This window comes from Emys orbicularis, chromosome 1, assembly GCF_028017835.1.
Source record: "Emys orbicularis isolate rEmyOrb1 chromosome 1, rEmyOrb1.hap1, whole genome shotgun sequence".
Lineage (NCBI taxonomy): Eukaryota > Metazoa > Chordata > Testudines > Emydidae > Emys > Emys orbicularis.
The window spans coordinates 255,861,069-256,149,426 of record NC_088683.1 but is presented as its reverse complement, the minus strand read 5'-3'; the positions used below and the strand labels follow the sequence as shown (position 1 = coordinate 256,149,426).

At 42.4% G+C, this 288,358-nt stretch overlaps 1 protein-coding gene across 1 annotated transcript; it reads right to left on the bottom strand.

Moving 5' to 3' along the window:
- Positions 1-66,565: 66,565 nt before the first annotated feature.
- RASA3 (RAS p21 protein activator 3) lies at positions 66,566-267,639 on the bottom strand. The gene is made up of 24 exons (XM_065405324.1): positions 267,447-267,639; positions 207,324-207,441; positions 187,534-187,637; positions 161,059-161,153; positions 136,879-136,955; positions 103,061-103,141; positions 101,515-101,587; positions 93,647-93,726; positions 89,387-89,491; positions 88,656-88,812; positions 87,676-87,824; positions 86,119-86,233; positions 85,176-85,250; positions 84,412-84,535; positions 83,158-83,264; positions 81,841-81,918; positions 80,748-80,825; positions 80,111-80,184; positions 76,242-76,348; positions 74,412-74,494; positions 70,548-70,756; positions 68,822-68,925; positions 67,340-67,523; positions 66,566-66,691 (listed from the first exon to the last, which is right to left on the bottom strand). The coding sequence occupies exons 1-24, from the start codon at positions 267,499-267,501 to the stop codon at positions 66,616-66,618; spliced, it is 2,508 nt and encodes an 835-aa protein (XP_065261396.1). The 5' UTR covers positions 267,502-267,639; the 3' UTR covers positions 66,566-66,615.
- Between the last annotated feature and the right edge of the window lie 20,719 nt (positions 267,640-288,358).

Sequence of the window (288,358 nt, the reverse complement as noted above, 5' to 3'; positions counted from 1 at the left end):
GTTGGCTGAGTGATGTGCTAATTAGTGCATCATTTATCTTTCTATCCATCCAGGTGCTTAGATGGTCCTCAATACCATAGCATAGACAAACTTAGGGTATGTCTGCACTTTGAGCAGAAGGTGTAATTTCCATCTTGAGGAGACATACCTGCGCTAGCCCTGATCGAGTTAGCATGCTAAAAGTGTGTAGCCTTGGCAGTGAGAGTGGTGGGAAGCTCTGAACTGTGCATGCTATTGTATGTATGGTCTCAGTGCCATATAGAGAGGGACAGCTATCTCACTAATGTCTGAGAGTTCCCACAGGGCATCACTGCTCCTGGATATTTTTTGCTACCACATTGTATTACAAGCTCATCTCTAATTTGCTTTCCCTTATGTTCCAGGTGTTTTGGAATTACTGCTTTCCAGCTGTTCTTGTTATCTGTATTTGTAATTATTTGTTCCTCTTTGGTGTTTACTTTCAGTTTCTTGGTATGAATCCAGGCACTGTTTCTCCATCTAATAGTCTAATCCTGCTTTTACCGATTTCAATGGAGGCTGGATCTATATCCTCTGTGCCCATATATTTGTTGTGTGTCCTCATTTGTGTTCCCAACACCTCCATATTGTAGCGTCCTCTCTTTAAGTAATGTAATGTTTATACATTCTTCCAGCTCATTAATAAAGATTTTCTATAAATTCTGGCACCTCACTGAACATCATTCTCTAGCTCAGATTGGACCAGATTCATCCTGGTCATGATTCCATTGGTTTATATGAATTTAGATGGTGGTTTAATTTGGCCCCCTTGCCATCTGCCATTTCAGCAGTATCCATGTACCAGAGAGCCTTGGGGAGAAATTCTTCCTTGAGTTTTCCCTACAGCAGTCCAGGTCTTGCCTAAATTCAACAGTTGAGCCCTAGAGTATTATTTATTTTGTTAGTTGATATTACAAAGGATTTAAAATGATTCAGTACACAGACCTCTTTGGCAGAAGCACTCTCTAACTGTCCCAAAACATGCCTATGTTCATATGAAGTACAACAAAACTTATTAAGCAAAAGAACAAGAACAAAAAAAACCACCTACAACTCCAATTAAACAGTCAGAGGTAACCCAGAATCAGCTAGAAGTTAACAATAATGTATAGATATAGCTACGCTAACAAGCAAAAATAGCAAGTTTCATATTTTTTCATTCTCTTCTAGCACTGCTAAAATTTCAAACAGCTCGTCTAATGGATTTGAAGGAACAAACTAGATTAAAATCCATTTCTGTTTTAGAAATGTAAAAGTAAATGATTTTGGTTGATCATAACTCTGAAGATACACAATCACAGAAGCATGTCATGTACCTTTCCCGTAGGTCTTCTAATATAGGGTCAGTTCCCATGTTATGCTGCCTGAACTGTACACGTGTTATAGTCACTGGCTTGTTTTCTCACTGTTTCCTCTTTTTGGGACTAGAGATGGTCCCAAGCCACAGAGTTTGTATCAAGATTTGAACTTTCTCAAAGTTTAGGCATATTTGGATCTGGAGGTTTGGTTTGTTCCATTAGAAGCCTGATGCAAAATTAATGAGCTTGATTCTTCATTGACTTGCACCTTCTGTGGTCATGGACACCCGTGTACAGCAGATGCAAAATGCTCCCAAATCAGAATGTTATCATTATACCACTGTGAACAGGTATAAGTGACTCCATGAGGTACAGGGCAGTGGAGAATCAGGCCCTAGATTTGAACTTCCCCAAAGAGAGCCAAGTTTTGCACCTAATGTGAAAAGTACTTTTTTTTTGGTAACCTGTTTCCAAGTAATGTCTTAAGATTATATTTAAGAGTGTACAAAGGGGGGGGGGGGAAAACCTTAAACTATACCATTTATTAAGGATGGATTACAAAAGAAATGAATGTAGAAACAATTATGCGAGATACCTGCCTATGTTGCTCAGTTAATAAGTTGGACATAGCTGTAGTGTAGGAAAGTTCATTCTTAGAGATATTGCATATGATGGATCCTTTATACTAGCCCCAGCAACTCATGCCTAGCTGGAATGCATGTGAGTTTTGTTTCACAGGGCAAATTCTAATTTTTGCCAGCTTCTTCTGCAGTAGCATGAGCACTGGAAAGATTAGACCTGTTTAGGGCTGCCTATATGTAAAGACAAGCAGGAGGGCCCTGGAGGCTAAAGGCCCTATCTAATACCATTGACCTTGATGAGAGTTTTTACCATGGACTTCAATATATGCAGGATCAAGCCCTAAGAACACAGTTGCTGATTGCTCATTCAGTATCAAATTCTGTATATCAAGAACATTGTTACTATCAATATATGACCCCATCTGCAAACATGAGTGAATGCAGTTCTTGATTAGGATTGCCAGGTGTCCAGTTTTCAATTGGAAAGTCCAGTCAAAAATGGAACCTGGCAGCATCCGGTCAGATCTACTGACCGGACACAAAGTCTGGTTATCCCAGGCGGGGTGGAGGGACGAGTGGCAGTCTGTCACCCGGCCCTTACATGGCAGCCCCCGCGGCAGCACGCATGCACCAGCTCGGGCAGCGGGCGAACCTTTTGAGGAGCATGGTTTGCAGGGCTGTGGTGGAGGATAGAGTGTGGGAGCCCATGGTGAGCTGGGCAAGAGGCTCCCAGCGGGCATGGAACATGCCCCAGGAGGGAAGGAACATGCGCTTCCCTAGCAGCCAACGCTTCCCCAGGCCATGCACTCCCCAGCTCCGGGATGGGGAGGGCTTGAGTAGGCAGGGAAGGGGGTTGCCGGGCTCGCAGTGCAAAGGGAGGCAGGGGGTTGTTGGGCAGGAGGGCAGCATCCTAGCTTGCCAGCAGGGCTGCCTGGCTGCAGCTCTCTTGTGACTGCACTCTCTGGGCCTTGAGGGAAGAGGCGAGACAAAGGCAGGGCCTGGGGGGGAAAGAGGTGGGGCAGGATGGGTCCGGTTTTCAGACATTAGAAAGTTGGCGACCCTATTGCTGTATATTAGCTTGAAATGCAGTGGGGCCCATGGAGGCTATTTTTCCTCAGAAGGCCTGTCTTCAGTAACACAACCTAATATGCTCAATATTCAAAAATCATTGCTGGTCAGCAGACCTCATACAACATTTCAAACGGTTGTCACAGATTCTATAATGGGTAATTTCTACTTCATTGCAACAGAATTTGCAATTATTATTATTTATATTATATATTTATTTAATATAAATTATTATTTATGACTGAGTTTAGCAGATTTGGTCATGTCTGATTTTGTTCAAGAGGCCCCAGTTCTCTGGGCCAAGTTATGGTATCACACAGTCAGAACAGTTAAACATCCCCAGATGGTCTCTTTTGCACGTTAGCGTAGGTATTTTACAGCACTGTCATATACTCTGTTAATCTTGGACTGCACAAATGTTGCTTTTCAGATCCAGGTTTGTAAACAGTCTAGGTGGAATCTCAAGGGGAACATTTTGGAAATATGCACACTTAGACCTGGCATGTGTTTAAAGTACTCTGATTTTGAATAAATCATATCCCCATGTACTACCATGATGGAATGTGGACGATACTTTTGTGGTTATCCACAACTCCTCTTGGAGATTCTGGGAAGAAAAACTACTAGCACTCTTCCAGATATTTTGAAATGTTACTTACAACTGCAAGAGAGAGAAAGTTTACAGAGAAATTAAGCCTTCACTTTTTTGGACTAATAATAAGCAATGGTAGAATAAGCAGCTAGTTTCTGGGAAACTTTGGTCAGCAGAGAGCACTTTGATGAACTCATTTAGCCATCCATTTAGAATTCCATTACATCCAGTAATATATAAACTACAAATGCTTAAGGGAATATATACAATGGGTTGACAGAGAGCCAAGTACCTCTTGATCTTGAACTTGATCATGCACAAAATCAAAATCAATGGCTAAGCTCCCATTGAGTTCAGTGGAGGAGGATCAGGTCCCAGTCGAAGAGTATGCTTTTGTAACAATTCTGGATCAGTTTTATAATGTACCTACAAAACCAGAATGAAAATAATATGCAGGTAATTTCAAGAATGTTATAACATAGCATAAGGACGGCCATACTGGGTCAGGCCAAAGGTCCATCTATTCCAGTATCCTGTTTTCCGACAGTGGCTAATGCCAGGTGCTTCAGAGGGAACAGGAAATCATCAAGTGATCTATCCCCTGTCGCCCATTCCCAGCTTCTGGCAAACAGAGGCTAGGAATGCCATGACAAATGTAGCTGAGGTTTGAGCATTACTTTATCAGGATGCAGCAAATATTGTGACAACGTGTTTAAAAATTCAGTTTGTTGTTATAGGAATATGCCATGTCACATTAGACTGAAACAAGACCACCAGCCTTTTGGCTCCTCTTGGAACACAGACCCTGGAGCTCTATCTTTGTCATTGATCTGAAATAAAACTCCCAGTGATGTCAATGTGAGATCTGCAAAAATATCAAAAGTCAGGACATGGCTCTTTGTTTTTCATTGATATTTCATGATCACAGAGAATAAGTGAAATCTGGTTCTCAGGCTTTGAAGCTCAACTGCAATTATGAACCATATGGGAATGGCTTCTAGCATCACTTTTTTGGTGTAGAAAACTTAGCTTTAGCATAGCATTTGAGAACACAACTGTATTTGATACTGTCAGGAGTAAGACCTTCAGCTGCACCTGCTCAATACTTCTAATGTCCTAAGGAGCCTGTTAGGCTGCCTGATGGACCGTCCTGCCTGCCTGACTGAGGAAGTCAACAAGTTGGTTCTTAACCCTAGCAGCAGCATCTCACTGGCTGCTCAACACACATGCCCACAGACTCTCTGCCTATCTGTGTTAGTCTCTCCAAGCCCTGCTCCTCCACCACTCCAACCTGCCCTGCGCCCAGCCTTGTTCCCATCCTGTTCCAGCCCTGCTCCTGACTTCTGGTAATCCGGTTCCAACCCTTGGGTCAGACTCCTGACTCAAACCTTGGCTCTGGAATTCAGACTCGGACCACTCAGCCTGACAAATACCTACTCCAGACTGCTTCACCTCTTTCAGCAATCCCTTTGGAAATTGCTTCCAGGCCCTCGCTTTGCCAAGTATCAACTATTTCCCCATAGCACAGCATACCAGCCTTATAAAGCTTTATCAGTGTTTTCATTTATAGTGAAGAAGGCACTCAAATCTTTCTGGCAAGACTTCTTGACCTAGGTCAATTGGGCACTTTCATATTCCTTTCTCTTCTCCCTTTCATCTGTAAGCTCATTGAATGCACTATTGACAATCATTGCCTGGAGCTCCTCTCTTCCAACTCCATCCTAGACCCTCTCCAATCCACTTTCACCCCTTGCACTCAACAAAAACTATCACTGCCAAAGTTTCTAATAATCTCTTCTTAGCCAAAGCTAGTACTCCATCCTCATCCTTCTTGACCTGTCAGCCACCTTTGACACATTTGACCATACTCTTCTTGAAATACTGTCCTCCCTTAGCTTCCTCTCCTGGTTCTTCTCCTACCTCTTTAATTGCACCTTCAGCATATCCTCCTGTCACAGTTGTAGCTGAGTCCTGCCCTGACATGAGTAATTAACACCTGGAGGGAGGCCTCATATCTTGGAGGATAGAATTAGGGAGGTAAACAAATCATTAGGCTAAGAACAGAAAGTTTGTGCTAATTAAGATAAGTAAATAGGTCAGTAGGCTAAAAAGACAGAATTATCTTAGCTGGCTCAGAGAGGGAGAACACCCAGGGAACCACTTATTGACAATGGACAAGTTAAATTAGGAATGTAGAGAGAAGGTAAAGACTCTGTCCTGAGCAATGGACAGAGCATGCTGCACAGGGATTGGTTCCTGCAAAGTAACCCATCCAATCCAAAAAACAGGTGATGCAATGTAAGTGTATATGAAGGAAGAAGTTTTCTGTATAACTTCAGATGATATGCTGCCCTATACCCACCCACAAGCTTGCATCTGATCAACTCAGTGTAGCTTTGCTGTATGCCAAATAAAGGAACCTGAGTGATGAAATCTAGAGTCAAACAAAGTTTTTTGGATTCCAGGAAACTGGCTGAAGTGCTCTCCCAGAACTGGACAAGGTGTTCTGGATAAGCCAAGTGGAAAAGGTCTCTGAGGGAATCTCAACATTAGTGGTGCTGTGACTTGACCTAGATCCATTCACCTGGAGCAGGAAACACAGTTTATTATGCATATAGCTTTACTGCCAAGGATTGCAACCCAGCATTTTAGCTATGGCATTGGAAGGGCTTAAATTTGAGGAGGTTTCCAGGGTGGTGGAGGATTGGGTTAGATCTAAAGAAGGTCCCTATGTACTCCCCTGGTAAGTGATGGGGGAAGACTGGAACCAGTTTGAAAAGGAAATCCAGTAAATAGTGTTAGACAAGAAATGCAAGAAGAAGAAACAGAAAACCATGTTATTAAATTATACCCTACAAGTCTCTCCTAAACAGAAGGTCAGTAGCAGGGGGAATACAGGGAGGTACATTGGATACCTATGTAAAAGGATGCTTGGCAGAGCACAGGAAAGGTCTGTTGAATGCCACTGAAACTTTAAAGAATAAGACCCAGGGGTGATCATGGAGAGAACAGTAATTGTAACTAAAAAATGAGTACAAAGATAAGCTCAGACATGGAGGGGAAAAAATCAGCTGAGAAATATGTCACTTTGGGAGATAAGTGATTTAAGGAAACAGAGTGAGGAGTTAAAAGGAGCATTTATGCAGATGTTAAAGTTTAAGCAGGCTGGTGTAGTAAAAGTGTTCAATGTCACATTGAATAAGAAGGGGGGGGGAAGTGGTTGGTTTGATAATAAAACCTAGTTATGTCAGTACAACTCAGTGCAGTCCAGTGGAACCCTGATAGTCAAACAAATTATGCAAGGGGAAGTCAAGTGGTGACAAGTACCACCAGGGACCATGGAACACTCTTTTCTGGCCCTAAGGGTGAGTGGATGGGGGAGGGGGCGTGTAGTGAACTGAGACTCACTAGCGCGGTGCCTCCTACTGGTCGTCCTGAGAATTAGCTCAACCCCAGCTCCAGAGCACCCTCTGCAGGCCGGTGTCTCACCTGCTTTAGGGCCCCCGTGTCCCTCCTGGACCCCGGTGCCCTTTTCCTCAGGGTCTGCCCACTGCAGTACCCTCATACTCTGGGTTTCTGCTCCCATGGGAACCCGCAACCCTCTAAACCCACCTTGCCTCAGTGGCTACTGCCAGTCATCATCTAGCCCCCACTCACTGGGGCAGACTGCAGTCTGTAATGGCCACTCATCATTGGCAAGGGGGTAGGACCAGCTGCCTCTGCCTGTTCCCAGGCTGCACCTCTGTAGCCCCAGTACCTTCATAAGCCTTCAACAAGGCCTGCGCCTGGGGTTTTACCAGGCAGGTGCTCCCCAGCTCCCTTTGCCCTTCCCAGCATTGCTCCACCTCAGTTACCTTGTTCCCAGACAGCTAGCCCTTCCCGCTCCAGGGCTAGAGTGAGACTCCTCTGGCTCCTGGCCCTGCAGCTCTTTTATAGGGCACAGCCTGGCCCTGATTGGCTGCCTCCCAGCCTTTTCCTATTGGCTCCCCAAGGCAGCCCTTTCTCAGGGCTGTTTTTAACCCCTTCAGGGCTGGAGCGGGGTGACTGCCCCGCTACAGGGCGGAAAGGAGCAAGTGGGAAGCGGGGTCAGGGGAGAAGAGGCAGCGAGGGAGCCCGTGGTGTGAGGGTCGGACGCCAGTGGCCCTCTCCCCCGTTTAAGGTCCTGGTGCGGCTCCTGAGTATCACCATTATGCTTTTGTCCCCAGAAATCTTTACAGCCATTCTGAAGGAAAACGGGCCATTTTCCCAAAGGAATGGTCTGTAAATCAATTGTAAATGACTGCTGTAGGCAGAGAGAAATCTGATTTGAATCATAGAAGATTAGGGTTGGAAGAGACCTCAGGAGGTCATCTACTCCAACCCCCTGCTCAAGCAGGACCAACCCCAGAACTGCAGGACAATCATTTGACTGTGGACAATTTAGTTAAAATCAGTAAAAGGAAATAAAGGGTTTCCATCTGAACTTGGCTGCCTCCGAATGTACATGTAGGGAATGCAACCTGGGTAAAAAAATAATAATAATTAGAGCAACACAAGTGGTGTTGAGCAAGCTGTTTAAAATAAATGCAAATACATTTAATTATGCAAGGTTTTAAGGACCTAAACAAATGCTCCTGGCTTATAAAACCCCATTTTATAGGTCTAAAATGAATTGGCTTTTAAAAGATTCCACTAAAAATCCATTTGAATCTTTCATTAAAATTTGCAAAAACGGAGTCACTTTTTGAGCAGCTGCCAATGTTTCCTGATAGTCTTTGCTATACTCTTTATTTTTTCCCCCCTCTCAAGCCGAACACAAGTAGCTGGTGTTATCTGCCTTTGTTACCTTCAGTGAGTTCATGAAGTTCAACATATTTTTAAATAAGGACTAGAGGGCATGGCTGTGGCAGAGATGGCCAGAATCAGTATAGTTGGAAGAGACTCTGGATCCTTTTGTAGTCATGAAAGAGCTGCAGGACAAGAAATGAAAAGGTAGAGAGAGACAGTGCACGTCTACAATAGGGTTGCCAATTTTGGTTGGACATATTCCTGGAGGTTTCTTCACATGACATAATCTTTAATTAAAGATTAATCTTTAATTCCTGGAGACTCCAGGCCAATCCTGGAGGGTTGGCAACCCAAGTCTGGAATAATAGCAAGGGGAGGTGGTGGTCACTAGAGTAGCAATGTTAAGAACTCCAAGGCATAAGGTGGCTCTGAGTGATCAGACAATCACTTCGATAGGGGTACATGGAAACGCTTTAAGCACAAAAACAGTTACACTTCCTTTGAAAGTTAATATGGCTATTGCATTGTATTGCAAATAGAGGAGAAGGGTGGCACTGTGGAAATAAGGTTCATTCCCTTGGAACATGTAGTGTAGATCATAACCGGGGTAATATGTATTTAATCAAAATCCTAGAGAGACTCCAAAGAGAAGTCTCAATAGGTTGTGTTTTCTTTTTCAGATGGCTGTGTGCTTTGGAAGCAGAAACCCAGCCCAACACCAAGAAAAATCAGTGAATACTGTGTAAGAAATGGAGCTTAACCACTAACACGCTTATCCAAAAGTTCTGTAGTGTAAATTAAAGGTTATTAGGAAGTAAAAACCTATATTGTAGGCTTTTGTAAATGGAAAAAAAAATTCTATAAAAGATTGAAATGCCCTAGATGGGAAACAAATCCAACTAATGATTTAGGATTAAATCTATTAAGGAAATATTGTTTAATAATGTTTAGTTTATTGTGCCAAGTGTTATTGAATTTCACCAGTCTGCAGTGACTGGGGTTTGGTCAAAAATGGTTGAAGTATTGAAAGGACTTTATGGACAAAAAAGTAAACTTTTAAAATATATAAGTTTGCCAAGGTGGGGCAGGAACAAAACAGCAGGGAGCTTGACACAGGAGCTGGGCTGTTTGGGAGTGGTATGTCACTCTGAAACCAAGTCGACAGACGCTGTGGGAACATGACCAAGTGTCTCAACAGAAGCTATCACTAGAAATTCTGCATCCATGACATTAGCATGTGTTTCAGCCAGAATTAGCATCTAGAGAATTGTATTTTGAAAGTCAACAAAGTCAAGAATTTATTGATAAAGAGGTTAACTATTTTATATGTATGATGTTGTAAGTGGGTTTTTTTAATATGCAAGATAACGTTAATTTCCAATCATGAAAGGTAAAAGGCAAAAAACAATGATGTGCTCTATACGGAAATATATGCTATATAAAGTAAGAGGCCTTACTTGACACAGAACAAAGAAAGTTGCCTCTTATCACCACAGGAAAAAAGTTAAAAAATTGGTACAAGGAAAATAATACTAAGGGAATAGTGTAAGAAAGTTAACAAGGGTCCAGTGTCATGAAGTTAAACATGAAAAGTACTCAAATGGCATGAAAGAAGTTTGTTTTCCCTCCTCAAATACTGTTGCAAGACAATGCAAGGTCTGGAAAGCCCCAGACGTGTATTGTTGTTTGTACCTGGGGTTCACTTACAGGCAGAGTCGCTGGCATGTGGGTTCACTCTGGGGGATCAGTCTCCGAATTGCAAAATACAGTTGAGATGCTCGGACACTGGTAAAATAAAAACTGCCTATGCTGGTGATGACAAGTGTTGTGTGGTGGTTGAAGAGGGCCACTTCTTGTAAGCACCCAGGGAATGTTGTTTTAATTGGTTTATGTTCTGTTTCACACTCAAATTTCCTGTTATGATAAATAGAAATATTTTTATATTGTAATGAAAATAAAAGCAAAGTTAAAGTTGGTGAAGGAGGCTTTAAAGGCAGAGCAAGTTTATAATGTGGAATTACACACTGGTGGACTGTACCAGAGGAAGTGAGTTTGCACCCTCTGGTTTATACTTTAAGCCTAATATGAATGGTGGTTCCAATAATTACAACTATGGTCTTAAGCATGTGTTGCTGGGTAATAAAACTCGAGAAAGAGAGCACAGAAGGACAGGAATATGATGCAGAAGAAATGAATGCTAATATTAAAATAAAGACAGAAGCAAGGAATGTAGTTGACATGAGTAATTAACACTTGTCCAAGCTCATTATCATCTTATGTCTCAATTATTGAAGTGTCCTTTTCTCTGGCCTTGATAAAGGCATGCCCCTATCCATTCAGAACGCTGGCATGAGTACATAGCACCTGGAAGGAAGCCTCATTTCTTGGAGGATAGAAGAAGGGAGGTAAAGAGTTCATTAGGCTGAGAACATTATGTTTGTGCTAAATAAGATAAGTAAATAGGTCAGTAGGCTAAAAAGACAGAATGTCTGAGCCCGCTAACATAAGAGGGAGAAGACCCAGGGAACCACTTATTGACAATGGACAAGATAAGTTAGGAACGTAGAGATGAGGCAAAGACTCAGTTGAGCATGGACAATCCATGGACAGAGCATGCTGCACAGGAATTGGATCCTGCAAAGTAACCAAGCCAATCCAAAAAACAGGTGATGCAATGTAATGTATATGAAGGAAGAGGTTTTCTGTGTAACTTTTCATGTGTGGTATTCCCTATACCCACCTCCTATGCTTGAGTCTGATCAACTCAGCATAGCTTTGCTGCATGCCAAATAAAGGAACCTGAGTGACAAAATCTGGAGTCAAACTGAGTTTTGTGGATCCCAGAGAACTGGATGAAGTGCTCTCCCAGAACTGGACAAGATATTGTGGATAAGCCAAGTAGAAAAGGTGTCCGAGGGAATTCCAACAATAGTTTCTGGGTAACTGCATCTTTAACTATCTCTGTGATCTGCTCCAGGAATGCCCTGTTAAGGTATCAGGTCTGTAGCAATCACCTCTGTCTTGGCAGGGATCTGTCCCGTCTCTCTCTCCAGACCCGGGTTCTAGGCTGCAGTCCTCTTGCACTTCACTGTGATTATCCCAAGCAGGTCTGATCAGCTCCTGCTCTTTATTTTCTCTCCAAGGACAAAGACAGCAATTTGCCAGTAACCCAAACAGCTCTTTCAAAGCAGAGGACATTTATTTTAGGATAAGACTACAGAGAAGGAACAAAAAAGAAGTATCTCAGTGCTTTATGACTAGTTCCCCATCAGTCCTATGGGGACCATGGCAGCAGGGTTGGAACTAAAAGTCATGGCCATTTGCTGTGCCAAACTCTGAAGTTTAAACTGAGCCTTTTATGCCCAAAGCCCTTTCTTTGTCTCCTTCAGTTGCTGGTACCTGTTTGAAGCAGTATATGCAAACCACCCCAGGGGATGGTACTTCTCTGGAGCTGTTGTCACTCCCTGGGAGAAGTGAGGTTTGTATGGGTCTACAGTCTGGCAAGAAGTCAAAGAGGGGAGGTAGTCTACAATTACTCCCTGGGAAGAGGCAGTTTGGGCTGGCAAACTGAGGGGGGTGGGAAGGGGACAGAAGATAGAAAAGGGTGTAGGAAAGATTCCAGGGAAATAACAACAGGGTCTGGGAAGCAAATGGACATAGGGTCCCTCAGCTGGAATCCAAGTAGTGGGCTGGCCTGAGTTTTTCTACCAGTTGCTAGGAAATTGGTGCAGGACATGGCATTGGAGTGGAAGACAGTCTGGAATGTCATGTGGACAGCTGATCCAGTGGGATTCTCCTAACCTGGAAGGGGAGGACTATACAGTGACCTGGCTGGCGGGCTAAGTTGCCAAAATGGAGCACCACAAATCCTGGAGAGCGAGGAGGGAATGCAGTGTGACCAACTGTCAGAAGTGGGACATGTGGGGAGGACAGGCTCCCTGGACACCCCTGCAGTTCCCACTGTTCTTCATTTGCCCCCCCCCAACCCTTCTTCCCCAGTTGGCAGTCTTTGTGGGGGATCTCTGTATGGACTACCACCCACAGGACAGGGTTTGGCTCTTGTTCCTCCTTCCTCTTTGCAAGAGAGGGAAGGACCAGTCTCTCAGGCAGCCCCTTGAGAGTTAGCTCTAAGGATTCAGTCTAACAGAGTCTATTGCCCTTTTACGGGGTTTACCTTCTACCCCTCTTTCTGGGGCGTGTTGTTCTACCATCGGTCAAGGTGGCATTGGGTATGATGTGGCCCCCAGCTGTCTCCTCCTCAGCTGGACTCACTCTGTTCCCAGCAGCCCCGAGCATAGCAACCTTCTTCCTGTTCAACACCCCTTCCTGGGGTAAGTTTCCCCCTTTTAAGCTCCTCTCCCTCCAGGCTGAGCAAGCCTTACAGGTGTGCCTCATTAACCAGGAACAGACCCAGAGGAGCTCGTCAGCCTCCTTCATACCAGGATGAGGGTGTGTCCCTTCACAAGGTATCAGTCCTGAATGGTGCTAATCCTCAATCACAGCCACAATGAGGTGCCCCAATGGTGGCACATGGGTATGTATTTTATCCACAGTACTCTTGTGGCAATTCAGCATTGCACACTGTCACATTCCACAGGTTCAACCCAGACCAGTGAGAAGTTGTCATCGCCTTTCCTGTAGCCCTTGCCGCCTTGTATGCTCTGCTGATATGGCCAGACACCAGTAGCCAATAGACAAGCATGCAGTTCCTTAAGTGTCTGTGTGTTGTGCAGCCCTGGTTCAGTGCTCTGACCCCAGCAGCCTGCCTACAACACAATAGCCTCACCCTGGTCTCCACCAGCCTTGGTTACTACTTGCTGGGTGACCCTAATGCACTCCTAGTCCTGAATTTCCCCCAAACCTTCTGCTCTGAGGTGTCCAACCCTCTCCTGGAACACTGAGAGAAATAATCAAGTTAGTTGCTACTTTAAATAGACAAAAGCACTGTTTACTACTTTAACTGGAGTTACGAAGCACTTCTGTTGAAACACAGGCTACGTCTTCACTACCCGCCTGAATCAGTGGGTAGAAATTGATCTCTCGGGGATCGAATTATCGCGTCTCGTCGGGACGCGACAATCGATCCCCGAATCGACGCTTGTACTCCACCAGCGCAGGTAGGAGTAAGCGCCATCGACGGGGGAGCCGCGGAGGTCGATTTGCCGCCGTCCTCACAGCGGGGTAAGTTGGCTCGGATATGTCGAATTCAGCTCCGCTATTCGCGGAGCTGAATTTGCGTATCTTAAATCGACCCCCCCTCCCACAGTGAGGACACAGCCACAGCACTGTGAATATCATGTGCAGATGGTGGGGCGAGGGGAGGTTCTGGAAAAGGCTTTTAGCAGCTGTACTTTTTCAGTTGTGAAACTGAAATGACTTTGGAGCTTGTCATATTTGGGACTGCATGTATAGAAGTTACATGGAAAACTAGGAGGAATGCTTGCTGATCTCTTGCACTGGTACTGGGAAGTTACTTCATTAGCCTCTTATGTCCAAGGGTCTGATCCAAAGATTAAAAGTAAAACAAGTTAATTAACAAGAAGAGAGAGCTTTTAAGTAAGTTCAAGTACAAGGGATAAAGACAAATGGTTACAAGCAGATAAAAGTAAAATATGCTTTCTAGTGGCAAGACACAACAAGCTACTGCCTTGGTTCAAGGTAGATTTTTTACTAATCCTTTTCTTTCCCAGGGGCGGCTCTATGTATTTTGCCGCCCCAAGCATGGCAGTGAGGCAGCCTTTGGCGGCATGCCTGCGGGCGGTCCGCTGGTAACGCGGATTCGGCGGCATGCCTGCGGGAGGTCCGCCGGTCCCGCGCCTTCAGCATACCCGCTGCCGAATTGCCGCCAAAGCCACGGGACCGGCAGATCTCCCTCAGGCATGCCGCTGAAGACTGCCTGACTGCCACCCTCACGGCGACCGGCAGGCCGCCCCCCGCGGCTTGCCGCCCCAGGCACGCGCTTGGTGCGCTGGTGCCTGGAGCCACCCCTGTTCTTTCCAGCATGGCTGACTTTCTCTCAGTCATGACCTTCCACAGAAGTAAAGGTTTTGGTTTCTCTTGTCTTCCTAGATGAAATATTTTTGCCTAGGCAGGTTTTTCACTCATAGTCAGTTCCCAGAGACTTCAACCCCCTGGGTTAAACGGCCCATCTTTCTCAGCTTGCAAGAGCTGTGGCCTCTTATCTGTCCAGTGATGGATGCCAAGATGGCTTCTTCTCCTTCCTTGTATCTTCTGAAACCCACTGTTTTGTCCCCAGACTCAGGATGACATCATGTTGTTCTTCACTTTCTGTGGGCTTCCCATTCTCCTGCTGATTTGTATGTAAATAGGGCTTCCATTGTTTTTGGTCATACCTTGCTTAATTTCACTGGAGACAGATAGATGGCTACCTTCCCTCCTGTCTGGGAGAAAAAACAGTTTCTTCCTGTGTTTAGTTAGACTTTAAAGCAGAATATCAAAAAGTATACCTAATTCCTCAAGTTGTGTTAATACACACATTTCACAATGATATCAATCACCAGTACGTTAATAGCTTTCATAAAAGACCCTAGTTGAGACACTTTTTTATAATACAGTAATATTATATACAATCAGTTGATTCAATTGCTTGTCACTAGAGGTTCAGATCCCACAAGAGGCTGTCTTCCCCACTTCCTAGGTTGATGGCTTTGTTTACCTTTTACATAAATGTACCTTCATTTTCTCTGCCTGATGCCCAGGCTGGTCAGACAAACGAATACACATTCCTTTGTCTAAGGCAGACAGGACTTGTGCATTGTTTGCCACACACATTTTAAGAACGTAATTCTAGCACACATTCATAATTTTGAACACAACTCATATATACATAATGCAAGAATATTAATGATCAGTGAATTATTAGTTTTCCAATATCTTACAGGACATCTTTTAGATATAGATTATGAAATAGTGTGTTGTATAGTGAGTATGTCAGGGCTGACAAGAGCTGCTGCCACAGTATTAAACCACCAATAGGCCTGTATGTTTCTCTCATTTCCCCTCCCCCTGCAAAAAACCGTTCCTCTAATATTGCAGTAGTTAAAGAAATTGTACTGAATGCTCTTAATAGAGCTAGTCAAAATTCTTAATTTCAGTTTTGTTTTTTTGTAAAAACAAAACCATACCTTGTCACTTTTTTGATTAACTCTAGATACTAACAAAGGGATTCATTTTGTTTGCCTTGAAAAAAGTCATACATTTATTTATATAAAATTTTATTTTAATGTTTACACATTTTTATGAGCCAAGCACTAATTTATACTAATAGCCATAAAAGTTAAATGATTTTAAAATCCATACTTGTAATATCACAATGATCTACCTTTCTACTGAACTGTTTTTACACAAATTTTAAAATGGATTCTGGATAGAAATTAATCTTTCACATATGTATGACATTAATGAAATATGTCCAGTAAATGAAAGAACTAGTCTTTGGGGGTTGCCTCTGTCTGTTTCTTCCCAGTTGGGTCACAGATTTTAAAGCATAATATCATGAAGTATCATTAAGTATCCATGTTTCCCCATATAGCAATAATACATAATTTCACAATGATATTAATCACCAGTGTGTCGTTATCTTTCAGAAAAGACCTCATCTTTGCCATCTATCACAAGACAGACACAAGGGAACAGAACTCTTGCAAGCTGAGAAAGATGGGTCTTTCAACCAAAGGGTAGTGGTGGGGAATTTGAAGTCTCTAGAAACTTAATACAGGTGAGAAACCTGCTTAGGTAAAGATCTTTCACCTAAGAAGACAAGGGGAACTAGCATTTTGTACTTCTGTGGAAGGTCCTGATTGAGGGAAAGTCAGCCATGGCTGGGAAGAAGAATGACTGGTCAGAGAAACCATCTTGAACAAAACCTGTACCTTGCTAGATTAAGTTTTAGATGTTTAGATGTGTGTTTTCACTTTTATTTGCTTGTACCCCTTTCTAACTTTATTCCTTTTACCTGGCATCACTTAACCTATGTCTTATTGTTAATAAATTTGTTCTATTATTACTATTAACCAACTTAGTGCTGTGTTTAAATGGAAGGGTGTGCTTACCCAGTTAAGCTAATAAACTGTGGTGTGCTTTTATGTCCTTAGAGGAACAAACTAACATTATTTTCTGAACTGTCTAGGAGAGGGCTGGACATTACAGAGCACACGTTTTGGGGAAAATTCAGGACGAGGAATGTGTTGCCGTCACCCTGCAAGTAGTAACCAAGGCTAGTAGAGACCTGGTAGTGTGACTGGTGTGTTTCTGGTAGGATGTAGAGAAAAGTTATTTTACCTCTGTATTTGGCACTGGTGTAACCATTGCTGGAATACTGTGTCCAGCTCTGGTGCCCACAATTCAAGAAAGATGTTGATAAATTGGAGAGGGTTCAGAAAAGAGCCACAAAAATTATTAAAGGATTAGAAAATATGATATATAGTGATAAATTCAAAGAGCTCAATCTATTTAGCTAAACAAAGAGAAGGTTAAGGGGAGACGTCATAATCTATAAGTAGCTACATCAGGAACAAATATTTACTAATGGGCTCTTCAATCTAGCAGACAATTTTTAAAATCCAGATTAGATGTTTTTCTAAAAGAATCATTTTGGGGAAGTTCTGTGCCTGTGATATATAGGAGGTCAAACTAGATGATCATAATGGTCCCCTCTGGCCTTAGAATCTATGAATCTATGTCTCTGAGCCACCTACCTTGTCTGTCCCTCATTTTTCCATTGTAAAATAGGAATAATCCTTAACGACTTTTCAGGATTCTTATGAAGCTTGGTTGAATATTTAATGTGAAACGCAAAACAAGACTTTATTTGTGTTAAGGGACAGACCATAGCTGAAAAGAAACAAGTGGGCAGGAGTTAAATTAGAAAAATATTGATGAGGGAAGAAAAAAAGGAATAAGAAAAGGAATAAAAATCCCTTTTAAGTCACAAGAAGGAAGGGGAGCTGAGAAATAAAAAGTTAACGGGGGAACTAAAGGCCTGATCCAATGCTCATTTAAGTCAGTGGAAAGACACCATTACTTCAAATGGGTGCTGGATCAGGTCTTGTATGAAAAGAAGACAGGAGGGTTAGGGGGAAGAGAAAAGAGGTACTTACTCTTTTCTCTTAATCTTTTATCCACATTTCCTTTCACCCCTCTGTCCCTCTATCTAGTTTCTCTGCACGGCAGGCAGTTGCTAGGGCTCCTTCACCAGAACCCAAGTCGTAGATGGAAAGGTGGATGTCCCTGTGTTTGTTAACTTGGAAAATGGAAGTGAGCCATATAGTTACATTTCATATGATCCTAGGTTAGATTCGTGTGGAAGCTGAATGTTAGGGCAGTGGTTGTTCCTAGGCTATTCATGGCAGTCATCAAGGCCATGGTGGATTTTAATGCTTCAGTTATAGTATGTTAGTTTCAAAGGGCCTGCACAAATTCTTGGAGCCAAAGCTGAAAATAATATTTTAAGGAACAGAAGTGGAAGGTGAGATAGATGCATTTCTTATGCAGCCTCAGATGGTTCCCTTCTCTGTTAAACTTGGCATCAAAGCAAATGCTGAACAAATGAAATATTCGACCCCATATTCCACAGTCTTGGAATCCTGGATTTGCCTCCAGACAGAGTCCAGAACAATCATGTAGAATGCAATGCAAATAGCACGTCATTTTGTGGATTTTAATGTTACAGGGCAAAGTAAGTCTGAAGCATTTTCCTTAACTCTAAAATTACATGCTTTTATTGGATGTAAATCACAAAAGCTCTCTTGAACCTCTTTCAACTGTTTTATTTTTAAAGGTTAATAACTAAAGATGGGCCAGATTCAAAATCCTACACTAAATGCTGCTGAGCTTGGATGGGAGGCACATAGAAATCTGGATCCCAGTTCTGCAGTTTGTCTCATCTTGTCCCCGGAGGCTGATATTTATGGCACAGTAGTTGTGGAGGACTTTTGAAAGCATAATATACCTGAATGCATTTTGGTCTAGAGGCTTTTCTTCCTCAGAAGTTCATAACTTTTAGTTTAGAAACTCTGCGATGTTCAGTCATAAGTTACAGGTAACAGAAAAATTTATAAACTTTATGAGTGTTTGTAACACTGGTCTACAATTTTTGAGAAGTCGTCTGCTTCAGAGATAAAATGTGCTATTTATTATGTATTTTGATGTGCTCAATTCAAATATGACAATTAAAACAACTGATTGGCTACTGTTTCTAAGATATTTAAGTTTTTACATTTTATGTCTATGTATATTGTGTAGATAGTAGAGTTTTAATCAAATTGTAAACCTAGGTCTTTTCATGTCTTTACATGATAATATTTCACCTGTCCTGTTTATGTAACACTTTAAACATCAGCAAAAGGGTTATATAAATAAAATTTATTATGAAACAAAAGGCAAAAAACTATTCTGTACATAGTTTAGTCCTATTCAGTGTCTACTCGGCGCTTCTTGGCTTGTCTCTTGTATTCATTAAATGGAGCATCTCTTGTCACTGTCCAGCAATAGTCTGCAAGCATTGATGGGCTCCATTTGCCCTGATAGCGTTTCTCCATTGTTGCAATGTCCTTGTGAAATCGCTCGCCGTGCTCGTCGCTCACTGCGCCGCAGTTTGGTGGAAAAAAATCTAGATGAGAGTGCAAAAAATGTATCTTTAGTGACATGTTGCAACCAAGGCTTTTGTATGCCTTGAGGAGGTTTTCCACCAACAACCTGTAGTTGTCTGCCTTGTTGTTTCCGAGAAAATTTATTGCCACTAACTGGAAGGCTTTCCAGGCCATCTTTTCCTTGCCACGCAGTGCATGGTCAAATGCATCATCTCGAAGAAGTTCACGAATCTGAGGACCAACAAAGACACCTTCCTTTATCTTAGCTTCATTTAACCTTGGAAATTTTCCACGGAGGTACTTGAAAGCTGCTTGTGTTTTGTCAATGGCCTTGACAAAGTTCTTCATCAGACCCAGCTTGATCTGTAAGGGTGGTAACAAAATCTTCCTTGCTTCAACAAGTGGTGGATGCTGAACACTTTTCCTCCCAGGCTCCAATGACTGTCGGAGTGGCCAATCTTTCTTGATGTAGTGGGAATCTCTTGCACGACTATCCCATTCGCAGAGAAAACAGCAGTACTTTGTGTAGCCAGTCTGCAGACCAAGCAAGAGAGCAACAACCTTCAAATCGTCACAAAGCTGCCACTGATATTGGTCATAGTTTATGCACCTCAAAAGTTGTTTCATGTTGTCATAGGTTTCCTTCCTATGGACTGCATGACCAACTGGAATTGATGGCAAAACATTGCCATTATGCAGTAAAACAGCTTTAAGATTAGTCTTTGATGAATCAATGAACAGTCTCCACTCATCTGGATCGTGAACGATGTTGAGGGCTGCCATCACACCATCGATGTTGTTGCAGGCTACAAGATCACCTTCCATGAAGAAGAATGGGACAAGATCCTTTTGACGGTCATGGAACATGGAAACCCTAACATCACCTGCCAGGAGATTCCACTGCTGTAGTCTGGAGCCCAACAGCTCTGCCTTACTCTTGGGTAGTTCCAAATCCCTGACAAGGTCATTCAGTTCACCTTGTGTTATGAGGTGTGGTTCAGAGGAGGAGGATGGGAGAAAATGTGGGTCCTGTGACATTGATGGTTCAGGACCAGAAGTTTCATCCTCTTCCTCTTCCTCGTCTGACTCAAGTGAGAATGATTCTGGTGCATCAGGAACCGGCAGTCCTTCTCCGTGCGGTACTGGGCGTATAGCTGATGGAATGTTTGGATAATGCACAGTACACTTTTTCTTCTTTGACACACCTTTCCCAACTGGAGGCACCATGCAGAAGTAACAATTGCTGGTATGATCTGTTGGCTCTCTCCAAATCATTGGCACTGCAAAAGGCATAGATTTCTTTTTCCTGTTCAACCACTGGCGAAGATTAGTTGCACAAGTGTTGCAGCATACGTGTGGGGCCCACCTCTTGTCCTGATCTCCAATTTTGCAGCCAAAATAAAGGTGATAGGCTTTCTTAACCATAGTGGTTATACTGCGCTTTTGTGATGCAAAAGTCACTTCACCACAAACATAGCAGAAGTTATCTGCACTGTTCACACAAGTACGAGGCATCTCTGCTCACTTTGGCGAAACAGAAATGTGTCCCTTTGCAAAATCAAACACTGACAAATAAGAGAGCACGACACTGTATGATTTCTAGAGCTGATATAGGGCAATTTGTTCAGCAGAGTGATGTAAGCTTCGTTATGATTGCCTCATCCATGACTTCTAGGAATAACATGATGCAATTCATATCATGTATGACGCAATACCAGCTTCAGCTTGCATCATTCATTGTTTTTCCTAAAAAGCAAGTACTGTCCAAACCCAGTCATAGATTTATTCATAGATCCAGTCAAAGATGTATTTTAGTCATTTCTGGTTTAAATTGAGATCCCTTCCCTTTATAACTCACTTATCCTCCGCCATTCCCAAGTCAAGGGTCGTATATACTGACCCAATAGCGTATCTTGAAAATTAGAGCCAATCAACAATTTTAAGCATCATTTTCGTTCTCAGTGACCCAGAATTAGTAAAGTTTGACTACATTTATTTCAGAAGCATTTTGGCTGTAGAGCAGTGTATCAAGCAGTGCTCAGTTTTGAATGGAATGAAAGAATCAGAAGAGGATTTTATGGATCATACAGAGACGGGACTGGAGGGTTGTCTTCTTGTCATGTCCTCAGACTGCTTCCCGCCACCTCCATGCACGTGCGATTGCCAAGTCATTGCACTCTGCCAGGTCACTGGAAGACCATCCATACTCAAGCAGCTGGCATACAGTGATGTAATCCCACTTGATCATTGCGTCTCTAGACTGGCCAACTCCAGTGCAGAGTCAATTAAGGCAACGCCTTAGTCCAGGGCTGATCTGCACCAAGTGGTAGGTGCTCAGCTGGTGGGAACTGGAGCACACAGGCTCCAGAGTCATGCTTTACTCACTTGCCACAACTGAACCCTTGTCTGTTTGGTTGACAAAATTAGGAGTTTAACATTGTCAAGAAAATTTGTTGAGACTTCAGTCGACTCAGCATCTGGGTTATATCATATAGCGGATGTCCTGGATCTGTGCATTGCCTTGTGAGCAATACACAAGGGCTAGGTGAAACTATCAGGGGGTAGCCATGTTAGTCTGGATCTGTAAAAGCAGCAAAGAGTCCTGTGGCACCTTACAGACTAAGAGATGTACTGGAGCATGAGCTTTTGTGGGTGAATACCCACTTCGTCGGATGCATGTAGTGCCACTACATGCATCCGACGAAGTGGGTATTCACCCACGAAAGCTCATGCTCCAATACATCTGTTAGTCTATAAGGTGCCACAGGACTCTCTGCTGCTTTTAGGTGAAACTAGACACCTTCATTTCAGAGCTTCATGCATGAATGTGTTTTTCCAGTTTTGTTTTTCATGGGTTCATATCTGTTAGTTTCTCTTCTGAAGGAATGCAAAATCTCAACATGAAACTCACCCTGAGACAGTCACACCAGCACAAACACACCAGCAGTTTCAGGGTATTTGCTTCTTAGCCACACTGCATCTACAATTCTGAATGCACTTATTCAAGTTAGCCTCTTATTTCATCAGAAACTGTCTGCCTCTGCCCAGGTCTCTGTTTCAGCTCCAGTAGTGCTGTGCCTGAAAATCTGGGATAGCTGCCTTGTGAGGGAACAGCCAGGTAACCTGCAAATATTTACTGCTAGCTGTAGCAATGATTTGTACTGAAATAAAATTACAGCCTGATTCCTTATTGTGTTCTCACAACACCCACTAACTTCAATGCTCAGCACCTCTCAGCATAGGCAGCGCGTTATATGGGCCCATAGTGCCTGTGCTCCACCAATATTCAAGAACATGGGCCTGGCTCCACCAATGTTTGGGGCTTCACTGCCGGCCCGTGCCCGGGGTCTTGGCTGCCGCCCGGGGCTCTGCTGCCGGCCCCCCGCCTGGGGTCCCATCTGCTGCCTGGGGCTCCGCTGCTGGCCCCGTGCCCGTGGACACCAAACTTGTGTGGAACATGAGGGATTTGGGGATTAAAATGAGAGAAGCTGAGAGGTAGACACAGAACAAATACGAACCTGCAAACATAGATCTTGCTGAGGAGCCTGACCCTGCTCCCATTGTAGTTAGTGGGAGACGTGGGAGTTTTCCCATTGTGCTCAAAGGGAGAGGGACTGGGCCCAAACTGTGATTTAAACTGTGTTTTAAAACCTGATGAACGACATTTAACAGATTTCCAACTGCACATTGGAAACTAGAAAGTGCTGCTAAACAGGACAGCTGTACAGGAATGAACGGCGTGTTGAATGTAACAGCAGGAGCATGCAAAAAATAAAATGGAAACGTTTATTAAAACAACCACCTTTCCTGTATATTAGACAGATAAGACCTCTTCCCTATGGTCCAGGGGAGATTTAAGAAACGGATGTTCCTTGGGGGAGAAATTCTTCAGGGCAGGTTAGAGAATGGAAACGTTGGAGCAATGAAGTAACAAAACCAAGAAGCAGCTTAATCTGCCGTACCATATACACATAAACCTCTAGATACGTTAATTCAGACATTCAAAGAGTTCAGCTAAATTAATCAATAAACGGATAGGAATAATGAGCCAGATCCTAAACAGGTGTAAATTGGCATAGCATCATTGACTTTGATGGAGCTCCATTGATTTACATCAGCTGAGGATCTGACCCAATAAGCAGAATGTAACATTTAAAAATTGGTATGTTAGGGTTAAAGTTCTTACAAGGCAGGAGTGGGGAGCAGGACTTGGACCCGTTCTGGGCACCACCAAAAATTATTCAAACCTGGTGCCCAGGCCTCTCAGGATCAGGCATGTCTGTTTAAAGGCTTTGGAAGAGAAATAACTTGCCCACATATAAAGTTTAGCTATTGCTTATTCTGAAATGATGAAACAATGAAATCACTTGAGTAATCTGTCTCTCCCATGAAATTTGCCACTGCTCAGTGGTAATGGGTATTCAGCTAGTGGCACATCTTCAGTGTATGTTTTTGTTTATAGGCTAGCAGCCAAGGCAAGCTCTCTGAGAGCCAGAGCATCAAAGCCGCACAAGTGGAGTTGGCCCTGTTGCAGCAGCCGAAATAGGGCTGTCCAAGTTTGGATGAAATGAGAATAATCGAAGTCTCACTAGTTCTGGAAAGCTTCAAACCCCATCATGCTGCCAAGGCTTCACTATAAGGTACTGCACCTTGGTAATGGTGATGCTGGTAAAAATTGAAAAACAAAGTAGAGGCAACCATGACTACTTCGCAAGGGGAAAAAGACCAATGCCCTCCCTACACTCTGCTCTAAAAATGTGATAACTTCCCAGTATTTTCCAACTGTCATATTTTTCTATGGTTTGCAGTATCACTTGCTAAATGTATCATGATATCTTATTTACTACAATTCACAGCTTTCTGACTCCTGTGTGCCTTTCCTCCTAAGTATGGATTTGATAAATAAATCCCTTCAAGAATTAGCTTTCTCTTGATAGCTTTTCAGAGTTGCAAGTGATATGAAATACAAGGAAATACAAGGAAAGCACATATATGCTTCTGAGACCCTATGCTGCTGGCACCTGCCTTTTCAAGGCTAGTTTCCTTGACATTCAAAGTTAACATTGAGTGCTAGGTTGCTGAAGGCTGCACCTTCATCTGTTTGAATACATTTGTCTGGACTTTGATGTGCAATGACACAAGCGTTAAAAGAAATTCATTTAAATATCACCATCATTTAAATATCACCAGCCAAGCCTGGCTTATGACGAGTCTCAGATGAGATTACTGAGTTGTTATTTATACTTTACATACCTTTGCATTTTAAAAGCAAGGAAAGTTTGTATAGTAATGCCAAAACATGAGCAAATCAAAGAAAAATTAAACATCCACAGGCCAGAGGCACTGTACAGTAGATTACTAATGTAAGAAAACCTACTGTTCTCGTGTGCTGACCAAAGCAGGCAGCTCTTTCCTGTGGGGTTATATGTTCCCTGAGAAGAGCAACATCCAAACCCCAGTTACGTCAACGTGAGCCTTTCCAGAGACTTCAGTGGGCTTTGGATCAGACCCTTGGACATAAGAGGCTAATGAAGTATGAATGAAGTAACTTCCCAGTACCAGTGCAAGAGATCAGCAAGCATTCCTCCTAGTTTTCCATGTAACTTCTATACATGCAGTCCCAAATATGACAAGCTCCAAAGTCATTTCAGTTTCACAACTGAAAAAGTACAGCTGCTAAAAGCCTTTTCCAGAACCTCCCCTCACCCCATCATCTGCACATGATATTCACAGTGTATAAAGCTTTCTGCTAGTACCTACCCATGTTTGCAAACTGCATCAGATGTCCTGCTCTGTGACTCACTGGCATCCATAAAGCTCTTACAGATGCTATTTTTATCTTGCACTTATCACTCAATACACTTTGAGGGCATAAAACTAAGGCACATTTTCCCCAATTAAGGAAAAATTTGAGAGGCTCCTTGCAAACCCGGCAGCTGAGTTTAACAGCCCATGGATGTTTGGGGTAATTAGCCCCAAATTATAAGTGACTGAGCACCTTGTGCAGCGGTGAGGTGATCCAACCAGACACTCTCACTCTGAGCTAATGAGACATGCAACTACAGAGCGTTTCAATAATGCTAAGGCAAGGAAGACTGCTTGGCATTTCTGGAATAACCTTCCAATCTGTCCGTACTTTCACACCCAACACCATGTTTCTCGCAATATGCTGTCATCTCTCAGAAGAACCATCTTTCCTTGGCAAAATGACTCAAATAATGTCAGTGCCAATTCCATTCTGGAGTGCTAGATTCCATTCTTCTTCTTGTGGTTCCTCCTGCCAGGGGCTATGCACTGTTAGCACAATACTCAAAATGTGTTCGTCTTTGTGTGCAGGGATACTTGTTTTCTAAACCCCTTGTTTTTCTGAATGATACGCAGTAAACTGAATAACGCCCTCCCTATTCTCTTCAAGAATGCCCTAAAGAAAATTTAATCTCAGCTCCTAATGAAGTTTAATCTCAACTCCTAATGAAAATGAAATGAGTAAGAATGGCAGAAGCACATTGGGACTTGCAGAATAATTAGTTACATTCAATGCTTTACTGACAGGTGCCAGAGTTACTAGGTTCTCTGGCTGTTGTGTTAGGAGATTGAGCAATGCAAAAAAAAAAAGACATTTGTTAACTGGTTGTGCACATCTTTGTTTATTTCTCTTGTACATCTTACTTTAACAGAAATGGGCCTGGCTGACATGGTCTTCACAAACAACCTCTACTGCATTTTGTGATCAACACTTCTACTTATCAGTACTAAAGAGTAAGGGTGAAATAAATCCAATGGCAAAACTCCCAATAGATCCAGGATTTCATCTTGTAATTTAGAGGTCTCTTAATCCAATAATACTCAAAAACAGAATGAGTTTATGTACCACTGCAAACCAGGTAGCTTTATAGATGCAATAAATGCAATCACAGCGCAACACTATAAATTTCAACAATAATTCACATCTCTGATTGACATCAGTGAGAGCGGGATCAGTCCCACAGGACATTGTTAAGTGCCTTTGGCCAATGGGTTATGTTATGTGTCTTCATTCCTTCAGTTACCAATAGAGTTGCCCAAACAGCTCAATAACACACACCTTAGTATGGCTCATTTCTATTAGAGTGCTTTGTAAAAAAAACCCTGACTAAAGAAAATGTAGAGGGGAGAAGTATTTTTGTGTCTCATGCTGCCAGGAAAAAAAGTCAGTGCTAAACAGAAAGAAACACAAGTTTAAAAAAAAAAAAAAAAGTAATTTTGCAATCTAATTTGTGGCATTCCTGGGAAGGCAATGGATGTACTGCAAGCTCTTTAGTGGTCTCCCATTTGTCATGCAAAATGAACCTATGGATAATACCCTGCTGGGTGGGCCCATGAATAGTGATTTTCTGTGTGTTAAGTGAACCTTTCACTGAGGAGGTCCAAACTGTTCACCATTAAGACCTGGTGCACAGCAGAGGTCTCACCAAAAATACCAAGCCAGCCAAGATGAGAGGCATTTTTGGACATTAATTTATCCAAACCATCCTCATGTTCAGACAGGTTGACACATCTGAAACTCAGAGGATGGAAAAAGTTACCTTGAAGACACATTTGTCTAATATTCCAAGTTGAAAGAGGAAGGAAGTCACACAATGGCTTGAAATTATTTTTGTTTTTTTCCCCACCAATACCAAGATAAATAGTTCTACTTTTAGAAGTTGATTCAATTCTGTGAGAAGAAGAAAACTGGAAAACGATAAAAGAGGAAAAAACAGATATGCTTCATTTTAAAAAACTCCAAATGTAAGCGGGGGAATGGTCCTGCTATTGTGGGGAACTTTCCTGGCTTCTGCACTACCCCGGTGAAGTGGGCTAGCGAAAGGATCCGAGTCCTCGCTCCCACTTCCTTTACCCAGAGGCCTCCCTGCCCTTGAGGACTCCCCTTCCACTCTCCTGTCTGGCAGAGTCCTCGTAACCCCAACAGGGCTGGGCCCAGGATTCCTGGGGGGCTCAACCCCCAACCCTGCTGTGCTCACCTAGGACAGGGGCTAGGGTGTCCCCACTCCGGGGTACTCTCTCTGCACTGGGCACCTCCCTGACCCACTGATCATTTCATACAATTTAAAGCAAATACAAGTTGTTTAATTAACAATTACTTTTAAAAAAGAATAAGGAAAAATGGGAAAGGTTAAAGGAAAACACATCACACCGCTCTGTGGCAGGGAACATCACAAACAGTGTCTCTGGAACGTCAGGGCAGTTCACAGTCTGTTCCTTGTAGGTCCCGGGCCTCCTTCTCAGGCCCTGGCTGTGCTGCAGAGACGCTGCGGGTTGGACACTTGCTCGGGCGATGGCCACACGCCTCCGGGCTTTGAGTGGTGGGACCCTTCTTCCCAGCGTCAGCCCCCCGTCAGGTTAAGGTCCCCCTCCCGGTCTGGCCTGCAAGGGCCCTTGGCTGGGGGTGTCTTTCTGTGCTGGGCCCTTTGCCCAAGGTCCCCCCTTGGCTGGCCCCACTTGCTCACCACACCTGGCTCTGTGGCTGCAGCTCTGCTCCCAGCACAGGATCTGCTCTCCCTGGGCTGCGTCTCTGGCTCTGTGGCTGCAGCTCTGCTCCCAGCACAGGATCTGCTCTCCCTAGGCTGCGTCTCTGGCCCCTCTGGATCTGGCACGGTTCTGCTCTCCAGCTCAGCTTGGGCCCCTGCTTTATCCTTAGCTCGGCCCCACTCAGTCTGACCCAGGCAATTCCAACTCACACGGAGAACGGGACCCACCCTGGCCTCCTGTCATGCTGATTAGCCTGCCCGCCCTGTCAATCAGGCTGACCTGGAGCATTGGCCTCTCGCCATTGTTCCTGGGGACTGTCAGTCTCAGGGTCCTGATTTCCCATTGACCCCTCCCCTTTTAGTGCTGGGAGCTAGCAACCAAAACCCCCCCACTGAATGTTAGTAAGGGGCAACAGTCCCCTTACACAAACGTTACCTGTAATCCTTCTGTCCTTCATGCTGACGATTCTTAGTGTGACTCTCTGCCCCACAAAAGACAGACAGTGTGATCTTGGGGGATGAAAATGGAACTGGGAGTCGGGAGGTCTAATGCAGAGGGGGGTGGGGGGCGGGCAGGGTTGCTACTTGGATTGTATTGAGCATGTTCACATGGACTGAGCATGCTCAGTAACACTGCTGAAACCGGCGGCCCTCACTCAGTCTCCCCCTCCCCTGCACTATCGGCAGGCATGGGTCGCTTCTGGTGACTCTGGTCAAATGCATTCTAGTTCCAGCTGTGCCACTGATTGTGTGGTTTGGCAAGTCAGTTCACCTTTCTGACTCCATTGCCCCATATGTAAGATTGGGGTAACAGTATTTTCCCCACCTGCTTCAAGCACAGTTGAGGATTAATTAGTCAATGCCTGCATAGTGCTTTGAAAATAGAAAGCATTATATGAATGTTAGGTACCAATAAAAAAAAATTAAATAAAAACTTGCTCAGCAGTTCAGGCCAAATAGTAACCTTTCACAGACTGCAACCTTGTGGACTCCCTAGCATTTGTTTGCTAATAAAATAACAGTGCTACTTCCCCCTTTCCTGGCTGTTTCAAAGCATCCCCTCCGTACATGTTTAGGGTGTAATGTATCCCAAAGCCTGGCACTCAACAGATGTGGAAGGAGCCGTGGAATCATTTGCCATTTATGTTACATGTTATTTCCAAATTTAACAAATCTCGTAGCCCAGGAAGGAGGAAAGGATTTGACATGCAAAGGTACATAAAGACAATGCAGTGCTACAAGAGCTATTTAGGTAGCAGATCCCTGCAGCTGCTTTTCAAAGCTTTAAAGAGCTTTGGTTTTGCTTGAAAAAGCCTGAGCATTGCCTCAAACCCTTTTAAACTAATTTAAACAAAGTTTATAGAGGCTGCAGCACTCTGATGGGCAGCATAATGATTTGTACTATGCTATGCATTCCTGGCTTTAGCAAGGCCATGAGCTGGAAGGATGCTGGAGGCTGTCCCACAAATTAATCAGAGTCAGGTCTATTGTGTTGTCTGGCTGCATTTTACTACTCTAACCATACAGCTTATTGAGGTTTCAAGAAAACCCTTGAATCTTTGCTCATTAAGGGAGATTGAAAACATAAGTAGATAACTTTCCTGGCCTGGTTCTGATCCTGCTTAGACCAATTCCACACTAAGAAATCAACTGTCTTTGGTGGAGTCATGCCTGATTTACACCAGTGTACAGAGAGCTAACTCAACCCTCCCAATTTAATTAGAGTAAATCATACTTCATTCAAACCACAATTACAACAATTAGTTTTGGGACAAAGACAAACAAAAGTAATAAATGAAGGTATGATTCAGTGAGGTTTCTCTCTGCTTATTGGTTGCCAGGACTCTTTATTTCCCCCTCTGAGGCATCCGTCGAGGCACACACTACTACAGGAGTTGACAGACTATTCTTCAGGCCACTGAGGGGATGTTGACACAGCAGTTAAACACCCGTGGCTGGCCTGGGTCAGCTGACTCGGGCCTGGGCTCCAGGGCTGTGAAATTGTGGTGTAGATGTCCAGGCTCGGGCTGGAGCCTGAGCTTTGGGATCCTGTGAGGTGGGAAGAGTCCCAGAACCCGGGCTCCAGCCTGAGCCCAAACATCTACACAGCACTTTTATAGCCCTGCAGCCTGAGCCTGAGTCAGTTGACACAGGCCAACCATGGGCATTTAATTGCTGAGTACAGGTACCCTAACTTCCATTCTTTTTTTCTGCATCTACGCCAGGCAGTTATAAGAGACTGCAAAGTTAGTCCCTGAGAGGCTTCGGGGGTGAAGTGCTGGCCCTATTGAAGCCAATGGGAGCTTTGCCATTGACTTCAGTAGAGGCAGGATTTCATCCCAGAAGTATTAGCATTGTTTCTCAGTTTAATACCAGTATTCGTATTCGAAAGCCACAGCTCTCAGTTATAAACAGTGTAGGCCACAAACCTGGTTTCTTTCGCAAGAGGGGGAAAAGGAAAATACAAACAGTCTACAGAATGCGAGTGAACTTGAAAAACAGAGCAAGAGCAGAACAAGATGAAGGAAGAGAGTGACAGTTATATGCACAGTTTAAAGTACATCACAGACTTTGTTTTCTTACAGTGCAATAATAACCAGTGTCTTCCGGGTCACAATGAGGACAGCCTTTGTCTGTATTTCAGCACATAGAGCATGTAAAAATCCTCAAAGCTAATTTGGCAACAGCCCCACAAACAAAAAGGCCTTTCTCAAAAATATTTGTTCTTGCCGAACGTGGCTGGCATATCCTTGTCATAACAGAACCTACAGGCATCATACCATCGGGGCCAAGGAGGTAGATTATTACCCAGAGAGGAGAGGACACATGGAGGTTGATAATTTGGATTTTTACATGGGTGTATGTTTTTGGGTTCAGGCCAAAAACCTATTTAACTTTAATACAAGGTGGAAAACGAGTTAATCATAAAAGCTTCTTTTTTCTATGGTATATAAATTTCAGTGAAATCTGATTAATTTTTACACCCATGTGGTGCTGCTAAGCAGTTGAGAATTTTCTAGCCTCGCTTTGTGCCACAGCTCTGATCTCATCTTCCCTCATTCCACTGACTGTCAAGGATATCACACCTTGGTGCCATATATGTCACACACAGTTGCCATATATGTTACACACAGTTGCCATATATGTTACTCACAGTGCCTCACAGGCCTTCCAAGCAGTGCTTAATTTGTAATGAAAGAGGTGACAGGGCTCAAGCAATTTTTTTTACATTCATAACTGATGCAGCAGAGGTGCCAGGACTAGGAACTGCCAAGAGGTGCTCGGCCCTGGCACAATGAAACACTGCTGCCAAGGGATACATCCCATCTAGGGCCTTAGCTGATAATTGGTGGTTGTACTTCAGGTTAGCTACCTATGTCAAGTGCAGGGGAAATGCTGTTTAGTTAATACGGTTGCTTTTATATAAACAATTTTAGTAAGGGTTGGATTGCGTCCCATTTCCGCTGAACTTGATGATGAAAGAAGCTGTCCTAAGTAAGCATAAATGAAACCAAATAGGAGAAGCAAACTGATTGCAGCACCGCAAGTTTGAACAGTGAGGGCTGATTTTAAACAACTCTTATTATATCCTGGGGAAGTCAGCTGTGTGGCATCACTGTTTTAAATGGGTTTACACCAGAAGTGTGCCAAATAACCCGAGAGTCATGTGAATGGCAGAGAACATGATCCACAGGAGTTGCCAACTCACAGGTAGTGAGAGAATTTTTGCTACTTGTTGCAGCTGGTACTGTAACTGGTAAAAAGGTGTTGCCCCTATAACAACTTGCAGCTTGTTGTGTTCAGAAATGTTGAAGATTAACTTTAACAAGCTGATTGCTGACAAATGTGCCAGACAAGGTACATCCTGTGCTGCCAGACATGCCCTCTTGATTTTAATTATTATTTGTATTACAGTAATTTGATGGCTGCCATCTTGGCCAACATACTGAAGATTGAATCAGGGACCTCCAGAGCTAAAAGCATGAGCTGCTGCAGCTTGAGGTAAAGCGCTCTATCTGGGGCTGTAACACACTCATATCCTCTGTGGATCAGGCAGAAGGGTGGGGGGACCTGTAACACACACACCAGCAGGTTACTGTAGTAACTAGCCAAGATTGGGGCCCACTGCGCTACATAATTTTCTAGCGAGGGACAGTCCCTACCTCAAAGGGCTTAAAATCTAAATAGACACGACAGTCTAAAGCCAGGCCCACTAGGAATGCTTTGCCAGAATAGCTATACCAGTATATTATGGGCTCCTATTGTGAATGAATCTGATCCTGAGAAAACTGCTTTTGCTGGCATAGCTTATTCCAACCCAGCAACCCCCATCCCCTCCAGCAAACTAAGCTACACTGGCAAAAACACAGATTTGCTGGTATCGCTGCATCTACACTAGGGGCTTTTGCCAGCACAGCTCTGTCAGTCACAAATCACCCCTCATGACCAACATCGCTCTACCAGCAAAAGTTTGTAGTATAGACATAGCCTAAAGCTCAGAGAGGAAATAGAGGCATAGAGAAGTAAAACATGTGGGAGGATCACACAGAGCTCAGAATAGACCCAGGTCTCCCAGTACGGTGCAGTAACCACTGGATGAGACTGCCTACCCATTAAACCCATATTAATGTACTATGAAGACGAGTCTCTCTCTCTCTCTGTCACTGCTGCAGCACACTGTACTGTTATGTAATTTCTGGCTGTGGAGCATGACCGTTTGGGATAATCATCAATGCAAACCTATGCAGGCTAAACAACAACAGGCAACATTTTAATCTAATATTTCATCCTTTCTGTAGATACAAATACAGGCTCTACTGATTAGCCCATCAAGTCTAGTATCCTACCAAGGTTAACATTAGCTGCTGCTTCAGAGGAGGGTGACAGACATATAAAAAATTTGTGACAGACATATAAATGTAAATATATTTATAAATATATATAATATGCGACAGACATATAAAACCAATTGTACAATCTTGTATAGTACATAAGGAAGAAATCCTTCACACAGGCACTGCAGCTTCACACTTTAAAGCATGAGGTTTAATTTTCTGTGACAGTTTAGTGTAGGTCTGTATACCTCTCTATCAATCTGCAAACTCCATTCGGTTTTGTGAATGCCATTTTGATTATAAACTGTCCTCTACTCCTCACTTTTGCACTGAGCCTCCATCCTGAGCTGGGATACTCAGAAGGTGTAAGAAAAATCCTCAGACCAGGTAGAGGCGCTAACAATGGGAAAGCTATCAAGAGTCATCAGCGTTGGTGGTCTTCTATTCAAATGGGTCCACCCTAGAACTGTAGGCTGATTGCAGTCCAGGGGAATCAAATTTCCCAGCTGGGACCCCAGAAGGGACTACAGGTAAGTAGCTGATCACCTGAAGGGAGGTTTGAAGCTGCTTAGTGATCACCTGATAGAGGAGTCTAGAACTCTAAAGGTCAGATCTTCTTGAGCTTGGAAGGCTCTCTCTTTAGCCATCCATCACCATGAATAGGAAGACTGAGCAGGAGGGGTGGGGGTGCAGGAAGGTCCTGAGACCATGAAAGAACAGTAACCCAAAGCCAGACGACTCTTGGAGTGGTGAGGACACTGTGGGGAGGGGTTTGGAAGCTGCAGCAAATTCATGTTGCTATGATATAGCTGTGGTAGCACGTAGAATGGAAGCAGATGCTCATTATTTTTGCCTAGATCTGTAACTCTTGTGCTTTGTCTACAAGAGAAGTGTGTCTGGTTCACAAGTTCCTTTGCAAAGTCTGTGTTCCCATATTTTAACTGTCATGAGGTCCCCAAAGGTTAAAACAGTGAACTGGGGAAACCCATGAGGATGCAGCTCTGGGGTAGGGTGTGCTTAAACTACTAGACAGATGAAGTATCACCACTGGTCTTGGGGCCTAAGGCAGCTGGACAGTGGGATCCCACAGCTCAAGAAGGGGGTCTACTCCCTAGAGTGTGTTAGAGGTAGGACTATGAGATAGCGTCTGGAAGCTGCTCAGACTCAGGGCTTGTCTACACTTATCAGGGGATCGACACGCTGCGATCGATGCATCGGCGGTCGATTTATCGGGTCTAGTGAAGACACGCTAAATCGACTGCAGATCGCTCTCCCATCGACTCCTGTACTTCACTGGATCGAGAAGAGTAAGGGGAGTCGATTGGAGAGCGTGCCCATCGACATCACGTAGTGTGGACCCCACGGTAAGTAGATATAAGCTACATTGACTTGAGTTACGCTATACACATAACTCAAATTGTATAGCTTAGATCGACTTTTCCCTGTAGTGTAGAGAAGGCCTCAGTAGATTGAAATGCACATGAAACCCCAGGGTTGGATGCAATACTGTAGGCTGGTGTCTGACCTCAAGGGAGAGTTCAGCCAGGGCTTTACTATTCCCATAGAACTGTTATACCGTCAGTGTCTACAAGTATGCCCAGAGCACTGGACAGGCACAGTTTTACAAAGCCAAATTAATAAAATAGAAGTTTATGGTAATAAAACTATGCAGCCCTTTTCAAAATAAAATCCAGCTACTGTATTTGACTTGACCACCGGCAGCAATACACTGCAGAGGCTACCTATATATTCCATAAGTAGTAGTGCATTTTATTGGTTCTAGCTATAATACTCTAATTTTAATATGAGTTACTCACCTCTACCTCGATATAATGCTGTCCTCAGGAGCCAAAAAATTTTACCACGTTATAGGTGAAACCGCGTTATATTGAACTTGCTTTGATCCGCCGGAGTGCGCAGCCCCGCCCACCCAGAGCACTGCTTTACCGCGTTATATCCGAATTCGTGTTATATCGGGTCACATTATATCAAGGTAGTGGTGTAGTAACATGTTAAAAAATTGCCAAGGTTCTTGGCACTGTTGACCAAATTTAAAAATACAAATGTGTTCTTCTGTTGTTCTGTGGGATTAGATAAAAAGGAGCAGATGTTTTCCTTATAGCCTTCATGATCTTGAAATAACTCTGACAAAACCCCCTCAACGTTTTCAATTTTGCTGGCTAAACAACCCTAGCCTCATCAGTCTCTCATCAATATGCAGGTCTCATTGTCTTTTTATTACCTTTCTCTAACAATTTTCAATCCTTACTGTTACATTCATGGTCTTTCAGCTTGTAGATTTAGAATATGAAATTTGACTTGGTTTTGGATTCCTATAAATGAACTCTGAACACCAGCCTTGAGCTGCATAAAAGTCTATAAAACAATGTCATGGAAATAAAATGTTGTTGATAGTGTAAATAAAAGAGTAGAATTTACTACAAGATATTAAGCCAGCAACAACATGCCTCAAGCACTGCAGGTTTTCTGGTGAAAATATTAGTTATTAATTCTTTGTTAGGGATTAAGGCAAATTCAGGAAAGCAAACAGGAGGTTATGAAGGGAATTTTCCTGATTTAGAATCTCAGTGATAGAGATACTGGTCTACACAGTTGATTGATCAGCAACAACTTGATTAGGAAGTTTCACTGTTATTAAAGCTGCCAGGGAAAAAGAGGGTGGGAAGAGTGGGACTTGGCAATCCATTATTACAAGCCATTGAAGCACATGCACTGAATGTTGGGACCCTGGAATCTTGTGTATCCAAACAATGCAGTGTTACGTTTGTGGATGTCTGGGAAACTAAACACTCACACCAGCAGGTGTTCATATAACAGCACAATAGAATTTACCATGTAAAGGAACAAGGAATATAATTTAAGAGAATTCAGGGCATCTTACAACACTCAGACAAACTAAGCAAAGCATTTAAGAGTATTTTCTTTTCCTTTACAGGTTGCTGGCATATATGTGATCTGGTATTTTCTTAAGGAATGTGATTTCCAGTTCACAAAGATAAGATTATTTCTTTAATTATATCAGTATTGTGCCCTTACATTGGTTATATTTATTTTTACTGTAGATAAAAATGCCAACAAAATTGATGTTGTAAAGAATATCCTTGCTATTAATACCGATTTAACTTGTACATTTATATTAAGGGCCCCCTTTTAAAAAAAATGGGCAATTGTGCACCTAATTTCTTGCAACCATTTGCGTTTGCACATGCCAATAGCAAGTTAGACACTTAATTGACCATTTGCACATCCAGATATCCAACTTGCATGTCTAATATGGTAACTGCTCATCAATTATGTAATTCTTCACCTGCATTTTTGACAACCAGTCTGGGAGTGAGGGAGGTCCAGCTCGCTCCCAAAACATTCAGAGGAGTAACAAGGTCTGTTGCTCCTTTAAAAACACAAAAGCACAGCAACTTGTGACTTTAACTGGAGTTAATAATTACTTCAAGTCAAACACGGTACTGGGTTGATTTAGAATAAAAGTAAAAAGTTTATTTGCTCAAAAAGAGAGCAGGTTTAAGTGAGTTCAGGTACGAGGGGTAAAGTCCCAAATGGTTACAAACCAATAAAAATGAAAAATGCTTTCTAGTGACTAAGACACAACAAAACTACAGCCTTGGTTCAAGGTAAGATTCTTACTACACCTCCTTCCAGCAAGATGGCTGATGACTAGGGTTGCCAGTTTTGGTTGGATATATTCCTGGAGGTTTCATCATATGACACAATCTTTAATTAAAGATTGATCTTTAATTCCTGAAGACTCCAGGACAATCCTGGAGGATTGGCATCCCTACTGACCACCCCTTGGTCAGGATCTCCCCAAAAGTCCAAAGGATGGGAGGAGTTCCTTTGTCGTCTTAGGTGAAAGATGATGTGGGGTTCTTTGCCCGTCTCTTTTATAGTCCAGTGAACTTTTGACATGTACCTTCTCAAAGTCCAGTGCTCCTGCGGTGAGGAAAGGTGCCACGGAGTCTGACAGAGAAGGTTCCTTTCTGGTTTCTTCCCGGCGGATGCTTTTTACAATGCAAATTGATCTGTCCCTGCAGCCTCTGATATGCCAATGAATGGCTTCTTGACTGTGATTGCACCTAGATGGAGGTGATGGCCTTTCCTTTGCCTGGAAAAACTGGTTAACCCACTCCCCAGACTTGTCTGGTTCAAACACATTTTAGTCCCATATATCCTTTACATTTATACAGTCCTTTAGGCATTTACCGTACATACATATGCAAAAATATTAATCATCAGTGTATTATTGGTTTTCCAATGATACCTTACATGACACAAGTGAAGGCCTGCTGAAACTCTCTACCTGATACCGTGAGCCTCTTGCCTTCTGGCACTAGGATGCTTTTAGGGTCATAGCAATATTTTTTGATTGGAGCAATTAATATGATATAATGTCAGTGACTGGAACATGGGCAGTCATGCCCAGTGGCTAGAGCAGGAGTCAGTAGTCAGGAATTTGAGTCAAAGGTCAGACTGAAGTCAGAAGTCAGGAATTGGAGCCGAGGGCCAGGTCTAGGTTGCCTGTACAGGCACAGGCACTGTTGTAACCATGGGCAAATGCTTTGAGCAGCCACTGAACTACTGTTGCTGCTGGTCTTAAGCTCTGGTCTGCTGACTCTTCTGCCAGTCAGGCAGTGTAGCCCATCAGGCAGCCTGCTACAGGCCAGCTGCACTGTTAGGTTCCCCAGGGACTGGCTCTGCTGCAGGCCCTGATTCCTGACATATAATGTCTCTTGAAAACCTAATCTAAAATTTATCTGAAATCAGCTTCTGCATGAAAGTTTTTATACGAACTGAGGATGGTCTGAAGAACCATAAACAGAACCTGGATTTCAATGTTTAAACTTAGGCATGTGCTCAAGTCCTTTGCTGAATTGGGGCTTATAGGGCTCTGGTGCAATGGCAAGTTATTTAGTATTTAAAATATTTTTAGTGCCTGGAGGCTTCACTGCAGTATCCAGGACTCATTGTGCTAAGTACTGTACAAATATGTACTGAACAGGTAGTTGCTGCTCCAAAGAGCTCACAGGCTTGGTTTATATCAGTTTGAAATGGACAAATGGAAGCGGGGATGGGAGCTAGGCAAAAAATTTTGACAAATAGTTTATTCACCAAAAAATGCTGTTTTGGTCACTCTGAAGTTATCTGCAAATTTGGGATATAATTTCCAAACTTTTCCCCTCCCCTCCAAGATTTAGGTGGCACAAAATGGCAGCAGCAGAAGCCCACCTTACAACTTAGCCCAGTGACTAGCACCCTCCCCTGGGATGTGGCAGACCTGGCTTCAGTTCCCCCTTTTGCCTCATGTGGAGCAGGGATTTGAGGTTGAGTCTCTTACATTGCAAGAGAGTGTCCTAACCACTGAGCTATAGGAAAGTCTGGGGAAGGGCTCCAGAAGTGTCTCCTGTTGAAGAAATTTCACTGTATATAAATAAATATACAGTGTTGTTACAGCCATGTTGGTCCCATTATACCAGAGAGACAAGGGGGTGAGATAATATCTTTTATTTGGACCAGCTTCTGTTGGTGAGAGAGACAAGTTTTCAAGCCACACAGAGCTCTTCTTCGGGACCTTTGAAAGCATGAAAGCTGGTGTCTCTCACCAACAGAAGTTGGTCCAATCAAAGGTATTACCTCCCCCATCTTGTCTTTCTATAAATAAATAGTTACAAGAGCAGAGGTTTAAATGTAGTTCTCCTGCCTCCTAGGTAAGTGATTCTATAGACTGGTGGTCAGGGCATTCTCATTCACTGTCTCTGACTAAAGGACTACTTCCAGGGTACCCAAGCACTATACATTTTCTTATCGTGTAATGCATAGATGGTACAGAAAGTGTGAGATTTTTTTATTTTTTGATGGGGGGGGGGAGGGGTTGGGTTTGTAACTTAGTGACTGATTCTGTTTGGAGTTATTAAATAACTAACTCCCCCAGAAATCACTTTTCAGAAAGGCTAACTAAAGATGTCTAATCTGTAGTTTCTAGGTCAAGCCATTTTAGAAAGATGATGAATTAAAAAGAGCTGGGAACAATTTCAAAATGTCAACAACATTTTTAATACTGCAACTTTAAAAATCTGATATTGCAAACTTCCCACAAATGAGATGTGGAATGTGAAATTTCTTGGGGATTGGCATTTCTGGACGGAAGGTGTTGTAAAGGGTAGATTCAACTTCAGCTAATTGGATTCCAGCTCTTCTGTACTAGTTCTAATTCTTTCCAGAAACATAATTTTGGAAGTGTCATAAGTGCTGCTTATTTATGTTCCAAGGACCAAATTACTGGGCACAATATACAGTAATTTAGGGAAACTGGTCTCAAGCAATCAATACACCCACCTTTTCAGTTACAAGGTCTCAGGGGATCCACCTCTGTTACAAAATAGAGCAGTGTTTCACAAATGCTAAAGTTTCCTGTTGTTTTAGCTTCACTTCTACACTTAATTTCATTCCTTGTTCTCTTAATTGTCACAATCTGCACACATGCATTAAAGCAAACCAGGAGAAAAAAATGAAAGCCTTTGGATAATAGCCACTTTTCAAAAGCGTAATAGCTTGAGCATTTAACAATTTATTTTTGAAATACCTCCAAGCAATTTGATCAGATTGTGATCTAAATATTGAAAATATATTTTTAAGCTGACATTGTCAGAATTTTAAAGATGCAAAAGAGCAACTAAAAACTGATACATTTCTAATAGTCACTGCCACAAAAAAGTCAAACTAATATTAAATAACCTTCTTAATATACTGAAAATTAGCCCAGCTATAATTTCCTAGCCCAGAAATACTGAGACAGCCTCAAGGGCTTAAGTCTAACAATTTAAACTCACTGTTTTAAAGCCGTATGCAATGATGTTGTAGCCATGTTGGTCCCAGGATATTATTTTAAAATTGTACTTTTGAATATTTTAGGTAAGCAAATTATGTCAGATAAGTACTTTGAACATATTACTTTGTTACCCTTTAATACGTTCAAATATACAGTTTCGGTTTTGACACAATCAAGAGGTTTCTGAAACTTTACAAGCCGATTTCTTGGAATCCATGTGTTTGACTCTCAGGAAGTAAACACCATTAGGGCATTGTATATATTGTTCCTGTAAATCAGAAAATGCTCCTCAGAAGTGCCAAAAAGAAGGGGGGAGAGGAAAAGCCTCAAACATCTAAAAATAAGCCCATTCATGCCACGCTCAAAGGAATCTGTCAAAAAGGAAGAACTACAAAGATAAATTACCTCTGTTGTTTGTAGCATCTGACAAACTGGAATAACCTTTCCTGACCGCTGAGCCTGTTCCCCACCTTTGTGCAATGCTGCTGAATGCTGTTAAAAGGAGGATTCATCTTATCTCCACGGCAGCTGCATTTCAAAGTGGGTGGTGAAGCTACCCCTACACATGATCTCTCTCTACTAGTGAAAGCTAAACTCCTGTAATTAATGGTGCCACAGGACTCTCTGTTGCTTTTTACAGATCCAAAGTACTTCAGAGATCCTCAGATGCTGCAGAAATGCAAATTGCTGTTACCACTAACACCAGCCCAAATTGCCCCACCTTTTCTCCCCAGTGGCTTCACATGCATATAAAACAGGAGGATTGACAGAAAAGAGCTCTTGAAACCTAATAGGAAAGGTACTTATGGGTAGAGGAACAATTGCCCAAAACTCAGCCTGTGGGACATCCGCCAAGGGGAAAGAACAGTGTAACAAATACAATTCTACCTCCCCCTGCCAGGATCTACATGCAGGTGAACACAACCTTGCTGTCAATGGCATGAAAGATTTTTGATGGCTCTAAATGAACTATCATGGACACTTGAATAGGAAATTATTACCCAGATAAATTAAAATAGCAAATTCTTTGCACCACATCTTGGGTTAAAGCCATACTGGAAAAGGTCAGAAGTAGTCAGAAAACTCCAGAAGGCAACAAAACCTTCCCCAAAAACATGAAGTGAGAGGCTAGATGATACCTTTATAAAAATGTAACTGATTTCTGCAATAATGCTCCACAAATACTACAGATTGCAAGACAGAGGTTTCTGTGCACTTTGGATTGTTACTGTAAAACACAATAGTATTATTTTATAAGAGTAATAAAAAAGACTGCAGCATCAAGACGTGGTTTCTTAAGCAAGAGCCTAACAATTGCTAATGTTAGGAAACACAGACCTTTGCCTTCTTCAAGAGGGAAGCATTGACAATCTCAGCAAACATTGAGCCCATTAGATTTAATTAGGCTTCACCTTGCAGGCCACCTGGTGAATATCCACTGCCTATTCATTCCATGCCATCTTTGCTGAAGCTGCCAGCGAAAATAGCAGTTAGAGCCAGGTAGGTTGGTGGTTTTGTGATGTGAATGCTTGACCACATGCTACTACATGGAGTTCTGCTAAACAGCTCATTTCACACAAGGCACTGAGTAATCATCTTAGATGGTAACTCTGAGTTATGGCAATTTCTTGCAATATCTTTGGGAGATATTATTGAATTAAGTTTAAGTATCTTGGGAGTCCATAGTACTAAATGCAAAGACTATGTATTATTGTGGGCCTAGAAGATCAATGGACTATATTGAACAATGTGGCAGACAAGGATGAACTTTTGAGATAATTTTATACAATTTTATTCCCCCTGCTGACACTCACTTGTTAACTATTTGAAATAGGCCACCTTGATTACATTGGCCTCATTAGCACTACAAAAGTAATTTCCACCCCTTCTTATCAACTGTTGAGAATAGCCCACTTCCACCTTAACTGAATTGGCTCATTAGCACTGACCCCCCACTTGGTAAGGCAACTCCCATCTTTTCATATACTGTGTATTTATACCTCTCTACTGTATTTTCCACTCCATGCATCTGATGAAGTGGGTTATAGCCCACGAAAGCTTATGCCCAAATACATTTGTTAGTCTCTAAGGTGCCACAAGGACTCCTCATTTTTCTTTCTTTTTTTTTTTTTTTTGTGAGACAATGTGTGTGATGTGGATTTTCTGGGAAGTATCGAGGGGGAGGTGAATGCAAGTTTCCTCCCCTACCTCTTTGAAGCTATGCTCTGATGAGGGGGTTACTTCTTCTCAGAGTCCCAAGATTAAACGCCCAAACTGTATATAGGAGTGACTCCCAGATTCATAGGAGTGCTTGTTCTAACAGCTGTTATGAATTTGATACTACAGAAAAACCCCTTGGTGGGGACTGAAGGACTGATCACCTGCCAGTGCCCATGTCAGAGTTGGGGTGATCTCTGGTAAGCTTATTAGCATGCGTGTCGGTTCTTTTAAGAACATAGGAACGGCCACACTGGGTCAGACCAATGGCCCATCCAGCCGACTAGCAGAGGGTCCATCAGGCGGCGGAAATCTTCTGAAGAACGCAGCAAGAGGTCAAAATATTTTGATTTTGCGAAGTCCTTTGGATCACTAAACCAGATTACAATGAAGAAATTCTCCTGCATTACCAATGATGAAGCCAAATCAATGACAGAAAGAAATCTTGCCGTTTTAGGGTCATGCGAAATACACAGAACTTTAGATTTTTAGCAGCAAGTTTTACGCACAGTGACACGTAAACTTGCATGAAAGCTCTGTTTTTTTATTTCTGACAAACATCCCAGCTTTCATAAGCGCGCTCATGCACAAATCATTCCAGGTGAGAGTCCATGCCTTTAGAAGGCACAGCACAGAATTCGCAGCCCAGGTGGAGGGGGGGCTAAGGTGGCTTTAAGCCATTGCAACCATGGGCTGCTTCAGGGGTTGGATTGAGAGAGTCTTGAGGGGCCTAACGCACAGCAGCCTCACCAGGCTTCCCTATGTATGGCAGTGCAGTGTAAACTCTTCACAGCCTGCACACCGTGGTCCTGCCCCCAACACACCCCTCCTGCCCAGCTCAACCCTGGCACATCCTGTACAGTAGGGCTTGCGTGGAGTCATTGGAAAGCAGCCTTATGACCGTCTTCCATAGTTCATGCACCAGGGAAATCCTCCCCCAGATGGACATGGGGGTCCTTTTACGCAACATAAAGGGGCTGCAGTGGGCACGAGGATCTCAGCCTGCATCTCTTCCTCACTCCCTTTAAGTCTCCATGAAAATGGAAAAATTCTCTTCTTAAACGTTGCAATGATTTCATGTAATGTTGTCATTGCCTGTAAAATGAAGACTGCCCTTGGTCTGAGTGAGTTACCTAACGCAGTTCCCCAGTATATCCTGTATTTTGGATGTGCAAATCTAATCCCCCTTCGGCATTTCGGATATACTGTAGAACTGAGAGATCAAATGTGATATTAACAACTGCAATGAAATTGCTCCTAAAGGAGTAAAGCTGTGGACTGTGCTGTTTACATTCTCGTTTCTATTAACATTAACAAGGGCATTTTAACGATTAAACTGTTTACAAACATGTATTATGCACACTGCGGTAGCAACTGGAAGCCCCAGTCAAGGATCAGGCCCCATCATGCTAGATGCCCTAAACATAATAAGCTGACTGCTCCAAAAAAGCTAAAAATACACAGTGCTTACAAATAAACTAGACTTGTCTCACATTCAAGCAGTGTAGTGTCCACTGACCTGTTCATTAAGAAAGTCCTTCATGATGCCGTGTGGCAGGTTCCAGAGATCCAGCAGACAGACAGTTAATAAACTCCCCAGTCACTTCTCCTCTAGCCCATATGCACCCAGGTGAGAAGGATCAGGGTAATGAGGCAGGGCTTCTGGCAGAGCACTCAGAAGCTAAGGATTTATACTGCTGAGCCTTAAAAGAAGGGGATCCCTGGGAGAGGGAAGGGAAAATAAGTGAGGTTACAAGGGAATGCGCTACCCAGGGTTTTTAAGGCTACACAGCTGCCTCTATGCAAGGCTAAGAGGGATTCTGTTCTCTTCCTTGCCGAAGCAGAATCATTTTGTTTGCCATTGATTAAAAGCCCTAAGGTGATTTGGTTTGAGTTTTGACTTTTTAGAACCTCTTTATCAAACTCCTGGGAACAAACACTTGAGGATAAAGCCTGGGTGGGTGGGACTCTTGGGAGGATCTGGCTGACTCTCAGCTTTCAGACCCTCCACATTTCAAGGACATCTCTCAGGGCCACTCTCTAGTGATCTGCTCCTGTAACTCTTCCTGTGTCGGGGAGCCCTACCCATAGGAACTCTAACCCTAGCTCCAAGTACCCTAACAATTGGAACTCTAGCCCTAGGACAGCGACCCCGCAATGTTTCTTCTAATTTTTTTATGTCCATGTGCGGAATGAATTTTGTTATGTGCACCAACATGGAGGTGATGTGTGACACAGGTCTGCGCTGGGGCCGGCAGGGAGGGGCGCCTCTCCCCGCCGCTGCAGGTCCGTGCTGGGGAGAGGCATCTCTCCTCACTGCAGCCCTGAGCCCCTGCATGGGGCTTAATAGGCAGCCGCACAGCTTAGAGGGAACTAAGGCAGGGAGCCCTACACATAGGATCCCTAACCCTAGATCCAAGTAGCCTACTCATAGGAACCCTAACCATAGCTCCAGGTACCCTATCCATAGAAACCCTAACCCTAGTTCCAAGCTGTGACCCGAGGTGCCTAGAGTAGCCCACACTGAAAATGCCACGGTCAGGGCAGGCTGCTAAAAGGAGAGCAGATTCTGCCAAAACTGGTGGCTAACACTGAAGTTAGATTCACCAACCAGCCACAATCTGCTCCTGATACCCCACACTGGTTATCAAGAGGCCAAAAAAAGAAAGAAATCACACAGCCCCCTTTATTGCATTCCAGTTCTCTGGCTCCCAATCAACACCTAGGTCCAGCACAGTGAGAAGTTATTTCAAAAACTCTACTCACTATACAAAATGTTCTTCTGAACCCCAAAGGGCCAGCCACATCCAACAGGCTAGATAGTGCTGGTGTTAATCTGTCTGGGGGAGTCACCCAGAAACACAGCACAAGTTTGAGATACCAAAATACCATATATATTTATAACTCCCGATACAAAGATGATAAATACATATAAACAAGATGATCATACTTAGCAAATCATAACTTTTCCACTGATAGCTTAACATGGCATATCTCGTAAGAGTCACTGCAATTTTGGTCACCATAATCCCTACAGCGTCACACAATACCCTGCCCATAGGACCCCTAACCCTAGGGCGAGAAGCCCTACCCATAGGACCCCTATCCCTCGCTCGAAGTACCCTATCTCAAGTGAGTAGCAGGCCCCGGAAGCAGCTGCTTTGCTAGTCTAATACAGGGGTTCTCAAACTTCATTGCATCACAACCCCCTTCTGACAACAAAAATTACTACATGACCCCAGGAGGGGGGACCAAAGCCTGAGCCTGCCCAAGCCACACTGCCCTGGGTGGGGGAGCCAAAGCTCAAGAGCCTGTAACCTGAATCCCACCGCCCAAGGCTGAAGCCCTCAGGCTTCAGCTTCAGCGCCGGGCAGTGGGGCTCGGTCTTGGGCTTCAGCCTTGGGCCCCAGCAAGTCTAACGCCAGCCCTGGCAACCCCATTAAAATGGGGTTGTGACCCACTTTGGGGTCCCAACCCACAGTTGAGAACATTGTACCAGAGAGACAAGCTGGGTGAGGTAATATCTTTTATTGAACCAGCGTCTATTGGAGAGTGTTAAAGTGTAAGCCCTTTGCCTGAATCATATTAACAGGGTAAAATTGGCTTCTCTTTTTCAATATGTATGAAGAAAGCCTGCAAGATTGCTTTGGCACATCTCAGTTATCAAGCAGCTATTAGGTATTTATTTGGACAGAGTTAATTGAAACCTGGAGATCTCTACGAATAGCTGAATAAAAACATTGTGTTCATTGATTGCATTTTACTGATTATTTACAAGTGCAACTACACTGTTGTGTTTATAGACCATATAACTCTCGATTTTCGTGCACTAGAAGAAATAGTAAGATATCTGCATTCTGAATGATACAAGGGAATGTTTAAATTTTGATGTGGAAAGATTTATTTGCTGGAAATAAAATCCAGAGGAGGTTTTAAAAAAAGTTTTTATTTATTTTAGTCTACATTTTTGGCCAGATTTTGTCTCTTTAAATAAATCGCAATTACTTTCATATGCAAATACACTGACTATTTTTAAGCAGCTAAGTAGGCACCACTACTAGTTGTACTGAATATGCACTTGCATGCTTAGAGGGCCACACCTTGAGGCCAGGCTGCTTACTTTTATTCTCCAAAGCCGATGTGCTTAGTTGACTATAGTAGAGCTGAAATTGGTGATTTTTTCCCCCAAATAGTTTTTCCCCCCAAAATGTTCAATATTTCATGTTGTTTTCTGCCCTGAAATATCTTTATTCCAAATTTTAGAGTCTTTTCACTTTGAAACCTGGAAAGCACATACACACAACTACTGAGCACTGGAAAGGTCACTAGTGCTCCTCCGCCCCGGGTCCTCCTGTCCCTTTTCACTCTGCACCTACCATTGTGTAATAAATGCAGTAGCAGGCTTCTTACTGAGGTGTCACAAGTGTAGGAACAAACCAGTCTAATTCTGCATTTTTTCTGAGTTTAATTAGTGCTTGTTCCTCTACTGGCCCTTCCAGATTGGTTTATGTTGGCCCTTGTACACAAAGGCTGGAGACTCCTGTGTAAGAATATAGACATGTAGCATAACTAGTGTGTACATATACCACAATAGGTGATTTCATTCTGAAAAAGATCTGCCACATATGTACAATCCCTTCTGATGCCCCTCAGCCCAACCTGCCATCCCCTTCACTGTTCTGAAGTCCCTCCCAAGCACGGCTTGTTTAGCGGATGGCTTGCATGTTGTGGGTTATTAAGGTTCCAAAATAGGAACTAGCAAGGAGCCGCTCTCATTTTCATTTCTGGTGCCAAACACCATCCTATTGTGCTCCAAACATTTGGCAATGAGTTCTCCAGAAGGGATTTCTACAGATTCCCCATCACATGGCTCCCAGCGAGAAACAAAAACAAAACCCCACCGATCTGCAGAGAACAGCAGCAAAGTCACCATGACTCATTTGGTTTTTTTTAGGGCCTGCTCTTGAGGGATGCTGTGTATCCCCAACTCCCAGCCACTTCAGGGTGAGCTCCGGCACTTCTCAGGATCAGGCCATAAAATACCTCTTTAGGAGGTTCCTTGTGTTCTCAGGCCCCTGCCACAGGGCTGGCTGCTCTGCCTGTACTGTACGAAGAGCAGAGTGCTTATCAAAGGAGAATCCCTAGTGACATCAAACCCAGTGTTGCAGGCAGGATCTTGACAGCATAAGGTAGCCTTGAATGGTCAGTTTCTTGGGGAAAGGGAAATATGAAAGAAGAGCAGGAGCCAGATAGAGAGAGCATGAAAGAATAGAGGTGGAGAAGTTTCTCATATTCTCTTAATCCTCACATGTGCCTCACCCCCATCAGATTGGGGCTTGCATCATTCCCCTGACCAGAATTTCCGATGCCTCCTAGGCACTGAATTTACCTTTTCATGGCTATCCTATTTTTATCTTTTTCTTCTTCTGCTTTGTCCAGGTTGGAAAGCAGCACAGCCAGTTGCTTTGGGGCCTGCAAACCAGAAACATAAGAGAAAGACGCCGTCAGTTTAGAAGCAGATCTACATGAAGAACTTCATATTACTGACAGTCTAGTTTGGCTGCTGCCAATACAATGTGTGCGCTTTGTCACAGGTGAATGCTTTTCAGTTCCATTGCAATGCTTCTGACGAGTTCAAAATGCAGCAGCTAGTTATTAATGTACGCCTCACATCATCTGAGGGAGGTAAAGAAGGGTTATTCCCATTTTACTAGGATTCTCAACCCAAAAAGTTCAAAAATCGTAAGTTACACCCCCAAAATCACAAGATTGACCCCAAAATCATGAGAATTTTTAAACAAGATTAAATCATGCTTTTGGGGTCTGTCCTCTGAAGTTTGAACTCTCCTGACCAGCCCCAATAGGTGTGTGACAGTTACAATGTTGCTAACCCTGTATAGCAGCATGACAAAGTGGCTGCGACTTGGCTCTGTTTTATTAGAGACCTGGGTTCTATTCCCAGCTCTGCCTGAAGTGATCCTGTGCAAGCTCTCAGGCTGTATCTTCACGGTGGAGTTAACACAAGTCATCTCCATTCAAGACACTCCTCCCAAGTTAGCCTAGCTCAAGTGAGAGTGGCCACGCTGCACAACGCTCGAGTTGCTGTAACCACACTGGTACTGAACTCACTCCGGTGTGGCATTAAGGCTTCTGGGGGCATATCCCATGGTTCTCAGCACCAGAGCAAGCTGAGCTGCTTTTTGAATTCTTTCCCAATGAATTGTGGGAAAACTTGCCTGTCCTTTCTGGAAACAAAGGGGGAATTGTGGGAAGGCATTGTAGGACTAGCAGCACTCAAGTGGAGCTAGCCTGCATCCACTCCGCAGAGGGATCATGTTAGCAGCTTCTCAGGTCAGCCAACTCCCATTAAAAGCTCCAGCACACTCATGCTAAGGGATTTTGTGTGTGGATGGGACAAGGACAAGCCCTGTTATCTATCAATGGGTGAACGATAGTTATCTCCCCTAAGGTAGCAGTGTGAGGCCCTGGTTGTTAATAAAGTTTGAGAAGGCCACAAAATATTAATAATTTCAGTGGAACGTACGGGACTAGAACTTATTTTTTCAGACTACAGGGCATTGTGTGGGGAGTCCCACTCTATCTTTTCCAAAATTGCATGAAGACAGGAGCTTGTCCTATTTTCATGAGTGCTTCGCAAGGAAGGCCCACAATCACGAAGCTTGAAATAAATTTGTGAGAGCTCGGAACACTGTTTTACAGACTGCCTCCCTCCCCCGCAAAAGGAAGCACAGAACCAATGTTTAGAACAAGACACAGTCTGAGGTGCAGATCAAACTTCTGAAATATTTGCCTCACACTGTAATTGGTGCATAGATTTAAATACTTACTAGGCCCTGAAAAGTGAACAGTAGATTTTATGTCACTTGTCTTTTCATAGCACAAGTGATGCCACTTGAAAATTAATATTCTCCAAATTTCATTCCATTTAACATTGTGTAAACAGCAAGAGGTTTGTCTTGCTACCATTAGAAATGGGGCCCATGAGTTGTATCACAAACCAGCGCATTTACAAATATTGCAGAGGACCTGCAAGTGCTCAGAGAACAAGGCCAGCACGTACTAAGAGCCCCACCTAGTGGCTAACTCGAGTATAAAGGGAAGGAGGTACAACGGAGAAGCAGGACTTGTAGGAAAATAACAGCTGCAGAATGACAGACTGAATAAAGTGGCTCTCAGTGCAGCAGACGTGAAGAGCATCTCTGTGTAAGCTCGAAAGCTTGTCTTTCTCACAACAGAACGTAGTCACCCACCTTGTCCCGCTAATATCCTGGGACCACCACAGCTACAACACTGCATACTGTAAGCAAGTTATTTCCCAACCTTTCAGTTCTTAACCGTGTAACTCTAATTCCAATGTAGATTTTTTTAATGACATTTCTTATGATTGTTTTAAATAATGGAAAAAGATGGAGATAAAAACATAGAAAATGGAAGCCTCACTCTCCGGGGTATTGAAGCTCTATTGATTTGCAACAAATTAGCAATAGAGCATGTAAATGTGGAACTCTTTGGCTTGACATCACCAAAATACTTTGGCCATCCCACTTTACTTGGTCTGCAAGAGACCCACCTACCTCCGCCCCAGTTAATGTTGTGAGCTTCACTGTTCCTAAGGTGCATCAGAGGGGGACTTCTCCTGCAAACGTCACAAAGTGTGTAGCCCTCCCTCTATACCTGCAGTACACTGGTCATTATACAGCTAAATCAGCCATATCTGCATGTGCAGCGCAGCCTTCTTTAGCTGAAAGCCATGGGATGTACTGTGCGTGCACAGCATACGAAAGAGATGTATAGGTCAAATCAAAAACAATTTCCACCAGAGTTTCAATGAAGGCTAATGCCATATAAAATTCTAACTTTCTGCTCACAGTTACTTTGTCTAACGACAGAGGAGACATGTGGGGGAGAAGAGGGCACATGAGGTCACGTGACCCCTCAGAGTTGCTGCTTGGCTTGTACTGAGCATGCTCACACAGACTGAGCATGCTCAGTAACATCTGTTGAAGCCACTGTCCTCACTCTGCACCGCCTCCCCCCACCATTGGCAGATATGGGTTGTCTCTGGCTGAAGAACAGTTCGAAAAGCGATCACAACACTTCATAGTGGGGAAGAATACTCCCCTGACCCCCCTACTCAAAAATAACTGACTCATGCTTGTTCAAACTCCCTCTTACCTCCCCCAGAACCACACATAAATTCAACTTCAGGTAAAGACCAAGCCTGAAAAATGTCAGCCTCGAAGATGAAAGTATCCAGAAGTTATGTGAGACTGAAAACAAGGCTAGAATGGGAACTCCTTGTCTTATGCAACTTTAGTGTCTGCTGTTGCTCCCACTTGAATACACTTATTTATTAGTCTTAAAAATTGTTAAATAAGTACAGGGAAAATAAAATAGTTAAAGAATGAACCAATCTTTCAAAATTCAAAAATATGCCAAAGAAATCACACCCCAGGCAGCAATGGCTAACTACATGCAAAATAAAAACAACTCTTATCAGACTTGCAGGCTGAGACTCCTACTGTATGTATCTGGATGACTGGAGCTTTCCACCCTTAGACCCCTCTATTCAGCCCATAGCCTATGAGCCAGGGCAATTCACCTCTACCCCAGCCAGGTTCTAGCCTAGCCCCAGTCTCTCTCTGCTAGTTGACAATCCCAACCAAAAGATGCATTCCATGCCTGTATCCCTGGCTCCCAGGAAGGGGCCAGGCAGGGAGCGACCTTCCATTGCACCTTCCAGAGTAAACACTGTGGGTTTCTACCTCATTCGAGGTTGAGAGAGTTGCGGGGAAATAACAACATATGGAAGAGTTACAAGCCAGGTTTAAGATCAGTGAGGGCTGGGCTGGCTACTAAGGTTCCAGAACTGTGCTCCTGTGTGAAAACACAGTTATAGGTATTGGCACTAAAAGAGGAGGGCGGGGGTGGGGGAGGGATTATTTGGGGAATAAAAAATGCCTGTGATACTGGACTTTTTGTTTTAACTGTCGTCATGACTTATGTCCCTTTGCATCTCCACCAGCTTGTGATTTGTCCTATAATATATTCATGATAAAACAAGCCCAACAAGAACACACCTCATCATCATTTTACATTAGCCTTTCCCTCTAATGTTTTGCATGAAGGTTAAAATGTTTTCCATACTCGAGTTCAGCTGGTTCTTCCTCTTCTTCCGGTTGTTTCTTCTCTGTCAAGAAGTGTTCAGTTATCTGAACCACAAAAAATGTTTACAAACAGGAATTTCTTGACTAAATACTTCCATCTAACAACAACATGCAGCAAATCTTAACAGTGCGGCTCTACTCCAGAAAATACTATGAAAATGGCATCTTTCAGTTAACAAGTCTGCTCCCTGTGTTACTTCTACTTCCTTTCCTGATGAGGCTCCAGTCCAGAAAAGCACTTAAGCATGTGTAACTTTAAGCCGTGAATAATTCCCGTTGAACGCCCTCCAGTTCTGAATATCCTTTCGGGATGGGGTAACTGGTACTGCACGCAGTATTCCAGGTGAGGCTGTACCATTGATTTAGGGAAAAGCATTATAATGTTTTCAGTATTAATCTCCATTGCATTTTTTATGCAGCCTAACAGCTTGTTAGCTTTTTTGACCACAGCTGTGCATTGAGCAGAGGTTTTCATTGGGATATCTACAATGATCCCCAGGTTCCTTTCCTGAACTGATAATTTAGACCTCCATAAGGTGTTCAAGTAGCTTAAATTTTTCCTTCCAGCATGCATTACTTTGGATATAACGATATTGAATTTCATTTGCTGGTGTGTTGCCCATTCACCTAGCAGGTTTAGAGCTCTCTGAAGTTCCTCACAGTTCTCTCTGGTCATGACTAACCTAGATAACTTTGCGTCATCTGCAAATGTTGCTATGTTGCTACTCATCCTGCTTTCCAATCAGTAATAAATATATTGAACACCACAGGAGCTAGTACAGAACGTTGAGGCACCCTGCTGGTAATCTGTTACAAGGATGAAAATTGCCCATTATTTAATCTTACTCTTGGCTTTCTGCCTCCTCGCCAGTCATTGATCCATGACAGTACTTTGCCTCTCTCCCCATGACTCCTTAGCTTCATTAGGAGCCACTTGTGCAGGACCTTGTTGAAGGTCTTTTTGAAATCTAAATAAATTGTCAACTGGTTCTCCTTTTGTGTCCCTAATAACACATCAATGCCAGAGGGCAAGGGATTGCCCGACATGGAGCAACGAGCATCAGCTGACCTGACCAGCTCAGAGTACCCCAACTCACTGCTGGCATAATATATGTGTAAAAGGTGTCATGTAAGGTACAGTAGAATCTCAGAGTTACGAACTGACCAGTCAATCACACCCCTCATTTGGAACCAGAAGTGCACAATCAGGAAGCAGCAGAGACAAAAACTAAAATTAAAAAAGCAAATACAGTACAGTACTGTGTTAAACATAAACTACTAAAAAAACCAAGGGGAAGTTTTAAAAAAAAAGATTTAACAAGGTAAGGAAGGGTAAGGTAGCATTTTTCTTTTGCATAGTAAAGTTTCAAAGCTAATCAATGTTCAGTTGTAAACTTTTAAAAGAAGAACCATAGCGTTTTGTTCAGAGTTACACACATTTCAGAGTTATGAACAAACTTCATTCCCGAGGTGTTCGTAACTCTGCGGTTCTACTGTATCATATGTTAAATGGCAACACGCTGGTCATCAATATTATTAGGTGGTCATGGGCGGCTGGTGATCCGGCCGCCCAGGGAACCTAACTCCCAGCCCCTCCCCTTGTGGCTGAGGCCCCGCCCCTCCCCTGCAGGAGCCCAAAGCTCCCCCATCCTGGCCCCCAGTCCCACCGCTGGACAGCCGGGGGGGGGGGGGGGCGGAGGAAGGCCCCAGCCCCGGTGCGCCACAGCCTCAGTGCCCACAGCCCCTGGGCCGCATGGCCACAGCCCCCACAGCCCCGGTGCTGCAGGTGGCCAGGCAGCGCGGTCACCGCGCTCCCAGCCCCGGGGCTCTGGGTGTCTGGTCAGCGCAGTTGCTGCAGCCCCAGCCCCGGGTGGCCCCTAGTCCAAGTGCTTGGGTGGCCGGGCAACGTGGTCGCCATGCCTACAGCCCTGGTGCTCAGGTGGCTGGGCAGCACGGTCACCGAGTCCCCAGCCCTAGTGCTCTGGGCGGCCCCCAGTCCCGGTGCTCGGGCAGCCAGCCCTGGAGCACCAGGTGGGCAGCGCGGCGCAGCTCCAGCCGCCCCGAGTCCCTGCTGGAAGCACGCTGGCCTGGGGGCGGGGCCACGGTAGGCTATTTGGGGAGGCACAGCCTATGATACCTTCCGCCTATGTAGGTGGTGTATGTATGTGTGTTATATGAAAAATTATAAAGGTGTGCTGGAAATATATTCTTAAAAGGTGTTTGTCAGGCAAGGCTGAGGTCACCTCTTTCTAGACAAGCAATGTGGTTCTGCCTGCTTGAATGTGTCTCCAATGTAAATTGAGCAAGGAGAGACAATGAAATTACGTTTACATGAAAGGCAGAACAAAGCCATCAGGCAAACCAGAGTGGAGGATTTTTAGTGTCTAGCAAAGCTCCCAGGCTTATCTTGTGAAAATGTTGTGCGGGTTTCCTTTGGGGATGAGGACTGATAGGTCAGATACAGAGTGATCACTCTGTGAAAAGACGAGTCTAGGAGCCTAAATTCATAACTTTGCTAGATGCTAAAAATCATGGTCTGAATAAAGATGCTGGATTTATGGTTTATTACAACAATCTGCAACCCACTAACCCACCTTGTTTTTCTGTGACTACTGGAGTGTTAACAGGCCCCTTCACCTTGAATGGTCCCTTAGAAAATGTGCTAGCTACTTATGCTAAACTATCTGTTCCACCTTGTATTTAGCTGTGACACTCTGAGTACCTTTCCCAGACCTGAAGAAGAGCATTTCTCTCTCACCAACAGATGTTGGTCCAATAAAAGATATTACCTCACCCACCTTGTCTCTCTAATATCCTGGGGCTGACACGGCAACACCACCACTTGCTCTTGTTTTGTTACACAACCATCTCAGTTCAGCATTTCAAATGGAAGAGTGAAATCCTATGCCAAACTAACAGGCTGGTGCTGTGTACTGTCTCTTTAAAGGAGCAGCAAACTTGAAAGGGTTTTGTGAGTGTTCTAGGGAGAAGGACTGGACACTGCAGGGCAGACGGTTTTGGGGAGACTCGGGTCTGGAAGGGCTGTTGGGGGTCACCCTGCAAGGAGTAACTAGGCGGAAGCCAGGGTGAAGCCACTTTACTGTGAGCCAGCTATTGGTGGCAGGGCTCTGAGCTAAGGCTGCACTGCACAGAAACACCCATGGTTACAGGGCAGGTGGTGACACCATCCCTTACTGACCCAGGCTGAACCCCAAAGCGTCACACCTTTATCCACTACTTTACTGATGTGTTCAAAGAATTCTAAGAGATTAGTGAGACGTGATTTTCCTTTGCTGCATTTGTGCTGGTTAAACCCTATCAGATCACAATCTTCCATATATTTTGTTACTCTCTTTTAATTATCGATTCAACCAATTTGCCAGGTACAGATGTAAGACTTACAGGTCTATCATTCTCTGAATCACCTTATTGTATTTCTGTAATGAAAGGAGGAACTGCACGTGGCCTCTTTGGATAATATCCACTCTTTATCTTGTTAATAACAGTAAACACCTTACATTTTTATAAGGCCTGCCATTCAAAGAATTTCAGAGCACATTAAAAACCTCAGTATTAAACCATACACCACCTGTCTGAGGTAAGGACGTATTCAGGCCATCACACTTATGAGGAAATTGAAACACAGAGAGGTAGCAGGCAGCTTATAGCTGATCTGGAAACAGAAGGAGAACTGTATATTCCATGCTGCTTTTCACTCTCACACCTGCCCCTTCTGGGGAAATGATGCTTTAAATAAGATAAAATCCTGTGCATTCAGGCCTGGTGGTTTTATTTTCTTACCTCCTCAACTTCATCTCTTAGGTCAATTTCCACAAAAGCAGACAGGTCTTTCTAGGAGAGAGGAGTGAGTAGAAGACAGTGAAGCATTAAATGAATTGAAAATCTTTAAAAAAAATGAAAATGAGGAAACAAAGAAAGAAAACGAGAATTAACATATGGTAAAACCTAGTAAGTGACTACCAAAGGCACTGGCCAAAATTGGGTGTCTAGCAGAGGTTTCATAGTTATTTATACCACACTCATCACTGTGGTATCTGAACATCTAAATTAAGATTCAACAGTATTGTATTGGGAGCCTTCTGAATACTTTAACATGGTTTCTACAGCCAAAGCCCACCTTCTGGAGGTGATTCTCAGTGAAGATTTCACTGTAAATATATTTTTAATTATGTTTAATTTCTTCTTTACATACCTGCCTAGACTTGAGTTCAGAAATCGCTGCTTCCCTGTTGGAGTTGGTGACATTACTAATACCTAATAAGCCACACAGGGAACATTCAGAAAAGGCAACTCCTTATCCCATTGTACATAACTGTTGTGTCTTCAGCCATTTCTTTTGCAATAGAGAATCTTGAACTCAGGTCTTGCCAGGAAGAGTGTCTTTCACAGGTCATGAACATGTTCTCGAGTCACCTGATTTGGGCCATCCTGAGGATATACCAACTCTCTACAGGCATGTGGGAAAACAGACTTTATAACATAGCAGAAGATGCTCCTGTCGAGTCTGCTGTTGCTTGAAGGCCATCATGGAGAGAGAAGAGGGCATGCTGCTGCAGCCCTTACTCAGGCAAATAGGCTCCATTTATAGACTACAGTAGGACTGAGTCCTATCTCTGGCCCTCAGGGTAGATGCACAACTGAGCTCTCCTTTGAGCAGAGCAATGGGAAAGGGTCTGGCACTAATCCAAAGCGCTGCACTAGAGTTTAACGAAAACAACAGGTAATGATCATCAGATTGAAACTGAATGCTCCATATAATGGGTCACACATATTCCTCTGAAAGTAACTTCATTCCTGCAAGAAAACCCTTTCTAGCTTCCCCCCACCTTCTTCTCACTGGAGTCTTCATCTTACAGTCACCTCCACATTTGCTCGGTTGAATGACAAGCAGTTAGTTGAATTACAGTTACTTGCCTGTACCTCCAGGAGAACTTCTTCCACTTGTAAATCTTCTGTCTGTGCTTCCTATAGGTTTAAAAGGAGATGGGACAGTTTGTAAGTGAAAGTAGAACAATTAGAAAGACTGTTTTGTGCTTTTTAAATTCATGTTTCCTGACCAATTGCTCAGCTGTGCCTACTCTAGTGCCATATTCTTCTTGACCACAGTTTCCATCCTTATCTTCCTCTTTGTCATCATCCCCTTTCTTTTTCAGCTCCACCTGGCTGCACATAAAGACATATGTACACATTAACAACCCACTGGAGTTTGACTAAAATATTCAACTCACCAACATTTCCTATAGTTTTGCTATCGAGCACAATGGCCTGATTTCCAGAAATGCTGAGCACATGCAGCTCCCATTGATTTCAATGGTGTTACACATTTTTAAATGAACTGTACAATGTGACTTTCAAGTAATTTCCCACGGTCTATGAACTGGCCAGACAGGTGCCCCACAGCCTGACTCCAGCTTGGGGACAGAGTTCCATCCACCACACTGGCCCCCGTACAATGTCTGTGTGGTCTTGCTTTACCTGGGCTATGAGATTTTTCATCCTTAGAGCGGAGCAGGCTGTCCATGGTTTTAAAGCCAAGTGCCTGTTTCTAATTCATACCTACAAAGCCCGGGTTCTACTAGCACCCAGGAGTGTCAAACCTACTTTCATCTTATTTTGATGTTTAGTGGTTGCTTACCAGTCCTCTACTTCACTTTTTGTCCTCTCTTCTGAATTCCCAGCTTCTAAAAAGGAAAGAGCTCTTTAGCAGTTTCCTTCAGACACCAAAATAACATCTTAACCATGTCTAATTTCCCTCTATCTAAGGACATTTTTGATTTCCCACCTTTTGCTGTTCTAGTGAGAATTGCTCCCCCCCCCCTCCACCTTTAAATACATTCACCGCCCTCTTATTTCCTTACTTGCTGCCCCATTCCATGAATTTTCAGGATGGCAGTAGCCTCTGCTGTTGTTCGTGCCTTTGGATGTGTCTTCACACTGCTGCTCTAGCTTGGGTCGGGGTTTGGATACCTGAGCACAAGTTTTCCCCAGCGTCACAGCATTTCAGCTCTGCTCTGTCCTTGGATGGAGCTGGTAAGGATAGCGATGTCAGACCAGCCCTTTTGACTCACACAACACTGCCCCTTGCTCTAAGCCTTTTGGGCCAACCTCTGCACTCCTGCTGGCTTACACCTAGCATCAGAGGTGGGGAGGTCCCAAAGTGCAACCTGTGGAAGGCTGGTGCCAGATGAACTTGTTTCATTTCAGGCCTCTCCTGTGAAGTAACCAGCAGGATGACAATGACACTGGGGAAAACCTGTGCTCAGGTATCCAAACCCCTACCCAAGCTAAAACAGCAGTAGTGTGAAGACATCACCTGAAAACATGAACAGCAGCAGAGGCTGCTGCCATCCTGAAAAGTCATGGAATGGGGCAGCAAGTAAGCAAATAGAAAGTAGGTGCAGGTATTTAAAAGACAGGAAGAAAAAGAAAATGTTATGAAGAGAAAGAAAAGTAAAACCAGAACAAAGCCACAGTACATAACGTTAAGGTTAGCAAATTCCTTACTTTGTTCCTACTGCACTTCTCTGGGAGAAAAAATAAGTGTTAAAGAAGGGTAAGGTGCCAATTATAGTTATTCTGGAAAGAATAGAGAGCAGTGTCTCCTCTGACACTGCATTACATTTTATCCATTTCAATTGGACCAGTTAACCGCGGGTGTGTGGAAAGGGCATAGATTTAAGATGAGGAAGTTCTCATTACTTCTGCAGAAGACTAAAAGCATGAATGTCAGGAACCCCTCTTGATATGAAAAAAATAAAGACAACAAAGCTCTTCAGATACTGAATTCCAGAATGGCTGTACCCTGGGCAAAGCCACACTCCAAGCTTCTCTCGGTCCCTGCAGGTTTGAGGCAGTTTTTTCTTTCTTTCTTGTTTGTTTGTTTGTTTGTTTGTTTAAGGACACATTTTGTGCTCTTGCAAATAACTGCAGACACAGAAGGGCACCTGCAAATTTTTTGAGGGCAAGTTGTGCCCCCAGGTGAGGAGCCAGGCTTACGAAGTTGTAGGACTTTGCTGTATTCCATCTCCCTGACAAAGAGCTTTGAGGGAGCTATTTGCGGGAGTTACTTATTTTTTGTTTTAAAGGTAAGAACGCTCTGAGAAGAAGTACAGTGGCTGAGATGCCATACAGTAGCTAGGCTGCCTGAATAATACCATGTTCCCTAACAGACAAAAATATTGCACACAGTGGCATTGAAGCTGGTCTCTTCTGAGAGGTTTACATGCATCCATTTACAATTAGCAGGGTTCATCTGAAGTTGCTCACCAGTGGCTTCATGGCATGGTTGTCTCAAGAGGCCTCCTTGCAAGTACAATATTTGATAGGAACAGACAGAGATTTTTCCAGTAAATATCAACTTTAGAAGGCCTGGCTGGTACAAAAACTGGGTTATTCATTAAGAGCAGGCTATGCTTCGTGGGGAATATCCCCGATTTCCCTAATGCTTGGCTAGTGAGAACATCCAGATTTCGAGGCTAATTTCTCTTTAATTTGGGTGATTTCACGTGACAGGAGAATTGCAGATGCTTTTGTCAGCTAGACGAGCTGTGCTGAATGTGGCAAGTACACCTCTACCCCGATATAACGCGACCCAATATAACATGAATTCGGATATAACACAGTAAAGCAGCGCTCCGGGGGGGGGGGGGGGGCTGCGCACTCCGGCAGATCAAAGCAAGTTCCATATAACGTGGTTTCACCTATAACGCAGTAAGATTTTTTGGCTCCCGAGGACAACGTTATATCGGGGTAGAGGTGTATATGGTAATTGGGTAAGAATGATGAAACTATAGTGATGAGGCCACCACTGTGACTAGTATATTGCTAGATATAGATAAATAATGAGTGGATATGGTAGCTGTAGAGGTTGAAATTTATTTTTAGAATTATGGGTTTCAATAAGGTCACCCTACAGAGCAGTATGTGTATAATAAGAGGTCTTTGCCCTGAACAGGGCAGCTGCTGACATTAGCAGCATTTAACTAGCATGAGGTTAGAAGCTGCTGACAGCAAGTGAATCTCAGTACTTGGTCAGGGCAAAATGAATCATATTCAGACCTGCTGTAAGCAAGGTACAACTCAGCTGAAGTCAATCGAGTTGCATTTCCTTATAGCTGGGATGATTCCAGTCCATTGTGTTTAAAGGGCTTGTTTCTCATATCCTCTCTCTTCTAATCAGGGAAATCTCAAGTCGTTTCCATGACAATAGCCTGATGTCATGGCTACAGGAATATGACTTTTGGGCAGGACTGAAAGGAGGAATAGTCACTGGGTTGCAACAAAGAAAACAAAACACAATCAATTCCTACAATTTGCAAGGAAGCTTTGTCGTTTTGGGATTTGCCTTGATGATGATGATGTTGATGATGAATAAGAACACAGAAAACCTTGTTAAAAGGAGATACAAATTCTTTCATTGTGGTTTTTTTGTGCACAATTTTTTAAACCAATGTAACTGTCCATTACATTTCCTTACACCAGCATTCATAGAATTCTTTTCCTCCTTTACTCTCTTCAGCAAAATTCTCGGCAGGTATAAAATTATCACAATTTTAGCATTGTGGAAATCCTTCCACCTGCAGAGGAACGCTCTACATACTTCAAAATCAGTGTGCCAGTAAGAGAGAGACAAGGTGGGTGAGGTAATATCTTCTATTGGACCAGCTACTGGTGGGGCAAGAGAGAAGCTTTCAAGCTACACAGAGCTTTTCTTCAGGTCAGTATCCTGGGACCAACACAGTTACATCAATACTGCCTTGTTAAGAGAAATTCAAATGCCTACGATCAATTAATGCTTGTTTGTAACACTGTGCATCTAAGACTCTGGTGTCACCAGTGCAAAGAGCTACATTTTTATTATAATGAGAGATGGGGGCCAAATATGCACATTTCCAGGCCAACGTCACCAGGGTTTCCCAAAGGCTTACTGCTAATTGGGTAAGTAGAGCTGTGAAAAAGCTTTTGGCTAAACACAGGAATAATCCAAAAATATTTTATCACACGTATCATACTTTTTTAAATCTTAAGCATGCTCATAACCTCAGGCAAATTAATACAAAATCTATTTTCTATCATCTGCCTGAGGTCAGGAGAAGAGCTGAGTGAATGATTGAGCTTTCAGTGGCCAAAATGAAAAACTGATAAAATTTGATTTGGGGTTTCATGAAGTTTCTTCCCCCCCCCCCGTTTTTTTAATTGCTTAATTCTCAGGTGAGGGGGTTGGGTTTTGTCCGTTTACACCCTTTTTTGTTTTGCAAAACGAAATATTTTTACTTTTTTTTTTGTATGCAGTGAATTCACAAATAGTTTCAGTCGACCCAAACCTGCTTTTTTCAGCAAATAAACTATTTGAAAAATTTGACCCAGCTCTACTCAGGAGAGTGTAAAACAGTGGCAATGGTGACTGAATTTTAAGATGCTGAGCGTCGTAAGAAAGGTGGGGAGACTATCTCCATCCAGGGTCCATCTCTCTGGAATGCTGCATAGGTGCTGGAACTAGGGGTGCTGGGGGTGCAGCAGCACCCTCTGGCTTGAAGTGATTTCCCTCATATCCGCAGTTTACAGTTTGGTTCAATGGCTCTTCACACCCCCACTATACAAATTGCTCCTGCATCCCTGGAACACTGTTGCCCATAACATTCACCAGATGTGTGTGCGTGGCACCCATCCTTCTAAATGAGACTCAAAACTGCTTGAATTTGTTGTGAGGTTATTTCTTTATAGTTCATATATGCGTTACATTTAGTCTAGGCTGTTGGTGGATCTTTAAATTGTGTCTCATATTTATTTGGTTAACTGACCTATTTATGTTAACTCTGTTGGTAATTCTGTTAAGGGCAGACAACTTTGGGCATAATAATCAATACATAATGATAATATTTAACATTGCAAATCTTTGGAGCTCTGTACAAATACTTGATAAATCGTATAAGATGGGTAAGTATTATCCTCATTTAATGACTAGAGAGAGAAGCTGACACTTCAGTTCTTGCACTCACCAGTGTAAATCAGGAGTCGCTCCATTGACTTCACTGGAGATACTCCTGATTTACACTGGTGAGTGCATGAACTCACTAAAACGGTGTGAAAGGAGAATATGCAATTTGCCCAGACACACATCAACGGTATGTCAGAGCTGAGATGAGAATATATGAGTGCTTGGCTTTCTGTCCTGTGATTATGCTACTAGACCATGCTGCACCTATGCCATTGATAAGAGTGTACAATTATTATTCGTTCAGCCACTGGTCTCTTCCAGTCACCGTTTGCATGGCACAACTGTAGAATCGAGCAGCTTGGGAATATCCCAGTCAAACATAAATAAGTCTTCAGCTTAATGCCCATTTTACATTATTTTAAATAATTCATATACAATGTAATTACTTGCTAGCTCAGGACAAGAAATATATTTGTTAACCAAAATCTTTCAGTCTGTCTTCAGCTGTAATGAAGTCAGAAGGTGCCTCATGTAGATAATTCAGTTCTAAATGTTCCAAAGTCATCCCATAGCATTACTATTCTCCCAAGACTTTAGGAGCCATGGATACAAGCAGGCACAGGCTGTAGCCTACAATTTTACTTATTTCCTGACTCCATCACATTTCTTATGGTGACTGACACGGTTTTTATATTCTTCACATGTTCACACACTTCTGATGGATCTCTCCGTAACTGCACCTGCTGTGTTAGCAAATTGAAACAACTTCCTAGAGACATTAAGAGAATACTGCAGACAAGGGTAGGGAGCAAGTAATCACAGTAAAGGACGTCAGGTAGCTATGCCTTGCAAGCAGCCCTCCCTTCCCCAAATAAGTCTCTAAGCAAAGAGCTCTGTTTTTCAGATGGACACGATTTCTTACCAACTTCTTGCAGGGTCTTCTCAATCAGGCTGGTGAGCTCAGACTTCAATGGGAGGCCACTGACACTTTTACTTCTGTAAAGATCAGATGTTTCTGTGAGGACTCTATGGACACCAGGTGCTATTTTTGATAGTTGGACCCCCTGCATGTATCTCTTGTGTGATGAGCTTACATCCTTTTCCATTTTGGGATTTTATGTGGAGGAGAGTCACAAGACCTTAAAAGTTACCAGGCAAGAGCCATGGTTTCCTGATTCTCACTTGATGTACTTACTGAGTGAAAAATCTTGGTGTGTGTGTGGCATTTAGTACTCCTGATGTTAGATATCTTTGTGACATCATAAGCACCATCAGAATGTCATAGTAGTGACATTTAAAGACCCCAACAGGGTTTATTTAATCACTGAAGCAGCTGCGCTCCACACATACTCCACAAATGCAGTGTACACATTTTCAAAAGAAGTGCCAGGATTTTAAACATCAGCTAAAACCCTATTGGCAAACCTGGAAAGTCCCATAAGAAGTCCTGTTTCTCTGGTGTGAAGTTTTACAGACAAATGTGCCAGATAAATCCATTTCAAACTTTCCTTTTTGGAATGTGCAGCAATGTGTTCCCTCCTGCCCATTTGGCCTGGAAGGGATCCAATAGGGGGCCTTTTAAATTCCTTTACGAAAACAGATTTTTCTAGTGCACTGAACATTGCCCCTAGAAATGGTTTGCAATGTTCTTGACTCCAATACAGGTCTGTCGCATCTTACGCGCATTTAACATGCGCGATTTCAACTTTACGCGGTCGGCAAATACAAGAGAGAAAAACAACAATTTTAATACTATACCTGTAGTGCGGGCGATTTCACCCGCCATTGAACTCAATGGGATTTTGGCTATACACGGTTTTCGCTTTACGCGCTAACCGCGGAACGGAACCCCCGCGTAAAATAAGACAGACCTGTAATCCAAGGAGTTAATAGCCTGGATTGTGAATATTATTACTTTGTTTTTTACTTAAAATTATTTGCATCTTTGAGCGGGAATATTGGACCCGGGAGAGGAAAGAGGACAAGATCACCCACATCCACAGACTGTTCTAGAGTTTATTTTTAATCCCGGGCAATTAGGAATGAAATGTACCCACAGACTTTTCCCATTCATGGTGCTTTTCTGTCTGACAATCAGGTTAGTCAAGTGAGTATCTGGGGCCTATACTAAAATCACTACAAGGAGCAGCCAGAAGCTAGTGTCACCGAATTTCTGTGAAGGTTTTGGAAGCTTGGTTTTAATGTGCATCTCTCATCATAACCAGTGCTCTTGCATAGTTGTTTTGCAGGGAAAATGCAGCTTTGAAGGTTAATATTAGTTCAACACTTACGTGGTAGTGAGAATCTAGAATAACTTGAGTTTTGTTTCCAGGTGTGTCCAACAAGTATACAGTGAAATATGGAGAGCAGTATTTGAGGTGGGGGACCACAGGAGAAATGCATTTAAAGGACTAGAAAGAACCAACGTCAAAATCACTGGCGGACATTGTCTCATTTGCATTTGGTTAGAACGCATCCATTGTTTGGCCTAACAGAGTGTTCTAGAATTCAAGGACTCTAGACACTGTCCAGTCTAAGAATTTGTGAGTTGGAAAGGGATGTGAGAAAATTCAAACTTGGGAACTGGAACAAAGGTTTAAATTGTATTCTAAGTTAGCTCTAGGAAAGCAAGAGCTGATCCTTAACTAAAATGTAGATTAGAGCTGGATTTCTGTGGGTCAGGATAAAGGCCTCCGGGAGAGTATGTTCTACCTGTACAAAACCTGGTGTCTTTCAATCTAAGGAGATTTTAGAATACCTTAAACATGAAGCTGTATCAACAACTCTTCAATCTTATTTCAAACTGTTTTACAGCTACTGGCTCTCAGGACACTGGTAGCCCTTGCTGGTTTTAATGTTTCAGGACTGGCCGTTTTCCTGGAACATGAGGGCATGGTGGAGGGAAAGAGAAGGACTCAGAGGAGGGTTTGGGTTAGCTTTTGCAGGCAGAATGAGTTGCATCCTGCCCTTCTGCTCCCTGACCAACCCTTCTACTCTGCATCTTTGTACTAGCAGTGTCAGGGTGGGCCAGAGGCAGTGCAGGGAGTGCACAGTGGCAGGGACAGCGAGGTGTAGGCATCCTGGCATGGAATAAAGCAACGGCAGCAGGCCAGGAAACTCAACAGAGAACAGGAAACTATTGGGGGCGGGAAGGCCTCTCAGAACAGCATCAAGGGCTACCAGTGTCCAGAGACGGGGTTTGAGCAGAAGGAAGGCAGACCGAGCTGGGAGTTAACTCTGCACTTGTTCCTCAGTGTACAACCATAAAGCCTGTGCTTGTTAGAATTCTAAGGGTTATAGTTCCGGGTTAGAGTTCTGCATTCTTGCTGTAAATGTTTGGTTTGTTAATTCAAGAGGATCTCTGAAGCGATAGCAATTCCACACTGAAATCAGCTTTGGTTATTGTGGTAAAAATCGCTAGCCAACTTCTCCCTCCACCACAATGATCCTCTTTCCTGCTTCAGCAACACAGATTGCGGTGTACCTGTTAAACCGCAACTCCACCACACAGCTAGGGAGCGGTTGTTTAAAATTGCTCTTCTGCCAGAAACAGGGCTTGGATCCCCGTGACAGCTGCTCAGATCCATTGCAGTGAGGAGTGGTTTCTTGATCATTAGCTGGACTTCCAAGCATTATGGCAGATTATCTTCGACAAAAGTGATATTTACCATCTCCTAATGTTCCTACAAAGACCCACCAGTAGAACTGTGGTGAATGCAGCTCAGCACAGAAAATCTTGCAGTTTATGCTTAATTCATAGAAGCCCTTGAGCGGGTGAACGAACTGCCACTTGGAGAAATTGAACATTCGAAAAAACAATTACTTAACAGACTGAGTTGTTACATTTTTTTTTTTAACATTCACACAGTAATTGGCACAGAATATGTATTATTCACTACATGCGCTGCTCAGCCCTATACTAGCTGACGTGATAGGTTACAACTGTTATCTAGTCTTTTCATTAAATTTGGACTAAACTTAGATTAAAAGGACACACTTTTCAGAAATAAAACACTTCTTTTAATTGGCAAGTAGAACACACATTACAGATTATTAGTATTTTATAAACAGAATATTAAGTTACAAATACAGGTTAAATTTGCAATTAAATGGCAGCTAACAGCTTGGAGTCCAAAATTCATGTTCTGCAACACTTTTCTATTTCCCATCCCCCACTCTTCCTGGTGACAATGAATACATGACGATCCTCTGTTGGGATTCTGCTCTACAGCATGTTCACACAGAACAAAGAAATCCCATTCCTAACATCACCACTAATAAACAGAGACTTTCAAACTAAGTCAGCCATCTTGTGTGCTCCAAATGCAATGAGGACACTGTTGAAGATTTTATTTGATAACACTTTAGGAAAAGATACAATTATCTTCACATTAAAAAGCTGAAAGTTTAATATTTTCTGATCCAATTCAACTGAAAAACAATACCCAGTTCGGCTGCACAGAAGCTTACGACCCATATCTTCCATGACGTTGCATGGGCTTCTGTGCAATCTCAGCTAGATGCTTATTGAATCAGACGCTTACGGAGGAGAGTTATGGCATACAACTAACCAGCACACATACATCTATATTTTATATTTAGCAGATTTTTAATTCCCCTCCTCAATGTTTGTTGATATTACTGAGATACCTAGTTCATTCCACTTCCCCTACACTCACAACACATTAATACACCGACTATCTAATGTACTAAAGCTTAAATTACTTTTAGCAAACTTTTATTTAGATATTTTTTAAAAGATTTAAAAAACTTCCCTGGAAAAGTATAAATCTATATTCCAAAAAAAACAAGTGGTGCCAGGATAGCATGGATCTCAGTTTTTAAGCATTATTCGGTAGCAAACCATCTCCGAAGACTTATGCTTGGGGACTTGGTGTATTTCAGCTGTCAGGCACAGGGCTTTAAGCACTCTCCCTGCTGCAGGGGAAAAGCAGTGCCATTTTTCAAAATCAGAACAAGTTGTTTAGCCTCTCCTTAAAATATCAATTGTTGTTGTAGCCATGTTGGTCCCAGGATATTAGAGAGACAAGGTGGGGGAGGGATTCTCTCTTATTGGACCAACTTCTGTTGGTGAGAGAGCTGAGCTTACACAGAGCGCTTCTTCAGGTGTGGGGGATGTAAGCTTGAAAAGCTTGTCTCTCTCACCAACAGAATTTGGTCCAATAAAATATATCACCGCCCCCACCTTGTCTATCTAATCTCCTTAAAATAGCCATTCAAATCTTACTGTGACTAGACTGTATAGCAAACTAATGTCCATGCTAGACATTTTCTTTCACCTACTCTAATTCGTTTTAGTTAATTTCATTAGAGAACCAAGATTTCATATTGAAAACAAAAATGTCCACTGAAGGTTTTGTAGAAACAACGTTGTATCTCAAAAATATCAAGAGTACCATTCAGATCTGGATTTCAATTAAAAACTGTGCATCTTTAACAGAAATTATGCTACTGTAAAAACAAAAGGCCTGCTCCTCGACCAGCTCTTGATAATGCAAGCTACAATGTGGGAGACGACACTAAAAAAAGAGGGGTTTTTTTACCACTTCTTTTTTTAATGTAGGCATTTAAAGCAAAGTGTTGCTAGGCTTTTCCTAATATACAATGCGGATGTGTGACATAACATACAGTAACCAGGAACAAAAACACCCCCCAAAACAGTAACAAACAATTCTAGAAAATGCTGCCTTTCAACAGCTTGCTTGGTTTCAGCAACGTAAGGAATTGCCAGAGTGTCAAGATGAAGTCCACACACCTTGATCATTGAACTGATCACTAGATTCCAAGAAACCGAAGCAAATATAAAAACATATACACACACACACACACACACACACACACACTCACACACAACAGCAGCTGCCTAGAAGGCAGAGTTCAGTCATCTGTTGATAACCAGATGAATAAAGTGCATAGCAACTATCGTAACAGTTCTTGGAGAGAGAACAACACACTTAGCAAGTCCCAAAGTTTGTAAGCTTGACACTTATCTACATTTTGCTACATGTGGCTTCCCTTTTATTTTAGTTTTTAAGCTTGTCGCTTCATCGATTTGACCCTTCAGCACCATCCTGTGATTTCCTTCACACTTTAAATGGAATGTGCTGAGATTTCAGATTGCTGCCTGATGTAACTCTGGAAACTCTTGTCCCCAATAGGATGTTCCCTAAAAAAGGGGGAAAAAAGTTGGTGGAACTGTTATATTTATATTGTATTGCTTTTTGGAATAAAATGTTCTGACAATAGTTATACTGTAACAGAAAACCATAAAAGCAAATATTTATTAGAAGTGAGGTCAGTTAATTTCAGTTATATTCATGTTGTAGCTGTGTATTTGAGTTGAACTGGGGGAATTCCTGGGTCTGTTTCAGTGTTTGTTTTTTAATGTCAAGTATACCCAGAGCTTTGAATGGGCCCTTTTTTTGATACTCAGTATAAATCTAAATAAATGGTTGTAGCAGACTGCACTAATATTTTCAACTAGCTCTGTACAATATTCAGGGTTAAATAGAGGCATCTTCTGATATTTAGCTGTCATTTTATGGGCATGTATTCTTTTTTTCCCCATATAATCTTGCTACAGAGTTTTCGCTTTTCATACATTTTTGTCTTCAAATACTTTTTACCACTGTCTCTACCTTGTCAAAAGAAAGCATTTTACAAATTATTATAAACCATTCAAAGTACAATCAGACTAAGCCTACGTTAACATCTTATACCAGCTGCAAGATTTTTCCTACTCTATTGTTTTGAAAACCAGAACGTAACTAAATCAAATTCTGTTTTACAGAGCTATTGAACAAACTATACTTACTGGCTTCCATATTTTGTCTTCTTGAATTTATCCCTCTTATACTGAGCATGTTCCTGTTCCAAAGTTCCAACACCTTCTATGATCTGCTTTAGTGTTTTATAAGTCTCCTTTGGGTCATCAATGATAAATGTTGAATACTCTTCTTGTTCTGGCCCATCATATACAGATTTGCTGCCACAGGCCTCTATGAAAACAGATAAAAAAAAAAATAGGACAGGCACACTGTAAAAAATAGTTTAATTGGGGTCACATACGCCAACCGGTGTCACTTTGCTGGTAATTAGAAACTAAAGTTGGTCTTGCATTAGAAGTTAAGTACTATTGATTAAGAAGCAAGATGCATTCATCTATGTTCCCAAAAGGCAATTAGAAGTCTAAGTGTGAATTTTCAAGAGAAGCTTAACTATAACAGGTTTCAGAGTAGCAGCCGTGTTAGTCTGTATCCGCAAAAAGAACAGGAGTACTTGAGGCACCTTAGAGACTAACAAATTTATTTGAGCATTTATTGGCCAAACCGGACAGTCTCTACGCAAAAGAATAAATGGACACAAATCTGACATCAGGAATCATAACATTCAAAAACCAGTAGGAGAACACTTTAACCTGTCTGGTCACTCAATAACAGACCTGAGGGTGGCAATTTTGCAACAGAAAAGCTTCAAAAACAGACTCCAACTAGAAACTGCTGAACTTGAATTGATATGCAAACTAGATACAGTCAATTTAGGCTTGAATAGAGACTGGGAATGGCTGAGCCATTACAAACATTGAATCTATCTCCCCATGTAAGTATTCTCACACTTCTTATCAAACTGTCTGTACTGGGCTATCTTGATTATCACTTCAAAAGTTTTTTCTCTTACTTAATTGGCCTCTCAGAGTTGGTAAGACAACTCCCACCTTTTCATGCTCTCTGTATGTGTATATATATCTCCTCAATATATGTTCCATTCTATGCATCTGAAGAAGTGGGCTCTAGCCCACGAAAGCTTATGCTCAGATAAATTTGTTAGTCTCTAAGGTGCCACAAGTACTCCTGTTCTTTTTGTTTGGATTCAGCATACTCTGGGGAATCGAGTCAGAAATATGCACACGGCTTCTGGTAACACAAAACCATGTTCCCCTGAAAACTCAACTTGGCTGCTTCTTCCTCACAAGATCAATACAATTCTAGTTAGTGCACAATCTAATTTGCCAATTCAGAGCATGCAAACTATGCTCTATGCCTAAACTATATTAGGGTTCTGGGGTTAAGACCATATTTCAAACAACTGTTACACAAAACATTCTTTGCATGTGAATCTTCCACTGTGTACCAAAAATAAGTCGCATAACCTTCCATGGCAGCAGTAAAAAGTTAAATGATGATCACAGTGTTATGCAAATATGTATCCGCACAGTTGGTCTAGAGGTATTGGGAGCATAAAATTAAGTTATTTTCTTATTTCTAGAAGCAGTGAAACGACACTTCTTCATGCTCACCTTGCATTTTCTCCAATTTAGGCATATATAAGTTGAAAAGGGAGTAGATGCGTTCAGTTTCTCTATCTCCATCTATGTCTAGTTGTATATTTGCAGGGAGGCCTCTGTAAAAGATAAAAAAGGGAGGCAGTGATAGTACCATTCTCAGTCAGACGGGTTTAAAAAAATCTCTTTTACAGCACGAGAGCAACACTGCAGACCTAATGTCATGAATATGGGAGTGTGAATCAGTTTCATATTTATATGCAGGCATTAAAACAAGGTGTTGCTAAGCTTTTCTTAATCCTGCAGATGTGTGGCATACCACACAGTAACAGTACAAACCTAACATCATAGGTGCAGAAGTTTGTACATTTTCTTCTTTAGAAGTGAGTATTCAAGAAAAGGTGCTAGACTCAGTGTCCTGGATCCGGAAGCGGTCTGTTTTTCCACAGACCAGGTCAGGGTGATGACAGTTCAAACTACCCCACACACTAACTCAGAAAAGAAGATTCTTTACAAATATTCAGACACTTTAGGGATTAATGAATGTGGCTAGGCTGACAGATACAGTGAGAAGATAGCTAAGTCTTTGGCTATTCAATTCTTGGCCTCTGAGGGTATGTCTACACTGCACACTAAGTTCAGGCTCTGGCTCACATTTGAAACCAAGCCCCCATTCTGTCCACACAGGGTACGTCTACACTGCACAGCTACGGCTGGCCCAGGTTAGCTGATTCAGGCTTGCAGGGCTAAAAATGGCAGTTTAGATGTTCAGGCTGGAGCCCAGGCTTTGAAACGCTGCGAGGGGGGTGGGTCTCAGAGTCCAGGCTCCAGCCCGAGTCCGAACGTTTATGCTGCAATTTTTAGCCCCGCAGCCTGAACCAGGTGAGCCGAAGTCAATTGACCAAGGCTCTGAGACTTGGTGCTGATGGCTTTTATTGGAGTGTAGACGTACCCACAGAAACAGTCTGAGTCAGGTCAGCAAGCACTCAGGACCCAGGCCCTAGATCTCTGCTAGAGGCCTGGGTTCAAGCCCTGTCATTTTGCTGCGTGGAGACAGCTCAAGCCACAGACCCGAGTCAGAAGCTCTGCGTAATGCAGCGTGGACGCAACAGCATGATTGAGACAGCCGGGTCCAGCAGTTATAAGCCCAGGTTTACAATGCAGTTTGGACACTCAAGCAGGGGCTTCAAAATACTGAGTCCCCGGGCCCAGGTCCCACAGATCTGGATTTACAAAGCAGCGTACAATGCAGGTTACCAACAGCCAGGCCATTGGTTTTTGTGAGGACAACAGCTGTTCTCATTTCACACAGGGTGCTGGAGACCCTATAAATAATAACACCACTTGTTTTTGTTAGTCTAGATGTTGTCTTCAGTTTAACATACAAGCAAGGAATGGAAAGCCGCTCCTTCTGAGCTGTAGGCAGTTTTAGGAGCTTAAGATTTTGCTCTCACATACGATGGTTTTGAATTTTATCCTGTACTAGACTTACTAATGTCTCATGTACTATGAAGATAGAGCAATTTAACCAGGGTCTGAAGATGCCAGTTGCACTAGGTATGAGAAGAAGATTGGGATGACAACACAACTGACCTAAGACGACAGTTTGTTGTCTAGAACCCAGAGATGCCCAGGCAGCTTGCAACTTCTTCACAAATATTACCTATTGGGAGGCCACATTGCACATACTTAACATGCCCCTGGCAGAATTTAAAACAAGCAGTGTCCTACCAACCCTTACCCAGTGCAGGGCGTACAGCCAGGAGTATTATCTGCAGTGGCCTTACAGCACAGCCAGTGTCCATTAAGGTATGCGGAAGGGTGGTAGACTGTGAGGCGTTTCTTGTTGCACTGGCTAACTTTAGTAAGTATGTCAATCCAGTCCTTGGCCTCGACACAGTTATTTGCCTGGATGTACAGGACTCTCTCAGGCTGAATCACTTGGAACATCTGAAAACAAGGAAATAAGCCACAGACTGAACCACCAATTTAATTAACATTAGAGTCAATTTAAAAGAATACAAAGTAAAGGAGGGAGTCTTAACAGCATAAACCTCTATATTGGAAGGTACAGTCTGATCAGTGGATTATTAAAGGAAACAGGAAAAGGTTTTAGACCAAAAGATGCATCTAAAAGCAGCAAGAAATCCTGTTAAACACAAATGGATCTGTAAACTGAAAGATTAACTATTTCTTTAAAAATAAAACCTCTTTGTGCAACATGTTAATCCTGCTCCTACAGGAGACAATTTATAAACAACTGAGATTAATTTGCTTACTGAGGAACACACCCTTACAGTGATCAGTCCGAGTCAGAGATACAATTTTAGTAATGTTTTAATAGAACAGCTTCAAGTTTTGGAAGGCTGACAGAGAAAGCAAATGCTGGGCTGAAAGGAAACACCTTTTGTAGTGGGAGGGGGAAGAATTGAGTTTGCAATCAGCCGCCGTGCCTATTTTGCTTTAACTGACACAAAATGAACCTCTTAGCACTTATTTTGTTTTGATTTTCTTTCCCTTTTATAACCACCTGCACACAATAAATATAACCACTAATAAAGTAACAGAAGTGCAGACTTCCTTGTGAAAATACAGGGGTGTGTTAGTGGCTCAAATTATTAAAATGTTTATGTCATGTTAATTCATAGATTCTAGGACTGGAAGGGACCTCGAGAGGTCATTGAGTCCAGTCCCCTGCCCTCATGGCTGGACCAAATACTGTCTAGACCATCCCTGATAGACATTTATCTAACCTACTCTTAAATATTTCCAGAGATGGAGATAATGGAGATGGAGATAATGCTTAGGCACTCCAAATCACGACTGGGATTCCATTTTGTAGATGCTGTATGAACATTTATGAAGACACAGTCCCTACCCCAAACTGCTTGCAATCAAAGAAATCACAACCACTATCAATCCTTTTCCATGCTCTTCCTTCCTCTTGAAAAAGGTAACATTTCAAACATAATTCCTTTTCCAGATAAAGTGATATCTGAAAATCTGTTGGGGATTACTGAGGTTAAAGTTAATGAGATAACAGCAAATACTGGAAAAGCAAAATCAAGTACTTGAAGTTCATATAACTTTTCTAAATAGTTAGCATTCACTGGTTTTCTTTCCCCTTTCATGTTTAACTAAGTCCCCGACAAAATTAAAATCTGTACATTACTGTTTGTATATGGCTTTGTATATGGCTAAGTATTATTTCCCATACGACTGTGTCCTCAGGGTTATCAATTTTTTTGTATAAACTCACCTTTCTGAATTACAAACACAGAGATCACTGTCCCAGATTGTACACTGACTGGATAAGGGATAGTATTTTAAAGGAAGCTCACTTCAATACATGGTATCAGTTCAGTCTCTGCTCCCTTTATTACACTTTAAGGTTTGTATTCTTGGAAACTAGGAATACCCCTTCTATTTTACAAGTACACTTCTTGATTTAAATGGATTTTCACCGAAAGAGAAAGGAAGGCTGCGGTTGGCATTTTTTCCTCGTGTTCAGTATTTTTTTTTACTGATACCAGACACCAAATAAAAAGGTGTGAACTTCACCACAATACTGCTATAGCAATTATTAGTGTGATCAGCTGGGCATGGACAAAGTGTGGACAAAATGCAGTATTCCCTTTTAAAAACTTGCCAGGAGAAAAAGTGCTAATTTGAGGTGAGACGGGAATTGCAAGTCTAGAGCATACAGCTCAGCCCCTGTTTAACACAGAGCTGTAGGAAAGTGAATTTTAACACACTGCTTAGTGTAGCGGAGCTCTGTATGTTACAACAAAGGAACAGATTTATAAGGGATATGTGGCTGTGTAATGGGATACCATTATAAGTGACCTAATGTATGGAAACTGTTACTGAGAAGCCGACAGTTAAGCCAAGAATTTCAAGTAGTTGTAAGACCTTTTTAGGCTCAAAAAACACCAGACACAGCATTTGTTCTTCAAGCAATGTTCTGCAGAAGACCAGAAAGTTACTTGTAAAACAACTCTCTGCTCAAGGATCCTGAGGACTTCTTGAAAGAAGAGAGACAGACTGGGGGAGGCGTACTGTGCCCTTACGTGGTGCTGGCATCTACCACACATTATGAAACTCATTAGGAATGATGAAAATGGGATTTGGTGCAAGATGACGAACACGGATGCCAAGAAAATATTTATAGTAGATGTGGATCTTTAAACATACTTTGCATCCAGTATGGAGAATTCACATCAGCTGCATAGGCAGCAGGGTTTTAGAATTCTGCCCATATCATTGTATTCTATTTCTACATTCTAAGATAAATAGAAATTCTCTGATATTGAAAATAATCCAGCAGAAGGCCTCATTGGCTGGGGAGGTGGGCAATAGCATATTCTACCATTTCCAGGAGAGAGTTGGGGGAATTTTATCTTGAAATATGTTCAAAGATCTGCATTTCCCATGCAAAAAGGAATGCTTAACTTCAAAGCACGGTTCTATTATGAAAACTACATAAATGTTGCATCTTTTGGTTTTTATTCAACAAATACTTAAGTTAACTGTGCAATGAGGAGGTACCCTAAGAAACAGTGAGCTACAGCCTACTGCGTCTTGTTACAGACAAACAGAGCAGTGCCACTGTTATCACATTACAGACAAATGCCACTGAGTTGAGCGTAGGGTCTCGCTTTGCTCAGCCAATCAGTAAAAATACTATCACAGGTCTGGTATCTGGTCTAAGCCTGAACATTACCCATTCTGGTCCTCAGAGCGCATGTAATTTAGGAAGTGGAAGGATCACATGACATAGAAGCTGGAAGTCATAATAATTTATGAATAAATACCTATTTTAGATAATGTTTAGAGACAGATAAAAACATATAATTAATTTTATAAGACCTCTCAGATCTGTACAGTTGAAATCATACCACCTATGGTAGCTGACGTTAGAGGCAGAGGAGTATGAAAAAGGATTCTGACATCACTTAAATTCGTACATTTCTAAAAACAGTTTCTGTATAATAGATGATATATATCAAATACATAAAAGCATGCTCTGGTACTCGACTGTTAAGAAATGCAGCCATCCTGCACACATGCCAACAGAACTATTATACCACATTATCAAGTTCAGATGGTGTAAAGGTTATATTGGCAAGTGTCTGGGACCATACCTCTCATTCCCATATATTCTATACCAGATACATACATGCTATGTCATTATTCTATGAAGATATGCTAACTGATAGAGTATTGCTAGATAATGTGCTCTGTTGTAAATGTAAGGAGTTAATTCATTCCCAAGGATCAGACCTAGAGCTGATGGGAAGGGCAGAGACTCAGTTGCCTTACCTGTGTCCAACTATCTAGAGCCCAGACAGCTGATGCAGCAGTGAGTGGGCAGTACTAAGTGTGTGCTGCAGATAACTAAATCCAGATACCGCTGACAAGGCCACATTAAAAATCTCAATGGACTTCACTTTTGGACACCCATGCTACTAGATACAGAACAAGCAGCTGTGGCTGCTAAGTCTTCCAATGGAAATCCAACACGAGTTACAAAAAGGAAAGAGGAGATTTGGTGGGGGTGGGGACCAAGACAAACCCAACTAACAGTTGAAGATGACCTACTTACATTTTTCATTTTAAAGGACTCCTCCTCCAATTTCTCCACTGCCAGAATGTTTTCTATCGGAATGCTACACAGTGGGTGATCACCTGCAATAAACAATTGCAAGCTAAAGCTGCATAACTGTTCAAATGTCACTTTGCCCTCTGCTCTTATTAAAAGCCCTGCTTTGATTTCTGTGAAGGAAGAGTTCAGTTTGACTGCAAGAAAGCTTGTTTCATTGACATAGAATCATAGAATATTAGGGTTGGAAGGGACCTCAGGAGGTCATCTAGTCCAAGCCCCTGCTCAAAGCAGGACCAATCCTCAGACAGATTTTTACCCCAGTTCCCTAAATGGCCCCCTCAAGGACTGAACTCACAACACTGGGTTTAGCAGGCCAATGCTCAAACCACTGAGCTATCCCTCCTCCCCATGCTGTCAAAACCTCAATATTACCTTAAATTCATTTCTGTTTTTAGCTGCAAAATGTGCCACCACCAAACCGCTTCAAAAATCACCTATTCAGGCAGTGATTGGGAAAGTTGCAGACAGAACATTTTCCCTCAAGAGGCAGCAAAAAAAGGGAATCCTTCCTGTCGGTGCAGGTGATTAAGGATGGTGGGCATGATGCAGACTTCATGGTTGAGAGAGTTAAGTGATCTAATAGTTAATGGAATCTGCAATCGTTCCCTCAGCAAATGCACACAATAGAAGGATAAGTTGTTACTCTCTACTGAATAAAAAAATCCAATCTAGTTGGAAACTCCTGAAATAATCTTTGTAATCTTAATCTAATATTAAGGATTTTACTTATGAACAAATGTTTGAAAGTTCAAAGCATGTACTCAAACCCCAGTGTGCTTCTGTTAATAGTGCAAGTGCTACAAAATTAATGAAAACCACTAAAGAGAGAGTCCATTTCTGGAATCCAATTGATAAGTGATAATGAATGCAAGAATAAGAGAATTAATTAATTCAATAAAAGATGGGCATGTATGTGCCTGAGAATAATGAGACAATTAATAAAAATCAGCAATACTCCAGCAGTTTCATGTAAGTGGTAATTTTGATATTAATTACATTAAAACAGTTTATTTTACCCACCTGATGTAACCACACAGTGAAATATCAAGCACTGAAAAGTGAGGCAATTCCAGAAGTTGCAGATGGATTTCCTCTACAAGACTAACTCGGCATGATGCCCACATGTAGTGTTTTCTCTGTTTTTCATTTGAAATGTGGGCGCTAATGTGTTATTTATTGTTGCTAATGTGTACCATAAAATGTGCAGTTACAACCTCAGCTCCCTGGAACTGCCTCACTTTTGAGTGCTTAATACAGTATTCCAAACCTTAACAATAAATTAACGCTAGGATATCCATTTGTGGGATTTGGCATTGTCCCATGCAAACCCAAACCCCAGCTTAAGGTTATTACAGCTGTGTTCTGCCTTCTCAGCCCATATGATAAACAAGTATGGACTAAATCTCTACAGTACCCTATCAGTAATTAACATACACTGTGTGTGCATTCACAAACACATTCCAATAAGCATATGGTTTAATTCATATCAAAGCATTCAAATTCCACCCAAACTCTCTGAAATGATTAGTACGAAGAATACACAGAAAGAAAAAGAAAAAAATCCATGTGCTTTTAAAAAACATCCCTCTCTCCTCTCAGATACTTTTTCTATGTATTGTATTTTCTGCAGTTACAGATTTACAGAAATTAGGTTTTTATTGTAAAGTACATTACCAAGGAGCTCCCTCTGTTTTCTAACACAGTTCTGTATGCTTAACCCATTGTTTTATTAGTGAAAAGTTAGAAAACAGAAAGGCAAACCTTTGTTACCTTTGCTTTTCTGGTAGGTAAATTCATGGTTAGTCAGGCGAAACCATCTCTTCTTGAAGTTTTTCATACCAAATCGTTTTCTTCCTTGCGCTCTTTTGATCATAAACCTATTGTAAACGGGAAAGCATTGTTACCTTAATGCACTCAATTACAATCGCACGTCGTCAAACGCCAAGAGAACACACTGAATACTTTCTAATACTAGGTTCCTGCCTAGGCTACAACTTGACCAGTTGAAAGTCTAGCGAGAGATGTTACCCTGCATATATACTAGGAAAAGAGAGGAATTTAGCTAGCATGTATTTGCTACGCTTAACCTAACTCTACCACTTTTCCCTGTCAAGACAGAGTCTAAGAGGCTTAGATGATTTTCAACACCTAAAAGAGATGTACAAAACCTCGTTAGTACAAGAACTGTCTTACGTGATTTAATCACTCATACTCTATAAATAATATAAAATGTTGAATGTTCTGGAACTCCATTTTCAACTAACAAAGTGATGCTGCAGTTAGAAAATACAGATTTTTATCCCAACATAAACTAGCCTGTTAAAAGCCACTGTCACTAGTAATTCTGAGTTTTTCATTTATTGATTTATGGTTATATATATATATATATATATATATATTAGTAAGAGAGAGAGAGAGAGAGAGAGAGAGAGAATGCTTGCCAGAGATGGAAAGCTATTTTACACAGTGTACAAGTGGATTCATATGTACAATATACTGTACAGGATAAGATAATATAACCGAACCATTAAAAACTACTTGCTATCAAAGCTATATTTATCAGACACAAAGGTAGTATACAGCACAATGAACACACACACACACACAATACAGAAAAGTAATAGGGAGTGGCTTAATGCAAGGGAGGATTTCACAACATGGGTTTTCACCAGCAGGGGAGCCAGAACACTTGGAATAACAAACACCATAGTTCCCATTTCTGACAGACCATCCTTAGTCACAAACAATTAGAATGTGTCAGACAGACTGGGAACCTAATAAAAACCTCCTTCTCCAAAGCCTTCCAACCTGAATGCACTCATGCCACTCTGTTTAGTATTGTGCTGTATTGTTCCCTGCAGTGCATTTAGACTGTAAACTTCTTGGGGCAGAGGCTTGTTTTATGCGTGGCATGCCCCATTCACTGTACTGTAGGCACTTACAAAATTATATAACTATTATGGTGGTTAAAATCCATCCATACCCAGAAGGTTTGGATAGTAAGAGTTGCTTCTCAGTCTTTATTCCTAGATCATTTGAGAAAGACAATGGAGCTGTATGTCTGACAGTGGGTCAAGACCTCCTAATGTCAACCAAGTTGATGGATCCCTTCAGGTTTTGAAGTTAGGAAAATCTCAAAACGAGAGTGGCTGCCTAAGAAAATGGGGCTGGGCGGTCTAAGGAATAAACTCTTCATTAAGTTCTTCTTTTTGCCATGCAGACATCTTTAAAGGTGACCTGCACATACACATGGTGTTTTAAAAATAAACTCCCTTTTAGATGTGTGCACTCAGTACCCCAGCGTTAAAAGCACATTTCTAATTACATTCCCTCCTTTTATTTAAAAACTACGCATTGAATCAGACACTGTCTTTATCTCTTTTTATGGAAGATCCTGCCTTTGATATTAGAATAGGAGCAGCTTTGAAGCCTGTAAACTACCTACAATAATTTAAAACAAAACGTCATGCTTTCATTACCTGGGTAGGCAGGCAGAAAGTATTTCAAGGCCAGTTTAAAGTATTTCCTTGTTTCTAAAATTCATGTAACATTTGGGGAATTGGACTGAACAAATGCTCAAGACACACGAAGGAAAAACATTATGAGAATTAATTGGCTGAAGAGACTTTTTATTCCTCCCCTTTGTGGAAGATTTAAATGAGGATCTATTTCAGTTTTGCTTGGCCGCGTCAGTGTGAATGCCCTTTGAGCACGAGTATGCAAGGAGAAATTACTTTCAGTTCTCTTCCTTTTGGAAAGAGCCCAACAGCTATTTGTTGAGCAGTGATGGCATGCTCAGTGCCAGCAAAGCACAAGCCAGCGGCTAACCCACTCATCTCGGGAACTAGATGGTCAATCAAAAGTGCACACTCTGCAGGGTGAGTTACAGATGCTCTTTATATAGAAAGAAGAAAGATTAAAATTAAATTAAATTAAAAAAGCAGAGCAAAGGCATGTAGAAAACCTACTCAGCTGCCAAGCAATTCCTCTGGAAAAATAATCGAATTGATGGTTGTGAGATACTTGCCTTTTTTAATGATAAGGCATGACAATTACGAGATAATGCAGGGGAACTAGCCATCTGCAGCCCACTCTTTAACCTTGAAAACAATTTATTTGTATGTTGCTGAAACAGTGCCTAGAAGATGTATGCTGACATCTTAATCACTCGCAATGAGGTTTTAGGAATTTGTACACTAAACATTAAATAAACTCCAGCAGGCTTGAAGCCTCTGCCTACAAATAAAAAGTACTTTACTATTTTCAGCATCTTTTTAAAAAAATTAGGCACTGTTGAGATGTATGTGACAAATTCTCTCTGTTGGTTTTACATTGGCATTTCAGCGTTATTAAACAGAGAAAACATCCTTCCCAAATTTAAGTCAGATATGTCTTGCTATGAAGGAAGGAGACACTGCCAGCAGGTAGCTATGGCAAAGCACCAGCTGTCCCTACCATCTTACCTGCATGAACTATTACCATCAACTTTCTTTACTGTTAGTTTAAGAATCCTTATAACAGCAGCCAGCAGGCCGAGCAAGAAAAGACAGAAAAAAATCAGACAAGAGCAAAAGAAAGACAGAGGCAGAAAAGTCATGTTTAAGAGTCAGAGGGGAAGTTACAAATTATACATTTATTTTCAAAAAGCAAAAGAATGATAATGCACAGAATTAAAACAGACATGCCAACTTCTGGGGACTCTATCACAGAAGTGAAGCCAACTCTACAGGCTAAATAAAGGGGATGTTCATACTTTCACAGTTAAAAGTTGTCAGCATTTTCAATGTAAACCTAATATGTTGTTATTTAGTAATTTATAAAATCTGTTGTGAAAATTTACTCTAGGTTGCAACTTAGCTTACTAAGCTCAGGAGAAATTTCCAAAAAGGTTTTATTTTCAGAAGAAACAATCTAGCTGCCTATACACTGTACTTAAGTGCTTTTACAGACTCATTTTTAAAGTGAAAAATGCCAGCAATTAGTCCATATGACAACTAGTGTATGGAAAGCGTCTTAAGAAGCAGAGATACTGAGATTTGAAGTTGTTCCACTGTACATGCATACTAAACATTTTTCTGCAAAAATTAGTTAAGATTTTATAGCACAACAGCAATGGCAAAACCCATCAGAAGGCTTTGCCCATTCCACAGTGTCATGATTCAAGTATTGAGTGTCTGTCTACAGAATGGAATTTTGCAGCTGTTGTAAGTTTGAGTCACAACCTTAACCTTCTTTTAACAAAGGGGTAATTTAACTTAACTCTGCACAAATTGTGGTAATTAAGTTCTACAGGCTTTTTTTTTTTAACAAAAATTCTAGAACACACATGAAATTAAAATGTTTAAATCAAATGAGAGGACGTTAAAATAAGCTAGCAGCCACAGTGGATAAAGACAGCAATGCAACATTTTCCTACATTTATATTTTCCCTCGTAACATATGAATGTAGTGGGGAGGAAGGATAGCTGCCTTACAATGGCATTAAAATACATAGAGATACAATCTACATGCATCCGAAGGAGTGGGTATTCACCCACGAAAGCTCATGCTCCTATACATCTGTTAGTCTATAAGGTGCCACAGGACTCTTTGCTGCTCTTATAGAGATACAAGAAATTATACTATGAACACATTCTTACCCTTCTTTAAGCAGTATGGGTTGCTCTATACTCTTGTGATCTCGCCTCCCAGAGGATGAAATCAAATCTAAGAACTTAAGATGGACAAAGCATACTGATAAAATATGGGTACAACAGAAGCCAAATTAAAATATTTATATTTACATATTACTGTAGTACAAGACAATGCTCTAACAATATTTGAAAAAAGAATACAGCAAACAATTAGGGAATTTGGGAAGGTTTTCTGGATGGTAAATTAAGAACAGCTCAAATGCAACAGTGCCCCTAAGTCCAAAAGCTATACATCCCCACTTCTTTGTCTCCTCTTTGTGCTCCTTTTCCTTTATTACTCAACCTCCTTCATTTAGTCTTGGACCAGACTGTTCTCATTACAGGCTTGCAGGATAACATGGAATGTGTAAAATCTGACCAATAGTATATTGTTCCATAAGTATTATTTAAGAAGTGTAGTTTCCAACTAATTCTATGGATTTTTATGTGCACTGTATTCACTGCATATTTCTTGAGTACTACTGCAACTGAATCCGCTTTTTCTTGAGTGTGTTTGGTGTTGTGTAAATATTACACTACTTATATGACTCTAAACATCAGCTTCAATAAGTATATGTATTCGATGCATTGGCTAGTTACTTACATTTTTTACTGCATCTGCATATTTCTGCTCATTAAAATAGTCATAAAAAGTTGCCATGTAAGATTCCTTGAAGCTGGCCTGAAATGCAAACAACCAACCAATATTTGTGTGTCTTCCAGTACAACTTGTATCTAAAATCTTAACATCAACAGACTCAGAAAATAAGCGTTTCCCTACTCAAACCACCACCAATTTCCCTATCTGCAAAAAAGAGAAAGAAACCAAAGCTACTTTCAGGTTGTTTGGCTGTACTAAGAAGTACTATCGAGAAAGCTCTCAGACTAAAATAATTTCTATTACAAAAATGTGGATTAGCAGACTGCGTTCCAAATCTTCAATTCAATATATTTACTATAACATCCTGTAAAAGTTTCAAGCTATTTTTTAAAAGTCATGCTCCCAAAACAATCTGACAAAAACAATAAGAGACAAGGAACTGAATGGGCTCAAGAGATTTGTAAATGGGATACAGGCTCACTTGCAGGTTGCTGGTGTGAATCCAGACCAGTTCAGCAGTGGCCTCATGTTATCATCTGATAACTGTTTGGTGGCCCACTGGCTCAAATTATTCTCATTTCAAATTTCTAGTGGACATCAAAAAGCCACTGTCAGCTATCATCACTAATTGGCTGAGAGCTGAAATGGCATGAGAAGTGCACTATCCCTCACCATTAGAGGTGGTTCCTCTAGATCTAGATCAAGCTTCAAATACTTTGCTGAGGCAGCATAGAAAATACAGCAGGGCTGCTACCATGTATATAAGCTCAGAACTTCTTTCTCCAGGTGCTGGCATCTTTCAATGCTGCATTTTTTCAAAAAGACTTCACAAAAAGCCCCAGAGCCCTGAGACCACGTCACACTTTATTAAAAATGTAATTCAAACGAAGAAAACGTTTGCCATCAATTAGCATGCAGGTTATAAATTCAGTTACTCTAGCATTGCTTACCACTGACTGGTTTGTATATGGTATTATATAGCCATTCCAAACATTTAATTACAATAATAAAGCGACAAACTGCTTTTAAAAAGGAAATAAAGAGCAACATTTTGCCAACATAACCCACAAAATAAGAAATAAAACAAAACACTTACAGATTTAGATTTTGATAAGCTGCCCAATGTTTGTATGGTCTTAGAGATAAGTGTCAATGTTCTAGAGGTCTGAGGATCCTATGAAGGGGGAGAACAGTGGTGTTACATATTCCTGATGTTTAAAACACGGGACAGAGCACTACACACATTTGCTGTTCTCTATTTCACCCATACCAACAATCAATGTAAAATTTTAAAAACTCACACTTTATAGAAAGAAAGCTACTGCCTTAAGAAGCATGACAGACTTTGTTATGACTACCTTCTTGCCCTTGTTTCTGGAGAGCAAGTGAGAAAGAATCCTTGCTTCATTTTGTAAGTGAATGCTTGAAGACTATTTTTTATACTAAAATTTAAGAGTTTAGGTTTTGGGCAACATATTTATTATTCAAAGGGTCTCAAAGGGTTTTGAAGTAATGAAGCCAATTAAAATGGAGCAGCTACTACAGTCTCTAGAATAGCTTGCAGTGCCTTTGACTTGTTTACTTAAGAGAGGGAATTTGGTCAAGAGGCCACAGTAATATTCAACCTATTTAAAAATTATGCTGTACCCTTTTTAGTGGAATCTTTAACAACTTGTTCCTCAAAGTCACCTCTGACCACCAGAAGGCACTTTTTATCCCAGGGAGGAGTCTCTGATATGACCATTTTTTAAAAATTCACTTATTTAGGAATGGGAGAACATTTTATCATGTAAACAAAATCTGTTTAATTTTTAAGGCAATTAAAACGTTTTTAACAAAGTTATTGCAGCTGAAACCCCTATTACTGCATATAACTTTGTACAAGAAAAGAATGAGGCGATACAATTCCGGTTTATGTTACACTTCACAGCATGCTGGGCCCCATATGAAGAGTTCTTACAATAGGTAATTCCACACGCAAATCTTCTCTTTGATAGCGCTGAGCACTAGCAAAGAACACAAGCTTGTATGCATTACCCAGCTGGACAATGAAACTGTTGACCAGTAGGGGGAGGCTCGTGAGTGTTTGAGACAGATCTTTCATAGGAGCAGGACCTAGACTACAGAACTTCCTCCCTGAGAGAGAGGGATGAGAATTACCACAAGGCTCAATTTCAAAACTAAATGTAAAGTTCACTTCAGCTTATCGGGGGCGGGGGGGGGGGGGGGAGTCTAAGTTCTTCACAAACACAGTCACCTAACACATCTGCTAACACAAAAAGCAGACAAGAACCATCAAGCTATTTCTCCTATGTGTTGAGAAGATAGATTTAAAAAACAACAACACTTGATAGGCGCTCATACTATGGTGATGGGCCACATATGAACCTAAATAGATCGACACAGTACTTACTGGGTGGTGTGGTGTAAGCTGAAAGAGATTTGGAGAAAGAATTGCAGGAGCAAAGAATCTCAGGAAAATGAAACTGCTTACAGCTGTATACCGTACATCTGGGTCACCTGTAACAAGAGAAACCATTCCATTCATTATTCCAACAAACAATATTTTAAAGAGCATCTTCAGTACTGATAAAACTGTCAAAATACCTTCTGATAGTTAATTCAGCCCTGTGCTGGAGGTTCACATATTCACGAGTTATGGGCGAATGAGATAATGGAGGTCATTTGGAGCCAAATATTAGCTATTGATAAAGTAATGAAAATATCCAGGTGAGAGCTAGCCCCATTAAAACAGAACAAAACTGTGTAGGGAGCTCCACAAAGTCTCATTGTGCAGGAAATGCTTAGTTTGTATATCAGATTTTGGTACTCAACTGGAACATACGACTCATTTACACGGATTATGAAGGACACTGTCTCTCACCATTTATCTATAGCACCTAGCACAAAAGGACCCTGATTCGTTAGGGCCCCCAGGCACTATTGTAAAAGAAGTAACAAATAGTAATTATTACAATAATTATTATAAATTGAATGGATAAGGAACACAATATGGAGATCAATGGAATTTTGTTCTGAGATTTTCTATTCTCAAAGTGACTATAAAATGGCATCATCTTACTCAACTGATCTGCTCCTTGTGTGTCTGAAGAGTCAGATCGGCTTACTTTAGTGACAAAAAATTGATTGTTGTTGGTTGATTGGGGCTTTTTTAAATTGCTTTTTACTCTGGCAGAGTCAATGCAGCTAAGAAGTGAAACAGATTCTACTACTTCTTGTGTATCTGCAACAAATTTTACTGAGTTCTACTCAGTTATAGCTATGCTAACCCACTGAAGGCAATGGCTTTGCATAGGTGTCAATAATTTATAATTTGGCTTTTATTACAGGCTAATGCATGGGTCGAAAAAAAATGAGATTTGATAATGAGTTTGCAGACTAGCAATCAGAAATCATTAATATATAAATTTGAACCCCCTCAATGCCATTACTCTGAAAGTGACATGATAGAAGAGTAGAACAAATTTTACGGAAGAGCTGAGGTAAACACAGTATAGATATACACTTCATAAATAGCTTCTAATCTGAAATATACTTTTAACCTCTACACCTGTAACTCTGATAATGTAAACTCGTCGATAATAAAAATGATATACTTCAAAATGATTTAACATACAAGAAATTAAAAAGACATACAGCAACTCACCTTGAAAACGTTTGGCAGCTGACTCTCTCAGTGAAAAGAAAATATCGCACATCACTGTAGGACAGCTCACCCCAGATTTCGTAATGACAGTAAAAATGCGGTCAACATACTGCCTCAGATTTTCCTGAAACATTTAGCAACATGTTAAATTTATTTTTGTTTCGTTTTGTTTTAAATGCACCATTTCTCTTCAATGGAAAACAAGGCTACTACACTTTCTCTAATGGCATCTACAGTAGATTATATTTGCAATAAATTATAAGATATAAAAAAGCCACAGTTCCAGATTCAATGGATACCCTACTCTTTGGCGAGGTGTATTTCTAAGCACAAAGCTGAAAGCACAGTGCCTTTTTCTACCCAAAAAAAAAAAAAAAAAAAAAAGATAAAATAAAAAAATTTAGACCTCATTCCCAAAAGAACATTATTTCTTCTACAAAACAATTGACTAAGGAGTCCTCATTTCTATTATACTGGATATTTATGTAGTCGATTGAAAACAAATCCTATTCTTCCTTGCCTATTTTACATTTAATAGACAACATCACATTTCAGTACTATGCTATACAACTAAACATGAAGCTGATGTTAAAAAAAATAAAAAATCACACACATTTCTACGAGGTTAAGAAGGCTTCCAGTGGCTACTAACATTTGAAAGCTTAATTTACAACACCAAATGAGGTTCAGGGACCTCAATAAGGGAGACAAAATACTCAATATAATTAGAGATTTTGTTTTCAATTTCAAATCTGATTGCCTACCCTGTTATTTTCCAGGTTTTCACCATCTTTTAACTTCACAGGATCAATTTCACAAGATTTGTGGAGCTGGCAGATCTAGAAAGAACATGATGAAGAATTAGTACACTGGCGTATCTTCAGGTGGAAGAAGTCTTAAAATAAAGGATTTAGGCTGCTAGCTTTCTTGGGTAAAGTATTTTGTCTTCTGACAAGACATCACTCGTCAGCTCGTCAAGATTTCAAATTTTTTCAAAATGTTACATTCTATTTTTCGGCAATATCCTGCACCTAAAAGGATGACATTTTCACCAGGTCCTCCCAAACAAGATCATCATTTAAGAAAACATTTCTTGTTCCAAAGAGATAGCACTTAAAACTATTTTTAGGAAAAATAGTATTTCCTGATGAGACATCATAGTAAGTGTTTAGGTATGATAGTGCTGAATCACTTAAAGGAAATCTGTGGTCTGAAATGTTGCTCAATTATGGTTCTGGGAAAAAAAAAAAAGAAAAAAAAAGAAGAGCCATACTGGACTAGAGAGATAATAAAGCATCACCACATTGCCAGCTGTCACATATGCAGTTATCTAGGAATAATCATATTCATTTAAAGCGACAGGATGAAATGTGTCATTTATGACCAATGTTTTCTGCTGTGCACAGTTTTTATTTTCTTAGGCTTTTATTTTGTTTTTAACCATTTTCCAGAACCTAAATGACTTATTTTAAAAGACAAGAGGCTTATTTTAGACACAGTTCACATGGAAACTTTTTATTTTTCTTTAATGAAAGTCCACTGTTCATGAACTGGTGACTCAATGGGGAATGAGAACCACACGGGTTTTCATTTAAATACAAGTTCTTGACATTAGTCCTGCAAAGCAATCTTATGGGGCAAAACATCACCCATGTCTGACCCTAAAAGGCCTGTTAGGTTGAAATTGTGTTCTGAATCTGCTCTTACCTCATCTATAATTGGCTTTAGTGTAACCTGAAGATAATGCATCCCTGCCAGTTTCATGGTCTCATCAATGCACTTGGAAGTTAATGAATTTCCTCTGAAAATGGTGTTGGGGTCTCTGAAAGGGAACAATTTTCTATAATTTAGTCTTTTGTAATAAATCACTAACATGTGGAAATAAAAGCAGCAACTGAAAGCGATGAAAAGCTGTTTTTGAATGCACACACGAATATTCCCCTTGATCCTTGCCTAAGGGCTGCCATGAAATGCATTGTATAAGGTTTAGTGCATTTCTAGCTTATCATAGAAAAACAACAGTCATCAACATAAGGTTGTTAGAGGGTCTGAGAATTTTCATAATTTTTATTACAGTAGTGCACAGGAGTTCCACTACACTGAGCACTGCACAAACACATGCTGAGACATAGACCCTGCCGCAAGGAGCTTACAACCTAATGGAAAAACCGTGAAAAATGTCTGTGCTTTCATGCACTACTGCCCAGCATGAACTTGGGAGGCAGCCATTTCAGTCTCATGACTATATTGGGCACTGGATTCCATCTGCTAACTACTCTAACAAAAGGCATATTTGGGGTGATTAATAAGATTGTATGACCTAGGTGACCTTTTGTGGCTGAACTACAGTACCATGCTTGATGGAATACTGTATGTTATGCACTATGTAGGCCCCAATCCTGCAAACAGAACCGTGCGAGTGGACCCTTGAGCCTACACAGCCCCACACTTGCTTCAGTGGGAAGCCACCTGCACAATTCTCTTTGCAGGACTGGGGACATAAAAAGCTGCAGATGAGTGACCGTAGCATTTGTTAACCTTATATTTGCATGATTACAGCCTCTAGGTTTGTGAATGACCTCCAGAAATGTGCGTTTTACATATTTTCAAATCAATCTTACTGAGAAACATGCCATATTATTATGTCAGACTTCCTAGGCGTGGCATAGTATTGCTCTCTTTAGTCAATATTAATCTAGATAGAGTTATTTGTATCTATTATTGGAATGACATTCTCACTTACTCTCTCCCTATATGGCTTTCTCACATCTCTCCTGCTTTTGCATCACCCACAGATATGCTGTTTTTAATGATGATATACGGTTGGCCAGCAAGAGTTAAATCATGTATGAAGGAAACCCACAAAGGCCATTCCCAAACCGGAGTACAACTTGCAGGGCCCTTTTGCTCAACTGTTTTTTTCAATATTGGTATACTGACCCTCTAAAAGGAAGTATGCACACAGAAACTGAAATAGTCTTTAAAAATAAATAAATAGACCAGTTAACAAGTGTATGCACACATACTGGTTCTTAATTTTGCAAACAGCCATTAGCGTATACATCAGATTTGCAATCTGTTGTTCACTGGGTTTTTTGCACCCACAAGTTAAAGTATACAAATAATTTCAGGAATCACAGTAGAGGAACTAAATAATAATAATGATTACTTTTTAAAAAAGCCATTGCAATTCCATAAATTGAGCATGACATTATAGCAACATCTGAAATTTTATTTAAAAATTAGTGGTTCCTTGGTACTTACTGAGTTCTCTTCACTTCAGCATTTGCAATTGCACTGATGAAAGGCACAATTTTGCCATAGTGTAAAAAAAGTCTAACCAGAGGTATGGCTGCTTCCTGTTTTTCTCTGCAAACTTCACCCAACACATGTGCAGCAGATGCTGAAACAGGCTGAACAACAGAGAGAAGCAAAAACTTTGAGACGTGTATCTAAAGTAATCACCACTTATTAACACTAGTTTCTTTTTCTTCACACAGTACCACACATACTATCTTGCTGTGCCCCATCACCTGAGAGATGGCTGGGTCTCAATTTCCACTTTGTCTGCCAGTTGTAAGTTTTGATCACAAGAGGGCAGCAATTTAAAAACAATGACAATGCAGTGTCTGTTTTCCCATTGTTAATATCTGGTTTCAATGAATATTGCAGCTGCTTGCGAAATACTGGACATAAAAACCTGAACTTTTTGCTGTATTTTTTAAGCCACAATCAAAGAAGTTAAATACAGTTCTCTTTAGGGAAACAAATGGTCTAGTACAACAGCTAAAAGCATTTTGGATGATTTGATCTCAAACATAGCCCATCCCATTTCACATTTTAGGATTAGTATGCACAAAAAAACCCAAAACATTTTTTCTACATAAATGCAGGTAAATCATTTCTTTACCAGCAGAAGAAAGCCAACTGATCAAACCCAACAAGTTTATTTTGCATACAAATGTAGGATTAGGAGTACATGTGGGTTCTCATAACCACTGTTGTAGCTGGGTGTGTCTGTACTTACCATCAGTGCGTGCAGATACAGATCTTTTCTGCACGGACAAAAACAAGCACAAGGGATATATAGCTTCATAAAAGTCTCAAGTACAAAAAAAAAAAAAAGGATCAGCTGAGAGCTCTGGCAACTTCAGTTCTATAACCTCACTTGTAAAATGACAAATATTTATGGGGACTTTGAGGATAATCAGCAGGTAAACAACAAGCAGCAGCAAATAAATTACCTCAACATCTGCAGATTTTAACAGGAGGTCTCTAAGTGGGCTGTAATAGTCTGAGGAAAAAACATGGTCCTCAGTGTAAACCACATTTAACCTTAAGGAACCAAGGTCATCTGGCTTCAATGACTTGTTGCCATTATCTCTGGGCTGCAGGAAATACCTGGCAGGCAAAAAAATAGTTGGTCTTGAAACAGAAAAAAAGCTCTTAAGCTATACATGAACATATATAATATGTAGGTACACACACAACACTCGTAAACGTATTGACTTTCTGATGTTCTGAATTAGGTTTCCAAAGATGCGCACCAGTTCCTTTTGCATCAACTTTACTAGGGAAAGTTCTGATCATAAAGTGTTGTGTACTCAAGATAATATAAAATCCCATACAGTAATAAAAGTATGGCATTCCTGCAGAATTGCAGTGCATAACATCAAAGTTAAATGCATTAGAACTCCCACCTAATTTGCACGCACATAAAAAAAAAGCCAAATTTTTCAACAACTATGCCATCAAAACAATGCTTCACATATTTCAATATCTTTGTTTTGATAGTTTGGTAATTGAAGATTTTGGCTTAGGTTTTTTGTGTGGGAAACTAGATGGAAGTTAAATGCATTTAAACTTTGTTACACAACAGTAGTTACTGTTATGGTTTTGTAATAAAAATATAATATGTGCAGTACTAAAAACAATACCTTTTCTTTTATGACAAAGAAAAATAAATAGCAAGTACCATGCTTCATAAGAGCTGGATTGTCGGAGACATTTTAAAGGAAGTCTTAGCTCTCCTAGAAACTCATCTCCAAACTTCAAGTTGCTGGCATTCCAAAGGTCTACTCTGTAATACAACAAAACCAAAACTCAAAAGAAACTCATATTGAAAATATAGGAAAAAAACGAAAGAGCCATTTTTCTCTTTTTTTAATTTCATTTTTCATCCATTATGTATGAGTCAGAAAAGTATGTTCCAAAACATACTGTATTGGTTTCCAAGGAGTCAAAGAGGAGCTTACACTGTTGGAATCTGCTAATTCATAACTGTACAAGTCAGTGGACAGAAACCTAGGATACCCTTTCCTCATCCGTTTTGTTCACAAGAATTTACACTTTTAAAAGCAGCTGAAATGTTTCCAATTCACAGGTGCAGATCCACTGCTGGGATGTCAAAACACACAGTTCTGGGATAAAGCACTATAATTAAAACTGCTTACTTTTCTGTTCCCAAGCCACACTATTTCCAATTTTGGTTTTCCTAACTCAGATATTGTAACCCCTTTATTTTTGGCCTGTTACTCACACAGGATGTGCCAGGGAGTCTGGGCCTAAACAAAAAAGGATCAATTCAAAACACCAATGATACCCCCCATTTGGATACAGTAATTCTCCTGTTAAACACAGGGGCTCAGCATTACTGTGTTCATCCCAGATACCCAAACACCTCACTATAAATCACTCGCTAACTATCTGTCAGTAGTTACCATGCATTTGTTGTTTTAGGGTTTAACTTATTGGTTCCCTGTCATGGTTTTCAAGTTTAACCCTTCTGCTGGTAGTTTACGGACAGATATTTATTCTCTATGACATTGGCTCTCAACCTTTCCAGACTACTGTATCCCTTTCCAGAGACTGATTTGTCTTGTTTACCCCCAAGTTCCACTCACTTAAAAACTTACAAAATTAGACATAAAAATACAAAAGTGTCACAGCATGCTATTACTGACAAATTGCTTACTTTCTCATTTTTACCATATAATTATAAAATAAATCAATTGGAATATAAATATTGTACTTAAATTTCAGTGTATAGTATACAGAGCAGTATAAACAAATCATTGCCTATGAAATTTTAGTTTGTACGGACTTTGCTAGTGCTTTTTACATAGCCTGTTGTAAAACTAGGCAAATATCAAGATGAGTTGATATACCCCCGGGAAGATCTCTGAGTACCCCCACGGGTACATGTTCCCCTGGTTGAGAACGACTGCTCTATATTTACCACTTCAGTGACAATACACTGCTATTTCAACAAAATGAGAAGATGATCATCCTATATATGTGTGCATACAGTAATCTTGGTGCTGTTGGAAAGCATCCCTGTCATTGATATGAGTGTTTACTAGCACAAAGCAACCATTGGCCTGTGGGGGTGATGTTCTAGTCAAAGAGGGAGAGACTGTATATTGCAGCGATTCCCAAACTTGAAACCAAGCCTTCCTTCAGGAAAATGAAACCTATCATACTCCCTGCTGTCCCACTATGTATAGTCAAAGGCTTATACATCTTCCACGCCCACTTCCCTCATCTTTGGGAAATTCTGGTATAAATCTCTATTCTATTTTCTCTCTTTTCATACATATGCTGCGAAAGTGTTAACGATATTGAAATTTAGAGTATAACTACTGGCATTTGAGCTAGCAGCAAGTGAGATGAATGAGACAGTATTGCTCCAGGTTCTCTACAAACTCAGGCAGCTGTCTCTGCACAAGTTACTTCACACTTTGAAGGTTTCCTTTGCAACAGAGACTTACTTTTTATTTTTAAAATGGAAGCTGATATGCTGAAGAAAAACAGTTTTGCTGGGGGTGTGGAAGAGGAGAGAGAGTGCCTCTTGCTTTGGGAAACACTGGTATAAGGTAGAGCCCTGCATGGGACTGGAATCCCGCAGGCCCCACTGACATAATAGTGGGAGCGGGATTAAAAATAGTCCGACACAGAGCTATAGGGGAAGAACAGTAAGACTTGTAATATAAATATATGGAAAAAACAGGTTTTAAAATAAATAAGGAACCAGAGAGTTTTAAACGTCCATTGCATGTTCCACAGACACAGAAATTATCATACTGGATATACAGTACAACATCTAGCCTGGTATTCTATCTTCAGCAGGAACCAGTACCACATGATAAAGCAGGTGGTGTAAAGTCACCCATTATGAACAATTTTGCAATGACATGCCCTTGTGGAAGGTTTCTTCCTAGTTCCACACAGTAGGTGGTTGGCATGCCTTGAAGCCTGGGGTTTGATAATCCTTATAAAAGTTTATTTTAACTAGTGTAACAGAAGTTGATATCATAAATCTCTAATGCATTTTTAATCCTCTCAATAATATCTTGTGGCACTAAGTTGCATGGGTTATTTGTATCAACTTGTTCCATCTCATCTCAATTTAGATTCAAATTTTTTGGGCAGGCACTGGCTTGTACTGTGAGTCGGCCCGAGCTAGTTGAAATTTTCTGAAAAATGTCTGGGGCGGGGGAGGAAAAAAGTTTTCAACTCTGGTTGTTTTTTTTTGCCCTCTCTCACCCGGTTCTGTTCCTGGCACAATGGGACTCTGATCTGGCAGGAGCCTGAGCACTGCTGCTGCACTAACACTAATAGAGCAATACAGACTGTCAAAACCAAGTTAAGGAAGGGATGGACGAATCACTATTTACACATGGCCAAACCTTGATTTAACAAACCATTTATTGGAAATGACGTGTCCTCTGGTTCCTGGTATAACTGGATTCTGAGAAGATGCCCACCATAAATGCAACTTCCTAATATGACACATGCACAAACACAAACTTTCAAGAGAGGAAAACTGGCACCAAATACATTTGTTATGGATTATAATTCAGTGCAGTTTTGCTTCAGACTTTAGGGAAAGGAAGGGAGGAGGTGGCTAGAAGCACAATTCAGGTTCCATTTGCTACATTCTAGACAAGGCCTTGTATTTATTGCAAGCAAAGTTTTTAAATTTTGTATATTTGTGTACCTAGAGTATGAAAGATGTAGTAAGGCAGTGAATTAGTAAATCACCACCACCATCCCCCGTTTCCAAAGCCTAGTTCTGCTGTTTAAAAAAGCAAAATACGGAAGGTACATTTTTAGAAGTGGTCAATCTGTTATCAAGTATGACTACAATAACCAATCTGAGGGCCCCACAGCTAAGAAAATGTTCCTCTATTCACAGGAAGAAAAAAAGAAAAGAAAAACTGCATGTAAAAGGAACATCTGGTACTAATGTAATGATATACCCTGGCCTGCCACTTCCTACAACCACTGAAAATTAGAACTTTTGTTGTTAGAAAAAAATGTACAGGGGACTTAATCCCATGTATAGTCCATGGAAGGAAAATGTTCAGAGAAGAAATGGCTGTAGATTAATGTAAGATACATGATTGGGGTGGGGTCGGGGGGAGAGATGGAAATAAATACCCTCGGTCCTATAAGGGAGGGGGGAACTCTCAATGAACAGTTTGCCCAACCAGAACTAACCCTTTATATGCTCTCTTATTTATTAAAGTATTTAATCTTTTCCAAACTGTTTCATAAACTTTGCCAACAAAGTATTTCTTCCTCCTCACCAGACTTAAGAACTGTCTTGCACTGGTCTTAGGATCAATGAAGTCTTTTCAGACAGCCATATACACATTATTAAAGCAGCCACACATTAGTAAAGGACTAAACTTAATTACAATCGCGAACTGATAGATCTAGAGCAGTAGTCCCCAAACTTTTGAGGGTCACACTCTCCCTTACTCCTGTCTGCCCTATCCCATGAGCCGGGGTCGGGAGCTGGGCTGCGGCTTGAGTGGGGAGGGGTCGGGGTGGATGCAGACAAGGGTAAGGGGGCCGAAGCTGGGGTCGGTCTGGGGCCGAGGGGTGTTGCGGGGCCGGGAGTGGAGCAGCATTGAGGCTGGGGATGGGGCCAGGTGTGGGGCAGGGAGACAGGGATGCAGCTGGGGGTGAGACCGGAGCAGAGCTGGTGGCTGGGAGGGACTGGACGGCGCTCCCTCCCCATCTGGGCTGGCCCAGACCCCACCGCACCCCTTCAGACAATCCTCCACACCCTCTTAGGGGGGCGCATCCCACACTTTGACCACCTCTGATCTAGAGTCTTAATTGAGGGGTACTGGGGAAAAGGGTATTAGACCCAAACTGAATTTAATGCAAAATTGTATAATGGAAGAAAAACATGTTTTTGTTACTGTGGAATTTTTTATATTACCTAATCTCCATTTTGTCCACCTCGTCGGCATCTTCAATATCAAAATGGGATTTTTTGTTGTAGCTGCAAGGTCTGGTTACCTGGTGTGAAAAAGAAATAAATAAAAAAGATAAAAATAGTTAAAATGGAGTTCTCACTATGCTTTCACCACATATTGATAGCAATATTGTAGACACTCTATCAGTTGTAGTTTAGGCTTCGATTCTGCCAATCTTTATGCACATGAATAATCCTGTTGACCTCAGTGGGACTACTCATTAGGCAGAAGTGTTTTCAGGATAACCAAGAGTAATTACACCATACTCCAAACTCTCCTTAGTATAGATCAGATAAGAATATCAGGGTTTTTCACATCAGTGTTTAAAGGTTAAACAGACATAGAAAATCATGCAAGAGGTGTTGTCAACATCTAAAGTCTAGCTCAGGGGTCGGCAACGTTTCAGAAGTGGTGTGCTGAGTCTTCATTTATTCACTCTAATTTAAGGTTTCACGTGCCAGTAATACATTTTAACGTTTTTAGAAGGTCTCTTTCTATAAGTCTATAATATATAACTAAACTATTGTTGTATGTGAAGTAAATAAGGTTTTTAAAATGTTTAAGAAGCTTCATTTAAAATTAAATTAAAATGCAGATCCTCCCAGACTGCTGGCCAGGACCCGGGCAGTGTAAGTGCCACTGAAAATCAGCTCGCGTGCCGCCTTCGGCATACGTGCCATAGGTTGCCTACCCCTGGTCTAGCTGAAAAAAAGAAGAAACATAACAAGCAATCTGGTTTTAAATATAGACTCCTTACAGTGATTTCCTGCTGCACTTTGAAAAGAAAAACAATTGAAGTAATCCAACACTTAAATATTGACACACACAAACCCCTTTAATACAGGAGCACTTAAAAGTAGCAAAGGAAAGTGCTGTCTATTCAGGTATCTTTGAAAGTCAGCTAAATGTGCCCACTAAGGTGACCAGATCACAACAGTAAAATATTGGGACACATTGGGGTGCCATCAGCCCCACCCACAGTCCACCCCTGCTCCTCCCAGACTCTGCCCCAACTCTGCCCCAGGTCCTGTCCCCTTCCTGCTCAGCCCCCCCGCCCCCGCCACTGTGCCCTTCCTCATCCCCCAGACCACTGCTGGCTTGCTGCATCCCCTACCCACCGCTTGCCTCCTCACCCCCCATGCCCGCCTGCTGCTGGCTCACTGCTCGCCTCTCACCACCACCCCCGCCCGCCACTCTACAGCACTGACTTCCCCTCTGCCCGGTGGGTGCTTGCCCGCCCCTCCGCCTCTTCCCACCCCTGCCCCGCCCTTGCCCCGCCCCCATTACACCCCCTTCCTCCAAGTCCCTGCCCCTGCCCTGCCTCTTCTCCGCCTCCTCCCCTGAGCGCGCCGTGTCCCCGCTCCTCCCCCTCCCTCCCGGAAAGTCCTAAGCGCCACCAAACAGCTGTTAGGCGGCAGGGGGGTGGAAGCGTTGGGAGGGAGGGGGGACACAGCGCGCTGGGGGGGGAGGAGAAGGAAGCGAGGAGGGGGGAGCTTGGCTGCCGGTGGGTGCAGAGCCTCCCCGCCACTCGCTTCCTTACCTGAATATCGGGACAAATGGGGTCCCGATCATCGATCGGGATGAGAGACAAAGGGTTAAATATCGGGACAGTCCCAATTTTATCCGGACATCTGGCCACCCTAGTGCCCACTCAAGCATGCAGAACAGCTAATTTTTCAAGAGATGTGGAGCTGGGGTCCTATGTATCATAATATAGGGATAAGCACTAAAATTTCTTAGCACCACAGTGCAGCTTCTCTTCCCTCCACCCATATTTGCAGCATCAGAAAGCAAAAAGCAAAGCATAGGTAATAAACAGACTAAAAACGTACTGTATTTGAAAAGCACAGGAGGAAACAAAGTTTTTAAATGGGATATCTAAAAATCTGTTTTTGTTAACACAACAGAAGAAATAAAGACTTTGAGGTTTACATTTTTGACCAATGTAGGACAGAAACTCACCCCACCCAGAAGCAAAAGGTACCCCACCCAGAAGTAACCGCAGCACAAACTGATCAAAGGAAAGGAAAGTACTGTATACTGAATGTGCAACCAAGAGCTGGCTCAGCAACTCATCTTCATGGTAGGTTTAAAATGTTCCTGTCGAGTAATACTTGCCATCCACAAAAAGTAGCTTTTATTATAAGCTTAACTTCTTATTTTTCTTTTGTATGTCAGTAGGTACATACAGGGTAAGTAAAGATTTAACTGAACAAAAAGAGAACCAGAAAATAGTCTTCAGCACATGAAGTCAAACAAATAGTATTTCTTTTTGCCATTTTAAAGGTAATTCATGAAAGCTAAATGTAACTAGAAGCACTGGAGACCACAGCCCTCATTACATAATTGACTCAATTGCACCTGGGAGCCACAGAGCACTGTAATTTAATACCCCACATCATTTCAGCAGCTCAGCACAAATTTCTCCACACTCCCCACCCTGCAAACCTCCTCAACAGTGACTTTAAGGGCTTGTCTACACTTGAAATGCTACAGCTGCGCTGCTGAAACACTTCAGTGTAGACACTACCTATGCCTACGGGAGGGATTCGCCCATTGACGTAGGTAATCCATCTTCCTGAGAGGCGGTAGCTAGGTCAACCTAGCGTGGTCTACCCAAGGATGTATAGGTCATCTTAACGATGCTGCTCAGTGGTGTGGATATTTCACACCCTCCTCAGCAATGCAGTTAAGCTGACTTAATTTTCTAGTGTAGACCAGCCCTAAGACTTGATCATGTCCCCGGGCCCATGACCAAAAACATTTTTACAAAATATTTCTGCTACCACTGTTTATAAGTAGCACATGTGTTGGGATAGTCTGCCATTGTGGGCAGTAATGTCTAGTGGTCAGCCCAATCCACCACCAGGTATGGCCTTTTAAGGCTTCGGAAGGGTCCCATAGATAGATGTAGAGACCTAAGGGTCCTGGGAATGAACGGTGCTTGGGGAAGGAATCTTTAAGGGCCTGAAACCTTGCAGAGAAGGCGGGACAAGGCTCCCCTCTCACCCAACCCCCTGGGACTGAGTTGAGAGAAGGGGAGCAGCATAAAGGCTGCCTCCTCCTACCTAGCAGACAGGCACTGGCAGGAGAAGGCTGGCCTGGTGAGCCCCTTAGAGAGGAAAGCTAACTGGGAAGGGAGTTCACCTGAAGGGAACTAATGAAAGCCTTGCAGCTAACTTAAGTCTAGGGCCCTACCAAATCTACAATTACAACACTGTGAAGTTTCAGATTTAAATACCTGAAATCATGAAATTAACGATTTTTAAAATCCTATGACCGTGAAATTGACCAACATGAACTGAATTTGGTAGGGCCCTACTTAAGTCACCTGCTCCAGGAAAAGGGATGGGGAAGGAACTCCTGCCTGAGGGAGGGAAAGACGGCCTAGTCCAGGCAAGAGAAGAGCTACTCATAATGGCCCACCTGCTGTGAGTAACTGGGAGCAGCATTGAGGGGATACCGCTGGGGCTGCAAAAGAAGCAGCAATGAGGAACCACAGATTCCCAGATGGGACAGCAGAATCCAGAGACCGGGGAAAAGATGTTGACAAGTTGGGCAAAAGGTAGGAGCAGCCCAGGGAAAATGGTGGACAGACTGAAGAACCAGACCTTTGCCTCCTAAACAGGGTTCCTGGGCTGGAACGCAGAGAAGAGTGTGGGCCTGGGTTTCCCTACCGCTCCCCAGACCAAGAGGGCAGGCATAGCATCAGAAGAAGAAGAGTACAAGCATTATGGGCGGAGACAGAGGTTGAAGACCGGGCTCAAAAGCCACTATATGTTAGTATAGTCCCTATAACGGGACATGTCTGTTAACCCCAGAAGGGGCATGAACTGAGCAGGGACTTGGCCAGAGGGCTAGGCCATGTAAAATGACAGACTATTGTGGCACCAGAATGACTAACGGGGTCACTAAACTGAAAAAATCCTGCAACACCTGGACCCGGGGAGATGCTCTGGAGGTGACAGGCACGGCAAGAGGGCACAGCTATGCTAAAATGGTTTTCAATAACTGACACTTGGCTGATCATGAGACTTTCCACCAAAAAATTATAGCATTAGTTCTATTCTAAGCCTATGGCACAACGTCGTTAGTGCACACTTACTGAAACCATTGGCTGAAGCTGTGTGAACAGGTCTAAAGTTAGTCTGTATGACTGCTTACTGTTCAGTTTCATTCACACACACACACACACACACACACACACACACACACACACACACACACACACACACACACACACACACACACACACACACACACACAGCTGTATTCTTAAAGGGCAGTTGTGTGGGATGCATTAATTCAGAGGATGGAATTAGGAGTCTGGGATTCCCAGACCAGAGGGAGGAGGGGGCTAAACTGGCTTTTAACTACCTTTGTGCCCTCCTAATTCTCAGATACTCTGATATCAGAGGCTACCTAAATAATGGCAGCCAGTCACCAGCTTCCCAGAAATCTCCACAGCACATAGTCTACCCTCTCCAGTTTCCAATATGACCCTTCCTGCCTCTGGTACACCCCCTTATGCCAGGGTTTGCAAAGGGGTTCTTAGAAGCCTGAAGTTGTCTTCCTCAGTTTCTGCACCGGGGAATTCCCGCCTAGTCATATCCGGGACTTTTAGAGCCCCTTTATGCTGCTCTGGACCCTTTACTCAGCATCTAGCCTCTACAAACTAAGTAGAGGGATATTTACACTGAGCTGCCACTCACACAAATCATTACACACGAGTATTTAATCTTTTCACATTGATGACTGACTACACTCCACTTAGGCTGGGACTGTGCAATGGATATCTTAAAAAATTATTTTGGGGAGAAAAGTATTCACTCCTTAACATTTACATATTTTCCTCCTCCTTGAATCAGTGGGGATCAACACATTATTGGGTGATCGCAGCAATTCCAGTGAAGCCAGCCTGGTGTGCCAAACTATGGGACAGATTGTCTGCTGCTGTAATTTGCTGCCTCCCTACTGAATTCAATGTACTATGCCAATTTACACCAGTGTGGATCTGACCCTACGATGTCTCCATTGGAGTGCAATTTCCAAGTCATGGAATTGGCTCCTCATTCTGGAAAGTGGAAGCCAGTGTAAAACAGCCTTCCTGTTAAGAACAGGCAGCACTATGGACAAGGGAAAAAAAAGAATCAAGAAGACATCATAAATAATATAGTATGGACTCAGCTATTCTGGTTGGATCCTAGCTGTCCACTTGAACATTTGGAGGAACTTGAGATTCCATCACTAAAAGCACCTGTATTATCCAACGCTGAATACTTGCCCCTGTCTGCAGTTAGGGGTTCTCACAACAAAATTTTCAGTGGCCTTAGAGTGCAGCCACCAACTCTTGCTGGTGGCTGCTCTGACAATTTTTCCTAAAATACTTAATTAACTTTAGGAAAAACAAACAAATATGCACATATACATGTCCAAATCATTGTAATTTATTTATGTAGAGTTTTTTTTCCCCCAGACTCAATAATAAAAATAAGGTACAGTTGTTTCTATTCTTTACTGGATCTAAACAGAATAGAAACACAAATAAGGTGCTTTTCAAATTCTTGTCTTTTGTTGTGGTTTTTTCTTTTTCTTTTTGGTTGCTATGTTTTTTAAGATTTGCTAGCTAGTAAGTCTGCTGCTGCAAAACATAATATTTGTATGTTTGTTAATATCACAGCAAATTTACTCAGCTCTGGCAAGGCAGGGGACAAATTAAACCCTAGATTGGGAGGTGGGTAGGGAGATAGTGGGGGCCAGAGATGATGGGGGGATGGATGAGAGCTGTGGAGGCAGCGGGAGCCAGGGGCGATGCGGGGTGGTGGTGGTCCAAGGATCGGGACCCATGGCCAGGGTCCAGGGCCAGAGTCCGAAACCCCACGACCGGAGCCTGCCACTCGCCACCCCAGGACTGAAGCCCAAAGCCCGAGCCTCAGCGCCCACAGGAAAGTGGAGAACTCACTGGCTGCCTGCTCCTCTGGTGTCTGCGGCTCTGAAGGGGGGCAGAGTGCAACCCCTGCTGGTGGTCCTGGGGGAAGGGTCACTGCTTGACTCCCCTCTCCCAGTCACTGCCCAGGAGGCTGTGGCCACAAGAAAAGCCCCTGGTGTCTGCATGCGGCCACGGTGGCTGCATTTGAGAAACACTGCAAATAGGCCCCTTTTAATGAAGCAACAGCTAGGTTCACGGATACTAACATATAGTGGTTTAGCTCCCTTTAAGCTTTCACTAGATTTTTAAAATGCCCCCCACCCCCAACGTTCCAGGATTAGAAGTTCCTATTTATTGACACTAATGCTCACATCGACCCCTTAGAAGTGAGCCATAGGGCAAGCCTCTAAGGCCAGGCCTACACACAGAAGTCGCATTGGTTTAACACACCTGTGTAGATACCTACTGGTTTACAATTGGCGTATACTGGTTCCACTTGCATCACTAAATGTGAGCAGATTCTAATTAAACTGGTGCAACTCTTGCCGGTAGATAAGGCCTCCCTAGTTTTGTTGCTAGGTGCGTAGAGACCACAGTGAGGAGGGCACTCAAGAGAGACAACTGAGAATTTATAGCTACTTTGGCTCTCAGCAGCTGTGGAAGGTATTAGTCCCTCTCAATTAGCTGGTGTATGCTAATTATTCTTGAAGTTAAAGCGATTTACTCAGGCCTTGTTGATACTAGAAAAGGTTTGCTGGTATAGTTATACCCTCCTACACAGACACACTTTATACTTGCTTTTGCCAGTATAACTGCGTCTGCAATAGGGCTTTTACCAGTATAAAAACATCAAAAATCACATCCCTAACTCCTATTTCTATACTGGCAAAGGTTTCTAGTAGACCAGGCCTCTGAACAAAATAAGCTATACCAGCAAAAGGACTTTTTTTGCCAATATTACTCCTAACTGACATAGCTAAACTGGCAAAAAATGTAAGTGTAGACCAGGACCAAGTTATCCATGATAAACTCTCCCTTAAAATAAAGATAAAAGACACAGAATGAAAAACATCCGAAGAACTATTCCGGGGTAGGGATGAGAATTATATAATCTATATATCAGAGGGGTAGCCGTGTTAGTCTGGATCTATAAAAAGCAACAAAGAGTCCTGTGGCACCTTAAAGACTAACAGATGTATTGGAGCATAAGCTTTAATAATAATAATAATAATAATAATAATAATAATAGCATAAGCTGTTAGTCTTCAAGGTGCCACAGGACTCTGTTGCTTTTTACATAATCTATATAATCTCTCTCTATATACCCATTACTCCTGCTAAGTAAAAGAAAAAAAACAGCACTTCTAAAAGGGTTACATTTTGCCTTATCTAGACTCATTTAAAAATGTTACATGTTACATAGGCTCTAAGGATTTTATGCAGTTGAATTGACGGGAAAGATTTGGTGTTACAGAACACTAGCATGCATCTGAAACTTTCAGTCTTGAATGGATTTCCCCCGTTGCTTTTAAAGTTCTTTATCTTCCTTGCGAGACAACCTTCCCACCTTTGACCAGGGAAGACAGGGTGGAGCAGCTATAAAACCACAGTCTGGAAAAAACTCACTTTGCAGAACTAATTCAAAAATTGTCTGTGCTGGGAGGGACAGAAAACCCTGTTGAGGAGGAAAGACTACCTAGAGAACTTGACTCCAATCACCTGGAAAACTGACACACTGCTGCCTCAGCAGACATCTAGTCTGATCCAGGATACTGCTGGCTCTGCACTGTGCTTTGAAAGAGTCTTCAGAGAAGACAGCTGGCACAAGATGGAGCAGGATGCCGTGCCAACTATCTACAGTGTAGTATTTCAGCTTATCGCTCATTCCTTTGAAATACCAACCTCAAAATAAAACACTTCATCAAACTGCGGATTGTTTGTCTTCTTTTTAACTTTAGTCTTTTTGGCTTCAGATCTGCATGGACATAAAGAAAAATGAATATTAGCAGAAGTGTCTGGTCCTAATGAGCAATTACCCGAATGCAGAAGTAGCCTATTTGCTTTGATTTGTTTTATAAATTCCACGTAGCATGCAATGAGGCACACCTCTTTATGGGGGAGAATATCGCATGCACACGGATTTCATAAATCAATTAAGTATCCACAGTTGTTATCCACATACTGAAATGTGAGCTCTTGGGCCCCAATGCTGTAAGTTGTTCTGTCCAAGAACAATTATTGGGCAATTATTAGACAATGGAAAGGACTAAGCTGCATGCTTCTGAAGACAGGAAGCAAAAGAAAACTGATGGCTGATAGACAGTATTGTTTGCCTTCAGATCCCTAGCAAGTGGAATCATAACAGTTCAGTTATACAGTTTAATGGGATTTTTTTTTTGGAGGGGTGGGGGAAGAGGCATATTTAAGACAGTCAAGACTGATGAGCCAGCCAAACCTCATTCCAACTATAATTTCAGTAATACTCAACTGGCGTCATTTAAAAAGATTTCACTTATCAAATACAGTAGTTAAAAACAACTACTGAATAATATAACCCAAATACAGTACCACCTGTGATGGGCACAATAAGATACCTGATCAGAGAATAAGAAGATGGACCAATCAACCTTCAAAGACTGCTCCGCATCTGAGACAATGATTTGTCAAGAATGTCTCTCATTCATAGCACTCCCCCACCCCTCCAAGTTCCATTGTAAAATACTATGAAGTATCTGTGTCATGAGTTTGAGGTCACCCAGAATAAGAACTCGTGAGATGATTCCCCTGATAAGCAGGAGCACAAATTGCCACTGACATGTTGAATAATATAAAAAATTGAATAGTGGAATGTGCAAATTTAACCTCAAATTTAACATGACTATGTTTACAGGCTGAACAAGACTGGTGCAGAATAAATAATTCAATAGACGATATTGTGTAAGACCCGTTCTGCAGTTTTATCCATTCTGGCGGATCGTTATACCCACAGAGATTAAATTACAGGATCGAGCTGTGCATAGCACTTTCCAAACGTATTAAGGAGCTGAACTACATAACTGAGAAGACCCCAAATGTTCAATTTCATATTGAAATAAAGCACAAGTAAAAAGCTGTTATGTATTCATTTCCCCTCTCTTCCCCTCCCCACTACTGCAAAATGGACAAGCAATTTGGTTGAATACTGACCTCCAACTGCCAAGTGAGAAGCTACACAAGTTAAGCTTGACCACAAATTATATACTTTTTAATGTTCAAAGCTTTAAAAGAAGCAAAACTGCAATAAGCCTCAAGCTACTTATAGTTGATTATATTATATTATATAAATAAAGTAGCAATGGCCAAATAAATCCTCTATCGATTTTAGAATGCAGATTTCTAATAAATAAAAACCCAAACCATCTGTTATGAAGCCTTACAAAATGGAAGCTCTTCAGTTTTCAATACTTGCCTGTATGGTCCTGCTAAGGTAACTGTGGCATAGGGATCACATTGTCCATTCACTATTGGGAGGCCTTTGCATTCTAGAACTCTGAAAGAAGAACAAAAAAGAACCAGACAAAATAAGAGGAGCTTGAAGGCAGGGCCGGCTCTAGGCACCAGCCCTCCAAGCATGTGCTTGGGGCGGCACTTTCAAAGAGGCGGCACTCCAGCCCTCTTTTTTTTTTTTTTTTTTGCGGTGAGCTGCGGTGGGGTGGGGCAGGGGAGGGCTGCAGGAAGTAACCCGCGGGGGGGGAGGGGGGAGAGGAAACCGCTCCCCCCCCAGCTCACCTCTGCTCCACTGCCGCCTGCTCCCCCGGGTGCGCCGCCGCTCCGCTTCTCCCCGCTCCCTCCCAGGCTTGCCGCGCGAATCAGCTGTTTTGCGGCAAGCCTGGGAGGGAGGGGGAAGAAGCAGAGTGGCGGTGGCAGGCTCAGGGGAGCAGGCGGAGCGGAGGTGAGCTGCGGCGGTGGGGGGCGCGGGGAGGGCCACAGGAAGTAACGGGGGGTAGAGGAACCGCTCCCCCCCAGCTTACCTCCACCTCCTCCCCCGAGCACACCCCGCTCCGCTTCAGCCCTTGCCTGGGAGGGAGGGGTAGGAGGGGAAATGCAGCGCGCCCTGGGGAGGAGGCAGGGCTGGGGATTTGGGGAAGGGGTTGAAATGGGGCAGGGAAGAGGTGGAGCCGGGGGGCGCCGGAAATGTTTTTTGCTTGGGGCAGCAAAAAACTTGGAGCCGGCCCTGCTTGAAGGAACAACAAAAGTTAGTGTCTTCTCATTTTTAGAATGCTCCTTATTAAGGGATACAAATGGTGCTAGCATGAACCTGTATTCTTTTTTTGTCTTAGACCAAAAAATTGTTTCCCAGTTTAAAGTAATACCATCATTAAGGTCAGAAGCCAACATTAAACTACAGAAGAGTCTTAATTTGAAGGTCTCTTACAACACCCGAAATATCAGTAACAATCAACAGTTTATGAAAGTAGCTACTATAGATATGGAGGACACAGCGACATTCATATGAGAGTTCATATCAATCACTGTTTACTTGTACATGTAAAAAAAATACTGTTTAAGATGAGAAAAGACTGCAGAAAGATCCTGGTATCAGACAAATAGTTTCACAGTGTTACACGCACAAAAGCCTATGTGCTTTAACAAAATTTAATATGCCAGAATACATAGCCAATCATGACAAACCCATCTTTTCCCAAACCAGTAAAACATCCTAACAACGAAACTCAGAAAGAATGAACAAACATGATTTTCAGTTCTGCTTTCAAGAAGTTAGTGATGTGATACCAAAGGGACAGAATGCAACTAGAATGGTTGAGTCACCCTGCTCTGACTTCCTCCAAGCAAGGAATCTTTTAAGATGAAAAATCTACAGCTCTAACTTCCATGTTCCCACCCCACGCAAAGTGGGAACTAATAGTGTAGTTTCAGGTTTCACAATTTAAAAAGCTCTCAAGGAATGTAGCACTTATTGGTAAAAAAGGCAAAACAGCCTCTAGGATTCTCCATTCTGAAACAAGTTCCTTTTTGAGTAGGTGAGTTTGTTGATTTTTTTTGGGGGGGGGGGGGGAGAAGACTAGGAATAAATCTAGAAAGTGAAGTGATGAGAGATGGGTGTGCTGAGGAAGCTCATGTTTGAAATGCATAGAGAAGAGAGAGGCAAAAAGCAGGAGCTTGATCCATTTAAAAGTACTCCCTTCCCTTTGCAACTGGGTCAAATTACACTCTACCATGTGTCAATACATAATCCTGGGCTTACTATAGTTTTGGAATTTAAATTTATCTAGGTGGTTTTTGTTTACGGTGTAAGTGTTGTTTATATTTATTTATAACTTTTGTTTGCAATATGAGTATTATGGGTTATATTCTCTAGTCATCTGTGCAACGGAGAATCTTGTGCATACACACGACTCTCCATTGCACAGATGACTACAGCAGCATAATCTACAGTAGTTGGTGAAGTGGAGAGGGAAGATGGTAGGTTAAATAGATGTCATTTCCAGTTGAGGGAAGATGCAATTTTTATAACTGAACATTTGTTTTCACACTGTAACTTGGCAAACATTGTATCAGTTCTAATGAAACTGTGTAGTACACTGATGCTGCTTTAGTCAATGAAAATCTCTAAGGACTGGTCTACATGGGAAAGTCATATGTTTTTTATATATATATATATATATATATATATATATAAAAAGATATCAATGTAAACTGATATGGTTATACACCTCTACCCCGATATAACGCGACCCGATATAACACGAATTCGGATATAATGCAGTAAAGCAGCGGTTCTGGGGGGGCAGGGCTGTGCGCTCCGGCGGATCAAAGCAAGTTCGATATAACGCGGTTTCATCCATAACACGGTAAGATTTTTTGGCTCCCGAGGACGGAGTTATATGGGGTTAGAGGTGTACTGATAAAATCCCCTATGTGGACACACACTTATTCTGGAATAAGAGTGTAAGAACATAAGAACGGCCATACTGGGTCAGGCCAAAAGGTCCATCTAGCCCAGTATTCGGTCTTCCGACAGTGGCTAATGCCAGATGCTTAAGAGGGAATGAACAGAACAGGTAATCATCAAGTGATCCATCCCCTGTCGCCCATTCCCAGCTTCTGGCAAACAGAGGCTAGGGACACCATCCCTGCCCATCCTGGCTAATAGCCATTGATGGAACTAGATAAGTTCATGGAGGATAGGTCCTTTCTGAACTCTGTTATAGTCTTGGCCTTCATAACATCCTCTGGCAAAGAATTCCACAGGTTGACTGTGCGTTGTGTAAAGAAATATTTCCTTTTGTTTGTTTTTAACCTGCTACCTATTAATTTCATTTGGTGACCTCTAGTTCTTGTGTTATGAGAAGGAGTAAATAACACTTCCTTATTTACTTTCTGCACACCAGTCATGATTTTATAGACCTCTATCATATCCCTCTTAATTGGCCAACTCTTTTCCAAACTGAAAAGTCCCAGTCTTATTAATCTCTCCTCATATGGAAGTTGTTCCATACCTCTAATCACTTTTGTTGCCCTTTTCTGAACCTTTTCCAATTCCAATATATCTTTTTTGAGATGGGCCGACCACATCTGCACGCAATATTGAAGATGAGGGCATAATATGGAATTATATAGAGGCAATATGATATTTTCTGTCTTATCTATCCGTTTCTTAATGCAGAATAAAAATGTCCACACAGGGAGTTATACCAGTTTAACTATACTGGTATAATTATACCAGTATAACAGAAAACTTTCCCATGTAGACAAACCCTAGGTACAGGCGCCGGCTTCTAATTTTCCCCGGGGATGTTCAACCCCCTGCTCAGCTCCAGAACCCGCCCCCACTCTAACCCTTCCTTTAAACCCTCACCCCCGCCCTGCCTCTTTCCACCCCTTCCCCTCCCCCTCACAGTGCCTCCTGCACGCCACGGAACAGCTGTTCCGCAGCCTTGAGGAGGCGCTGGGAGGGTGGGTGGAGGAGTTGATTGGCGGGGCTGCCGGCAGGTGGAAGTGGGAGGGAGGAGCTTGGCTGCTGGTGGGTGCTAAGCACCCACTAATTTTGGAGCACCCATGGAGTCGTGCCTATGACCCTAAGCCCTTCTGGGCAGGACTGTCTTTTTATTTGCATTGTAAGATACCCAATATACTTTATTCTTACTATTTTTCCAACACCTCAATGTACAGTTTACTATTGTACAAAAATAATGCTAAGTTTGTGACAATTAATAAAAGAAAATTCAAAGTTACAGCTAATGTTCTTTAACTTTATCCACAAGCGTAGGAATTTGGAACATATGGTATATAATGTCACATGCTGTTTTACTGCAGAATTCCTGTAAAAGTGTAATATAAAGATATATATAGAGAGAGTTGGTTTTAATTTAAACAACCCAGCAAAAATGAGGAAATTTTTCAAATCTTAATGTTATTAAATGACAATTCCCATGGAAGGACAAATTTCATATTTTGAACCAAAGCCAGACACAGTACAGTTTTTAAAATACCAAATCAAACCTTAAAATATTTACTCCTAGGCAAAATCTTTATATGGTTCTGAATACTCTGGCGAAACTGAAGTTCAAGATCAACAGAAGCAGACACCTGGCCTACAAGGAGACACCTGCTGGTTTTATTTCTGCTCTGCGCTATGACCCTTTTACGTATGCACCTTCTGTATAGACAAGAGACTTAAGAAGTCCTCTACAGGTCTGGCTTAGCAGCCTGCTGACACCCCAGAGTGCTGCCATATAGGAGCTGAATTCGAGCCACAAATTCTGCGCTGAGCAAGTTGGAACTGGAAGACTCCTCTTACCCCCACAAATCAGAGAGCATGCGGAGTGGTTCCTCCAGTCTAGAGGAAGTAGAAATAGGGGTGCAGGTTTGGTTTTAGCAGGCTTAAAATAATTCCAATCACCTACAGCAAGTTCTACTTTTTAAATTCGAATAGCACAGATATTACTAAAAGTGTGACCAAACCACATTCCTAATTGAACTGAACAATTATTAAGGGGAGAAAAGCCTACTCCAACTCAAAACTATGTACCAATGACAAACACATGCCCGGTCTGCTTTCCCTTAAGGATGGCCAAGAAAATGAAACGCCATCTCAAGAGGTTTATCTCAGGGAGCAGATTTCCCACTGTTCATGAATGGATCATTTCCAATCCAGCTCTCCTGCAATACAGGATGAAATATCAGAAGTCTAAGATGAAAGCACACACGTGGGCGTATAGAATATTCTGCCCCTTTTAGTAGGAGTACTTCTTCTAAAAACCATGAAGGCAGAGCACCGAGAGGTACTTGAACAGTCAAGATGAGTTTGAGTTCAAGTGTAAATGTTCTGTTTCTTTTGTGTGTGCAGAGGGAATGAGAAAAGCAAAAACAACCTTGAAAGAAACAATATGTAGAAAAACAGGAAACAGATGCTGACATAAGCTGCTCCAATGCCTCTCAGGTAATTTAAAAGCAGTTAACATCTAAGGACAGAGAAAGTATGCAACAGACTCGAGTTTCTGATTTGAAGGAGGGGAAAGGAAGCTTGAAGCGAAGCTAATTGTTGCTCCCACATTTTGTTGAGCACCAGTGAGAGATGCAATAAAATTCAGCAATGCACAACAGGGTTTAATTCACAGCTTTAGTGCACGCTCACCAGCTGTGAAAAAATGTTGTAACTGCAGAACTGCTTTGAATTATGGGCCTCTTTCTTTTGTCACAGGGAAGTTGTCAGGTAAATGAACAATCCCACCTCTGCCCGTTGCTGTAATCCACAAGCAGCAAAGGTGTTAGAATGAATAGCTGCAACTTTGTTCTAACAATCACATTAAGATCTGATTCTGCTGGATAAAACATACCTGTCTAAATACTACACAGAACACCCATTCGCTTCTTCTATAAGGGAATGATGGTGGCTGGGCACCAACTTTAAAAAAAAAAATCAGTCAAAAATGAAGTGCTTTTACTTTATTTGCAAAATTAACATTAACATTACTTATGAGTGCTAGATTAATGAATGGCAATGACAAGTTAAGCAAGGTATTTGTACCCAACACAAGTTGTGTGACTAAAGAGACCCAAACACAAAATGTCTGGCTGCTGCTGCTAGAACCTTTCCAGTCCAGCTGATAGTTACTGATCATTGTTAGAGTCTATAGCTCAGCTGATAGTGACAGAGCTACCCCTTGCAACTACAGAAGTTGGGCTAGAGTGGAGTTATTGGTGGGCCATGTGAGAAAACTCTTAATGCAGCTGCCTCACTATTTTCTGCTTGTGGTTTATAAAATTAGCAGGTTTCAAAGAACAAGAACAAAATGATTTCAGCTTTCAGTGTGATTCATAACCTAAACCGTTGCAAGGGCAAATTCCCTGAAGAAAAACATACACACACTTTAGAAATAGTCCCTGTTCTTTACACTGAGCGATACTAAAATGCATGGGGATGGGAAGGTAAAGGAAGGATAAACATTTCTGAACAGAAGACAAAATAGCTCACATTTGACAACATTAATATTTCTGCTGCGTGTGGGCTTCCAACCATGAGGTGTAATCACTACCAATTGCCAACATAATAGTGAATGGTGCTGCTTATATAGAGTTTCCCTATGCAGTGAATCATTCAGCAGAGCTACAGAAGGCAGGTTAATCCAAGCATGTAGACTCCCCATCCCTTCCTTAAAGGAGAATCAATTATTTGAAAATGACATACCTTTCTCATTATTCAAGGGTGCATGTTGTGTGGGTACATGTGTGTGAAGGAAAAAAAAGAGCAATATTCATAAAGTAGTTCCAGTTTGAGACATTGGGTGAAATCCTGGCTCCATTCAAGTCAATAGCCAAACTTCCCTTGACTTGAGTGGGGACAAAATTTCACACCCTATTTTAAATGTGCACTATCTTAACAGGGAAAGGGCTGCACAGTATTCCTTGTTTCCTTCACAAAGTTTTCCATATGAACATCTGGGAGCCTCGGGACACTGAGCTTTTACACACAGAATGCATAATATCTTCAATGGCATGGCATGTCAACCTGGTTTCAACTTTTGGCTTACTAGTGAAGTACAACCAGATGACCTAGGCAAATACTAAAGGCAATTATTCTGATTTTTCTCCTAAAAAACCCTAAAAATTCCATATTAAAAAAAAAAACCAGGAGAGAAATCGGGAAATGCCAATGCTAACATTACAAGCCAGCTTTAACTTTGCCCTCCTTGTTTGTGTGCATTATGACCTAAATTCAGCAAAGTCCTTTACCATGTGCCTAACTTTAAGTGAAATTTTACAATGCTACAGGACAATATAATCGTTGGGAATCATTAAGAAAGGGATAGATAAGATGACATAAAATATTATATTGCCTCTATATAAATCCATGGTACGCCCACATCTTGAATATTACGTGCAGATGTTGTTGCCCCATCTCAAAAAAGATATATTGGAATTGGAAAAGGTTCAGAAAAGGGCAACAAAAATGATTAGGGGTATGGAATGGCTTCGATATGAGGAGAGATTAATAAGACTGGGACTTTTCAGTTTGGAAAAGAGACGACTAAGGGGGAATATGACAGAGGTCTATAAAATCATGACTGGTGTGGAGAAAGTAAATAAGGAAGTGTTATTTACTCCTTCTCATAACACAAGAACTAGGGGCCACCAAATGAAATTAATGGGCAGCAGGTTTAAAACAAACAAAAGGAAGTATTTTTTCACACCGTGCACAGTCTGAGGAACTCCTTGCCAGAGGATGTTGTGAAGGCCAAGACTATAACAGGGTTCAAAAAAGAACTAGATAAATTCATGGAGGATTGGTCCATCAATGGCTATTAGCCAGGATGGGCAGGGATGGTGTCCCTAGCCTCTGTTTGCAAGAAGCTGGGAATGGGCGACGGGGGATGGATCACTTGATTACCTGTTCTGTTCATACCCTCTGGGGTACCTGGCATTGGCCACTGTCAGAAGACAGGATACTGGGCTAGATGGATCTTTGATCTGACCCACTATGGCTGTTCTTATGTTCTTAATACACAAAGACAGGGTGACCATATTTCCCGATGCAGAATACGGGACACCTGACAAAATTACTCGTATTCAAGTGACTTCAATGGCAATCAATCAGAACTATGTAGTACAAACGTTCAAATTAACATCAAGTTGACTGAGCCCCTATTAAGAAATTCTGAGTAGTTAGATCCTTTTTATTTACCTTCTTATCTTTAAGGCTTTAGGGTTCACAGGGGAGAGGTGACACACACATCCTTCCCCCCCCCCCATGGAGAGAGGTGACACACACACCTGGGGGCTGCTGTGGAGCCTGGAGGTCTGGGGTGCGAACAGGCTAGAAATGGCTTCCCCCACCACCACTCCAGAGTTTAGCTGAGCGGCAGAGAGGCTTCCCTGTGCCAGCGCTGTGTGGGGCTTTGGCACATGCAGGGCTCGGCTCCTCCTGGCCAGCGCCTCGGGCCAGAGGGTCTTGGGCTTTCCCAGGGTGCCGGCCCAGCCAGAGGCAGTGGGGGAAGGAAGGAGCATGCTGGCCAGGCTGTTGGTGAGCTGAGCGCTCCGACCAGGGGCTGGTTCTCTGCACAGCGCTGGGAATGGGATGTGCCCCGCCGGGGAGATATGGAGGAGCAGTGGGGCTGCGGGGGCAAAGAGGCAAAGCAGAGAGAGGACAGCGAGAGGGGGAGCCTGTAAAGGGCAGATTGGTGGGCAGCAGAGTTGACACATAGCTGACTGCCGCCTGGCACATGCCCACACTCACCAGCCACCACAGCTCACAGCGCGCAGCCAGTGTCGGCCGGAAACGGGATGGGGGGGTGGGGCCCTGCTGGCCAAGAGCCAGCATGCGGGGGCGGGGGCTGCGCGACAGACCAGCAGGGGGCCCTGCACACTGCAGCTTCAGTCAGCCACCAGCCTTGCACACCCACCCCCATCGTCAGCCACTGGAGCCCCACCCCCCCCACTCACCGCTGGTGGGTGGGCAGCTGGCGAGCAGCAGGACCCGCCAGTACTGATTGGGGGGGGGGGGGGGGAACAGAAAATATGGGACAATTTGCCTGTTTTTAAGAAAAAGTCGGGATGTTTGCTGGAGGACTTAAATACGGGACTGCCCCTTTAAAAACTGGACATCTGGTCACCCTATACAAAGACAATGCATAAAGTATAATGAATAAATAAAGTGCTAATGTAAGAGAAAAATGAGTTAAGACAAAGTTATTAGGAAAGAAGAATCAATATTACATTAAAACCACAATAACAAAATCTGAAGACATTTTTAATTAAATTAAATGCAAAAGAAAAATGACACCAACACTTGTATAAGTCTAACCTGACCCTATTTCACTGAAGAGATGTCCTCTAAAGTGGACTTTTTCCAGAGTTTCATTTTGTAAAATAAGAGTTTAAGAATTTTTGATTCACATGGATTTCCCCCCCCTCATTTTTCTGCTGCTAATAATATGAAAACCAATGAGAGAGGTCTCCACATTGTGGCTCAAAACACCAAGGTTGGCTCCTAACAACAGCTTTAGAAAGATATTTTAAAAAAATGCACATACACACAGGACCATCTGGCATGCTAAATAAAGGAAGCAGAATAAAAACTGTGTGTCAACCATACTGTTCTCGCAGGACAGGAAGTTAATTCATTAGCAGTTTAATCATTTTATGAGTCAATTATAGAAGAGCTGTAAGCTCCCTTAAAGACAAATAAGAATAAAAAGATATTCTGTAGTGTCAATATAAAAAAAACCTAGTTAAATTCTCTTAGTTGAAGACACCTCAAGGCCATTAATGAGGACACATGCAGGAACACACAGATGCTTAGTGGAATTTTAAACGTGTGCACTTAATGACCATTACATCTGCCTTGGCATCAGTACTACATTTTATTACAAGGAATAACAGTTCAAGCATGAGAGAGCAAAGAGAAATTACTGGTGAGGAGAAGGAAAGATTTTTAGAAGACGCAGATTTTCAGAGGAGACAGAGACCCAAATGCAGGTAGCAGCATGACAGAAAGTGCAAAGCAGAGTGTGTGAAAAGAAACAAAGGGAATAGTAAGGCAAGAGGAACAGAAGCAGCATACTGAATGAGTAGGGGAGTAGGAGGGAATAGATCCGAGATGTGAGGAGAGATGAAATTATGTAGGGCCTTGTAAGTGAAGTGAAGTATTTCCAGTTGGATGTAGGAAGACAGGAAACCAGGTATTCAAGGAGTGGGTGACCTGAAAAGAGCCACTGTAGTGGCATTTGGGATAAAATGGTGTGGTTAGTGGGGAATGTGAGAAGAGAGGAGGACAGAATGGAGATGGTTATGATAAACAAGGAGAGAGATGATCAGAGAGCCCAGACTGTGGGGATAGTGGATTTGGGCAATATTAAATAGAAGGAATGAGGGATTCTATATATGGCAGCAGAATAAAAGGAAGAATCAAAATTAAATAGAGGTTGAGAGTCTGGGAGATGGCAAAGATGATATTGCCATGGCAGGTGTCACCAGCTGGCACTGCTTCACAGAAGTCTTCTATGATCTTTTTCTTAGCTTGAGAAGAAATTATCAGTCTTTGGAAGATATACTGTGTGGTATTAGTTTGGATATAATACAAGGTTCAAGGTAGATGGAGCTGTGAGAGCAGCAGGAGAATTTGTGGTCTGGCTTGGTCTCCAACTGGAGTCAGTCCTTGAGGCAGAGTTGTTCCCTGATACTGGGTTGTTATTCCTGAAAAAAAGGATTGCCTGCAGGATGTCTGACCATGTCATGTCAGGACTGGTGTCTGTGTGCACACATAAAATAAGTTACACTTAGAATATACCCAGATTCCAGGTCACTGGTTTCTCTTTCCACTGGGAAGCCCATCTGGAAGGTCCTGGACATCCTCTACTGTTCAACAGATGGGTAACCATTATCAATATCAAAAGATGGAAGGTGAAGAGGGGTCAGGAGAACAAAATATAAGAAGCCAGTTCTGGAAAGACTGAAATTCAGTGGTGTGGGGACATCAAAGAGGAGATGCAAGGAACAGGAGAATTTCCGGAACATGGACAGATTTGGGAATCACCCACAGAGGTGGCAGGTGAAGCCATGGGAGTGGATCAGGTTGCCAAGAGAGTAGTGAGAAAAGAAGAAGAGATGAATCTTCAAGATAGATGGAGAGGAGAGAATAAAGGAGTCACTTAAGATGACAAGAAGCAAGGCAGAACAACAAAACACAACGGAGGTAAGCAAAAATGAAAAAAGTGTTCTAAAGAGAAAAGAGGGTTCAACTGCGAGAAAAGAACAGTAAGACAAAAGAAGCACCTTTTAGCCTTAGCTAAGAGTTCTCAAATTCTGACATAGTGGGCCAAATAGGGGGCAGAACTACTCCATGCTGGTCACAGACTGGGTGTTTTAAATAAAGATCTTGATAAGTAAATAAGTAATGTGTATCTACAGACATTCCTAACTCTGGCTACAGCTGTCACAGGAAAGAGTACAGAAGATAAAGTCATCTCATCTCAGAACACATTTCTTCCAAAAGGCCAACAAACCCACAAACTGCCTGCAAATAAATGTTAATGCTTTGCGAACAGGGGCCGCTAACAGGGAGTTTGGAAGGGGAGTGGGAAGGGGGCGAGGGACACTTGCCATTCTTTAAAACCTTTAAACTAAACTATAATCAAAACTTCTTGATTTAAACAAAAACCCTATCATTAACCTCGGTAGTTGTAGGAGAGAATGCAGGCAGAAGCCCAGCAGCAGAGTGGGTGCTATCCTGTTTATTGTGCTCAGTGTAGCATGTATGATTACCTGCCCTCTGGGCAGGTGGTGTATGTGTGCATTCGGTGCAAGGAGCTCCTGGCCCTCAGAGACAGCGTATGGGCTTTGGAGGCCAGGGTGGTGGAACTGGAGGAGCTAAGGGAGGCAGAGAGGTATGCTGATGAGGCTTTCTGGGACACTGTAGATTTGTCCCACCCCCGGTCAGACAGCCACTGCGCTGTTAAGGAGGATGAAAGGCTCAGGGAAGGAGAGCAGTCAACGGGAGCAGAGGGAAACCTTCCCATAGTTGGGACCCTCCTTCCAGATGATGTTGGGGTATCTTCTTGCACTGAGGTTACCTCTCCGGGGGAGGGAACTCCAGTCATTAGGAAAAGGCAGGTGTTAGTCATGGGAGATTCGAGCATTAGAAACATAGATAACTGGGTTTGTGATGACCGGCAGAACCATATGGTGACTTGCCTGCCTGGTGCGAAGGTTGTGGATCTTTCGATGCATCTAAGTAGACTTATGTGTAATGCTGGGGAGCAGCCGGTGGTCATGGTACATGTAGGTACCAATGACATAGGGAAGGATAGGAGAGACGTCCTGGAGGCCAAATTTAGGCTGCTAGGAAAGAGATTAAAATCCAGGACCTCTATGGTGGCATTCTCAGAAATGCTTCCAGTTCCACATGCAGGGCCAGTAAGCAGGCAGAGCTTCAGAGTCTCAATGCATGGATGAGATGATGGTGTAGGAGGAGGGGTTTAGATTTATTAGGAACTGGGGAAACTTTTGGGATGGGGGAGCCTATACAGGAAGGATGGGCTCCTCCTAAACCAAAGTGGATCCAGACTGCTGGCACTAAAATTAAAAAGGTTGCAGAGCAGTTTTTAAACTAAGAGATGGGGAAAAGCCGACTGCTGCAGAGGAGCACGTGGATCGGACAGAGACTTCTCTTAGAGGAGAGTCTATTGATGGAGATTCTCTAGGTTCTAGTCAGGAGGAGAGGATGGAAGAGGATAAAGTAGGGGCCAGATCAGATGAGAAACATTCACATAAAAAAGAATCCAACACATCAGAAAAGAGCAGACAAATAAACAGTGACAAGTTTTTAAAGTGCTTGTACACAAATGCTAGAAATCTAAATAAAAAGATGGGTGAACTAGAGTGCCTCGTGTTAAAGGAGGATATTGATATAATTGGCATCACAGAAACCTGGTGGAGTGAGGACAATCAATGGGACACAATCATTCCGGGGTACAAAATATATCGGAAGGACAGAACAGGTCGTGCGGGAGGTGGGAGTGGCACTATATGTGAAAGAAAATGTAGACTCAAATGAAGTAAAAATCTTAAATGAATCCACATGTTCCACAGAATCTCTATGGATAGTAATTCCATGCTCTGATAAGAATATAACTGCAGGGATCTATTATCGACCATCTGACCAGGACAGTGACTATGAAATGCTAAGGGAGATTAGAGAGGCTATCAAAATAAAGAACTCAATAATAGTGGGGGATTTCAATTATCCCCATATTGACTGGGTACATGTCACCTCAGGACGAAATGCAGAGACAAAATTTCTCAATACTTTAAATGACTGCTTCTTGGAGCAGCTGGTACAGGAACCCACAAGGGGAGAGGCAATTTTTGATTTAGTCCTGAGTGGAGCGCAGGATCTGGTCCAAGAGGTAACTATAACAGGACCGCTTGGAAATAGTGACCATAGTATAACAACATTTAACATTCCTGTGGTGGAAAGAACACCCCAACAGCCCAAAACTGTGGCATTTAATTTCAGAAAGGGGAACTATGCAAAAATGAGGAGGTTAGTTAAACAGAAATTAAAAGGTACAGTCACTAGGGTGAAATCTTTGCAATCTGCATGGGCACTGTTCTAAGACACCATAATAGAGGCCCAACTTAAATGTATACCCCAAATTAAAAAAAACAGTAAAAGAACTAAAAAAGAGCCACCGTGGCTTAACAACCATGTAAAAGAAGCAGTGAGAGATAAAAAGGCATCTTTTAAAAAGTGGAAGTCAAATCCTAGTGAGGTAAATAGAAAGGAGCATAAACACTGCCAAATTAAGTGGAAAAATGTAATAAGAAAAGCCAAAAAGGAGTTTGAAGAACAGCTAGCCAAAAATTCAAAAGGTAATAACAAAATGTTTTTTAAGTACATCAGAAGCAGGAAGCCTGCTAAATAACCAGTGGGGCCCCTGGACGATCGAGATACAAAAGGAGCACTTAAAGACAATAATGTCATTGCGGAGAAACTAAATGAATTCTTTGCTTCAGTCTTCACGGCTGTGGATGTTAGGGAGATTCCCAAACCTGAGCCGGCTTTTGTAGGTGACAAATCTGAGGAATTGTCACAGATTGAAGTGTCATTAGAGGAGGTTTTGGAATTAATTGATAAACTTAACAGTAACAAGTCACTGGGGCCAGATGGCATTCACCCAAGAGTTCTGAAAGAACTCAAATGTGAAGTTGCGGAACTATTAACTATGGTTTGTAACCTGTCCTTTAAATCAGCTTCTGTACCCAATGACTGGAAGATAGTTAATGTAACGCCAATATTTAAAAAGGACTCTAGAAGTGATCCCAGCAATTACAGACCGGTAAGTCTAACATCAGTACTGGGCAAATTAGTTGAAACAATAGTAAAGAATAAAATTGTCAGACACATAGCGGAACATAAATTGTTGGGCAAAAGTCAACATGGTTTCTGTAAAGGGAAATCATGTCTTACCAATCTATTAGAGTCCTTTGAAGGGGTCAACAAACATGTGGACAAGGGGGATCCAGTGGACATCATGTACTTAGATTTCCAGAAAGCCTTTGACAAGGTTCCTCACCAAAGGCTCTTACGTAAATTAAGTTGTCATGGGATAAGAGGGAAGATCCTTTCATGGATTGAGAACTGGTTAAAAGACAGGGAACAAAGGGTAGGAATAAATAGTAAATTTTCAGAATGGAGAGGGGTAACTAGTGGTGCTCCCCAAGGGTCTGTCCTAGGACCAATCCTGGAGAAAGGGGTAAACAGTGAAGTGGCAAAGTTTGCAGACAATACTAAACTGCTCAAGATAGTTAAGACCAAAGCAGACTGTGAAGAACTTCAAAAAGATCTCACAAAACTAAGTGATTGGGCAACAAAATGGCAAATGAAATTTAATGTGGATAAATGTAAAGTAATGCACATTGGAAAAAAATAACCCTAACTATACATACAATATGATGGGGGCTAATTTAGCTACAACTAATCAGGAAAGAGATCTTGGAGTCATCGTGGATAGTTCTCTGAAGACATCCACGCAGTGTGTAGCGGCAGTCAAAAAAGCAAACAGGATGTTAGGAATCATTAACAAAGGGATAGAGAATAAGACAGAGAATATCTTATTGCCCTTATATAAATCCATGGTACGCCCACATCTTGAATACTGCGTACAGATGTGGTCTCCTCAAAAAAGATATACTGGCATTAGAAAAGGTTCAGAGAAGGACAACTAAAATGATTAGGGGTTTGGAATGGGTCCCATATGAGGAGAGATTAAGGAGGCTAGGAATTTTCAGCTTGGAAAAGAGACTAAGGGGGGATATGACAGAGGTACATAAAATCATGAGTGGTGTGGAAAAAATGAATAAGGAAAAGTTATTTACTTGTTCCAATAATATAAGAACTAGAGGCCACCAAGTGAAATTAATGGGCAGCAGATTTAAAACAAATACAAGGAAGTTCTTCTTCACACAGCACACAGTCAACCTGTGGAACTTCTTGCCTGAGGAGGTTGTGAAGGCTAGAACTATAACAGGGTTTAAAAGAGAACTAGATAAATTCATGGAGATTAAGTCCATGAATGGCTATTAGCCAGGATGGGTAAGAAATGGTGTCCCTAGCCTCTGTTTGTCAGAGGATGGAGATGGATGGCAGGATTGAGATCACTTAATCATTGCCTGTTAGGTTCACTCCCTCTGGGGCACCTGGCATTGTCCATTGTCAGCGGACAGGATACTGGGCTGGATGGACCCTTGGTCTGACCCAGTATGGCCAGTTTTATGTTCTTATGTTCTTTAGTTGACTGAAAGTTTAAAATACAAACTTCAGCTTTAAAACAAAACAAACAAAAGTTGCAGAACTACCAGGATGGAAGCTCAGCTAATTTATTTTTTCATCTCTACCTACTCCCCAAAAATCTGCACTTTCTGTGCCTATACAAGTATAAAAACAAAGTTCTTTTTAACTCCTTCTTAGGTGTATAGATATCTTACATATTTTATAAATCTTTCTTGATTTTTTCATGTAGATTCCCACTTCACATAATTTGCAAATGTAGTTAGAGGTACTGCAGCAAATACATTTATTTTAATAAAAAAAGAAAATAATTCACATTTAAGAATATAAATAAATCAATGATTATTTATATACATAGAAAACAATCAATGGTGCTTCTAAAATGCTACATAAAGTCCACAGTCTTCTGGAGACCACATCTGGTGTGTCCTGGTTCATGTAAAGCAGATGTAACTGCTAACAGTACAGAAGTGAAATACTGTGTCTTCAAAACATAAATTGAAATACATAAAACTCAAACAACTTTGGCTGCATGCATATGAGTAATTAGTAGGGCTGTCGAGCGATTAAAAAATGAATCACGATTAAGCATACTGTTAAAAAAGAATAGAATACCATTTATTTAAATATTTTTGGATAATTTCTACATTTTCAAATATATAGATTTCAATTATAACAAAATACAAAGTGTACATTGCTCACTTTATATTTATTTATTACAAGTATTTTCACTGTAAAAAAAGAAAATAGTATTTTTCAATTCACCTAATACAAGAACTGTAGTGCAATCTCTTTATCATGAAAGTTGAACTTAAAAATGTAGAATTATGTACAAAAAAACTTGAATCCAAAAATAAAACAATGTAAAATTCTAGAGCCTGCAAGTCCACTCAGTCCTACTTCTTGTTCAGCCAATTGCTCAGACAAACAAGTTTCTTCCTCATGGCACTATGGTAGGTGGCATCGCAAGATATTTATGTGCCAGATGCGCTAAAGATTCATATGTCCTTTCGTGCTTCAACCACCATTCCAGTGGACATGTGTCCATGCTGATGGGTTCTGCTTGATAGCCAGCCAAAGCAGTGCAGACCAACGCATGCTTGCTTTCATTATCTGAGTCAGATGCCACCAGCAGAAGGTTGATTTTCTTTTTTGGTGGTTTGGGTTCTGTAATTTCCACATCAGAGTGTTGCTCTTTTAAGACTTCTGAAAGCATGCCCCCTACCTCGTCCCTCTCAGATTTTGGAAGGCATTTCAGATTCTTAAACCTTGGGTTGAGTGCTGTAGCTATCTTTAGAAATCTCACATTGGTACCTTCTTTGCATTTTGTGAAATCTGCAGTGAAAGTGTCCTTAAAATGAACAACGTGCTGGGTCATCATCTGAGACTGCTATAACACGAAATATATGGCAGAATGTGGGTAAAACGGAGCAGGGGACATACAATTCTCCCCCAAGGAGTTCAGTCACAAATTTAATTAACACATTTTTTTAACGAGTGTCATCAGCATGGAAGCATGTCCTCTGGAATGGTGGCCGAAGCATGAAGGGGCATACAAATGTTTAGCATATCTGGCACATAAATACCTTGCAATGCCGGCTACAAAAGTACCATGCAAATGCCTGTTCTCATTAGGGTGACCAGATAGAAAGTGAAAAAAATCAGGACGGGGGCAGGGGGTAATAGGTGCCTGTATAAGAAAAAGCCCCAAATATCAGGACTGTCCCTATAAAATCGGGACATCTGGTCACCCTAGTTCTCACTTTGTGGTGACATTGTAAATAAGAACAGGGCAACAAATGCAAACAAGCTTGTTCCTCTTAGTGATTGACTGAACAGAAGTAGGCCTGAGTGGACTTGTAGGCTCTGAAGTTTTACATTGTTTTGTTTTTGAGTGCAGTTGTGTAACAAAACAAAACAAACAAAACCCTACAATTGTAAATTGCACTTTCACAACAAAGAGATTGCACTACAATATGAGGTGAATTGAAAAATATTATTTATTTTATCATTTTTACAGTGCAAATATTTGTAATAAAAATAATATACAATTTGATTTCAATTACAACACAGAATACAATATATGTGAAAATGTAGAAAAAACACATCCAAAATATTTAATACATTTCAATTGTTATTCTATTGTTTAACGGTGCAATTAAAACTGTGATTAATCACGATTAATTTTTTAAATTGCGATTAATTTTTGAGTTAATTGCATGAGTTAACTGTGATTGACAGCCCTAGTAATTAGCGAGACACTGATCTTGATTAACAACTTTGTATTATTAAAGGGGACTGATCTCTAGTTAGATGCAATACTTTCATTAATGCATGCAAATTGAACTGATTCATCAGCAATACTTAAAGCTGATGACAATAACAACCTACTACGTTTTATGACTTCTCAGAGTAATGCAGGCAAACTATATAACACTTGCCCATTCTCCTCTCAAAACTAATACAACGTGTGTCAAAGTTGACACAAAAAAGGGATTGTATGCCTTCTTAATGAGAAAGTAACCCAAAAAAGCCCCCAGAAACACACCTCCTTGTTATAAAACAATATGCTGCAACTCAGCAGGTAATTAATGAGAGAATTTCAGGATGACTCAACCCTACATTACAGACTGGGATTGTTAGAAACTGTATTAAAAAACAAAACAAAACAAACAAAAAACCCACCCAAAATGTAGCAAATGAGGAAAATACCATTGTAATTGACATTCAACAGTATAATCCCAAGTACCCATTCTCTTGAAAGTAGATAGCAGATCTGTAATAACATTAGGAAAGTAAAAAATAATAATAATAATAAAAAAAAGTAACCCATAGTTTAGTGGGACTGAGTTAATGCACAAAAACCAGAAAGTGAAATTGCGCAATCTTCTTTCACTGCTCTGACAGTTCAAAGTGAATCAGGTTTGTAAAGTTCTGTTTAATTCACAGTATTCATAGGACCAGAAGTAAGACTTTCCTTCCAAACAAGAACACCACACAGACAAAACCTGCACAGTTTTAATACATTTTCCCATGAAATTAACTCTAAAAAAAATCCTCAATATGTTTGGCTTTACAGAAATACAGGCTAAACAGGATTCATAAACCACTAAATTTAGGAAATTTTCACCAGTCACAGAACGCTGAATTACATATTTTGTTCCCCTCTCCCAGCACTTTCCACAGCTCCTATTATCCCACTTTCTATATCAGGTAAATGACAGTGAGCTGCATGTTTCTGAACATTCTCAGTTGCACTACTGGTCAGAGCTAGGCTCCAAACTGATAGGTCAGTCCATTTATAAGGGCACTTGAGAAGAGCCATATCTCCCGGAGATTTTTTTATACCATCTCCTGCTCTATGACCGGAAGATGCACATTGTACATACGTACAAGAAGGCACTACTAGCAGACATCAGAAAAGGACACATCAAGTCATGTCACACCATGGAAAAGCTAAAAGGAATGGTTCCAAACACAAAAAGCTTCCACTAGAAGTAAAGCTTTCCTATTATTGTATCTTCCTGCATTACAACTGGACAAACACGAATTTAAATATTAGAAGTAAAATAATTGTTCAGGTACTGCAAAAATGCCCACATAGGCTGACCCTGCCTGATGTCCCTTATTTTTTAAATGCTCTCAACATGGGTGCTGCAGGGAATAGTGTTCATGATTTGCTAACTGGCTCTTCTCCCCTCTAAGCGGCTCCCCACAGTGACAGGGAGCAGTCTGCAGTTGGATATTCAGTCTTTCAAATAAGACATTAAATGTCTTGACCAGTTGGGGTTGTTAGACATTCCATGGCATTTCCCCCACAACAAAAGTAAGGGTATTAGCCCTGGTGTCCTGGCCAACTTGAAATGTTAACATTCCATTGAACATGTTTCCAGTTGGATACAATATTCTATTTTGCTTCTGCCCTAAAAGGGCAATGACTTCATCTGAGCCCACTTAAAAGCCACCATGTTCCAACCCAGAGGAGGATGTACTTCATTTGTGAATGAAGTGATTTTTGCATATTCCCTGTTCTGTGCAGCTTTATAAAGCACTTTGGGATCTTTTGGAGTGAAAGACAATGTAAATGTAAGACTTTTTGGATTATTTATGTTCTTTGGTTATTTAAATCTTTTAAGAAAACATTTCAAAAACACCATTCAAATTAGGGCATGATCAAGCAGCTAATCTGGTATAACCAGACCTAATTAATATCCTATATTAGCTGCATAATTTCAGTTATTATACAAGCAGCTCAGATCCATGTTCATATTAATGAAATTTTTAAAGCTTCAGATATATTATGCACTTTATAACTAACTCACTAGAAGGGACTATGTTTTCATCTAGTCTGAGCTCCTGCATTACATGAGCCAAAACCCTCACCTGATAATTTCTGCATCAAACTCATAACTTCTGTTTGAGCTAGAGCATATCTTTTAGAAAGATATCCAAGCTTTTCTCTCTGATCTCTTTTATTTATAGTAATTTTAGGTGTTACTTCTAAGAAGAGTAGATAAGAACATAAGAATGGCCATACTGGGTCAGACCAATGGTCCATCTAGCCCAATATCCGGTCGTCTAACAGTGGCCAGTGCCAAATGCTTCAGAGGGAATGAACAGAACAGCAAAATTATTGAGTGATCTATTTGCTGTTGTCCAGTCCCAGCAACTGGCAGTCAGAGGCCTAGGGACACCCAGAGCACGGGATTGCTTCTCTGACCAATGGCTAATAGCCATTGAGTGACCTATCCTCCACGAACTTATCTAATTCTTTTTTGAACCCAGTTATACTTTTGGCCTTTACACCATCCTTTGGCAATGAGTTGGACATGCTGACTGTGCACTGTGTGAAGAAGTACTTCCTTATGCTAGTTTTAAATCTGCTGCCCATTAATTTCATTGCGTGACTCCTGGCCCTGGTTATGTGAAGTAGTAAATAACACTTCCTTATTCACTTTCTCCACCCCATTCATGATTTTATAGAACACCCCCCCCCTTAGTCGTCTCTTTTGTAAACTGAACAGTCCCAGTCTTTTTAATCTTTCCTCATATGGAAGTTGTTCCATACCCCTAATCATTTCTCTTGCTCTTCTCTGTACTTTTTCCAATTTGAATACATCTTTTTGGATATAGGGTGCCCAGAACTGCCAAGGTATGGGCAGTGGTGGATTTACAGCTAATGGGGCCCTGTGCTCAGCTTCATTTTTGGGGCCCCTCCTTGGGACCCAGCCAAGAAAAAGAACATTTTCTCTTATCTCCCCCGCACCCCCGTTTTTCATTCTTTATCTTCCTTCTATAAGTAATAGGAAGTAAATGAAAATAAAGTGAGGTACCTTGATTGTTTTTGTAGTCTAACTTATTTTTCCACAGACCACTTGAAAAATCGCTGAGGGATAAGAGCGCTTTATTAAAAGGTAAAAAAAGCATTGGGGTGCGGGGTCTGGCCAGGACTTATGGTGCAGGAGGGGGCTCAGGGCTGGGGGTGCAGGGTCTGGGAGGAAGTTAGGGTGCAGGAGCAGGCTGGGGGTTGGGGTGCAGGGTCTGGCCAGGAGTTAGGGTGTGGGAGGGGGCTCAGGGCTGGGACAGAGGGTTGGTTTGGTGCGAGGGGCGCAGGTGGGGATGTGGGGGGGTGCAGGAGTCAGGGTGGGCAGGGGGCTGGAGGTGGGGGGGTGCAGGAGTCAGGGCTGGGAGTACAAGGTCTAGGAAGGAGTTAGGGTGCAGGAGTGGGCTGGGGTGCAGGGTCTTTCCGGGAGTTAGGATGCAGGAGGGGGCTCAGGGTTGGGGCAGAAGGTTGGGGTGTGGAACACTTACCTGGGGCAGCTCCCATTTGGTGCGAGGGGTGCAAGAGCTCCCGTTTGGTGCTCAAAGTGGGGGTGTGGATGTGGGGTGGTGCAGGAGTCAGGGAGGGCAGGGGGCTGGGGTGTGTGTGAGGGGGGTGCAGGAGTCAGGACAGGGGGCTGAGGGTGTGGCTGGGGTCATGGGGGTGCTCCCAGCCCCCTGCCCCAACCCAGCCCATTGCCCTGAGCAGCTCACAGCAGGGGGCTGGGGGGGGGGAGATGTGCGGCCCCGCTCCTCCCACTCCCTCCTGGAGCGACCTGAGCACCAGCAAACAGCTGTTTGGCAGTGGGGAAAGCCCTGTGGGGGAGGGGCGGGGACACAGCACGCTCAGGGGAGGAGGTGGGAGCTTGGCTGCCAGTGGGGCAGAGCCTGCAGCAGGAGCCAGCAGGACTAAGCTTCTGCCCCCGCAGCTGCCTGGCCCTGGGGCCCTCTGTCATTGGGGGGCCCTGTGCCAGGGCACCCTGTGTTTCACTGTAAATCTGGCTCTGGGTATGGGCATAACATAGATTTATATAGTAGCATAATGATCATTTTTATCTTATTATGTATCCCTTTCCTACTGGTTCCTAACATTCTGTTAAGCTTTTTTGACTGGCACTGAACATTGGGCAGATGTTTTCAGAGAATTATCCACAATGACTCCAAGATCCTTTTCTTGAGTGGTAAGGCCTCATCATTTTGTATGTATAGTTGGGATTATGTTTTCTAATGTGCATTACTCTGCACTCATCAACACTGAATTTCATCTGCCATTTTGTTGTCCAGTCACCCAGTTTTCTGAGATTCCTTTTTAACTCTTCACAGTCAGCTTTGGTCTTACCGATCTAGAGTAGTTTAGTATCGTCTGCAAACTTTGCCACCATACTGTTTACCCCCTTTTTCAGATCATTTATGGATATGTTGAACAGCACTGGTCCCAGTACAGATTCTTGGGGGACTCTGGTATTTACTTCTCTGCACAGTGAAAACTGACCATTTATTCCTACTCTTTTGTTTCCTAACTTTTAACAAGTTACTGATCCATGACCTTCCTTCTTATCCCATGACTGCTTGCTTAAGAGTCTTTAGTGTGGGACCTTGTAAAAAGCCCAAGTACACTATATCAGCTGTATCACCATTGTCCAAATGCTTCTTGACTCCCACAAAGAATTTGAATAGATTAGTGAGGCATGATTTTCCTTTACAGAAGCTGTGTTGATTCTTCCCCAACAAATCGTGTTCATCTAATTATCTGATAATTCTGTTCTTTTACTATAGTTTCAGCCAATTTGCCTTGTACTGAAATTAGACTTACCAGCCTGTAATTGCCAGGATCGCTTCTGGGAACCTTTTTTTTTTTAAAAATCGGCATTACATTAGCTATATGCCAATCATCTGGTACAGAGGCTGATTTAAGCAGCAGGTTACATATCATAATTAGTAGTTCTGCAATTTCATATTTCAGCTCCTTCAGAACTCTTGGGTGAATACCATCTGGTCCTGGTGACTTACTAATGTTTAATTTATCAATTTGTTCCAAAACCACCTCTACTGACACCTCAGTCTGGGACAGTTCATCAGATCTGTCACCTAAAAAGGATGGCTCAGGTGTGGAAATCTCCCTCGCATCCTCTGCAGCGAAGACTGATGCAAAGAATTCATTTCGCTTCTCCGCAACAGCCTTGTCTTCCTCGAGTCTTCCTTTAGTCCCTTGATTATCCAATGGGACCACTAACAGGCAGGCTTCCTGCTTCTAATGGCCTTTAAAAAATTGTCTGTGTCTTTAGCTAGTTGCTCTTGAAATTCTTTTTTGGCCTGCCTAATTATACTTTTATACATGACTTCACTAAAGGTAAACGATTTTCAGGGAAAAGTTTGTTTTTTAAGTTGGATCATATCCCATAACATTGCTCCAGTGAGAGTTCCATTAAAACAATAAACATGGTACATGCTGGTGAAGCTGTGAAAATAACCACATTACAATTTTTCCAGGATTAAATTGCCTAGCTGCATTATGTTATATATTGCACACATTAAAGAGCTATTTGATGCAGGTCTGCTCTTTAAATGGGTTCACAACACATTTCTAACTACCTACACTCAAAAGGAATTCAAAAGCTCCCTTTGCTTGCCATTATTTATGACACAAACTGCAGGTAAAGGATACAGCAACTCAGTATATTGTCAGTAATGAGTGGCAAAAGAAAACTGCACACATGACTCAATTTGTAAAGTAGCGGTCTTTTCACTTACAAACTGTAAAACACAGAAGTAACAAACGATACTAAAAAACTGATTTTCAGTGACAGCATCCTAAATTTTCCTTGCTTTCTACTGAAGTTTTGGATAGGATTTTTAGAAGTGGCCACATTCTAGACCACAGTGTGCTTAGTACTACATAAGTGTACAATGAGTAGGGTGCAAGCAGCTTACCTTGCAGTCTGTGAATAAGGGCCAAGCAGGCCCGACATGCAGGAGGGAGTCTGCTCTTCACAGCAAGGGCTCTGACTAGCATTCTGCCTCTCAGTGCTTCTCAAAGCATGGTGTTGTTCTACACTGCTCTCAACATAGGGCTGTATCTTAAAGGCATCACAGAGATCTCTGGCAGAGGTACACTATTCAAACGTCCTTTCCCATGACACACACAGAGTACAGTAGGAATGATACTGCTGAAAACCAATCGGTCTATCTCCAACTTTAATGGGGAGGTGGGTTGGAAGAAGGAGGGGAACACGTGGCTGAAATCCCCCACCCTCAAATAAGTTAAAATGTAAAATTGAATGGCAAAACACCACAACTGTTTTGTACAAACATTAACTTTAATGGGATTTCTGATTCTACACAGTTAATTGTACTTTTCTGCTTTTACATACTGAACTGTGCATTAATACACAAAAATGCAATATTCTGGGCTTACATAATATTTTGATTTAGTCCGATTTGCATCATTTCTGTTGTTAAGCTGCAAACTGGAAATGTGAAATAAAGTGATTTCTTTTGCATAACTTTCCCTTTCCTGGCTATTTCCAATTACTACAGCAGAATTGTCTGAGAGTGAAAGGATGCTGTGCAATTATTGACCCATAACTTCACATGTACTTATGCAGTTCCCTCCACTCTGATTGGCACTGAGAGTCATGTATGACTACTTCTCAGTAACTGTATGTATGCAAACTCCTTAATTCTAGACAGCCAAAGAAGTGTGTAATCCTTATAGAGCTATTTCTCAGCAAAACCTAGAGAGATTATGCAAAGACAAGTGCTCTGGCAAACTACTTCCCTCAGAACTCTCCGGTTCAAGTATCAATAGCAAACATGGCTGCCTTAGCATTTGAACTATTAGCTCTCCTCCACTCCCAATAAACTATTCCTATCACCCCGAATAACTTCAGAGATTACATTTAATTTATTCTTAAAAGGATTTATGCATGAGTTATTCAACTTTCATTTATTAACTCTGAATATGTTAACTACTGCATAGAACAGGAAGCACACTCAAGTTATTTAAATAACATTGACACTTAGTGTTGAAATAGACTGCCTTAGAATAGACCAGTTCCTGTCTAGCACTCCAAATGCAGCCTTACACATAATGCACAAGCTGTTCAGATGATGGCTTGATCTCACCATGGTGCAGGCTTTAAAATAGTCTCTGCTTGGGGTGGATTATTGCTGAAAGGCCTAACAGAAGCAGTGTACTTTTAATTAGGGTTATGAATAAGAGGATGTTTGCCCGGAATGTAAGGAAAGAGTTTCAAGTATAAGGGCGTGGCATCGAAGGAGGACTGGATACAAAACTGGGAAAAGGAAGATTGACACTAGATTGGAGGCTTGGCAAGAGCACAGGCAACAGGAGAAAATGAAAGAAGAGATAAAAGTAGGGGTGGGAAGCCTGGAGGGAGAGGATGAGGAGCATGAATTTAATTCAACCTGCAGAATGGGCAAGATGGTGGAGCTTTCAGGGATGATAGAGAAGGGAAGGAGAGGGCTTGGCTGGGTGGCAGGGAAGAAAACTCTTATCTTACTATGGATGTGCATTTCTCCTCCAGCCCCATATTCTATCCCGCATAGCTTGGATTGGAAAGGACTTCTTTCACAGTACTTCAGTTCTGCACTGTCAGACACCAGATGCTATCTGGTTTAATCTCAGATCAAGTGTTTTTTTCAATTGGTTATGAAACACACAAGATTAAAAACAAGCCCAAGGTGCAGTTCTGCAGCAAAATGAAAGAAAAAGGCATATTTTGATGTAGGGCTGTAGTTTTCAACCTTTTTCCATTTGCGGACCCCTAAAAAATTTCAAACGGAGGTGCGGACCCCTTTGGAAAGTCAAACTGTGGTCCGCGGACCCCTACCATAGAAGTCTTAAACTGAAAGCTGACTGAATAGAATTCAAATATAATGTTACACATGGCATTTGAAGCAGTATGAGAAAGGGCAATAAATTGTGGGCTTCTATGGTAATGACAACACTTTTGGGCTATGACCTGTAGGTGGGGGTACGGACATACTTTTGATTAATCAGAAAAACTGAATGCCTGTTCTGGGATCTGAAACTTTATTTTCCATAGTCACTTTTCATAGACCCCTTAGACATAGTCTGTGGACCCCCAGAGGTCGGTGGAACACTGATGTAGGGCATGCTCTCATGAAAGGGAAGGTTGTGACACATTTTAATGGATGCTTACGTTTATTGAAAGTGAAACCCTGAGATTGCTTTATGTTAGTAGTAGTTTTTAGTGGATACAGACAAAAGACAAAATCCTTGCAAATGCGGCTAGGAGCACTGAGTGATGCACGCATTAAACTGGCTACGTCCCATTCAGCATCACCATTATTTTTGTACTGATTCAGCTCAAATCTTATGCATGAAAATACACTTTATTTGACCCTGAGAAAGTGAGCTCAGAATGGATTTGCTGCGCACTGTATGCCTGCATGACTCATAGTGGCAATTTATTTGAGAGAATAAAAAGTGTATGTATCGATATATCCTACAGTATCTACTTCCCACATTCCCAAGTAACTGCAGTCTGGCATTGTTTTTTAAACTAATATTCATGTTCTAGCAATGACACTTAAAAAAAATAACTATCCAATGGAAAACTAGAAAGATAATATTGTTATTTCCTGTGCTAGTGAACCATATATAAAGCATATAAAGTTTTGTTATACCAAATTTTGAGTAGCTGTCCTCCCTGAAGGCTGGGCTCCCCGTTTTTACATCTGTCAATGTGCAAATAAAGCCTCTAGAGGAAACAGACACATTTGAGCCTGCAGTGTCATTGATACACAGATGACATTCAGCTCCAAGTCTTCTTTTTAATCAAACCCAGATTTTACAGTCACATTACTTGTCCCAGTATCTGACAAAGATAGGTATTTGTATGAAAGCAAATTAGTCATGCCACAACCCATAAAAGGAGGAAGTAAAGCTTATTAATAAAAGGAAGCATTTGGATGAATGGGAAGTGTTTTAATTTTACTTAAAAGCACTAAAATACCATGTGTCACAGTTACCAGGCTAGCTGCACTGCAGTCCCCTCTCTGGGTCTCAGAGTACATCCCCACAGGTGACAAGTCTCAAGCTGTCACCTCTCTCAAGGTAGAATCATGCAATTCTGCCACTCAGACCAGGACTTGTGTGCTAACTGTGATTACCTCAGCAGGTCTGTCTTAGCTTCTGTACCCGCAGTTTTGCCCTTGGCAGCTGTGACCAATGGTACAGCAACCATATAACTTTTTCAGAATAAAGTATCATTCCTTCTTAGTAGGAACACTACAGAGCACAAGAGAACAAGAATAGTCTATGTGCAGGGATATCTATCTGCAGCTTACCCTCCATGATAGCCAGGTAGCCCAACTTCTTTAGACTCCCTCCTGGAGACTCTCTGTGTCTCGGTCTGTTTCCCCACACTGTGCCTGACAACTGATCCCACCACGATGTTGCTCTCTAGAGAGGGACTTTATGACTGGTTAGTATCTTTTTGATCTTAGACCCCCCCAGCCCTGGCAAAATAAGCCTTTTAACTTTGGTTCAGCCACAGCAGGTGGGACCTCCCCAATTAATAGCCCAGCCATAAGTCTCTTAACGACCTTTGAAGTGTTTGCCCCAGAGGTGTCTTATCTCTAGTCACTGTCTCATTTCCTGCTTGTTTTTCCTAACAGACTCTTTTGATTTAGGATACGTCTACACTACAGCAGCACAGCTTCGGTGCTGCAGTTGTGCTGCTGTCAGGGGTGGCTCCAGGCACCAGCGCTCCAAGCGCGTGCCTGGGGCGGCAAGCCGTGTGGGGCGCCCTGTCAGTCCCTGCGAGGGCAGCAGGCAGGCTGCCTTCGGCGGCATGCCGGCGGGAGGTCCGCCAGTCCCACGGATTCGGCGGCAATTCGGCGGCGGGTATGCCAAAGCCGCAGGACCGGCGGACCGCCCGCAGGCATGCCACCAAAGGCAGCCTGCCTGCCATGCTTGGGGAGGCAAAAAAGCTAGAGCCGCCCCTGGCTGCTGTAGTGCTGTTGTGGAGATGCTTCCTACCTTGATGGAAGGGATTAATCCACCCGTCCAAGAGGTGGGAGCTAAGTAGATGGAAGAATTTTTCCATCGACCTAGCCGCCTCTACACTGTGAGTTAGGTTGCCCTAACTTCGACGCTCAGGGTGCAAAATTTTTCACAACTTGGGCAATGTAGCTAGGTTGATCTAATTTTTAAGTGCAAACCAGGCCTTAGCTCCATATAGTCAGACAGAATCTATCCCCTATAGCGCTCGGACAATCACAGAGCACATATAGCATTCATAAATTAATGCAGAGCAGCCCCCACACCCTCCACACCATGGTTATAAATGCTTAATTTACCAACCAAACTTGAGCATTACTAATGGATTTGCAGATCTGTGAGTTAGTCATTGGAAGACTTTGTTATTGCTATATATAAAAAGCAGCCGTGGCTGCTAATGCCACACAAGTTAAGTCTGTCAGCATTGTCATTTATAAACACACTTCATGAGCTACAACTCAGCTGTACAAATTTGTTGCTGGAAAAGAACAAAAGAAGCAGAAGAAAAAGCTTTCCAAGAACAGATGTTTTCAGGCTTTTTTAACTTAAGAGACAAGGCATGATGAATGTTAACACTTGAAGGAGCAATCTGGGGACGCTGAATAAATACAGACATTTAAATAAATAATTACAGACATGGGCTGGGATTTTCAAAGAAGCCAAAGGGAGCTGGGAAACTAGCTCCCATGCAGCTTCAATGAGACTTAAATGCCTAATTCCCATTGGAACCTTTGAAGTCAGAAGTATTACTTTTGACTGTCTCTACTGGTGTGGCCAAAGTGAGGCTCATGGATGTCTACAATGGAACCTACTGCCCCCCTCCTCTATTAAGATGCAGATGGACATAACTCCAGGTCCCAGAATGCGACATTGAACTGTTTGATCAAGGAGAAAGGCCACTTGGACCAAACTGGAGTATCATATACTGAGTCCTATAGCCTCTGTATTTCCTGAAGCAAACAAGAGGTGTTGGCATATGGCATTTTCAAAGAGGCTCTGCATGCAGCCAGACACCTGTGCACACTAAGTGGTGGTGAAGAGGCATAGCCTCAGGGACAAGTGCACACCACCTTTTTCCAGAACGGAATAGGATGTGCTTAAGGGACTTGGTTGCACACATGCGCCTCAAAGTTCTGGACAGGCAGACAAAAAAGTTCTCCAATCCTCCTTTCGATGGCCACTGGGCCAGCCACTGCCAACAGGGAAAAAACGGCAACTAAATGTGTGCTGAGGAACAGGGACTCTGTGTGTGTGTGTGTGTGTGTATGGGGATGGGGGGCCAGAGATTTTTGAAGGGGAGGGAAAGGGAGTGAGGAATGCCAGGATCTACTGCGCGCGCACACACTTTTTGCCTGGCATACAGTGTTGTGCAATATGTGCACAACAGTAATTAGTACATATTAATGTGACATGAATGGAGCAGGCCACACAGCCTTATGCATGTTTTATTTTTCATTGTGGGAGTGAGTCTGCACTATGCACTCAGGCCAGAGTCATAGCTGAATGGGCTGCAGCCTCACACTCTCTTTATAGGATGAGCCTATGGCTTAAGTCTCTGAGGGTTGGATTAGGAGGGAGCAAGACGCTGGCTGAAAACTCCCTCAAACAAAGCCAGTTCCTTCAGGGCCCACTGCAAGTCCACAGTGGAGTGATGAATAACTCCCTAGAGCAGCATGGGAGCATAAGCTAGAGTTCTTATTCATTTAGAGGGGGAGCGACTGGGGACACCGCCAGCCTAGCACAGTGTCTGAATCTGTATTTTTCTAATCCACTAATGCTTCTCCTTCTAATCTCTGTGACAGAGATCCAGCCTGGGAGATTGTGTGGTGGCAGTTGCCAGAGCCACCACCGAACGCTGATAAACCACAACAGCTTAGTGGTTTAGGGCTAAATGACAGCATTGAATGCTTCCAGGGGAGAAGTTACACGTTTTCTTTGTTTCCTTTGCAGAAGCTAAGAAAGCCTAAAGTGCTTTATGGGTTTTATTTTCTTTCCCTACTGTTTAAATATTCAGTGCATAGCACTTCTAATGATCCATTTCATTGACTTTTTTTAGACAAAATGCACCTGTCCAGCTTGATGCTCATGGTGTGTTCCAGCAGACCAAGGCCCCAGCTGCTTTCAGGCCCGGCAAAACTAGAGGTGGCGGCGGCGGCAATGTGCACAAAGGCAGAAGGCAAGTGTAACAGGGGTCTGACACAAGGTGTGTTGACAAGAGACTGATCTTTATTTCCTCGTGCCAGTGGGTATGTCTCAGTGGGTAAAAAGGGTGCATCAGGTCTCTGGCCAAGCCTAATTTTCAGTCTGCTGGCACAAACATGTATTTGTCTTTTGACAACCAGCACTGTTGGGGGTACAGAAAGTTTGCTCACATCACAAGTTTTTTTGAAAATTTGGCCCACTGGATGCAGCCTTCGGTCTCCTGGGAAACTGAAAATCTGGATTGTTCTGGTCTATGTAGTATATAAGAGTATTTATAGAATAGCTCCAACCAGTTATTTCAGGACAGTTTCTATTTTCTAAATATTACTGTTAAAAATAATAAACTACAAACAATCCTGTTAAACAACATTGGCGTTTAAATTAAATCCACAAAAGCCAGGAAATGAAGAGTTAAATGAGAGAGCCTGGAGTGTCAACCTGATCTCACAGAGTCTGGCTATTGCAGAATACTGTACGGCATGTGCAGGGATAATACAAAATGATTAGCACTACAGAAAAAGCTGAAATAAAAGAAATAAAAGGCATGAGAAAAGCTTTAAAATGTGATTTGCTTAAAAATGCCAGATGTAATCATTTTAGGTTCTCTTTCACATATGAGAGCTTTATCTTATTTGCTCACTAAAAGTACAATCTCAACCTTGCTTTAAGCACTTCCATGTCCTATTCACAACAAAGCCAAGAGCCTTGACAGATCTATAATGGTAGTTCCATTCTTCTATTTCATTGAGTCTCTACTTTTCATTAATGAACTATTTCATAAAAGGAAGGTTCCACCCTCCCTTCCCTCTCCATCATCCTTCCTCTGGCATTTTCCATCTACACAGATCATAGGAGGAGATTTCTTTGTTAAGCAATTACTGTGTTCTCTCCTTATATGGCTAGAATCAAATTGTGCCTGAGTGAGCGAGGAGTCAGCTGGTGGAAAAGTCACATAGCAGGAATCTGCAAGGGCTTTATATATCCAGCTAAAACAATCATTTAAAAAGATACTGCATGAAAAATTCCAGACTATTTTGCAGTGTTGTTTCTGATCTAATCATCTCTCCTTTCCTTCTGCACTTGCTTTCTTTCCCTCCTCTAATGACATGTTCGGCCAACATAAACTGTACCAAAGGATTTTAAGTGTTTTATCCACATGCTCATCTTCACTGCCTCCTCTTCTAAACTCCAAACCTCCATGCCCACTCACAGTAGTGAACAACATACTGGGGCACTTCCAAGGCTCAGCCAGATCAGGAATGGCATGCTCAGATAGGTTACAGAGCAAATAGCAGGAGAGTGGGAAGGACCATCAGTAGAATAAAACTTTCCTTAGATTCCTATTTACAGGTTTTGCTTTGGGGGCCAGTGGGTTTTAAAATTGTAATATGGGTCATGGGAGCTGTGATCTGTTATCAAGGGCTCAGAGGTTAGAAACTAAATATTTCTGAATGTTGAGCTAATACATACAATTTATTGAACAATACCTTGCGAATCAAGGTTACAGAATGCTTCACAAACCAATTTAAAATATTTTCAGTGTCCACTAAAAGCAATAGTCTTAAATCCAAGGTCACATAAACAAAGATTTGAATAGGGATTTAAATCTTGTCCACTCAGATGAATATTAGAAAGGAAATTCCATACCCCTGTTGGTATGTAAGATGCTGCTGCTTACACATCACATATATACAGCTTCTTGGTAGTACAAGACCTGAACAATAAGTAGAAAGGCAACGACCAATTTCCCATTGTTACCATCATCTAGCACTTCAGGAATTTAATTTTAAAAAACCTTGTTACAATGTTAAAGGTCCGATTTCACTGATGAATGGAAGGGAAATCTGATGCAAAGCACCTAGCTGTGTCAGTCAGTTTACACATCGCTGCCTCACCATGTTTGTACCCATGTATTGGGGAAGCGGGGGCAAATCTGGGCAGCTATCCCATAGTCCCTCAGCAGAGGTCTGACTGCCAAAAGACATGCACTCAAAGGCAATAGCAGCACCTGGGGCAGCGTACTCTGGGATGTCCTATTACCGACCGCGCTGGGAAGGACAAGGATCAACCAATCTGGTCACTCAGGCATGAGTAACAGATCCTGTCTATGTTGCAAAGAACAGTGTTACAGCATGTTTACAGGATGATAGCCATGTGCTAGCCCTAGGCTCCTGGCAAGGGCAAAACACCCAGCTGCCATGGTTACTAACATTTCGAGCCAGCCATATCACTGCTCGGTAATAAGTCTGGTTGACAGCTAAAGTATAAACGGGGCCTTTTAAATCAAATCATTAGGTTAATTAATATTGAATCTGTGGTTATAGCTCCAAGTGAAAAAAGTAAATAATGGGTGAATGGGGAAACAAGACAAGGGTGACTGGAAGAGAATAAGCTGATGAAAGCAGGCTGCATGTTGGACTGAAAAGTGAGAAAAGGAGGGAGCAAATGAAGAGAAAAACATTGAACCAGGATAAAAATATTCTGCTAAATACACATTCAAGCCAGCTAATTTTGTTAAGAGCTTTTCCTCCTTGGGAAAAAGACTTGCTATGGAGCCAGCCCTTTTAAAATCCATCCTACCACACTTTAGTTCTGCCTCAGGAAAAGCAAGCATCGAAACACATTTGAGAGGTTTAAAGAAGAGACCACTCTCCTTTCTCATGTCAATAAAATGAATCATTTATTTGGGCCATTAACCCAACAAGACTGGTTTCAGCAAAGTTGTTAAAAAAAAAAATCCAGGCTTAAGTGGAAGCAGGGAGTTGGCCTTTCTTTCATTGTCTGTGTTTGCCCTAATATAACGACAGTTAAGATCTTGGATGCTATCACTAAAAAGTTCTCACAGCACCAACAGCATAAGTGGTTTGGGCCCTGACTATTTGAAAGATTGCTTCTCTCTGAGTGATACTGCAGCAGTTGCAATCAGGAGAGGCATTCAAGTTAGCAGTCCCTGGGTTTAAAACGTAGGGAATTACTCACAAGGGCTCTCTGTGGGTATTCTAGGGAGCTGGAGGTATAATTTCCAGCCTCAATCAGAGCTAGTGCACTAAACAAAGAAATGTAGCCAAAGTGGCCCAAGCGACAGGACATGCTAGCTGCCCGAGTTCATAGCTAGGGTTTCAGATGGGATCATACTTGGTGCAGCTAGCCCTGCCCATTGTAGCTACACTTTTATTTTTAGTGCACTAGCTTTGATTGAGCTATTGCAGGTATATCTACCTGAGCTAGAAACTACACCTTCAGGTCCAGTGTAAACATAATCTAAGAGGAATTTTGGAACTCACTCCACTCACTTGCTTTGGGGTCTGACAGAACTCAAACTTATTAGCCTCAGAGCATTTATTGCAAATCTCATTTCTTCTGGGTTTTTCCAGCGAGGAGTTGGTGAGAACTGGGGTAGCTGATTGTGAGTTTGCTGTTATAATTGCTGGTGGACTTTTGATCACGATACACGCTATGTAACGATCTGTCACTATGCAGGTTATATTGTGAAGGCACTTGGCTGTTATAATCCTATTAAAGTACAAGGACATTTATGATATCCTTTGTGGTGTTTCTAATATTTATACTGCACCTACAGTTGGGATAAGTGATTGTTTAAATTTTAAAGTAATAGAGACAACCACCTAACATATATTTGGGTCTTTTCAGGAAAAACATAATGCAACCTATAAATTGATGAGCAAATCTCAAATAAAGAAGTAGGAGATTTAAAGTTTAGAGCTCAAAAATATTCAATTTTAATAAGTGATTTGGTTCTTTAAAGTAATTTTTAAAAATGCTGTATTATAAACTGTTTCCATTTGACATATTCCTTCATAACACAGTATTTTTACTAATTTTAAAAAGTGCAAATCATTGTCAAGTTACCGTTATCGTTCTATAGTTACATTTCAGATCTTACCGTGTTGCAAGCTTATGGCAAATGACACCAGTGTCTGTTATAACTTCACTCAGTCTCAGCTCTAGGTGTACCTTTCCCTGAAATACAGAATGACATAATGCCACATGAAAATTACAGCATTATATAGCCAACCACAACATTTCAGCTTAAAAACAAGCAAGTCTGTCACCATCTGCAATGTCAAAAAGAGTTTAATTATTAGTTAACTAAATAGCTATACAGTCTCAGCAGTATTTTTTACTAGTCAAGTGAAATCAGCCGGCAAACCTCCTAATTCAACTTCAGTCCATAAAAATCTGTCCCTTACTTTACCTCTGTATATTATAGAAATTGAGCAATACAGATTCTCTGGTTTGAGTGACTAACCTGAGACTAAAAATATTTCATTGCAGCTTTATCTAATTTTAATGTTTTAAAGTTTAAGCACAGATTCTGCACCTCACCAGTCAAGAATAATATCATATTAATGTATGATAACTGGATATGCCTAAGCCCTATGTTTTCAAAATTATGGACCTGCATGTGCAATCTATTATAAATTGCAAAAGAAAAAGAGGTACTAGGCAGGGAAACTAAACAAAAATACAAAGGCCAAGCACATTAGTAGTTTTAAAATCATATATCACCACAAAGTTTTCCAGTCATTACAGTCACAATGTTAGTTATACAGTACCGTAACTCAGGCCAAAAATGTACTTTCATATAATATATAATCATATAAGAAAGCACTCATCTCAGTAACCTTTACTATGTCTTTAAACATGAGCCTATGGTTTTATTGAAGAAAATTCAGCGGCTGTCTTTACTATGTGTACAATAAAGTGGAAAATGTTGTATGATTTGGCCTGTCTTGCTGACATCACGTAACCGGCCAGTCATCAATTTGAATTCAACACGGCCAAAACTGAGCACTTGATTTTTCATCTCCAAAAACCTTCCTCTCACTCCATTCTTCATTATCATGGAGACCACCACCGTCCTCCCTCTTAGTTCCTCAGGCCTGTAAACTGGGAGTCATCTTTGACTCAGACCTCTCTCTTGATTCACACATCCAGGCTGTATCGAAATCTTGTTGCTTTGTCCTTCATGAGCCCTCCAACATTTGATCTTGTCTCTCTGTCCACACCACTAAAAATTGTGCTCAGGACCTCACCTTCCATTATGACTACTGCAACCTCCCCCTTTTTGACCCCAATGCCTACAAACATGCCCCTCCTTCAAGAAGCTTCTGCTGCTGCTGCTAAAATCTTCATGGATCATCAATTCTGACACTCATCCCCCTTCTTGCTTCCTAACCATTGGCTCCTCTTACTCCACAAATAGAAGCTTCTTGTCTTTGTCTTTAAGGCCCTTCACATGTTAGCCTCACTTTACCTACCTGATCTATTGTGACGTGGATCCCTCCCTCACTCTGTCAAGTACCCAACCTTCAACATCAACATCCTCCAATCAGTTTCTCCCTCAGAAAGTACAGAAGTGTCTCCCAACCCCAAGCCAACCCTTATTAGCAGGAAAAAATTCCTGCAAAAATCTGCAAAGCCATTACTTTAACCTCCTTTAAAATCCTTCCTTAAGACTCAATTGTGACACAGTGCCTATAAAACACATAGATGACAATGGCTATACAAGTAATGAGCTTCTTGTATGACAGTTTTCTTCCTTTACTATTACCTTGTTCTCCCTTCCCCATTTGTTTCATCTATATATTGTGGTTTGTCACAATTTAGATTGCGAGCTCTCGGGGGTAGAGGCTGCTGCTTTGCCATGTGCTTGTACAGTGTGTAGCAGAGTCAGGCCACAATCCTTTGTTGGTGCTTTATGTGCTACCTCAGTACAAATTAATAGCAACAACAAACAGCAATAAGTTATCTTTAAAGGAATTAAGAGTACTAGAGAACATGTCCCTTTCACAGAAAATCTCAATATGTTTAGCTGATGTTTTTACAGAAACATTTCTGGTAACCTCAGGCACTGCTGAGATTGGTCTCTGAACAGAAAGAACAGAATTCTTCAAAATGTGCAAGTGAACATGAATGGAACGAGAGGTTTACTTACTGTGATGGTTCAAAACGTCAAAAAGGTCTGAATTCCACAAATAAGATGGCAGTTTCCTATTTTAGAAATTTTTAACTTTAAATAGTTGACTCAAAGTTAATGGCAATTTACATATTTCCCCCACTTCAATGAAATTTTAATAAACTAAACTAGTCTCTTTAAGAAGGAAAGACCCCAAACGTTGTATTAGCTCTTCTTTGTTTTTCTTTTCTAAAGAATTAGAGAAAGTCAGACATTTGAAGAGTGACAAGCCTTTGAACAGCAGCTCAGAGGTCATGGCATCACTTAAACTGGCAGTCCTGTGATTATTCCCAGAATACCTCATTACTTCCAGTTACCAAGCTCAGGTGTGGGTGTGTACCTTAATGTGAAGCTGTGCTAATATGCCTGGATGTTTAATTCAGAGATACAGTTCCTGTGTAAACAGCATGCTTTTCCCCATGTCAATTATGCCCTTAAGCAAAACACAAGGACCCATCTGAATGAATTGACTCATGAGCATTGCCATTCGGCTGGCCTGCAGAGTACTGGATAATGCATTTCTTTTAAAGAGAAGACAGCAATTTATGTTTAAAATTCATGTTATAATCCAGCCATTTAATAGTTAAAAAGGGGTGTAAATCACCAGTTTAAAAATATATTTAAGCCACTAAAGAATCAGAAAGTTGTCATCTTGCCTGTCTCCTGACAATGCATAGACAAAGGACGTGCTATTATTAGGATGGTAGTATTGAGAGGCCCAGTTGTACTAGGTGCACAAACAAAGACAGCTCCTACAGTCAATATAGACCAGACAGAAAGCGTGGAAGAAAAGAGGCATTTATCCTCCTTTTACAGAGTAGGAATTAAGGCACTGAGAAATTAACTGTCTTGCTCAAGTTGACACAGAATATTTGTGGCAGAGCCAGGAACCAAATTCAGATATTCCACGTCCCTGTCCAGTGACGTCGCCACAAGTCTATCCTTCCTCTCAAGCTCTATTCAGTGAACAATTATACATGGAAATTTAGAGGCTTGGACAGTTCTGAAGTTGATTATATTAGTCACTGAATACATTTGTACAGAAAATATTCCAGTCCACTCTGTTCCTGGAAACCAGTACATTTACTAATATACCCTTTACCAACATTTAGAAATACTGTTTCTGCTGAACAGGTAGAAATGGAACACATATTCATTTAACTGCTGATCAGCATTTCATTTTTCACAAACAATGGAATGGTCTGGAATGCCATAATGAGACCAACTGGGTCTCGTGTCTCAATTCTTCATTCAAAAAAATAGTCAGCAGATTGAGCTTCTTGTAGGGAAGCAGCAGCAACGATGACAGGACTCAAATAGAAAACAGTAATATTCAGAGTTGTGGAAGTAAAAAACAGTGGTATTGCTAAAAGAGTACAAAATATTGCACTGTATAACCACTCTTTGTAAAGAGTCATTAAATTATTTAAAGTTCAAATTCTGCTGCTGTTTACAGGTGCACAGCTCTCACTGGATAACACAATAGGAATTGTGTGTACTTATTCAAAGGCAGAATTTTACTTTACATTATTAGAACTAAATAACTTTAGTTTTTCCTCTAAAGGACAGACCAAATTCCATAAACTTGTAAAGCAAAAAATAGAACAAGGTACTGTTTTTAAGTGACTCAGGGAAAACCTTTCATTGCCCATTTTAATTCAGCTGGAAATGTAACCGTTAGTTACTACAGACTGAGATATATCAAAAGACAGATGTAAAGCAACCAAAATTATATAAATGCTACTTATGCATCTTATGTTTCCAGCAGTTGCAAATTTGTGGTTTAATTTTAAACACAGTGTGTAAAAAGGGGGGGGAAAAACACACAAACCACAGCTTATCCTATAAATGATCTTATATTGCCAAGCTGAGCCCTACTAGCTTGGGCTTCTTCTACCAGCTGAAATGCAATGGTGATACCCCATAATAAACATCCCCAGAACCATCATGCATTTTTCAGAGTTAAATATCAGAGGGACAATTACCAGTGGATTTCTCTAGGTAAGATTATGTGCTATACAGAATTTGGCTCCTAACATACAATGGTCAAGCATAGACTATAAAATGTCTAAGCTACCTCAAACATGGAACTGCATTTTGCTTTTACCTACTGTCATTGTTAAGGCAAGAGTTAAAAATCATTGATGTACAGGAAAAACCTCTGGACCACACCTGGGCTCTTGTGGACAAAGGACTCTGACATATGCCTAGCAGCAGAGTGGGGGCTATCTAGTTTATTGCACTAACTGCAACATGCATGATTACCTGCCTTGTGGGCAGGTGGTGTATGTGTGCATTTGGTGCAAGGAGCTCGTGGCCCTCATAGACTGAGTACGGGCTCTGGAGACCAGAGTGGCTACACTGGAGGAGCTCAGGGAGACCGATCAATGTACATAGAGAAGACTTTGTCAGGATACAGTAGAGTGGTCTCACCCTGAGTCTGAGAGCCTCTGTGCTGTTGAGGAGGATGGAAGTCTCAGGGAAGAAGAACATCAAAGTGTAGCGGAGGGAAATGATTCCATAGTTGGCTCCCTTCTTTCAGATGATATCATGGTATCCTCTCACACTGAGGATACCTGTCTACGGGAGGGAACCCCAGTTATTAGGAAGAGAGAGGTAATAGTTATGGGGGATTCCATCATTAGAAACATAGATAGCTGGGTTAGTGATGACCGGGAGAGCGGCCTGCTGAATTGCCTACTGGGAGCGTAGGTCGCGGATCTCTTCAGACACCTAGATAGGCTTATGTGTAGTGCTTGGGAGGAGCCAGTGGTCATGGTACATATACCAATGGACATAGGGAAAGGTAGGACAGAGATCCTAGAGCAGGGGTGGGCAAAATATGGCCCTTCAGATGTTTTAATCCGGCCCTCAAGCTTCCGCCGAGGAGCAGGGTCCGGGGCTTGCCCCACTCCGTGCTGTGGCTCCGCATGGCTCCCGGAAGCAGTGGCATGTCCCCCCTCCGGCTCCTACGCGTAGGGGCAGCCAGGGGACTCCACACACTGTCCCTGGTCCCAAGTGCTGCCCCCGCTGCTCCGATTGTCTAGGAACCGCGGCCAATGGGAGCTGCAGGGGAGGCACCTGTGGATGGGGCAGCACGCAGAGCCGCCTGGCCACGCAGGAGCCAGAGGGGGGACATGCCGCTGCTTCTGGGAGCTGCTTGAGGTAAGCGCCACCCGGAGCCTGGACCCCTGAGCCTCCGAGCCCCAACCCCCTGCCCTAGCACTGATCCCCCTCCTGCCCTCTGAGCCCCTCGGTCCCAGCCCAAAGCAACCTCCTGCAACCCCAACCCCTCATCCCCAGAGCCAACACCCTCAACTGGAGCCCTCACCTCCCCCCCCCGCACCACAACCCCCAATTTCATGAGCATTCATGGCCTGCCATACAATTTCCATACCCAGATGTGGCCCTTGGGCCAAAAAGTTTGCCCACCCGTCCTAGACGCCAAATTTAGGCTGCTAGGTAAGAGATTGAAGTCCAGGACCTCCATGGTAATATTCTCTGAAATGTTTCCAGTTCCAAGTGCAGGGGCAGTTAGACAGGCAGAACTGCAGGGTCTCAATGTGTGGATGAGACGATGGTGGAGGGAGGAGGGGTTTAGGAACTCGGGAACCTTTTGGGAAAGGAGGAGCCTATACAGAAATAATGGGCTCTACCTAAACCAAAATGGAACCAGATTGCTGGCATGTAAAATTAAAAAGGTTGTAGAGCAGTTTTTAAACTAAGGGCTGGGGGAAAGCCGACAGGTGCAGGTGAGCACATGGTTCGGACAGAGAGATCCTTTAGAGAAGGCTCTATTAATGGAGATTCTCTATATCCTTTCCTGCTTACTAGGATGGAAATTGATAAAGTACAGGTAGGAACTGAAAAGAGAACAGTCGAATGAAAAAGTCCCATGTGATTACCTCACATAATGGCAGACAGCTAAAAAGTGACAATTTTTTAAGTGCTTGTATATAAATGCAAGAAATCTAAATACTAAAATGGGTGAACTTGAGTGCCTGGTATTAAATGAGGCTATTGGTATAACAGGCATCACAGAAACTTGGTGGAACTATGATAATCAGTGGAACACAGTAATGCTGTACAAGGGTACAAAATATATAGGAATGACAGTGTAGGCCATGCTGGTGGGGGAGTGGCACTACACATGAAAGAAAGCATAGCGTCAAATAAGGTAAAAATCTTAAATGAATCAAACTGTACCATACAATCTCTATGGATAGAAATTACATGCTTGAATAATAAGAATATAGCACAGGGTAGGCAACCTATGGCATGTGTGCCGAAGGCGGCATGCGAGCTGATTTTCAGTGGCACTCACACTGCCTGGGTCCTGGCCACCAGTCCGGGGGGCTCTGCATTTTAATTTAATTTTAAATGAAGCTTCTTAAACATTTTAAAAATCTTATTTACTTTACATACAACAATAGTTTAGTTATATATTATAGACTTACAGAAAGAGACCTTCTAAAAACGTTAAAATGTATTACTGGCACGCGAAACCTTAAATTAAAGTGAATAAATGAAGACTCGGCACACCACTTATGAAAAGTTGCCGACCCCTGATTTATTATAGCAAAAGGGATGTATTACTGATAACCTGACCAGGATGGTGACGGTGATGCGAAATACTCCAGGAGATTAAAGACGCTGTAATAGAAAACTTAATAATAATGGGGCTTTTCAACTATCCAAACACAAGGAGAGAGAGAGACTCAGAACAAGTTATTTCATACTTGCCTTTCCAAAAGTGATTTTTAGAATCTGCTATGTGCTATTGTTTGGCTCCTGACTGCTTTGAAACCCTGGTGTGCATCTTTCTGGGATGTGCCTGTCCCCAGAAACTGCTGGAGTTACAGAACAAATGGCTAAGGATTCATGTAAGTAGCAGTTTTGAAAAAGTTTCTAAATCTCTCTCTCTCTTATGTACTTATATGACCTCCGTCATCACAGTAACCACACCTCACAATCTTTAATAGATGTAATCCTCCAACAACTCTGTGTGGTAGGGGAGTACTATTATCCCGATTTGTAAAACTGAGGTGCAGGGAGACTAAGCAACTTGTCTAAAGTCACACAAGAAGTCTGCGCTGGAGTGGGGAACTGAACCTCGGTCTTCCGATTCCCTGGCTAGCACACTAAATACTGGACTCATCCTTCCTCCCTAAATATATAGTATAAAAGGCATGCACAGTCTACCCTCTTGGAATATAAAATATTGACAGGTTTCCAGAATCTTTCAATATACCTTTAAACCACTACTTAATACCCCTATTATGGGCCAGACCCACTGGATAGAGAGAAATTACTGGTACTTTTGATGTCCCAGAGTACCATATTCTGTGCTGTGACAGCAATTAGAACCTAAAGAATTTTTTTTAAAAGCACATTTAGAATTGATCTGTTGAATGCCTTATTACAGATGCTATTTGGGAGATTCAGCTGTAATTGTACAATTTAATTAATTTTCCAAAAGCCTTCATACTTCATTTTTAGGCAAGGGAGATATTTGGGGCTAGACTGCACTAACAAGTTGTCCCTTCAATTTCTGGTGTTCTTAGAACATAAGAACATAACATAAGAACCGCCGTACCGGGTCAGACCAAAGGTCCATCTAGCCCAGTATCCTGTCTACCGACAGTGGCCAATGCCAGGTGCCCCAGAGGGAGTGGACCAACAGGCAATGATCAAGTGATCTCTCTCCTGCCATCCATCTCCATCCTCTGACAAACAGAGGCTAGGGACACCATTCCTTACCCATCCTGGCTAATAGCCATTAATGGACTTAACCACCATGAATTTATCCAGTTCTCTTTTAAACGCTGTTATAGTCCTAGCCTTCACAACCTCCTCAGGTAAGGAGTTCCACAAGTTGACTGTGCGCTCCGTGAAGAAGAACTTCCTTGTATTTGTTTTAAACCTGCTGCCTATTAATTTCATTTGGTGACCCCTAGTTCTTGTATTATGGGAATAAGTAAATAACTTTTCCTTATCCACTTTCTCCATATCACTCATGATTTTATATACTTCTATCATATCCCCCCTTAGTCTCCTCTTTTCCAAGCTGAAGAGTCCTAGCCTCTTTAATCTCTCCTCATATGGGACCCATTCCAAACCCCTAGTCATTTTAGTTGCCCTTTTCTGAACCTTTTCTAGTGCCTGTATATCTTTTTTTAGATGAGGAGACCACATCTGTACGCAGTATTCGAGATGTGGGCATACCATCGATTTATATAAGGGCAATAATATATTCTCAGTCTTATTCTCTATCCCCTTTTTAATGATCCCTAAGATCCTGTTTGCTTTTTTGACCGCCTCTGCACACTGCGCGGACATCTTCAGAGAACTATCCACGATGACTCCAAGATCTTTTTCCTGACTTGTTGTAGCTAAATTAGCCCCCATCATATTGTATATATAGTTGGGGTTATTTTTTCCAATGTGCATTACTTTACATTTATCCACATTAAATTTCATTTGCCATTTTGCTGCCCAATCACTTAGTTTTGTGAGATCTTTTTGAAGTTCATCACAGTCTGCTTTGGTCTTAACTATCTTGAGCAGTTTAGTATCATCTGCAAACTTTGCCACCTCACTGTTTACCCCTTTCTCCAGATCATTTATAAATAAGTTGAATAGGATTGGTCCGAGGACTGACCCTTGGGGAACACCACTAGTTACCCCTCTCCATTCTGAGAATTTACCATTAATTCCTACCCTTTGTTCCCGGTCTTTTAACCAGTTCTCAATCCATGAAAGGACCTTCCCTTTTATCCCATGACAACTTACTTTACTTAAGAGCCTTTGGTGAGGGACCTTGTCAAAGGCTTTCTGGAAATCTAAGTACACTATGTCCACTGGATCCCCCTTATCCACATGTTTGTTGACCCCTTCAAAGGACTCTAATAGATTAGTAAGACACGATTTCCCTTTACAGAAACCATGTTGACTATTGCTCAACAGTTTATGTTTTTCTATGTGTCTGACAATTTTATTCTTAACTATTGTTTCGACTAATTTGCCCGGTACCGACGTTAGACTTACCGGTCTGTAATTGCCAGGATCACCTCTAGAGCCATTTTTAAATATTGGCGTTACATTAGCTAACTTCCAGTCATTGGGTACAGAAGCCGATTTAAAGGACAGGTTACAAACCTTAGTTAATAGTTCCGCAACTTCACATTTGAGTTCTTTCAGAACTCTTGGGTGAATGCCATCTGGTCCCGGTGACTTGTTAATGTTAAGTTTATCAATTAATTCCAAAACCTCCTCTAGTGACACCTCTGAGGAACTGTCACAGATTGATTTGTCACCTACAAAAGCCAGCTCAGGTTTGGGAATCTCCCTAACATCCTCAGCCGTGAAGACTGAAGCAAAGAATCCATTTAAGTTTCTCCGCAATGACTTTATCGTCTTTAAGCGCTCCTTTTGTATCTCGATCATCAAGGGGCCCCACTGGTTGTTTAGCAGGCTTCCTGCTTCTGATGTACTTAAAAAACATTTTGTTATTACCTTTGGAGTTTTTGGTTAGCCGTTCTTCAAACTCCTCTTTGGCTTTTCTTATTACATTCTTGCACTTAATTTGGCAGCCTTTATGCTCCTTTCTATTTGCCTCACTAGGATTTGACTTCCACTTTTTAAGCAGAAACTTCCACTTAATAAAATATAATGGAAGGCACTTTATAAATATCATTGACCACAGAAACTTGGCTCACTATAGGGATCTAAACTATTTTTGTCTGCATGTCTTCTTTCCCAAACTTCGGTGCCTGGCAGTGGAAACAAACTAGTTAAGCAGAGAGTTGCTCAGGGGTCAACCACATGCAGCTCCCTCTTCTGAGAAAAACAGTTAAATCAATTCAGCTGTGCGAGTGAGAGAAAACTAGGGAAGAGACAAAGGGGGCAAACTCCCCCCTGACTTTCAGAATATCAGAAGAGAGCCACTGATACAGTATTTTGTCCAGAACTCAGTCACGAGAGCTCCACAAAGAAACAAAGAGCATCTCTGGTATGGACAGGAAAATGATCGAATATCAAACATTCCATTTTGTTTTCAGAATTCTCATAATTAGCACTGCCACCGCCACCAGAGGCTTTGAAACTGGACTACAGTTTACCACAGGTGTGCAACCATAGCCAAACATTTTCTCCTGTTGGAACTCACCAGCCTGAGCTAATAGTCTGTCTTGGACGGGTCATTTGATTAGATGAGGACTCCGCTTCCAGTCCCTAGCTATTTCATAACTGAACTTATGGCTGAGCTGCACCAACAAAATAAAATATTGGGGCATAATTTGGGATGCACAAGAGATCTTACTATATGGCCTACATCATATACAACAGGTCTGTGACATAACAAATCCAGCCTGTTGAGGGTGCAGGCACACAAGCTGTAACACACTTCATTATGGAATTAGAGATGCTGGGCATCTTGCAGAGGTCTGGTTGGTCTCCAAATGTACAATTTAATAGATAAGAATAAGATGTTTCCCAATTGCTAAGAAACTGCAAAACATCTTCAAATGGCACGATGTTAGCTTTCCTGTTTCTCTTAAGGAAGAGGAATAGCACCCCAACACATTCAGATCCTGCCAGTGGATGTGTTTTCCTTTTAGTCAAATATTTTTACATGGTACTGTGATGAATTGGGCATAAGTCTATACAATTTATGAAATCTGCGCAAGATTATGAACCTTTGCGCCTGTCAGGCTACAAACTCCATTTGGAACATGCAGACTTTTGCCTTCTCTCTCTCTCTCTCTCTGGTCTGTATGGTCTCCATGGCTGGTGGCAAAAGAACAATAATGACTCTTGAACACCCAATCGTTGGAAATCTATTCACTGTAGACAAAAGACTGGTCCTTGCCCAGAAGAACAGGGTAAGCAGGGGGAAGTCCACTTGGCAACAAAGTCAACTGACAGAGTTTGTGCTCATATGGAGTAAATGGCAAGGGTGCCACCTGACACATGGGGGCTAAAGGTTTTAAAAGGGCAGAGGCTAGTCTGCTCTGGGGTCCATTTTTTCCAGTACACGAGGGAGAGATCATTCACCATGTGACACCCTGCCTCCCTACCTTTCTGGACTCAAGATGGTTCCCCAAGAGCTCACAAGATAAGAGTGAGATAGAAAATGAGGGATATTGCAGTTTCAGATACGTATTGTTTTGTATGATCTGTACTTAAGAGCATAAAGGTGTTAAGACTGGGTAAAGTGTGTGTTTTGACTGCTTCACAACTACCGTGTGCCCCATAGACAGAGTTAAACTGTAACCAGAAGCTCCACACCCTTGGTGGAGCTCTGGGAGAGCGGCAAGTTTAAGTACCAGGGAATCTGAAGGGAGAAGCGCTGCGTCCAGACTGGCTAGCGTCTGGACAGGAGGTTCTGACACTTGGAGGGGTGCCAGATAGGTCTGCACTATGTGAGTGTCCCTAGAGACCCCAAGATTAGGGCAGTGGCTGGACTCCGTTCAGGCTCCAGGAGCTTGAAGCACCCTGGGATTCCAGAGCATCAGAAGCTTGGAGTCCCCTCACAGCAGCACTGGTGGGCAGTTAGGAAGGGGCTCTTCCTAGGATAATGGACAGGTACATAATGAGGACTTTAGCACCTGGTTTTCGTTTCCAAGACAGAGCATTCTTCAGACATAAAATTCAAGTATACTATTTTGAAACAATGGAAATTTCTTATCAAGAACAGGTGCTCCTCATTACACACCATGCTTCAGTCTAGCTTGTAAAAAGTAAACAATAAACCAGAAAAATAAAATTAAAAAAGGAGAGATCTATAGTCTTGCTGTTCAGTGCTTAGAAGTTTGAGTGCAAATCTGGACAGACAGAAGTCTTGTCACAATGAAGGATCTGGTCACTAACTGGTTCTATTTCCCTGGTTCTCTTACACAAGCTAGTTCTGTGAAATTTACACTTGGTGGGCATATAACTCAGAGTCATCTGCAACTGCATCAAAACATATTTCTTATCTCTTCAAAACAACTAAAAGAGAGCCACTTTTGAGAGATGAAAGGGTCACACCCATTTATTTCCGGTGCGGTGGAAAGAAAGTTAATATAAAACTGGAAACAGCTTCTTCTTTTTCTAATTTTTGAATAGCCTGTGGTTACAATATATTGCACATGCAGGCATTTTGACACTTGCCAATGATTAACTTTACTGAACTTATTTACATGCATCTAGCAAAGAGAGGAGTTGAGCATAATGAATGCAGATGCTGCACAATGGGTTCATTATATTTGAAACTAGCAATGTTTAACACAGCAGATAATTCTATACATCATTTGAACAATACTATTATACACAATCTTTTTTAAAATCAGTTTACTAGCCTTTGTTATCCTCAACTTCCACCCCAGAAGCCTAAAGAACCTTATCTCATAAATCAGAGCCATAAAACCTTAATCCAAGCAATCTAATTTGCATATGTAAGAGAAGGTTACTTACCATAACTGGAGGTTCTTCGATATGTGTAGTCCCTATCTGGATTCCAAATGTGGGTACGCATTTGCGCCATGCGCCGGAACTGTTCATAGTAGTGTCCATTGACCTGCACGTGCGTCATGTGTTGACCATGTGGTGCGTCTGAGGCTCTAAGAGGCTGTAAGAGGCTCCATCCTCTCTGCTCCGGGCTCCTCTGCTTCCTGATAAGAGGGAACTGGAGCGTGAGATTGGAATCCAGATAGGGACCACGGATCTCAAAGAACCTCCAGTTACGGTACGTAACCTTCTCTTCTTCTTTGAGTGATGGTCACTATGTGGATTCCAAACGTGGGAGAGTAGCGAGCAGTGGTCAGCATGGAGGCGGGCGCGAGGTCTCACCAGAAGACACAGTCTGAAGGACGGCCTGGCTGACAGAAGCATCCAACGCCGAGGCGCGGGTGATGGCGTAATGGGTGGAAAAGGTGTGAACAGAAGCCCAAATGGCTGTCTTACAAATGTCATTCTAGGGAACATCTGCCAGGAAGGCCAATATTGCAGTAATGCCCGGGCAGAGTGGGCCGTTACTCCGGGAGTGGGGGGTGACTCAGGAGACCGTATAGCAGTCCAGGATGCAATGGGTGATCCACTTGGAGAGTCACTGTGAAGAGAGGGCACGACCCTGGCAGCACTTCACGATGGCGATGAAGAGAAGATGTTCAGAAGGCGCAGGTGCACTGGAGATAAAAAGCCAATGCCCAGCGAACATTGAGAGCCTAGAATGCATGCTCACTGGGAGAGGTGTATGGTTTAGCGTAAAAGATCAGGAGGTGCATGCACTAGTTAAGGTGAAACGGGGAGGCCACCTTGGGTAGGAACTTGGGATGGAGGTGGAGGGACATCTTGTCTTTGTGGAAGATGGTGAATCCGCCATCATGGCTGCAAGTTCGCTAACTCACCATGCGGAGGTAAGGGCCAGAAGAAAGATCACTTTATGGAGAGGTGGGCGAGAGAGCAGATTGCCAGGTGTTCAAAGGTTGGCTTAGTGAGGGCAGAGAGAACAAGGTTGAGGTCCCAGGAGCGGGTAGATTTATGCACAGTGGGGAAAGCGTTGAGAAGGCCATGGAGGATGTGGAAGGTGTTTGGGTGCGTGAAGACATAGGAGCCATCCACAGGGGGAAGAAAAACGCTAATAGTCATCAGGTGCACATGGACGGAGGAGTGGGAGAGGCCCAACTGGCAGAGGTGGAGGAGGTGGTCTAGAAGAACAGGAATAGAAGTGGAGTCGATGGAGTGATGGTGATGGCGCGCCCACAAAGTGAAAATGCCACTTGGCCTGATAACTGGCCTGAGCGGATGGACATCGGCTCTGTGTAAGGAGGTCATGGACGGGGGCAGAGCAGGAGTCATCTATGCATGAACTCCATCCAAATACCAGGCCGTGAGATGGAGAGGGCCCAGGCTGGGGTGACGCAGGCAGCTGTGTGCTTACATGAGGAGATTCGGGAGGACCGGAAGACGGACTGGTGGGTGAACAGAGAGGTGAAGGAGATCTGTGTACCAATACTGGTGAGGCCAGGAGAGGGCAATTAGAATGAGCATTGCCCGGTCACAGCAGACCTTGTGCAGGACTTGGGGAAGCAAAGGGACAGATGGAAAGGCATAACAGAGGTCGGTGATCCATGGGAGGAGGGCCCGGGCTGAGAGCACCCCTGGAGAAAAAAAGAGGGGAAGTTTGTAGTTATCCAGGGTCGAAAAGAAGTCCCAGTGCAGCATTCCCTGGAAGAGATAGCAGAGAGTGGGGTCGTGGAGTTCCCACTCTTGGCTGACATGGAAGGAACGGCCGAGAATGTCTGCCAAGGAGTCACTGGTGCCTGGGAGGTGAACAACATGCACAGTGATCCTGTCCTGGAGGTACCAAGTCTCCTTGCATAGGGAGGAGGATCTGGCTCAGCCCTGCTTGTTGATATAGACAACCACAGTCATGTTGTTGGACAGTAACTGAACATGCTGCGATTGGAGGAAGAGTAGGAGACCTCGGCAGGGAAGACGGACAGCGCAGAGTTCTAGGATGCTGAGGTGCATCTACGCCTCCCTAAGCGACTAGAGGCCCTGAGCCGTGTGACCGTCCAGATGAGCGCCCCAGCCAATGAGTGAGGCATCCATGCTGAGGGTGGTATGGAGTAGGGGTGTATGTGAAAGGGACGCTGGCTAAGACCGCTGATGGGCTGCACAACCAGGTGAGAGGCGAGGACAGAGGAAAGGATCAAGATTGGTTTGCCGAGGCTGTCTGACTGAGTGAGGATCGTAGACAGAGTGGAGCCACAGTTGAAGGCAACGCATATAGAGGCAGGCATTTGGCGTGATGGAGGTGCAGGCCGCCATATGGCCAAGGAAGGCGAGGCACTGACGGACTCAGGTGCGTGGACAACGATGAAGCCGCGCAACGAGAGCGGTGAGAGCAGCGAAAGTGTCTGAGGGAAGAAAGGCTCGGGCTGCGACAGAGTCCAGGTGAGCCTCTATGAAAGCAAGCATGCGAGTAGGGGTGAGGACCGATTTTTCTTCGTTGATACAGATCCCCAAGGTGTCAAGGAGGGTGCATAGGGTCCACATGGTGGTGAGGAGGTGGGCTCAGGATGGTGACACAAGGAGCCAGTCGTCCAGATAGGGAAACACAGAGCGATCCAGGTGACGCATGTGGGCTGCCACGACGGTGAAAACCTTCGTAAAGACACAGGAGACGGTGGCAATCCCAAGGACCCAGAATTAGTAGTGGGAAGAGCCCACCATGAAGCCAAGGAATTTGCTACGAGCAGGGTGGCTGTCCACATGGAAATAAGGATATGAAGGATATCCTTCATATCGAGAGCCGCAGACCAGGACCCAGGGGGAAGTGACTGGATGATGATGGGGAGCGTGACCATCCGGAAGCAGAATCTGTGGATGAAATTTGTTCAGCAACTGAAGATCCAAAATGGGATAGAGACCTCCCTTCTTCGGTATAAGGAAGTAAGGGGAGTAGAAACCACGGCCGTGGTAGTGCTGTGGAACAGGTTGTATGGCACCCTTGTGGAGGAGGGCACACGATTCCTCTTGAAGAAGATGGTATTGGGAGGGATCTCCCGAAAGCTCCACGGGAGGATAATAGGGAGAGAAGGAGAGAAATTCTATGAGGTAGCCCTGATGAACAATGTCCAGCACCCAGTGATCTGAGGTAATCACATGTGCGAAAAGGGCGAGATGACACCTGAAAACAATCGGAGTGGGGGTTGGGAGAAGGGTTCACGAGGCTCGGGGAAACAGTCAAAAGGACTGTTTAGAGGATGGTTGTGGGACAGCAGAAGCAGCATAGGCAGCAGGCTGGTGATACTGAGAAGGTTCTGGGGGACACTGAGGATATGGCTGATAGGTGGCACAAGGGCGGGATCTGAAGGATGATCTCTGTTGCCTGTGGGTTGCGGCTGAGGCTATATACCCAATAATGGGAGGATGGCATTAGAGTCATTAAGGGAGGATGGGGACTCATCAGTCTTGTCTCTACACAGTTTGTTGTTATGGAAGAGGAAGTTCTCAAGCGTAGTCTGAACCACCTTCAGAAATCTGCTAGATTGTAGCCAGGAATCACGGCAGAGGACAACTCCCGAGGCCAGAGAGCAGGATGCAGTATCAGCAGCATCAACCACTGCCTGGAGAGTCACCTGGGCAACCAACTTGCCTTCATCCAGAAACTGGTGGAAGTCCTGCTGCTTCTCCAGAAGGAGGAAGGCTTTGAAGTCTGTGAACCTCAAGTACAAGAGAAAGTCGCACGTGGCCAGGATGGCCTGGTAGCTTTCAATTTGGAATTGGAGGCCCGGAGAAGAGTAGGTCTTGCGGTCTAGCAGGTCTAACTTCTTGGTGGCACGATTGGGGGGGGGGGGGGGAAAGTAGATTTAAAATGCTGCTGTCTGGCGTGTTCAATCACCATGTGAACTACAAGAGAGTTAGGAGGCGGTGGGTAAAAAGGAAGTCAGTCCTTTTGGAGGGGACGAAATAATGACATTCTGCCCACTTGGGAGTAGGGGCACAAGAAGCCAGGGTGTGCCAGACTGTCTGGGATGGTTGTAAAATGGCCTCATGAATAGGCAGGGTGCTGCAGGAAGGTCCGGGGGGTTGCAGTTTGTCCAGGAACTGGTTCTGGGGGGGTCCTGTATGTCCTCCACAGTCAGGTAGAGGGCCATAGCCATGCAATGAAGGAGATGGTCATCGGGGCGGGGGCAGAATAAGCACATCATCTGGGGAGGAGGTGGTGCAAGTAGGGACCGGAGGGTCTGATGGTACTGCCAGTGCCAGAATTCCTGGGGCTCTGCACAGATGGAGGGAGGGACGTTGTGTGTAGGGGACAGCTGGTGGTGAGGGCGTGGATGTTCCCCACGGTCATGGTAGGGGTCACAAGTGCCCAGTAGGGCCAAGCATAGGGTTTGCCAGGCATCGGCAGTGCCCGCAGATAGTGGTACCACAGGTCGACCAGCAGGGTGTAGAGTGGTTGATATGGATGGCGCCGTGGCTCAGGATTATACGACCATGCGTGCAAAAAGGTAGAATCCAGTTCAGAGGACCACTCAGAAGCAGAAGAGGGGTTCAGGGGGGCAGAGCCATCAGGACAGCTGGAGCTGGCGGTGTGGGGTGAACCGAAGGTGGACAGTCCAGGAGCAAGAGAGGTTCCTCCGTGGAAGGGCCTGGTGAAGAGAGGCAGAGCAGAACAGGAGGCTGAAGGAGAAGCGGTTCATCCATGGGAGACGGCAGTCTGGGAGCGAGCGGAGGCCCGGAGCGTGGAGGGGAGCCATCATACGGTAACAATAGTTCAGCCGTCAGCGTGAGAGGGGACTGGCATCCCAGTGTATGCAGGATTGGATGTGCAAGTCCAGACAGTCCTGGAGTAGTGGACGGAGCCAGAGTGGACGGCAGTGGACCAGTCACTGCAGCCAGTGGCAGGACCGATGGAGCACTGTGCTTCGACTTATGGTCTGAGCTGGATTTCTTCGATGCTGGAGCATCCGGATCAATGCGTGACTTCTCATGTGACCAAGCATAGCTCAGAGAGGCAACACTGCGTTTAGAGGCAGTCCTCATCGGTGAACCGCCTTTATGCCCATGGTTGTGCATCTTATGAGCACAATGGGTCTTGGTCAGTTGTGGTGGTGCCGTCACTGCCAGCTGGGAAGGACCAAGATAGGTGCACACCGCTGGTGTGGAGCATTGGGCCATCGAATCCACAGGCTCCAGATCCAGTTGTGCACATGGGCACATTGCCTCCTCCATAAGGTACCTACGGAGGCAAAGTTCCCTGGCTTCACGAGTTCAAGCCGGAAAGGAGCGGCAGATGGAGCAGTGGGAGGCAATATGGGCTTTACCCAAGCAGTAGAGACAACATTGGTGCTCGTCACTCACAGAGAAGGAGCGTGGGCACAAGGGACAGTATTTGAAGCCAGCTTGCCTGGGCATAGTCCTCGGGCTGGGGAAGGAATCGCTGCAAGGGGAGAAGTCCAACGAAGATAACCTATCTAACTAAGAATTAACAGACAACTATATACAACTAGAGAAAAAACTATGTACAATGAATGAAGAACAGTTCTCTTAGCAAACTAAGAGCACCGGGGAACCGGGGTTCCGACTCTGGCCACACAGTGGTAAGAAGGAACTGGAGTGGCGTTGACCCACACAGCCTCTTAAAGCCTTGGACGTACCACACAGTTCATGCATAACGCACGTGCAGTTCAACAGACATTACTATGAACAGTTCTGGCTCCGGTGCATGGTGCGCATGCGTATCCACATTTGGAATCCACATAGGGACCATCATGCTAAGAAGAAATTATTTGCATATGCAAATTTCAAAAACATTGTTTTACACAGACTAGCAGCTTCCTTGAGAGATAGATATTGGACAGACTGTCATACATGCAGTATTCTGAAGACATGGACAAAAAATATAATACAGAATAGTTCATTGCCAGCTCCGATTTGGGATGTGCTTCTGTTTAATGTTAAAACACAGCTGAGGCTATCAGAGCTATTTCAGAAACTGTGGAAGAAAATCAGCTCACTGGATTAGCACTACTAGCAGTGCATCGCAGTCAGCCTATCTCATTAGAGAATGTGATTGACATCCTTGCAGTCACACCCGGACACCTAGATTTTGTACTTTAATATTCTGTGTAACATGTACTGATATAGACTTTTAACCCCATACACCTCTGTTACTTGGTAGGTAACCTGGGCCCCTCCTTAGGAAAATTCTGGTTGCGCCCTCTGTGATTTTTGGAAGGACATTCTAAATGTCAGGCTCATGCACGCTACACCCTATGCATTGCTAGCTCCACAATCCCCAGCTATTGTAATGCAGAGAAACAGTTTTTCAGAAAATGATGGCCCAGCTTTTTCATCCAGAAGACAGAACCAGTGCATGAAGAAGGGCAGCAGTGATGTGCTGATCAGACAGTCAGGGCCGGCTCTAGGCACCAGCCCTCCAAGCATGTGCTTCGGGCGGCACTTTCAAAGAGGCGGCACTCCAGCCCTCTTTTTTTTTTTTTTTTTTTTTTTTTGCGGTGAGCTGCGGTGGGGTGGGGCAGGGGAGGGCTGCAGGAAGTAACCCGCGGGGGGGGGGGGAGGAAACCGCTCCCCCCCAGCTCACCTCTGCTCCACTGCCGCCTGCTCCCCCGGCGCGCCGCCGCTCCGCTTCTCCCCGCTCCCTCCCAGGCTTGCCGCGCGAATCAGCTGTTTTGCGGCAAGCCTGGGAGGGAGGGGGAAGAAGCAGAGCGGTGGTGGCAGGCTCAGGGGAGCAGGCGGAGCGGAGGTGAGCTGCAGCGGTGGGGGGCGCGGGGAGGGCCACAGGAAGTAACGGGGGGTAGAGGAACCGCTCCCCCCCAGCTTACCTCCACCTCCTTCCCCGAGCACACCCCGCTCCGCTTCAGCCCTTGCCTGGGAGGGAGGAGTAGGAGGGGAAATGCAGCGCGCCCTGGGGAGGAGGCAGGGCTGGGGATTTGGGGAAGGGGTTGAAATGGGGCAGGGAAGAGGTGGAGCCGGGGGGCGCCGGAAATGTTTTTTGCTTGGGGCAGCAAAAAACTTGGAGCCGGCCCTGCAGACAGTGGTTGTTTATTAGATGGACTGCTGCATTTTGTGTTGGCTGTTGCTTCTTGGTGGACATCACCTTCAGTCCCAAGCGCAGTGAATTGCAAAAGCCTCTGGAGGCAATGAATGCATGGAGCACCATCACAAAGTCCAGATTCAACAGGAAGCAGCACAGCCTCCCGGCCACTGTCATTATCTAGCTCTTCAGGCACAACAAAGAGCCCAGCAGAACCCCACAACTGCGTGTTACCATGACAAATGGAATTCAGCAACCCTCAATTGAGGGCGTTGGTATAGCTTTGGAAAATTCTTCAGAATGTTTCCTTCTTACTAACATTAATACAGTCTTGCCTATGTATTGCTTCACATAATTTTTCTTCATCCTGTTGCTGCTCTCAGGCACAGAGATATGGGGATCATCACACTGTCTACACTAGATGTGAAACTAGCTATTTCCCACACTGGAGTTCATAATGTCCCACATATTTCCCCTAAAGGTAAGGAATAGGAATAGATGTTTAATAGGAAAAGAGAAGATTGGGTCTTCAAGGACTCCGTAACTGAGCTCTCTCAAGGAAGAGCAACTGCCCACCATCATGGCTCTGAGAGAAGTGAGCTAAGTTATCTCAGTGCAATTCTGCTCACCCCACCAGGTCACTCAACAGATCCTCATAATGATCTGAGTTGAAAGCTGCATTACTAGCATGATTAGATGTCCATTGTCCAGGGACAAAGACAACTCTGGAGTTTATGTCCACTGGTTTGCTTTAGTACTCTGAACTTACAAAGGAGCACTTTAGAAACATAAGTTAGTACCCAGCTCCACCATGAATTAATTAGGCAAATATTTCCACAAGTCTTAACCCTAATCTATTAGGCAACAGGGCTACCTAGGCAAGTCATGTAGACCAAACTCTTAAGCAGCATCCACTAACTTTGCGATACAAAATTGGAAAGACATGTTAAGGCCACTGACTGACAGAGGTGGGACTAGGACTCAGGAGTTCTTGGCACCTAGCCCTGTGCTTAATCCACTAGATTTTATGGTTCTGGGGACCACTGCCAGAATATTTAAGTGCTAGTTCACACACTAAAGGGGCTTCTTGTTTGCACACTACAGGGTTGGGGTTTTTTTGCACGTTTCAGTGTGAATAATTATCAGCCACTTTCTAGAACAGTTTTGAGGAGAGAGAGACACAAAGGAAAATGAATTGATAAAACATTTTACACATATTTTTCACCAGTTTTGTTAAACATATTCCACACTTCATCTTCTCCCCTAACAAATGTATAAAATTCATTTTCAAAAAAGAGGTACAGCTGAGACACCTACCACAAGTACAAATCAGCTTTTGTTTTACTCCTTTTGTTGGACTACCTTCTCCTTACATAGCAGTCTTCACAGAGTATTTCCAAGTCTGCCCACCATTATAGTGGGGAACATAAAAATCTCTTGTAATATATTCTAACAAACCTTACATGAGAAGTTTAAGCAACAGGGTGAAATTGTCCAAATGCTATTCATATTTCTACTAGTTGTAATAACTGCTTATCACAGAAGCCAGAAACAGCTTTTACCATTTTTTTTATAAAGATACAAACAGAGGAAGTGATAAGCAGTACAAAAAAATCACAAACAGTACATGCTTTCCAGCTAATGTTATGCTCTCACTATCCTCAAACTAGAATATTTCACAAACCTTTGCTTTATTAGCTCAGAACTTCAGTAACAAATTATCAGTGTTCTCCTAGAGAGTCTCCTTGGTCTAATATAGTTCCCACAGGCAAACTGCATGTCAATATTACAGCAAAATCAACATGGCTGAGTACTATGCAAATATTGGCTCATGTAAGCTGATAAATTATAAGGGAAAGTTTTCATATCCTGCAGGAAATAAACACTAATACAATCTATTGTTTTAAAACTACTGCCACGAGAGCCTTCTAGGTGAGAAGAAGAAGAAGAAGAGAGAAGCGAGAGTAAACAAAATAGATTTCAATGCCCTTAAAAGCCTTTCTGTGATGTAGACACACAAAGGATCAATATTTTACCAGAGAACGTTACAGACTGAACTGGAACAGCAATTACGACAATGCCGTCATATCATGCTCATAATTGTAGGTTACCCAACTTTGGTTTTTTGGAATAAGCAAAACTACATATATTTTAAAGTACAGTGTAAGTATGCTTCACTGCATAGTACATACACCTAAAACACATGTCTACAGAATCAGTGATGAGCTGCAAAAATCTTAGGAACCGGTTCCCTACCGGGTCTTCGGCGGCACGGTGGTGGCGGGTCCTTCAGTGCCGGAGCAAGTGAAAGACCCGCCGCCGAAGTGCCACCAAAGACCCGGTAGGGAACTGCCTGGTGAGTACAAGCCCCACCCGCCTCCCAAAACAGCCTATCCCCCCCACATCCGACCCCCACCCATGTCCTGCCCCCGACTGCCCCCCTCAGAACCCGCAACCCATCAACCCCGCTGCTCCTTGTCCCCTGACCACTCCTTCCCGAGACCTCCCACCCTAACTGCCCCCCAGGACCCCACCCCCTACCCAACTCGCCCTGCTCCCTGTCCCCTGATTGCCCCGACCCCATCCACCACCACCCCGACAGACCCCCGGAACTCCCACCTACCCAACCCCCCCCATCCCCTGACCGCCTCCCCAGATCCTCTGCCCCATTCAACCCCCCCCCCCGTGCCCGGGACTCACTGCCCCTTATCCAACCCCCCTGGCCCCAGCCCCTTACCATGCCGCTTACCCCCGCCTCCCCCCTCTCCCAGAGCCTCAGCGCGCGGCGTCCAGGAGCAGCCCTGGACAGTGCTGCAGTGGTGTGGTGGCTCCACCGGGGCCTGAGCTCCCGCCAGTCGGCCCGGAGCTCGCAGCTCCACCTCGGCATTACCACGCGGCTCTGAGCGGGTAAGTGGCATGGTAAGAGGCCAGGGCCGGGGGGGTTGGATAAGGGGCAGGGAGTCCTGGGGACAGGGAGCGGAGGGGTGGGGGTTGGATGGGGCAGAGGTTCTGGGGGGCGGTCAGGGGATGGGGAACGGGGGGGTTGGGTGGGGGGGAGCTCACAGCCACCCCCCCCCCCCAACCTTGCCAGCGGCTGCTCAAAGTGGCAGGTCTGGGGAGCTGAGCTGCTGGCGGCTCGGCACGCTGCGGCTCTGGGGGAGGGAGGGAAAGCGGGGGAGGGGCCGGGGGAGGTCCCAGCTGGGACTCCTGGGAGCTCAGGTGGGGGACAGGACGGTCCCACGGGTTGGATGTGGCCCGCGGACCGGTGTTTGCCCATCGGCGTCTAATTTTAGCAACTGGTTCTTGCGAACCGGTGCGAACCGGCTCCAGCTCACCACTGTACAGAATATGTCTTATACACAGTATACACATTCATTTTCCTGTACACCGTGTGCACGCACACACTCACATGCAGGTCAAAAAGCCAATATATGCCAAAAGCGATACCACACTGTGGTATCTGAGTAGCATTTCCCCATTCCATGCATAGGAAAACACTGCACTGTACTCAGACTGCAGTGTCTGGGGGCTCCTATGCTAATATTCATTGTTCGAAGGTGACCTACAATATTCAATTCTTATTTAAGGGAAATATTTGTTATTTTAAAAATGGAATCTGGTTCAAAAGAGGCCTAGCAGACACAAAAAGGAGCCATTAGAAAGGTGTCCCTGAAATCTACAGTTGCCTGGATATCAAAGAAGTTAGAGGGATAACTTGATTCTTGTTTCTTTTTTAAAATTTTATAAGATTCCAGTTTCTGATAGAGCACTCTCTAAATAGCATGCTTCCCCCCTCCCCACACAAACTTCTACATACATTTTATAATGTATTTTCTGCTCCTTGTTGACATTAAGAGTTTTCCCAGGCAACAGAGAGTATGACTAAATAGGAGATCACTGTAACTGACAACATGTGGAAAGCTGTCAAATGCACAAAGTAAGCTGAAAATACACAATTTTTTTTTCTTGATAACTTTCCATTTATTAAAGGCAAGGCTGACAGCACCACCTATTATTAAGGTTGCCACCTTTCTAAGACCCAGCACAGGCAACCTTAATACTGGTACTTCCTAACTTTTGAGAGTTTGAATTTGGAAGCTTCATAATGTTCTTTTCACACAGTTTTTTTGTGTAATAATAATAATTTTAGGTGGCGCTTGTAACCCTGATTTTCAAGTTGACAGTGTCCCTTTAAGACTGAACAGTTATCTGCAAAACCTTCAGGATATTTAGTATTTTGTAGCTAGCCATCCTATTTCACACTATCCCTATAGTTTATATAGCTTTAACCATATGGTAAATTACAAAAGTCTAGGTTGAAATCAATTAAATCAATAGAAAAAATTGACTTCAATGGACCAAAATTTCACCTTATATCACCAGTTTAAAAAAAAATCCACACACACACACTTTAATTACAAATATCAATGTAACCTCAACTGTAGTCATTAATGACACTTCCATATCTATGCCATCTTATTTTCTGTAATTAGATGGCCCTAGAAGTTGCAATGGTAGCATTATAAAATACCTTGACAAGGGAGAAATCTCACCTGTACTTCTGAATCAGCATCAACATGCTGTAGCTGAAACCAGGTGTCTCTGTTATGGTACTTCTGCAGATCTTCCTTCTGTATAGCTACTTTTCCTGGAAACCAAATAAATCAAGAAGCATTGTTTAAAACGTATTATTGTTACACACAGATTCATTTCAATAGGACTTAAATGTAAACAGTTTTTTCAAACCAGTGATCTAATGACTATTCCCCACAATCAGTGCTATCAGGCTATGAAAGACTAGCAAGACAATGCATTAATTTTCTTTATGGCAAGAGGCTTTTTCTACTTCGCATCATGAAAGACTTTGAAATTCCTTACAGCATACTCATTTAACAAATTGGAGTACTGTACAGAATCAATCTGTTATGACCGGGTTTACAGTAAAATACCATGATGCTACAATAAACATGCCAGAACCTTGAAAACCTACTGGCATTGTCCTGCCATTTTAATAATAATCCCAATGGAAAGTTCCAGGCATTGTGGTAGGTTTGGACTCACAACTAAACTAGTGGACACGGCTATAATACATGCATTTTACTTTATTTTTATTTTTTTGGCAGAAAGCACTGTTGAAGCAGGGGACACCAAGTCATGACCCCTAGATTTTAATTCCAACTCTGCATTAGCTGGCTGTGTGACTCTGAACTTTACACATAGACTGACATTTTACAACATAAAATTTGGTTAAGATACAGCTACCTTACTCACAAGAAGTTTGGAGGCTTAAAGTTTGCAAAGACCTTTCATTCTACTAATAGAGAGCCATCCACTTGAGGACAAGAATCATTATTCGCATGTACAGGTACACACTACTTCTAAATTTACATCAAGGAAAATACACGCTAGCGCTACCCTTACATTTTAACTCCCACTAAAGCTTATATGATCTAACTAAAATAACAGGCTCTAATTCCATGTGTGTTTTGAATTGACAAATGAGCATTAAGGCCCAGATTTTTAAAGGTTTTAGGGATTGCTGCACATGCCTAAATCCTATTTGAAAGTGAGATTTGGGCTCCTAAATCAGTTAGGCATTGAAACACTGAGTGCAGCACCGCCAAAACACCTTTAAAAATCTGGGCCTACGGCTGAAACTTTCACCACATCCAGATGGTCATAAAGGGAGTTGTGGCAAGTACTCTCTGCTTGGCAGTAAAACCTTTTTGGAGGAGGTTTTTTGTGTGTGTTTACAGAGCAGTTGTACAAAAGGAGGATTGATAGCCAGCCCCAGAAGACCTTGTGATTCTCAGAGAGCAGCTCTGGGCTAGATGGTTTCCCAAGGACTGACTGATGGAGGCACAGTGAACAAAGTGTTTTAAGTTGAGAGAAAGAGAGACGCAAGACAGCTGCCTCTTGGTGAAAGGGCAGTGGTGTTGTAGCTGAAGTTTCTGCAAAAGGGAGTTGCCTGTGTGCAGTTTGTTCAAGGAATCAGGATTTGTGTACAGTTTGTAACAAAACAAAAAAAAATTACACTTAGAAAAATGCCCTGTCACTGATTTATCTTCCCATGGGAAACCTACCTGCAAGGCCTCCAAATCTACCATGGCTTGGCAAAGGGTCAGTGATATTCCTATCGCATATAAACTAAAGACCAAGGATCTATAGATAATATTTCCAAAGCAGGGAATAAACAAACTAATGAACTCAAATCACTTATCTTGTTGGCACACTCTAGCTTGATTTCTTACAAGAAAACTTGAATGAGCATTTAAGTAAGTTTTATAATTCATGTTTTGAAGTATCCCCTGACCAGCGTTCAGCCCTTTTCTCAGTTGTGTTCAGACCCTTCCACACAGTGTTCCCCTGTTTTCTAGCTGCTCCCAAGTAGCTATGAATTACAGCTACCACTGCCCCTCGTCACCAACAAGCTGCTTCCTGTGCCAGCTCCCACCCTTTTAGCCCCAGTTCCTAAAGTGCCTTGCATAGGCGGCAGGTATAAGAGGCCAGGGGAGGCTAAACCTCCCCAAACAGCCAGCATACCGCCTTTGGAGCATGCCACCACTGAAAGGGTTGGCCATCCTGGCCGGGGCCCCGCTCTTCTCCTAAGGCTCTGCCTCTTCCTGTCCCCACTCTGCCTACAAGGGGGCCGCGTGGGAGGGGGTGAAGAGGCACACACGAGTGGTGAGCAGCCTGCCAGCCAGCGGGCAGGGGAGAGGGCGAAGAGGTGTGAGCAGCGGGGGCCTCAGGAAGGGGGCTGAGCGGGGCAGGGGTGGAGTATGGGCAGGGCTTCAGGGGAGGAGGCTGAGTGGGGGCAGGGCCATGGTCTGGGTGCCGGTAGACTACCCAAATGGAGGAGCCATATGTTGCCCCTGGTGCCTTGCCCTCTCTCCACAACCAGGCTCCCCCAGATTCCTGCCTCTGGCCTTCGGCTCCTAACTAATTCTGTGCAGCCTCTGACTCATTCATGAACTCCTCTGACCTCAGCTCAACACTTCCCCTTCCTGTCCTTAAACCAGTGTTTATCAAACTTTTATATTGGTGACCCCTTTCACACAGCAAACCTATGAGTGCAACCCCCTTCTAAATTAAAAACACTTTTTATTTAACACTATTCTAAAATGCTGGAGGCAAAGCGGGATTTGGGAGTGGAGGCTGACAGCTCACTATCTCCCATGTAATAACCCCTGACCCCCAGTTTGAGAACCCCTGTCTTAGACCCCTCTACTGACTGGATGTTAAACTGGGGATTAACATAGTGTCAAATAATGAGCCAGCAAGTTCATGACAGTATTTTTATTGGATGTGCAGAGTTAATGACTCTCACTTCTCAGGACGCCAATCATTAAATTACACAAACCTAAAGTGTAAGATAGCAGATATTTGAATTATTTATGGGGAACAGATAACTGGTGAAGTTACGTTATTGAGAATGTATTTGTAAAGGGATTATGGATATGTACTTTCTAGGCTTCAATTGTTATAGTCAAACCGGCAGCACCTTGGCAAACTGGCTTCTCTAATGAGCATGTGAATACAGTAAATCCACATGTGACCTCCCAAAAACTTCTTTGGATTCTCATTTGAAATTGTTTGTTCACTTTCGCTTATGATACTCTTTTAATCCAGTGTAGAAATTCTCTAGCCAGACTCTGCATGTAACAATTACCTCACAAGCAATGTCCTTGGCACGCTTTCATCGGCCAATTCCATTCATAGTCACCTTCATTTCATGGAACTTTCCCATAGAAAGCTCTTGGGCAATTTAGTTTACATCAGAATATTAACAGCACAAATGCCGACACATTATACAGGCCCTAATTCTCCAACTGGATCTGTGCAGAGTTCGGACGACTTCTTTTGAGCTCCAGAAGGGCCAGCCTGCACAGGTCCAATTGCAGGATCAGGGCTATAGTATGCAACTACAGTATAAATATTTTTGGACCATGGATTCATTCATCCAGCACCAAGTGGGTTAATATGGAGGTACAACTGTTTTGATCAGTAAACTGCTGCTTTGTTGGGGACACAAATGCAATTCAGGCATTGTGTCTATGTTTTTCCAGAAGTGAGGTTGCAAGGGACTGTTAGCAACAAACATAGAAGCTACATTTTCTGTCTTTGTTATTCTTTTCTCTCCCCTCTTGTGTGTATTTGTCTTGTTTTGTCTTTTAGGAAACAGGAACAGACTTCAGCAACAGCTCCAGCCCATCCTAACTAACTTTATCTCTTCCCCACCCCCAAAAGTACATTTATTACCATGTTTAATACCATCTAAGAGCCAGTCAAGCAGGGTTTCTTTCCTTCTAAATATTCTCTACAGCTAAAGGGATATTGTTAACATGAAAGTTTTACTTCATACTTTACAGTTCAAATGCTTTAATTGTTTTCCTTCTTTTTTCTGTATCTTTAATAAAAGCTTAAAAGGATTTGTAGTGGTGTTTGCCATCTCCTAAGCAAGCTGAGGTGTCTGTACGTGGAACCCTGCGCCTTGTTTAAAACTGGAAAGGTTGTTAATGTTAATAACTTTGACTCCTTTGGGCCCATTTATTCCATTTAAATTAATTCAACACACCTCAGACCACACCACAATCTTAACTTTTCCCTCACTAGGGGTCCAGACTTTCAGCACTTCCTTTGCCAAATACAAGAAACTGCTGTCCCAAACATGAACAACTATTAGTGTTGGGTACTTTGGTAAAAGGGCGTGCGAAAAATGAGAAGTTGAAGGGACAGCGTTAAGGCTGTGGTAATGGGTAAGTTGTGGGCCTGAGAGTGGAGAAGTAGAGCGTAGGTATTGTTAGGTAGCGTAACTTTTCATTTCCTTGATCTTGCGGTTGTGTGTCAGTTATGTAAACACTGTTGCACAATAATTTTTGTGTATTAATATATTCTGTATATAATCCAAACAAACTATACCTATTTTCCTTCTTATAAGTATAAATTTCTAAGTGTAAATGTAATTGAATAGACTGTACAACAATTTATATCTCAGGCTAATTCTAATTTATGAGCTGATTTCTTAAAGACTGTTTTTGTGTAACTCAGTTATCTGTTTCCTTTATTTGTATGGTGGCTATATTTATTATATTTGTTCACTATTTTATTACTCCCTTATGTGTCTAGTGGATGACAGTTACATCTTTCTACTTCCCATAAGCTACTTCTGTCCAGTGCATGATAAAGGCAGAATTAGTTCTCTCCTCCTATAATCTTGATTTCTCCTAGTAGGGATTTATTGCTCTAGATAAAACTTCCCGCTGCTTACCTAATATGATGTTTGGTTTAGCATAGAATTCTTTTTTTGTCTTCCTTCAAGTCAAGAGCAAACGGCTCGTGGAATTCAAATATCAGAATGAGGACTTCGAAATGAGGACTTTGTGGGTTTCCTCAATACCAAACCGTAACAATTCTAAAGATTTGCATCCCCTCAGCTTTGAAAGTATTCATCTGAGAAAGGCACAGCTGTTCAGCAAACATGTCAACACAGATGGAGAGAGAAACTCCGCCTCCAGCAGAGAGGAAGGATTTTCACAGAACAACGTTAGGTTTATTTGCATGAGTTCCTTGCCCCTCCAGGTAACAGCTTACCTGAACACAACATCTAAGCACCACCTCCTTGCCCACTACCACACGAGCATAACCCACCAGTCAATCAGACAGCACAGAGAGGTTCTATTTGGGAGTAAGAGCTCCTTTCTCATGTAGGAGAGGGCCAGGATTTGGCCCACAGTGAAGTCATTCTCCCCACCTCAAAAAGCACTTCATTATACACAAGATTTTGTTATATCCAGGTTCCAGCATGTGTATGTGCAAACACTTAGCAAAAAAAAAAAAAAAAAAAAAAAAACTTGCTTCAAATAAGAGTCCTCAGGTTAGAGTTAGGGGTATAAGTTTCCAGAATAAATAGAATCTTGTCATCATTTCCCCTACACTTTTGATTGAAACAGAGGATAAATAATTGTGTATCGGTCACATGAAGGGTATACAGGATTAACTATTCTCTTAGTGTTGTGCTAAATGATCTGATGAGGTGGCATGTTTCCTGTTTTTAACTGATCTGTACACTCAAGGTCACAGGTCTGCATCCTGAGCTGCTCATTACATGCCCATGAGAATACCAGCTGGGGGCCTAAAGTGGAGATGTTTTTCTTCAGTCATTCTTTTCAGGATTTGGCTAGATTAAGGGAGAAGCTTTCTGCTACAAAGCACTGCCCTTATCTGCCTTTTTTGCATTCGTTATTTTCTCTCATTTAATATTTCCACCAAAGGGAATACCCAACATACTCAAAACTAACTGTAAATTAAATGAAGGTTACTTATCTGTAACTGAGGTTCTTGGAGATGGACTCTGCATATTCACACTCATGGGATGCTCTGATTGGTACAGCCTAAATGGTAGAATTCTAGCCATTGGAGCGCTCACACGCCTCCCTCGCCCGTCCCTTCAGTGAACATTGAGCGTCCCAGAGTGAGGATTTTCAGTTCCTTCCCCTACCACCCCTAAGCCCTTTTAGTAAGTAGGAGTCTGAGGTAGCAGGGAGAGGCAGGCAGGTGGGAAGTGTGAATTTGCAGAGTCTGTCTCTAAGACCCTCACTTACAGGTAAGTAACCTTCAGTTCTCTTTCAAGCATTCTCTGTATATTCCCACTCCTGGGATAGATTAGTAAAGCAGTAGTCTGACCCAGGATGGTGAGACGACAAAGTCCTAATTAAATAGAGACTGCATGACTGCTTTGCCAAATCTTGCATCAGAACTAGATTCTAAATCTAAGCAGTAGAGTTTAGTGGAAGTGTGAACAGAACAGCTCTACATATTTCTATTAGAGGAAAAGTGTCTAGAAAAAGCCATAGAGGCTGCCTTTGATCTAGTAGACAGTGTTCTAACTCCCTGAGGAAGGGACAACCCTTTCAATTCATAAGATACTTTAACACATAATATAACTTATCTTGAAAGCATTTATACAGAAATAGTTTCCCCTCATTCTTTCTTTCATAAGCAATAAATTTTGGTGCTGTCTAAATTGTTTAGTCCTATCTAAATAAAGGGCTAGAGCCCTTCTAACATCTAGAGTATGTAATATAGCCTCTCCATCATATGATTAGGGTTTGGGGAAAAAATAGTAAAATTATAGACTGCTTTATATGAAAATCAGACACCACTTTTGGTAAAAAAAAACTTTGGGCATGTATGAAAAACAGTAAATGGCAGATCAGCGATTAATGCATGTAGTTCGCTTATAAGCCTTATAAGCATTGCAGAGGTGAAGGGTATTAAAAACATTGTCTTAACAAACAAATAAAATAAATTATAGTTTCCTAAACGCTCAAAGAGAGGTCTCATCAAATGTGAAAGCACTAAGTTTAAATCCCAAGATGGCATAGAGCATCTTATTGGCGAGTATAAATTATTTAGACCCTTTAAGAACCTTTTAACTACATCGTTAGTAAAAATTTATTTCCTCCCCACAGGTATGTGATATGCTAATATGGTTGAGAGATTAACCTTTACTGAAGATAGTGAAAGACCTGTTGTTTTTTTAAGGTATAATAAATATTGTAAAACATAACTAACTGGTGCTGTATATGGATATATATCATAAATGGAAATCCACAATAAAAATCTTTTCCATTTATGACTATAACACTTCTGTGTGGACTATTTCCTGGAATGCAACAATACATTTTGCACCTGTAACAAAACTGTTTTCTGACACTCCCAGAATCCTATTCCCCACTCTTTAAGATGAAGAGACTGAAGATCAGGGTGATAAACCATTCTGTGATATTGTGACAACTCCAGTGCCAGAGGCTCCATTAGCCCTCTTCACTGGTGAATTAAGTCTAGATACCATTGTCATCTGGGCCACGTTGGCATTATTAAAATTACTTAATCCTTGCCCGTCTGACCTTGTTTATCACTTTCTGCATGAGGGAAAATAAGGGGGAAGCATACATTAAGCCCTGACCCCAATGTATTAGAAAGACATCCAGTATTGATTCCCTGTCTCCAGCTGTGCTTGAGCAAAATTTCTGATACTTCCTGGTGCTGCTGGATGCAAAGAGGTCTATTATGGGAGTCCCCCCCCTAAACTGAAAGGATGTTTTACTATTCAGTCCTTCAAAGACTGCTCATGCATGTGACATGTTGACCTGCTCAGATAATCTGCAAGCGGGTTTTACTTCCCTGCTTCATGGATTGCTATTGGATGATGACAATCTATATACCAGTTCCAAAGTTTCTTTGACTCCATGCATAACAGTAGGGAATAAGTGTCCTCCACCCCCTTACTTGTTCAGATAATATAATGCTATCATATTGTCTGTTACCACCTGAACTACCTCGTGTTTGACCTGAGGTAGAAATGACTTTAAATCAATCGTGTTGCTCTCAGCTCTAAGCCACTGATGTGTAGATCCTTTTCAGTTGTTGACCAATGAGGCTCTGATTAACAGCCTGTTGTTCAAATGTGTCCCCTATCCCAGTGTGGATACATCAGAGGTAAGTATTACCTGTGGAGGAAGGGAACTGAAAGGCATATCCTTCATTACATTTTGAACATTTGCTCACCATGTTAGTGGTGCTAAAACCTGGGGTGGAATTACTAGTTTGCAATACATGTCCCTAGTCTGTAATTTACTGGTAATCAGTGCTGAAGTTCCCTCATCTGAGGATGAACATATGGCTTCATTGGCATGGTTGACACCAATAGACCCAGCAACCGTAGAAAAAAAAGTATTGGTTGTTGTGGGCATTGAAAAAGGCGATTTATAGACATTTTTACTTTTATAAATTTCTCCTCTGGAAGGAAAGCTTTTGGCATAGTTGAATCTAGTATTCCGCCCAATAGAGAGTATCCTTCGGGATGGGATTAAAATGGATTTCTCTCAATTTATTTATAATCCCAGACTGGCAAAGAGGAAAACATGTTTTACATGCAGTAGGGTGTCTTCCTTGGATGACACTTTTATTAACCAATCGTCCAGGTACAGATATACAAACATCCCCTGCCTTCTTAGGAACGCTTCTACTACATACAGGAATTTTGTAAATACCCTGGGTGCTGTAGACAACCCAAAAAGGAGGACCTTGTTCTGAAAATGGTCCTCCCCCACTATAAAACTCAGATATTTCTGATTATAAGGTCTTATTGATGTATGGAAATATGCGTCTTTTAAATCCATAGCTGCAAACCAATCCTGAAGGGAAACAGAAAGGATTATAGAAGGGAGAGATAACATGCTGAAACAAAATTTCTTTATATAGGTGTTTAATTTTCTTAAATCCAAAAGAGGGCAAAGGCCCCCATCCTTTTTTGAAATTAGAAAAATAACACGAGTCAACAACCTCTTCCTCTCTGATCTGGTAATACCACTTCTACTGCACCTAAATCCACTAGAGATTAGACCTCTGCTCTTACCAAATCAAGGGGAGCATGATCCTTGACCAGGGATGACAGAGGTCAGTTGTTGGAGGGGTAGGGAACTGACACACTTTATACCTCGGGGGAGCGCCCTGTAGCCCACATATTCCTCATCTATATATAATTGTGCTATTTCATATAAAGCATGCCATGTGAGGTTTCATGGGAAAGGTTATGATCTGTTGAAATCCACTGTTCTATCTAAATTGTATATCATTAATGCATATGAAGTTATGAGAATTTGTTGTATGGTTGTCACTAAAATATGCTGTGAGTTGGGGAGTCACCCAGATATTAGATCCCCTGAAACAAGGACAAGGGAGATCACCAATGCCCAGGCGGGTGTCAAACAACCATCAACAGCCATTGTCCTGCAAAGGAGTTACAATTCAACGACTCACTTGTACAAGGCCACACCAGGGGAATTGCTCAACCTTCCCTGGTGACTCAGCAATGCCCACCAGACATGCCTGAACTTGTGTTCTCCAAGCACATGAACTAAGAGTATAAAATAGAACACAGTGGCCCCATGCTTTGCCTTTTCTCCTCCTGCCCCCACCTATGCTGCAAGCAACAAGAACACTCAGAAGACTGAAGACTCCAACAGAGGAGACTGGAGCAGGTTTATGAGACAAACCTGTATATTAAGGACTGTAAGATCCAGTGGGGTGAGAACACTGCTTGATCTAAATACTGTCTAGTGTGATAAGGGTTAAGGTTTAGACTGTGTGCTTACATTTTCTTTTGGTAACCATTCTGACTTTTTGCCTATCACTTATAATCTATCTTTTGTAATCAGTAAACTTGTTTTACTGTTGATCTTTACCAGTAAATTTTCCTGAAGTGTTTGGCAAATCTGCTCAGGTTTACAAAGGCTGGTGTATATCCACTTTCCATTGATGAAGTGGTGAACCAATTAATAAACTTGCACTGCTCAGGAAAGGGTCTTGAGCAGTGCAAGACAGTATATTCCTGAGGTACAAGGCTGGGAGCTGGGGGGATTCGGCTGGTGCCTTTCTTTGTGTGATTCATGAGTGGCTCTGGGAGCATTCGTGCAATCTAGCTGGATGTGGGGCTCCACATGCTGTTGTGCTGAATGATAACAGCACCTGGAGGGGTTTGCTGCTTGTCACTAGCAAAGCATTGTGAGAGAGAGCCTAGGCTGGAGAAATAAGGGGGCACAGTGGTCTCACAGTCCCAGGCTGCACCCCCAGGGATCCCATCAGAGGAACATCTTGAACTGAATAGTGTACCTGCATGCAATAACTTCCAGGATCCATCTATCTGATGTTATTAATTCCCATTTGTGGTAAAATTCGGACAAGTGATTCCCAAACTGAGGGTAAACAATGTCCAACTGGGCTGGTTTGTAACTCTAAAGCCTTATGTCACACATCTGAGACCTTGTAGGAATCACAGATGAAGAAGTTGTGGAATTCTTCCCCTTATTATGAGACTTATAAGACTTCTTCCTGTGCTGTTGATGTTGAGAGGCATGATACTGAAGCTGAGGATAATAATTCCTCCTCCGTTATCAGTGAGGAATCGACATAGAAGACATATATTGTCTTTGATATCTAAAATTTGAAGCTAGAGATGATCTCTTATTCATTGTAAAGAAGCCCATAGATCTAGTTGCAGATATCACATTTTTCATCTTTTCTAGTGTTTTGTCTATTTGTACACTAAATAGAACCTTTCAAAAGGAAGGTCTTCAATCCTCATTTTCATCTCATGAGGCAGGCCTACTGATTTGAGCCATGCATGCCTTCTTAAAATGGTGGCTGAAGCTACTGCTCTAGCCAAAGCATCTGAAGAGTCAAATGCTGCTCTCCATTTGCATTTAGCAATGTTCTAGCCTTCCTTGAGTAGAGCATTTGCTAATCTCTTAAGATCTTCATGTAAAGTATTGACGAATAACATTTCCCCACCACAGAGGGTACTGGTACCTTGCCATGACAGACTCATAATTTGAAATATGCATGGCTAAAGTGGTAGAAGAACAACTTTTCCTGCCAATGACATCTAGTTTTTTCCCTTCACCAGATGGAGTGGATTGTAGTGGAGCACTGTTAGATCTTTGCAAAGCCACTTCTACAACCAATGAATTGGGAGCCAGGTGGGTGTGGAAGATGGCCAAACTGTCCTAAGGTAAGTGGGACAATCTATCAGCCTTCTTTGATACAGGCTGAGAAGATGGAGGATTGCTCCAGATTGTCTTTGCTGGTGGGCACAGCCCTTCCAATAAGGGAAGTGTAACTTTGGTCTAGTACAGATGTCCCCTAACTGGGGTGCACCCCCCTATACGGGTGCAGAGGAACATTCGAGGGAGGTGGTGGGGCTTAGGCCAGCCCACACAGGGAGCAGAGAGGGAGCACCACCCAGCCCCACTCCACACCCAACTCTGCTCTAGCCCTGCCCCCAACCGTAGCACTGTGCCCAGCCTCACCCCCAGCCTCGGTCCCTGACCGTGGCCCGGCTGTGGCCCCACACCCAGCCTCGGCCCCCTTACTCCGTCTGCGTCCCCCCCACCTCCGGCTCCGGGGGAGGGGGGGAGAGAACGGGACGCGCACAGAGGTAAGGGGGTGTGCAACCCTGAAAATTTTGGGGACCACTGGTCTAGTAGCTGCTCCCAGTATATCAAAAATGGGATGGGGTGATTCCTCAATTGTAAATGAGGGAATATCCATTGTATTCGCCATAGACTCCACTAACTCATGGAATGGCACCACATCATCTTAAGGTGACAAGGCTAACTTGTCCCCTACATTCTGGGATGTCATTCCTCCAGAGTCTGGATCTGATTCCCTGAACTCCAGTAATTCCTCCTTTTCTGATAAAAATTCCCACCCTGCTGTAGGAGATTTAGCAGGACTTCTAGGTTCTTTTGGATCCGGTAATTGTAATCCTGTCTGAATTGAATCAAAGAAAACCTATTCCCATACATAGGGAATAAGAAGGTAAGGTGCCAGAGAAAGCCAGCGTTATATAAAAAATCGGATCCGAATACGGGTTTCTGGCCTGACTGGCAAATAACACCTTGGGTTTGATGGCTACGCTGGCTTTCTCTGGCACCTTACCTTCTTATTCCCTATGTATGGGAATAGGTTTTCTTTGATTCAATTCAGACAGGATTACAATTTATAGATATAGATATCTTTGCCCGAACAGATCTGAGGCATATGGGTATCTTTGTTCATAATATACCTTCTGCAGAACCGTTCTGCGATCCATATTCTTCCTCCAATCAGAGGTAATTCTTGGTTCAGACAGAACTGGAGACAGTAATACCCTTTGCTGAACAAAGGAAATTGGAGAAAAATTCCTCTCCAGAGAATTCAAAGGCGTTTTAGGTGGTGGCAGGAGAGGAGAAATTCTCAACTCCTCTACATGATCTCTCCTTACTAGAGAAAAACATATCTGAGTCTGCTGTAGTAAAAGCTCTTCTTGTTCCATCAATATAGCTCACTTGATCTATGGCCCAACAGAGGATAGATCCAATCTGTGAACCTGTGCGACTATCTGCTGCGGTGCCGCACTATTACCAGCCTCTGGTGCCTCAATACTCCCTCATTTCACCAGTTTCTCAAGCCTAAATTTTGGAATCGGCTCATCTGGTTCGGAGTGTGTCAGGTCTAAGGAAGAATGTTTCCTCACCTTTCCGTGAAGATAGATATCACTTTTCAGCTTTTTAAACATATTTTGTTAAGAAGGGCTTTTCTCCTGCGGATTGGCTCTTCTAAAAGAAGCCAACACCACTGAGGACTGAAAACTCAGGCCTGGTCTACACTACAAGTTTAGGTCGACTTTAGCCGCATTAAATCGAATTAAGCCTGGACACGTTCACACGACGAAGCCCTTTCTTTCGACTTAAAGGGCCCTTTAAACTGGTTTCTTTACTCCACCTCCGACGAGGGGATTAGCGATAAAATCGGCCTTAGGGGGTCGGAATTGGGGTAGTGTGGACGGAATTCGACGTTATTGGCCTCCGGGAGCTATCCCACAGTGCTTCATTGTGACCGCTCTGGACAGCGCTCTCAACTCAGATGCACTGGCCAGGTAGACAGGAAAAGCCCCGCGAACGTTTGAATTTCATTTCCTGTTTGCTCAGCGTGGAGAGCACAGGTGACCACGCAGAGCTCATCAGCACAGGTAACCATGATGGAGTCCCAGGATTGCAAAAGAGCTCCAGCATGGACAGAACGGGAGGTACGGGATCTGCTCGCCATATGGGGAGACGAATCACTGCTGGCTGAACTCCGAAGCAGTAAACGAAATGGCAAAATATTAGAAAAGGTCTCCAAGGCCATGAAGGACAGAGGCCATAACAGGGACGCACAGCAGTGCCGCGTGAAAATTAAGGAGCTAAGGCAAGCCTACCACAAAGCCAGAGAAGCAAACGGAAGGTCCGGGGCAGAGCCGCAAACATGCCGCTTCTACGCGGAGCTGCATGCCATTCTAGGGGGTGCAGCCACCACTACCCCAACCGTGTGCTATGACTCCCTCACTGGAGAAACACACAGGGAAGCAGGTTCGGGGTACGAGGAAGATGAGGATGGAGAAAATGTAGATAGCTCACAGCCGCAAGGAAGCGGAGAAACCGGTTTCCCCAACAGCCAGGATATGTTTATCACCCTGGACCTGGAACCAGTAACCCCCGAACTCACCCAAGGCGTGCTCCCAGACCCTGAGGGCACACAGGGGACCTCTGGTGAGTGTACCTTTGTAAATATTACACATGGTTTAAAAGCAAGCGTGTTTAATGATTAATGATTAATTTGCCCTGGCAATCGCGGCCAGTACAGCTACTGGAAAAGTCTGTTAACGTGTATGGGGATGGAGCGGAAATCCTCCAGGGACATCTCCAGAAAACTCTTCTGGATGTACTCCCAAAGCCTTTGCAAAAGGTTTCTGGGGAGGGCTGCCTTATCCCGTCCGCCATGGTAGGACACTTTACCACGCCAGGCCAGTAGCACGTAGTCTGGAATCATTGCATAACAAAGCATGGCAGCGTATGGTCCCGGTGTTTGCTGGCATGCAGACAACATCCATTCCTTATCGCTCTTTGTTATCCTCAGGAGAGTGATATCATTCACGGTCACCTGGTTGAAATGGGGCGATTTTATTAAGGGGTCATTCAGAGGTGCCCGTTCCTGCTCTGCTGAACAGAAATATTCCCCGCTGTTAGCCACGCGGTGGGGGGGAGGGGTGAAGTGATCATCCCAGAGAATTGGGTGTGTGGGGGAGGGGAGTTAGTTGGGTTTGTGCTGCATGTTAACCCTGAAAGCGCAGCCCCTCCTTTTACATTGCAAACCCATTTTAAATGGCCAACCCAACGGGTGCTTGGTATGGGAAATGAGAGCACTACTGTTTGAAACCATTCCCACATGTTAAGAAGGTTAAAAAAGCCAAAAGACTGTGTCTTACCATGGCTGCCTGCAAGCTGAAATCTGTGGCCTGGCACTGCGTGAGTGATCTCTCACACCAAACCGGCAGGCCCTCAATGTAAGAGGAAAAATGCGACCTTGTAACGAAAGCACATGTGCTGTGTAATGTGAACAGCAAAATTTAACGTGAAAGAGTGTACCCATTGTTCTCTAAAATGTGTCTTTTTTTAACCACTTCTCCCTTCTCCTCCACCAGCTGCAAATGTTTCTCCTTCACAGAGGAGAGTGAAGATTAGAAAGAGAAAACGTAGGACGCGTGATGACATGTTCACAGAGCTACAGATGTCCTCCCATGCTGACAGAGCACAGCAGAATGCGTGGAGGCAGTCAATGACTGATTACAGAAAAGCACAATATGAACGAGAGGAGAGGTGGCGTGCTGAATCGCGGGATGAACAGAGCAAGTTGCGGGCTAAAGATGATAGGTGGCGTCAGCTTGCAGACAGAAGGCAAGAGTCGATGCTCCGGCTGCTGGAGCATCAAACTGATATGCTCCAGCGTATGGTTGAGCTGCAGGAAAGGCAGCAGGAGCAGAGACCGCCGCTACAGCCCCTGTGTAACCAACAGCCCTCCTCCCCAAGTTCCATAGCCTCCTCACCCAGACGCCCAAGAACACGGTGGGGGGGCCTCCGGCCACCCAGTCACTCCACCCCAGATGATTGCCCTAGCATCAGAAGGCTGGCCTTCAATAAGAGATAAAGTTTTAAACTGCAGTGTGTCCTTTTCCTTCCCTCCTCCCCCACCCATCCCGGGCTACCTTTGCAATTATCCCCCTAGTTGTGGGATGAATTAATAAAGAATGCATGAATGTGAAGTAACAATGACTTTATTGCCTCTGCAAGCGGTGCTCGAAGGGGGAAGGGGAGGGTGGGGTGGTTGGCTTACAGGGAAGTAGAGTGAACCGGGGGGGGGGGGCGGAGAGTTCATCAAGGAGAAACAAACAGAAGTTTCACACCGTAGCCTGGCCAGTCACAAAAAACTCGTTTTCAAAGCTTCTCTGATGCGCACTGCGCCATGCTGTGCTCCTCTAACCGCCCTGGTGTCTGGCTGCGCGTAATCAGCGGCCAGGCGATTTGCCTCAACCTCCCACCCTGCCATAAATGTCTCCCCCTTACTCTCACAGATATTGTGGAGCGCACAGCAAGCAGCAATAACAATGGGGATATTCTTTTCGCTAAGGTCTGAGCGAGTCAGTAAGCTGCGCCAGCGCGCTTTTAAACGTCCAAATGCACATTCCACCACCATTCGGCACTTGCTCAGCCTGTAGTTGAACAGGTCCCGACTCCTGTCCAGGCTGCCTGTGTACGGCTTTATGAGCCATGGCATTAAGGGGTAGGCTGGGTCCCCAAGAATCACGATAGGCATTTCAACATCCCCAATGGTTATTTTCTGGTCCGGGAAGAAAGTCCCTTCCTCCAGCTTTCGAAACAGAGCAGAGTGCCTGAAGACGCGAGCATCATGTACCTTTCCCGGCCATCCCACATTGATGTTGGTGAAACGTCCCTTGTGATCCACCAGGGCTTGCAGCAGCATTGAAAAGTACCCCTTGCGGTTTATGTACTCGGTGGCTTGGTGCTCCGGTGCCAAGATAGGGATATGGGTTCCGTCTATGGCCCCACCACAGTTTGGGAATCCCATTGCAGCAAAGCCATCCACTATGGCCTGCACGTTTCCCAGAGTCACTACCCTTGATATCACCAGGTCTTTCATTGCCCTGGCAACTTGGATCACAGCAGCCCCCACAGTAGATTTGCCCACTCCAAATTGATTCCCGACTGACTGGTAGCTGTCTGGCGTTGCAAGCTTCCACAGGGCTATCGCCACTCGCTTCTCAACTGTGAGGGCTGCTCTCATCCTGGTATTCTGGCGCTTCAGGGCAGGGGAAAGCAAGTCACAAAGTTCCATGAAAGTGCCCTTACGCATGCGAAAGTTTCGCAGCCACTGGGAATCGTCCCACAGCTGCAGCACGATGCGATCCCACCAGTCTGTGCTTGTTTCCCGGGCCCAGAATCGGCGTTCCATGGCATGAACCTGCCCCAGTAACACCATGATTTCCACATTGCTGGGGCCTGTGCCTTGTGAGAGGTCTATGTCCATGTCAATTTCCTCATCACTCTCATCGCCGCGCTGCAATCGCCTCCTCGACTGGTCCTGGTTTAGCTTTGGCATGTTCTGGCTCTGCATATACTCCAGGACAATGCGCATGGTGTTCATAGTGCTCATAATTGCCGCGGTGATCTGAGCGGGCTCCATGATCCCAGTGCTAGCTATGGCGTCTGGTCTGAAAAAAGGCGTGAAACTAGTATCTGACGGACCAGGGGAAGGAGGGAGGGAGGGAGGGGCGAGTGACGACATGGCGTACAGGTACAGGGAATTAAAATCAACAAAGGTGGCTGTGCATCAGGGAGAAACACAAACTACTGTCACACAGAATGCCCCCGCCCCCCAAAGACTGAACTCAAAAGCCTGGGTTTAGCAGGCCGTTGATTTGACGGAGGGAGGGGGAAGCAAATGAATACAGAACAAATCTATTTTTTACATCTTAAGACGACGGTAAAGCATGACTGATAGCCCTCGGCATCTTCTGGGTGCTTGGCAGCAAATACTGGGCGCTTGGCAGTTAGTGTACTAAGACTGATAGCCACATTTTTCCTGTATGATGACGATGGCCTTCAGGCCTATTGCACGATCTGCTGCTCAGGGAAGACTCTGCTAATGTGCGATGATCCAACTTGTAATAGGTAACTACGACCTCCGCGGCTCCCAGTCGTAATACACCATCTACTGCCAAAAGGCAAGGGGCTGGTGCAATGCAGCCCTACGGCTGCCAGCCCCACGGCTGCCAGCACCCAGATCGCCGATGAAGGCTACCAGTCATGCTGCACCGTCTACCGCCAAAAGGCAGTTAGCTGCTGCTGCTGCTGCGTAGCAATGCAGTCCCACGTCTGCCGGCACCCAGATGACATATGGTGACGGTGAGCTGAGCGGGCTCCATGCTTGCCGTGGTATGTTGTCTGCACAGGTAACCCAGGTAAAAAGGTGCGAATCTATTGTCTGCGTTGCTCTGACGGAGGGGGAGGGGCCTGACGACATGTACCCAGAACCCCCCGCGACACTGTTTTGCATCATTCGGGCATTGGGATCTCAACCCAGAATTCCAATGGGCGGCGGAGACTGCGGTAACTGTGGGATAGCTACCCATAGTGCAATGCTCCGGAAGTCGACGCTAGCCTCGGTACTGTGGACGCGGTCCGCCGACTAGAGCACTTAGAGCATTTTATGTGGGGACACACACAATCGGCTGTATACAACCGATTTCTATAAAACCGGCTTCTATTAATTCGACCTAATTTCGTAGTGTAGACATACCCTCAGACTTGTCTTGCCAGTCAAGTCTTTATTAAAAGGAATGGCTCTAAACATAGAAGGCTGACACCTTCAAAGGGTTTCTTTTTCTGATCTTTAACTCTGGGTTTTTCAGCATTAGTGATTGAGTGGCAGTCTCATCCAGCGCTGGTGCAGGCCTGTGGGCTCTTCTGGAACCATGTCCTTTCCTGGTTCCAGATGGTTTTGTTGACAGTGGTTCTTGTAACAGGATTGCTTGAAGCCTATTCTGTCTGTCTGTCTTTGCTCTCGTTGTAAACAGAGCATATTGAACACTTGGAGGGCAAGTGTCCTTCACTTAAACGTGCCTGGCATCTAGCATGCATATCCAACGCAGGGAATGCACCGGACAAGAAACATCTTTTGAAAAAGGATTTCTTCTTTGGTTCTATCCAAGTAACTAACTATATTACCAATCACTAAAATATTAACTAATAACATTTAAATACTTACCAACTAAGATCTAAATCTAATCACGCATCCAGAAGGATTCCTGAGCTTCACACAAACTGTTCACCTGGTTCCAGTTAGAAGGAACTGAGGCAGCTGCAGCATCATGCCCCTTTTATATCCTCACCCTGGAACTCTTCACTTTCATTGCAGGGAGGGGAGAGGGAGGCGCATGAGTGCTCCAACAGCTACTGCTAGCTAGAATTCTACCTTTCAGGCTGCACCAGTTGGAGCATCCCATGAGTGGGAATATGCAGAGGGCACTCAAAGGAGAATGTGTATTTACAATTTCCTTACACAGAGTATTAAGACAGTGATACTGCTCTCTTCCTGCCACTGTGCCCAGACATATCTGGTTCCAGGGCTGGCTCCAGGGTTTTTGCCGCCCCAAGCGGGGGAAAAAACACAAACAAACAAACAAAAAAACCCGCGATCGCGATCAGCGGCAGCTCCACCGCGCCACTTTCTTCTTCGGTGGCAGGTCCTTCCCTCCGAGAGGGACAGGGACCCTCCGCCGAATTGCCGAAGAGCCCGACGTGCCACCCCTTCCCCTTGGCCGTCCCAAGCACCTGCTTGCTCAGCTGGTACCTGGAGCCAGCCCTGTCTGGTTCACTTATTACTGCTGAGGTGCACTGGTCTCAATGATTTTTCCACGTGTAATCCCCCAAATCCTTTTCCTATTTGAAGAGTTTGATGACAATTGTTCCATATATTACAATCATCCTGATTTTCTTCTTTGCTTTACCACTCTCATCCAAATTCTTTGAGGAGTGTATGTGTGATGGAAATGGGAGAAAAAGAGCTTATTTTATTTTAAAGGGAAGAAAAGCTATTCTGGTTTTTCTTACACAAAAAATAAACCCTAATGAGAACAGAATCAGTTTCATTTGCAGTCGTATCTTTCCTACTGACCTCACACTTGGTAAAGCAACCCCCATCCTTTCATGTATTTATACTTGCTCCTGTATTTTTCACTTCATGCATCTGATGAAGTGGGTTCTAGCCCATGAAAGCTTATGCCCAAATAAATTTGTTAGTCTCTAAGGTGCCACAAGGACTCCTCGTTGTTTTTGCTGATACAGACTAACACGGCTACCACTCTGAAACCTGTTTCTTACTCAAAGTATTTCAACATGCTTTAAAAACCAATAGGTTATACCAGGGTAACATCCCTCAAGTCAAAGCAAGGATACACAATGTCCAAGGACAGTTTGACATAACCGGTTTATTTTCATAATAAACTGTGTGCATTTACACACACATTACATATACGTATATGTAAAAATAGAAACATTTCATGTTTCAGCCCAATCAAGCCTTGCATTTCTGTCTTTATTACATGCTGCATTCCACCTGGCATGCAAGATACATCCAAGGCACAGCTGTTCACAGCTTTATCATCAATTTAGCTAACAAGATCCTGAATGACTTAGCAAGTTAGTGTCAGGAAAATGCAGACACAATAATGAAACATGCAAACCCACAAATGTGTTTATCATTATGACCCTTCCATCCGCCAGTGCCAAAAACGTACTGCATTGTTGCTCTAAAATTTGTCCACTGCATAAGTGTTTATCCTTCTGGTTTGTTTTTGTTCACAGATGTCTTATAAATAGGAAGAAAATATCTGACTTTTTTTCCTTTTTGTTTTTGCTGGCTCAAGACTTCATCGCTGCTACACAATGTGTAAGTTACACTTCTACCTTTGATGCTGGAGAATTCACTGTCACAACAGGCCAAGGTAGAAATATAAATATTTCAAATTTGAATAAAAAAAAGACACCTATTCAAAGCTCTAGCACCTTGACAATTAATATTACAGTAAATAAAAGCCCCACCAAGTATTATTTATTCAAAAGGAACTCTGACAGCATACCACCTAAAACCCCCCACCTCTCAGCATTCTGGGATGTACGCACTTAGCCCTCTCTAAAACCCCAAAACAAAAAGATGTCAAATCTATCCTATCAGACAGGAAATAGACAGTCAAGTTCACAAGCTCTGTAAGCAATAATTGAACTATATTTTAGTGTCCAAAGTTACCTAACAAAAATGTGATTTTCACTGTTGGCCTGAAATATACCCATCGGTCTCACTGGATGGAAGAGGACACCCCTTATTTCTTTCTCAATAAAAGTTTACTTCTTATTGGATGTACATGAGTAATTCTACATCAGCTTTGGGAAAAGAAAGGTCTCATGGTTGCAGAATATAACAAACCAGCTCTATAGTGCCCTGTCTTTTTTCTGAAAAGAAAAAGTAAGACAATAAATTCTTCTATAAAGAAAGAAAATAGCTATTCCAACCGTGATCTCTTTCAGTGGGATGTAATCCTGAAAGCTGGCCTCCAAAAACCTCTTTAAGTAGGATCCTTAAATATAGTTATATGTAGCGCAAAGTGCTCTCTAAATCATCATCTATACCTTTCAAATGTCATTTAAAAAGATGGGCCCTTTTGTTGCCTGCTAAAGGACTACCCTTTATAATATTAGCACCCATGGCTTAACTTTGCCTTTAAAGATTCTGGTTGGGAAGCAACTACTCAAATAACTGTAAATAGCCACTTCACGATGCGCTCAGCCTCCCTGGCCCTCCTTCCATATCTGACCGCAGGCACAGGATTCTGGGTTACTGACATAATTAATTTATTCTCTACTGTTGAGTTAGTTCTGGAACTTTTATTTTGAACAATACACTAACCAACAAATTTTCATTTTTCCTTCCTATCCCTACCTGGACATCTATACCATCACAGCATGTAATGCATCATGTTTCTGCACTCTTGCACTTGTCTTCAGAACAGGTATGTTTGCTTGGGGGCAGTGGGGAGAAGTGTGTTTTTACAATGTGATAATTAACACAAATTGCAAAATCCTGGTATAACCAAGGCAAGTAGTAATTGTACCATAGTGTTCACCCTGACCAGCTAAACAGAGATAACTACATCTTGCCATATCTAAACCAGGACTTTGCAGTTTTTGTTAGCTGTCAAGTTGTAAGGGGTGGGGCTGGGGATGAGGGTTTGAGGTGTAGGAGGCTGCTCCAGGCTGGGACCAAGGGGTTCAGAGGGCGGGAGGGGGATCAGGGTTGGGGCATGGGGGGTGCAGAAATGAGGCGTTTAGGGTGTGGGTGGGGGCACCGGGCTGGGGCAGGAGGGGTGAAGGCTTTGGATGGGGGTGCAGGCTCTGGGATAGGGTTGGGGATGAGGGGTTTGGGGGGGTTTGGAGGGTGGGAGAGGGATCAGGGCTGGGGCAGGGGGTTGGGGCACAGGAGGGGGTCAGGGGTGCAGGCGGTGCTTACTTCAAGCAGCTCCCAGAAGCAGCGCCATGTCCCCACTCCGGTTCCTAGGCGGAGGCGCGGTCTGGCAGCTCCACATGCTGCTCTGTCCACAGGCACCGCCCCTGCAGCTCCCATTGGCTGCAGTTCCCAAGCAATGGGAGCTGTGGGGGCAGCGCCTGCGGACGGGGGGCAGTGCCTGCAGACGGGGGGCAGCGCGCAGAGCCCCCTGGCGCCCCTAAACACAGGAGTTGGAGGTGTGACATGCCGCTGCTTCCGGGAGCTGCGGCACGCATGAGCAGAGTGGCCCCCGACCCTGCTCGGCGGCTGGAGCGTGGGAGCAGGGCAAGCCCCAGACCCCACTCCCCAGCGGGAGCTCGAGGGCCGGATTAAATCGGCTGGCGGCCCAGATGTGGCCAGTGGGCCATAGTTTGCCCACCCCTGATTTAAAGACACAGCGGACTCTGGATCAGGCCCTAGAAGAATTAGCATAGTATAAAGTACCCAAGAAGAAACTAAATACAGGTTTAGTCAAAATTTCACACCCACAGAACAGACTTCGAAGCTATAGTTTCCACATCCTTCACCCAAGTATGTCCTTTCATAGTTAGTACTTTCTATTAATACGTGGTAAAAAAATGCTACATGCTGTACATACAATACGGCTTTGAGCTATAAAGGAGCTGCGGCACGCGTGAGCAGAGCGACCCCCGCCACCATAACTCAGATCCCTGGCTTGTTTGTATGTAAAAATCAGTGGATAAAATTGATTTTTTTAAATTTAAAATATACACACATTTCTTTTTAAAAATAAACCTATTTAAAATGTAATTTTAAATTATAACAACTATGTTAAGGCATAAACTTAATATAATCTATTAAATAAACATTTAATTTAAACAATTTAAGTGGTATATGTTTTCTGCTAAAGTTGTCAAAGAAGTCAAACCACTGAATGGTAGAAGTCACTAGCTAAGCACCTAGACCAGAGTTTGTTGAAGTGCTAAACCAGCTTTTGACAGCAGTAGCCTCTTCTGCAGGTGTAGCGACAATATTTTCTTCATTTCAGTTTACCCAACTAATTCTGTTCAACGACAAGTTCATTCAAAGTTAAGAAACTGATTGGGAGTTGAAAAAGCAGGGAAGCTTGAATATAAACTAGCTGTGAAAGATAATCCCTACCAGCTCTAAAATCTTGAGGGACCAGAAACCATTAGTTCAGGTCATACTAATTCAACTATCTAAAAAACTTCAGTTAGTTTTAAATGCAAAATGTATTTTCGTAAGCTATTTCTCTTATGTACCCAGCCTATTTAAGCTAGTTTTATGTAATTAATAAAAAAGCTGTTTTGTGTATTTTTATTGCATTTCCATCCAAACAGAGCTCAACACAACTCATGAGTAAATAAGAAATGCATCATTTACCATTTATTAACATATTAAAAAAAATGTAAAAATTAAGAATCTGAATAAATGTGTTAAGCTATGTACACACTTAAATAAATATGTATAGATATGTATCTGCCTAGCAAAAAATACCAAATTTAGTGAAAAGGCTATATTTAGTTATAAGTGAACATATTTTAATAGTTACTAATCAATGAGAATCAACCTTTTCTTTAGGAAAGCACAACTGCAAAACAAGATTAAAATCAATTATTTAAATCCATGTTTCCTGCTTGCTGATTTAAATCATGATTAAACGCAGTGATTTAATTTGCTTTGATTTAAATCAATGCACCCTGTGTAAAATATCAAATCATAACTGTGCCGTTTTGAGGTCTTTCCTTTTTTTTTTTAATAATAAAAGAATTCAGTGACTGCATGCTGAAATAACTATACTGAGAAGAAGTGTGTGGGTAGCTAGATAGATTCACTCTATATGCACACTAAGCATGACTGCATACTGCATTTGTACAGCATATTCTCACTTTTTTGGTAACTATTTCTCCACCCTCCCCAAACTTAGCAAAGCATGCATTCTTCATTGAGAACTACAGATTTACTAAGCTGGAACATTGTTGTTTACAATAAAGATAATGTATGATTTTGTCAAACTGTTGAAAAAAGGATCAAGACTATTAAAACAAAACCATCTAAAACTTAAAAATAAAAAATAACGTTGCAAGGATAATGAAAAATGTCTGTGCTCCTAAAACAGTGGTTTTCAACCGAGGGGCCCACAGTGTCGAAGGGATCTGTGAAAGGTTGTCGTTACAGTGGTTTTCAACCTGTGGTCTGCAGACCCCCGGGGAGTCCAAAGACTATGTCTAAGAGTTCCAAAGGGGTCCGCACCTCCATTTGAAATTTTGTAGGGGTCCACAAATAAAAAAGTTTGAAAAAAAAAAACCCTGTCCTAAAACAAATACATTTTGACATTTATATGACTGATTGAAAGGGTTTTAAATCTCCTCCCCCCTCCTCCTCATCATCATGAAGGCTTGAGGAAGCTCATTATCCTTCTAACTGGTTGTCTAGATGGCAGTTACCACTCAGCCAGCCAGGCTGTAAACCTACAGCACACTAACCTCCAGGGTTGCCAACTGTCTAATCACACAAACCCAAACACACTTGCTGCCCTGCCCCTTCCCTGAGGCCCCGCTCCACTCACTCCATTCTCCCCTCCCTCCATTGCTCGCTCTCCCCCACCCTCACTCACTTTCACCCGGCTAGGGCAGGGGGTTCCGTTGCAGGAGCTCTGGGCTGGGGTCAAGGGGTTTGGAGTGTGGGAGGGGGCTCCGTGCTGAGCCTGGGACAGGGGGTTGGGGTGTAGGAGAGGGTGCGGGGTGCAAGCTCTAGGAGAGAGTTTGGGTGTTGGAGGAAGCTGAGTTCTGGGGGACAGGGTTGGAGTGTGGGAAAGGGTGCGGGCTCTGGGGGGAGACTCTGGGCTAGGGCAAGGGATTGGGCTGCAGGAGGGGGTGAGGGAAGGAGTTTGGGTGCAGGAGGGGGGTGCAAGCTCTGGGAAGGAGTTTGGGTGCAGGAGGGGGCTCTGGGTGGGGCGGGGGGTTGGGGTGCTGGAGGGGGGCGCAGGCTCTGGGAGGGAGTTTGGGTGCAGAGGGGCTCAGGGCTGGGGCAGGAGGGTGGGGCATGGGAGGGTGTAAGGGGTGTGGGCTCCGGCTGGGCAGCGCTTACCTCAGGTAGCTCCTGGTCGGTGGCACAGCGAGGCTAAGGCAGGCTCCTTGCCTGCCCTGACCCCCCGCCGCTCCCAGAAGTGGCCGGCATGTCCTTGCAGGTGGGGGCATGGAACAGGGGGCTCCATGCACAGCCCCTGCCTGCAGGCACTGCCTCTGCAGCTCCCATTGGCTGCAATTCCCGGCCAATGGGAGCTATGGAGTCGGTGTTCGGGGTGCGGGCAGAGTGCGGTGACCCTTGCCCCCCGGCAGGTGCCACAGGGATGTGCTGGCTGCTTCCGGGAGTGGCGCAGAGCCAGGGCAGGTAGGGAGCCTGCCTTAGCCCCTCTGCACTGCCAGACTTTTAGCGGCCTAAAATCTCTTTGAGATAGCCTGATACCGGGAGGGTTGGCAACCCTACTAACCTCCCAAACACTCACTTGCCATGTGGACCCTGCTGCTGCACAGTAACATAGTGCACTTTGACCTATACTTGTTTGAAACAGGAAAAAATCAAAGAACTCTACGGAACTGTTAGTGAATGGCAGCAGGGTCCATGCAGCCACTTAGTGCATGTCAGACTAAATCAGGTGCAGAATGCTCCAGTTTGCTTTGCACTAAGAGGCCATATAGACAAGCCCTGAAGCAGATAAATTAAGTGCTACTGAGTTTACTACACGTCGAGTTTTCAAACATGACCCTACAAGCAGAGGTCTTGTCTACTTTGCATGGACACTGAAAAAATCTCATGGGACTTTGCACAAGTAAGGGTTTGCCCTGATGTTCTGGGTGAAATTTCTCCTTCCCCTACTACTCTTATACTATGTGACCCATTAGCTATTGCCTCCTACTCCAAAGGTGGTAGTATTTTAGTGATGCTACATGCAGATACTTTTTAAAGTATTTGAGGATTTTTTTGAGATTAAAGGCCTGTAATGGCAGCACTCACCTTGAGTGCCTCTTTGAGGGTGGGTGTGGTACTGTAATCTTTTTCCTCCTCCTGGCACCCCCGGTAGGTTGCTGACCTCACTAGGTGGGCCTTCAGTGGCTCAGTCCTCCAGCCAAATCACACAGTCAAAATGGATGAACCCCTTCCAGGGCAGAGAAAGTCAAACAAACTGTCTGCCCTCACCAGGGTCTTCAGCCCCATCGCTAGGCCCCACCCTTCATTCCGGCTTCTAAAGAAGCATTGTCCCCTTCTTGGGACTTAGGCCACTTTTCTAGTGGCCAGTGGGGGAACCCAGAGTCACCCACAACTCCAGGTTCCAACCTAGGGACCTTGCATACTGCTGCATTCCCTGGGCCTCTTCTCTCCTGCTCCCTTTACCTTCACCTATTACCTCAGGGTTAAACTTGACAGGTCCTCTCACTCCCAGGTCTAGTAAATCCAGCCAGTTGAGCTCCTTTAGCCAGAGAAGAGCACCCTTTCTTGCCCCTCTGGTCCCAACCAGGAACTGACCAGCTAAAGCCCTGCAGTTGCTTTTATCTGAGCCTGCTGGGCTCGGATTGGCTGCTTCCACAAGGCCTCTCTAGGCAAGCTGGGAGGACCCATCTCTGCTGCTCCTTCCTGGGGTGGGGTATAGTAAGACTCCAGCAGGGGTCCACAAAAGGCCAGGTACATCCCAAAGTCCTACATAAAATCACATGATTATAAATGATGCTGCTAACTTTAACATAATGCTGTAATACTTACTGTATATTTTGATTAAACTGTAATAATCTTCCCCATCAATTTATTTGTATTTCCTAGACTCCTATATAGCATGTAATATATAGGAGAGAAAAAACACACCACGAAAGAAAAAAAAGGTATATCAATCACTATCATTACTGCCCATTCTAAGACCTGAATTCATATAGTTGCTTATAGTTTGATGAACATGGGAAATCCTGAAGGATTACAACTATAATGAAAATAAGCATTTTATAAACACATACCTATGATGGAATCCCTTCGGAAAACATCTCTATCAAAAATGTAAAATGACAGGTGACGAAAACTCCGAGGAATTTCACAGTAAAAGTCTTCTCCATAGAAGGGGCTGGGGAAATAAGAAGAGTTAGTATTGGTATCTCAAAGTAGCAAGTTGTTTTTACTTCATACCCTGAATGCTGACTACACTTGCCTTTGTTAGGCTGCATCTGTGTGTATGCACTAAGCTACATCTCTAGGCACTATACCACTTTGATTTATTCCATTAATATTAAATGCCCTGCCGCGCTTCCGCCTAGAAACAGCCCGGACAGGTCGCCGCTTGTGGGGAGCCACCCGAGATGAGTGACAGATCTGGCACCCTGCACCCTTTCCCGTGACCCAAGCCCCCCTCCCCTCCTCTGCACCCAAACTCCCTCCCTAAGCCCACACGCCACACACCCTCCCGCACCCCAACCCCCTGCCAGCCCCATGCCAACCAGACTATAAACTGGACTTTCAATGAAGATCAGAAATGTTTATACAGCTTTCTGGTTGGTGAAGTGCCGGATAAAACAGCTTTTACTGTATAAAACAAGAGACAGATAGAAGGATGAGCAAAGGTAACAGTGAGGAAGTTATAGACCATGTATTCTCCAATGCACGTTAAATCAGCTCTTTGAATTAATTACTTTAAAATGAAAACCTCACATCCAACTCCTCCACTTTCTCCAAACAAAAATCTCAAATCCAAAACTGATTAAGACAATTGGTAGTAACTAAGCTTTTGAGGTGGGTTTGTGATGTTTATTATCTGTTAATACTGAATATCCATTTCCTCCTGATTATGATATACAGAAGAATGATCTAGCTAGATCAACAGAAAAACAAATGATTTTTCCTACAGTTAGGCCAAATTCAACAATGGATAAAAATATCATTTTTAACATAAAAATCTGTTTAGAGACTTAAGTAGCTTCCCTTGAATCCTACTAGTTTAAACAGAGAAACACCTCAGACTTAACAGCAACCCTTTCAGTTTTTTTCTATCCAATTATGTGGTTAAAGAATTGTGTATAAGAACTACAAGCATCTATCAACATTATTTGTGCAGTGACAGGTCTATCGTACTAACACAGATTTTTCACCCCGAGACACTTAAACTCCATCCGCCCAGTCAAATCTACCGAAGCATGAGTCATACTGACAGATGCAGCAAGCACTGCAGATGTAGACTTAAAAATAAATCACTAATTCTAATTAATAGGCTGAAAGCCAGTAGTTTTTTTGTTTAAAACAGACCTCCCTATTGTCCTGGCTGGGCACAAGACTGGGAGACAGATTCATTAAAGCTACAGTATTAAAAAAAACCTTCAACAGTATTCTGTTAAAAGATTTAATACTCATCTGAGTTATTAATAGTTCCTTACATTAACTTTCCATTTTTCTTGCATTTTATCAGCATATGTCATTCCCTTGGCTCTGTCAGGACACACATACATTGCTCCTATTATACACAGCAAAAGCATTTTAGGTCACTGCACACCTCTTTTGTTCACACTGCCTCCTAGAACGAAATAAATTCTTAATGGATTTCTATACTCTCTTAATAGAGTTTTGGAGCTAGCCAGCAAGTCTCATTCATTATATAGCAAAACGTGGGACTAAATGTCATTTTTAGTGAGAACATGACACGATGTATTAATGGTTAAAGTCATGCAATATTATTCAGAATTCAGAAAAAAACAATTTTTAAAAATCAATTTATAATAATATATGCTGCAATGTTGAGAAATATGTCCAGGATTAACAAATGAAGCCCATAGTACAGACTAGTAGAGCACTACTATAATTAAACATAGATCCCAAAGGAAGATTCCAGAAAACAAAAAATTACAGTACATCATTTGGTCCCTCTCCTGCCCAGTCTCCTCTGGATGTCAGCATCTGCTCCCATTTATTGTGTCTCAGCCCCTGAGTATTTCAGAATTGTACTTGCATACACAGCTTCTAACTTCTTTGAGGCTTTGCAAAAGGTGTTGCATACACAATTCTTGGTGTCTCCATTCTTCAGTTGGACAATATTTACTTGGTAACGCCTTAGTTTAAGCAACTTTATAGATGTTAAATATTTACTTTACTCACAGATCGGGTACCTTCTGACAAAGTTTACAACATGTACTTGCTGCATTGGCACTTTTCCTTGTTAGCTATGACAGCGTGCCTCGTCACTTTTGCCTGTTTTCCTTCTATGAAGAAACCTTATCTGATCTTCAGGACTGTGATATTGTTTTTACAGATACAAAAGCTTTAAATTTTGCACTAGCACAAACTTTTCTACCAAACTGAGCATTATGAACAGCTCTCCTAGCATAATGGTTCCTAAGGGGGACCATAAGGCCCTAAACCTGCAAACGCTTATGCAGTTGACTTCAACAGGACTACTCATGTGCACAAAGTTAAGCATGTATGACAGAGTTGGCATGATCAATGCCTAAGCATTAAAGTATCTAAGTTTCTCTGTAGAAATTCTGCTTGCTTTTTCTAGATGTGCTAGTGAATCTATCCATAAAGTCTGTCCTTTCCTTCCCATCAAATACTGATACATAATGGGCTCCACCACAAAAAAGACGCTGAAGAGATGATGCTTAGTAAACTGTTAATTATATACCCATTTCTCCATTATGATTCCTAGATTACTATGCCACCTGAAAGTCTGAGAGGTACAAATATACCTAACAGTCTTTTCCCATATTTATTGCACAGTCCTTAAACTCAGATTAGCATTTGATACTAGTAAAAATGTATTCAGGGACAGTAATTAGCCCCCCCAAACAGACCTCCAAATGGAACAGTAAAACCACCATCATTTGAAGCAGTCAAGAACAGAAAACAGAGGAAACAACATATGGAAGTGCACTGAACATTTCTGGAGAGTGGCCCAGAGAAAGAAGTCTTTAAAAGCCTGTTTACAATACATGATATTGGAAAAGAGCATAATGAAAGGGAGAAACGCAAAGGAAATGCAGTTAGCTACATGGACACGAGACTTACTTGCATGAGTAGTCCCATTGAACTCATTCGTGTGCCTCACAGTAAGTGTTATTCTCACTAGTGGTTGCAGAATAGGGCCCTTGTTTTACATTTTTGAAAACTCTGTTCAGTGCTTTCCTGGTTGTGGATTTTGCAGACCGGGTTTTACAATATCCTACTCCAACGCATTCAGGTAGTGTCTTTTTTCTATATTGTACTTTTAATTTATAAAAGAAAGCACATTTCTTACACGCTGCATGTATTTCCCAATTGATAATTAAGCAGCAAAACTTTAACTGCAAGAAAATGCACATTAAATCTAATCTGATTTCCCCCCTTCCTCTTGAGTGGTAGGGTGGCTTTGCAAAAACAATATCTTCTTTTTGAAAGAATCAAAAGAAACTACACAACTGCTGTGAGCTTCCACTTAAATTGCAAGCTTATCCTTAACATATCTCTTCAAACAGTGCCCACTTTGTCTCAAGCCTGGACCTGAGGAGCAAGAGGTCACAGCAGTCAAACCCCATGATTTATTTCTCAAGCCAAATTGTCTTGAGCATCAGCCTCAGGGCTCCAGAAACCTCATTCCAAAAAACAAAAATTGCCTCCCCAAAACAAAAAGGCAATCCACCCTGTTTGCTGCACTAAATGCTTTTATTTGACATAGGAAATTAATAAAAGTCAGCAGCATCAAGTTACATAGCCCACAAGAGACTGACAAAGACTTCAAGAACAAATACCAGAATTAGCCCAGCTGAAGAGTCAGAGATCTGTCAGAATTTAAATGAGTTCAACTTGAACTTTCAATTTTAAAAAAAATTCCCTGGTAGACTAGACCTACTCTCTCATTAGAAGATTTAATTTGGTGAAGAAAATGGGGTAGAGGTGTAGTTTTTGAACATCAGAATAAGCATCAATAATTGCAAAAGGAAGTGTTTAAAGTATCAAAATAGCTTCTGATTCTTTTAAGTCTTTCAATGACTGCCAAGGGGATGGAGCTGTCGGAAACAGATTTGCAGTGACAGAAGCCATGGTATGCTCTCCTTTTTACCTAGCAGTCAGTATGAAATTCGTCTTCTTTAAAGTTTCAGAAATCCTTTGACACAGGATATTGATTTTAAATTCCTTTATATTTTTATTAATTTAACCTGCCTTGGGTTTTATTATACTTTGATAGACTGGTGTTCTATACATAGAATAACAGAGCTTTTGAATAGCTAGCGTCACAACTGCCACATCCAGCTGTTGACGGTAACTACTCCATAACTAAGGGTGAAGCTAATATCTCATAAGCAGATTCATTTTGAATACACCTCAAGTTGTCGTCCCTCCACCCCCATCTGATCTTCCTGACGTTTCACATGCCAATCTCAACTGTTGGAGAAACATGGCAGAGCAGGAATCTTCAGTGCATGATCTGGGCATGGAATGGGAGTCTGGGGAGGAGGAAGGGTGATTTTGAGGCAGGCAGGAGACTGGGGCAGTGGATGAAAGGGGGGAAATGACAGGAGACTGGAGGGCATAGAGAAAGACAAGGAAAGGCAGAGGCTGTTAAACACTTAACTTTAAAAATAGGTAACATATTGTAGCTTTTAAATCCCTAAATTTTAATCATGAGAAAAGCTTCCCCTTTCCACCATCTTTTACTCCATAGTCCACACAGGTTTCATCATCTTCCCTTTCCCTCCCTCCCACAGACTTGCTAAAGCCCACGGGAGCGAAGCCCTTTGCTAGGCCTCATCGGGGCACAGCAAGACTCCTTTTCTGCAGGTCTTTTATGCCAACCTGATTCAGCAAGGTACTTATGCACGTGCTTAAGCACTTTCCTCAATTGGAGACTTAAACCTCTTTTCTCCAATGAGCAACAGCAAAGTCATAAATAAAAACTGCATATAAAAAAAAAGTGCAGTGCGATTTTCCTTAAAAATGTATAGTTAACACTGGAGAAATATTATTTTCCTCAAAAAACACCTGTTTTAGTGCCCAAATGTGAATTAGTCTGGAAATAGTAAAAGAATCCTTCCTGTCCTCTTCCAAATACTACGTCACTCACCCACATCCAACTCAATTTACAGACAGGTTTCCGATTCAAGATCCTATTTCTGATTATCGCCTAGTCATTTTTTATTTTGGCCTATTACAGTTGCCAAGTGTCCAGTTTTCAACTGGAATGCCTGGTCGAGAAACAGCTGGCTCCGCGCAGCTCCCGGAAGTGGCCGGCATATCCTCCGGCTCCTAGGCACAGAGGTGGCCAGGTGGGCTCCGCACGCTGCCCCTGCCCATGGTGCCGGCTCCACAGCTCCCACTGGCCGGGAACCATGGCCAATGGGAGTTGTGGGGGCGGTGCCTGTGGACGAGGCAGTGTATATAGAGCCTTCTGGCCGCCCCTGCACCTAGGAGCCAAAGGGACATGTTGCCACTTCCTGGGAGCCACCTAAGGTATGTGCTGCCTGGAGCCTGCCCCCTGCACCCCCTCCCCATCTCAGCCCTGAGCCCCCTCCCCCCTTCCACATCCCAGACTCCCTCCCAGAGCTCGCACCCTTTCTGCAGCCCAATCTCCTGGGTCCCAGGCCAGAGCCCCCTCCAACCAGAGCCCTCACCCCCCCACACCCCAATCCCAAGCCCAGAGCTCCCTCCCACACTCCGAAACCCTCAGCTCCACCCTCCAGCCCAGAGCCCTCTCCTGCACCCCAAACCCATCATCCCCAGCCCCATCCCAGAGCTCGCACCCCCAGCCGGAGCTCCCCCCTCCCATACCCCAATCCCCTGCCCCAGCAAGTGAGCGAGGGTGGGGGAGAGCGAGTGACAGAGGGAGGGGGGATGGAGTGAGCGGAGGGCGGGGCTAGGGTGTTCGGTTTTCTGCATTCAGAAAGTTGGCAACCCTACTAAGCATATGTTTTTGCAAATTCCAGGGGGAAAATGTTTAGGAGCTGGACTGGGGTGGGGATGGGGGAAGTCAGGTGGAGTGAGTTTAAGAAATGAAAAATTATATAGGAGCAGATCTCTTAACTGTCATTTTTCAAACATTCTGGTGATTTGGGTTTTTTAAAAGATGCAGGATTTTGTAATTACTTTTCAGTGTTAGCTAGACTCCACAGAACCATGTTCAACCTTAACTGTAAAAAAAAGTTTTGTTTGAAAAATACCTATTAAAAATTATCATCACAATCAATGTAAATTGAAGGAACAAAAGTATACAAACTGAATCATAGACTAGAACGACTTCTTCAGTTTCAAATAATGTTGCAAAACCCAGCGTTCATTTCTCAACACTTGGGTTTGCAAAAGCAGTCTTGTTCTCATTTTGGCACTGATAGTTCAGTGGATAAAGGGAGAGAGTTGCAACATGAATAATAATGAAACTGCCCAAACCAAACCTCTTTGTATATAGATTTTTCTTCTCCTTTTTAAACCTGCCTTTGTACTTGAAAGTAAGGACCATTAACATGCTACAGAGAACTCTGCATCCTCTGACTAGTCCAACTTGTTTAGAAATACTGGATTCATCCTGCTGCATGAACTGAAGACCAGAGTTCACATCACAGTGTGAGATGGAAGAAAAATAAATAGACTGAAGGAGTCTACAAAAGGGTACTTGCCTGTTTCTGAACAATTCAGCATTTGGCTTATAAAATGTGCATACATACTCTGCAACATTTCATTAAGAGAGTGATGAGGGAAAAAAGGATTCTTCAGAATACTTATATAAGACAGATAACAAGGGAATTGGATGAACTCAAATTCTAACACTGTGTGTGGTTGCTGCTACTATAGAACTATAAGATGAGGATAGACAAGGTGAGATTCTGTAGAAGTAGGCAAAAGAGGCAGACAAAGGGTGCTGGGAATCTAAAACATTTGCTAAAAACACCCATACTAGATCTGAAACTCACAGTTTTGGCAGAATATATACAACTGGAAGCATATGGTTACATAAGAAATACACCTAAAACAAACCCACACAACTTAAGCCATTGTGAAAGTACAGACCCTCTTCTAATATCCATCCACTGTGCATAAGCCATTTTCTCATAAGTAATTGGGTTGAAGGACCTGATAGGTAGTGCTGTGTCATGAATTCAAGCACATATATACATCAACAAAATCAGAAAATCATTCCTGTTAACTACATTAGATCCAAGGTGGAGGGTGGGGAGATTTTAGCTAGAGATATATAGTCTCACTTGGTGTAAAGTAGCCTGGTTCAGCAGAGGTCAGTGGAGCTATGCCTACTTACACAAGTGGGGATCTGGCCCATAGTATTGATGTTTCTGCTGGAAAAAGAAGGAATCTTTCAGGAGTGTAAGTTTCTAGGCTTGAACAATTTATAAAGCAAAAGAACACAACTGTGTATTATTTTTCAGCTGGTACCAAATAGAAAGAACAACAATATGGTGTTTCTTTAAATTTGTTCCATTCTATTTTCTACCACCCCTCCCATTTTTTTCCTAAAACTTCCTCAGCCTGTTCTTTTACTGCTTTTATTCTGTGTGGATATCTGGTGCCCTTACAGTCTCACCCTGCCAGCTCTGAACCCTATCCACTGACTGACATACCTACCAAACACCAAAAATTCTCCCTTGCCCATTTCTAGTGACCTTGTGACTCTCATAGCCATCAAATTTCCTCCCCTCCCACAAATAGAAATATCCTTGTCTGGTGGGATATTCAGCCTCTATCTGTACCCCCCTGACAAAGTGGAACTCAAGTTACAGATGTTTACACTTTGTAGAAATTTCTCAGGTTCTTAAAAAAGTCTACAACAATGCTGATAGTTACTCATACGGATAGCTTTCAATACTGATACGTATTCTCATTCGTAACCCCCTCAGAGCCTTAATGTCCACCATGCCTCCTCCCACAGCCCTGCTTCCCCTTCTGGCACTCTGTCCTGCTGTGTTACATGTCTCCCCGACAAAGTCTTGCTCATTCCCTGCCCCAATAATCTCTCATGGGCAGTCTGATTTGCCCCAAGCGCCTCTTCCTATACAGCTCCACTCCCCGCAAGCCCCCTTACCACATTAAGCCGTTAAATGTTGATACATATCAATGTTTAGCTCCATCAATGTTGATACATATCAGTGTTTAAAAGCAAAATGTGGTAACTGAGTATAGGGCAGGGTGGGACCAGGCAGTGTGTGTAGGGGAGAGTACATTGAGGAGTGAGGCTGTTGTGGGAATGGCAAGGAAACAAACAGATAAGAGAGAAGTGCTCTCAAAGCACTGCTTATGACATTCGGTTCAAAGCCTCCTTCCCCATGGCCTTTATGCTGGGCAGAGCTCCGTGTTTCCCAGAGGCAGGTGGGCAACACTGGAACATGTAAGGAGCTGATGTATCCAAGTAATTCTATCAGCTAATCTTGGCATATCTCCAAAGTAAGTGGAACAACTATGTATTTAAAATTTGAGAAGTGGCTTGTGTCCAACACATCCGAATGTGAGCGAGAAGTTTGGAGTTAGTGGTTGGTTAGCTAGAGGAACACAAATAAATGTGAGAAAAACAAAGCAATTTTTCTAAAGCAAGTATTTTAAGACGATATCAGCAAACATTAAATATTTTATTAAAAATTAGGGCATCTATATGGTTGGTTAGTGCACAGCAAGCCAGAGTCTAAACCTACCATGCATTAGACTGTCACATGTTATCTGGCTGTGTGGATACTGCTACTGTATACCACAAGTTCCATAATGTGCTTTGACATACTGCTGCTCCAAACAGTGTGGACAAGCCTTTATACAGAACAGTAACTCTTTGCAAGAATGAATTCATCAAATTTAGTAACTAAGTTCAGTTGGGGCAAAGTGTGAAACAAAGGAACTTTATTCTTGTGTTAAGTTCAACGTACCCTTAAACTATGGAGTTGCTACAGACTTCTCCTTAATATTGTGGTCTCTCTACTGTGAGGTTGCATCAGTATTTTCTGTTTTACAGGGTCAGTACCTCAGTATCTCAGATTTTTCCAGAAGGGAGATAAATTAAGATTGCAAGGGCAATGTCCACTCCAGCATTTCTGAACTTGAGTGCGCTTGACTTAACAGCCTTTTAATCCTTTATGTATTTTCCTAATTTTGATGGGGTTTTTAATAGTTTAGTTTATTGATGACAGCAGCCTTAATTAACATTAAACAAAGTCTATTGTTTGTGAATATGTATTATACATTCACACAAATGCAAGTAGTCTGTGGTTGGCACTTTCCCTCCCCGCCAAAGTCTAGGGACAGTAGACTCAAGGCCCAGGTGATTTCTTTTCTCTTACACTCAGTTTTTGATCACTCTATCCAAGGTGTGAAAAATTCCTGTCAAGTAGTAAGGAGCACTAAAGGATCATGGAGCCAAGATACTTGATCCATCTCTCTGAAGCACACCAACCATTTAACTCTTCTTCCACACTGCTCTACCTTTACTGGTACCATTGAAACATTTAGAAATGTCGCATTCCCTTTACTTAAGATTTGAGAAGCTACCTTGATTTTCCTGTTGCAGCTGATACTGCCCTTTAAGTGAATGGAAACATCTGATGCAAGCAAAGGCAACATCAATCTTAAGGACAACAAAATTAAAAGTGCAGTCTCTATCGTGGCTCGGCGTGGAGGGAAAACCTAGGGGGGAGGGCGATGTTAGAGAGTGAGCCCAGCCTGCACTGGCTGTTACCCTGGAGCTGAACTCTCAGAAGTGGGGTCTCTGCCTTTGATGTTGCTCTGCTCCACTTGTTTCAAATTCACTTCCAAAATGCACCATTTCTGCATTCTCTAAGGGCAGAATCCTCCTCCCAGCACACCCAGGGAACCAGCTACTGGGTGGGGTTGCAGCCTGCTACCTTGTGAAAAGGGGGGGGGCTAGATGTTGGAAGAAAATGAAAGAGGTGAAGGCAATGGGCTCTGAAGCCCCCATACCCAGCTCACTGCTCCTTTAGGGTGACCCCTACCCACAAGCTTACTGCTCCTTTGGGGCTAGATCCAGCTCCTGCAATTGAGCAGGTCAACTGCTGGCAAAGAAACCAAACAAGGCCATGATGTGAGGGCCCTCAGCTGCCATGCTGGGAAGCAGCCCTGTGTACTGCAGTGCTGAGGGTCTGGTGGTATTGGATGATTCCGGGGCAGGTCCCTGCAGCTTGAAGGCCTTGGGCGGAGGAAGCTCTAGGAGGAAAGGGCTAGGTTTGGCCCAGCTACCACCAGCCACCAGCTAGGTTTGGCCCAGTCCTCTCCCCAGAGTTTCTCTGGGAAGCTTGAATCCCCCTGGACCCTACCCCCACCTTCTCACTTAGTGACAAGTGGAGCATGCTAAGGGGAGACCCAGTGGGAGATGCACCTTGCATGATTCAGAGACCCTCCCTGAGCCCCCTACCCTGCTCTGCTGATGCACAGCACCATCCCAAGCCCTCCAATCAGTCCCCCTTGGGGCAGGCCTGGGCCTCCAGCCCTGTGATCCTGCCTGGGAGCTGGATCAGGGCAGGCCATGATTGCATGGGAGCATAACAGCAGCCTTGGCCAATCTGCACCCTCAAGCCCCTGGGCCAGTGAGGAGTGTAGGCAGAGACCCACGCTATGTACCCCAACACCTCCACTCTGGCCTGAGGTCCTTCCCCAGTTAGGTTGGCTCCAGGGAGCTAGTCCAGCAGAGCAGGTGTGCTGTTGCTGACAAATCCAGCACACTTGTTCAGGTCAATGTGGAGATTGTGGACAGCCCCATAACCTCGGGGCACCAGACCTCTTCAGCCCCAGATGCGGCAGGGAGCTGATCTGGGGAGGGGGTCCAGCTTTGACTCAGTGCCTGTGTGGCTCTGGCTGCCAAGGGGGCATAGGTGTGGGGTGCCTGCAGGAGGGAGGCAGGCAGTGGCAGCTCTGGTCCGTGGGGCTGGTCCTGGCTGGCTCCCCATTCTGGCCCACTGGCTATCATGGCATTCCACCAGTGTCACATGACACATGACTGTGTGCAGGCAGGGTCGTCCTACTATGAGATCCTGCTCCAGCCCCTTCCTGGCCCTGTCAGATATAGGGCTTCACCAGTCAAGCTGGACTAGAGCTTCGGGGGGGGGGGGGAAATGAGCCTCCTCTAGCCCTAGCCACCCTCTGCCTATGAGTATCTCCACTCTTCCTGCTTCTTCCAGTCAGGCACTAGAAAGCGGTCCTAGTAGGAACCTTAAATCTTTGATTCAGTATAATACACCAGCACAACAGCCCTGTTTTGATGCCAAGAGAGATTGGCTGGTGGAAATTATGTAAAACTCTTGATAATGATTTATTGGTCCCACCTGACTTATAGAAATAAGTGTTAGATATCCCCAGTGCCCACTAACCTGGCTGCTCTCAAGTTTTTGAGGGGAATCTAGTGCTAATGAAAGGTGTAGTAATATTGTTACTGGCCTTGTGATTAAGGCACTGGCCTGGGAAGCAAGAGGTCTAGGTTGTGTGACACCCTGGGTAAATCATTTAATCTCTGTGCCTCAACTCCCCATCTGGGAAATGGGGATAACAATGTTTCCTTTCCCAACCCTGTTAGCTGTTTAGACTGTACGCTCTTCAAGGCAGGGACTCTCTTACTGTGTGTTTGTATAGCACACACCACAATGGGGTTTATTGGTTGGGGCTTTTAAGCGCTACTGTAATACACCAATGGCTCTCAAACTTCCCAAACCATTGTACTCCTTTCAGGAGTCTGATTTGTCTTGCGTACCCCCAAGTTTCACCTCACTTAAAAATTACTTGCTTACAAAATCAGACAGAGAAATACAAAAAAGTGTCACAGCACACTTTTACTTACAAATTGCTTACTTTCTCATGTTTACCATATAATTATAAAATAAATCAACTGGAATGTAAATATTGTACTTACATTTCAATGCATAGTATATAGAGCAGTATAAACAAGTAACTGTATGAAATTCTAGTTTATACTGACTTCGCTAGTGCTTTTTATATAGTCTGTTGTAAAACTAGGCAAATATCTAGATAAGTTGATGTACACCCTGAAAGACCTCTGCGTACCCCCAGGGGTACATGTATCCCTGGTTGAGAACCACTGTAATGAACCACCTCCACATCAGTGAAGTTACCATTCAAGTAATTAGTTAAAAAATGACATGCAGAATTCCTCACTGTACAAAATGAAATGTTTCAGCCATGTTTCAATTTTAAACCCTTTCATGTGTATACAGAGTATATGAAAAAACATCTGGAAAAAAATACAGGTTCCCTCAGTGCAAGGAAACCTGAATTAGAAGACATTGTTGTAGATATGGCAATTTCCTGTGATATCCTTGGCAGACTTTATTGAATTAAGATTTAGTATTTTACGGATCCATTGTATTAAATGAATGGTTTATGCATTATTGTGGGCCGGGATTGTATATAACCTCTCAAAGGGGGAAAATGTGTCAGATGTGGAACCTGGGGGTTCAAAAGATTATACTGAACAATGTACCAGACAAGAATGGAGTTTTGGAACAAAAAGTGTTAAGTCATTTTCCTGGGGAATATCTAGGGGGAGGTGAATGCAAATTCTTCACCTCCAATTATGGAAAACCCCAGTCTTTCGAAGCGTCACCCTGAGAAGTTGCCCATTGTCTACTGATCACCTGTTACATGAGGCCAAGGTCAAAGGCCCAACCTGAAAAAAAAGAAAGACTGAACTATTCATAGTTGGTCTGGTTCGGAATCTGAGACAGTCGTGAAATTGTAACTGTGTTTGCAGGGGGGGGGGGGGGGGGGGGAACAGTTATGGGTTTTGTAAGACTGATACCTACCGGAGTCCAAAGCTGGAGTTCAGGGGGAGCTCTGGTGAGCTTTTTAACATGTGTGTAAACAAAATGTTTAATATCTTTTTTTCTGTAATGCTTTCAACTTAAGAATAAACGTGCTTACTTATGAAGAGCTGTACCGTAACTTATAATTGCAGGCAATTACACTGTTCATAACCTCTGCAGAGACAGCAAAGAGCAGGTGCTGGCCCTTTAGGTGTTTTGGCTTGCTAGGAATATCACAGTGTAGGCAGAGAACTGTGCAGCCTGGAAAACCCCTGGTCTCAAGGGAGAGAGACTTGGACTTTGCCCAAGGGAGGTGACGGCTAAGGAACTGGGAGCCTAGAGAGGGTGCCCTCGAAGGAGCAATACAGGTGCAATTGCCCTGAACTGTGACAATTGTTTCAGGGTGACAAGTATATTCAACGTTATGCATATGTCGTCCCGTTCCCCCCCCCCACAACTGTTCTAATATTTCACAGATAATTGTAAAAAAAGCCCACAGGTCACAAAGGGGAAACAGTTTGTCATTTAACAGTCACAGTTCAATAAAAATTTTCAAACAGAGGTTTTCACTTGTTTGCTAAACTGAAAAAACTGCATTCAAAGGTTTAAATTGTCAATAAAAGGTGAGGAGAGATGTAATTTTTGTGATTTGCTTTCGTGGGTTGCAACACCCAAGTCCCTGTTACTCCAAGTTTTGACAAGGAGCCCAACCAAAGCATTAGAAATTGAGAATGGGGGCCAGAGTTGAAGCGCTGATTTAATATCATTTCCATGTTAAACCACATCATAGGCTTACATGGAATAATTTGCAACAAATCTGGTGGAGAGGTAAGCATGTGCGTCTTATTTATTCGGAGCGGAACACAGCCACCCATATAATTAGTGGTTGCTTTAGCCACACATTAACATCTAATTTATATGCGTTGGATCCCATAGCTCCCTCAAAACTTTGACAAGATGCCATTAACCTTCAAACTGCATGAAGGGCTATAACAGATGAAAACAACCTGCTGCACACAAGGCTGACAATGGTTCCAATAGGTGTAAGTAAGCAATGCACACTTCCTAGAAGATGATCTGCCCACCTCAAGAAAAAGAACTACACCTGCAACTCCTGCTGACTTTGACACATCCTTTTGTGGCAGCCATTAATCCACTCCTGTCCAGTGCTGCTGGCCCAGTGCCAATCTTGGATGAACAACAGCATATCAAGACCAACAGCTATGTCCTTGCAGAGCGGCAGCAACTCTGGGATAGAGAGACAGGCATGCTGATGAATTTCAGAAGCCCTAATTTACATCCACCTGTTTGTAACCTGGGACGCAAATCCTAACTAGGCTTAACAGGCTACTCACTGGACCGATCAGAGTGAGTGCCACAATGCAGAAATTTGGCTTAGCTCCCTCTTACCAAGGTGATTACGGGGCAGCAATGCACACGGTCAAACATATGGTGGAGGAGTGCACAGTTAAAAGACTGGAGTAGGGTGACCAGATGTCCCGATTTTATAGGGACAGTCCCGATTTTGGGGTCTTTCTTATATAGGCTCCTATTACCCCCCACCCAATTTTTCACATTTGCTGTCTGGTCATCCTAGACTGAAGGGTGGACTGCAACCCCTTCCCCAATGATGCAGCAGTTAGATAGCTGAACAATCTAGATATTGACTTGTGACGCATATGAAAGAAGCAGCAATTTGTACAAACAGAGGCACTGTAAAAACATTGTTAAAAACAGTTTCCTTCTTGAATTTATTTTATTTATTCACTTATTGGGAGAATGTTCAAGGATGAAGGGCAAATACAACTGGTAGCAGAGCGTAGAGGTAGGTGGGTGTTGGGATAGTCAGGAGGAATGCTCCTACGAAACAGACGAACAAAAGCAGTAACGTGCCCCTACCCACCCTCAAAAAGAGATGGAGTTAAAGGTAGACGCTAGCTGACATGGTCAAGGGGGAAGAAAGGCTATCCCGGAAGACAGGAGGAAAGCAAGAAAAGCCAAGAGCTGACTTGGAAGTAGATGCTCCTTGGTCAACACTTCAGGATGAAAGGATTGTAGTTTCCCATGAGCACCCTAACCTGCTGATTTCAGACTGACTTCAGCCTACCACTTTAATTTAAATATGTCTAAAGACAGATGGAATTTCTCCCAAGGAAAGTTGTTATTCCTATAACATAAAAGCTTATTTTCTCAATGGAAAATAATGATTGGATTAATCCAGTGAAATGACATCAACTAAAACAGTAAGCCCTCCTGTGAAGTGGTTTAATGATCATCCAACAGAAAAAAAAAAAAAAAAAAAAAAACTCACCACCTGTGTAATTCCTAGTTCTGAGCAACAAGGTTACACTTGCTTGAATCAGGACAGAAATTAAGTGACAATTGCAAAATTACTTTCGTAGAACTATTTCAAGCTTTAGACGTGGCAAATTCTTAATTACAGCAAGAACTTTAGACAGCAACTTTATGTCATTCATTACTAACCAATTCCATTAAACTGGAAGGTGCTAACAACTTCATGATAAAACACAATTGTCCTAACTATATGTGGCCATCAATCTACAATCTGTGAGGGTCAAAATCTACACTATACATTTTGCATCTCAGTCTTTCTTGCCTCAATGCAGAACACAATAAAGACCCAAGATAAAGGTCACAAGAAAAATATTAAGTGCAGGAATCTTAAAATTATGTGGGCTAATATTAAGTAACTTGAGAGGACAAATCCTATGAAAATCAATAGGCCTTGTGTTCCTAAATCAGTTAGGAACTTTTGAAAGTCACACCTATTATCTATAATCTCATCTGCTAAACAACTGAATATTTCCAATGTAAATGTTTCACATTTAAAATCAAGACTGAATGTTTTTCTAAAAGCTATACTGCAGGAATTATTTTGAAGTTTGATGGCATGTGTTATACAAGGGATCAGACAAAATGATCATAATGATCCCTTCTGGCCTTGTAATCTATGAATATGATAACAGGAGATAGGGTTTACTTTAGAATTCACTACCTAACTCTGATTCCATCACTGACTTACGTGTTAAATATACATATGCAGCCCCCTCCACCCAGCTTTCTTTATTTAAATATAAGGTGACAGAAATTAATTCTGGGGGGAAGGAAATCCCTTTTTTCCCCAGAGTACATACATGCCTGAGTTTGAGTGATCATGGGTTAATTCAGTGTAAACTAAATGGAAGGATAAGCAAAAATAAGTCTGCAACAAAGGTCCTTGATTTCAAAAGACAAACTTTAAAAAAAAATTAATGGAATTAGTTAGGGAGTTGGACTGGACTGAAGAATTCAAGGATCTGAATGTAGAGGAGGCTTGGAATTAGTTTCTACAACTTTGAATTAAAGTATCTGAAGCCTGCATCCCAAGGGAAAGGAAAAAAATTGTAGAGAAGGGTTGTAGTCCAATCTGGATGAAAAAGAGTCTCAAACGGTTATTAAAAGAAAGCAGAAGGCCTATAAGGAATGGAAGGAGGGCTGGATGAGCAAGAAAAGCTACCTCTTAGAGGTCAGAAAATGTAGGGAAAAAAGTGAGAACTGCCAAAAGCCATTAAAACCATTCGTAAAAGGTTCTTTAGACATATAAATAAAAAGGAAAAAATGGAAACAAGAAGTGAGACTGCTAAATGCTGAGCAGGGGTAGAAATGAAAGATAATCTAGGTATGATCCAACACCTAAACAAATACTTTGCATCAGTTTTTAATATGGATAATGAGGAGGCTTAGAGAGAGTAGCAGGATGGCTAATGTGAACAAAGGTATGGAAGTAGAAATTACCACATCCAGGATGGAAGCTAAACTCAATCAGCTTACTGGTACCTAAATCGGGAGGACTGGATAATTTCCACCCTAAAATATTAAAGGAACTAGCATGTGAAATTACAAGCCTAATAGCAAGGATTTTTAATGAATCTGTAAACTTGAGGGTCATACTTTATGATTGAAGAATTGCAAATACAGTATCTATATTTAAAAAAAGATAAAAAAGTGATCCAGGAAACTACAGGCCCATTAGTTGACCTCAGTTGTAAAATATTTTGAAAGAGAGAGTAAAGGACATAGAAGTAAATGGTAACTGTGATTTAAAAAACAAACAAACCGACAACATGGTTTTACAAAAGGTAGATCATGCAAGACCAATTTGATCTCTTTCTTTGAGAAGATAACAGATTTTCTAGGAAATGCAGTAGATCTAATCTATCTAGATTTCAGTAAAGCTTTTGATACAGTTCCACGTGGGAAATTATTTGTTAAATTGGAGAAGATGAGAATTAATACAAGAATCAAAAGGTAGGTAAAGAACTGGTTACAGGGGAGACAACAACAGGTCATACTGAAAGGTGAACTGTCAGACTGGAAGGAGGTTACTAGTGGAGTTCCTCAAGGACTGGTCTTGGGACCAATCTTATTTAACATTTTCTTTAATGACCTGGTCACAAAAAGTAGGATTGTGCTAATAAAATTTGTAGATGACAAAGTTGGGAGGTATTGGGGAGGACTGGAATACCATACTAGAAAATATGGAGGACTTTGAAAACTGGCATAATAGAAACAGGATGAAATTTAAGAGGGTAAAGGTCAAGATCATGCACTGAGGGACTAACAACTAGAATTTTTGCTATAAGCAGGGGATGTATCAGTTTGAAGCAACAGAGGAGGAGAAAGACCTAGGTGTATTGGTTGATCACAGGAGGACTGTGAGCCACCAATGTGATGCAGCTATGAAAAAGGCTAATGCAGTCCTAACATGCATCAGCAAGGTATTTCTAGTAGAGATAGGGAAGTGTTATTACCAAATACAAGGCACTGATGAGACCTCATGTGGAATACTGTGTGCAATTCTGGTCTGTCATGTTCTAGAAAAATCAATTCAAACAGGAACAGGTGCAGAGAAGGGCTACGAGGATGATCAGAGGAATGGAAAACCTACTTACATGAACAGACTTAAGGAGCTTGGCTTGTTTAACCTATCAAAATGAAGGCTCAAAGCATATATGATTGGTCTCTATGAATACATCAGAGGGATAAACACCAGGGAGGAAAGGAGTTACTTAAGTTAGGGGCCAGTGTTGGCACAAGTGGATCTAAACTGGCCATCAATAAGTTTAGGCTTGAAATTAGACCAAGGTTTCTAATGATCAGAGGAGTGAAGTTCTGGAACAGCCTTCCAAGGGGAAGGGCTAAAAACCTAATTTGTTTCAAGACTGAACTTCATAAATTTATGGAGGGGCTGGTATGATGAGATTGCCTACAATGGCATATGGTCCATCCATGAATACTATCAGCAAATGTCTCCAATAGGCAGATAAGGGATAATAGATGGGGAAGGCTCTGAGTTACTACAGATAATTCTTTCTTAAGTTTTTGGCTGGTGGGTCTTGCCCATATGCTCAGGGTCTAACTCATTGCCATATTTGGGGTCAGAAGGACTTTCCCCCCAGGTCAGAATGGCAGAGACCCAGGGATAGGGGCGGGGGGGGGTTTCTCCTTCCTCTGCAGCATGGGGCACAGATTACTTGTTGGTTTGAACTAGAGTAAATTGTGGATTCTACATAATTTTAAGTCTTTAAATCATGATTTGAGGACTTAAGTAACTCAGCCAGAGGTTATGGACCTATTACTCGAATGGGTGGGTATGGCCTATGATGTGCAGGAGGTCAGACTAGATGATCATGATGGTCCCTTCTGGCCTTAAAGGCTGAAAGTCTGTGCCTAAACTTGTTCTCTCTATATTTTAGGCATTTTTGGGCCCCAACAGAAGTTCCACTCCTTGCTGTGAGTCTGTACCTATTCCATTCCATTCTACTATTTTACTACTGTCTAGTTTAGTCTTATACTACACCTATCACACAGTACGGGAGCACCTTAGAAGCCATTTCTCCTAACTTCCAAGCCTATGTTTTAGGCATTGCTTATATTGGGGATTTATCCCAAAGGCAGCCATCACTGTAGCTGCACTGATGCAAATTCCTAGTGTGGCCAGCCTATTGGCACTGGTGGTGCATTAAACCATGGCAAACTGCCCCAGTGCAAATAGCTGTTTTTTCTGCCTGCACTACAGGCAAGCATCAGTGCAGCTATAATCTGATAGTTACAGTCGACTCAGATGTTGAAGGTAGACAAGGGTTTAGCCACAAGATCATAGGTCAGCAGCAGCGGGTATAATGAAGAGCACTACCACCAAGGAGGCCAGTAAAGTGCCTGGAGAAAGAGGACAACTAGATTCTAATAAGGGGGTCAGCATCCTAGGATGTGTCACTGGGGGAAAAGCATTCCACACCTTCCCCCCAGGAGACAGTTAACCAGCAAGTAGGGAACGCAGAGAAAAAAGCTGACTTCTGAAACCCCTTTTTGCTCTTGCTTTGCCTGAATACCCAAGTGATCTAGTAGTTTCAGAGTGGCTGGAGGAGAAGGAAACACTCCCATTCACCACTAACTGCCTCTCAAAAGAGCAAAGCTGGCCAGCTGCAGGAGAGAGGGATCTCAGAAAACTTAGCACTGGTACCTGCCATCTCAGGATTTCGCTGTAACTGCGTTTCCCTTTCTTGTAGTCTAATTACCCTCTCCCCCACTTTTGCACCTCCAGGAATGTGCAGAACAAAACCCCACTGTGGTTTTCAGCTCTGATAGAGCAGCAATTATAACAACAGTATGAAGGAAAAATCCCTGACAGTTGGATGAAATGGCACGGTTAAACTGACAGCTAAAAAGCATAAAGGAAGTTCAAAAGCAAGTAACCTAGAGAGCTGCATTAACTGTAACCTCCTTGGAAACTAATTATGTGCTTCCTCTCAGGACAAGAACCTCTTCACACGTAAATGATAAAAACATATAGTTAGATGCCAGGCCATGAGGTCCATAATAATGCTATTATTATAGTCCTACAATTAAAAAAAATCAGCTATGTTCTTCTCCATCCCACCAAAGGATTGGACTACTATAGAAATATAATATAAACAGAAATGTTCTAGGGTGTTAAAAGAACTGACTGAATATATCTGCACACAAGAAATATTTGTTACCATAGTGATTTCTCCACTATTTTGGTCCTGAAAACCTCCTCCTGGTCCAGGTTTACAGTACAGTAGCAATCCCTCATCTTGTTTGGCCCCGGATACGTAGGAAGATTTTTGGCTTCTCCTAAAGACAAAAAAATTCAAAGCAAACTTTAAATATGAGCAGATATTGACAGTATAGCAATGGTTATATTAAAAATTATACACATTACTTTTTTATTTGGCTCTACAATGCTTCCTACCAGGTCTTTATTTAGAAGAATATTTTCAGTCCTCTGACAGGAGCAATGCTCACGTAGAATGGCAGGCAGTATGCTGCAATATGGCAACGGTAAGGGGGGAAAAAAATTCAAAAGCACCTAAGTCACTTATGAAAATACAACTTTGCACCTTAAATCCCATTGACTTTCAATGAAGCTTAGATACCTAAGTCATTTTTGATAAAACAGAGTTTGGGATAAAATTGTCAGAACGCAAGAGACCGCAAATAAGGATTTTATCTACAGCTCTGCTACTCTCCAACATGTTAGCATGAAAAGTCACTTAAATGAGGCACTGGAACATGGAGTGTAACAACACTTATCTCATAAGGTGCTTTGAAGTTTAATTAATGCTTGTAAACCCCCCTAAGGTCTTTGGACAGAGGTACTGTTTAAGTGCCAGGCATTAAAATTAATTTGTTAGACAATACGCCTTTGCTTATTTCAAAACTGCAACAAGAAACAATTACATATCCTGTATCTAAAAGAACAGGGCTGGAGAATGGAGGATAGACAAAGACACAGCAGTATAAAATTCAGATTTTTTTTTTTTTAAAACCCAGAAATGAGACTGGAATAGTAGTCTCTCCCTCTACAGGTCCATCAACAAGCAAAATTGCAAACTAAGATTGCTTGGCACAGTCCAAACAAAAGCCTAGGAAAAGAAATCAGATAACTCTCCCCACAGCTTCATTGAAACACCTTAGCACCACTTGGCAAGTGTTTTGACTTCAAGGCCAAGCCCTAACTCCTCTGAGAGCTTAAGGAAGCGTTCACTCTGCATGTGCTCTTGTTTGCACTTAACAATCTGTAGGTACCATAGAAGTGATCAGATGTCACATGCACTAGAGCATGCTCCACTGATAAGATATAAGAGAAAAGGCAAGATCAGAGAGCAAAGCTTATTTGTGAACATAGATAGAAGAGAGGAGTGAAATCTAAGCGACAGGAACAAGTGTAGCCTATTTATCAGACATCTGCAGTTCAGTGCAAGTCAGTTCTAGGAGAAAAAAATCTTTTTCAGTCCCCAATTCCCGCATAGCTTCACTAATAGGACCAAGCTCACTTCATCCCAATCTCATTTTGAGTCACACAATCTCTGCAGACATTAGGCCACATTCAGAGGTGATCTAAATGGTCATTTAAATGAATCAGCAAATGGATGCAACTTCCATGCTGATGTTGGAAAAAATGAGTTGTAGCAGTAAAAGCAATTCACGGGAAAAGAAGATTAAGCAGGCTCCCATCTTCTACTTTAACAGGAAGGCAAAAGGTGGTTTAGGATGTAACATCTTTCTTGATCACAGGACAACCTGTGTCCCCCCTTGGGATGTAATTTACACTCATTTACGATTTAACTTGCATCATAGCATCTCTGCATTTGACCTATTACAGTAAGAATGCCACCCAAAATGATGTGCATTTGATCGCCAAGACCAACACCTGAAAACTAAAGATTTGTTATGTTAAATAATTTTCTACACTTAAAAGCTAGAATGTACAAAGCTATGTAGTTTGACAGACTTAACACTTTATTTTTATAGCTGAAAGATGATAAACACAATTTGAAGTGTTACAATGTGGCCAATAAAGCTATATTTCAAGTTTGTTTTATTTTTATTTTTTAAATTAAAAAAAGTTAACTTCTCTAAGACCTAGCTGATGCCGCATGGTAATGCCTCAGTGCGTTCTTCCACTTATAGAAAAGTCAGGAGACAAATTACATTGGGTTTGTACAATTTACTACAGGGGTAGGCAACCTATGGCACGCATGCCAAAGGTGGCACGTGAGCTGATTTTCAGTGGCACTCACACTGCCCGGGTTCTGGCCACCGGTCCGGGGGGCTCTGCATTTTAATTTAATTTTAAATGAAGCTTCTTAAACATTTTACAAACCTCATTTACTTTACATACAATAGTTTAGTTATATATTATAGACTTAAAGAGACCTTCTAAAAACATTACTGGCACGAGAAATCTTAAATTAGAGTGAATAAATGAAGACTCGGCACACCACTTCTGAAAGGTTGCCAACCCCTGATTTATTACATCATAGACTATGTTCAAGGAAACTTCTTTTTCTCTCTGCCTTAGCCTCACCTCCTCCAAGTCCCAGGGAGGACTTTCCTTTCTAGTTTCACCTTTAATTGTATCCTGGGCCAGCGCCTTTCTGGCTGAAGCTCCCTCCAGAGGGAGTCAACAGGAAGCATCATAGGAGGGTAATAAGGAAACCTCTCTTGTGGGGGCTGAGCATATTATGAGGAAACTTTTCAATTTTCCAATTAGAAACATTTTTTTTTAAAGGAAAACAACGTAGACTAAGTTTGTGAATTTTCTCCTCCCCTAAAATGGCCTCTTTTCAGAAACTCTTGATTTTTGAATAGTTTTCTGTGATAGACAATGTCCTCTCTAGTATTATAACCCACTGAAATTCTAAAATAGCTAACTTTAATTCGAAGCCCATTTTGTTGCTTTTTAATACAAGAATTACAGTATAAAGATAAGGAGAATGCAGAAGTAGTGATGTATTTGGATTATAATTAAAAAAAAAAACAACAGTGGTTACTGGGTCTCAAAGTTTTATTTGACAAGGAAAACTCATCGGGACTGAAAATGCTGTTTATCATTGCCCTTCAGCGAAAGTATCTGAGTTAGAGGCACAGAGGAAGAAAAGAGGGAACTTGTGATTTTTCTTCTTCCACGTTGAAGACCTTGACAAATCATGGAGGCTATAAACAAGGAGCTAACTGATCAATCCCACTTACCAATCATGTTACTGACTTAACCGAAGAGAGTCAAACCTTACACCACACTATTTCTGTGTTAACTGAGACATATACCAAATAACTACTTAGGGTCTTATACAAGAACAATAATCTGAATTCTTTAGTGAGCAGTCAGAAAAATCAAGCATCCAAGGAACACCTAAGGACTCTTAGCCCTCAAGCCAGACATTCAATGTCAACAAAACAAGCCCCTGTAGAATTTCAGCTGGTGTATAGTGTCATTTAAACAAAATTTCCTTCTTTGGGGTTTTCTCACTACTGTCACTGGAGCTGAACAATTCTGTTCGCATTTGTTGGTCTGAAACAAAAACACTGATTAACTCACTATGTTAGTATCTCCCCTATCTTGTCTCTCTATCTTTCATTGGACCAACTTCTGTTGATGAGAGAGAAGTTTTTGAGCTACACAGAGCTCTTCCTCAGGTCTGGGAAAGTGACACAATACTTTTCCCAATTTCTTCTATTCCAGCTGCTGTAGACCCACTGCATTATGCATAGGTCTGGTCTAAAGGCCACTGAAGTCAATGAGGGTCAGTACTAGCAAAGCAAATTAATTATTCACATCCAAAATTAAGACATTTTGGACTGGCTCTGCAACAGAGTGGACTGCAGTACAGTATTTGTGATGCTGACTTCCCCTGCTGGTATGGAGTGTAATTACAGCTTAAGCGAGAACTGCCCTCTCCATGCAGCATAGAGAAAGTGGTGGCGTACGAAGAGATGTCAGAACAGAGAAACACAATAACCTAGAACGAAGAGGGAGAAATTTGTCTTCCCAACTCTCACTCAGCTTCCCTCCTCGCTCCAAAATTCATGAATCCCTTCCTTGCTTAGGAAGAGGGATGAAGCAAGGCAAGGGATAAGGGCTCCCATGGCAGATGGCGCATGAGGTGAAAGAGAATACTGCTTAGGTGCCTAGGGACATGAACCTGCTAAAATAGAACGAGAAGCAAAATAAGATTTTAATTTTTTCTTTTTGTAGGTGTGGGAAGAGACTCCTAAACAAACATCCAAAAAGATGGTCCCAAAAGAAAAAAGAAAAAGCTTAAAAATAATTGTCAATGTTTTGAGTCATTAACACTTATCTGTTGAACAAAAACATATTTTGCACTATTTCCTTCCCTTCCTCCCCCCTTTGCAATATTACCTATGTTGTCAGATACCAATGCATCCACATTTAACCTTCAAGATTACACACACTTACACACCACATTGCACAGGTCTGGAATTCACATGGAGGGAACGGAGGGAGATTGTGAAATAATACAGCTACCAACCTGCCCAGTGCCTCCCCAAGAGGCCATGATACTGCTGCTGACATGGAGTAATGCTAGCAAGTATCCTGGAGAGTTGGAGGGATCTGGTCTTATGTGGCTCTGCCACGTTTGGGTGCAGATATTATGGACAGTTCCATTGGGATTGGGGGCGGGGGGGAAGGTACATGTAAATCAGGCCTCTGAAATCTGTACTTTTCTGGCCTTTTGGAGTGAAATATGCCAATCTTTGCACAACTAAATACCCATTATACACTCATATACGATCTTATATTAAGTGCAATAGCACTTATAACACTACACCCATTAAGGTAAATTTAGTTATGTATCCCACCAGCTTTATGTTTTGAGATCATCCAGCACTAGGAAACAACTTATATTGGATACATTTGATTTATTGAGTGGATGAAAGGGAAATCAATCCCCTTAGGCTTAGACAAACAAAATCAGTGAAAAAACAGCTGAGCTTTCTACACCCTGGCATTCAATTTCAGGCAGTGGGCAGAGAAACTCAAGGACAGAAACAAAAAATCTGAAAAGGGCAATATATACACAAGCTATCATCAACAATTCACTTTGCTTCTATTGTACTCAGTACATATCCTCTAAACAATCTCACTTGCAAGCATGTCAAGAATAAAACAAAATGATGGTGTAAGCCAACCTCCCCCCCAAATACACAGTTCTATCATTACCAGAAATTCTAACTTCTACTTTGAGGTTTCGAACAAAACATCTTTCAAGCTTTTATTTTCACTCCCCATAAAATGTGCATGAATCAGCAACGAGTCCAAAATGTAATGGCAGATTGATATATTTTCATCATCATTTATGCTGAAAGTATTCTTCATGTTTAGAACCCCTTGCCTGAGTAACTCACGTGCTTGGGGCGGCATCTGGTAAGGGGTGGCCAATCTTGGGGTGGCGGGGGGCGCTCAGGGTTTTTTGTTTTTTTGGGGGAGGGTTCGGTCGGGCGGCGCTGGGGGTGGGGTGGGTTGGGTTGTTTTTGTTTTGGCAGCTGGGGGGGGGATTCGGTAGCGGCGCGGTGGTGCGCTCCGCAGGGGGGGGGGGTGTTCGGCAGCGCAGCTCGGCGGTGGGGGTGTTTAGCGGCGCTCGGCGGGAGATATGTGTGGCGGCGGGAGGGTTCGGCGGCGCGGTGCTCCACGATGGGGGGGGGGGGGGTGTTCAGCGGCGCTCGGCGGCGCTCCACGGGGGTTCGGCAGTGCTCCGCGGGAGATGTGTGTGGCGGCGGGAGGGTTCAGCGGCGCGGCGCTCCGTGTGTGGGGGGGGTGTTCGGCGGCGCTCTGCGGGGGGGGCTGGGGGGGGGGTTGGCGGCGCAGTGCTCTGCAGGGGGCTGGGGGGGGTTGGTGGCACTCCGCAGGGGGCTGGGGGGGGTTCGGCGGCACTCCGCAGGGGGCTGGGGGGGGTTCGGCAGCGCTCCGCAGGGGGCTGGGGGGGGTTCGGCAGCGCTCCGCAGGGGGCTGGGGGGGGTTCGGCAGCGCTCCGCGGGGGGCTGGGGGGGGTTCGGCGGTGCTGCGCTCCGCGGGGGGCTGGGGGGGGTTGGCGGCGTGGCGCTGGGGGGGGTTCGGCAGTGCGGCGCTCTGCGCGGGGGGGGGGTGGCAGCGCGGTGCTGAGGGGGTGTGTTATGGCGGCGCAATGGAGGGCGGCACTCTTTTTTTTTGCTTGGGGTGGCAAAGTTAGAGCCGGCCCTGACCCTAACAAATCTGCAAATAGGACACAACGTAAGGTTAAATGCCACTAAGATGTAAACCATTCTTTCCCTATTTTAGTATTCCATTTAGCCAGGCTTGCAATAATGTAGAGAAATGCTCAGGTGTACAATATTTCTGAAACATGTGCTGACTTTTAGAAATATATGTATATTGATCACCGGAGGCTGATGATGCACATCATCCCTTTATTGCATGTGGCAACTTCTTTTGCTATTTTAGGCATTGCAAAATATTAGTAAATCAATATGCATTGATGAAATAAATACTTCTCTGGACTATTAAAACGGACAATCAACTCATAACTGTCTGAATTTTAACCATCTTTAGTTACAAAGCAACATCCAAAACTAATGTAACAAAAAAAATTTGGAAAAAAATTCTCTTTTTAAAATTTATTTACTTTGTGCATTTAACAGCGTTTTGTCCAACTGGCTTTGAATAAGGCATCTGTGCATGGTCAGCTACACCATATGCATTGTCTTTCACAAAGATGAAGGGAAGAGAGTAACATTTGAAAATAGGAAATTGATTAAAACCACAAAATTGGTAGGCGTACTCAAGGACAATTATACTATTGCACCTCATTTATAATATCCTAAACTCAAGGTATTATTGTTTTTCCTACCTTCTTCCTTTATGTAACAATGCCTTTAAGGTCACCGCAATTTTCTTATGTTGAAGGTAAATCAGAAATCCAATGTTATCTAATCAAGCAATATGTACAAATGAAATCTATTTAAAAAGCCAGTTGTGAATATAAATATTCAATTTCTTTGAATAGGTTTATCTTTGTTGCGTTAATGCTTTAGCTTGATATTAAATAGAGCAAAAATCCATAGCATGCACACACGCCCCCACACACATGCTTACCGGTTCAACAACAAAAAGGCAGACTATTAGATTTCTAAATCAGGTCACAAATAGCCATCTGTGAAGTGATTCCACAGTCTGGAGAACCAGATTTTTAGCTGATCTGCTCTTAATGTAAGTCATTACCTGCCAGCATGTTACATGATAGAATTGTTTGTTTCGTTATGAGGATCAAGTTAAAAATATAATTTGTCACATCAAAACAAATTTGTTTCAACCACATTTATGTGCACAATTCCCCAAAACCCCCACACTTCTCCCACTGTCTGGTCAACTCCAGCTGTCTCAGACAAACATCTCCTCTGGACTATTCCTTTGCCTTCACAAACTCCATCTCTCCAAAACTGGAATGCGTCTTCAATACAGACAAATACTTGGTCACCACGTGCCTTGTGCATACAAGATCAGAATCTCTGAACTGCAGTGCCCATCTGGCCATGGCTACATTCTGCATGTCCTTCTACCTCCAACCCAGAGGGCATAAAAGGTAGACCTGTTGTAACTGTCCTTCAGTTCCCTCCTACCACATATGGCAGGAGAATGGAACCATACATATCCTTAGCTTAGGTAAATCGGGGCTTAATTTCTACTAACAATTCTCTCCTTTCCCTTTTGTTTTTATTTCCACAAACCCCCAAAGATTTTATTAATTCCATTTGGTGCCTCATGACACTACCATCCATAATGGTAGATACAAAACCATCATGTTTTAAGACCTGCCTGTTTTCTAACAATTTAATTCTCCTCAACAGACAGCTGCTGTCTATTTTACCCTGTTGAGAGCCATGTGCCTAATCATTGATTGATCTGCCAATCATTCTTCACAAAGACAAGAAAATATAGGGACATCAGTCTGAAATAGTATCTTCCAGAGCAATCCATGAAGAGCACGTTAGATCCTTGGGACTGAAGACTGTGCTACAAGATGGGATTTTTCCACAAAGAAAATCAGTCTATCACCCCCCCTAACCAGCAGGCAGAGGATGCCCAAGCCAGTAAGAGTATGGCCCTGGCATTGTCAGGGCCAGGGCCAAAGCAACCAAAAACCAATTTGGTACCAAGAGCACCTCTGGTACCAATGGCCGGTACCACAACAGCAACTCAGATGCAAGGGAGATCAGTGCATTGCACTCAACATAACTCTCGACACCAATCTTCTCCGAAGACAAAGAGAAGTAGAGAACTGAAAAAAGCCACTTGCTTTCCCTCTCCTCCCAGGGGCATAACACAATGCACTCTCACAGTATACGAGCAAATGTCACGTGTCAACCTCTGGTTTGGCACCAAAGGACTTTGAGACAACTGTGGTATCTACATCCAGTACAGACATCTCAATGCCAAAACCATCAGAGTTGGCACCAACAGTAGAAGCTCTAATTGTCCCGGTCGATCTATTGCTAATGGAGGGAACCATACCTGTAGTACTGAAATAATCCTTTTGGCACCATCCACTACATCACAGCTCATGTTATGAATGTCTCCCCAAATATCAGCACCACCAAAGGAGAGGATATTTCCTCCTCCACCTTTTCTGACCACAAACAGCTCTACAACTCCCAGCCAGGAACGCTCCCCATGATCGGGAGAGTGTCCATCTCTCCGAGGCATATACACTAATCGCAAGAGATCAGCCACTTAGCCAAGTCAATATATAACTCAGATCTTACCCAATAATCACACTGATGCCAATCCTATAGTAATTAAAAGTTAAAGTTTTAATAATAAAAGGAAAGAAGAAGAGAGTTAATAATGGTTAACAGATTATATATATATATACACAAATAATTACAAAGTCCTTATATCAGGTTTGTAGCAGTGATGGAAGAGACTGCTGGCTTGTAAAGTCTCTCTGATGATCTTCCAATCGTTTGGAAGATCCTCAGTCCATAGTTTTAAATTGTAAATCAACAGTCAAGAGAACCAGGGCAGGAAAGAGGCAAAATGGAGATCTTAGGAGTCTTTTATATCCTCTGCCATATGCCTGGAAATTTACTGTCTCTGTTTATGGAAAAGTTACTGGCCTAAGTTGGAGCCCAGTGTCACTTGAGCATATTGTATGTCCTTACATGGCTTGATGACTCACAGGAGCAGCCATATCCTTGCTGTGGCATCCACAGGAAGAGCTATTTGGGTGAAATGGGTTTCTTCTATGGCCCATTGTGAGAGCTAATATATAGTTGTCTGGCTTTAATGTAAATTTCACCTGGTGGGTGTGACCCAGGAATAGAACACATATGTATGATGCTAGTATATAGCCAATAGTCCTAACTTCAAATACAAAATGATACATGCATATAAACAGGATAATCATACTTAGCAAATCATAACGTTTCCATTGACAGCTTACATGACATACTTCGTACAAGATTTGTTGCAATTGTATAACAGTGGCAATATCAAGGATATAAATGGTCATTCAATCATACAGCATTAAAACAACTCCAGAGGCGCCCCCCCCCAAAAAATCACTGAATATGGAGAGAAATGCTACTAAACTCTTTGTACAACAGATGTTCTAGCACTCTCTGTGAGACTCTACCCAAGACTACTGTAAGACTGTTTTTGTGCTAGCTGCTGGGTAACAGAATCACTGTATATCCCTCAGAGATGTGTTCTTATCATTTGGACCATTAAAAGCCACTGCACTGCCAGGCTTCTACACCCTTTCAGGCTGTGCCACCACTGGAAAGTTGGTCGGAAAGACCAAATTATCTTACTGGAAGGCATTTGATTCAGGGGCGGCCCGTCCATGTAGGCGAACTAGGCGGTCGCATAGGGTGCCAAGTTAAATGGGGTGCCAAAGTTGAGGGGGGAAAATCAAATTAAAAAAATGAAAAAAATACGAATAAAATAACGAAGATGTCATTATTTCAATTCCCGTGCGCAGAGGGAATATGAATTATAATTCATTTCTCTACATTTCTGAGAAGTTATTAATATGTCAAATATTTTATTTACTGCAAAAATAAATATTTTAGCGATTTTTTTTCCAATTTGCGACGTGGGGTCAAGATGACCCACTCCGCAATTTTGATAAGCAATAACTCAGCCAAAATGAAACACATCCGCCAGCGGCAATAGCTGCAATGCTAGTGACACCTAACTCGAATATACATCAAGGTCGCATAGCCGGAAATTCATGTAGAGCAGAGATATCGCAAGTTGATACATGTCAAACGGTCATTTTCACAAACACGTCGCAGGTAGATGGTTAAGAATCGAGTGAATACTGTAGAAAATTGTGTTTCTTGGTGCCAAAGAATAAAGAATAACGTCTCTCAGCATTATAAATCCAAAATGTGAGTATCTTTAAGCATTATTATTGGGCTGCGTAATGATGAACTTTTCTTTTTATAACTGATTCACATGTAATAAATAAGGTCCATAAAAGAAAAGTAACAGCATTAATGCTTAATAGACCAAGAAAGTGATGATGTCACACTCCAAGCGGGTAACCGTGAGGAAGGGGATTACTTTCCAAACAACCGGTGTCTGGTTATAATTTCGAAAAAGGTCATTTTGTTTCCGTATAAATGCTCTGTTTTAATAGGTGAGTGCATGTTACTAATCACTGAACCTTTAAGCAGTGAAAAAACATGTTGGGATGGCTGCAATGTGGTTTAAATCGCCAACCATGAGGTGGGGGTATGTCAGCCATCCTTAACGCTATGCTGCTTGCAGTCGGGAGCACAATACATAATATTCAAATGCCCCATGGCAGAAAAAGAAAACCCTCAGGAGCTAAGTATCAAACAAAAGGTTGAGAAGGAAAAAGGACCAAGCAAAACAGCAGGGATCCTTCCTGAAATATCTTCTATTTAATCCAAGTAAAGATGGAAGCAGTTCACAGCATCCAGATGAAGGAATTTTATTTGGAGAGGAGGTTAGCTCACATCTGCATGGAAGCAGTTTGAAACATCAAGATGAAGGTATATTACTTTGAGATGAGGGTAGATCACATCCACAAAAAAGCAGTTTGGAAACTCAAGATGATGGAAACTTACTTCTAGATGAAGGAAGCTCACAGCATCAGACTGATATGGAAGTGAGAAAATTTATTCACCTTCAGAGACCCATGCAGAAATTGAAGTAAATGAAGTAGAAGGAAGAAAGGATGAGTAAGTTACAAACAAGTTACAGTATGGGGACCCAGCTTCATGGCCCAGATGTGATGACAGTGTATGACAAATTCTCGTGCAACATGGACCCGAACAAGTTCATGAATTTCCCTTCCCTAAGGATGGAAATAAAAGAAAACTCTGCTCAGCATTACAAGAGGAAACTCATTAATGGGGAAGAAATTCATCGAAACTGGTTACAATATTCAGTGTTGAAAGACTCTGTGTTTTGCTTTTGCTGCAAGTTGTTTAGAAATCAAGCAATTGATACAATCACTTACTGAAAATGGTTCGAAGGACTGGAAAAACATATCTTCAATTCTCTCTTCACATGAAAGTAGTACAGAACATTTGGAATGTTTTCAAAATTGGAAAGACCTTGAATTACGATTGAAAAAAGGAAAAACTATTGATGAAGAAAATTTACGTGTGATCAAGGAAAAAGAAGAATATTGGCAACAAATATTAGAGTGTCTGATTGCTTTAGTGAGAGTTCTCGGTGGGCAAAATTTAGCATTCCATGGCTGCGGTAGAAATGAAAAATTATATACTCCAGGTAACTGAAACTTTTTAAAATTTGTTGAATACCAACTTTGTTTGATCCAGTCATGAAGGAGCGTCTACATAAAATAACCAACCATGAAACACAGGTTCATTACTTAGGAAAAAATATGCAGAATGAACTCATTCAAATCCTAGCAAATGCCATTAAAATTGTAGAAGCTGCCCATTCTGCAAAAGACTTTTCAATAATTCTGGACTGAACACCAGATGTGAGTCATGTTGAACAAATGACGATCATTCATTTTGTGGATATGGAAAATTCTGCAGATGAAGATAATGTTGAAGTGCTCATAAAAACATTTTTTGGGTTTCATACCACTGAAGGAGACGACTGGAGTATTTATGACTGAAACTATTCTACAAGAGCTTGAAACAATGTCATTATCTGTTGAAAACTTACATGGCCAAGGCTAGGATAATGGGAATAATATGAAGGGTAAAGACAATGGTGTGCAAAGGAGAATGATGGAAATCAATCCTAGGGCCTTTTTCGTTCCTTGCAGTGCGCATTCTCTGAATTTGGTTGTCAATGATGCTGCTAGATGCTGTTTGGAGGCAAGCAGTTTCTTTGACCTGGTGCAACGTGTTTATGTGTTTTTCTCAGGCTTAACACGCCATTGGGAGATTCTGACTCGCCATGTGAATTCTCTAACTGTGAAACCACTTAGTCAGACAAGATGGGAGAGTCGCATTGATGCTTTGAAGCCTCTTCACTATGAACTTGGAAACATTTATGATTCCCTAATTGAAATTTCTGATGATACTACCTTTACTGGATCATCTGGCAACACGGCACATTCAGATGCAGAAGCTCTTACAAATGGCCTTTCCAAGTTCAAATTTGTGACTTCACTCATTTTGTGGTATAATATCCTTTTTGAGATTAACCTCACTAGTAAGCAGCTTCAGGAAAAGAACTTGAACATATATTCTTCTATTCAAAAACTGCAGCAAACTAAAAATATTCTGGAGGAATTCAGAAGTGATGAAGGATTCAAAAGAACACTAGTAGAGTCTCTCGAGCTTGCTGAAGAAATAGACTTTCCGACAGAATTTGAACCATTCGGCAAAAGAAACAGCAGTTTTCATATGAAGGACGAGACACACCCATTGAGAACCCAAAACAAAGGTTCAAAGTGAATTTCTGCTCCACAGACCTTGATACTGCTATTCACTCGGTTGGCGAAAGATTTCAACAGATGCAGCAGCTAGAGTCAGTATTGGCTTTCTATATGATATCCACAGCTTGCAAAAGAAATCAGCAAAACATATACGAGAATATTGTATAAAACTGGACCCGGCATTGACTCATGAAAATTCAAAAGACATTGATGCTACAGATTTGTGTAGTGAACTTCAGGCTTTTTCAAGACTACTTAAGAAACATTCCACTCCTGAAGAAGTATTGAAGTTTGTTTGTGAAAATAACCTCACAGTTTTCCAAACATTTTTATAGCTCTATGCATTCTTTCAACTTTGCCAGTTCCCATAAATAGTGGGGAACGTAGCTTCTCAAAGTTAAAATTGATAAAAACATATCTGCGCTCAACAATGGACCAAGAGACTTGTTGGACTTGCCAGACTTGCCACAATGTCAATAGAGCATGAAATAGCTGGAAAACTGGATCTAAAAGAACTAGTGACTGAATTTTCAAAACTTAAAGCAAGAAAAGTCATGTTTTAAGAGCACAGTATTTTTTATTCGGAGTGTTTTGTAAATATAGGTTAAAGTTCATTGAAGAGTTTTCTTATTTCTTTCTATATTGGATGCGATGGTAATGGCAGTTAAAGCAGGATAGCGTAATGGATGATTTTGGATTTGTAATAAAAATTAACATTTTTAATGCATTTTTATTTGAAATCGGACTGAAATATCATCTAGCTGTCATGTACAAATATATTCTGAAATTTTCGTGTCTCTGTTTTATCTGATCTCAGAAACATTGGACAGACAGACGGACAAACCAAATAATTAAGCCTCTGTTTTAAAATAAACGCTTAAAAAACATTAAAAGGAAAAAAGGGGCAAAATGTTTCCCAGTTTACCAAAAACTTCAGCCTAGATCTGCCCTTGGGGTTTGGGGGTGGGGGCGCCAATTGCATGGTTCGCCTAGTGCACCAGTTACTGGCAGCTAGTCTAGGGCCGCCCCTGATTTGATTCAACGTGTGAAGACACTCTCCTCATTCTGGAACGGCTGAGAGAAAGACACTGATAAGGGCATAAGTGCACTGGAGGTGCTCACATGCAGAGTATTCCATTTGAAGACCAACATTATGACACTTGCAGAGCTACGTTGGTGAATGTTTCCCAAGAAGCAGAAAAACAGAGGAAAAATTGCCACCAACAAGGGGTGCATTGATACCTGGTATCAAGAGGGCAAACTATCAAGCAATGGAATGTCTCTTGGATGATCGAATGCATCCAAAACTACCCTCCCCTATTGGGCCTGGATAGGTCTTAGAGGATGGTTAATCACACCAGTTATGCGCTCCACAAAATCAATCCTTCAGCTAATCAGATGCTCATGTGCAAAGACCAGATGCTCACCATCCTTCAAATATGTGGCCAATAGTCTGCCTTGTATGGAGATGTGCAAGCGTGACACAGACAAGGATCAGTGTGACAATGTGTCTAGTGGTGCCCTAGACAGAGACTACATTGGTGATGACTTTGATAAATAAATGTTTTCAATCCTACATGTCAAGGCTAACTTTCCTAGGATTACCAAAGATCAATGTCTTATATATATAAGCAATCCATCCCCGTGTTAAAATATAATGAAAAAAAATGTTGATTTTTAAACATTTTCTTGAATATATAGCTACATAATTGTTCTAGGTTTGTCATGTTTGCTACTACCCTTTTCCTGGGAGAAAGGGCTTTCAAGTGATACCCAACTCAGCCACTTTTGAAGACACTGAATTATCAAAATTTCCATTAACTGGATCATCTAGTGATGGGAGGTGGAGGTGGGGGAGGGAGGAGGGCAGCAAGTGCCCCCTGCCTGCCACACCACAGAGGGTGACACCATTGGAATTATGATTCTGAAGATTTTATGGATTCAGATGACACCTCCCTTACCGTTCCATCACTAACTTGCCCTCAGAATGAGATTTTACTACATTCTTCTCCCAGACCATATGGTACGTTACATTCTTGCAATGATTCAAAATGATCAATAGCTGGTCACACTTCAGTCACACCAAGCAATTTCCTCTCAAGGGCCAGGCCAGCCATTTCCCTGAGATGTTCTAGCCAACCATAAGAAAACCACAGGGTTGGGAAGTAATTTTACCTTGTACGGTTTGTTTTGATACATATACTAACATGTGAACATTATGTCCATGAGATGTCTTCTACTCCATCTACTGTCATCTGTATTGTGGCAGATACTCTCTTCTTTTTCCACACAAATTTAAATGCATTTGACTATTCATGTTGATCTCAGTATGCGCAGACTGTGATATCATTTTCTATTACAATTAGATGTTCTTGTTAATGTAACCCCTTTGGGGTTGAGAGAGCATGGCCCCTTTAAATCTTTTTCCTACATGGGGAGAGGGAGCAGAGAGAGAAAGGAGGGAAACTCCAGGATGTGGCTCTGGGGCTCCAGAGAGAGAAGGGCTGCAGCCCGCAGGCCCTCACAAAGTGAAGCAGCAGAGAACCTGCCTGATGCTTGGGAAGGACAGGGCCAGGGCCACCCAGAGAGGAGGAGGGGGCAAGTGGGGCAATTTGCCCCGGGCCCTGCAGGGGCCCCCACGAGAATATAGTATTCTATAGTATTGCAACTTTTTTTTATGGAAGGGGCCCCTGAAATTGCTTCGCCCCAGGCCCCCTGAATCCTCTGGGCGGCCCTGGACAGGGCAGCCGATCGGGGACACCCCAGGACAGGAGCCAGGAGGAATCGCCCGACAAGGACAGGCCGGAGCGCGACCCAGTTTCACTGCTGCCCAGAGCTGCATGGGGCTGTGAGTACTGGGGCTTGTGACTCTGCATTGGAAATAAGGAGGGAGGCTGCTAGCTAGTTAAGTGGGGAGGTCATCGCTCTGTGTTGCTTTGCAGAGAGTGGCAGAAGAGGGCACTGAAGGGGTTTGTTGGGGAAAATTTACTGGCGCCGAGGACGACCAGGAGCACCCAAGACGCACTACTGGACTGGAACTTTGCTCAGGACTCCTGAACTCTGTGTGCAGACACATTGCTCAGTGTCTGCCCTTTCAGACTGTGCTACCACTGGGCCTGTGGGGCCTTGGTCTGTTCTACTGCTCCCACTATATTGCCCCTTGTTGTTTTTCTCTTCTCATCACTCTGTAAATAAATATTTCCCTTTCCTATATCCATTGTACTTTTCCTGTGGGTGGGTGGGTGTGTTCACTCTGGGGGGGTTGGAACAGGTGCCCCTGGTGTGGAGGGGATTTTTCCTGCTGCGTTCCTGCGCGCGCTACTCTTAGTCAGAGCGGCCTGCAGAGCAGACTCCATCTTGGCTACGAGGGCGCTAAAGTTACATTAAAAGTCTCTGGAACACATTTTTGGCAACACTATTTAAGTAAAATGTGTTAATCAATTGTACAGCGTGATGTCTGGGTACATTCATTTCTATCTTAGGGTTTTTTAGAATGTGCATCACCATGATAAACACGTCACAGGTAAATTAAATCTGCATAGTCCATAGTGGACTTAATAGAATTTTCTGTTCTTCTCCCTTCTTTCTTGGGCAGCGTGGGTATTTGTATTTAAGGGGCTTCCTTGTTTTAAGGTGTGAAGACCAAAGCCTTAGTCCATTGTCAGTCTTGGGTATTTATAGGGCTCCTATCACCACAATATCTGAACACCTCACAATCTTTAATACATTTATCCTCACAACCTCTCTGTGAGGTAGGGAAGTGCTATTTGCCCAGTATGACAGATGGAGAACTGTAGCACAGAGAAACTAAGAGACTTGCCCACGGTTACACAGGACATCTATGTCAAAGCTGGAAAATGAACCCAGGTCTCCCAAGTCTCAGGGAGACTTCTTTGTATTGGAAGTGCCCTCCTTCTTTGTATTGGAATTCGGTGGTGATGTACTCATGGCAGCCCATCCTGTTGAAGCTGACATTCAGTCCCAGGTGCAGTGAATTACAGTACTCCCATCTGGAAGTGGCAACATATGGATAACTGTGGCCAGATCCTCATCCGAAAGGAAGGATTACAGATTCCTAGCAAGATATTGGAGGAAGAAGGCCGTTTTCTACCAATGATACCTAATTATCTAGGGTTAGCGATGGGTCAGACAGGACCCCCAAACTTTGCACCAATCTGATGAACAAATGAGTATAAAGGGTAGGTAGAGGCCTTTGATGGAAGAGAATGTAACCCTTTCTAGTTCTTCAAAGAACTTCCCCCTTCCAACTAGCATCAACTTAGTTTGAACTAGTTTTTAAATGGTCTATTTCTTCCTCTGTTTGCTTTGCTTTACAACAATTGTGTGGTCTGAAGAAAATAATTTACATTAACAAACCTATCACATCTGAAGTCACTGGATTTGACTACTGAGTTTAACTGAATTTAAAAAGCCACTTGGGGGTAGAGGGGTTAAAAAAAAAGTGGCTAATAAAAGTGAAGCCGTTTTGTACACAAAGACACTTTGCAGTGATCTTTTAAAACCAGAGACTGCCTAATAAGGGTGATGTCTTAAACAGGTTTCACTACAGTTAGCCAGTTTTCCCAGTTGCATTCTGGGATAGTAAGCTTTCCAGGTTCCTTTGATCTGATTTTCATTTCTGATTAGTGGAAGACCCTTTGGGATCAACATGTTAACAAGCAATAGCACAGTTGGGTAACTAGTTAGCTTTTTAATTACTTTTCAGCTTGACTTCTATTTTGAAGAATGCTGTTTTGGATTGAGATGTCTCTCATGTGACTTCCAAGTTGCATGTGCAAGAGAGTTCTTGAGACTTTTCCTAATGTTTTTAGCAGTGCAGGGACTGGCTGTAGGTTTTTTCGCACTCCTTAAAACTGATAAATTGTGACCTTGTTTAAAGCATTTGGTTTGTGCAGTTTCTTTCTTTTTTTAATATTTTTGTAAGTGAATTAAGGCCACTTAGAGTCTGAATGAGTGTGTCCACACAGGACTTAATGTAGTTTAACTAATCCACTTTAAATTCACACATTTACTTAATTCAGATTAGCTTTCCTGAGTATCCCCATATAAAAATGCTCACTGAAAATATTTTATCCCAACACAGACTGAAAGTTTTGAAATCACTGAACATCTGTTGAGGGAGAGAGAGTATCAAAACTGAAGGATGGGTAAAGCAGCCAAGAGGAAGTAACTTTGAGATCTTTTTCCATGTGCTGGACAAACAGTTAATAATTTAAGCTATTTTTATAGGAATAATATAAAACAGAAAATACACGTAATTAATTTTAAGTGTCCATTAATATGTGACCAAAAACCTATATTGAGCCTTTTAAGTGTTTCAGAATACCATCATACTTCAAACAGTTCCTCACATGACTGTGATGTTCGGAAGTCTGGTCAGCATCCGTGGCCAACATGTGAAATGTCCTTGTACATTTCTGTAGCATGACCAGGAATAGTTTTCTGAGCAGGAAGTAATCTCTGTAAATATTCTATATAAATGAAATTAAATTTACAAATCACAAAGTATTCACCAAGCAGCCTGACACTCATTTAGTTAATTTGTTTCCAGACTACTTCATTGTGTTCAAGGGGCCACAACTGTGTGGAAACAAGACAAAAATGGCAAAGGAATAATTTGTCATTTCCCTGTTTTAGGGCATTAATCATCCAAATCACCATAAAAAAATAACACTGAGACCACTTACTTTATTACTTTATTTGTAAGGTTTCATTTACAAAATAAAACCAGATGTGCGATTACAAATATGATAATTGCCTAGGAGTTGAAGCATTGCCAGCAGAATAAGAAACTAACTAGAAATAGTCTGTTTTCTTCAATAATTCAGTTGCCCATAAAGCAAAGACAGTTAAGACTACTCAATCAGAAATACCAATGTTAATAAAAAAAACCTCACCACTCCTTTGGTCAAGTTTTAGTCCAAGTTCAGACAGAACAAAATTTTCAATCGCCTGGCTCAAAAAGGCAGCCTAAACACTTAAACAGGACCAATGGTGTTACTCATATTCAAGGTAACCTTGAAAGCCAGGCTAACTGAGGAACATTTCTCCTTCCAAAAACAAGACCTCCCACAACAGCTTCACTATTTTGTTCTCAAGTTTAAGACTCATGAGGGCTGGAAGTTTTCCTTGGCACCTCTTTCATGTCCATATGCAAGACCCATCTCTTTGCCTTAGGTTACTCTGAACAATGCAAAGTTTTTTGAAAGCCAAAACCTCACACACATTCCCCTCTATCTTGGGGGTTACAAGAGGTAAGCATAGGGAGACATCAACCTACCCAGCAGTGAAACTGTGGTACTCTTGTGCAAGGCAATGTAGACAACTGACATTCTTAGATACTAGTGTTCTATTGGTACATGTATTCCTTAGGGCAGGGGTCTCAAAGTCCCGGCCTGTGGGCCATCTGTGGCCCAAGAACCTCCCCACTGCGGCCCGCGGAGGAGAGACCCATGCAGCCACACTGCTGGCTCTGTCTGCTGCAGGCACTGCCCCCCACAGCTCCCATGGGCTGGGGGAGAGGGACAGAGATACCATCACTAGTTGCTGGGCAGAGTCAGCCATGGAGGCAGCGTCACTTTTTTCCCCACAATGAATATAAACAAGTCAAAATACTGAACACAACTATCTGATGCACATCTTGCTGCACTCTTGAAGGTTTCAACTGCTCAGTCACTGAGGCCAAACATCAACAAACTGACAGAACAGAAGCGTTGCCAGGTGTCTGCAAACACAAACTCTCTGGCAGTGAAGAATTGTATAAAGTTGTATGACAGTTTTATTATTTTTAAGAAATTCGAAATAAAAAATACAATATAAACTTTTTTTTCTGAACACCATCTTCAGTGACATTATTGGCCCGCTGGGAGGATTTGAGGACTGGCACTGGCCATAAGGTAAACTGAGTTTGAGACCCCTGCCTTAAGGGCTTAGCTGGTAAACATTTGCCTATTAAAGGAAAGGAAGGAATGTTAAAACCTAGACTTGGGCCTGTCTGAAATGAAGTCCTTTCTTAAGGAGAGATCCTTGCTCATGAATTATGCTTTCTTCATTATATCAATTGTTTACCACAGCACAGGAGATTTCTCTTCAGGGAACTCAGTGTGGAACAAGAAACCAGAATGTCATTTCCCTGACAGTGATTGGGTTGAATTTAAGTTATTCAGCAAAACACAGGCTACACAGAGATTTACCCTTCAGAGCTCAGGTAACTCCCAAGCCCTACAGAAGGCGAGTAAGGAACTCAGCTCATAAACTGCCTTGTAATAACTCGGTCAGCTTCTTCTACCGTCTGGGGGCACTTACCAATGCATACATTTTAGCTGGATCAAAAAACTAGATGTATGCTTGAACAAGTGAACAAGATCCTTACATCCACAAGCTCTGATGTGGCTGTGCATGGGTAGGGGTGGGCGCCTTTTGCATCACAGACTAGAATGCCAATTTTCCATGGGACACTTTCAGGCCGAGCTCGGTAGTCAAACTACTATCGAAACCCTTACCTGGAGCTTCAGGACAATACAAAAAAGAGTCATGAAATCTGGTTTGTTTTAAAAGTCTCCCATATAGCCTTCTCTGAGCAGGGAATTTATAAAACTTTGTTTTTCCAATGAAAAGGCAAATACAGACTCAAAGCCAGGGTTCTATATACACACGCTTTCTTAGGGGTTTTCAGTTATTTATTATTTGTATTATCGTAGAGCCTAGGATCCCCAGTCGTGGACTAGGGCCCCACTCTTGGCTCTGTTCAAACAGAACGAAAAGTACCCGACAGCGCCTAAAATCTAAGCATAAGAAAAGACACAACTGATCAATATAGACAGACCAATACAGAGTACAAGGGAACTAAGAGACAATATTGGTCAGCATGATCATCAGGGCTTTGAGCACACCAGCAGCCTAACCACTGTCAAATTTTTTGTATGCATTCTGGCAGAGAAGCCTTTAAAGAGGGATTTGAAAGAATAAGAAGTTAGTTTTACAGATATTTATGGGGCGGTCCTCCCAAGTTTCAGGGACAGCATGGCAGAAAGCACAAAAGTGCCTGTTGGAAGATTTAACGTGAGTGGATGGAAGATGACATGATGGGCTGATCAGAGGCAGGAGTCAACCTTTCAATATAGAATGAGGGATGATGGGGGATGGGAATAGTCTGAGAAGGGTCTTGAAAGTGAAGTGAAGGCAAGCAACTTATGTTTGATATGACAGAAAAGGGGGAGCCAGTGGAGGGATGCAAATGAAAATGATCTTTGGCAGGAAAACCTTTCATCCAACAGTACTGCCTGCTGGGGAAAACAGACTGTTAGATTTATTTCACTTGAATCTACATAGTCATTGGATTTTTCCCCCCCGCACTATACATGTATTTTCCTGTCATATGTTCCAACAATCTATTTGTATCCATTTCTCTCTCTCTCTCTCATTATATTAAATACACACATGCTATGCATCCTACTTGAGTGTTCTCATGGTTGGCACATGATACATTGTATAAGCGACTTTACAAGTGACTATACTCCAACTTAGAGTGTTTTTAAATGTTGTTGTAAATTCAATAAAAGATTCACTTCATTGTTTAGCAGATTATATTGTGCAAACACATGTACGTTAAAAGCATACAGAAAGACGACTTATTACTAATTAATGCTTGGTAGCCTGCAGTGCCATAAAACCCCACAGACAGTAGTAGTTTCTCCATTTTGCAGCAAAGATTTAAAGATCTAACAAGTTCTATATCGAGGTCTAATTACTATAGCATGAAGTATTTAAAATGCACTTGCTTTTTAAAAAGTTTGCTCACTTGCTAACTTGCCATATTCTGTGATATATGTATATTGTAGTCAAGCATAAATTGTTGAGGATCTACTGCAAATCATTTGACTGCAGACCAATCAACTGCTCGGTGTAGAAAAAACAGTATCATGTACCTCTAGAGTAGGGGTTCCTTCCTCCTAAACCGTGGGCCTCCGGCACAACCATGGGCAGAGTTTGGGGAGTAGATCTGACAACCTGGGATAACGTGGTTTTAGTCAATTAGGCATTAACGTGCCATCGCGGGTAAAATGAGGGTCCGGCTGTAGAATCTTGCCTGTATGCTCGGGGTACTGCTGATCGCCATATTTGGGGTCGGGAAGGAATTTTCCTCCAGGGTAGATTGGCAGAGGCCCTGGAGGTTTTTCGCCTTCCTCCGCAGCATAGGGCAGGGGTCGCAGGCTGGAAGATTCTGTTGCGGGTGGGTCAGCTTTTGTGGCCTGCATCATGCGGGAGGTCAGACTAGATGACCATATTGGTCCCTTCTGACCTTAAAGTCTATGAGTCTATGAACCCTCCAAGATTGTCCTGGAGTCTCCAGGAATTTAAAGATTAATCTTTAATTAAAGATTATGTCATATGATAAAACCTCCAGGAATACGTCCAACCAAAAATTGGCAACCCTACTGGGAAGTGGGCAATGCAGTGGCATTGCCCCGCAAATTGTATACGTTGATAGTGGGGGGGGGCACAATTTAAAGGTTCAGTCACGCCCTCCCCCCCCCCCCCAGCAAGGCCCCCTCCAACCGGCAGAGCATCCGATGACAAGGAACCCTGTGCCGGGAGCTGGTCACCCCCCCCTTTCCCCCCGCTAGCAGAGTGGCAGTCGGCGATGGCCCCTGCCCAGGCCCGGAGGAGCCCAGCACCCGCAGCAGAGGGCGAAGCGGAGCTGCCAGGCAGTGAGTGAGGAGAAGGGGCAGGCCCCACGAGGCAGCAGTTGCCAGGACAGCTGGAGGAGACTGGAGGGTTCATGGCTGTTCTCACTCCGAGCCATCCACGGCTGTTGAGCCCCCTGGTGTATCGGCCCTGCAACACCCCAGGACCGGGGCTCAGTGGTGCCTCTCTGTTTCCGCCTGGACAACGCAGTGATCAGAACTGTCATAGGTAATAGCTGGGAGCCCATGAGCCCTTCCCTCATGCCCAGGCTGGGGGTGCCTGTGAGGCACACCATGCTGCTGGGTGGGCGACTGGGGCAGGGATGTCAGGTGACGAGCTCAAGGGACTCAGCGGGCTGCTGAGGTGCAGGGTGTTGGCAGGGGCTGGCTGTGGCACCTGCCTGGCCTTTCACCCTCTTGCTGGCCCTGGTCCCTAATGAGGCAAGGGGCTGTGTACGCCCCATGGTACCCCTCACCCTGACAGACACGTGGGAGCCCGGGAAGGCCAGGCTGCGTGCTCGGCAGCCCCTTGCCTGATTTCCCATTTGATCAGCCTGAGGAGACGATGGCTCGCCTGCCTGGTGGGTGAGGTGGGAGGGGGCACTATCAAACTGTATACGTTGATAGTGGGGGGCACAATTTAAAGGCCTGGCCGCCACATGAACACCATATTTTCACTTGATATGATCACTTGATCATTGCCTGTTAGGTTTACTCCCTCTGGGGCACCTGGCATTGGCCACTGTTGGTAGACAGGATACTGGGCTAGATGGACCTTTGGTCTGACCCGGTACGGCCTTTCTTATGTTCTCAACATTTTTTTTAAAGTGTAGTTTTTACTAAAACTGTTTGCTTTCAAAGATCTTGAAGCACTTCTTTGAGTGTACCTTGCTAAGGATTTCTATTATTACAATTGTTTACATGAAAAAGAACATGTACATTGCTTATTTACAGTGTTGTAGTTTATATGCATGTCAATTAAAATTCATAATTTTCCACAAGAAGTGCTAATAGTGGGCTGCAGTGCCTACTGCAGCTGCGCAGGTGGGCCTAAGGGAAAAAAGTTTGGGAGCCTCTGCTTTAGAGGGTCAGAAAGCCAAACTGTCGTTATCACTACCACCACACATCAGTTATAGAGCATCCCAACAGTGATAAAAATGGACTGCTGGTATCAAGAACTTAGCAGCCAATGTGCCATGTCAAACTCATCAAAGATCCCATCTTTTGAAATGACATGCTAGCTCAAGATTCTAGCAGAATACTTTAAGTGTAATTCTAATTTAGAAAATTAACAACCATTTGGAGACAGACCCAGAAATGCCTGGGGGCGGGGGGGATTTTCAGTCTCCACTTGTATATCCATAACCTATCAGGACCAGATACTGCATGGAGATCCACTAGCACAGACTTGTGGTGTTCCACTGAATTTGACAGGACTCAGCAGAGATCCCTGGATAGTGAATCCTGATGCAGGATTGTTGGCACAGGTTAAAAAAAAAAAAATGCACCAGCACAAGAGCTCATCCAATGGCCAATGGAATGTAATTTACTCCCTGAATCTGCAGTGACTCCACATAACCATACCTAGTAGTTTTGAGTTTTAAACAACTGACATACCTCATCGCTGATTTAATTTTTTATCTTCCCGTTCCTCATAAAATGAAATATAGCTGCATGTCTAGGGGAACTCTGCCATCCAACCCTAGCCAAAAAACAAAGAATACAACATACGCAGCTAAACTGAACATTTTTAAGGTTTATTTTCTAATTCCAATTCAGCACTTTAAAAGGGCTTTATTCAAAGTGTAACTGGGAATATTTTATTCCCAACATTATCTACAGATAACAGAAAATCATTATTTTTAACCTCTTATCAGCTTAAATATTCATCATCTTAATGCTAATCCTCAGTACCAATGGGTGAGGGACAGCTGTGATGTTAAGGAAAAGAAAAAATACAGAATACTCAGTGTTCACACACAACACATATTAAACAAACCATTAATCGTAACAACTGAATAAAAAGAATGAATATTAAGTTACTAATACTTAGCCCTTAGATATCTAAGATCTTTAAGATGCAGTTATCTCCTTTCTATACATGGGAGAAATACAAGTACAGAGGGGAATTCCAGTGGTTAGGGTGTTAGTTTGGGACATGGGCATAGATGCTGGAATGCACCCCCCTGACATGAAGTGGTTTCCATCATATACAAGGTTTACAGTTTGGTTCAATGGCTCTCAGCACCCCCACTATACAAATTGTTCCAGCATCTCTTGATATGGGAGATCTAGGTTCAATTCCCTGGTCAGTCACGGACTTTAAATGACTGGCTCATGGCCACACAGGGAGTCTCTGCCTCCATTCCCCATCTGCAAAATGGGGATAGCACTTCCTTACCTCAGAGGTGTTGTGAGGACAAATACATTAAGACTGTAAGAAGCTCAGAAACTACAGTAACGGACCATGTAACTAAGATAGACAGGTGAAGTGATTTGCCCAAGCTCATACAACAGGGCAGTGGCTCAGACAAGAAAAGAAGCCAGATCTCCTGACTTCCAGTTCAGTGGCCTATCCACTGGACTACACTCAATGTCTTATGAAGAAAAGATATGCTCTGTGCACCAAAGTTGTTTTTACCTCTCAATGTTTTATTTTTCATACAAACAACATTTTGTCTTTTGAGTAGTTTGCACAAAAGTTACAAGAATTCATCTTTCAATGAAGCCCAATAACCCAGTTCTGAAAACAGTTGCATAAACCAGGCAAAAATATTAAGACTACTAGCTTCCTAATTGCTTTGCTAAGAGACTTGTACTTTCACACAAATTCAGTAGCTCTTCACAGTATCAGTTTAATAAAAGTGTCAAGTATCAGAGGGGTAGCCGTGTTAGTCTGGATCTGTAAAAAGCGACAAAGAGTCCTGTGGCACCTTATAGACTAACAGACGTACTGGAGCATAAGCTTTCGTGGGTGAATACCCACTTCAACAGATGAATGATTTTAATAAAAAAATCCCTCTTCCCCTCATGTGTATCAGTAATCATTAGGCACTTGGATTAAGGGACTACCACCATCCAAATACAAAAACAGACTTTTCCAAACTACAGAATCAAATCCAAGTTATGATCCTGGATACTAAGGGTATGAGATGTTTTAAATAAGTAGTATATGTATATGTTCTTCATTATATTACCTTTCTAAAGTAGACAAAATTTAGGCCCTAAAAATATTGAATGTCTCCTTAAATAACATCCAGGGTACACACATCCAAAAAGAAACCAACTAGTTTTCAGTACGAATGATGGGCTGTCTTACCAGAATTACAAATATGCACATGTTTGGGGACTGTGGAAACTCTGATACTGCTTGTGGCAAAAATGCAGATCACATAAGCAAGAAAGGATCCCCACATTTGCCATGCTAATCAGCATGTTGGCCAAAATTCTTTTGCAGCTCACAATTATTTGATACCTGGGCTAAGTAATTTGAAGTTTTCAACTTGGGGTCCTACAAGGGATTGAATGAGATTTTTATTTTTTTTAAGCTTATACTACCAAATACAGTACCAAAGAGGCAATATATTAGTGTCTGAATGATCCAATTGTTTCCAGCTCAGCAGTAGTCTGAGCCTGTTGATGCAAACTTGTGAGCAGTCTTATGATTGCAACAGAGCACAGCAATTTCAAAATCATGATTAAGAGGAATAGAATTGTTCTGCCTTGCACAGCCATAGGACTCAGTTTTGGAATATTCTTCTCAAAATACATAACTGAACATCAAACAAGTGATAGAATTTAAAAGCAAATGAGCCTTTCCCTAGGCTTATAGATCAGCCACAAAAAGTCTATTTTGTCTTATATGTGTTACCCATCTATCTTGAAGTGTGTTGATGAGAATTCCTCTTCAAAGTTTTCCGTTTTGCCACTGGCATAATAGTTTGACTGATATGAGAAACCAAAGCTAATGTAACATCTCTGATCATGAACTCCTGATTTGGTGAATGACACTTGGCAAGAATTTGATTTAAGAGAAATGTTTCTGATGCACAGCCAGGGAAAACAACACCAGAAGAACAGTCATCATTAAATAAGATATTGTAGTATTGTGATAGTCTCCTATTATACGGTCTCATATTCTACCAGGAACTCTGCCTCATGGGATGGGTTGTGCTCAAGGTATCCATGCCCAGGATGTAGCCAATGTCTCTACTTTCTCCCCAAACTTCTAGCGCTGTTTTTTCCCCCTTATCCGTTAGTATCAAGAGGCCACCAATCCTGCAGTCATCTCTTCCCAGATTAAAGAAAATGATTTACAGAGCTCATCATTACATCATTCCCAATCTATGATAAAAGCCCTCCCACCTAAACCCTGTCTGCCTTCATCTGGCCCTCGCTCCAAAGATCACATCACTTAAAGTATCCCAGCAAGAGGCTACTCCCTTGATTGGCTATGGCTACATTACAACATAAGGGCAGGTCCACACTGGAGCGGGGGATCAATCTAGGAAACGCAACTTCAGCTACAAGAATAGCGTAGCTGAAGTCGACGTTTCCTAGATCGAACTAAATTTACTTACTTCGGGTCCACGCGGCGCAGGCAGGCTCCCCCGTCGACAGCGCTACCTCCTCTCGGCGAGCAGGAGTTCCGCAGTCGACGGGGGAGCGCTTCTGGGATCGATCTATCGTGTCCAGATGAGACGCGATAAATCGATCCCAGAAGATCGATCTCTACCCGCCGAATCAGGCGGGTAGTGTGGACCAGCCCTAAGTGAATTAGCCACCCCCGAGTGACATAATTTATGCCACTTTAAACACCAGCATGGACAGTGCTACGTCAGCGGGAAAGCTTCTCCCACCAACAAAGCTACCACCATTCATGGGGGTTGGAGTAATTAAGCCAATGGGAGCGCTCTCTCCCGTCTGTTTAGAGCAGCTACACTAGAGAGTTAGCAGCACAGCTGCGCCGCTGTAAGCTCTCTAATGTAACCATATGGCGTATGTAACAAGACTATCCTAATTCCTTCCTCTCTGTATCTGGCTCAAGTATCATCAAAAGAAAGGGAGAGATACGCTACTACTACAGATTCTACCACTAGTAGCATTTACCTGTCTCTTTTTATAACAAAGCACTGCACAAAAATGATCATTATTTTCTCTTCCTTGGTACAGAGGACACCTGTTTAAAAATAATCACATTCAGTGTTACACTGACACATTGTTTCACTTTAAAAAAAAATTCTCACAAAATAAAAATACTAATCATCACTACAATGATTGTTTTCAGACTGTGTTACTTTTAAATATTTTCATGAATAAACTCAATGTTAAAACTAGTAATGGAACTGCAGGGTTTGGTATCAGACAAGACATCTAATTTAAACTATAAAAATTGGGTAAATGTCTTGACAGTACAAAAACAAACAAACCAAAAAAAAAAAAAAAAACCCTCAATCTTGTCCACCCTTAATTTTAATGGGACTACATGCAAGAGTTATAATTAGCAGGATTAGGTTCCAATTTTTTTTCCATAAGTGGATGCTATGGAACTGAAACAGTTGGCAGAAGAGAGAATCAAAATAAATGGTAAGTAAAGCATCAGTAACCTGCGGTGTGATTTCTTTCTTAAATAAGGTTTCAAACAGTGACTAATTTGATCTCTCAGAGAGAGAACATCACATGAATCTTGGCCTAAGGAACAAGATTAACCAAGGAAGAATGACTCATTTTATTGTGCATGCAATGTGACAAGAGCCAAATGTTACACTATCCTACTTCACAACCGTTCTACCAATTATCTAAAAGAAAAAAAAATGTTTACTCTTCCCTCCTCAACCTCTAATGTAGATTACATAAACCAGGGCATATCAGTCTAGAAAGTATAAGAACCAAAAGTCCTCTGATTGCAGGCATTTCATACATATGCAAATATTAAGGTTTCAATTAGTGCAAATAGCACAGGATCAGTAATTGGTTAATCTGGAATAATGCATTCTAAAACATACTTAAAGTATCACTGATATAACAATAAGGCTAAGATTTCAGAAAGACTAAGTTTTTAATTACTTCGAGAAACACATTCTTGTGACTTTCCATGAGAAAAAATATTCATGCAAACACTACAAGGAGATGTAATACACCTGTGGCAGCACTGGTTTTTGTACACAAAAACCAAAAGTGTAAACAAGTATAAACATAAGTGAATCTGCACAATTTGGAATAAGAAAATAGATCTAAATGTTTATGTAGAAAAGCTATGTAAATGTTGAAAAAGGTTAGATTTTTTTTAAATTTTAGTTTTAATAACTTCATTTTATTAGTAACACATGGAAAATTAGCATTTAATTCAGATTTATACAGCTCTTTGGAGATGTAAAACTGTACATATGCTTATATTACTAGTGACATGTCAGGGAATTCAAAGATATTCATGAGAGGAGCAATTTGCAATTGCTGTGAAAACCAATATGTAGCGTTTTCAAATTAATGCATTTATATTTACATCAGTAGAGAACTCGATACAATAGGGGCCTTTGGTTTATATTGCAATAGCAGCAGGCCTACTGAATAAGAAGAATCCCTGCATAGAAAAAGTTATGCCCGCACAAAAGTCCATATGCATGCAGCTGACTGCAGGATTAGGGCCTAAAAGGCAAGGCAAAGCAAGGCAAATGATGGGTGTTTGATGGGAACAAACATACAAGCACAGAGGTCAGAATGATGATGGGGGGGATTAAAATGAAAAGCCTTTTTAAAAGAAATGAACATTAATTTTAGTGAGTTTTAATGTTAGACCTTTACTAATGAAATATATTTTACCATGCCTATTTCCATTAACAAACATTTTTCTTCTAGTACTGTTTATGTTTAACCCAGTCCTTCCTCCCCTAACTGATTCAAGACAGTCTACAATCCACAATTCTTATAGCTGTAGCGTGTCAAGTATGCAAGTTAAAAAGTGATGCAGGTAGCCCAGACACAATGTGAAAGGTTAACTATGAAAAGAGTGAATTTGTGTAAAAAAAAAAAAAAAAAAAAAAGACAACATGAGTCATGTTTTTCCTCTCAGATTTCCATATCAAGTGTGATCAGGTTTACAATTTTATTAGTAAAAAGAACAGGAGTACTTGTGGCACCTTAGCGACTAACAAATTTATTTGAGCATAAGCATTCGTGGGCTAATAAATTTGTTAGTTTCTAAGTTGCCACAAGTACTCCTGTTCTTTTTGCGGATACAGACTAACACGACTGCTACTCTGAAACCTGAAATTTTATTAGTATTATTTTACAATAGTCAACCCTGCAAATTGAGTCTGGGATTAGAAAGTCAAGCTGGATGCTGCCCACCTCAGTAGCAAAGGTTATTTAGGCTAAAAGAGGCCCTTAATTACACTTGTGCATCCCCCAATTGTCTTCAAATTATTTCCTGAGACACTGGTGTGAATTCACTGTTTGTGGAGGATTTGCACAGATGTAGCAGACTGGGAGACAATCCTGTCAAATCACACAAGTTGCAACAGAATCACAGCTCATACAATCTTAGCTATTCTTGCTCTGATGTATCAGAATAAGAAACAGTAAAATCTGACACCAGTAAATGGGACTTTGAATACACACTGAGAATAAATTTGAGTAAGGTGGTGCCATTTTTACAGTAGATTCCATTACGTTTTAGACACCAGATTCAAATAAATCTGTGCATGTTTTAGTTAGTTAAAAAGAACCTGTGGGAAAAGCAGCTGTGTGACTGGCAAAAAAGCCTATATAATGTCTTTGTTGGAAGATAATCAGGATAGCTAGCTATTCAGCCTCTTCATCAATTAGATCCTGGCTGCTTCATTCTATGCACTATGGAGTTTTAAAAAACAAGGTCATCAAAATGGATTTTTTTTTTTTAATTAAACTATGTTTTTAAGCTCTTACGTTTAAAAAAACTGCTTTGGCTTCTTGTCTCCCTATGCCAGAAGACGGCTCTTTTGGTTAAAGGTCTAGGTTCCATTCCCAGCTCTGGCACAGACTTCAGCTGTCATTGCACACAACAAGACACTTAATCTCTGTGCCTCAGTTTCCCAAAAGGAATGATGTGAGAATGTTTGGAAAGTGTTTTCAATTCTTTCAATGACAAGCATGATTGACGTATTGTCATTATGTGCTCAAGTTTCTAATACCACTGCTTCATGAGGTGCAGCAGGCTTGATGCTGCAGAGCTTGCAACTGAAGAGTAGCTGCAGGGAATCTCCCATAGGTGCAGTCATTCTGACCCATACTTTGTGACTGGATCCACTGCCATGAAGACCCTGGAGATCAGCACTCCCTTTGCAAGCCCCCAACCCTGCTCTCCAGCGGGAGCTCAAGGGCCGGATTAAAATATCTGGAGGGCCAGATGTGGCCCCCAGGCCGTAGTTTGCCCACCCCTGACCTAACTACATTGGAGGCTAGAGGAAGAAAGAATTGAAGAAAACAAGCCGTCCAGGATCCATAGAGACACCATGGAATAAAAGGAGATGGGAAATCCCCAACACTTGTAACAAAGAGGGGTAGGGAAGAGAGTCCATACTCCTCAGCAAGTAGGAGGTGGTAGGTAATTATAAATAGTACCATAAACATATACTGCTATTACTTAACTTTTTTTTTTTAAAAGGTCAGGGTTGCTACCCCCAAAGCCTTTTACCATAAAGAACATCATTTCACTGACTGTCACCGCACTTTCTTGTGTCCAAAGTCAGCATAAGGTGGCTTCATGAAAGGTGTTCATTTTAAGGATGAAAGTAAGGACATTGTGATAGGAAGTAGGAGGCTGCATCACGCACAGGGCAGCAAGCTACATGGGGAGAGGACAAGTCTAGGAGAAAACTGAGGGAGCATCTGGGGGAAAAATATGGAGGCACACAGGATTGGAGGTGCAGGATGAAATGAGAGCAGAAAAGCTAATAGCATTTTCTTGCTCCATCTGGTGTTCTCATCAGCAGGAGCAGGGGATTTAAAACATGAAACAGCTGATCCCATTACTATCAGCCACGATGGGGCTACTTTCTTTGGCAGATTAATATTTAATAGATTACATTTTAAAAGTTTTAGAATCTGGGAGAGTTCAATAAGCTACAAATTTAATATGCTTCCCAGCACGTGTGTCAGCCAAACAGCATCCCATAAGCTCACCTCTGATGTGCCAAGGCACTGCTTGCAACACTCCATGCCTCACTGTACACAGTCTGCACACACTGGTCAATAAGAATTCTACAACAAAGTGTATTTTATTAGATCAGAAGTCAGATATTGGATCCAAAATTAGGAGCTATTTGGGATTTAAATGTTAAACGTTCAGCTAGGGAAACTTCTTCCCTTCTGACTTCTCTTTAGATGTACAGTATCTCGTTACTAAATTTTTTTTGGTTTAAGCAAAAAAGGGCTTTGTTTCTTCTTAGTCCCTTTTTTTAAGTTCCAGGGCTACTCAATCCTGTAGTGAATGTACTCCTATCTTGAATTTATAAGTGGAACATAGGATATTTGATTTAATGTGGGGAAACAGAACTCAGAGGCCTCCATTTAGCTGAAGGGATTTTCTAGAAGGCAGGCAAAAACAGCTTTCAGAAAAAGGGACATCAACTTACAAGCCAAATGTATTTTTGTTTTTTTTTAAACCCACTATTATAGTCATCTCGGGAGTTTGTTCTCTCTGCATTTAGCAGTAATTTGTGCATTGTCAATTTCTCTTAACACATGGAACAACTTGCAAGATTGGGTTCTTGGTGGCTGTGGGGTTTTGCTGACACAAAGAAGAAATATTCTTTTAAATAGGAAAATGTGATTGTGAAATCACAAACATTGGCAGGGGTCTCAGAGCAGGCACTTGACATGAAACTAGTTGTTTTTTAAATTGACTAGATTTCAATTTGATGTCTTAAAATAATTCAAAAATGTAATACCCACCCCATTCCAGACTACATAAATCAGAAGGGGAAGCTTTTTAGTAAGCAATAGTGAATTCCTTGCTAGTTTCCAGTAAGATGTATAATTCAAACTGTAAATTAGTAACAAATTTACGACATGCACACCCAAAGAGATTGCAATTTAGCTTCTTTAAGGAGGCTCACTAAATATAGGTTCAGACAGGAAAGTCTCTGATCTATATATGTTACACAGAAATGAAAAGCCACTCTAGTCACCACAAATTTCACCCTGGTACCATCTGATCATATGAAATATCCTGGAAAACGAAGTCCACAATGAACCCTTTGTCATTCCACAGCACTAAAAATGGAAAATGAATTCCAAATATGTCTTTATAGATGTGGCAATGCATGCTAAACATGAAATTACCAACATAGTGTCTGTGATGTGATGCCATTGTTGAATTTATTCTTTTGGCATGAATATTACTATATAGTTTCTATACATTCAGTAGAAATGTAGGCTTCTCTCTTTTAAGTGAGGATTCGCTCACTAACACATATGCAAGCTCAAGATACACTGACCTGTTAGGCTTTATTAAAATACTAGATTGGGATTATTTACAACAGCTGTTGACAGTCTTCAGACTAGAAGGAAACAGATGGTAGCGTAATAAGAGATAGCCAAATTTCAAAAACCTGAAACCCAGAATACAAAGCTAGCACCACCAGACTTGTACAATGTCTTTCTTGTCATGCATCTCAAAATGTGGTACTATAAAGCGTTATTACAACATACTTTGCCAGCAGAGTAATCAACAACTCAATATTACAACTCCTAAAGAGAGAAAGCACCATCTGTAGAACAAAAAACATACATATCAAAGCTGCATTGTATATGTAAAGAATCCTCAACTACAGCAATCTGTGCAGAACCCTAATTTAAAAAAAAAAAAAAAAAAATCACAGTGAAGGTGTTAAAATAGAGGCAATCCTGGATGTACTTGGAACATAGATCACCACCTCTGTGTCATACAGGTAATAGGAGTGAAATCTGGGAGTGTTTTCAGAAGTGGCAGGAAGATCATTTAGCCACAGATGTTAAGAACTTTGGTGCAATTTTTGACTCATCAGCATCTTCAAAAGGTATAAACTGTGTATTCTTTGCTATTTCAGTAATCAAGATTACAGACATAGGACACAGCAGCAGGAAACCAATGTTTAATTATACCCCAAAATACTAACTCCTAAATTACAAATTTATTCCCCATTCCATAGCTATGGGTGGGGTTACATAATGATAACAAAATCCTTTTAATTAGGAAATTGTTTTATGCACATTCTATTCTTAAAAACAAACTTCCTTTATAAAGATATTTAAGTTCACTAATTGTCTCCTTTAAATATTATTAAAAACCAAACACTGCATGTTGAAATTAAGTTAAAAAACACACAATATTACACAAACTTCTCGGCAAGATGACAATATGTTTTGAAAGACAATTATAAATATTCAATTATCTTTACTGCTCTGGACCTATACAAGGAACAGCCTAAATTAGAGTAAGCAGAAATTTTAGAACAAGAATGTAAGCCATGTGTACAACCACACACTTCAAAGATAGAAAGAAAACCTGATTTGCCCTAAATTTCAGTCTGCCATTTGCACCTAGTGTTTATAGAAGTATGCCACACACTGACCCTCATTCTCCTGCTAATCCAGAGTTCAGGTCTCACCGATGCAGCTCATAGTATCAAGTTTAGACTGGAAAGCAAATTGAGTACTTGTCATTTCCCCAGACTCTTTATGTATAGTCAGTGTACATTACAATGTAACTGTCCAAATCCTAGTGAGTCTCCTGTGCTGGCCACCCACCAGGGCAGCTGTGAGAGGAATCCAAGCTTCTGTGCTCTGGATCCCGAGGGTGTTTCAAGCTCCTGGAGCCGGAACAGAGTCCAGCTACTGCCCCAATCTCGGGATCCCTAGGTACACTCTCAGGGCACAGACTTTCTATCTAGCACCCTCCTCCAAATGTTGGAACCTGCTGTCCAGCTGCCTTGCCTCTCTGGGAACAGCACTGACCCTTCAGACTCCCTCTTCCAGAACTGCACCCCAGAGATGGGAAGCTTCTGGTTACAGTTTACCTCTCTCAGGGGCACACAGTAGTTGTGGAGCAGTCAACTCACAAATACTTTGTACAATCTAACACCTTTATGCTTTTTTATAGTTAATCACATTGAGCACAGGAGAATACAGATCACACACAACAATTCCCAAACATAACCCCCTCACTAGCTCGCCTTCCTTTGTGAGTCCTTATGGGATCATCTGTGTTCAGGTAGGCAGGGAGGAAGGCAAGGTCCCCTGCCCCCTGGCCTACCCTGCCCCTGCAGTAGCTTCCCTCTTCTTAATCTGATGCTAAGTAGCTCTCTCCCCATTTCCCCGCCGTGAGTCCCTTTATAGACTCCTGGCCTAGGCGCCATCTCCTTTTCTTTGCCTCCTGGTAACTTTCTATACTCTCAAATCTCACTCCTTTTAGATGGGAGGAGTAAGTAGTGTCTTCTCCCTGCTAGAGCAAACCCATTGCCCTCAGGTGATCCTGGAGTACTGATCACTCACCATTGTCTCTAGCCTGCATGACACAACACTGCTAATTCATGGTGGATCCACATACATACAGGCTCACTATGACATAGTAATTTCATGATACAATTTCATAAAATCAACCACAATTCAGAAATGATACAGAGGGAACACCCAGTTTGTTGCAGTACCTACTGACTTTTCAGTGAATTCTTCTAAGCATGAGGACAGAAAGGGACACAAATAGAGTTAACATATTTTGAAATTGCATGCTATTTCAATTTTTACAAGCCAGTTAAGCATTTTACATTGGCTATTGTACCATTTAAAAAAAAAAAATCTAAATTGTATAATCAGAGGCCAGTTTTATTTATCAGGGACAGTAAAAAAAAAAACAACAAAAAACAACAACAGAGAGACAAAAACGAAAGAAAGAACTATGCATTTGTGCCAATTCATTCTTTATACTCCCCAACACATACACCAGCCATGCCAGATGATTGTACTCAGCCACATTTAGAGTTATACCAGAGGCAGCCCCCTGAGATCATAAGAGATACTTTTCTTGATGGTACCTAGACATGCAGTCTTGAAGGCTCTATCACTAAAACTTAAGTCATTTAGGTGAAAGCTAAAATTATGATTTCCTGCTATTTCCCTAGAGGCAAAAATATATGTTTGGGCTGTGGGGAGAGGGAGGATGCAGAGGTGAAAGTGTTCACTCCAGAACTTTTCCTGCTTGAAATCCATTTATGATCTTGCTCCCCACAACCAAAACAAAACAAAAAAAGCCTTTCATGAACGTGAGAGCAGGAGGATCTCTGTCTTTTAACTGATCACAGCAGTGTGCAGCCATTTAAATAATATACACTGAAACACACATTCTCTTGCAGCTGTAACTACAGTATTTAAAAATTGTAAAGGGGGCCACAACTGAGGATGGTCTGTTTACACACACAGTCTCTCTCTTCCCTCCTCCCCCACGAAAAAGGAAATTAAATCATTTAACTTAAGTAAAACAAACAAGTCATACAACAAAAACATAACTGAAAATTACATTCATCAGGTCTGTAAAAGCCACAAACCACTCTCAGCTCCATGTCATCTCTTATGATGTCTAATGCTTCACCCACTATAATTACATATTCTCCTCCTGAGACTGTAACAGTATATTAATCTATACATGCTTAGCAGATAACAAAAAAGCTGTTTTATCAGTTGCCCAATACTGAAATATTCTTCCCCCAATTAATAAATGAAACTGCATATCTCTACGGTACTTTGAAAAAACATTCAGGTTTTTCTCTATACAAAAATATCAATTGTTAAATAGTTGTTTTGCATCCGAGTCTCCTCGATTATACAACTCAATATATTAATTATAAATGTCTACCACCGAACAATGTATATGTCCTGCCATATTAAGCACTTGGCCCAATCCAGTCCATGGATTAATAGCTATACTGAACTCCGAGTAGTTAAAATTCCCATCTAGAATTTGCTGTCAATACAGTTACCTTTAAATAGCATGCTCTCAGCTTATTTTAAAATTCCTCTAAAAAGCCTTTATAAAGAGAGATTCCCTGCTGCCCAGTTAATGTTTAAAAGGGCACCAGAGAAAAACTATAATAGGTACCAAATTTTCAGACATGTGATTTTCAATTTGATGGGGCACCCAAAGGGATAGTGTCTCTTTGCAGTTTATGTTGCTTGTTACATTTAGAATTCAGATGCAGATAAAAAGATTTTTATCCTTTTCAATAGTGCACTCATCAACAAACTTGTTTTGGTGCTAATTCTTCAAAGTATAATGAATACAAAAATAAGTAAAATGTAAAGAGTCTGGAATAGTGTCCATGTTTTATTCATAGTAAATTATGTGCTTCACAACACTAAAAACAGTTTGATTTTTTTAATCTTTGAATAGTTTGTTCAACAATTAGTAACCTATTTCTAGGATTACTTGGATGATTATTAATAAATGGTGAAAAAATGTATGGATAGTGAAGAAAAAAATACCACAGAACCTAAATATTCTCCCCCACCCACCCCATCATGTCATTCAGCTCTACATTCCAGTAGCAGAGTGCGATTGGATTTTGTGACCTAGCAGTCACTTTGTGCAAAGCATTCACAACCTGAAGCAAGCCAACAGTCTCAGAGATGCACAGCCAGAAAGGGATGAGTATCAAGAAGGACTACATGAATCACCACTTCCTCTGTTTATGGCAAGTGAACATTAAAGTAACTCAAATATTCCAATTCATCATCTACAAGCTTCACTCCCAAATACAAGGAATATCTTCTGCTCTTGCCACATGTCTGCCACTGCGGCCGTGGTGATAACTATAGTGCAGACATGAGGGCATGTGACAGAAAAATATACTATGAAGATAACCACAGCTATCTTGCTAACCCCAGTAAAACCAAGTAGACAATTGTGCTTTTCTGCTGATCAAAAATGTTTTAGGCCAATTCTTCAAAGAGCTCTGTGAAAGTGTGACAGCTTGTCTTTTTCCAATCAGAGATATTACCTCACCCACCTGGTCTCTCCTATGGCACCTCTCACATTAGCACTAGTTCAGAGGTTCTCAAACTTCTTTGAGCCGCGACCCCCTTCTGACAACAAAAATTACTACACAGCCCCAGGAATGAGCTGAGCTGAGCCCACGCACCCGAGCTCCACCGCCTCGGCGGGGGGGGCCAAAGCCAAAGCTCAAGGGCTTCAGCCTCAATGGGGGGGCTTTAACCTGGTCCTGCCACCCAGGCTGAAGCCCTCAGGCTTTGGCCCCGGACCTCAGCAAGTCTAACACCAGTCCTGGCAACCCCATTAAAACAGGGTCGCAACCCACTTTGGGGTCCTGACCCACAGTTTGAGAACTGCTGCACTAGTTTAACAATACCTTTTTGTTTTAGTTTATACAATCAATAGGATTACTAATTTATATATTGAGAAAAAGGATAAACCTGTCTCCTTTTCATTTAGACTGTTTACTTTCCCCAATACTCAGGGGAAATCACATTAGTAACTCGCAAGTTTAAATTAACCATCTAAAGAAAATGACCCTTACAAAATAATTAGCTAAAATAATCTGATTCTTGTATTCATTGACAGATGTGTGTGCTTTATTTTTACACAAACAGAGATGTTTTTGAAAAGGGTAAGGATGGGTAGGAAGTTGTAGAATGCGAAAGTCTCCTCTTCCCCAACTCACATACACCTCTTGTCAAATAATTCCATTCTTTTGTAAAGCCTTTTTCTTAACCACAATGATATATCTAATGTATCTAAAATGAAGCTGTTTATTTGTTACCACCAGAAGGTGTAAACTATAAGCAGCACAGAGAAAAGATTTATATTCAATAAATATTACAACTTAACAAAACTAGAAGATATTCAGAAGGAAAGAGCCACTTTGCCAGATAAATGTGTCCTTTAAGCTTCTCTCCACTTCCTCCTTGTTGCTATATCTTTCAGACCAAACAAAAAGAACAGGAGTACTTGTGGCACCTTAGAGACTAACAAATTTATTAGAGCATAAGCTTTCGTGGGCTACAGCCCAAGAAGTGGGCTGTAGCCCACGAAAGCTTATGCGCTAATAAATTTGTTAGTCTCTAAGGTGCCACAAGTACACCTGTTCTTTTTGCGGATACAGACTAACACGGCTGCTACTCTGAAACCAGTCCAAACAAAGGTTTCTAATCTAATTCATTTATGCTGCAGTGCTGTGGCTCTAGCAGTATCTGAAGAGGTTAGCAGAAGAAACCTTCCCTAACAGAAATGTTTTCTGGAATTGATGTTCAGAATCTTATTTTGCACCTCTAAGTAGCCCAGTTTCATGTCAGGTTCTCTGCTACCTTCTTTACAACATAATTTTTAAGTGTTTTAGGGTAATTGCTTTTATTCCTTATGTCCCTACTTAATCTCACTGCTTATTAGCCTGTGATCTCAGACAAGCAAGCACATTCACATCACCAATATCCTGCAGCACTTGCTGCTATGCAATAGGGATCTACAGCACACATGCCATAGAATTTTTTTTTTTTTATGCACATAATCGTTTGTGGTAGAATCGCTCATCAGAATGTGGCCATTATTCAGAACAAACTACAAATCCTTCAGTATTTCCCATTTTTCTGGGGCTGGATCTTCCAAGTTACTCAATTCAGACCAGAATTCTTTAAATCAGTTTGTACTATTAAGTTACATTTCAACCTACCCAAACCACAAATATTATACTGTTAACAACTGCTTCCTCTAGTTTTTTCCCTAATGAGGATTTAAGGATATAACATTATGAGGAGTAAATTCTAGCTGTGTTCCCTCAAATTAAATCCTATTTGCCATGCTTCACTAAATTTTTAGGCTTAAATATCTGTTTTGTCTATTCAGATCTCTCTACCATTATTTCATTTTAAAATGACATATTACCACAGTCATTTTATAAATTACATGCATGCACTATTGTACATATGGAGAGAGGGGGAGAGGGTGCCTTCAAATTTGGGAGTGGTAGATAAATTTGGAGCATTTTCTTCTTCAAATTCTGAACTACCATTAATTAAATTAATAGCTCAGAGGCAGTATGGTCCATGGAAAAGAATACAAGTCAGGAGCTCTGGATTTCCAGCTCTGTCAAAGATAGTGTACCTGCTGCAGGTTACTTCTCCATGCCTCCACTTTCCCATCTAAACAAAGATCATTATACTTACCTTCCTTTGGGGAAGAAGTAATGGTGCTAAGAACTATTATGTGGGCATGTCCTTGCTTTTCAAAGAGGCAAGAAACTCCAAAATGAGCAGGTTTCAGAGTAGCAGCCGTGTTAGTCTGTATCCGCAAAAATAACAGGAGTACTTGTGGCACCTTAGAGACTAACAAATTTATTAGAGCATAAGCTTTCGTGGGCTACAACCCACTTCTTCGGATGCATATAGAGTGAACCATATATTGAGGAGATATATATACACACACATACAGAGAGCATGAACAGGTGGGAGTTGTCTTACCAACTCTGAGAGGCCAATTAAGTAAGAGGAAAAAAACTTTTGAAGTGATAATCAAGATGGCTCAGTACAGACAGTTTGATAAGAAGCAAGTGTGAAAATACTTACAAGGGGAGATAGATTCAATGTTTGTAATGGCTCAGCCATTCCCAATCCCTATTTAGCCCTGAGTTGATTGTGTCTAGTTTGCATATCAATTCCAGCTCAGCAGTCTCTCGTTGGAGTCTGTTTTTGAAGTTTTTCTGTTTTAAGATAGCCACCCGCAGGTCTGTCAAAGAATGGCCAGACAGGTTAAAGTGTTCTCCCACTGGTTTTTGAGTATTATGATTCCTGATGTCAGATTTGTGTCCATTAATTCTTTTGCGTATCCCCACTTTGAACTTTAGGGTACAAATGTAGGGGCCTGCATGAAAACTTCTAAGCTTATCTACCAGCTTAGCTCTGGTCCGCTGCCACCATCTTAAGAATTCCCTCCCTGGGAAGCCTTGAGAAACCTTTCACCAATTCCCTGGTGAATACAGATCCAAACTTCTTGGATCTTAAACAAGGAGAAATTGACCCTTCCCCCCTCCTTCCTTTCACCAACTCCTGGTGAATACTCAGGGCTAAATAGGGATTGGGAATGGCTGAGCCATTACAAACATTGAATCTATCTCCCCTTGTAAGTATTTTCACACTTGCTTCTTATCAAACTGTCTGTACTGAGCCATCTTGATTATCACTTCAAAAGTTTTTTTCCTCTTACTTAATTGGCCTCTCAGAGTTGGTAAGACAACTCCCACCTGTTCATGCTCTCTGTATGGGTGTGTATATATATCTCCTCAATATATGGTTCACTCTATATGCATCCGAAGAAGTGGGTTGTAGCCCACGAAAGCTTATGCTCTAATAAATTTGTTAGTCTCTAAGGTGCCACAAGTACTCCTGTTATTTTTGCAAAATGAGCAGGTTTCTCTCACCCCCCTTCTGGGTCTTAATGAGACCCACTAGTTGCACACAGGGGTTAACCTCTAGCCTAAGATCATGGACATTCTATGCATCCCCCTCTCCATACACTTGTAAAATTCCCCTCTTGTGCTGCTCCCACAGAGGCAATGGAGAGAAACGTGTGGAATCTTACCAGTTTCACTCTGCTGAGAGAGAGAGACTGAGACCTTGCATTACCCTAACAACTTCCTCTTGCTGGCCAGAGGAGCAGTACTGGCATACTGGGGAGAGAGGACAGCTGAGAGGGGAATAAGAATATGGGCATCAGATACACCAAAAAATGAAGAAGATTTGCAAATTGCAAAAAGGAGGCAATAAAATAATTAATTAAAATATGTTGCTGTATGAAAACTAGACACCAGAAGAACTAAGCGGAGGAGGGGGTGAAAGAAAACCCCACAGAATGCAAGAAAAAAAAGATGGAGGAAGACAAAAAACAGCAGAAAGGGTTAAATGCTTATATTTAAAGGAGAGTTTTCTTCTAACTCTCTCAACAGTCCAGTTAACCATCACCATTAACTTAAGTAACCAAAAGTCAATCACAAGTGCTATCTAGTGCCCCACATACACCTCCAGCCCCATTCCCTCTCCCCCCGCCCCATTAAAAAAAAAAAACACTTCTGAAATTGCGGATCCTCTCAACTAAGAGTAACTATAGAAGATGAAATAAATCACTCCCTGCAAAAAAGTGAAATTTAGCTGCTGTAACATACAGCAGGATGTGTTTTATTGCCACAGTTACTGTGTTACACAACACGTAGCAATATTCCCCATAACTGTAACTACACTTCCCTTTTTCATAGAATCATAGAAATGTAGAGCTGTGAGGGACCTAAGGAAGCCATCAAGTACAGCCCCCTGCACTGAGGAAGGACCAAGTAAACTTAGACCATCCCAGACAGGTGTGCTGGAATAATTTTTATAGTGGGGGTGCTCAGAGCTATTTTTGGTCAAAAATCCCTGGGGTTCCCTTTTTAAAGATTGATACTATGTTTTCCCTTCTCCAGTCCACATGGACCTCACCCATCCTCCCTGAGGTCTTGAAGATAATTGCTAACAGTTCTGAGATTGAGGAACTACCTGAAGCAAGTACTCTAGGACGAATTTCATCAGGCCCTGAAGATTTGAATACATATAACTTATTGAAATATTCTTTAACCTGTTCTTTCCCTATTTTGGCTTGTATTCCTCCCACCTTCTTGTTAATATTAATTGTGTTGAGTATCTGGTCACCACTAACCTTTTTAGTGAAGACTGAAGCAAAATAGGCATTAAACCCCTCCGCCTTATTGATGTTATCTGTTATTATCTCTACTTCTCCACTAAGTAGAGGACCTACACTTTCCTTCATCTTTCCCTTGCTCCTAATGTATTTAAAGAACCTCTTCTTATTGCCTTTCATATCCCTTGCTAAACGTAACTCATTTTGTACCTTAGCCTTTCTGATTTTGTCCCTACACTCTTGTGCTGTTCTTTTGTATGACTCCTTAGTGACTCATCGACATTTTACAAAGAGCTTCAGAGGAGACCCTGGCAATTACAGGCCGGTAAGCCTGACTTCGGTACCGGGCAAACTGGTTTAAACTATAGTAAAGAACAAAACTGTCAGACACATAGATGAACATAATTTGTTGGGGAATAGTCAACATGTTTTTTGTAAAGGAAAATCATGCCTCACCAATTTACTAGAATTCTTTGAGGGGGGTCAAAAAGCATGTGGACAAGGGGGATCCAGTGGATACTGTATATTTAGATTTTCAGAAAGCCTTTGACAAGGTCCCTCACCAAAGGCTCTTAAGCAAAGTAAGCAGTCATGGGATAAGAGGGAAGGTTCTCTCATGGATCAGTAACTGGTTAAAAGATAGGAAACAAAGGGTAGGAATAAATGGCCAGTTTTCAGAATGGAGAGAGGTAAATAGTGGTGTCCCCCAGCGGTCTGTACTGGGCCCAGTCCTATCTAACATATTCATAAATGATCTGGAAAAAGGGGTAAACAGTGAGGTGGCAAAATTTGCAGATGATACAAACTACTCAAGATAGTTAAGTCCCAGGCAGACTGCGAAGAGCTACAAAAGGATTTCTCAAAACTGGGTGACTGGGCAACAAAATGGCAGATGAAATTCAATGTTGATAAATGCAAAGTAATGCACATTCGAAAATATAATCCCAACTATACATATAAAATGAGGGGATCTAAATTAGCTGTTACCACTCAATAAAGAGATCTTGGGAGTCAGTGTGGATAGTTTTCTGAAAACATATAGCTCAGTGGTTTGAGCATTGGCCTGCTAAACCCAGGGTTGTGAGTTCAATCCTTGAGGGGGCCACTTAGGGATCTGGGGCAAAATCAGTACTTGGTCCTGCTAGTGAAGGCAGGGGGCTGGACTCGATGACCTTTCAAGGTCCCTTCCAGTTCTAGGAGATGGGATAATGTGCAGCAGCAGTCAAAAAAGCAAATAGAATGTTGGGTATCATTAAGAAAGGGATAGATAATAAGACAGAAAATATCATATTGCCTCTATATAAATCCGTGCGGATGTGGTTGCCCCATCTCAAAAAAAGATATATTGGACTTGAAAAAGGTTCAGAAAATGGCAACAAAAATTATTAGGGGTATGGAACGGCTGCCGTATGAGGAGAGATTAAAAAGACTGGGACTTCTCAGCTTGGAAAAGAGACGACCGGGGGGGGGGGAGATAAGATAGAGGTCTATAAAATCATGACTGGTGTGGAGAAAGTAAATAAGGAAGTGTTATTTACTCCTCCTCCTAACACAAGAACTAGGGGCCACCAAATGAAATTAATAGGCAGCAGGTTTAAAACGAACAAAATGAAGTATTTTTTCACACAACGCACAGTCAACCTGTGGTACTCCTTGCCAGAGGATGTTGTGAAGGCCAAGACTATAACAGGGTTCAAAAAAGAACTAGATAAATTCATGGAGGATGGGTCCATCAATGGCTATTAGCTAGGATGGGCAGGGATGGCGTCCCTAGCCCCTGTTTGCCAGAAGCTGGGAATGGGCAACAGGGGATGGATCACTTGATGTTTACCTGTTCTGTTCATTCCCTCTAGGGCATCTGGCATTGGCCACTGTCAGAAGACAGGATACTGTGCTAGATGGACCTTTGGTCTGATCCAGTATGGCCGTTCTTATGTAGATAGACGCGGAGAAAATATTTCAAAAGAGTTGCACGTACCAAGGCTAAGCAAAAGGTTACATTTCAAATATAAATGACCCAGAGCTCTTTGGTAAGGTGACTGGCTGAGCCTGTAATGTTATTACGTTTATGAAACCTAGAATGCTGCTTCACTACCTTGTTATATTGGAAAGTGAGACAGAACTGTCTTTATTACGTGCGCATACTTACCAAGCACAATAAACCTGATCGCTGACTGGGGTCTGTAGGTGTTACTGCACTACTAAAAGTACCAAATACTGTCAGTTTGCAGAAGTGAGGGAATGGATGTTGCAACATGTAGTGATGCAAAAACACTCCATAGAAAGGCAAGTCAGAGCAGAGAATTGAAATTTGGTAGAGTGGCCTTTTTGTTAAAGATCGGTCTTTCAGCATCCTCATGAAAATATGCCCAAATCTGGCCAAGTTATAAGCCTTTGGGGGGGAGGGGGGAATATAGTTTCTACATACTCAGACACTTGTTAGAGCTTTGTAGCTTAATTTCCCAAAGATCTTGTCCACACCGCCCCAGCCTGGGAGTAAGCAGGACTTTCCTTGCAATTGCAGTTCCTGGTTGCTCTGGGTCAGGAGCATTGGATGAAGAAGCTGCCTGAACCAAATAGAGGACAAGAAGCCAGGAAAGTGGGGGAGAGGAGAGAGAGACTGGGCCTGACTGGGCCAGGAGACATTATCAAATGCTATTTTATTCCCTTCATCACTCAGGGCACTGAATGGACCTGCTTTGGGGATTAATCAGGGTTGTGTACTACAGGAGACTTGTCTGGAGGACCTCTGCCTCATTTGTTGTGAAGGTGAGGTGGTGTGTAGTGAATGAGGCAGGGGGGGATGGTAGGAAGAGAACTGTCTCTTAGTTAAAGCAGTTGAATGCTGCCCTGGAGAACTGGATTTTATCCCTGCCTCTGGTACAGAGTTCTGTCTGATACTGGGCAAGTCACTTTACTTTTTACAGGTAGTCACTAATGCTGTGTTTCTCATTTTTCTGAATTCCTGACTTGAGACCCTGGGACCTGATTTGCAGAAGAGCTAAGCAATCCCAGGTATAGCTGAAGTCAATGGGAGCTGTGCTTTGAACATATGAAGTGCTATATAGTGCTATGTACTCTGATAAATCAGGTCCTAGATACATCAAGTTAGGGACACAAAATTAGTGGGGGGGGGGGGTTTAAATCAATCTCTGTGCCTCATCTCCATTTTACAATGGGGAACTAATACCCCCTCATCTCACAGGGATGTTCTGAAAATAAAGTAATGTTTATGAACACTTCGATAACAGAGATAAGCACCATGGAAAAGCCCCAGAAAAAGTTATAATTCTGTGCTCAGAGCAGGGTTTGAACAGTGTGCAGTATATAAGGCCTGGGGGCTACACATTGAACACTGAGGAGAAAACAAAAGATGGTATTGAATAGGTGCTCATTGAATGAGCACTGCCCATGCCGTGCACTGATTGAGGTAGAGGTCCTGTTGGGAAAAAAAATAGTCTTTAATTACACAATCCCATACTATCATAATGCATCCTGGCTTTTGAGTGATTGACTTTGCAATCTTAATAATGTTCTTTTAACAGTTTTTTTGTTTTTTTTGGGGGGGAGGGTAAGAGGGTGTGTATACACACATTTATAATTTCTAAATATCAGTTCTAGGTTTGCCAGTAAACTTAGGAATGTAGGCTGAAAATGATCATGAATATAAATAACATAGCATTAGAGGAAATAGTTAATATAAATATTCAAAGAGTCATTAGGCAGCCTAATGCCATATGTCCAGTCATATTTCTCAATCTGGAAAAACTCATTTAGCACTGAAATTAGACAATTAATGAATCGAGAAAAGTGACACCTGAAAAGTATGACTTGGCCCACTTAGTTCATTTTACAAACTATCATTATTTAATATCTTGCAATGGTATGAGACTGTACCATCCCATCTGGGTTATCTGTAGAGTACAGACTGAGAGCAATAAGATTAAACTGTCTATGGCTAAGTCTATAAACCCCTGATCAGTTCCTGGAGCCCACAGTAAAGCTGAATAAAAGGCTGTTTTAGAAGATAGATCAATGTGGAAGACCTAGAGTAGCCCCCAAAGTATCAGCATCTTCCTTTCCAGAAAGCAGTTTACACCTCCAGCAATAGTCCTTTCACTAAATACCCTCTTCCCCCCAAAAAAGAAATACAGCACAGAGCTCACCACAGGGACTTGAACCTGGGTCTCCAACATCCAAGGTGAGTGCTCTGGGCTATTATTTATTCTGGGGTGAAGGGCTCCAGCTTCCTCTCCCCCTCGGTTGGTCTGAAACCTCAACATCTTTTGCAATATTTTTTTATGCAATGTTCCACTCTTAGACACTGGATAGTTGAGAGACAATATTATCCACTAGAAAGCATGTATGGTAAAGGCATGTATCCATCCTCATCATATTGGCATGGCAGTCAGCTTCTTCTCACAATCTCCCCACAGGATCAGCTGTGTCACATCAACTGATGGTCAAGCAGCATTAATATATTTTCACCTTTGAGCTGTTTGTGATTATAGGCAATCACTGAAGCCAGTGCCATCTCCAAACCATACCCAGTTCACATGATCATTGTCCCTATGTCATTTTGATCAGGGCTTTTATTGTTGTTTAAGTGAAAGAATAGTGTACCAAGAGTAACCTTTACCCATGCTCCCCCACCACCATCCAATAACTGAAGAATGTCACTTACCTACTTTTAAGATTCTGATATTGCATAGCTAAAGAACTTCTTTTGCATATGTTGCAAGAGAAAATACTTTCTATACCTCAAAGGATTGCATACATTATCACTAAGTATAATGTGACTGCTGTATTTGCCTTTTAATGTAACCAATGATATAGGATTGCTGTTAAAAATACATTAAAATTCATAGAGATATAAAGTTAAAAAGACAGCTGGAGGCAGCAGTTCTCCAAATGTGGTCTGTGGAGAGCTGGCAGTACTGGCTCCCATCCTCATTTCTATCTGCTAAATTGCATTAAAAGGGACTGCTAAAAATAAAATAAATACTTCCCTAATATTGAGTTCTCCGTGCAAGCACTGGCTGTAGTTCTCACAGAGATATTACACAATTTGAAATGGAAGAGGAGGGGCGCTACTCTGTGCAGTAATGAATAGGCAGGGAACTGTTCACAAGGCACCTGTTATTAAGATGTAGTCCACACTATGAAACAGTGTGTGATCCCATTACCCATCAATATTCAGAGTCAGAAGCTGAGAATGTAAGCATTCATAATAGAGGCATATTGTTCTTTATTAGATGTTTTGCCAGCAAAAACTAAAAGTATTACTAAAAATAAAGACTGCATTCTGTCAATCAAAACAATTGCAGTCCCAAGGTTCTTTTGTGGGTGTTAGTTCTGTAACAATATAATTTACAGCTTTGCATCCACTTTTCTAAACTGAACATTGTTTTTGGATCACTCAGAGACTCACACAATTTAAGCATTCATTCATGCTCTCAAAAAAGAGTGTTTAAAAATTAACTGTTCAATGCTGTACTCATGTTATTCTATGGCAGTTACCATCTTTCCAAATTAGAACCCAAAAAAGCAATGGTAATAAGTAACACTCCATACTTCCTACAAAATAGGTTGAATTTTGTCTCTCTCGCACACACATACACACACACACGTTCTATGGTTAGAGAGACATTCAGAACGGCAGCTTTCATGCCGTGTAGCAGATTCTGTTCTCTCTCTTTTCTGCCTCCCTCCTCCTCCTCAACACTCTGTAGTAGGCTGAACTAGTGCCAGAGACTCAGAGAGGCCAACTCTGACTGGAATACTCAAACAGCACATTTTAGAAGTTTAGCAGTACAGTCACACTATACTGTAAAATACACAAAAAACTTGACCATCAGTAAAAAGTCAGTAAATGCTAGAAGAATACACCTTTAAAGCCTAGAGAAATAGGCTTTCAGAACCCCACACTACAGCATTGAATGAAGCAGGAAATGATGAACAAAGAAAGGAATTTCATAGATTCCAGATGTATTCCAACACCAGCTGGGAAATACAAGCAAGAAATCAAACTAAAGCCTTGAAGGCCACCACTCTGTTTTCTTCTGGGAGTTTTTGATTAAAAGTAAAATAAGCTATAAGTAGCTTGTAAATATTAATGTTTTCAGAAATACTCTGATGTAGTAGTACATCAGTCTTTCCCATCCTATGCCAAATTGTTACTTTAACACCATAAGTCAGAGTCATTGCACAAGGGGCAGAATTAAGGCTGCAAAAGAAACCATGAATTTGGCATTTCCTAATTTTCTACTGTTTGACATTGCAATCTAAGCAGCATTTTTAATATTGGTTTTTGTATGTAACTGTTATATAAATTGTCATAGCAAGAAGCACATTTGAGAACATAGTATTGCAAATTGGCAACTTTTCTACATTTGGAAAATTAAAACTGAAATTACTTCCTACTAATGCAAATTATAAACATATGAGTACAAAAATATACTGAAGATGATGGTTACCATTATTTTCTTTAAAGACTAATGGAGAAAAATTCAGTTTAATGAGAGCTTGAGAAGTAACAACTTGCTAATGTACACAAAACCAGTCACTCACAAACTGTCACTGACAGAATAGCCCACTTGTGTGTAGTATTCATAAGGAGGTTAGGAAAAGTACTCTTTCATGAGTTCCTGAAGCTCTGCCTGCTATTTATATAACCTAATGCCTTGAATTTTGCAAGTTCACATTTTGAAACAGGAACACACAAATATGCTATCAGCCCTTCTAAAGCAAATTGTCCTTCCAGACCGATTTTGAAATCTTCTTGAGTAGCAGTACAGTGACAGAAGCCCAAGTATAGCCTTGACTTCAGGAGGAAATAAATCCATGCTAAAACATGACAGAAGAAGCTTATATTTCATAAGAGGTGGTGTTGGTGCAAGAAGATTTAGAAGTTGTCTGTTCTGCCTTTAATAAAAAACAAAAACAAAAAAACCTTTTCACTATTCTAGGAATAAATAGGATATTTTTGGAATACAAAGTTATTCCTCCCTTCCCCCAGTTGTTTAGCTCAAGTGAATATCAAAAGTTAAGAAAAAAAAAAAATCTAAGAACTTTTGCCAAACTTCAGATATTTAAGAAAATGCCACAATGAACTTTCCAGTATGTATGAAAGAAGTTACATATAAACTCTACATATCTGATGCAAAGTAGGTATTTCACTACACAGTGATTGCTTAAATCCATCAGTAACACCCCGCACCCCAGGAAAACATTAACAACAGATTCCTCCCAGTCCACTCATTCGCCTCCGTCTACCAAAAGACTTCTCCCTCTTGCTACAATCCTTGGTTGCTCTTCTCCTCTCCTGCTGCTCAGCTCTCCTCCTCTCAGTAAATGGATTTCAAGGAACTGCTGCTTCTGGGCCTATGCAGAGACCTTCCCCTCCTCTTCCCTCTGTCCACATCGGATTTGGGAAGGTGAGAAAAGGGAGAAGGCTGGCAGACGGGGTCTCAAATTCAGCCTAATTAGCCGGATATGAAAACAAGAGACACTTAAGGTTTGAAAACTGGAACCTCCACCCAACAGTTGGAGTATGTTCTTCCAAAAACTGCATAAATACTAAACAACATTTTTATTTGAGGAAAAAACACTTTAAGGACTTCAAGTTCCTAGGCCAAGCCATTTTGAAGATCAGATGAACCACAAACAGAAATTTCCAACAGTGAACTTCAGGAATTACCAGAACACCAAAACTTTAGAAGTCTTAGGCTTTTCCAAAATTCCCCAAAAAACTTCTGCCGTTGGAAGATGTGGCATATGAAATTCCAGGGAAATTATTGGGGGGGGGGGGGGGAGAGATTAGGTGTGGGCTGAAAATAAATCAAGCTTATAACTGGAGCCTAAAATCAATCTCCACTACATACGTTAAATTAAAGACATTGTTAAAGAACTGGATGACAGAGCAGTTGTTTTTAAAATGCACTATGATCAAATAAATTGCTAGTACAAAGCAGAAAAAGTTAAAAGACTATTCAGAATGTACAATTTTCTCATCAACTTCAGTCTCACAAAATACAGCCTATTGTCATCACTAAAGCACATACTAAGCCAGCGGTTCTCAAACTGTGGGTCAGGACCCCAAAATGGGTTGCAACTCCGTTTTAAAGGGATCGCCAGGGCTGGTGTTAGACTTGCTGGGGCCTGTGGCCCAAGCCCCATTGCCCGAGGGCTTTGGCTTTTGCCCACCTGCACAGGGTGATGGGACTTGGGCTTTGTGTCCCATCCCTCCCACCCTGGGGGGTGGCAGGACTTGGGCAGGCTCAAGCTTTGGTCCCCCCTCCTGGGATCGTGTTGTAATTTTTGTTGTAAGAAGGGGATCGCGATGCAATGATGTTTGGAAACTGCTGTAAGCTTCTCCTTGATTACCAGCACAAAATGCATGAAAGTAGATTTAAAATATAGCATTAAGACATAATACCACATGGTATAGTGATTCATTAACATATGTCTGGAATGTCTTAATTCCCTGAGACATTAAACAGACCACTAACACATAGCCTATCATGTCTTAATGCTGTAGTATTGCTATTTGAGTTTTAGGAGTCCGAAGTCATTATCATAGAATCATAGGACTGGAAGGGACCTTGAGAGGTCACTTAGTCCAGTCCCCTGCACTCATGGCAGGATTAAATATTATCTAGGTCAGTGGTTCTCAAACCTTTTTCCCCCCCCTCAGACCACTTGAAAATTGCTGAGGGTCTTGGGGACCACTTAATGATCTTTCCAAATGTTGTTTGTACCGTTAGCTAACTATTGTAAAGTGCTTTGGATAAAAGCACTATATAAAAAAATTCTTAATACAAATAAAAGCACATAACTCATATTTTAATATCAATAGTCTTACCTTTTTTTAATACCATGGATGTGCCCTCCCTCCCCAGCAGCCCCCGAGCTGGGGCTGGGAAAGAGGAGGGTCTCCCCCGCTGCTGCAGCTATCGAGCTGGGCTGGGAAGGAAGGGGGGGGGGGGTCTCTCGCCCGCCACAGTAGCCCTGGAAAGTCACCTCTTTCTCTGGCCACTCCAGCACTGCACGTCCCAAATTCCCCCCACCCCCTCTTCTCACCCCACCGCCCCCTTCCATCTACCCCCTATTCCCCCAAGGCCACCACCTCACCGTACATGTGCATCTTCTCCAGGGTCCAGGCACCTAATTAGCAGAGCCACGCCTACACGGCTCCACTAATTAGGTGGGTGGCCCTTCATTCTCTCATGTGTGGCCGCCCAGGTGTGCGCCTTAGAGGGACCACCTGAATGGAGCTCACAGACCACTGGTGGTCCGCAGACCACAGTTTGAGAACCTCTGATCTAGATCATCCCTGACAGGTGTTTGTCTAACCTGCTCCTAAAAATCTCCAATGATGGAAATTCCACAACCTAGGCAATTTATTCCAGTGCTTAACCACCCTGACAGTTAGGAAATTTTTCCTAATGTCCAATCTAAACCACCCTTGCTGCAATTTAAGCCCATTGCTTCTTTTCCTATCCTCAGAGGTTAAGAAGAACAATTCTTCTCCCTCCTCTCTGTAACAACCTTTTATGTACTTGAAAACTGTTATGTCTTCTCTTCTCCAGACTGAAAAAATCGGGTTTATTTAATCTTCCCTCATAAGTCATGTTTTTTAGACCTTTAATCATTTTTGCTGTTCTTCTCTGGACTTTCTCCAATTTGTCCACATCTTTCCTGAAATGTGGTGCCCAGAACTGGACACAATACTCCAGCTGAAGCCTAATCAGTGTGAAGTGGAGCGGAAGAATTACTTCTCATGTCTTGCTTACAACACTCCTGCTAATACATCCCAGAATGATGTTTGCTTTTTTTTGCAACAGTGTTACACTGTTCACTCATATTTAGCTTGTGATCTACTATGACCCCCAGATCCCTTTGAACAATGTAAGTGTTTGATATCTTGGTTCCCTCCTTCCCCCCAGAGAGCTCTCCTAGAATTTGAGCATGGGTAACATGCCCCTCCCTTCATTCCAGGACATCTACTTCCACCACCTCTGCTACTTCCCCTCATGTTGGGAAATATCACTGTGTTGCAGCTAGAGTGTCATACAGCACGTAGGGAGCTTTCCATGAGGGAATGGAAGAGAAGTAAGGGTGTCCGTATTAAGCACCAATCGTCTTCCTTCCCTTTAACACAGTGATACTCAGACCTCAGTGGTTCAGGAGCCAAATTAGCGATCGACATTACCCAAGAGAGCCACAATAGTGTGAATTCATTGTTTTATTTACCATAGTACTATATTTTCATATTTCAACAATATGATGGGGAAATATTTAGTCACATACACACACACACACACACATTCTCACAGCAAAATAACTGACCAAGTATTATTATATCAACTACAATAGGTTAAACAACATAGTAAAAGCCTCCTGATTGGTTAATAATTAAATTGCACGGTGTTTAACATCATGTGCTGCAAAGAGCCGCAGGACACACATTAAAGAGCCACTTGCAGCTCAAGAGCCTCAGTCTGAATATCACTGAGTTAAGAGATCAAATGCCGTAATCATCAATTCACCAGAGACCATTCAGATCTCAAGCCAGTGTTTGCTATTGGCTTCTACTGGTTTATTCCCAACTTACAATAGTAAATGAGATCAGAGTGAGACCTCCAATCCTTCGTTAGCCTGAGAATTGGGGGGGGGGGGGAGGGAAAAGAGTCTTAAGGTCCCTTCAGGATTCTATAATGCCATTTTGTTTTCATTTGTAAAATCTAAGAGATTTGCCTGTTTATCCTGCTGTTAGCAATATAGCACATCAATGGGTATTTTTAGGGGTTTTTGTTTGTTTGTTTTGGTTTTGGTTTGGTTTGGTTTTTAATTGTAGATCTTTCTATTTTTACTGTAGGGTCAGGACTAAGTCAAAAGGTGATAGTTTTTAATAATACTTTTTTAAAAGTTTTGGCTCTCTCTCCATTCCTTGTTATTGTGATAAGTACTTTGCTGCTGCTTGCAAAATGCCAACCATATTGGAAAACCCCTTAAAAATGTTTATTTCCCTGTTTCAGACTTCTGGCCAGATCTCTCTCTCAGGCATTTGAATGGGATGGGGAGGACTGTACATCAACAAATTGCTGTATCCATCATCATCATGAAATATCTAATTAGGAAAAGGCAGTTAACAGAGAATCATCTTTTATATAGCCTAGTGGGCAATGCTGGGCCAGAGTGAGGAAGAAAAAAGCCCCATGACCCCACCATTGAATCATAAATATTAATTAAATGTACCTACCTCACACCCATCCAATCATTTCTTTTCATCAAAGGATTTTTTCTTCTAATGTGGCATAGTTGCAGCCTTAACTATGAAGTTGCTTTTACATGAGAAACATCACTTAACATGTGAAGTGCAACAATGCAAATTTTTTTGTTAGCATGACAAAGTTATAACCAAAGTTACACCATTTACTTTTGGGGTTTTTTGCACTTGGTAATAGTAATCAACCAACCATTTGGGAACAGTAATCAATCAGACAGTTGTCATAGGTCCTATATCTCAGCATGATATATAAGCAATTATCTAATACAAATATGGCCCTAGAGACTATGTCCTGCCTGCGCGGTTTGTAGGATTTTTAATCCTCTTGCGTAGCCTCAGAACAATGTTACACAGCAGCTGATTTCAAGTCTTTATCTGTCCATCCTTAGTTGTCACACAGGAAACAAACTTCCGAGGGAACATGGCCAGGATGAATAGTCTATTAATCTGGGTGCAGCAGCTAGGAGAGAAGCCCCCATGTTGACACATGAAACTTGAGGGAGATTAGTATCAGACAGAGTAACGCAAAAACAGACAATTGTAGGCACACAGTAAGTAGTAACAGGAGCTGAATATAACCCCAGTAACAGAGTATTTGTTTTCCCACTAATAAAAGCTATCCTAAAAAGTTATTTCAGTACAACGATAAATTGACAAATGCATTTTCTGGAAAAACTATCACAGATTAGGATATCAAGTGCCATATAATGGAGCTCTTGCCATCGGAGAACGCTTGGTGCTTTGGCCTCCAGATTAAGTCACCTAGCTATATTTCTGAAGACTCAAGAAGAATCACTATTAGTTAACCATGACCATGGGATCAAAGAATAGCATGCCTGATAATTCCAGAAAGAAAAAAACTGGGAAGTTATGTTCAGACTCCCTACTGTCCTGAATTAATCTGTTTTTTTGACCTAGTAACCTTGGCTATTAGGAATTCACCCTCCAGAAACTGAACCATATTTGGTTTTGTTCCCATGTGCAGGATCTGTATAATTTTACAAAATGTGATTAAGTTAATTTAGAAACCATGAAAGGTACAAGACAGACAGCCACGAAGACTAGCATCCACTGCTATTCTTATAGCAAGGACAAAAACCCACAGGAGTAAAGTTTTTACCATGCTGCCTTAATAATTTACTTCAGTCCTCAGGTGGTGGGGCCATCCTTAAGGGTCAAGTGGTAGTTTGTTCTCCATATCCATTCAACTCTCTTATGGATCTGTCAGAACAGCCTATTGTAGGTAGTGCTCTCTTCACATGGAAGAGGGCTGACCACCATTCCTTTCACACAGCACACTGAACAACAAGTTAGCAACCAAATGTGGTTGCTACCAAGCTGAACAAGGTTTGAATCGGTGAGCTAGAGATGAAAAAGTCTATCTACTATGAATCCCCTTAAATCATCCAGTCTCACACCTTAAATAAACGGCTAACATACCAAACAACAAGCAATGCTGTTTAAATTACCACTCCACCCCCTCCCCGACACACCATCAGTAGTACTTGTTAACATTTTAGTGTGGTTCTGATCTTGTGAATTCTTAAATATATCTGGGCATGGGCAATTAGCTTCGCCTAATTTCCATCATTTGCTGCTCTACTGATTTTGAAACAACTTATCAATAAATCATTCTTCTCCCCCACCCCATGACATATTTTATAGTATGTGTTTCTCACAATAATCATTTTTAAAGCATAGATAAAAGAAAAAAGTGACTTGCTGAGAAAATGTTTAATCCAATGTTTACAGATTTAGTTGACTTTACTATTTCCACAATGACCCATTTCATACACAAAGTACTACATAATGCATCATTTCTAAAATGCTACTGCCCTTCTCCATTTCTAGATATGAAAGTGCATTACAGTATTCCTGAAAATTGCTAATATAAAGTCAGGCACGGTATGAGCACTATAACATTCTTGAGTTTCAGTTCTAACTCACTACTGAGCTGGATATATCATCTATACCAAGTTACACAATGAAATCACCCATGTGAGTTATGTTCTGAAACCAGTCTTATTTCATTCATGACTTCCAAATGAAGGGCCCAATCCATCAGCCCTCTCACAAGAGATTGATATCTCTGGGGCTGTTTCTAGAAGTACTGTAGGACTAATCTCAACATTTGAACCTATAGATAAAAGGGTAATCAACTGCGAGAACTCTGTTTTATTGCATATGATTTTTGAACACTCACTCAAAAGCACTAAGTTATACTATCAAGAGAATAGCATAAATTTTACACTCCTGGATACAACAGTGCAAGATTTAAGGTATTTTATTAAAACCAAAGTTCATAGATTTTAAGGCCAAAAAGGGACCACTATGATTGTGTAATCTAACTTCCATCGTAACACAGGCCTGTAATTCCTGCAGTGTAGGATTGTTCTTTCCTACTACTCAGGTTATAGCTTTCCATTGTAGAAATGCTGAATGTGCTAAATATGTACTTTGCTTTTATTTCTGTAATTGAAAGTTTAAACTAGTTAAGTAGTAAAATGACACGAGTCAAAGGAGAAAAAAAGGGTAGCAATTAAGTAGAGCATATTTATTAAGTATTATTAACAGTAACTATGTTGCCAAGCAGAAGCACTCTCTTTGTAGTTTTTCCAGCCAATCATCTGCCACAAGTCTTATGTTGTTTCCTTTCAGGTTCTGAAACCCTGACTCATGGAAATATCAGAGCTGCACACTTCCTCAAAGTAGCAATCTTATAGGAAGCATTTGTTTAGTCTTACAAGATACATTGTTTTGTTTATGTATGAGAGATTCCTGTAAAAAAAAAATAATTTTCAATGAAGAAAGATGGACAATGTGAAAATACAGTTTCAGTAAAAAGTAGCCAAATAAAATCTGACCTTGAAGGGAAATATTTAGCAAAGGAAATGAATGCCCTTTTATTTCTGTCCATATGCTGCTTTCTTGTAATAATGATTTTATTCTAATCAGGGGGAACCATGAGCAAAAGCAGACAGGCACTAAGTTCTTCCAATGGAGAGGACCACAAAAAAGGAGAATTAGCATAGTGACAGCTCCTCTTTCCCAAAAGCCCTCACCCATAGTGTCTCAAAGGAATCCACCTCATTTTATCTCCTCTTCAATATCTACATGAAATCATCTGTAGAATCAGCTGCACTGCTCATGATATGCCAGCCATGGAAACAGAAGAAAGTCATTCTCCACAGATGCAAACAATTCAATCACAAGAATGTCACAAAGTCCACACAAGATTAAGACCTAAAGAGAGAGCAACTGGCTCAAGCTGAATCAAGACAAGACCAGCATGATCCTCTTCAAAATAGGGAAACATTGTAAAGAACTAAGACATCACACCCCACTTGGCTTGAAGTGGTTCTGTTCATTAAACTCAATCATTGATCCTGGACAATCAGTTGACATTTTGTGCCACTAATGCTTTCTTCCATCTGCAGCTTCCTAGGGAACGCTATTTCTTCCTCCCAGACAAGATCTGCCCATGGTGATTCACAAGCACAAGACCTCGAGTCCATCTCACAAGCCACTTCCATTGCTATTTCAAGGCATTCAGTGTCCTCAGCAGGTCAGGACCCTGTTGTATGTGGCCATTTCTCCATCCATGACATGACAGAAGTGCACCTCTGGGACAATACAGCTCACAAAACCAAGTACTAAGTGATTTTGGTCAAAGAAATTTGGCTTAGAAATGAATTTCCAAAGAAGATTAGAACTGTTCCAGAGTCTGGTCACTTTTAGAGCATTATGACAGAGCTTTTCCCACCATGAACTATATTTTATATATCCAAAAAATGTAAACAATTCCAACCAGGGAAGGGTAAACAGAAGTCCACTTGGATACTAGTGATGGGCACAAAACCTCAAGATAGATAGATATGAAGAGATATCCACTCCTAAAAGCTGATGGAAGTGGATTGTGGCTACTTGCCTCTCATTTCTTCTTTCATGTCTACCTCTAGCTTGTAGATATCTGAAAAAAATTCCAAGCGCTCATGAAGACTGAATGCAATACAAGTACTATGTATTATTTCTTCTGGGTGCACATAAAGACCATTTGTTCCACCTTTGAGATGGAAAGTCAGAACTCTAAAGCATCTTGGCAAAATTATGCAGGTCACAACCACTTCACAAGACCTACTAAACAGAACTGAGACAACATCAACATGCCAATTTTTTCCAGTCAGTTCAGAAACGGCAACTATCCTGCCACCTCTGTTTTGCTGACATGACTTTCACCTCTGTGAGAACATACTGAAGACCTAGAAGTGTTTAACATTTCAACAAAACTTGTTATATAAGTATTTCTTCAAGAACTCTTGCCATGAATGTTGGATTAATATAATTTGAAATACATTACTACTACTAAATGACAGAATGAACAAATTGGCTCCTGTAAACATTTACCATTGCCCTCTACTGGATTAAAAAGTCAAATCTCATGTGCATACCAATCCACTCTGCTACCTGAACTATTGGAGTTACTCCTACCACATCAGATAGAAGATATTTATTTTAGGAACAAAAGGTTAGGCATTCTAGTGTCAATGACACATACTACAGTGAGAAAACTGTATCTAACTATACATAAGTGGCCATGAATCACTACTCTAGTATTAACAATGAGGAGTCCTTGTGGCACCTTAGAGACAAGGACTCCTCGTTGGTTTTGCTGATACAGACTAACATGGCTACCACTCTGAAACCTACTCTAGTATTGAGTATCAATCAAAAATTACTCTAATAAGGGTTCAGATATTAAATTCTGAAATGGGAATAACTTTAGCAGATGCTTTGGTCAGATTAATCTCAAACCTTTTGCTGTTGTTGCTAAATTATATCTTCTCTGTCACTCAGACATATTTCAATTATGTCAGTCAATTAGTTATGACACCATCACATTACTCCCTTCAGTGAATGCCAGTCAATGCTATACTACTCGCAGTGGTTTTTCTTACATGCAAAATGGTAGATAGAAATTCTTCTGTTACTACTACTTCTTTAGTTACAACATATTGCTATTCCATGAATTCCTCCTTTAATATACCTACCACAACAAGACATTAAACGTGATTTTTTTTCTCCTTCAAGGGAACTTGAAAGCCAGTCTCACCCTGCCATACTATATAGACCCATTCATAAGCTTTTCTGGATGGATTCACATACAACTTTTTATTTCAGTGGTGCCAAATTTTGTATTTTAAGCTACTGCGTAACTGGATTAATGAGGGAAGGATCCTAACAGCAAGGTAACATGTTGACATCTCCTTGAAATACCATTTTGTTACCTGAGTAATGAGATTTACTCTCTAACTTGTTTTACTTTATCTTGCATTACAGTTGGTAGGCATGAAGTTGCTTTTAGGAGTATCAACATGTCAACAGTGGTTTTCAAAAGCACAAAAAGTAACTAAGCATCTAACTCTGTTAGCCCTCAGTGGGAGTTAGGCACTTTAGCTTCCTTTCCAACTCCCAACTGCTCCAAATAGCAGAGAAAAAAGCAAAACAAAAAGTGTTCCCCTTCAAAATGAAGTGGTTTATTCTGTTAAGGAAACAAGGGATTTCCCAACAGCCCTGCACACTCAAAACACTACCAGAGAGAGTTTTAATCTACAACACAGTGACATCTGTCGCTTACTTTCTAATAATGTGGTCTAGAAATCACTCAGCAGCTAAAATAGTAATGCATCTCTAAAACAAAGTGAGCTACCTTCTGCAACAGCACATAGCAATAGCTTAGTTTCCACAATACATGAGACTGTAGCAATATTAGATGCATGACAATCTTATTAAAGTTGAACCTACTGCTAGTCATTTTATGCCCTTCTATTTCTCCACATCAGTTTTAGCAAACGATGCACAAAACTGATCATAGAATATCAGGGTTGGAAAGGACCTCAGGAGGTCATCTAGTTCAACCCCCTGCTCAAAGCAGGACCAATGATGACTGGCTGTTAGTCTTCAAACCGTTCTTCATACCTCTTCAGTGTAATTTAACAAAAATCAAGTCCTGGGGCTCACGCAGATAATGCCCCAGGTTGTTCTTCCATCGTATTATATAATCTGTCACCAATACTAGTGGGACTAGGAATCTAAAAGAACAGAGATTTGCATCCTCCATGTCCAATGCACTTACACGCGAGGGGTGGGGAAGAGCGCGTTTGAAAGACAAGTCCAAGGATAGGCTGTTTTGTTTAGTTTCTAACTGTAACTGACAAAGATGCTGCTGCTGCAGCTGGTCAGTTTCTAGTCGGGCTGTTGTTGCACGATTTTAAGGAACAACCCAACCCATTTCAGGCAGGACAGACCCCTAGTGTCCTTCTCAGCATCCATCGCCCCTCTGAGGCGGAGCCTTTGCGAAGAAACTTCAGAAGGGACAAGAAGCAGCCAGGGCAGCTGCTGGGCAGGCTGAAGAGCGCTCTATATGCAGAGCCGTCCCGGCTAGGAGGGATGAGGCAGCGCAGCTGCTGTAAAAGGCAACGGGATCCCACAGTGCCTAGCTAGGCGGCTGCTGCCTCCTCAGCACTCGCTTTAGAAGGAGGGAGGCAGGCGGGCGGGCTGCGGGGCTGGGGCAGAGGAGCCTCAATGCACTGTAGCTCCCAGTGCAAGAAGGTACCTGCACTTAAGCTGCAGACCCGAGGCCCCAGAGCCCACGCCAAGGCTGCAAAGAGCCCCCCTCGCGCCCTTTGTTGGCGGCCGGGGACGCTCCCTTCTACTCTTACCTATTTTAATCCTGACGCTCTGAAAAACCCGGAGCCCCTCTTCCTCCACCGCCATGGTGCCGCCGAGCCTGGCTCCCAGCAACGCTCAAGCTCCTCCACCGCGGAGACGCACAGACAGGGAGAAGGAAGAGAGGGAGGGCAGCGCCTGCCGCGGTGGGTCGGAGGCTGGCTGTGCGGCTCCGGCGGGCGAGCACACTGCGCAGCCCCCGCCTGCTGCTGCTGCTGGCTCGGCTCGCAGAGACCAGCGCCGCCCCCGCAGCCGCCGCCCCATTGGCCAGCAGAGCGCCCGGCCGCGCCGCTCATTGGGCTGCTCGGCCAGGCCGCTCCCTCTTGGGAGAGAACGAGAGACAGCGAGAGTGTTACAGCCCCGAACAGCTGGCGAGTGGGGCCGGGGCCGGGGCCGCCTGGGCTAGGAGAAGGGCCCCGCTACCTGCCGCCACGATCTCGGCCCTTAGCAAGGTGGGCGTAGCACACCAGCTGTGAAAGGGACCCACAGGTGTGAGGGGGACTGGACAGCTCGGGAGGGCATCCAAAGTTTGTTACTCTTCCCAAGTGCACGCCAGGTAGGAATCTCCCCACTGGGTCTGACCCAGGGTCCATCTAACACAGGATCCTCCCTCTCATGGTACCCAGTACGACATGCTACAGAGCAGTTGTTCTCAACCTTCATCCCCTGCTACAATAAAAGAAAGCATTCAGGATCTCTCCCCCATCTAGCCATAAAGAAAGTCAGGGTGATCTGACCGTGAAACCCCTCCACGGCCTGTTCACAGATCCCAGATTAAAACCCAGCCTTCAAACAAAGGCGGAGGAACCCCCCATCCTATCTCGTTAACCCGATCAGTCAGAGTAACGCCCACCTGCAAACTACCAGACATTGTTTCTTTGCTCAATTTGGTCCTCAGCATATCCCACCCTGCCTGACCACATGGGTACAGCAGGAAGCTCCGCTTTAATGCTCGCATGCTCATGTGTGAAACCAGACCAAGAAACACAACCCACATCAGTGCTCGACGCTAAGCGTTGGGCTTCATAAAGCCAACAGCTGGCTGCCGCATCTCCCCCACATTTGGAGAAAGAAGTATAAATGATTTAATAGAAAAGTTTCTAGTCCTTTTCTGTGCAAATGTGGGCTTTCAAAGTATAAACTAATCGCCACAGCTGAAGGGAACAACTCAACCAGCTGGGTCCCACTTCTGTAGCAGCAGCCTGGAGCAACCTAAAGATTACACACACACACTCAATGTAAAATGAATGAGTTCAATTTAGGATGAATCGCAAAAAAAAAAAAAAAAAAAAAAATCCTTTCACTAACCCTCCAAGAACCTTATGCTATCTCTGTGCAGAGTGGTGTGATCTTGGTGGATAGGAGTCAGCTACATTTGACAAGGGCAGCAAAATGCTCTTGTGTAGGCCTTCTCCCAAAATGCCAAAGCTGGCTCTGTTGATGCTAAGCTCCTCATTCTTGCCATGTGCTTTAGAAGTGAGAAAAAAGGAGGCAGGGAAGAAAAAAAACTGGTGAAGGAAGAGAGCCTGAGCACACAAAGAAGCTAGTGGATAGGTGGGAGACTACAGAAGAAAGCAGGAGAAAAATCCCAGACAGTCATTCTCACTTGAGGCAGGAAGCTTGTGGAGGAGGAGGAACAATAGTTCAAACAGGCTGTGAAGAACTTGGTGAATCAGTCCCATCAAGTGCTTGAGGTGATTCTGGACAAAGCTATTCATTTTCTTGTTTTTTAAAAATATGTATTAGAGGTCAATATTTTTAAATGGTAAGTGGAAACAATCAGGGGCTGTAATAGGAGTAGAGGGCAAGGTAAGAGGAAAAAAATCTCTCAGGCTTTTCAATTTTGCACTATAAGCAGGTATGATGCAGATTCCAAAAGGAAATTGACAAGTCCAGTCCCCTGCCATGCGGGCAGGGGACTGGACTCGATGACCTCTCGAGGTCCCTTCCAGTCCTAGAATCTATGAATCTATGAAATAAGTTCAGAGACCTTTGCATGGTTATTTATTAGCAATAGGGGAAATTCCTTCTATACCCCAGTAAAAGGTACTATAGAAAAAACCAAGTTAAAGAAACCTGTTTCCTTGCTGTATACATTAAATACTATTCCAGCCTCAAAGAATGTATTGTACCTCTCCCTCTCTTTCTTTCTTTCTGTGGTTGGCATAATACTACTTGCTAAATATATTATGACACTATTTGCCTCACTTCACAGCTTTGATACATCTCCCACCTCTAGGAATTTCACAGAATAAAAAATCACCTTTGCAGGCCTAGTCCTTAAGTCTTGTTTAGAATGCTAATTCTTGTGATGAAAAAATGAGTTGTTTTGGACTCACTCCTCTAGTATTTCCTGTGTTTCTCTGTTGTGCCAGAAAGGGCCAGAGGTGGCAGTAGTGCCACTACAGTACAATTCATATATGCTTTTTTTTTTTGCTTAGCATTACTCTGCTCTTACACAGAGTTATGGGGCCAGATTCTGCTGTCATTTTCATCCACTCAACCCCATTGAAGTGAAATGAGTTACATAGGATAACTGCGGGAATGACTTGGCCCTGAGCTTTTGTGGCTCTCTGTGCCACAACAAGTTTGTACCCACCTGTGGTCTTCTGTGAAATACAGAGAAAAGAAAAGCTACTTGCAGTTATTAGTGGTCAAAATACTCAATACCATCACCTATTTGCCAGTTATACTAGCTCCCACTACAGCTGGAATGCACAGTCAGCAAACTATTAAAAATTGGAGGGAAACAAACAGGCCTCCTTTATCCTCTGCCACACCACAGGAGTTTGGGGGCTGCTTGAGCCTTACATTGAACGGTCTGCTTGGTATATTGCAAAGACATTTCCCCTTCCAAAGTGCTATCCATACTTGATGTTCTGTAGTCAGAACATAAGCATTACAAACATGCATGCAGAAATCCCACTTTTTTCCAAAACAATATTTTAAAAAAATTAATATTCTTAATGTTGTTAACTATACTACTCCACCCCTATTTAAGGTTATTATCTAACTGTGATGAGTGTCTATACTTCTACTGGGGCCTTCTGCATCCCAAAGAATCCAGGAGTTTCCAAACCACACAGCCTGCTAAAAGCCATGGACATTGGCTCTACAGCAGGCAGAGCTGTTCATAAAAATAATCAGCCTGCTGCCGAGAACGCAATATGATCAACTAACCCCTGTATAATCAGACATATCCCCCAGCCTTCTCCAACATTAAGGGTCCAAAGCCACCCTCTTCCTGGATTTGATTTTGTTACCATATACATTAACAATAAGATAACTAAGTTCAGCTCAAATCTTCTCTGAAACATTGTCTGTCCTTAGGGTTCCACTCTCCAGCCAGCTCAGCCCACCCTGTAGCTACCTTTTTAAAATTCTTTAGACAGTCACTACTTCTCCTACCTCCTTCATTTCCAGGTGGGGTAACAAGCTACTTGACAACAGCGGCTGTGTCTTTTCTGTAAAAGCATACCTTTTTTACACCCAGAGCTAGCTCAAATTAGCGCTCTATGTAAAATCCAATTGGAGACATGGCACTGTAGTTTTTCCTCATTGTAGTTCAGGGGTCAGCAACCTTTCGGAAGTGGTGTGCCGAGTCTTCATTTATTCACTCTGATTTAAGGTTTCACGTGCCAGTAATACATTTTAACGTTTTTAGAAGGTCTCTCTCTATAAGTCTATAATATATAACTAAACTATTGTTGTATGTAAAATAAATAAGGCTTTTAAAATGTTTAAGAAGCTTCATTTAAAATTAAATTAAAATGCAGAGCCGCCCCGAACCGGTGGCCAGGACCCAGGCAGTGTGAGTGCCACTGAAAATTGGCTCACGTGCCGCCTTTGGCACGTGTGCCATAGGTTGCCTACCCCTGTTGTAGTTAGTCAAGGTCAGCCCCACTAGGAGTACAGGGTGACCTCAGCTAACTGCACTGAGTCTGGTTTCCACTAGGATTTTACATCAGAAGAGCCATCTCAAGCTATCTATCTCAGTGTAAAAAACAGTGTTTTTTTTGCAGTTAAGTCTCAGTGAGTCATCAGAACTCACTTAACATTTCCAAGAGGATCAGTGTAACTGCTAACAGGGTGAGTGTTTTGGGCAAATACTGCCAGCCTGTTACACTCTGCCAAAAATTAATCCCTAGCCAAAACAACAGAACAAAAAATAATGCTCAGGAGATGAAGTTACTGTTTAGAGGGAGGGACAACACATGCAGTCCCTCTACAGTGAATTTATCCTCAATGCTCTTGTGAGGTAGTGAAGTATTTATCCCCGTGTTTATAATGCTAAAAGGAGATTATTCAGACATATTAAGGCCCATATCCACAAAGGGGCTTTTGCGTGGCAACACTGTCAAAATGCCTAACTTTAGAAAATCAGAAAACAACACTGCAATCCACAAAGTCTGAGTTAGGTGCCTAGGCTTCCTGTGCAATGCATGGGGAAAGATAGGCACCTGGGAATGGGATTGACAAAAGCCAGGACACTAGGTGGCTGCCCCACCTAAACTAGTCATTGGGAGATGCCAACAAGAGGGGTGTGTCCTAAACCCCACTGCCTCAGGGAGTTGGGCTCCTAAGTCTGATCTGCAGACAAGTGCCTATCTCAGCCAGTGATCCCCAAACAGGAACCCCTCTCCTGGAATCATGTGGCCTATGATGTTTCTCATGAGAATGAGTTAGACACCTGCCTCACTCCACACAAAATGAGAGAAGGTGGTGCTGGTGCCATCTTAGAACTTTTAGCTAGGCTTGGCGGGATTTGCTTTTAATCAGAAACTGTTGATATATGTTGATTTTAGTGTGTCTGCTGAAATTGATAGAGGGAAAGGTATCAGCTGGTAACGGTCAGCTTGTCTGCAGGGATCAGGTGTCACTGGCTCTGAGGCAGCACAGAGAGCCCCCTGCAGACCCACTGTCATGGGAGTGAGCCAGTGGGTCCGTGACAGCGGAGCTGCAGAAGGCTCCCTGCACTGCCTCAGGGCTGGTGCCACCTGATCCCTGCAGGCACAAGGTGCAGGGAAAGCTGTGGTCCTGGCCCAGCAGAGCAGAGACCCCTGTCCAGGCTGCAAAAAGGAGGGGGAGTAGTGCGGCAGCGGCAGGAACTATTCAGCTTCAAGGTGGCCTCCCTCTCAGTCAGACTTCTCCTCCTCCTAGCCCTGGCCAGGAGTCTGTGTTCTGCTGGGCCAGAACCACAGCCTTCCCCACAGCTTGTGCTTGCAGGGATCAGGAGTCACTGACCCTGCGGTCATGCAGGGAGCCCTCTTCAGCTCACTGTAACAATCCTGCTTGCTCACTCACTAGCCAGGAGCGTGGGAGCTGTTCCCGGGCAGGAACTGCTAAAGCAGAGGTGGCATCCCACATAGCCTGACTGGGGGGCTCTGCTCTGTTGGGCCAGGATGACCATAGCCTCCCCTGTACCTTGTGCCCTGGTGTCTTGGGAGCCCCTGCAGCCTCGCTGTCAGTACTGTCCTCACCCCAACCCCATTCCCCTCCCCTGGAAAAATAAAAATAAATAGAAAAAAAAATCTTTAAAATAATAAAAACTATAAAAGCTGACTAAATTATAAAAAAATAAAAAGTGAATTCTGCCAAGCCGCCTTAGTTTAGGGAGTTAGAGCAGTCACCTGGGGTATGGAAGACCTGCCTGAGGGGGAAAGAATTTGAACAGGGGCTTCCCAGCTCTCAGGAGAGTGCTTTAACCTCTGAGCTATGGGATACTCTGACGTGGGGCTCCCTCAGTCTCTCCTGTTCAAGCTGTTCCTCTGTGTCTAAATAGCTGAAGAGTCATTAGAGCAGGGGGACTGGATCCTGGTCTCCCATCTCCCAGTTGGGTACCCTAAATGTCAAGCTAGAGTGTCATTCTCTCTCTGGCCCAGTGTTGTGAAGCTGTCTATCTTCCTCCAGTTAGTGGATCGCACTGAGGCATAAATAAGAGATAGGCATCCAGCCGCCTAGAGTGAGGGAGCAGTGTACATGCCCAGAGGCAGAAACACAGGAACAGAGAGAAATTTTACAGCAAACCATAGATGCGGGTCCTGGGGGCGCTGCTACACCCCCTGGCTTGAAGTGGTTTCCACCATATACAGGGTTTACAGTTTGGTTCAGTGGCTCTCAGCACCCCCAGTATACAAACTGTTCCAGTACCGCTACAGCAAACATTTAGAATAGATGCTGAGTGAGCTAAGGCATCTATAGGATTAGCCAGCAGTCAGTTTTGAGGATTGCAGTGGTGCCTAAAATGGGGGCTTCAGCACCTAAGTACCTTTGTGGATCTGGGCATAGGTGACTTGCCCAAGCTCACTGGAAGTCTGTAGCACAACTAGCATTTGAACCCAGATCTCTTAAATCTAAATCCAGTGGCCCAGCTACCAGAAGAAGAAATTGTCAACAGATTTATAGAGTCCATTAATAATAGTTGTAAGACGACAGGTTGGACAAAAAGCATTTTAATGACTTTTCAGCATTTAAGAGAAACTATCACCTTCTTACATTCTGATTCATGAAGATTTCACGGTTCATCACACCAAATCTACCAATTGCCATTATTTGTGGCTTGTGTAGTCTGGTTTGCTGTTGCCCAGCCACTCCTTGTAGTTTTCCATTCCATTTGATCTGTTCCCTTGACAACACTCCAGTGTATCGTATCAGTCTGTTCACAACATTATCTCCACTTTTTCTTGATGGTTAACTAAAATATTTCATCTTTAATATCTGGCCTTCCCCATAACAGGCACCACGCCCCATTGTTTTCATTTCCATTTGTTGGTCATTCTCTGTTTCCATTAGATGAAATCATAGTGTGATAGAAAGCAAAGTATTTTGCTTACAAGACAGTATTTCTGGATCAGTGGAAGGAACAGGGAATAAAAGAATGTGGAGCTTCTAGGGCACCAGTTAAAAGCTAACAAGTTTGTAGTGACCATGTCACAGGCCCTGGCACCCCATGGCATCACACTGTCAGCATTCTCTGCCACAATTTCCATCCTCAATGTGGGTCTCCTCAGCTCTTCACACACCAGTCTGTGCTGGAGATATGGCTTAGCCCTCCAGCCAAGTCATAAACCAAACTTAACCCCTTCTGGGGTAGCAAAAGTGCCCCCTAAGAAGTCCCAGACAAAAAAGGTTCCTCTCCCCTTTGGAATTTCTCTTCAGCCCACCCTCAGGGGCTGAGAACAAAGCCTATTCTGAGTCTTTGCCCTGCTCTGACATAATGCTATGGGGACCCAGGCTGGTTCCCCTGGAGTACACTTATTAGACCCGGATTCAGGACCTTCCACAAGAGCCTGGCTACTCCCTATGTTTCCAACTTCCAGACTGCTCTCTCAGTCCTTTTATAAAGCTCAGGTGACCATTAAGATATCACTGACCCTCCTTAGTCCCACCCCGGAGGCTAGCAAGCAGCTAATTAATTATGGCACAGATGTGGCTGGCTCCATCTGCCCTTAAAGGGCCACTTGCCCTGTGACAGTGCAAAAGTTACTGTCTTCCATCTATTCAGTGACCTATGTGACAAGAGCTTAGGTGCTCAGTCCAGTTCTTTGTGATGAATGTCCATGTCACACAAAACAACTCAACAACTGGAACAAACAGCCTCCCTTCTTGATGGTCTCAGCTGACTGTCCAGGGTCTGGACAGATACAGGGACTGATCTTTGCACAAAATATACCTGATTGTGACAGACCTCAATTGTTTTTTCTTCTGAGAATCAAGGAGAATTGGGGGATAGTGCAGTCCATCTCAGTACTGAGCAGTACTTTGAGCAGCTGGTCATGGAGAGGGAAATCAGTGAAGGCTATAAATAAATATCATACATGGACATTCTGTGAATGGGATAGAGATAAGATGGAGAGGAAAGTCCTGTGGTCCCACCTTAACTCACCAATTTTCTTCTACATTGTTATCTTCAGATTATAACAGCTTCCCAAACTAGGAAGGTAGGTGAGAATTTAAGTAAAGATCTCTAAGGCCTTCCTTTCCTCCTCCTCTCAGTGCCCAAACTCAAATATAAATTTAAATGGGTTATAAATACATTGTAAAAACCACCCAAACAAAGTACGTAAGTTGCTCTTTTAAGGTCTCCATTGTTGAGCTGTAAAAGTGAACTGCGGTGATCTATTGCATATATACAGATAGCAGATATTAGCAGTCTGAGCAAAAAATCCAGGCAAAGTGGAATGCTACTTTTTGGATGTGGGTATCTCTGTTAATGACAATATATTTCAGTGCTTCTCTTCATTGAAAACATATGGGTTTCTATATCAGCTCTGCAGAGGATTCTTGGGTCTAAATTAGACTACGCAGAAGGTCATTTTCTGTGACTCATTTGTGCCAGGCAAGGAAATCACTTTCTTTCAATGATCTAGATGATAGCTTTCTCTTGGGAGGAAACAGAATTATGAAATGTTCTAATCTACTTTAACATATTCTAAGAAGCTAACAAAACAAGTAGCTACTAGGTGCTGGGTACCACAAAATTGCTATTATATATTTACTCATCCTGAATATTTTTGTAGATCCTTCTCATCACTAGTAAAAGAGAAGTTCCTACCAAGTCACTTCATTTTACACAATAATAAAAAAAGAATTAAATACAAAATAGTACATCACTTGGATAAGTGTATAAATTGACAGTGGCAACCAATGTGTTTTCTGCTATGGAAGTTATGTCTTTCTACGTTACATTGTTCTTTGGAAAAGTTAATAAAGAAGTAAAATGACTGATAGTAATAATACATTAGGATTTGTCAAAAAAGCTGTTGATTAGATAAGTCCCTCATGGCAATAAGAGACTATTAAGGGAAATCATTATTATAGTGTGGTATCTTGAGAGAGGCATGGTCAAGTGACTTGAAAATATAACTGGGAATAGGAACTTCTGAGTTTTACTCCCATGTTTCACAAACTTGTTCTGAGGCCTTGAACAATTTGTTTAACTTCTCTGCCTCTCTTCTCATCTGTAAAATGGAAGTAATATTTATCTACCTGAGAGGTAGTTTGTGAAGGCTAAGTAGATGTCTGTAAAGTGCTTTGAACATGAAAAGTGCTTACAATATAAAGGTCAAGGCTTAAAGATAGATTTAGGAACCTACCATTAGGCACCTAGGTTTGAAAAGTTTTGCTTAAATATTATTATTGATGCTGCATTGCAATGTTTGCCTTTTAACATTGCATCAACATACAATTGAATTGGGTTATAGCAACAAAATATGACACAAAAGTGCAATACAATATCAGGATGCTACTTTGACACTCTCTATAACTCCATTTCCTGATGCAGTGACTCTGCAGCTCTTTGCCATTGAGACTCACTTCATCAAAGGATTAGACAATTGACACACATCGATCCCTTGGAAAAGAGTCATCTGTTCTTTGCAAACAGCTCTCATCTCAGACCCGACAAACTTGTTACATCAAATACAAATACCCTGTAAGCAATGTCCTTAAAAAATAACATGTAAGGTCTCTATTGAAAGCTTGCAACTTAATGATGTCCATAACCATGGTATGATGTGCATACAGATAATATTTAAGGGATAAAGTAACTTGAAGTTTATGCCCTTATAGTCTTAAGGTTAAAAGGAGTCACCAGGGAGTGATATTACTCACTGATGGCCTATTCATGCCGGAGAGAGTTGCCGCCCCTCCCTGGTTAGCCAGTGATGTAATGCAAGGCTCAATTGTCTACCTTTGCCCCATCACAGAACTGTCAATGGAAAAGCATCAAAGACTAATGCAAACAAACAACCCACTTGGAGGTAAAAAAAGGAACATTACAACAGGGGATCACTCTGTTTATGAATGAAGTCAAACAACTGTTTCAGTATAACACAGAGTGGGGAAAGGCATTCTGTATCCATTCACTGAGGAGACATTTTGTTGGGCAGGGGTGTTTTTAATGAAAGATTGGATCCTGGTTCCTGTGAAGCCAGCAAACTCTGCAACAGGCTGAAGTTTGGAGGGAAAACCTACTCTATTAATAAGTGTAGGCCCTAGTTTGCATTTTATGATTTTGTTTTGTATTGTAACCATTTGTTTCCATCACTCTCTCTTGTTCCTAGTGGCATCTCTATTCTTCCTTAAATAAATCTTTTATTACAAGTTCTGTGTTCCACAGGAGTGGTGGTTTAAGGATAAGCTGGTAAACTGGGGTGCACTGCTCCTTTGCTGAGCAGAGGACCTGGGATTTCCATAAACAATCAGCATCAGAGGCTGGATATCACAGGGGAATCCTTCAGGAGTGCACCGACTCAGGGACAGGGTGCACCACTTGTTAACTTGCCAGGCGGCCAGCACATCCCTCAGTCCGCACCGCTTCCCGCAGCCTCCATTGGCCTGGAGCTGCGAACCGCGGCCAGTGGGAGCCGCGATCGGCCGAACCTGCAGACGCGGCAGGTAAACAAACCGGCCCGGCCTGCCAGGGGCTTTCCCTGAACAAGCGGCGGACCGGCTTTGAGAACCACTGGCCTGGAGGACAGTGGCTGAAAGCTTCCTAATACCACCAGCCTAACACCCAGTTACCACTGGTAAGACTCCTTCTCACTGGAGGCAGGCAGTAACAAGGTGGCTCACAGTCCTAGGTGCCCTGAGAACCATCACAGCAATATAATGACAGATATTGCTGGAAGAGTGTAAAGTAATGACTTGACTGATGGGATCTGAACTTGCAGGATCTTCTGAAGAAAAGACTTAGACCCCAATTCTGCAAGCACTTATGCATATGCTTAACTTTAATTTGCCCTGCTGACTTCACTGGGACTATTCACAGTAAAATTAAGCACATGCATAAATGCTTTGCAGGATCAGAGCCTTTGGAATATATTGTTCAAGGTGGTAAAAACTGACAATTCATTAAAGAATAGATGTCTACAATTGAGGGGAAAAACCAAACAGTGCTTGTTTACATTAAAATACACATAAAACAATGCCCCAAATCATGTAATATCAAATGACAGATAGTCCACAAGTTTCTTTTGTAATGTGTTCAGCTACAGTTGTCTGCCCTTAAAAAAGACAGAGCAGAAATTGAAAAGTTGTTGTGCAGGGCAATGAAGATATAATTCTCTATGTGGGATGCACATATGATGAGAGATTGTAAAAGCTTGCTTGGAAAGAAGAAGTCCTAGAGAGAACCTGACTGAGGTAGCTGACATGATGAAGCATGTAGTGAATATTGCTCAGTGCCTCCTTTGTATCCTGTCCCGTAATGTGAGAACAAAGGGAACACTCAATGATATTAAGAGGGCAATAGATTTGGAACAAATATAAGGAAATAATACTTTAATTGGAAATCAGTGCCTGGATTGATAATTGAGTCAAATGTGGAATGATTTTAAAATGAGCTGGATAATTTTATGAGCACTAATAACATCTGTAGCTCTAATTTGCAAGCTAAGGCTAGGTCTACACTACGGGGGGGGGGGGGGGGGGGGGTTTGACCTAAGATACGCAACTTCAGCTACGTGAATAGCGTAGCTGAAGTTGCGTATTTTAGGTCGACTTACCTGGCTGTGAGGACGGCGGCGAGTCGACCGCTGCCGCGCCGCCGTCGACTCCGCTTCCGCCTCTTGCCGCGGTGGATTTCCGGAGTCGACGGAAGAGCCATCGGGGATCGATTTTATCGCGTCTTCACTAGACACGATAAGTCGATCCCCAATAGATCGATTGCTACCCGCCGATTCGGCGGGTAGTGAAGATGTGCCCTTAGATAATAGGAGTAGTCAAATCTTATGCTTCAGGCCATAAACTCATCATCTGTAGGGGTCAGGAAAGAGTCTCCAATTCCCACACCTAATCTCCATGTGCAATTTCACACAATTGGCTACACACATTGTGAATTGAAGTCATTCATTCATACAGAATGCATAAAGGTGCTCATCCTGAGTGCTGAGTGTTTTTACATAGTGTCCACAAGAATATAAAAATGGACTGTTCATCCCACCAACAAACCCAGAAAATGAGATCCCTACATTGCAGACAGTAATTAAGCACCTCCAAACTTCATCCCACCCCCTCTCTAAATGGCTGGGAAAATAGATGGATTTTGCAGCATGCCTAAAAAGGTCATTTATTTGGGCTATTTTAGACCAAAAGGGGGGAGTGAATTTAAAAGCTGGCAATCCTCCTGAAGAAAACTCTGACAGCAGCTCCCTTATGTTTTTCCTGGAGGGACTCCAACTTGTGTGATTCCAATGCACACAATTGCAGCAGTATGGTACGGTGAGAGATAGGTTTCTCTCTGGTAAATAGGCTCCCAACCATTCTGTACTGGGGGTTGCTTTCTTTAGAAAAGCATCAGTTGCTTACCACACCTAGAGGCAGGATAACAGACTGCATGGATGAATCATGTTATCCAGGGTTTATCACTATCCATTGAGAATCATTTATATGGTATTTTTAATTTGCCCGGTACTTCATAAACAGTAAAACATATTTCTTACATCAAAGAATGTACTATCTTAATGTTTGTCTACACGGCCCCACAATGTGGACTATGGTGGTGTGAAGTGCAGTGTGCGTTAGTGTTAGTTAGTAGTGCTGTAACTCCCTTGTGTGGATTCTGCGGTTGCGAACGAAAAAGGTACCTAGTTCATGTTAACTTAGTCCTGTTTGAAGAGGACTGTGTTAATGCGATTTGTCTTGAAAGACAAGACAAACACAAGACAACAGTTAATGAAAGAGAGAACAAGCAGAGGTTATTGGTGATGGGCGAGACTGACGTATTCCTAGCAGGATGTAGGTTTTATGGAGGGATTTGAAGGATGAAGGGAAAAGGATTGGGGGTTCAGGTTTAGGGGACAGTATGGCAAAAAGGTGCAAAGCCAAAACAAAGGAAGCAGTAAGGAGGAGCATTGGGAGAAGCATAGGGAGCCAGTGTGTGTGGTGCGGGATGGAAGAAATTAAAGATGGGGATAGGGATGAGATTATGTACAATGCTGAAGGTTAGGAGCTTGAATGTGATATTATAAGAGATGAGTTAATGGATTCAGAGAGAGAGAGAGATTGTACAGTTAGAGCATTTTGAACACATTGACCGTTGAGAAGAGGCAAGGTCAGAAAGGAGAGTTAAAGTAATCAAGGTGAGAGGTGACCAAGGCATGGAAAAGGGATTTACCAATAATGACAATGAGGAAAGGGCAGCTTTTGGCGATAATAAAGAAAAAATGACAAGATTTAATGGGAGAAGCCTAGATATCATTGTGATGAGCATGATAGAAATGCACAGATAGGCCAGATCAGATAGATGGATTAGAAGAGAGGAAAGAACAGTTGAAAACTGCACTGCAGTTGGAAGCCTTACTAGTTAAACTGGTAAAGTATTGTCTCCTGGCTCATATCTGCACTGATGTCAATAACCTTTGCTCTCCCATTAAGGAACAAACCTCTCTGTCTTTCCAAAGAAAGATTATACTTACTATAATTATACTATGATCTTACTGGAGATAATAGCAGCAATAACCATGTACAATATGAAAAACAGTGAATTTTACTATAGCATAATAAGTATATACTGCTATATCCATCCCAGTCTCTCCCTCATTAGCCTTTTGAGTAATGGGTATAATTAGGCATAACCATAGGAAAAAATTGGAGAAAGCTGAAATTCCTAGTGCCATTCATATTGTTCTTTAATACAGGATATTACTATTTATAATAAATAGGTGGTCATGAAAACCATCATAAAATTACTTGTATTTCACAAATGACATATATAAGCAACCATTATCTAAATGGTCTTCATATCCTACAGCTTGTATGTCACTAATTCAGCTGCAGTCTGCCCATTCATTCTTAGCTGGTGCTACTTTGACATCACAGGCTTTCACCCTCCTCTCATATAGCTGGAGTACCATTTCTGGAGATAGTAGAGAGCACACGCGGTGTAACTCCTTCCACACAATAGCAACAGGGAAAGGGAGGAACCCTAAACACAGTGGAAACTCACTGAGCAGAATGCAGGGGAAGGCTGCACAAACCAGAGAGCACAATCTCAAAGGCTCCCCCCAAACACCCATAAGACAAAACCCCACTGTCTCAAAATCACTTCCTAACTTCATGGCATAAACAAAATAAGTGATGGATGGTATAAAGTTTATATTGACTTAATTGGGAAGGCCTGCATAACTCATTCATAACTCCACCACTATGAGTAACACAGCCATCCCACACATGTGACAATAAATATTTTATGGAACCTTTCATGCAATCATGAATTTTCTATGGGACAGATCCTGCAGACTTTTACCTGACCAAAAACCCCACTGAAATCAATGTCTGAGGGTTAGGTTGGGAACCCATTACTCTCCTTGGTGAGTAATTTACCACCGAATTCCCTACGGTTACTCATGTGAGTAACTGCTCACTAATGAGGGTAAAGAGATCACAACGTGGCTCTCAGAAAGGACTGTTAATCTGGGCTTCATGGGCCAGATTCTGTCATTCTTATTCATGTTGAAAAATACCTTTCTCTGACAGTAGTACCACTGAAGTCAGTGGGACAACTCATGGAGTAAGGTACTACTCAACAAAAGTAAATGTGATAGAATCTGGCCCCATATTTTTAACATTTAATTATTTAAGTCAGAGCCCATATTGCTTATTTTTCAGACACTGCTGTGCAATGAAATGATCTTCAATCGTAGCACATGTGCAAAGACACCATTATACTAGGAAGCACAATTAGCCAGATGGTTATTTGGAGATTTTTGGAATATCAGCAGTTTCTTTGATCCATGAGACTGTTTTTTCAATTTAGCTTTGGCTTTTAAATTTCATCCTACACTTGATTCCTAAGTATTTAATTACATATTAGCACTGGTAATTACTAATCTGTGCCAATTATGCAATCTTATTTTATCACTAATGATAACACAATTTATAATATGCTATATAATGTGTACATTTAAATAAGTTTCTAAGTAAACAATCTGGAAAACACACAATTTGTACCCAGATTTCATTACAAGCATGATTATCATCTGCCACCTGCTGGAAATAGTTGTGATATCTCAACTTAGTTTCAAAGACAGAAGTTTGGTCTCTGGTCAAATAAGCACAAATGTAATGGAGCAAAATATGCTGCAGTTTATCTCACACCCACTTAATAAATGTTATTTGCACATGAGGGGATTTACACACATTCTTATTAAACCCATCATATAAAATGTTTAACAACCAGACATTGACATACAGAGTGTAGTGCAGAATCATTCTATGGTATTGCAGCCAATCAGAAAAGAAGATACCTTTTTTAAACCCAATTTATTGCAGCCAATACTATGTCAGCACTTGAATATTTTTGGTGATAGACACTTGAGAAATAACAAAGAAATAATAGATAGGCAGCTCCCCCACAACTGTGTCAGTTACAACTATGTGTCCCGCTACACTTTCAAAAAAAAAAAAAAAATTAATGGGAAAATCTTAGTTACCACTCAGTAGTCAAGGAAAGACAGAATCTAAAGATTTTGTGAAAAATGTTCAAATTTGGGTGCCTAACTCACTCATGCAGAATTCAGCAGCCCACTTGCCATGCAGTGTTTCTTTTCACATTAAACCCTTGCTCTGCAATCTGCACTGGCTGCCTGTTGGTTTCTGGATTGATTTTTAAAGGTTGGTTTTCACCTATAAAAAACCCAAATGGTCTGGGGCCTACCTATCCCTCTCATTCTGACATCCTGCCACAATTACAGTCAGTGAGTTAAGCTGAGGCCTACTTGGTATGAGAAAAAGGGGGTGGCTGACAGTGGGCCCAGAACTTTGGAACTGGCTTCCTCTGTAGGTCCTGAACAGCCTGAGTTTGTAAGTCTTCAGGAAGCACTTCAGGAAGTATTGCAAAACCCACCTTTTTTTCTCTTGCCCATGAGGAAGTGGGTGTTGGGTACTGCTGGGTAGTGATGAACTGAGACTCTGGAGGGGACAGTTAGTAGGGGCTCTTGCTGGATTTATGCTGTTGCTGGATTATTGGATTTGATCCAGAGTAACGGATAGGTCTGTTTGTTTACTGGAGTATTTTTAAAATGATCAAGGGTGCGTAGAGAACTGGATGGATACTTATTGTAGAGTGCACAAATACAAATAAGTAACATCACTTTAGAGATGCTTCTGTTTGCTAATCTCATATCCATGTCGAACACACTCATGCAGCTGATCTCAGTGTGCCCCAAAAGTTCATATTCTGATATCTGTATTTAGGAAAATGCAGCGTCTCTCTTTGACATTCCTCATTTATTTTTTTGAGATAAACAGTGGGAGCTGGAAGGTGATGCCAGACCACAAATTGCTGCTGAAAGGTCATCAGTTTCATGGGTTGGAGTGGAAAGGAATTATGAAGGAGATTGATGGGTGTAGGGAACTAATAAAATTAGATAAAAGTAACAGAAAGGAAAATCCTCATTTTCTCCTCTACAATTTTTCAACATCTTTCTAAACTATTACATAATTTTGTATTAGAATGGTGTTGTGTAATAAGCCCGCAAACTGTTTTTAACATATGGAGCCATATTAAATTAGCAGTAAACAATATTCAGCTATACATTCCCATGCTTTCTGAGTGGTAGAAAATACAATGCCTGGGGTGTGTATCGACAGGCAAGGAATGCACATCCTATTGCATTAAATTGCTTCATTATTGCAAAGTGCTTCAAATGCAGCATTAGAGTTTTTAAAATGAATATTAACCTCAGCCCACTTCTGTGCACACATGTGTGTATCATTGTACACACACCTATACAAGCCTGTCTGGGTTTTGTTTTTAGATACAAGCTTTTGTAGCTCCAGCATACTTTTCTGTTCTTGCATGAAATCAGATCCAGCTACACTTCAGGTCTTTGGAAGTTTTCTGCCCTGTGCTGCTCTTCGGTAGCTATCATGTCTCTTCCTGCAACTTACGCCTTCCCTACATTGACAATCTGTCCCTGTTCTGGCCATCAGTGTAGCTGCATCAGTGCAACCCACACATATAGACAAGTAAGCTGAAGTTTGCACTGGTAAAGCTTAACGTGATTTCAGCTCCACCAATGAAAATCACAGTTTTTTTTGTCTTACATTTTGTACTTCTGCCGACATGTTAGTGGCTGGAATGGGGGAAAATTCCGAGTGTAGACAAGGCCTTACTGATAAACCATAGCACACCACCGCCAAATATTTGTCAACTCTGCCTTTTTACTGCAGAGTTGTGGGAGCTTTGATTTTGCAAAAGGTTCTTTAAAAGCTTTTCTTTAAATACAAAAACAAGCTCTTTGAGTCTATCATTAAAAGGGCAGCCCTGCTCAGAAATCAGGTCCAAACTGAAAATAAGACAAAAACTGTAAATCAATAACAGTTTAGAGTGTTCAGCCCCTCAGAAGCAGCACTCAGCGCATTTCAAGTTTGAGCCTTTAACAGATGCTCTATTCATGGAGCAATGTCGAACTAAAATGTAGGTAGGTTCACATTCATCATCTTACTTTTATACTGAAGAAAACAAGCATATAGAAAATTCTATTTGAGTTGCATGGAAGTTTGTATGCACCTGGAGCATGCTATGAACTAGGTTTGCAAATCTTCCAATCTTCATGTTATATTTAATTTTGTTTTTAATTATTATTCCTCAGTATGTATCTCTTGCAATTAAGGAATGACAGGTAAGTCCTTATGTGCATAGTGTTGCATGTGGAAGTTCCCATAGCTGCTATACAAACATTGTGTAACCTACTGGCCTAATGTACTGTAAATGTCTGTGTTACATTGCAGAGATAGTAGGCCAGATATTCTGGTCTGTTAAAGATACTTTCTGCCCTCCACAATGGCACAAATCAACCTTAAAGCCAGCTTAAATGACCAGTGATTCATAGATTCCAAGGCCATAAGGGGCCATTGTGATCATACAGGAGGCCAGACTAAAAGGGGTTCTCAGGACAAATTTTTTGGTGGCCTCAGAGTGTGGCCTTCAACTCTTGCTGGTGGCCGCTCTGATAATTTTTCCTCAAACACTTAATTAACTTTAGGAAAAACAAATAAATATGCACATATACATGTTCAAATCAGTGTAATTTATGTATTGACAGATAGTAAGTCTGTTGTGAAAAGTGATATTAACAAATATACAAGTATCACTTTACTTAGCCCTGGCAAGCCTAGGGAGAAATTAAGCCCTGGATGGGGGAGGCAGTGGGGGCCAGGGGCGATTCGGAAGGGGATTGGTGAGGGGCAGAGGAGGCAGTGAGGGGGCTGGAGCCTGAAGCCCCATGGCCAGAGCCTGCCATCCCACTACCCCAGGGCTGAAGCCCAAAACCTGAGCCCTGCCACCCCTGAGGATCTCACCGGCCACCTGCTCCTCCAGTGTTGTGCCCCAGCAGCCTTCAGAGGGGGGCAGGGCCCAACCCCTGCTGGTGGCCCCAGCAATCAACACCAAGGTGGTGCATCCTGGAGCAACAGAGAGGGGAGGGGCCGCTATTTTGACCCCCACCCTCCCATCACCGCCCAGGAGGCCGTGGACGCAAGAAAAACCCCTGGTGGCTGCATGCAGCCACGGTGGCCTCATTTGAGAAACATTGGACTAGATAACAGGCCATAGAACTGCCCCAAAATAATTCCTAGAGCATATATTTTAGAAAGAAATCCAATCTTGATTTAAAAACGTTAACTGATGGAGAATCCACCATGAACCTTGGTAAATTGTGCCAATGGTTAATTACCCTTACTGTTAAAAATTTACACCTTATTTCCAGTCTGAATTTGTCTTGCTTCAACTTCCAGTTATTGGATCATGTTGTACTTTTCCCTGCTAGATTGAACAGCCCATTATTAAATATTTGTTCCCCATGTAGATACTTACAGACTATAATCAAGTCAGCCCTTAACCTTCTCTTTGTTAAGCTAAATAGTTTGAGCTCTTTGAGTCTATCACTATAAGGCATGTTTTCTAATCCTTTAATCATTCTTATGGCTCTTCTCAAAACCAAGGTTATCAACATCAACATCCTTCTTGAATTGTGGGCACCAGAATGGGACACAATATTCCAAGAGTGATTGTAGAAGTGTCCAATATAGAGGTAAAATAACCTCTCTATTCCTACTTGAGATTCCCGTTTATGCATTCCAGGATTGCATTTGCTCTTTTGGTCAGAGTGTCACACTAGGTGCTCATGTTCAGGTGATTATCCATCCCCTTCCCCCCAATCTTTTTCAGAGTCTCTCTTCCAAGGATAGAGTCTCCCATCCTGTAAGAAAGGCCTACATTCTTTCTTCCTAGGTTTATATATTTACATTTAGCTGTATTAAAATGCTTTTACCCAGTTTACCAAGCAATCCAGACTGCTCTGTATCAGTGACCTGTCCTCTTTATTACTGACTGCTTCCCCAATTTTTGGGTTATCTGTAAACTTTAATTGTGATGATTTTATTTTTTCCTCCAAGTCACTGATAAAAGTGTTAAATAGCATAGGGCCAAAAACCTGTCCCTTAGGGACCCTACTGGAAACACACTGCTTCATGATGATTCTGCATTTACAATTACTTTTTGAGACCTATCACTCAGTTTTTAATCCATTTAATGTGTGCCGTGTTAATTTTATATCATTCTAGTTACTTAATGAAAATGTCATGCGTTAACAAGTGGAAGATACTCCCAGCTGGGAGTATATGGCCACCAGTAGTGTTGCCTAAATTACGCTCCTCCTAGCTCTCAGCGCAGAAGGTGTGTCTGGGAAAGGGTGTGTGGCTAGGGGATGGCTATGCTCCAGCAATCTGCAGCTGCTGGAACAGCGCCTTGGGACCAGAGGTAGCTGGTCATTAAAGGTGAGAAGCCTTGAACCTTCTCTACTTTTTTACACAAGATTGGATCAGCATCCTGGATGGCCACAGCAATGTAGGAAACGGCCACAGAGATGGCTTATGGTCACTTCTCCTCCTCCTCCTCCCCTCCCTTACTTCCCAAAACAAACTCAGGTGGAGCAGAGAATATGGGCCAATTCTGGATCTGCCATGTTTCCACAATCCATTTTTCTCATTTCCACAGGGCCTGATCTAAAGTTCACTGAACTCAGTGGAAAGCCTCCCATTGATTTTAATGGACTTTGGATCAGGCCCTAATAGATTATTACATTCCCAGCACTTAAAATGATTTATTATGCAAAACACATTAAGGCCACAATTCCACAGAGCAAATCAGGGTCTCACTAAAAATATTTAAGCAATGCTGATTGTTCAAGAAAAAAAACACAATATTGTAATGTTGTCTGATTTTCATGAATTAGTGCATACACGTAGACCTTAGCTTGAACTAAGTGAAAGGCTTTATTTGAACTTTACAGCTTTTGTATTCTTTATTAATTTTACAGACAGATATTCTCCAGATATTTGTTATATTAATCAAAAACGATTGGAGCTCTCCAGTGGCCAAACTCATACTTCTCAATTCCCTTAACTGTTCGTGAGAGAGTGGAAAATGTCCGCTTCACAGATCAAAATTAGTATGTGCAAAGGTTCTATTTTTACTACTGTTTCTGTTTGTTGAGGCATCATTTCATATAGTTTTTTCTAAAGGAGAAACCTCCCACCCCTCCCTTCTGATCTAAAACAAAATTAATCAAAATATAAAAGCCAAGTTAGATGGTAAATGGTCAAGTTAAACAAGACACAGATCTATTAACAGCTGGCTTGTGCAAACTCCTGCGAGCTTCCTCCAGTTCACCAGTGATCAGATGATATTACGACAAACCAAGGTTATTGGGCTATTATCAAATCAAAGCAAGCATGTTAGTATTGATGTATATTTTAACACGCTAATGCAGCTCTAAAGACTACACCCCACACTATGTGTTTGCTTTGTATTGTGGTGACGCATGCCTTTAAACTGTAAGCTTGACAAATGTTATCTGTTATATAGACTCTTCTACATCTGTGGTGCTACATAAAGTAT

Coding starts and splice junctions, on each gene's coding strand:
- RASA3 (XM_065405324.1), bottom strand. CDS start 267,501: ATGGCGGTGGAGGAAGAGGGGCTCCGGGTTTTTCAGAGCGTCAGGATT. Junction 136,956..161,058: donor ATGCTGATTCAGAAGTACAG/GTGAGATTTCTC, acceptor TCTGTATTTCAG/GGAAAGGTACACCTAGAGCT. Junction 67,524..68,821: donor TAAATTGGAGAAAATGCAAG/GTGAGCATGAAG, acceptor CTGTTTTCATAG/AGGCCTGTGGCAGCAAATCT.